The sequence below is a fragment of the Apodemus sylvaticus genome, chromosome 20 (assembly GCF_947179515.1).
Source record: "Apodemus sylvaticus chromosome 20, mApoSyl1.1, whole genome shotgun sequence".
Lineage (NCBI taxonomy): Eukaryota > Metazoa > Chordata > Mammalia > Rodentia > Muridae > Apodemus > Apodemus sylvaticus.
The window spans coordinates 46,518,675-46,799,092 of NC_067491.1; the positions used below are offsets into that span (position 1 = coordinate 46,518,675).

The 280,418-nt window shown below is 43.9% G+C and overlaps 5 protein-coding genes, 1 long non-coding RNA gene, 1 other non-coding gene and 1 pseudogene across 7 annotated transcripts; 5 read left to right on the forward strand and 3 right to left on the reverse strand.

The window, feature by feature from the left end:
- Positions 1-21,840: 21,840 nt before the first annotated feature.
- On the forward strand, positions 21,841-103,693 carry Utp20 (UTP20 small subunit processome component). Its single transcript, XM_052166047.1, has 62 exons — positions 21,841-22,055; positions 23,152-23,232; positions 27,084-27,150; positions 27,284-27,416; positions 27,934-28,122; positions 29,896-29,977; positions 30,616-30,753; positions 31,226-31,381; positions 31,931-32,077; positions 32,249-32,383; positions 33,301-33,378; positions 35,130-35,308; positions 39,082-39,237; positions 39,369-39,457; positions 40,767-40,872; positions 42,474-42,624; positions 43,707-43,769; positions 45,093-45,251; positions 48,464-48,540; positions 50,788-50,867; positions 51,007-51,247; positions 54,035-54,220; positions 56,975-57,065; positions 57,837-57,922; positions 58,428-58,553; positions 61,521-61,687; positions 62,819-63,027; positions 66,049-66,192; positions 67,109-67,188; positions 69,856-70,079; positions 70,720-70,864; positions 71,873-71,955; positions 72,829-72,977; positions 73,223-73,273; positions 73,374-73,526; positions 74,689-74,844; positions 75,132-75,272; positions 75,704-75,841; positions 77,841-77,980; positions 78,246-78,328; positions 79,743-80,032; positions 81,043-81,182; positions 81,411-81,567; positions 83,521-83,619; positions 84,186-84,353; positions 86,080-86,246; positions 87,142-87,283; positions 88,021-88,137; positions 90,674-90,844; positions 91,383-91,514; positions 92,219-92,329; positions 94,024-94,103; positions 94,441-94,510; positions 94,600-94,782; positions 95,796-95,927; positions 96,609-96,741; positions 98,312-98,499; positions 99,095-99,166; positions 100,223-100,504; positions 101,345-101,471; positions 102,701-102,846; positions 103,225-103,693. Exons 1-62 carry the CDS (start codon positions 22,011-22,013, stop codon positions 103,378-103,380), a joined length of 8,367 nt encoding a protein of 2,788 aa, XP_052022007.1. The 5' UTR covers positions 21,841-22,010; the 3' UTR covers positions 103,381-103,693.
- A 2,553-nt stretch (positions 103,694-106,246) lies between these two features.
- On the reverse strand, positions 106,247-116,835 carry Arl1 (ADP ribosylation factor like GTPase 1). The gene is made up of 6 exons (XM_052166049.1): positions 116,664-116,835; positions 114,668-114,805; positions 112,329-112,410; positions 110,525-110,636; positions 108,417-108,595; positions 106,247-107,293 (listed from the first exon to the last, which is right to left on the reverse strand). Exons 1-6 carry the CDS (start codon positions 116,665-116,667, stop codon positions 107,263-107,265), a joined length of 546 nt encoding a protein of 181 aa, XP_052022009.1. The 5' UTR covers positions 116,668-116,835; the 3' UTR covers positions 106,247-107,262.
- A 109-nt stretch (positions 116,836-116,944) lies between these two features.
- Positions 116,945-120,489, forward strand: LOC127671340 (40S ribosomal protein S12-like). Its single transcript, XM_052166048.1, has 2 exons — positions 116,945-117,307; positions 117,477-120,489. Exons 1-2 carry the CDS (start codon positions 117,115-117,117, stop codon positions 117,926-117,928), a joined length of 645 nt encoding a protein of 214 aa, XP_052022008.1. The 5' UTR covers positions 116,945-117,114; the 3' UTR covers positions 117,929-120,489.
- A 9,006-nt stretch (positions 120,490-129,495) lies between these two features.
- LOC127670535 (uncharacterized) lies at positions 129,496-142,312 on the reverse strand. The gene is made up of 5 exons (XM_052165054.1): positions 142,169-142,312; positions 134,998-135,061; positions 132,453-132,560; positions 130,768-130,975; positions 129,496-130,348 (listed from the first exon to the last, which is right to left on the reverse strand). The coding sequence occupies exons 1-5, from the start codon at positions 142,310-142,312 to the stop codon at positions 130,063-130,065; spliced, it is 810 nt and encodes a 269-aa protein (XP_052021014.1). The 3' UTR covers positions 129,496-130,062.
- Positions 142,313-142,720: 408 nt separating this feature from the next.
- On the forward strand, positions 142,721-143,864 carry LOC127671184 (uncharacterized). Its single transcript, XR_007974681.1, has 3 exons — positions 142,721-142,931; positions 143,300-143,415; positions 143,568-143,864. It is a non-coding gene; the product is annotated as an uncharacterized LOC127671184 (long non-coding RNA).
- Positions 143,865-145,676: 1,812 nt separating this feature from the next.
- LOC127670536 (eukaryotic translation initiation factor 1-like) lies at positions 145,677-148,622 on the reverse strand (annotated as a pseudogene).
- A 40,841-nt stretch (positions 148,623-189,463) lies between these two features.
- On the forward strand, positions 189,464-198,396 carry Spic (Spi-C transcription factor). Its single transcript, XM_052165148.1, has 6 exons — positions 189,464-189,552; positions 192,092-192,175; positions 192,718-192,817; positions 194,239-194,342; positions 195,254-195,362; positions 196,984-198,396. Exons 2-6 carry the CDS (start codon positions 192,173-192,175, stop codon positions 197,391-197,393), a joined length of 726 nt encoding a protein of 241 aa, XP_052021108.1. The 5' UTR covers positions 189,464-189,552; positions 192,092-192,172; the 3' UTR covers positions 197,394-198,396.
- A 64,546-nt stretch (positions 198,397-262,942) lies between these two features.
- LOC127671364 (U5 spliceosomal RNA) lies at positions 262,943-263,057 on the forward strand. Its single transcript, XR_007974726.1, has one exon. It is a non-coding gene; the product is annotated as a U5 spliceosomal RNA (small nuclear RNA).
- The last annotated feature ends 17,361 nt before the right edge of the window (positions 263,058-280,418 follow it).

Sequence of the window (280,418 nt, forward strand, 5' to 3'; positions counted from 1 at the left end):
GCTTGCTGACAGGAGCCTGATATAGCTGTCTCCTGAGAGGCTCTGCCAGTACCTGACAAACACAGAGGTGGGTGCTCTCAGCCAACCATTGAACTGATCCCAAGGTCCCCAATGGACTAGCTAGAGAAAGGACCCAAGGACCTGAAGGGGTTTGTAGCCCCACAGGAGGAACAAAAATATGAACCAACTATAACCCCCCAGAGCTTCCAGGAACTAAACCACCAACCAAAGAGTACACATGGAGGGACTCATGGCTCCAGCTACATATGTAGCAGAGGATGGCTTTGTCAGACATCAATGAGAGGAGAGGCCCTTGGTCCTGTGACTGCCCCTGTGCTCAATGCCCCTGTGTAGGGGAATGCCAGGACAAGGCAGTGGGAGTTGGGAGGGTTGGTAAGCCAGAGGAAAGGAGGATGGGATTGGGGATTTTCAGAGGGGAAAAGAGGAAAGGGGATAACATTTGAAATGTAAATAAAGCAAATATGTAATAAAAAATGTAAAAAAGAAAGTAACCAGGTCAATTCGCAGCACTCACATGTTGGCTCGAAACCATCCAGAACTCCAGTTCCATGAGATCTGATGCCCTCCTCTGGCCTGTGTGGGCACTGCATGCACATGGTACACAGACAAACAGGTAGGCAAAACATTCATACGCATAAAATAAAAAAGAAATATTGTTTTAAAGGAAAAGAAAAGTTGAGCCTGTCCCACTGTTGGGGATACTTTGAAGAAGGCCTGTTGACACTGGCCTCCACTTGCTCCGAGAACGTGTCTAGAGGCTCTCGGCACAAATTCTAGCTGAGGAAAGCAGCGTTTATTTTCTGCCTGACTTCAGAGGTTCACCACAGCAGTCCCAGCTCTGAGCTCCAAGGCAAAGTCCCCTATTTCCTTCTGTACCTTGTTCTTGAGAAATTAGGCCACGCTCCTGCCCTGCTGCTTCAAGGAATGGCAAAAGCAGGCATTGGCCACGTGGCTAACACATTTCGGTAGTTTATGCTGAGGGAAATGGCCCGGGGGGAGGGGTCATGGAATTCAGCTTGGTCCCTGATTTCACTGAAGACATGCAACAGGTTTCAAGTCTAATCTTGTACATAATTTGTTCTACCTCTTCAAAGTGGGTGGCGTTTCTCTCCCCGCTGCCTCTAGCTAGGGAAGAAGTAATGTCAACAAATCTTTCCTGAAGTCTTTTGTGCTTTTGTTGTTGTTGATGATGATGATGTTGTTTGGTTTTTGGTTTTGTTATTCTTTTGTTGCTTTGTTTTCTGCTGTTGTTGGGTTGCTTGCATTGTATAGAGTTATGCTGTTAACAATCGGGCTGATTAGTTGGCCAGTTGGTTAGTTTGGTGTTTTTGAGATGAGGTCTCCAGGTATAACCCAAATTAGCCTTGAACTCCCAATTTTTCTCTTTGATTCTCCTGAGTAGTGGAATTACAAAATCGTGCCATCGAGCCCAGATTCTTTATTGACTTCTTCAAAGTATCTTAGTATTAGACAAAGACAAGAGCTATAGTCTTACAAAGATATTTCAGTTTATGAATATTCAAATCTGCATCTGTGAAGAGATGATTTCTGGGGATTCGTTTTTCATTGAAACTTCTTCATCCTCTTGCACTTAAATCTATCATTTTCAATAGTATAAGCTTTGGCTAATATTAGATAAACCCAGGATCCATAGATCATGTGGACATATAGCATGTATACACACACACACACACATATGAATCATGTATATATGACTCAACAACATGAAGAACTTTTCTACGTTTGAGGCAATGTGCTTCTGTGTGCATTGAACACAGAGACAAATAAAAGCATGCCTTTGGAGTTGGTGTGCTTTAGGTTACCCCAAAGGCAACACACACAGACTTTTGGGGCAGAGGTAGCGCTCAGTCCCTTATCCCATGCTCCCCTTCCATGTTCTTATCCGTAGAGCAATGTGAAAGAGCCCTATGGATTCCTTTTGTGGGGGTTGAACACAACCTTTGGCCCTTCAAAACTGAGCATCACTTTGTAAAAGAAGATTTGACCCTGGAAAAAAGTCATTATTTATGAAGTTAAATAATTTGTAGCATTGTTACCTCAGCTTTAGACTAGCGGGAAGAAATGCAGCCTGGGATAGAGTAACCCCATGTGGGCCAACAGGGCAAGTTTCAGGCACTGCATGCCCCCACACAAGGTCCTGTCCTGTTGACCCCATTCATTTGTAGTGTGGGCTTCTCTGACTACTGCAGGCTTGTCACCAACTCAAGTTCAGGAAAAGCTGGCGTGGAGTAATCCTTACATGACTTTGTTCTTGCTAAGCATGGTGCATTTGAATGACCCAAATCCTCAGTCATGACAGTTCCTGTGGAAGACATGAACTCCTTCTTTTTGAAGAAAAGGATATACTGCTATTTACTAGTTCCTCAGAGCCTACACTTTGGCTGACACTTTTAGATTCTCAGGGTGTTCTCTGTGTGAAGGAACTAACAGAGTCACTCATGAAATCACCATGTTTCACTGGGATTGGATTCAGATAGAACTTCTGAGACCGAGCATGTACATAGCTCCTATAATATATGAGGCATTAGCCGGGCGGGGGTGGCGCACGCCTGTAATCCCAGCACTTAGGAGGCAGAGGCAGGCGGATTTCTGAGTTTGAGGCCAGTCTGGTCTACAGAGTGAGTTCCAGGACAGCCAGGGCTATACAGAGAAACCCTGTCTCAAAAAAACCAAATCCAATATATATATATATATATATATATATATATATATATATATATATATATGGCATTGTTCTAAGAACTTAAAAATTGTATTTTTAAAACTATAGCCGGGTGTAGTGATGCACACATTTAACCTCAGCACCTGACTATTATAGCAAGATATCCCTAAAGATGCAACAGTGGCACTCATATCTTGGTAGTGACCAACAGCTGTCTAACTTGACTTGTTTAACAGTATGGAAAGTGTGCCTGGTATTGAAAACAGAGCTAACTATCCAGGGATAATGTGATCAATGGCTTTAGAAGAGAACCTACCATGGCCATAACCATGTAGTCAATCCTAAAAACATATACAGAAGAAACACTAAATGGACTTTTTATGTTATATATACATATATGTGTATATTATATACATGCACACATACATATATGGATGTTACTTATACATATATGTAACTAATAATTTTAAAAGATGCCGTGAACTTAAAAAGAAATAGGGAAAACAAGAACAGAGGGAGGGGGAAATGATATAATTATATTTAATTTTTTACATTTTTATTTCTAGTTTATGTGTATTGGTGTTTTGTCTGTGTGTGTGTGTGTGTGTGTGTGTGTGTGTGTGTATGTGTGTGTGTGTGTGAAGGTATTGGATCCCATGGAACAGGAGTTAAAGACAGTTGTGAGTGCTGGGAATTGAACCTGGATCCTTTGGAAGAGCAACCAGTGCTCTTAATAGCTGACTCATCTTTCCAGCCCTACATTTAATTTTTTAAATTGAAAAAAAAAGACTTAATCTTATACCATATAATGTGGATATAATTATTTATAGAAACAAATATTCCCATTGGACAGGTGGGAAAATAACTTGGATATATATATATATATATATATATATATATATATATATAACTTGGAAAATAACTTGGAAATAACTTGGATAACTCGATTAATATGTATAACATTATGCAGCTATCGCTGATGCAACTTAATCAAGCTCAGCTGCTCTTGCTGGAGGATCAATGTTGCTAAGCCTTGAGTAACTGCTTCCCAAGAATGATTGGGAAAATCCTCACCTAAACTGTTCCCTTCTCACAAACAAATACATAAACATGTGCATAGCCATATGCATCTTATGGTAAAGATATACCTTCATCCTGTAAACTAGCACAGATGGGAATAGTGAACTCTTGTCTATCTAGTTAGGACCACAGAATTATAATTAACTCCCAGACCATTTCAATTGGATTTGGATGGAAAACTTCAGAGCAGAAAGTGAGTAATAATGGTTTGCAAATATACCCCATTACATAGCAACGGGTATCTAAAAACCCATGAACAGTCCAGTAATGACTCATAAGCAAAGCCCTCCATCACAACAAAGAATTCTCTTTGATCCTTTAGAAGAAGCTTGATACTACTTCAAGGATTATGTGATCCAACACCCTCTGAGGATGGTTATTTTGTTTTGTTTGTCCATTCTTAAAATGGGCTCTATAGAATTAACATGTAAAAATCACCTGGATGTGAATTTGAGGGAAAAGAAATGTGGATTGCTGGATTCTACTGCATAGGTGATGAATCAGAATTTCAAGGGGCCTGAGAATCTGTACCGTAGGTGCCTCCTTCTGTGAGGGCTAATAACTGTTGGCTAACCTGACAGCATCTGCGATCACCAGAAGAGACAAGTCTCTGGTCACTAATGTGGGGGATTGTCTCAATTAGACTGGTAGAGAGAAGACCCACCTACATGTGGGCGACACCATTCCATAGTCTTGGGATCCTGGACCATGTGCTAAAGAGAGTCTCTTTAGCATTCATCTCTCTCTGCATTCTGACCAAGCATATAACAATACACACAGTTTTGTGCTTCTTCCCGCATGCCTAATTTTAATCCCCAGCGTGGTGGACTGTAACCTGGAGCCATGAGCCAAAATAAACCATCCTCCCTCGTGCTGTCAAGTATTTTCTCACAACAATGAGAAAAGTAATTAAGATATACCTGACTTGCTTGTCCACTTCTAATTCGTGCGTGCACACCAAATTACCCGTGATACCAAGTGGCACTACATCCACAAAGCCCTTAACCATTCAGAACCATCACTTCCTTTGTTCGAACCCTTAAGAGCTTTATTTCTAAATCCAATGGAAGCCGGCTTTCCCTCACACTGTTCTTTCTGTTGTGACTCTGAGGGAAGTGAAGTATATACCTGAACTCTGAGCCTTATCCTGTTAGTCTCAGGTTACGGTATTTGCATAAGGTTTTCACTCCCCATAAACTGATTTACATTTCAGCCAGTCCTGGGGACTGTTCCAAGTTAATGGGTGAGGGACAGCTAACAACTGATCACGGGGAAAAATAAATGACCAACTTACCCTCAGCCTTTTACTGGTTTTGTTTTCCGCTTCTTGGCGTTGGTTTTAATCTCTGCTCTTGACTGTCATCCAACTCTGACGCTGACTCTGAGGGCAGGATTTGTTATTACTACTCTGGTCAAGCAAGGGAGATCAACAGCTATCCCTGGATCCATGAAGAAAGAAATCACTGAGAGCCATGAGTATCGTTCACCACAGTCCTCTGCTACTCTAGGAAAAATAGTTTCGGGGCTGGGGGCATAGATAAGTTGTTAAGGCGCTTGCTGCCCAAGCATGGGGACCTGAGTTCGATCCCCAACACACTCATAAGACAGCCGGCACAGTTGTATGAGCCTGCAATCCCAGCACTGGCAAAATGGGAACAGGAGGATACTCGAGCTTGACAAACAGCCAATCTAGCTACGTCAGTGAGCTCTAGGTTCACAGGGAGACCCCATCTTAAAAACAATATGGTTGTAATTGCAAATGATTGAGGACAGCACTCAGCATTGAGCTAAATCTTGTTCTTTTCCAAATTCATAACTGCTAGAGCACCCAGTTGAATGGAGAAGTCCTGAGACACTTGCAAGAACTTAATACTTAATACTCAATGCCCTAAACAAGGAGTATGTTAGTTTTGGCAACCGTTCCTAACTTGTTTGAGATTCAGGTCAAAGAAAATGATGCCAATAATTCTTTCAAATATTTAAGGCACAGAAATGGAGTTTGATTCTCTTTGGTCTATTACCACATGTTGATATATCACTGCCCTTAAAACAGAAGCTGCATTTCTTTCTTTTCTTTTTTTTTAAAGATTTATTTATTTTATGTATGTGAGTACACTGTCACTGTCTTCAAACACACCAGAAGAGGGCACCGGATCCCATTACAGATGGTTGTGAGCCACCATGTGGTTACTAGGATTTGAACTCAGGACCCCTGGAAGAGAAATCAGTGCTCTTAACCACTGAGCCATCCCTCCAACCCTCAGAAGCTGCATTTCTTTTTTCTTTTTTTTTTTTTTTAAAGATTTATTTATTTATTATATGTAAGTACACTGTAGCTATCTTCAGACACACCAGAAGAGGGCATCAGATCTCATTTACGGATGGTTGTGAGCCACCATGTGGTTGCTGGGATTTGAACTCAGGCCCTTAGGAAGAACAGTCAGTGTCCTTAACAGCTGAGCCATCTCACCAGCCCCCAGAAGCTGCATTTCTTAAAGACACAGAGTTTTGATATTTTGTCCACTATCGGGTGTGGGCTGAGGGCTTTCTTCCCCAGGTTCATATGTTGTACCCCCAACTACCTGGATCTCAGAATATGACAGCTTTTGAAATCTGAATGTTCAAAGCTGTTGCTGAGTTAACTGAGGCCATACAGGTGGGTCCTGACCTGGTCTGACTGGTGTCCTCAGATGAGGAAACCACCAGTTTCCTCAGACTCCAGAAATGCATGCCTTTGGGGAAATGACTGAACAAGGACACAAGCAGAAAGTACAGCTGTCACAAGTCAAGGAGAAAGACCTCAGAAGAAACCAAATCCACTGACACTCTGGTCTTGAATGTCTGGCCTCCAGGACCATAAGGAAATACATTTCTGTTGCTTAATATGCCTAGTCTGTGAAAATTTATGATGTTATCCTAGGTAATAAACACCATCTTTAAATTCAAAACTTCTTTTTTTTTTTCTTTTGGCAATAATGGGGATTGGATCTAGGGCCTTACACAGGCAAGATAAGCTAAAATGTATGCATTTTAAGAGAGATCGCAATAAACATGAGGCCAGCTCTTTGCACAAGAAACTCTTCTTGTTAGACTCGGGATTGAGAGACGTGTGTTACTAGCTAAAGCCCAAGTTCATAAAGCTACACAAGGGGGTACATTATTCATTATTTTGGTTTGGATGTTTTGTTTGTCTGGTTTTATTTTTTTGACATTTATTTTACATTTGCTTTGCAACTAATGACATTCCTTAACTTGAAAAACATGCCATTTTTAGGATAGCTATAGTGATGCATGCCTTGAATCCCTGCACTGAGAAGACAGAGGCAAGCAAATCTATGTGAGTTCCAGAACAGCCAAAGCTACATGGAGAAACCCAAGTCTCAAAACAGCAGCAGCAACAACAACAACAAAAAAATGTCATATTTATTTAAAAAGAGAGATGAGGGGTTAGGGAGATATTTAAATGAATAAAGCAGTCATCAAACAAGAGTGGGGACTTGAGTTTTGATTACCAGGGTCCATACAAAAGCCAAAAGGATATGGTATCCCTTCTTTGAGTACTCACATGCACCACAAGAACACACACACACACACACACATTGCATACACACTGTACATATACAAACAAAACAAATCAAAAATTTGAAAAGTCAATGAAAAGTTTAAACTGCAAATTAGACGGGACTGGAGAGGGAGCTTAGTCAATAAAGTCTTCCCTGGGTAAAGAGATGGCTCAGTGGTTAAGAGCATGGACTGCTCTTCCAAAGGTCCTGAGTTCAAATCCCAGTAACCACATGGTGGCTCACAACCATCTGTAATGGGATCTGATGCCCTCTTCTGATGTGTCTGAAGACAACTACACTGTACTCATCATATACATTAAATAAATAAATGAAATCTTTAAAAAATAATAATAAAATGAGTTTTCCCTGCAAGGTTAAGTACTGGGAATTCAATTCCCAGAACTGCATAAAAGTGCCAAGTATGTATACACTAGGATCCCAGCATTGCAGAAGCAGACACAAGAGGACCACTGAAACATGCTTATTGCAGGATATTTGAACACACTGTGAACCCAGATATTGTGTTGTTTACTGGATAAACCTGTTCCCAGTTGTAGGGCTCAGCCCTTAGCACACACCTTTAATCCCTCTAGCTGGAATACAGACATGCCCTTAGTACACACCTTTAATCCCACGGGTAGAGTTAGTTTGTAGAAGGAAGCACCCATGCTTGAAAGTGACGTCTAATTGAGTGGCAGAAAAAGTGATGAATCAGAGAAAGATTTGACAGGACTGGATATGCCCAACTCTCACACTAAGAGATAGAAAAGGGAAGCTACTTGAGAGGCAGGGAAGAAAGAGAGAAGGCAGTTTTACCAGGACAGTTTTACAGAGACAGGTTGCAGACAGAGAACAAGCTAGACACAGGTGAAGACAGAACAAACCAGAGAATAAGAAGGAGCCAGAGATTAGAACAGATGGACAGAGATAGTTTGAGGCCAAGCAAAGAAATTCAGGAGAAGCCAGATTGACTAAGTCATCTTGAAGAGGAGTCTGAGTCAGAACAGCTGAGTTGAACCAGCCAATCAGAGCTCAGAAAGAACCAGAAAGGGTAAGCTTTTTTAGTGGCTAGAAACTTCCAGGGCTAGGCCTACATTAGTAGACAGAGGCAGTAAGCCTCCAAGACAATAATAACCACAGGAGAATAAAAGGTACGGGTACACATGCTAGACAGTCAGTCTAGCCTAACTCAGGACAGCTAGGCTAATGACAGACCTTGTCTCAAAGGAAGTGGCCGGCATGTAAGGAAAGGCATTTGAGCTTGTCCTTGGGCCTCCACACAGACCTTTACACACATGTGCACATATGTACATGTATGCATTCAAAATGAGGCAAGTGTCTCGTGACATGTGAGATTAGCCAGTTTTCAAAGTCTTAACTGTGAGCTTCTATGGTCCATGGCTTTTCCTCACCGCTCTCATGAGGAAAAAGGGCAAGGCAGGAGCCTTTCTAAATTCCAGCCTCTGGTTAGGGTCACCTAATTCTCCCAACAGCCCTATGAAGGAGGTATGAGTTCGAGAGGAATTAGTCAGGGGCTGGAGAGATGGCTCAGTGGTTAAGAGCACTGACTGCTCTTCTAGAGGTCCTGAGTTCAATTCCCAGCAACCACATGGTGGCTCACAGAGATCTGATGCCCCCTTGTGGTGGATCTGAAGACAACTAAAGTGTACTCATATACATAAAAATAAAGAAATAAATCTATTTAAAAATAAAAACACTTAGATGTAAACCAGCAAAAAGTAATTCTTAAAAGAAAGAGGGATCAGTGTCAAACAATTCCTTTAGAGTATCTTTAAGAGCCAAAAGCGAGCTAGATACCACTCCCGTGTGACTTGGTGTGTTTCCATGTGAGAGACGACGTGTGAACAAGAAAGGTTTCAGTGTCTTTGTATTTCACGTTTAAATTTGATAAAAAATTTAGGCTTTGAGGGGTCTGGAGAGGTGGCTCAGCAGTTGAGAGCACTTGCTGCTCTTACAGAGAAGCCAGGTTCCATTCCCAGCACCCACCTGGTGGCTCACAACCATATGAAACTCCAATCCTAGGAAATCTTTTATGACACTCTATTTTTTTAATTAGCTATATTCTTTATTTGCATTTCAAATGATTTCCCCATTCCTGGATCTCCCCCTCCCCGAAAGTCCCATAAGCCATCTCCCCTCCCCCTGTTCCCCAATCCACCCCTTCCTGCTTCCCTGTCCTGGTATTCCCTACACTGCTACATCAAGCCTTTCCAGAACCAGGGCCCTCTCCTTCCTTCTTCTTGGATATCATTTGATATGTGAATTGTTTCTTGGGTATTTCAAGCTTCTGGGCTAATATCCACTTATCAGTAAGTGCATGCCATGTGTGTTCTTTTGTGATTGGGTTACCTCACTTATGGTATTTTCCAGTTCTACCCATTTGCCTAAGAATTCCATGAATTAATTGTTTTTAATAGCTGAGTGGTATTCCATAATGTAAATATACCGCATTTTCTGTATCCATTCCTCCATTGAGGGACATCTGGGTTCTTTCCAGCTTCTGACTATTATAAATAAGGCTGCTATGAACATAGTGGAGCATGTGTCCTTATTACATGCTGGGCAATCCTCTGGGTATATGCCCAGGAGTGGTATAGCAGGGTCCTCCAGTAGTATCATGCCCAGTTTTCTGAGGAACCGCCAGACTGATTTCCAGAGTGGTTGTACCAGCTTGCAATACCACCAGCAGTGGAGGAGTGCTCCTCTTTCTCCACATCCTCACCAGCACCTGTCTCCTGAGTTTTTGATCTTAGCCATTCTGCCTGATGTGAGATGAAATCTCAGGGTTGTTTTGATTTGCATTTCCCTGATGACTAAGGATGTTGAACATTTCTTTTGGTGCTTCTCAGCCATTCGATATTCCTCAGGTGAAAATTATTTGTTTAGCTTTGTACCCCATTTTTAATAGGGTTATTTGGTTCTCTGGAGTCTACCTTCTTGAGTTTTTGTATATATATTAGATATTATCCCTCTGTCGGGTGTAGGGTTGGTAAAGATCATTTCCCAATTTGTTGGTTGCCATTTTGTCCTATTGACAGTGTCCTTTGCCTTACAGAAACTTTGTAATTTTATGAGATCCCATTTGTCAATTCTTAATTTTAGAGCATAAGCTATTGATGTTATGTTCAGGAAATTTTCCCTGTGCCCATGTGCTCAAGGCTCTTTCCTAGTTTCTTTTCTATTAGTTTCAGTGTATCTGGTTTTATGTGGAGGTCCTTGATCCACTTGGACTTGAGCTTAGTACAAGGAGATAAGAATGGATCGATTTGCATTCTTCTGCATGCTAGCTGCCAGATGAACCAGCACCATTTGTTGAAAAGGCTATCTTTTTTCCACTGAATAGTTTTAGCTCCTTTATCAAACATCAAGTGACCATAGGTGTATGGGTTCATTTCTGGGTCTTCAATCCTATTCCATTGGTCCACTTGCCTGTCACTGTGCCAATATCATGCAGTTTTTAACACTATTGCTCTGTAGTACTGCTTGAGGTCCGGGATACTGATTCCCCCAGAAGTTCTTTTATTGTTGAGAATAGTTTTAGCTATCCTGGGTTTTTTGTTATTCCAGATGAATTTGAGAATTGCTCTCTCTCTAACTCTATGAAGAACTGAGTTGGGATTTTCATGGGGATTGCATTGAATCTGTATATTGCTTTTGGCAAGATGGCCATTTTTACTATATTAATCCTGCCAATACACAAGCATTGAAGATTTTTCCATCTTCTGAGAACTTCTTCGATTTCTTTCTTCAAAGACTTGAAGTTCTCGTCATAGAGATCTTTCACTTGTTTGGTTAGAGTCATACCAAGATATTTTATATTGTTTGTGACTATTGTGAAGGGTGTATGACACTCTTTTATGACCTCTCCCCAGACACTAGGCATAGAGTTGGTACAATACACACATATGTAGGCAAAATATTCATATGCATAAAATAATACAAATAATAAACAAATCATTTAGAGAGAGAGAGAGAAAGAGAGAGAGAGAGAGAGAGAGAGAGAAATTTAGGTTTTGAGTCCTGACACGTAGGAGGCAGAGACTGCCAGAGCTTTAAGTCTAAGGTCTGCATAGTGAGTTCCAGGATAGCCAGAGATACACAGTGAGACCCTGCCTAAAAAAACAAAAGAAAGCAAAAACATTAAGCTTTGACTCTATACAGTATTTAACTTTTAAACAAGTGTCTTTGTTTCCTTTTCTGTTGCTATGATAAATACCATGACCAAAATCTGTCTGGGGAGGAAAGGGTTACTTGGCGGCTTCCAGGCTCAGTCCCTGTGGCTTAGGTGCCTGCTTTCTTATGCAACCTTGGATCGCCTTCCTTGGGGTGACACCTTACACAGTGAGCCTTCCCACAGTAACTAATCAAGAAATGTCCCAGATGTCACCTATTAAGCTCTAACTTCTGGGAGGCAGAGGCAGATGGATCTCAGCAAGTTCCAGACCAGTCTGGGCTACATATCAAGTTCCAGACCAGCCAGGACTACATAGTCCTGTCTCAAAAAAAAAAAAAAAAAAAAAAAAAAAAAAAAAAAAAAAAGAGGGCGTTTGGAGGACAGAAAGACAGACAAAGACAGATGGGGACAGAGACAAAGAGAAGGTCAGAGACAGAGCTAGACACAATAAACATGGGCGTTCTTGCTGCCTGTGGTAAAGGCTCCATGTGAGAGCAACTGGGAAGCCCTTTCTGTAGAGTCTCCACCTCATACCTGGCTGACAATTGGCCTCTTGTAATAATAGCCTGAAAAACCTCATGGCTTTGCCTCAATTGCCCTTTGTTTTCTTGTCCTGTTGGATGTTTAGTTAAGTATTAATAGGACTTTGATTCACATTCCACCAAGGAGCTCTAGCTGTTTTATTTGCAAAGTCTCCTTGCGGTCACATTACTTCTGGGAAGAAGACAATTGCCAGACATGCTCTTCCCATGATGAAGGGACAGTGAGGACTTGCACACCGCACCTTACAGAGCTAAGTTTGGCTAAGGGACAAGTGGTAAGTGATTGGCAAGGAGCCAACATTGCAAGAGAAGAAAGTTGAGCAAATACGGATATGCAATGACTTTGGGAGTGGAGCACAGATTTGTGGGAGATGTGGTAATGGAAGAGACATGCCTATGGTAACAATGGGAGTTATGTATGAAGTACACACAGCCAGCCAGCCTCTGGACTACATACAGGCTTTTACACGTGTTAAGTGATTCATTCCCACAAACAGGAGCTAATCAAAGGCTGTAAGACTCTGAAGATGATTCGCTTTCCTAGTGGGAGTTGGGTTACAAATAGAGCACAAGCAAAGTTCTCCGGTGAAGGGCAGGCACTGATAAAGTGACCTTATGGGGAGCTCCCCTTGAACTTCACGGACCAGCCATGAACACTCCAAGTTGTGTTTATCAATGTTGTATGTAATGACTCTCAGCAAGGCCGGGAAACGTGTCCGTTCACAGAGCAAGGATTCTAGTCAGGTTTCTGAACTCCTTCAAGAAGCATCTTGAAGCTGACAAATGAACAAACCCCTGAGTATCACAAGGATGGATCCCTTTGAAAGACCAGCATGAACACCTTTGTGCAGTTCTATAAGCTTCCTGCTTATCTTAGAGTTTCTATTCCTGCACAAACATCATGACCAAGAAGCAAGTTGGGGAGGAAAAGGTTTATTCAGCTTACACTTCCACATTGCTGTTCATCACCAAAGGAAGTCAGGACTAGAACTCACAAAGGGCAGGAACCTGGAGGCAGGAGCTGATGTAGAAGCCATGGAGGGGTGCTGCTTACTGGTTTGCTCTCCCTGACTTGCTCAGTTTGCTTTCTTATAGAACCCAGGAGGACCACTAGCCCAGGGATAGTACCACCCATAATGGGCTGGGCCCTCCTTCATTGATCACTAATTGAGAAAATGCGTCACAACTGGATCTCATGGAGGCATTTCCTCAAGGAAGGCTCCTTCCTCTGTGATAACTCTAGCTTGTATCAAGTAGATACACAAAACCAGCCAGTACACTGGCACAAGCCAGACCCTGTTGATACCTTCAGAGCTTCAGGGTAGGAGTTTGCATCTTTCTGATTCTAAGAACTGGTTAAGAAAGCTTCTGCTGAAGTGGGGATAAGATAGACTTTAATGGTCCTCATAAAGACACTGAGAATGAGGGAAAAGTCTTTTCTAGCTGTATACTGACAGAGGATTAACATCCATCGTATTCCAAGAACTCAAAACAAGGAAGGAAGGAAGGAAGGAAGGAAGGAAGGAAGGAAGGAATAAAATACCCCATTCAATAAACAAGCTAATGAAACAAGCCAAATGTTCTCAAAAAATAAATGGCCAATAAACATATGAAAACATGTTCACCTTCTCCAGACATCAGAGAAATGTAACGTAAGCCTACATTGAGATTCCATCTCACTCTTTTCAGAATGACAGTCATTAAGAAAATAAACAAAGGGCTAGAGAGATGGCTCAGTGGCTAAGGGCACTGGCTGCTCTTTGAGAGGTCCTAAGTTCAATTCCCAGCAACCACATGATGGCTCACAACCATCTGTAATGGGATCTGATGTCCTCTTCTGGCATGCAGGTGTACATACAGACAGAGCACTCATACATAAAAACAATATTTATCTTTAATTTTTAAAAAAAAGAAAACAAACAATGGGGGGAAAGGCAGGCAGATCTCTGTGAGTTCGAAGCCAACCTGGTCTATAAGAGCTATTTCCAAGACAGCCAGGGCTACATAGTAATACTCTGCCTCAAAAAAATGACTACAACAACAACTACTACTATGACCACAATGACGACGACAACTACTACTACTAGTCACAACAAACAACAGATGTTGATGAAGATATGATTTCTAAAGAATCCATAAACACTGCAGGTGTGATTGCAAACCAATCAGACCACTGTGGAAATCACTGTGGTGGTTCCTCAAAAAGTTAAAGTAGATCTACCATGTTAACCAACTATGTCACTTAGGATATCTATCCAAAGAACTCCAAGTCAACATACCACAGAAGCACTTATGCATCAATACTGAATGCAGCACAACTCCAATGGCTAAGGCATGAAACCAACTTAGGAGTCCAGCAACAGAGGAATGGATAGAGAAACTGGTAAGGTGATGTGGTGGGACATACCTATAGTATCATCACTTAGGAGGCAGAGGCAAGATATCTCATTGAGTTCAAAGCCTATGTGGTCTACATAGAGAGTTCCAAACCAGCGAGGGATACATACTGAGACCCTTCCCCAGAAAAATAAATATATTAGTGGTGTATATACACATAATGGAATGTTTTTCATCAAATGAGAAAAAGGATGATGGAATGGGAAATATACTTAATGCATAATTGGTATGCAAACATAGTCTCATGTAACACAGAACCAGATAGATAGATAGATAGATAGATAGATAGATAGATAGATAGATAGATGATAGATAGATGATAGATGATAGATGATAGACAGACAGACAGACAGACAGACAGACAGACAGATAGACACAATGAACATACATAAAGAAAATGTTAAGAAAAGAAAAAAGAATAAAAATGGTATTAATCAGAATTTTTGGGGTGGAAAACAAAACAAAGACACTGAAAGCTGTCAGAATCAACATGGAGTCCCTTTTGTCAACCCTAACAACAAACTAATAAATCAAACCATGAATGTGTAAAGGAGAGGGTCCTGTGTACACATGCCTGATAACATGAACCATTGCAACAGACTGGAAATACAGCCTGCCCAAAGACCACCACAACTTTATCGAGAACATTCTTGTGCAGGATGTCTGCCTGTCAACTGCCTGACTGCCTCGGAAGAGCTACCACACCTCTTATTCATTCTGTAGCCAAGTATAATGGATTCAAAACAGTTTTTGTAAATCTTCCTCCATTAGCCCTCAAACTGCCCCCTGGCCTCCACCTCTTTGAACACACACGGTTTCATCTTTGAAAACATGTTAGTTTCACTGCATATTCCCAAATAAGTTATTATTCCTCAGAGAGTTCTACTCTTTCTCTATTCCTTTCCCATTCCTCTCCTCTTCTCTCTGTTCTTTAGTGTAGTGGCTATTCCTGGTTGTCAACTTGACTATATCTGGAAAGAACTACAGTCTAGAATTAGAAGGCTCACCTATGATCCTAATTTGGAGGCTCAGAGATAGAAGTTTCTGACCTGGATCTTGGTATAGAGATCTTGAAGCATAGTGGCTAAGACAAGGAGATCTCTGAGTTCAAGATCATTTGGGATTAAAGGCATGGATGCACACGCCTTTAATCTGGGCCACACCCTCTGCTGGAGAACTACAGCCTTTAATCTGGGCTATACACTGGCTGGAGATATATAAGGACATTGGAAGAAGGCAGATTCTCATTCTTCCTTGCCTGCTTGCCTCGTGGGACTGAGAAACTGCTAGATCCTTGGACTTCCATCCACAGCTGCTGCTGACCATTGTTAGGGAGTTGGACTATAGACTGTAGTCCTCGACAAATTCCCTAACTATATAAGGACTATCCATACGTTTTGTGACTCTAGAGAACCCAAACTAATACATTTAGGTTGACACAACATCAACTCCCTAACACTTGCGTGTTTGTTTGTGGAAGAGACAAAACACATTTCTGCAGATGCTCAAAGTATTGGTCTAAGGGCAACCTGAAGGCACAGGAGCTATAGTGCAGCAGAGGCGAGGGACTACAGAGTCACTCCTCCTGCAGCTAGGGTCTGACCAGTAGACAGCAGAGGTGTCCAACACAAGGCACCAGAGGTATGGTGCCTTCAACCCTCTACTGCTACTGTGTGTGAAGAGACCTTCCAGCACATGGGACGGAGCGGCACTCAAGCTGCTCTGCAGTTTACCAGGCAGCTCTTTCAGAATGTTCATGAGAAGACATCTCAAGGCATCTTCTCTTCCTTCCTCCCTCCCCTTTCCATTCTGTCTTCTTTCCTTCTCCCCCCTCCCCCACTTCTCTTTTTCATCCACCAACAACCAATGCTAACCTACAGTGTGAGAGAAGAGGTGAAGAGTGCCCCAGTGGCTAGTGATGGAGGAAGCTGCTGGACCACAATCTCCAGCCTAGTAAGCACATACACATATATTTAAATGCACCCTTACCCGCAGACACATGAGCTCACCCACACAAACACGTCCACACATGCATGCACACACCACACAAAATCACATGCCAAAAAAAAAATGAGCTCATTCTTTAGAATAAGAATTGCCTTTAGAAGAGAATAAGAATTACCTTTAGAAGAGCTGGTAAATTCTTTTAAGATTAATATGATGGCGTTTACTGCACTATAAGTGCAGTACAAAGGAGGCTGAGGCAGGAGGATTGTGAATTTGAGGCCATCCTGCACCGCATATGCAGATCCTGTCAGGAAAGAAAAGTAAAAGAAGAAAAGATGGACAAAGAAGAAACAGGAGGCCATTTATAGTTTGGTTTGATCAGTGAGAACAGTCGAGGGTCCTGTTGCCAGTCTACTGCCCGAGTTACATGGAGCACTGTGATCTTCTTGAAAGGATGCCGGCCATGTTTGTAGAACTGATGGACAGGCAAACTTTGGACGCCTTGCCTAGGTTTCAGCTGCACTGCTCTAAAGCAGCGAGCCCTCCAGTTTTGGATCTTAGTTTAATTCCAAATGTCGTCAAGAAGAATAGTAATCACAGTGTGCAAGCAGGAAGACTGGAGTCTGGATCCCCAGCATCTGCATAAATGCCAGCCAGACATAGCAGTCTGCCTGTCATCTTAGCACTCAGAAGGCAGAGATGGGGATTCCCCGGAGCAAGCTGGCTACTACACTAGCTCTAATTTCACCTGAGGGACCCTGTTGCAACATGATCATGAACACACACTGCATCAACCTCTGGCTTCCACACTCATGCGTATACATGTTTACACACACCAGTGCCCATACATGCTTATATACCACATATATGTATATGTATATGTGTATGTGTATGTGTATGTGTATGTATATGTATATAGTATGCAAATACAATGTGTATGTTGTATATATATTGTTTGCATATACATATGCAAAATGTAGCTGCCCATATAGCTGACATTGTTTCCCTCAAGCGGCTTGATCTATGTCCTTGACTCTGTTGAGCTCTGGCTGTCATGGAGTTGTGGATGGGGGGAGGGAATGAAGCAATGTAACATCCAGGGTCAGTTCATAAAAGGCCATGAAGCTTCTGCCTTGCTTGCTGAGAACATTCGTATATAACGGATGCCTATATTGATCAGAACAATTAACTAATTGGAAAGAATTGATCTAGGTTGCCAGTGACAGAAGCCCAGGCTCAGACTTGCTTGAGCATACTGGCTTACATTACTGGAGAGTTCATGGGCAGATTCCAGAAGAGTGAGATGCTGAAAATCTGGAACTTGATCTGTTCCTCTCTGGGTACCACACTCATCTGTAATCATCCACTCCTTCTCTTGCTGGTTGTCCCCATAAGGTATAAAATGGCTGCCAGCAATCTCAATTTTATAACTAACTGTGTAAGTCTCCAAGTGGAAGCAGCTTTGTTTCCCAATAAGTTCAACTAGTAAGTTCAAGGAACAACTTTCACCCAACAAATTGGGCACACACACACACACAGAGACAAAAGCACAAGAAGACACACAGACACACACACACACACACATTGTACATGCATAAATATACGCACAGACACACAGACACACACACAGACACACACACACAGACAAAAGCACAAGAAGACACACAGACACACACACACACATTGTACATGCACAAATACACACACACACAGAGACAAAAGCACAAGAAGACACACAGACACACACACACATTGTATATGCACAAATATACACACAGACACACACAGAGACACAGAGACACACAGACACACACACACACACACATGCACACACACACAGAGACAAAAGCACAAGAAGACACACAGACACACACACACACACACACAGAGTAATCTAGGCCATGTATGGAACCCTGGAGACAGGACAGCCCTGTTTTGGTTGTAATTTCATGAGTTGAGAATAAACAAAGGGGTGGGGAGACCAAAAAGAAAATGGATAATAGAGATTGTTTAACCCAATACAGGCAAACGACACATGTGTATTGTATTACTCCATATTCTTAATGAATTCAAGCTAAACTGTGACATGATGACTGCTCCGCCTTGTTTCTTTCACCCCACCCAGATAAACCGTTTAAGGATCAAAATGTAATTACATCTCCCAACCACAGTAAGTGGATAATAAGACCAAGAGGTTACAGACATCAAAGGAAGGGCTTGCAACAATCTCAGGAGTAAGCGGATCTCTGGACTTGATCTCAGACTCTTGAGCTGTGCCCTTAAAGCACTTGAATCACAAAACTTTTTCCCCCCAAATGCTCTGGTAGCATAGTCCATGGACTAAGAGTGCAGATTCTGAACGTTGCCTGCAACTGCTGGGTCCTCTGACTTCCATGTGGGGCCTGCCAGTCTTTGCCACATTACCCGGTCTGTCCCTCTTAGTTTTCCCATTGGCAAATGAAGATGATAATAGAACTACCTGGTAGAAGGTGTAAATGAATCATTATATGGGAAGCGCTTGGACCGGTGCTTGAGGCATCCCAAGAGCTACACAGTGCCAACTATTTATCGCTTGGGAAGATGAGCATTGTGCCAGGGCCTTTGAAGCCCGAGTAAGAGACGCTGGCATTGGCAAGCAAAAGCACGTGACCTTGGCGAAATTGCCTATTTTCTCTGGAACTCATTTCTTTCTGTGTGATATGATGGCAATTATATTTTTCTGCTTACCTGACAGAGCTGTCATAAAGACCAGTAGAGGTAATGGATGTGGAATTATTTCAGAAGCTCAAAGTCTATTATGAATAAGGAATCTTACTAATGTTATTTCCCTTTAGATTATTTGATTTGTATATAATCCGGCCAGTTTTACACCTTCCTCCTTCACACAAAAAAATCATGAGGAAGGAAGCTGTGTGGTGATTGGTGATGCACGTTTCTGATCCCAGCACTGAGTAGCAGAGACAGGGGGATTTCTTTCTTTCTTTTTTTTTTTTAAGACTTATTTTTTTAATTTTTTTTAAAGATTTGTTTATTTATTATATGTAAGTACACTGTAGCTGTTTTCAGACGCATCAGAAGAGGGCATCAGATCTCATTACGGATGGTTGTGAGCCACCATGTGGTTGCTGGGATTTGAACTCAGGACCTTCCAAAGAGCAGTCAGTGCTCTTAACTACTGAGCCATCTCACCAGTCCCAGGGAAATTTCTATGAGTTTGAAACCAGCCTGGTCTACAAATCCAGGATGGCCAAGGCTATAGAGAAAAACCTTATCTCAAAAAACAAAACAAGGGCCGGAGAGATGAGTCAGCAGTTCAGAGCACTGACTGCTCCTCCAGAGGTCCTGAGTTCAACTCGCAACAACTACATGGTGGCTCACAACCATCTGTAATGGGATCTGATGCCCTCTTCTGGTGTGTGTCTGAAGATAGCAACAGTGTGCTGATATACATTAAATAAATAAATAAATAAATAAATAAATAAATAAATAAATAAATAATCTTTTAAAAAAACTCACAAGGAGAGAAAATCTATTCCTTATATAAAATGATAATGAATTAGCCAACCAAACCCAGTTCAAAAGTCATGGGAAATGTTTCATGATTTGAAGAAATACCCAGTATTCCCATAGATTAGAATGGTTTACAATGGTTAGGATAATAAATGGGGTCAAGAATACCTTGATTCACTGTCTTCTACCCATGATGAGCTCTGACGACTCACAAGCCAGGCTAGGATGAAATCTTATCTCAAGGGCTTTGCACTTGGATCTTCCTCCATCAATTTTTTGTACAAATAGCACCGTGGCTCATCCTCTTTCCTTTCATTGGGTTTCTGCTTGAAAGTTGTCATGTGCAGTGTTTGCGCAGATGCTAATAACTCTGTGGTTAGCATCTCGTGGCAGACATGCTTATGAGCATCAAGAGAGCTGGTTGCTGAGGTTACACACACACACACACACACACACCTTGGATCTCTGCAATACAAGTCCTCTTAGAATTTGTTTACAAATAAAGCGTTTGATAAATAGAAATAACCAAAAGTGCATGTCAAGCGTTACAATGTTTCCATCTCTCAAACTTCCTGCAAACAGGAGCCCAGATCACCGTGTAGACATCCCAAGTCTATATGACAATGCATCCCAGGGTCTACTTACAGCTTGTCTTGACTTCCTAAGATATGAACACTTTAAATATTTCATTTCCCTTAGTAGACTCTCAGGAAATACTTGATCAAACAAATGGTAAATGGAGAAAAGTGATTAAATGTTTTAAAACTGCACACACCACACACACACACACACACACACACACACATATATATATATATATATATATATATATATATATATATATATGTGTGTGTGTGTGTGTGTGTGTGCTATAGGATCTAGCTCAATGGTAGATCTGCTTCCTGGCATTCGTGAAGACCCAGATTTTACTTTCTAACACCATCAAACTAAAACCTGGACCTCAGAATCTGATCGTGAATGAAGATCATCACTTACAAGATGCACAACTTTGGTTTCCTTGCATGCCAAGGGGGTTTTAAAAAAATACACTTCACATTATGAGTTTACAGCCAGCATTACTGTAAATTATGGGTGGAAATAGCTTTTGACAGTGCAGGGTATGTAGCAAGCAACAGGTGACGTTGGCTGGTGACTGCTATGCTTTCTTTCTATAATAAAACCCCTTTAGCCGAGCGGTGGTGACGCACGCCTGTAATCCCAGCATTCTGGGAGGCAGAGGCAGGTGGATTTCTGAGTTCGAGGCCAGCCTGGGTCTACAGAGTGAGCTCCAGGACAGCCAGGGCTATACAGAGAAACCCTGTCTCCAAAAAACCAAAAAACAAACAAACAAACAAACCAACCTCTTTATCCTTTTTATTAAAAATTTTCACACAATATATTTTAATCGTGTTTTTCCCCTCTCCCAACTCTTCTCAGATTCTCCCAACCCACTCTACTGTGCATTCTTCTCTCTTAAAAAAACAAACAAACAAACAAACAAACTACAGCCGGGCGTGGTGGCGCACGCCTGTAATCCCAGCACTTGGGAGGCAGAGGCAGGCGGATTTCTGAGTTCGAGGCCAGCCTGGTCTACAGAGTGAGTTCCAGGACAGCCAGGGCTATACAGAGAAACCCTGTCTCGAAAAAACAAAACAAAAACAAAACAAAACAAAACAAAAAAACAAAAAAAACTACGAAAATCAAAAACAAAAGACAAATGACAAACATGACCAAAAAAATGCCCAAAACAAAACGTCCACAAAAATACCATTGAGTTCGTTTTTTGTTGGCCAATTTTTCCTGTAGTGAAAACTGCATCCACAGACTGCACGACCGACAAAAAAAAAAAAAAAAAAAAAAGTACGCATGCTCGGTCCGCCCCTTCCGCCCATGTGACCTACACATCCTGCCTTTCCAACATGGCGGCGCCCAGCGACACTAGCTACACGTGAGAAAAAGCAGGCAACCGAGCATTTGAGAGTGCCGCGTGTGAGTCGCTTTCTCCTCCGTACTGCCTGCGGATCCTTTCCTGCCGTCCTGAGACCCTCGCGGGCCGCTGTCCGGCCGCAGTCATGAAGCCAAAGCCACTTTCCCACAAGACCGAGAACACCTACCGGGTGAGCGCGGGAGTTTGGGCCGGGAGCCGCGGTTCGTCCTGCCTCTGCCTGACTAGCTGATAGCATAACTCCTGGGCCTGAACAATCGGGGCAAAGCCGGAATCGCTAGCCCGCGGCCCTGGCGGAAATGGGAGACTATGCCAGTATAATAAACATTAGTTCGCTGGGAAGTTAGGAAACTTGAAATACAAATTCCGCCTTTTAACGTTGAGATCTGGCCTGTCTGGGCAATTCCCTTTACTCCAGGGTCAAATGGATTGACCCAGCGGATTGTCTACAACGGAGTCTCCCCTTCTAACTTTAAAGACTGAACTGAGGGGTGGGGCGGGCCGGCAAGCGGCGAGTGACTTCTTCTGGCTACTGTAATACTTTATAATGTCTTTCCAAGTCCTTTTGTAACTGAGCCTGTTTGTGTTTTTAAAATACACTTATTTCCACAACTTTGCGAGCTCCCTGTGCTTTCGGTGTGATGTTCCTCTAGGTTCCAGTCTGTGTGGAGATTGTATTTGATAAAACATAATGTAGGGGCTAGAGTGTTTGATTAACACTCAGGAAGCCCTAGGTTGGATCCCCAGCCACTCACACCCCATTAAAAACAACAATAACAACAAAAACAGGTGTGATGGCTAGTACCTGTTACCCCAGACCTGGGATGTAGAGGCAAGAGGGTCTGAACTTAAGTTTTAAGGTCATCATTGGCTGCATAGCCAGTTCCAAACCAACCTGGATACTTAAGTTTAAAAAAAAAAAACCACAAAGATGTAGTAAGTTATGCAAAAACATACAAGTATTTATTATCTTCATGTAGTAACTGCATTTGTTTACAGTTCTTAACATTTACCTTTTCTATTTCATAAATAATAGCTGCTCTTATTTTAAAAACAGCTGCACATTTTATGATCAATAGAAACCACAGGTCTGAAATGATGAGCTAAGGGCACTGTTATTTGTGCTGATGGTCCAGAGATTGCTCACGGAAGCTCTGAACCTTCCATGTTCAGAATTTGATGTGATTGTGGTGTAGACTACTCCAGCAGATACCAAACCGTGATAAGTCTTGAATGCTAATGTGTCCTCAATATGCTTTTCTCTGCAGTTTCTTACATTTGCGGAAAGACTGGGGAATGTGAACATTGATATTATTCACCGCATCGATAGAACTGCAAGCTATGACGAGGTAAGAGAAAGTCTTAAATTTCTCTTACCAATCAATGTAAGTAAGCTGGTTTTCAAGCCATTTTTAAGGTACATACAGTGATTTAGACCTGTGTTGTCTAAAAAACCACACACAGCAAATATGTTTTTAATTCACTGTAAACCCAAATCCCTTAATAGCCATTGCAGCTAGTTGGAATCATACTAGAGAAATACCATCCCAGATGGTGCATGTTCATCCTGGCCTCCAGTCGGATGATGCTGGGTTAAACAGTTGGCTTGACTTGATTCTCAGTTGGGTTTTGTTACTGGAAACTCTTATTCTCTCATGTACATTTCAAGCGGGTCTACAGACCAGTGCTTTTTGGCAGCTCTGATTTTAAAGTGATTTTAATGAAATCACTTTCCTGGTGTTTAGTTTCTTCCCCTTTACGATACTAAATTGCACGATTTCCCAGTTCTAACCACATACCTGTCATTCTTTTCCGAAGAAGTGTTTTCCTTTTGGCTCCACCAAGCCTTTCATGCTTTTCTTAAAAGGCTCAACCTTAACCTCAGTCTTGTTAATGTTGGCACCTTTAACTTGGGGGTCCGACCCCCGCTCTTCATCCATTACCGATCAGATTCCCTACTGAGTCTTTACCAGCACTGTCTTCTACCACTTTAGCATGTTAAGTGATATCATGTAGACCAGCATAAAATGCTTTGAAAATTCACAGTGAAGGGAGTCTTCTGAGAGTGTCAGAAGGATGTCCAAAGATGATCTATAAGATGGGACCTGAATGGGTTTTGCTGTTGCTGTAGGTTTTAGCATGGCCAGAGGACAAGAGTGGCTCTTCCAGGCCACGGGAAAAGTCTGCACAAAGCAGCCAAAGCTAGGGAATGTGTGTCCCATTTAAAGCACGACAGAACTGTTCAGTCTTATAGATGTGCTTAGGGTGCACATGTGTGGGGTGCCTGGAACAGCAGAGGAGGGGAGCTGGAGAGATAGGGAAGATCATAAAGAGTTTCCTGTGCTAAGAAGTTTGGATTTTATCCTAAAGCCTTAGGAGTCCGTTCCTGAACTGTAAGCAGGGGAGCGAGTGACATGATCTAAGCCTTTTAGCCTGTCTTACTTTAACATGAAGGGAAGAGCAGGGTGTGCACTGGCAGAGAAGATGTGATGTTTGTGTGAGATGTTATGATGGTGGTAACCAGAACAGAAGGGGCGTTTCAGGGGTGTTAGGTTCAGGCGTAGGAACTGGCCTACTGAATAGGTGGAGAGGGAGGGAAGGCAGCTTAAGGTTTTTGGTTACAAGAGCAGGATGGTTGAAGATACCACTCAGCAATCTGTGAAGGGATTCCAGGTGAGGATGAAGAAGGAAGATTACAAATTCTGGGCCAGCCTGGGCTACATAGCAAGGCTGTACCATTCACATGTGCATACATACTCTCTAGAGATATGATAGGCACTAAATGCTAATGAGAGATACAGCCTGCAATTCTTTTTTTGTTTTGTTTTTTGTTTCTTTCGAGACAGGGTTTCTATGTGTAGCCCTGGCTGTCCTGGAACTCACTCTGTAGACCAGTTTGGTCTTGAACTCAGAAATCTGCCTGCCTCTGCCTCCCAAGTGCTGGGATCAAAGCTGTGCGCCACCACCACCCAGCGATGGCATGAAATTCTTAAGAGGAAGACAATTGGTTGCTCTTGGGACTTGTTGAATGTGATGAGTAGTACCTGTAACCCATGCAAATTATCGTGTCTATAGGATATCTGAGAGAAAGGGACAGTTCCAGAAAGCACAGTACATCTTTACTACTCCTAGACCATAAAAACACACTTGACTAGCAGAGTGTGGTCGGTGGTCATGCCTTTAATCCCAAATTTAGCACCTAGAAAGCAGGTCTCTGTGAGTTGGAGGTCAGCCGTGCTACACAGTGAGACCCAGTCTCAGAACATTGGTGAATCTAGAGCACAGAGTTACAGACTTGGGCTCAGCAGGTGGTTTTAGCATAAGCTACAGGAGAGGTCAAAAGTACCAAGCAATAAAATGTTAGAGATGAGAGTGTACAATTAAAAAAAAAAAAATACGTGATGAATGTGTATTGGCATCCTTTTGTAAGAATTTTCCTGCAAAAATTCTTAGACTGAATGGTCCAAAAGCAAGGGGAGGAACCTGGAGACCAGAACGGAGGCAGAGGCCATGGTGGCCATGGAGGGGGTGCTGCGCACTGGCTTACTCGGTGTACTTTCTTACACCACTGAGGACCCTCCAGGGGTGGCATGGTCCCCAGTGTACTGGGTCCTCTCACATCAAGCAAGAAAATGGCCACAGGCTTTCCTCCTTGGCCAATCTAGTGGGAGCCTTTTCTCAATGGAGCTTCCTTTTTCCAAAATGACTCTTCCTTATATCAAGTTGACATAAAACCAACCAGGAGACTCTTCATGTCTGTCTCCGACACAGATGGACTGGCTTTCTTTTCAAGTCTTTCTAAGACAATGAAAGCAGGATGGGCAGACTCTCATAAAGCCATGCTTAGTGTGTGACATTTCCATTGTAAGTCATTGTTTATAGCAGGACTTACTAAGCATTATCTCTGTCCTGCCTCCTTTACCCAGCAACTCAGGGAGTGATTTTTAACATTCTAGCACAATACAAGCAAAAGATATACTAATTTATAGTAGGGAAATACTGTCTTTATTTTCTGTACTTAAACCATTATACTTCACTTTTCTAAAAATATATACTATATTAAGTTAATACGTGTTGTTATTTGTGGGATTATCCTTACATTTTTGGCATTTTTTAAATTAAGGTGTATTTATTTAATATGTAAGTACACTGTTGCTGTCTTCAGACACACCAGAAGGTGGCATCAGATCCCATTACAGATGGTTGTGAGCCACCATGTGGTTGCTGGGAATTGAATTCAGGACCTCTGGAAGAGCAGCCAATGCTCTTAACCTCTGAGCCATCTCTCCAGCCCATGTTTTTGGTTTTAATAAGAAAAATTAGATACAAATCAATATATATAATGCACTTTTATCACACTAGGATGTATCATCAACGTCCTTCTACTTAATGACAAGAAAATGATTTTAACTTTTATTGATTAGTTGCTGGGGATTGAACCAAGGGCCTCACACATACTAAGGGTGCTGCCTACCACTGAGCTATATCCTTAACCCTAATTTGGGGGTAGGGGAGATTGAGATGGGGTTTCTCTGTGTAGCCCGGTTGTTCTGGAACCTACTCTACAGACCAGGCTGGCCTCCAACTCAGAAATCTGCCTTCCCTGCCTCCTGAGTGCTGGGATTAAAGGCATGCGCCAATACCATCCGGCTCCTAGTGTAATAGCCACAGAGTACACTTTAGGATATATAGGCCACGGAAGTAGTACAGCTCTTGCCTTACTGTTGGATCTCAAGCTGTTTCGATTTCCTCTCAGCGTAATAAACCTTTATGTGTGTAAGTTTCATAAGTAGTAACTTAAAAAGTAAAATTGCTGGTGGAAGGACATGTTAACTTTTATGTCTAAATAAAGTATCAGATATCCTCCATGTGGGGTTATAGTAGTCTACATGTCTAAAAGCAGAATGAAGAACTAAAGAGTCCCACACATGGTCTGTGCAGGCAGTTTTTCCCGTGACTGTTACATGGACTTTAGACAGTTATTTGCTGCAACCAAAGCAGTACAGCTTATTTCTGTAATTCACCTGCTGCTGGTAGACTCCGGTGCCTTCAGGAAGTTGGTTCTCCCCTCTTCTCAAAAACACAAAAAAGGAGGTTTTAAACCCTTGGCCTGTCCTGAGACGCTGACTGTGGTCCCTGCTCTGCAGCCTGGTCAGTTGTCCTGGAGTTACCTCACTGACAGCTGCCTTGCTCTTGGCAGGACGTTGAGACTTACTTCTTCGAGGCTCTGCTGAAGTGGAGAGAGCTGAACCTTACGGAGCATTTCGGTACCGTCTTTATTTGGACTTCTTCCTCCTATCATTTGCATATTTTATGTTCCCAACAACTAGTGATGCGCTAGAGAAACAGAACGTAATCCTTTTCCTTGCTTGCTTTCTTTTTTTCCTCTTGTTAATCCAGGGAAATTTTACAAAGAAGTCATTGACAAATGTCAGTCTTTTAACCAGTTGGTCTATCATCAAAATGAAATCGTTCAGAGCTTGAAGACTCACCTGCAAATTAGGAACAGTTTTGCCTACCAACCTCTTTTGGAGTAAGTCACATCTCAAATGAAGGCTCGATTGTGTTTATCTGAGTTTCAAGGAAAATCATGTTTCATCGCTGGCCTTAAATTACTGTTTATAAATTAGAGGCAGGATGAATCTGTCTTCCCTGTTAGTTCACTGTATCAGGAAAAGACGTGTTGCTGCTCCTACAAGAGCTGAGTGTTTCCTTGAAACCAGGCACGGGCGGCCCCACGTTCCGCCACAGCCGCCTCTGATTCACTCTCTTTGCTCATCTGTTAAGATCTGAAGAGTTTTATCTCTCTTCAGATTTGAGCTATGAACGATGGTGTACCCCGTAATCCCTGCTCTCGGGAGGTGGGAGCAGGTGGATCTTGTCCAGCCTGGGCTGTACAGCGAGATAAGATCTTGCTTCAAAAACTAAGACACCAACAACAGAGGCTTGCCTTAGAAGTCCTTTGTTTTAATTCATGCAGCAATCATAGGCAATCTATATTATTGAACAGCTTTTTTTTCCTTTAATTAATTGCTTCTTTTTCAATCCAGTTTAGTAGTACAGTTGGCCCGAGATCTGCAGACTGATTTCTACCCCCACTTTGAAGACTTCTTCGTGACAATCACGTCCATCCTGGAGACTCAGGACACGGAACTGCTAGAATGGGCTTTCACCTCGCTCTCGTACCTTTACAAATACCTGTGGAGACTGATGGTGAAGGACATGCCCAAGATCTACAGGTGCCCGTTCCCTCTGCACCACACTGTGGTTGCCTTCTTCCTTCACCCCGACCCTCCCTGACTCCACTACACTGCCTAAGTATTTCCTTATATAGAGTTGATGTGCCAGTCACAGTAATCTGCATTTTAATCTGTCAGTCTGCTGTGTATATCTTAAATGTGTCTATACCTGCTTTCTTCCTCAACTCTTAAAATTGTACCCCCCATCCAAATTTGACTTGGAGTTTATCGTATTACCCCCCCCTCCCCCCCCCCCACCACCACCTATTAGCCATCATAACTTTGGATTCTGGACCTCTCTGGCTGTGTTTTATTTTGTCTTGTTGATTAGATCATGCAAGCTTTATTATAGTTCTTTGTAATGTAATCCTGTCTTCTGCAAACCCCCGGATTTTTTAAGAAAACTGTTTAAAATGTTGCTGGTGTTTGTCCAGCAATACACACACACACACACACACACACACACACACGCTCAGCAAATGAGAGACCATATTTTAAATGCACAGGGATGTGGAAGGAAAATAAATTCCTTTGTGGCTTTTTGCTTAAAGAAAAGAAGATTCCTGCCTGTTTAAATCAGTCAAACTAAATGGGACTCTTCATCTAGTTTTCCAATTATTTCTCCTGTGCATCCCAATAAAAAGTGTGGGTGGAGCCGGACAGAGATACCAGAGAGCTTCCTCTCTGCTCCTTAGAGGCGTCTTTGATCTAGTTACTCAGGATTCCAAATTCTCTTCTGTCATTTATAAAGCTCAGTGAACTTGTAGTGACTACTGTCTGCTTCAGCTCACTTGGTATAGTCACAAATAGAGCATATAGAAGTCCTTGTTGTGTGTTTATGTTAGGATGGAGAACAGGACAGATCATAGAGGGGCCTAGATCACTGGAAGGCCTTCAGCTCCATGGCAGGGACTCCTGAAATATCTACTGGGTTGAGCCTTTCCATTTCTCTCTAATACTTGAGTCTTTCATGCCTTGTTGCCCCACGCTTCCATTACCTGACTAGTGTTTTAACTAGATTATTAGTCTCTCTTTTCTTTATCTTGTATGTTGCTGCCAAATTAATCTGACAGAAAGTATGGCATTCAGCCACTGTTTATTCACACCTGCGGTTATTAATGTGTGTTAGCTACTAGGAACATGACAGAAATAGGACAGCATACTCTGTCTCTCTATCATTAGGCAGACTGACCTTGCGTTCTATTATTAGTTGTAGCTGTGTGGTATATGACAGTGATCAGGTTGTTTAGTCTTGCCCTTGGCCCATTATCTAAAGAATGGAGGTAGTAGTAGTGCCAGCTCAGAGCTGTGCTGACTGGATGAAGTAGTACAGAGGAAGTACTTGCAGAAATGCAAATCACTGCCCAGACTCCTGTGCTTGGCTGGGGCCCCGACCTGCGTGTTTCTCCATCTTTCCCTCGCTCCCTGGCCGACTCACCCCTCCTCTGACGTGTGCCTCTTGCCTCCTTACCATCCCTGCTATGGCTGGTCAGTTCTGCTCACCCCGTCTTCGCTTTCCTAATGATGAGCTTCCCAGTTCACAGCTGAGTTCGTGCCGCCTCTCAGAACTCCCTGTGTTAGACCGTTTCCTGAAGTCTTTCTGTGAGGACCAAGACCACTTCGCCTAGTGCCTCTGGCCCCTGCCCTCTGTTTGACATTTGAGTGTCTCTGTGATCACATGCATACCTCGCACTGATGAACAGATTGCTGACGTGTGGCACATCTGTACTAAACTGTGGCTGTTGACAGATCCTGTTTTTTCTCCTTTTACAGCTTGTATAGTACCCTCTTGGCTCATAAAAAACTACATATAAGAAACTTTGCTGCTGAAAGTTTTACTTTCTTGATGAGAAAGGTTAGTGTGATACCTTCTGTGTTTATTGGGAATAAATTGTCAAGAATCAAATAACTAGAATAGATGGTTTTTTTAAATGTGATTATGAAGTAATTTTTTTAAATACATAAAGGAAGCTGGTTGTTTTCTCAGCTTGTGTTGCTGTGAGGTTTGGTCTTTGTTTGGGCGTTAGTGAGCTATAATTTGGATCATTCTGGGACGTGGGCTTTTATAACTTAGAGTGTTCATAATATAATATAAAGTACCCTGTGGTCGGTGTAGGGAATTCCGTGGTGATCACTGGCAGGGAACTACTGTAGTGCTCCAGTCGTGTTTGGGTTTTCCTAGTGTATTTTAGGTTTTGGTAATAAATTAAAACACTAGTATTAGATTTCTTTTATGTTCATAAAATATGAATATTTGGTTTACTTTAAAAGATAGTGTTGCCTTATGCTGTTGTTCTTAGCACATGCCTTCTTATCACACCAGCTAATTTATCACCCTCGTGTGACAGTTGCAAGGCAAGTCCAAAATTCTAGTAGCTTAAAGTTGCCTTTCGGAAACTTCAGAAGTCCATTTAAATATGAATATATAAAATAGGAAGGGTGGCTTCTTAGTTAGACATACTTGTAAGTACAATTTACCATTTTTCATTTTAGGTCTCTGATAAAAATGCACTTTTCAATTTAATGTTTCTTGATCTTAATGAACATCCAGAAAAAGTGGAAGGAGTTGGACAGCTGCTCTTTGAAATGTGCAAGGGAGTCAGAAATATGTTTCATTCCTGCACGGGCCAGGTAACGAATGGGAGCGGTGCTTGGAACCTATAGAAGAGAATCAAGCGGATGATGGGGAGGGCGGCTGGGATGCAGAGGAGCACACGCTGGGAGAGGCGGGGCTCATGCTGTCCTTCTTGATGTGGCTTTGGGTACCTTTACTTAAGGAATTGCTTCCGTCTCCTCGATCCCGAGTACTTGACTGATTTAGTCGGTAGATGGAGAGAGGCTGTTCTGTGATAAATTCCCCATCCTAAGGCTGGGCAGTGTGTGTGGCACTCACCTGTAATCCCAGCACCTCACATGTTGAGACAGATGGATTGTAAATTTAAGCCCAGCCTGAGCTATAGAATTAACAGTCAAAGCTGCCAAATCCTTGCTTATCCCATGTCAAATCTTTAATGAGACCAGAGTGCTAGAACACAGCTTAATACTTTCTTTAAAAACATGTTATTGGGAAACATTTTAACTGCTGTCTCTTGCATTCCCACAGGCACTGAAGCTCCTTCTGCAAAAGCTAGGACCAGTCACCGAAACAAAGACTCAACTACCGTGGATTTTAGTTGGGGAGACCCTAAAAACCATGGCCAAATCCACTGTAGTATATATCTATAAGGAACATTTTGGTGTGTTTTTTGACTGTTTGCAAGTAAGTTGTGACTGTTAAGAATGGGTCTGTAACAGGGCTGTCACCATGCCTCTCTCTTGCTCTGAGCAGAGCAGCACACTGTTTGTTGGCCATTGTGTTTCATCATCATTTCCTATACAGTTCCTTGCTCTTCTTCCTATATGTTGATTACATTGATTCTTCCTCCCTCCCTGGTCTTTTGGCGTCAGTGGAGCTCAGTGATGGTGAGAATTGCCATAGTTCTGTTGGCACCTTGTTCTCACTGCTGGTGTGACTCAGAACAGTTATTCAGAGCGCCAGCTGCCTGGTATTTTCATATGCTAAAATGGGGCTGAGGTTACCTATGTCAAGGAGGCTGGGAGGGTGTGTCAATACTTCCAAAGAACGTAGGATAGAGTGCTCTTTAAATACTTGCTGCCGCTGTCTAGTGATGCTCGAAAACGGTCATCTTCCTTCTTTATAAAGCACAAGAGTGTGAGGAGGGGAGTTGTCACAGAGTATTCCATTATTGCATGAGCGATGGGTTTGGTGTTTTGTAGTTATTTTCTCCGTTGCATTCTTGATTTGAAGGAGTCACTCCTGGAGCTACACAACAAAGTGACAGAAGCCAACTGCTGTGAAAACTCTGAACAGATGAGGCGCTTGCTGGAAACATACCTGATCGTTGTGAAACACGGAAGCGGGTCCAAGATCACACGGCCTGGTGACGTGTGCAGGGTGAGCTCCCAAGTCCGCTGTGTCTAGGAGCTTGGTAAAAGCTGGGGCTGGGGTATAGCTCTGTGTCGTACATGTGCAAAGGTCCCCAGCCCTGGGGGTGGGGGGGAGGCAAGGGAGGCAGTGGGGCGTGGAGAGTGCTATGTGTGCCTGTGTTTTCTTCTGTTATTACAGGCATTGTCGGAACCATTACACACAGCCAATCTTTCCACACCTTGCCGGAAGACTCTCTTGGATGTAGTTTCTGCTTTGCTCCTAGCTGAGAATGTTTCCTTGCCAGAGACGCTCATCAAAGAAACCATAGAAAAAGTAATTCATTTAGCAGCTGTTGCTTGTGCAGTTAATAATGTATTTAGCATTAAGTATGCTTGCTGCATATATAGATGAAGCATGACAAAGGCTCCGCCCCCAAGGGAGTGCTCTTGTTGGGGAGAGGGAGCTGCACCTCACGGAAACAGGCACATTGGCACAGTGGCAGCTAAACCCTGAGCAGACAGTAGGGAGCACGCATAGGCCTGCGCAGTGCGTGTGGGCTCTGTATTCCAGGTAGGGGTGATACCTACCGTTCTGACAAGGGATTAGGGAGCCTGGGAGTAAGTACTTAGGATATGGTGAACTAATAGCTTAGAGATGTCTGTTGAATTGTAATTGTTAATTCTACTTACTAGAGGAAAAGTGAGAGCTTTTCAAAGGACACATTTAAAGTTTCTAATAGTTTGCCAATGGAGAAAAAAAAAACATCTCGAGAAGGAGCATTAATGACTGACTTGTTTTCACAAATACATGTAGTCTGGCACAGGGGCACTGGGAAGGGTTGGCACCTATGAGAAGAGCTCTCTTGGCTTTGAGAACTTCGGCGATAGTCTGTAGATAGGGAAGGCCCTGGAAGAACTCTGAGCAGGGGCATGCTAAGCTGTTCGCAGTCTAGTGGGTTTGGAAAGTAGATTGGAGTGGGATTGAAAATAGAAACCTGAGTTCATGTGGAACCATCTGCTTTTCCTGTTGTGACCGCCTGTTGCTGGGAAGGAGCCAAGGACCTGTCATAGTCACTGAGATTCCCGCTCTGCCTCTGAGTTCCTTCAGAGCAGAGCCCTCTAAGCCTGTGGATGGAATCCTGATTGGCACGTAGTATGCCACTGTCCCTTACTGTAGTTACCCTAGGGTGAGGGGAGAGGAGACAACACTGTGTACATTTACAGACACTTCTGATCTCTGCTGCTTCTCAGGTATTCGAAAGCAAATTTGAGAGACATTTGATTTTGGATTTTTCTGAAGTCATGTTTGCTATGAAGCAGTTTGAGCAGGTAAGCAAGACATGAATTTTAAGGTACTTTACAAATATGTCATGAAATAATCAAATTTGAAATCCTTTGGTGGTGGTGGTGGTGGTGGTGGTGGTGGTGGTGGTGGTGGTTGCTGCTGCTTCTTTTTGAGAGGAACAGATTCTGTGCTTGTTGTTTTAGTTAATATAATTTTAAAGAAATTATATTCAAGTATATGTGAAACTTTGTATAAAGTCATTTTAAATGACTTATCTGTGCAGTTCAGACTCTAATGCCAGCACTTGGGAGGTGGAGGCAGGAAGATGAGCTAATGCCATCTTGACAGCATCTGTAAGGCTGGGCCAGGCTGCTTAGATCCTGTCTCCAAAACCACCACACCAAAAAATCCTGAACCCAAGTGTGATGCAAGCTTGTACGCAAAGCACTTTGGAGGCTGAGGCAAGTGGATTACTGTGAGTTCAAGGCCAGCCTGGACTATGTAATCGGCCAAACTAGCCAGTGTCATAGTGAGGTGAAACTCGTATCTCAAAGCACATATATACACATATATACACACACCCCAATGATAGTCGCAAGCCACTGTGTTTTTAGCAGTAATTGAATTATTTAGAAAACCTTTCAGTAAAACTTAAAAGTCAGTTCAAAGAACTTGGATATGAATTAAAAGCATGAGAATAGTTTCATCCTCAACTTCATAGCAAGGCAGACCAACCTGTGCTATATGAAACCCCATCTTACCCCCCCACACACACACACATACACATACATAGGAATAAAAAAATCTTATCCAGATGTGTATGCCTATAATCCCAGTACTTGGGAAATGCAAACAGACAGAAAGATCAGGTGTTCAAGCTTAGCAAAGACTGCCTAAGACCTTGTATCAGAAAAACTAACTAAAAGACCTCTATGTGTGTATGTGGTGTGTGTGTGTGTGTGTTGTTTTAGACCAGTGACCAGTCAGACACAGCTAAAAGACAAATCATTTGTTTTCCCATGTTACCAGCAGGAGCCATAAGTAATCTTTATCTTATTTTCCCTGGTGTTTACTCTGAACTCACCTGAGTGCATTCTTGCTGTGATAAGCTGGTTTTGGCCTCATCAGTAGACTCCCTCCTCTGGTACATTAGTTTTAGTTCCCTTAGCCCGCACACCCTTCCAGGAGAGTTCTGTCTTGGGGTTTGATTGAATCCATATCTGCCACTTACCGTTTTATAAGTGAGAAGAATTTAGAGCTGTATGTCATGTCCTTTATGTCTGCCTGTCTTTCCCTGAATTAGCAGTTGCCTCACTCTTCACACGCTGAACACCTTGTCTTGACTCTGTCTCCCAGCAGCATGCTGGACACCCCAGACGGCAACCTGGGGCAGCTCACCTGCCCCCCCTCCTCTCCCTGGGTTCCTCCTGGGTAGGGCTTGCTTTCTCAGCACTGGACGGATGGTCCGCTGGGGTGGCCTTTGCTTCACTCCTGGCTCTTGGGCCCTGTACTCCTCCCATCCGTGATTTCCGCTCTCCTGAGAGTCGGAGCTCTAACAGGTTTGGAGGGTGAATGGCAGGACGTGAGATTCCGTGTATCTGAGGTGTGTATTGCATGGTAGTAGGCCAGACATTAACTTCTGGGTTGTGGTCATTTTCTGTCCCAGTGTGTTGCCATATTGTCTCATGGAGAACTGTAATGCTGATGCTTTGCAACCCTGTCTTAGGAGCTCTTTCCTGGGTGTCCTGGAATTCGCTTCTGTTAATGCGTGTAAACTTCCTGTTTTTGTCTTCAGCTGTTCCTGCCGAGCTTTCTCTTGTACATTGAGAATTGCTTCTTGATGGACAACTCTGTGGTCAGCGATGAAGCACTGACCATTTTAGCCAAGCTCATTCTGAACAAAGCTGCCCCTCCCACAGCCGGTTCCATGGCCATTGAAAAATACCCTCTGGTTTTCTCCCAGCAGACAGTGGGGTGAGTTCTGTATCTACTGCCCATGGTGATGGTACGATTATTGACCTAATTGAATGTTCAATCTACTGCCCCAAGTGATGATTGGATCAGTCTTTCTATCTATATCTATATATCTGCACTAGAAAGAGGTCTGTGATAAAGTGTTGTGGGAAAGATTCAAGTTGTGGCTATGCAAGTAGTGTTAGTATGATTCCAACTTGCAAAGCTGTGGGTAAGCATGGAAAAGTATGGGTGGAGACATAAACCTATTAATTTTGTTTATCCCAAATGGTGATAAAGATTAGAGGTGATTATTAATTTTTTAACCTTTTAAGATTATTTTACATTCATGTGTAATTTCAAGAAATGTATAGAGAGGTTATGTATATATATTCCCCCACTGGTAAAGTCTTGCATTATCTTGCTGCTGTATTAGAACTAGAATCAACTTACAGGCTCAGAGACTGCTTCAGTTTTCTGTGCATTTACCAAGTGCTGTGCAGGTGATTGCTCCGCAGAGCTGCCACCACCTGAAGGCACAGAGGTCTTCATCCTACAGTTTTCTCCTCCAGTTTCTAAAAATTCAAAAACAATCGCATCGTCTCTCTTCTCCCCCCAGCCTCTCCCGCCCCCTCTCCCCTACTCTTCACGTTCACAATTCCCTCGTGGCTTTGAGTAGCCATCCTCCCTCCATCCCTCCCCTGTGGCCGCCAGTCGGCCTCCCCTTTCTGTGAGCCTGTCTCTGTAAGGAGCATGCGGTGCACCTTCGCCTTGGTCAGCTTCTCACCTACAGCAGGTTCCCTGAGACTCACCCAGGCTGCTCTAACAAGCAAGCCCTCTGTTTGTTTCTAAGAAGGGTTCCCTGTCACGAATGCCACACTTGTTTAATCAGTAGCACGTGGAAGAACAGTTAAGTCATCCCTGCCCCTTGGCTGTTGACATCAAGCTTTGTGACCATTCATGGTGTCCTCTCTGGGTATCCCAGTGTGGAATTGTGGGGGTTTCTGATAAGTAGGAAGAATCACTACCCACTTCCTGTAAACAGACATTACAGTGACTTGAGAAGGGATGATTTTGGAGAACCAAATACAATTTGTTAATTTATGACAGAAAAGTGTTCGTTGATTTTTTGTTTTGTTTTGTTCTGTTTTTGGGGGATAGGATCTCACTGTGTGGCCAGTCTGCTTTTCTTCCTTCCTTCCTTCCGTGTCATGCAGTCTGGAACCCATCGTGCATTAATTGTTACATGGAATTTGACACTTAGGCCAACAGGGTATTAACTTGCTGTGGCAACATTTGTTGAGAAGCCGTTCTCCATGAAGCTGCCCTTTTACTTCTGTCAGAAATCACCTGGACACAAGTGCTGGCCTGCTTCTGTGTCCCTGAGTTTTTCACATATAATGTTGTGTTAGACGTGTTTGAGGGGGCCGTGGATCGCCTTTTCCTTCTTGTGAGCACGTGTGAGGGTGGGCACGTGACACGCCTGTGAGGTCAGAGGGTGGCTTGGGTACGTGGTTTCTTTCTGCTATGTGGGCTCTGGTACTCAAACTCAGGTCACTGGGCTTGGTGGCACGTGCCCTTACTGAGCCGTCCCAGCGGCCTGGTCCTTTGTTTTGTGGCTGCACCTACTTGTTGCCATGCCTGTGGTTGGCTTCCCCTTGAGAACCCCGGGTGAGGGCATGGGATTCCCAGAGCCTACTGAGGGCTCAGCTTTGACCCGGCTGCCGTCGTAGCTGCAGTGCACAGCATTGAGTTTGGGGTTAGTTTCTGGGGCCTTGCCTCCTCAGGGCTTGCTCACATCCCCTGTGCTGAAAGTATCTGTCAGTCCCAGACAGTCCTGCTTTCCTTCAGTGCGCCCTGGCTCTGAGAAATGGATAAAGAGTAATTCGTGGGGAATCATTTCCGAGGCCGTCTAGCTTGACTTCACACCCAGAGCCAGTCTCCAGCAGATATATTTGTTCAGGTGTCCCCAGAACTGTGTCGCCTGTGCCAGGGAGTGAAGCTGCTTGGTTCTCGGCTTCCTTCCTCAGAGAAGCCAAGGGGTTGAGGAGGCTCCTGTCGCACTTAAAGTTCTGTAATCCTCCTGAGAAAAGTATGTAGTAAAATAAGCAAATTAGACCTTTTAACCCAAAGCCAATGCTACAATTTCCACGTCTCTTTTCTCTGAGAAAACATTCCTTTGCCAGCCTTCACAGAATGGCTCGTGTGATGGTCACCTTCGCCTTACCTCTTCCTGTGGAAACTTGAGAAATAGTTTGAGCCGAGTAGTGATGCGTATTTGCACATAGACACCTCATACTCCACTGGAACCCAGATGGGGCGGTAAAGGAGTGGGGCAGTGGCAGCCGACCTGAACCGCATTGGCGGTTGAGCTGAGCCTGAGATCCGTAGCCTGAGCCTGTCTCTGACACTCCAGACTACAGAACCGTCCCAGCTCTCTCCTCAGGAAGCAGGAGAGAGCACTGGAGCGGAAATGCTCATTTAAAGTCCAGCCTCTGCTGTACACAGTGGGGTGTGACTGGGAGTGAGGGGTGCCCGTGCATCCTGCAGAAGACAGCCACCTGAGAAGTGGGACCTGCCGAGGCAGGTCGGCACATGAGCAAGCAAGAAGGGACAGAGAGGCTCAGGCCCCGCTGGAGTGGGCTTTGACTTACTGTAATGGTGGGAAGGATTGAGCCTTGCAAGATCTGAGTTCAAGACTCCAGGCAAGAAGAGGCTTTAACTTAGGACAGTGATGGGGCAAATACTGACTTTTTCTTTGATATCATCTCAGAATTTTATGAGACTTTTATAGGTTGTCGTATCATGCTTATTGTCCAAAAAGACTAAAGATAGTATGATTAGCTGGGTAGTGGTGGCGCATGCCTTTGATCTCAACACTTGGGAGGCAGAGGCAGGCGGATCTCTGAGTTGGAGGACAGCCAGGTCTATAGAGTGAGTTCTAGGACAGCCAGGGCTACACAGAGAAATCCTGTCTAGTTATTAAAAAAAAAAAAAAAAAGGTTGACTAATGAGTTGATAGTTAACTTACCTATTATTTCTAAATATTCTGTGTCCTGACATGTATGGAACCATATACAAGTAACATACTGGACATGGGGAACAAGTTATAAAACATGTTACCTATCATTTTTATGACTTTGCTTGCAAGAATAGAAAAGGGCTAGTTGTAACTCTATAGAATAATACATACCCACAAACAGGTGGTAAGTCACAAAGCATCATTGAAGAACCTTGCTGCATATAAAGTAGGAGAACTGTCAATCATAATAGAAGTGGTATTTGCCACTTTTTCCATGGTAGCACTGTGACATCATTCTTCATTTGGAAAATAGTAAAGTTCATGTAGAAAGTAAACAGGTGGTTGACGATAGTGATTCACACCTACTATGCACAGCAGTGCTCAGAAGGCATGAAATAGGACTGCCACAAGTTCAAGGCCAGCCTGGGGTATAGAATCCGTTCCAGCTTCTCAGGGCTCAGCTATACAGTCTGAAATGACCAAGGTGTGAGGAATGGAGAAAGTGGGTCTGCTCCAGTCCCTCAGATGTGCCCAGTAGCACACAGTGCACGGCAGGGCCTAGAGCTAGGAAGGACCTGGCTTAGGTTACAAATCGATTAAAATAGAGAGGGGGCCCGGCACGTGGGGTTGAGGAGCCTGCCTGCTGCAGCAGTCAGTAAATGACTCGCCTTTGTGTGTGGGTCCCTCCGTCACCCCAGCGCCTCCACCCTTCCATACGCACCCTGTCAGACTTGTGCTTTGTTAAATACCTTTTCATTGTTTTCACCTTCAGATCCTACTTAAAGCAGAGGAAGGCCGACTCCAAGAGAAGAAAGGAACAGTTTCCAGTCTTAAACCATCTCTTATCCATAGTTCAGTTACCCCCAAATAAAGATGCCACCCACCTTTCACAGTCTTGGGCAGCCCTTGTGGTATTACCTCATCTTAGGTAAGGAAAGAAACTCAAGTTTTACAAACATTTAACCTTTCAATTAAAATGTTACCCGTTCTTTTCCATCCTGTGACTAAACCATTAAATAGAAATTTGAAATTTTCCTTCTTTTTTACACTTCCCAACAGACCTCTTGAGAAAGAGAAGATGATATCGGTCGTGTCCTGCTTCATAGAGTCACTCTTCCTGGCTGTTGACAGAGGGAGCTTTGGAAAAGGTCAGTCAGTCAGCACTTGTCTTCCCCTTGGTGTGCCAGAGAACAGTGCAACGCTGTATTCTGCTGTAACTCGTATGACAGTGTTGGCGGCAGGGGCCTGTGCTACTTGTACCCCGTAAGTTGCCTGAACACAAGGAAAGTCAAGTGTTGAGAGAATTTAAAGCATGGGATGTTAGAGTCCCCACTGTCTCCTGTGCCTTCCCTACCTCTTAGGGACACCTTCTGCTTCAAGCTGCTTCATTTACTCCCCCAAACACCATCGGACCCTGATGCGTGTGTTCCCTCTGCCTGAGAACCTTCCTGTTTAGTATTCAGTGTGACCACTCGGGCTGGTGGCTTGTTGCTGCTGTGCTGAAACAGCATCCCAAGGGTGTCTTAGTGTACAAGTCCAAGACAGTACATAATGGCGGGTGAGGAGGGGCAGCAGTGGCATGGCAGCAGGCAGCCAGAGAGGGAGGCGGAGATATTACTTCCAACAGCAAGTTGTCCTAAAAGTTCCAGAACTTTCTCCAAAAAGCACCACCAGCTGGGACCACGGGTTCAGACACACGAGTCCTGGGGACTCACTTGGTTTCGTTCAGACCACTGTAGTTGCACTCCTAGGATGCTTTCCTGCCTCCTGTAGGCAGGACTAGGTTCCCTACTCTAAGTCCCAGTATCCGGGGTGTATGTGTGTGTGTGTGTGTGTTCCTCAGAGCCTAACAGTTTAAAAGCACTTACTTGGTCTTTCTCAGCCTTATTTTAGCCAAATATATATACATTGTGATTATTCACCCACAGAAGTATTAGTCTGCTATTGAATATTACACAGCAAGTTTTTCATAGCTCAAATACTTGGCCATGTGTATCTAGTGGTTACTACACTAGATTGTGGCTGTTTCGGCACAAAGGCTTTGTCATTGCAGAGTACTGTGTTCCATAGTGCCACTCTGGAGAGGAAATAGGCAAAGGGACTGTAAATGTTTTAGACTTTGGGGTATGGGGGTGGTGGTGATAGATATGAGTGTGCCAGGTCTACTGTTACAGAAAATTCTAGTCTGGATTATGCTAGAGGGTGGACTATATCCCTTACTTGAAATTCTTGAGACCAAAAGGTGCTTCAGAGTTTCAAATACATATATGTATATACATCTATTTCCTGGTTAGGAGCCCTAATCTGAAAATTCCAGCTCTCACCTTGTGACTTGAAAGCTAACTGCGCACCATAGCATTCACTTTAAAAATGAGCCTTCTGTAAGGGGCTGTTGGTGAGTGAGGTGCTTCGCCTTGAGAATGAAGTAATGCGCTTTTCCTGGTTTTCTCCCCTTAGGACATTTATTTGTTCTTTGTCAAGCTGTAAATACTCTACTGAGTTTGGAAGAGTCTCCTGAACTTCTTCATCTGGTTCCTGTGGAGCGGGTGAAGCACTTAGTGCTGTAAGTAAAAGAAAGACTTCCATTTGTCTAACCATGAGTGAAATATGAAAAGCTCCTGTTTGTGTGATATAACAGAAATCTTTCTATCTAAATACAGTCACATGGAAAAATTAAGTGTTACTAGATTCTTCAGCTAAGATAAGTAATTTTTGACAGACTAAGTATTTTAAGTCTACAGCCATCTTTGTAAAGGAATATTTTATAATATTCCTAGGTTTGGAGTTATGAAGTTAAAATACAAGCAGGATTTTTTTTTTTTTTTGGAAATAGGGTTTCTACACAGCCCTGAAACTCACTCTGTAGACCATGCAGGCCTTGAAGTCAGAGAGATCAACCTTCCTCTGCCTCTCAAGTATTAAGATTAAAGAGTATGCATTACCATGTCCAGCCCAGGTGGATCTAAAAAACCAATTTATTTTGTGGTGCTCAGGATGGAACCAAAGGTTCACATCTACTAAGCATCCCCCCAGTGTGGCCCCTTTTAGTGAGGTGCCTTTATATGCTTCTGCATCCTGCTGTTCTGCCTCAGTGTGGGACCTGCATTTCCAAGAACCTTCCCTCGTCTGTTGTCTGTTTGCTGTGTAATGCAGAGGTCCAGCTGCTGACTCTGGAAGAAGCACTGGTTCATTATTGAGAAGCCTGTTGTGGTTTCTAGTAGGGTGGGGCCAAGCTTTGGCTAAACAGTATACAGTACATGAGGCAGCTCCTCCCAGCTGAGTCCCTGCCCTGAATGCTAGTGTTGCTGGGAAGCCCTACTCCTGTGGTGACCCTCTTACTGGAATAAAGGCTGAAGTCCTTAAAGTCCCCTCTGAGTCCTGACATCACCCATATTTCCTCGTTCACTTGGCCCTAGCTGCGCTGGTCTCTGATGTTCCTGTAGGTGTGCGTATATTGGAGTGTAGGGGGCAGGTGTCAGAGAGGGCTTTGGCTTCACTCTGCCTAGAATGCTTCTTCAGATAGCCTCAGGTCCTCTTTTCTGCACTCTGTGACACTTTACCCCTGGTCCCTGCCCTCCACTCTCTTGCAGCCTCCATAGCCTCTTCCCCAGAATGCTTTCCTCCCGAGTGGTTATCTCTGAGTTGTTTGTAGTGTACTGTGACAACCTTTTCCTAGAATATGAGTTTCAAGAGAATAAGAACTTTGTCTTTGGTTTATTTTCTATCCAGTGTCTAGAAAATCACTAGCATATGCCAGGCTCTCAGACCATGTCTGTGAATAACATTGGCATTTGGATGGAGGGCCTGTAGCCTGTCCCAGTGGAGGGTGGAGGTATGGGCTGCACTTTCCCTCCCCAGTTCAGTGCCTGGCATGCAATAAACACTTGACAAATTTCACATGTGCTCTTTGGGTACCACTGCCACTCACAGCTGTGGATCGGGGTGGCAGTGTCAGAGGTTCTAGTCCTGCCTCTGCCTCTAGCGCGCAGATTGTGTCTAAGCACATCACTCCCTGGGCAGCCTCATCTTCAGCTATAAAATGACGTAGATCTCTCTTTAAAACTTATGCCTGCTGCATTTTATATTTCCCTCATCCGCGAACGTTTCTTAGTAACTTAGCAGTACGATGCAGATTGACTCTCGTAAATATCTTGTTGCATGCAGAACATTTCCAACGGAGCCATCTGTGTTGCTGTTGGCTGATCTCTATTATCAGAGGCTAGCGTTACGTGGATGCAAGGGGCCACTCTCCGAGGAGGCTTTAATGGAGTTATTTCCCAAGTTACAAGCAAACATCTCAACTGGTGTCTCCAAGGTAATACTGTGCTGTGAGTTCAGCTTGTGATCACTCATTTCCTCATCGGGGTGTGCTGTGGGTGATCTCCATCAGTGATCCCTAAACACTGGCCACAGTCTGACCACAGCAAGCCTGCTTAGGATGATCGGTAAAATTACAAATCTTAGGGTTCTGCCTCTAACCATTCCAATTCAATAGTACTAGGGTAGAAAAAAAACTAGATAAATAAAATAATTTTCCTTTAATTTATATACTTATCGGTGGGATTTGTTTGACTAAATCTCCATTGTACAGGCTTGTATGGTGGACATTTTATGGGCTAGAAAATTGTGCTTATACTAATAGATAAACAACCTATATGTCTTACAACTTAAAACTAGAATGTGTTCTTATGATACACTGCTGTTCTGAAAAAGTTTGCAAATTTATAAAAAAAAAAAAAACAAAACAAAACCTTAGGCCAAGCATAGTAGTAGTGTTCACCTTTAACCCAGCACTTGGAGGCAGATCTGTATGAGTTTAAGGCCAGCCTGGTCTACATAGTGAGGTCTAGGACAGCTAGGTCTGGGGAAAAAAAAGGGAGGGAAGGAAGGAAGGGAAGGAGGGAGGGAGGAAGGAAGGAAGAAGGAAGGGAGGGAAGGAAGGAAGGGAAAGAAAGGAAAGAAAGGAAGGAAGGGAAAGGAAGGAAGGAAGAAAGAAAGGAAGGAAGAATGAAAGAATGAATGAATGAATTTATTTTAGGTAGTTCGCGTACTTACTCCCATGTTGCTACAGAGTCCAGAGCTGCTGGTTGTAGTTGAACTGTATATAAGCATCGTCAGGCCTTATGCCCAGTTACTGTCGTAGCTGATACAATCAATGTTGGTGTGTATTGGGCAGCCTCACCCACTCAGTCTCATACGATCTGTAATTCATTTACTGTTGGAATTAAATATCGGTCATTGTTGGATATGAAACAAGGACTAGAAAAGGCAGGCTTTGCACGGATGAGACAGTGCGTCGTGGAGTTTGTGAGCTGTGGCCTTGGCCAGCCACACACCTGCTTCTTCCTTCACTTAAGCGCTGCAGTCTGAAATCAATCTCCCTTGTACTTTCTCTAGATTCGACTTTTGACAATAAGGATCCTAAATCATTTTGACGTCCGACTTCCAGTTTCAGTGGAGGTATTGTAATTATTAGAATGGATAGTATAAAAAAAATCAAAGCCTAACATGTATGGTATTTAATTTTCAAGGTGATTTTTTTTTTTTGCAGAAACTTTGTAAACATATGATAAAAATTGGTCTTTTTGAATTCATTTCCTTGTCTCCCACTAAGTCTACTAAATGTTCTTTCAAATCTCTTGAGTAGCAGACATGGTGAAGGCCCGTGTTGCCCTGGGAGTATCTAGATCGGTGCCTCTGGTTCTGCCTCTTTCCTTTGAAGTTTAAAGTCTCCCCGATTCCTCTGATGATGGGAGCTTACATTGGGTTTTGGTTTCCATTTTCCAGTGTCGTACAGGGCACCACAGTGACCTCCCCAGCTGGATATTTGCATGTACAGAATTGTTTCTATTATGCAAAGACTAGAAGAAGAATTGCAGGGGGGAGACTTTTTATTTCAGTAGTTGCTGTTAGCTTGAATCCTTTTGACAACTTCCTGTTTACTCTCTGTGTGGCATACGTGTGTGTGTGTGTGTGTGTGTGTGTGTGTGTGTGTACATACACATTTAGTGCACATGAATATGGAGGCCTGAAATCGATGTTGGTGTTGTGTATGCTTTGCTACCTTATTTTTTTAACTTAAAATATAGTTAAATCCCTTCCCCCTCCAACTTCTCCCATCCCCTCTCCCCATCCCCCTACCCCCTCCACTTCATACTCTTTATTGTTTATATTTAAGTGTGAATGAATATATAAGTATAACCTGCTAAGTCCATTTTCTATTGTTTGTATGTCATTAGAACTGATCACTTTTTATGTGTATGGATATTTTGCCTGCATGTATATTTGTGCAGTGTATACATGTCTGGTACCCAAGGAGGCCAGAAGAGGGTATCATCTCCTGGAACTGAAGTTACAGGTAGTTTATGAGTTACCATGAGGTGCTGGGAACTGAACCAGGGACCTGTGGAAGAGCTTCCAAGCCACCTCTCCAACCTTGATCATTTTATTTTGAGACAAGGTTTCCCATGGAAGCAGCAAGGCTGGTTGATCACCGAGCTCTAAGGATCCACCCTTCTCCAGCATACTCTTGGTTGGATTTTTGTTTGTTTTGTTTTTAAACCTTTCAGCTGAGCATAGTTGTGTACACATTTAGTCCTAGCACTCCAGAGGCAAGAAGCAAGTATTTTTCTGTAAGCCTGAGGTCAGCCTGAACCTCATAATAACAAGTTCCAGGCCAACCAGGGCTTCATAGTAAGGCACAAAACAAAACCCTTCGTTGCGCCTCACATTGCTTTTGGAATCAGAGTTCTGACCTGCCTTGGGTTTTGTCTGGCTTTTCAGGATGACGGGCTCTCGGAACGGCAGTCAGCCTTTGCTATATTACGCCAGGCTGAACTTGTTCCAGCAACTGTGAGCGATTACAGAGAGAAGCTTCTGCACCTGAGAAAGCTGAGGCACGATGTGGTGCAGGGTGCTGTCCCTCAGGGCCCACTACAGGAGGTAACAGAGGACTCTGCCTGCCTGCTGCCTGCCTTCCTTCCTTGCTTGCTTTAAAATTGTTTCTTAATTATGTTTTAAATCTTATTTGGGAGGTAATACCACATAGTTATCAACAATGAAAATATTCTTGTTACAAAGTAAAGCAAACCTTGCATCTCTTCCATGCCTTCAATTAAGTCATTATTTTAGCCTATTAAATAGCGTAGTGTCCTTTTGAGTGTGTGCAGGTGTGACATAGTGACTGTCACTCTTGTGCTGCTTTGCCTAAAAAGGGAGGCTTTGGGTATGCCCAGTTCACTTGGGGTTTCTCTTGTATTTCAAGTGTAAGTCTTCACTTTCAGCTATGGGCTGGGTTCATCAGCCTTACCAGAGAGGGAGGGAGAGAGAGGGGAAGGGAGGGAGGGAGGGAGTGTTTTGTTGACAGAATAACCCAGGTTCTGTCCTTTAAAAGAAGCTATACTGTGTAGACTGATTGGTGGGCGGGAGCAAGTTGCAGAACTATATCACATGAGAAGCAGAGCTGACTGCTGGCCCCCGGATCCCCACAGCAGTTTGAGTGCTCATGACTACCAAGGTTAGCAACACCAGTTCCTTGTTTGTGAGTTAGGAAAACAATAGTCTATAGTTCACTGTTGCTATAGGAACTGCATGAACTAAATCTAAAATCCCAGTACAAAGCAAGCTTCCATCTGAGCGCATTATACGCGTTCTTCTGGGTGTTACCATTCATCTTTCATCACGCACTGTGCTGGCCAGCAATGACCAGGTGCTGCTGAGAAACAAAAACTCAGCCTCTGCCTTCAGCGAGACAGTGTCGAGGACTATGGCAGGTGCTAGGGGACCTTCCTCTGTTCAAGGGTCTGGAAATGTCTAGAAGGGTGGGATTTGGCTACATCTTGAAAGAGGTGGTAATGTCCCATTCCAGAGGAAGAGTATGCAAAGGAAGTGAGGTCTGATATACATAGGTTCTGTAGGGAACCTGCAAATGGATGTGATCTCCAGGCTCCTGCAGATGCTGAAACCACAGTCCATCTGCCCCTGCTGTTGCTGGTGTGCTCTCTTCGCACAGCCGTCCTGCTGTCTGATGGGTGATCGATTGGTCTGCTGCTGATTACCTTAGATTCTTTTCCCCTCTAGAAGGAATTGCCTAGATCATATATGTTCATCATCTGAGCACAGTGCCCTGCTCCACTGAGTAGGTGTTCAGGGAAATTGGGTTTATAGAAGAGTGTTCTGTTTGATCCCTACTGGGACATAATCATGCAATTTTCTTTATTAAGTTTTTTTTTAAAAAAATCATAAGCAATTCAGTATATGTTGAAACAACAAAATGAATGAAAGCATAGGAAAAATTTTTGTTTTATCTAGGCAAACCCATTAAAGTAGACTAGGAACACATGGCCCTTCCAAATCAAGATCATTTCATGTTATAAATGCTCTGACTACTGCTTTTCAAGAATTGGTGGTGGCTAGGTTCTAGGATTCAGAGAATGGTCATGAATTGAGTAACTATCAGAACAGCCACACTGCGTGCCTGGCTGCCAAACGTACAGAGACAACTGTAAGAATAAAGTGGTTAGCAGTGGTCACCTCGTTTCTAGCATTGCCATGTCAAGAAAGGTCAGGCGTGTGTTGCATTCTGGAAGCCTCTTTGAGAAAGAATATTTTCAAAGCTAAGCTTTGTTTCTTGTTGGATTTAGGCAAGCCCAGAGGCAATAGGGAGTGGGGGGCAGCATATGATACTTCACAGAGAAGGAAACTGAGGCACAGTGAGCTTCAGGTTTGCTCAAGATCACATAGTGCCCAGTTGGAGGGACAGGGAAGGTGTCCTGGCTCATGCACGGTTGGTTCTCGCCTCTTGCCTCCCGCTGCTGTGCCCCTGCCTCAGGCCAAACCGCTCAGGTAGTTCCGGTCAGAACTGCAAAAGCAGGCTCCTGCTAATTAATAGTACCTGCACAAAACCAGATCAGCCTAGAAAAGACCAAGTTTTGTGCTTTGTAATTCACAACATGCCTTTCCAATCATAATCTTCCCCATAGTAATCTCATTCAGGTCTCATAGCAAAGTGTGGGCATCATTAGGCCCTTTTTAGAAATGACTCCTTGCAAGGGAGGATACTATGTTAGGTTTCAAGCCAATATTCACCACATCTATTCACAGCTGCAGAATATTGGCTTTGCCTTTGGAGAACCCATCATAGACTCATTAGGAGCAAGGCTGAGAAAAGCATTCCTCTTTCATCTCGGGTCGTTCTTTCCTGGTGTGAATATTAGTGCTCTCTACGGTTCATGTGGAACGGGGATTACAGCTGGAACATATACCTACATCCCTCTACCAAGTTAAAAATACACACACACACACACACACACCATTCTCCATGGTGACTAACCTGGAGTGTTGATAAGAAGGAGTGCCATGCAGAAGCTGACTGAGGAAGCTTTCGGACCCCTGAACTAGAGTCTCTGAAAGCATAGGTTTGAGAACTCAGTCGTCTAGCCGGGCATGGTGGCAAAAAACTTAATCCTGGGATTTGAGAGGCAAAGACAGGCAGATCTCTGTGCTTGAACCAGCCTGGTCTACATAGTGAGTTCCAGGACAGCCAGAGCTGCCTGCCCCCAAAAACGCAAGATAGAATAAACTCCGGCATCAGGAGATACAGGAGGCTTCAGCCACCATTCCTACGACTTGGGGTTTTTGGGTTGGGTTGGGTTTTTCTGTTGTTTTTACTGTCTATACTTTATTAATGTATAAATATTAATATAAATAGGAATGGTGGCTGAAGCCTCCTGTATCTGCTGGTGCCTGAGTTTATTCTTTCTTGCTTTTTTGGGGGGGGCGGGGTATTAAGGGGGATCTCTTTGTGTAGCTCTGGCTGTTCTGGAATTCACTATTGGAGACCAGGCTGGTTCAAGCTCAGAGATTCACCTGTCTTTGATGCTTCAGGGATTTCCTTCCCAGTTGGCCTTAGACTTTGTGAGTGAACATCTGGGATGAGCTTACATACTGTGTTCTAATGAGTATGAGTAAGATTTTAGGAGCTGGAGAAAAAGTAATACACACTGAATTCTGAGTTAATACCAAGAACCTTCTCTTGTAAATGCATGTTTCCTCCCAAACCCGCTTTGTCCAAGGGCCATGGGCATCTGAGAGCTTCTCTTCTAGCTTCTCGCAGCCTGTCACACGCTTACTAAGTCAGTCTCTTGGGCCTGCAGGTGCCGCTCCGTTACCTGTTAGGCATGCTGTATGTCAACTTCAGTGCCCTCTGGGACCCTGTCATAGAGCTCATAAGGTAAGCGTGGGCTACGTGGATGTGCCACTCACCTTAACTGATGCAGAATGTGGGGCCTGGGCCAGGCCTGTGATCCATGTGGGTGTGGTTTAAGTGCATGGGCATCTAGGTCCTTTGAGAGACAACATGAAAAAGAAAAATAGAGATTCTAGTGCCCGTTTTTCAGTAGACTAGCTATATAAATATTTCTGTGCACTGAAAAGACTGGAGGGATTTCTTTTTTACTTTATGATACTTTTATATGATCAAAAGATATTGTGATAATTACATAGTTTTATTTTTACACATTAAGTCATTAAACCATTCTTTAAAAATAAGGGCTTTTCAAAATCCTAGCTGTCTAGCGCACAACTGTCTAACTCTAACAATTCATTTTAATAGTCACTAAATAGCATATGCTGCGGCTGAGAGAGAAATCTGTCCTTTTACAGATGTTTGTCCTTCCTGCTTTACTCTGGCTTTTTATCTGACTGGAAATATGTCATGTGTCATGCCTTTCCAGATCTATTAGTGCGTACTCGACAGGAGCAGAGTAAACAAATCCCTCTTCAATTTTGAACCAATTTGTCTGTTTTTTACTTCCTTTCAGAGCCATCAAACACGTATAGTGAAAATAAATGGCTTTTGAGTTCAAACTGGTTGGGGGGGGTACCTTCAAAAAATAGGAAGTGATGTGTGTAATCAGTGGTCCATTATCACACATGTTGGCTCCTAAGTCAGTGACTGCTTTTAGAGTCTCCCTGTAGTGGCTAGGCTCTTTTATTGTTGAGGACTATTTTCCATGTACAATACACACTGTGAATAACTGGTGTCTGATGTAGTGTAAAGCGTATGTTCATTAGTGGGAAGCCAGGGGTGCGAATGTACACTTGTAATCCCAGGTTTTGGGAGATTAAGTCCGGGAATTTCACAGATTCGAGGCTGGGCTACGCAGCTATATGTCTCATCAAAAGAGTACGAAGGAGAAGGAATGAGGAGGAAGATACAGGAAGGAGAAAAAAGGGATGGAAGATTAATGACTAATAGAGAAAACTTGAGAATATTATTGTAAGGGCTTCAGACTGCAAAACCAAAAATAACCCTACCTTATTCACTACATGTCTCAACATTAAGTTGTGAAAAGTGATTGATACAGATTCTAAATATGTATTCCTGGCTGGCCTGGAACTAGCTATGAGGACCAGGCCGCCCTTGAACTAACACAGATCTCTCTGCCTTCCGAGTGGTGACATTGGCAGCATGTGCCACCATATCCAGCTGAAAAGCATATTTCAAATAGGCAATGTTGATTTGAATTAGTTGCAGAGAAATAGATCTTTTTCACTAACTCCAGTGCAGTGGTTATTTCCACTCCAGGAACTTCCTTTCCTTAGTAGGCCCCCCTCACATGCTATCCTTTGTAGCCTTGTCTACCTGAGAGAGAGGCGGCCAGTCAGTTTCTGTATGGGGTTTGTCTAAGGACTTGTCTGGACTGATGTCTAGTGCAGGAGCACCTGCGCCTGTGGAAAGCACAGCCCTGGGCAGTGCCCTGACGCCTGGGAGTAAGGCAGCAAGCAGTGCTCCCCGTGCTTTCTGCCTCTGACTTCCATCAGTGAGTGGTGAGCTGACGTGTAAGTCAGTAGACATTCCCTCCCCAAGGGGCTCTCTGTTATGGTGTTTGTCACAGCAACAGAGAGGAAGGGGTGGAGAGTATATCATATTTCATTTTACCTAACTGGATACGGTGGTTCATGCCTAGCACTCAGGGGTGGGGCCAGCAGATTGTCAGTTTGGGACTTCATAATGGGTTCTAGACCAGTTTAGAGTTCATAGAAAGGCTGAGTGAGTTAAAGTATCATCAGCAACAAAACTAAATAGTCTTATGTGTATCTAATTACATTTAAAAAACTATTCTGTAGTCTTTTATGACTGAAAATAATTTCTGTGTGCTGGCAAGGTGGTTCAGCAGGTAAAAGTTGTTATGCACAAGTCTGACGGCCTGCGTTCAGTCCTCGTATCCTGCAGTAGAAGGAGAGAGCCAACTCCTCTGTCCAGAGCCTGGGACATGTGTGCCCACTTATTCATGTGCATCAATCGAATAATGATAAAGTAGTCTCTGCAATGGAGGCAGTGTAAAAACAACAGACTTAACCTTGTGTTGAAGGTTAATCAAATTAACATTTAGTTGATTCTTTTACATTTTTCTACTGGGATTTTTCACACTAAAGACCATGCCGTATCCTGTATTTTATGATCTTTTTCTCTTAGCTCTCATGCCCACGGAATGGAAAACAAGCAATTCTGGAATGTCTGCTATGAACATCTGGAAAAGGCAGCCTCACATGCTGGTATGAGCAGGAGACTGCAGGGCTGGGACACCGTGGTTATTGAATTGTTTAGTGTGATAAAATTCTGAGATGCTGCTGTTTTCTTTGTGTGACTAGAAAGCGCACGTCGTGTCTTGAGGGTGACACTTTTCTCTTGCAGAGAAAGAACTGCAGAAGGATGTGAGGGACGACGAATCCATGGGAGAGGAAAGCTGGGAGCAAGCCCCGGACGGAGCCGTTGGCGCTCTCTACCAGCAGCAGTTGGCACTGAAAACCGACTGTCGGGAGCGACTGGACCATACCAACTTCCGGTTCTTGCTTTGGCGAGCTTTGGCCAAATTCCCAGAGCGAGTAGAGCCACGGTCCAGGGAACTCTCCCCACTTTTCCTAAGATTCATCAAGTAAGTAGCTAGGGCTCTGCCCCAGCACAGTGAGAAAGTGGGGTCTCAGCCTCCCCACTGGCTGGGCATTTCACATTTTTTGTCAAGTTTCAAGCCATTATCATGTCTGCAAAGCACTTCCTCAGGTAAACACTAAGTTAGTTTTGTTCACCATTTAGTTAGAATCAGCATACAAATAGTGCTAATGAAAATAGGTCAGGTTACCACAAAGGAAAGGCCGTCTTTCCTTTGATCAGCATACAAAGGAAATTGTTTGCTGTTTCTTTCCCTGTCCATTGTTTCATACTTGCCTGGGAGTGACATAACCATGTTTGCTGTTCATAGTCTCCATGCTGAGGAATGCACTCTTAAAGAATAAGAGTTTTCTGAAGTCTTGTTTTGAGTATGTGAGTCTGAGATTCCTGAGTGCTGTGATTAGGATTGCTTAGAACTAAATAATAAGTTCTGGTGTGCTTTGTCACAAGGGAAGGAGGGAAGGGGTTAGATTGAGCAGGACATAAGCCACAGCATGTCAGGCTTATCCAGGGAACAAAAAGGAGATTTGGGTGAGCAGTGTAGAATGATCCCAGGAGAGAGTGCGTGGAGGTCCGAGCAGGGAGTCAGCACTGGCCGTGTGAGAGTGAGGCATTCGGCCTCCGCTGTCAGAGAGGAGGGCAGTTTAAACAGAAGCCTGAGGGACTTGGAGATGTTGGCCTCTTCTGGAGACAGCTTCTCTGCGCTCCTGGAATATTTCACCTCAGTGGCTCTGGTCTCCTTAATCACCTCTAATTCCTCAGCTCCAGCTGGCCAGCATCAATTGTCCTAGTAAAGCCAAGGTTCCACTTCAATGGTGGCTGGTCTCTCGATAATCATGACTGATTCTTCAGTTCCAGCTGACCAGAACCACAGAATCTCCATTCAAAACAGCAGCAGCCCTGAGAGAGTCTTTAAATTTTCCTCAGAAACTTCAGAAGTCAGGCCTCCACCTTCCGCACTACTCTGAACACTATCTTTCAAGCTCCTCAAGAACTTTCTACTGAGCTCTAAACACTCAATGACTTTTCTAGCCCAAAGTTCCAAGGGTCTTCCACAGTCCTCCCCAAAACATGGTCAGCAATACCCCACATGCCTGGCACAAGCTTCTGCCTTGTTAACACAAAACCACTCCCTTATGAGAAAAGAGGTATCTGGCTTTTCTCTTGCATTGTGTAGGGGCTCTTAAAGGATATGGCCGCTGTTTAGCAAAGTAGCTAGGTTTGTGCCCAGGAAAGTTGATTTTGGTGTTCGCAGACTATAACTGTCCCACGATGATAACTTTCAATAGATATTATCTCCCTTTCATTTAAGGATAAAGACCTTTCTGTAAGGATGGTGTGGAGCGCAGGGACAGAAACAGGAGCCTGGAGTAGACGTGGCTCACCCATGTTAGAGGAAGACTTGTGTGCTGTGACACAGCCTTGTGCTAATGTTTAAGAGTAGGTGGCACTTTGTGTCTTATGTGCTTTGGGCACCTGACTGAGGTGCACCATTGCCTTTCCTCTCTCCCCTGGCGGTCGCACTGTTTCGGCCTTTTACCTTTAATCCACTTTTCCATTGCGTCCGTCCTGTGAGTGAGGAGACCCGCGAGTCTAGGTGCATCCTTCTGCACGTGAATACCACTCTGCACCACTTCCTCAAACGATCACCCTTTCTCCAGAGTTGTCAGCTCACTGATTTTTGAAAGGCCAACAGCTGCTGTGTGTCTGTGTTCATGCTAAGGTTTTGATCAAGTACCTTTTTAGCTTATTACAAAATAAGATGTTTCTGACTTTGTTATATTTTTGCTTGCTATTACTTTGACTATTTGAGTTTGTAATTTTAAAGATGTTATTTATTTTATGTATATGAGCACACTGTTGCTGTCTTTAGACACACCAGAAGAGGGCATCAGATCCCATTACAGATGGTTGTGAGCCACCATGTGGTTGCTGGGAATTGAACTCTGGACCTCAAGAAGAGCAGTCAGTGCTCTTAGCCACCGAGCCATCTCTCCAATGCCTAGTCCTAACATTTTACATTAATCTACATGGATATAATTAATCTACATTTCAATATAGTCCACTTGTGACCAGCTGTGCTTGCAGAGATAAGAAGGCTGATGTCACTTCAGTGCAGAGTAGACATTTCACATCCTTTCCACAGTGAAGTAATAGAGCTGACTGTCTTCTGCTGATGGCGATTGACTTGTCAGTGAGACAGACTGAAGGGAAGAGAACACTAGTGTGGGGCTGGACAGGTGGCTTAGTGGTTAAGAGCCCTAGCTACTCTTGTAAAGACCAGAGTACAGTTCCCAGCAGCTACGTGGTAGTTGACAGCCATCTGTAACTTCAGTCCAGGGATCCAATACCCTCTTCTGACCTCTGCTGGTACCAAACACATATGTGGTGCACAGACGTGCATGCAGGCAAAGCACCCATCACATAGAATAAAATAATTTAAGAGTACTAGTATAGAAACAGCTTGGCTGAAAAGCTCTGTGTGTATGTGTTTCTGTTCCCATTTCCCATGTGTCATGGATCCTTTGTTTATTTGTTTGGGTTTTTTGTTTTCTTTTTCTTATTTTTGTTTTCTTTTGTTTTGTTTTTTTGAGACAGGGTTTCTCTGTATAGCCCTGACTGTCCTGGATCTCACTCTGTAGACCAGGCTGGCCTTGAACTCAGAAATCCACCTCCTGAGTGCTGGGTTAAAGGCGTGCGCCGCCCCTGCCCGTCCATGGATCCTTTCTGACGTCACACTCCTCACTGTGTTCTCATATGCGTCCTCTTACAGCAATGAGTATTATCCAGCAGATCTGCAAGTCGCTCCTACTCAGGATCTACGCAGAAAAGGCCGAGGAGCGGTAGCTGAGGAGGCAGAGGAAGAGCCTGCTGCTGGAGAGGATGAGGAACTGGAGGAAGAGGCCGTGCCTACAGATGAAACGCCCCAGAAGAAAAAGACGAGAAGGGCTGCAGCAAAGTGAGTTCCCCACCACCACCTGATCATGGAGGTGTGCTTGTAGGGAGAGCAGTGCGTCCTTCCTGTCTGCCCTGGAAATAGCTTTGTGAAGGATGGACTCCTCAGATAATTAGTGACATACTGTCCTGAGATTCTCCTGACAGTTTTGTTGGCCTTTGGAGATTCTCACTCTGAAACATGCTGGTGCCAGGCTTTGAGAACTGACTGTGGTATTCTGTGACACCAAAGATAAAGGTGTATAGGCCCAGAATTACCCAAGTGCCATTTATAGGGGTCTGCTGGCATTGATTCTACCCAGGAACAGACTTCTGTCAGTATGGCCCAGTAAACTGCACGTTGCTGTCCTAGATCCCTCTGCCCTTTTCTTTACTTTCTTGGGCACCATGAAGATTGCTGCTTTGTTTTGGAACACCTGCTGACTAGCTTGCTTATTTCACCACAGAATCTTAGCTCATGCAGAGCTGCCGATGTGGCTCTTTTTTGTCATGTCCTTTACAGATGAGAGTGGTGCAGTTGAGGGTGCCGGGCACCCGCCCCTAGGGCGCTGTGTCTGTGTGGCAGGAAGCAGGCCTCAGAGCAGAGCGGCTCCCTTTGTGAGCACCTCCCTCTGCCTCAGCCCTGCTTGTTACTGTGTGACAGGATCTTCCCATCCCCTTGGTTATTCATTTACCTTAGGTGTTCCAAACTGGAAAAAAGAAAAAAGGCCTGCTTTCAGAGGCTCTTCACGCTTACCTGAAGATTGTTTAGACTGAGGGTCTGCTCTGCCAAGCTGGCTCTCCTCTTAAACTTTTAGATCTCACTGTGGGTTTCAACACTAGCCATTTATAGATTTACCCGTTTGGTAGCTCTCCAGTGCTCTTTGCTGAGTGCAGGGCTACAGAGATGAACTGCAAACATCTACGACGTAAGAGTGTGTCAGATGGCTGGTCAGATTATGTTTATGGGGTTTCTGGAAGCACTGTGAAGAACTATTTCCTTCTACCACAAAGTCGAGGCAAAGACTGGGAGAAAACCTTTCCCAGGAAAGGATCCCTTTGCTGCTGACAGACAGAAGCCTGGCTGATGCCAGTGTTGGCGAGGGAAGGACCTGTCAGCCAGGGGAAGGAGTGGGTAAAGGCCCAGGAAGGGTCACAGCTGCACTGCGTGTGACTTTAGCTCCTTCCTCTCTCCTCCGTTTCCATCAGCATAATCCCTAGCAAAAGATTACTTCGAGCTGTGTGTTTGCTGAATAAATGAATAAGCCATTTATCCTGTCACACCGTGGCCTTTCTCACCCTGGGCCTGCACACATGCTCTTTCCAAGGGCCCTGGCCTCGTTTCTACCCACAGAGAGAATCTGTTCCTATTTGAAGGTGTGCTTCTAGTTCTTCACGGAAGTTACCTTATGTGATTTCAAACTCTCATAACTGACCATAACTTGTATCATGGAATCCCTGCTTGCTTTAGATTGTAGCTCTTTACAGCTCTTTCTTGTGGAAAGCATAGGGGTTTTCACAATCCCTAGGGGTGTAGGAAGTGTTGTCATTATTAACTGCCTTCTTCCTGGTCCGCTGAAGGGTTCTAAAGAAACTTGTCTAAAACACTAACAGTGACGAGTACGTGGCGTGTGGCTCAGTTGGCTGGGTGCTTGGCTAGCGTGCACATGGCTCTGCTCAGGCCGCAGTCTATGAGCCCTGCCGGCGTGGAGTGCACACATAACCCTGCAGTTTGGAGAGGGACGTAGGAGTTGTTGACAGTGATCCTCATCTACTTCCCAGACCCAAACCATATTGCTACCAGGTTCCATCTCTGAAAACGTGAATAAATTGTGCTGGCTATGTGACACACATGCCTGTGCACACACACCTGTCCATTTAATCTCAGCACTTAGAAGGTAGATGCAAGCAAATCTCTGAGTTCAAAGCAGCCTGATCTGCATTGCAAGGTCCAGGCAGAGCAGACCTACAAAGCCAGTCCATAAGACCCTGGCACGAGGGAAGGTGACTGGGTGAGTGGACAATGAGGCCCTTGGTACTGTCTCAGTATATGACTAGACCAGTGCTCCCAGCAGTGCTCCCAGTGAGTAACCTTGGTACTGTCTCAGTGTATGACTAGACCAGTGCTCCCAGTGAGTAACCTTGGTACTGTCTCAGTGTATGACTAGAGCAGTGCTCCCCGAGAGTAACCTTGCTTCCTAGAGTCTGTGTCCTAGGGAATCAGGTGGGCAAGTGAGGCAGACACACTTCCCCATCTGCTCCAGTAGACGATGCATTTGCCCTGGGCAGGCCTGTCTTCCTCCCACCGTTCAATCCCAGAGCCTTGCTGTCTGTTCTGTCAGCTGTGCAAGCAAGCGCCATCGTCACCTAAACCTGGTTGTATGCCATCCGTGTTTTGTTCTGTGAGCAAGAGGCAGGTGAATTCTGACGCGTGGAGCCTCACAAAGGAATAAGTCCCCAAAGCATCTGTGCTCACCTGTGAGAGTATGCTGATCTCCCCACCTTCTTTCCAGCTCTGGTTTAGCTAAGCCTTTCTACGCACAGCCTGAAGGTTTACTGTGCTGCAAAGCCTGGATTGTGGGGTGCTGCACTTGAGATTTGAAGTTTCCAGAAAATACGCTCCTAATCACTAAGATGTTGCTTGGGTGGTTAACAGCAGACTCATGGGAGGACTCTTGGGAATACTTGTCAGAAAGTAAAGCGGTGGGCGATGTTATCCCAGACGGCCTCTGTTCTGTACTGCTACAGTAACTCTCTCTCTCTCTCTTTCTCTGTGTAGGCAGCTCATTGCCCACTTGCAAGTCTTCTCTAAGTTTTCAAACCCACGGGCCTTATATCTCGAATCCAAATTGTACGAATTGTATCTCCAGGTAAGTCTAATAAGTTCTGGACGCTGACCCCTCAGCTTTTCTCGCATTCTCTTTACCAGAGCAGGCTGGGTTCTCAGTCTCTAGAGTTTAACTACTATTTTGTCAACACGCTCACACATTGAAAGGTCATCTTAATGTATAATTTTAGCTCGCACTACTTTAGTTGCCTCTGAAGTCTGCTTCAGTCTGGAGTAGCAGGTGCTGAGCAGCCACGCCAGGAGGAGGAACAGTGGAGTCAGAGCTGTATCTTAGGAAAGGCTGACTGGCTGCCTTTCTTTCCTTCATGTGAATTCAGCCATGATGGGGCCTCACATTTCTAAATCCATTTAGTGGGGTGCAGTCAAGTATGTGAACGGTTGTTAGCTGTAATTATAATGTATATCACCAACTCCAGAACAGATGACTGGAAATGCAGTGTCCGGAGGAAGTGAGCCTTCTCGTACATGTGAGGACGGTTTTCTGCAGCAGCAGCCTGACCTTAGAAGACTCTGGCCATAGGAATAGTGTTTTAACTTAGTAACCAGAACAGCTGCAGCAGAGTCCTCTCCTGACACTTGACTATTAACTGTGTAGTATAGGATGTCCTTGTTACAGGACCAGCACAGTTGGTTAAAATCCAGGCTTACACCGAGAATTCAGGTCAGAGTTGCATTTTCTCTTTAATCTTTTTTTTTAAAAGGTAGAATCTTACTGTTTAGTTAGTTAAATTTCTATTTCATGGTTTGTGTATATATTACTTCAGTAAGCTATTCTGTAACATGTCATTTCTAGTTGTTGCTACACCAAGATCAAGCCGTGCAGAAAATAGCCTTGGATTGCATAATGACCTATAGACATCCTCATATCCTCCCTTACAGGTGAGCCACATAAGGTAGAGAAGCGTTTCCTTTTACCTAGAGCCACTTCTGAAATAATGTCCACAGGCCTAAGAAGTCCCCCTCTTCCAAAGTAATCATAACTATTTCCAGGCAAGAAATGAAAGCCAGAAGTATATTTGTAGAATTATTGTCTATAGATAAGGAAATAGAAAAGAGATTATTAATTTAAAAACATGTCTTAGAAAGTGGTAACATTTCTCTGCCCTGTTAACATAATTCCATAAAATCTCTGCAATTATACTGCCGAAGAAGTAAAACTACTGTGTCATGTGCTCCTAAACATCAGGGTTACAGGCCAGCTCCAATCCCTTCTGAGCCATTTGCCTCTTGCAATTTAAAGACATTTTTGTGAGGATTTCCTTCCAGGTGTGAGCCTCATCATGAACTGCTTACTGTAGATTTTAGCTGTACTTGTAAATATTGTTCTTTCCATCGTTGGAAAGTGCCCTGGACTGAGTGACGGCTGTGCTGTGTCTTTTGAAAGGGAAAACTTACAAAGGCTGCTGGAAGACAGAAGCTTTAAGGAAGAGATCGTGCATTTCAGCATCTCAGAAGATAGCACTGTAGTGAAAGCGGCCCACCGGGCAGATTTGTTTCCAATTCTGATGAGGTATTTATACTGCTTTAAAGTGTGAATTAAAACACAGTTCTGATACAGTCATGTGATTCTTCTCAGCAGTTGTAATGGGAACATTTAATTGCTTTTGCTTTTTGTTTGTTTAAATGGCGTGTCCTTAGCCCAGGCTGGCCTCAGACTCTGTAGCTGAGGATGACCTTGAAGCCTTGTTGGGATTGCAGGTATGCATCACCATGCTTAGTTCTGTGCAGTCCCGGGGGTCAGACCCGGGCTGTGTGTGCTGGGTAGGCACTCCACCTGCTGAGCTGCATCTCCAGTCCTGCTGCTCCTCCACTTTACCTGCCTCTTCATGGACACATCACTGGAGAACAAAGAATAAGGCTATATTGAAGCCTGAGTTCCCGTAGTGCCCTGTGGATGTTGGCTCCGAGGACGGACCGTGTACTGGTCTGCGCTGAGCAGAAGGCCGTGTGAGGCTCCTGCTACACACTGGTTATCTCAGAGGGATGTGTATCTCAGGATGTGCCTGAGTTGCAAACTGAACTACCTGCACTTTTTTTTTTTCATGCAACATTATTTTTATTTGAAAGCCTAAACAATTAAGTATCATTCTGTTTAAACTCAGATATTTCACAGGAATTTCCTTAAACAGTGCAGTGGTTTGACAATTCAAAACAAATGACAGGATTTGTTTCAAGTTACTAAATTTTAACAATAAAATGAAAACTAAGATTTTGGAAAACTTCGGTCTGTTCCTGTGAGCTTACAGCTCCCCAGTTGCTTGAAAACACGTGAGGTAGATAACAGTACTTTTTAAAAGTTGATCGATACGCCTCTCCTTTTGGTTTACGGTGAGGTGAGTTAGCCTTTGACATTGCTACATGGCTTGTTCAGCCACTGGTTTCCAATAACTGATGCATGTTACAGGTCAGTGCGCAAAGCCCAAGAGGAATAGATTTAGTGAAACAGAGTTTATAGAGTTTGTTGATAGAGTTTCATATTCCACATTGTAGGCAATTGTTGAGATTTTGTGTACTATCAAAATGAAATAGCTACAGTTACTTGCAGGTTTCTTTATACCTGTTCTTACACGGATGAGTTTCCTTCCGTTCCAGTGAATTAGATGCTAAGGCGGCGTGAACATCCGGCCATCTTCTGTTAAGCCAGTCAGAAAATAGAGCAGTGCCTCTAGTTCACTAGTGGTGAGATATTGGGGGATAAAATTATTTTTTTCATTAAAATGTTAATTATAGTAACATGGAATAAACATGTTTTGTTTCAATGAATTCATGAAACAGTATTTTTTTAAATTGCTCAGTTTTTATTTCTAAAATTAGTAACTACCAAAGGTAAACTCTGACAAAAGTTCTTTAGGTCTCTAATAGTTTAAAGGAGTTTTAATATGAAATCACTTTAAACATTATATTCAAGTTTTAAGTGTTGTCAGTAAATCTTCTTATAACAAAATGTAGCAGTTAGCAGGGTTGCATACCTTTTATCCGAGCACCCAGGAAAGCAGAAGCTAGCTGATATCTGTCAGGCCAGCCTGGTCTACATATCAAGTTCTTGATCAGATGGAGCTACATAGGGAGACCCTATCTCAAACAAACAAAGTAGCTTCAGGAGAAATGGATGTTAAATACTGTTAGCTAGCATGTGTTAAAGTGGTCGCAGTAGATGCCCTGTGGGTCTTGCTGCATTCCCTGGGATACACATAGGAGATGTGGGAGATCGGGAGGAACTGTTTAGAGGTGTGACTGGCAGGCTGAGAGGCTTCTCAGAGGACTGTCTGGTCACCAGCTGTGTCAGCGGTCATAGCTGTCTGTAATGTTTTCCTCTGTGGCCACCAGGCACACACACATGCAAGCAAAACATACACATGAAATAAGATAATAATAATCTTTGAAAGCCAGGCGGTGATGGCTCACGCCTGTAATCCCAGCACTCTGGGAGGCAGAGGCAGGCGGATTTCTGAGTTCGGGGCCAGCCTGGTCTACAGAATGACTTCCAGGACAGCCAGGGCTATGCAGAGAAACCCTGTCTTGAAAAAAACCAAATCCATAGATAGATAGATAGATAGATAGATAGATAGATAGATAGATAGATAGATAGATAGATAGATAGATAGATAGATAGATAGATAGATAGATGAATGAATGAATGAATGAATGAATGAATGAATGAATGAATGAATGAATAGTCTTTGAAAAATAAAAGAGAGATGTATTCCAGGCTAGCTGGGTACCGCGGGTGTGTAACCCTCAGAGGCAGGCTCAAGGACAGCATAGGTAGTGCGGGAAGAAAGGGAAGAGTGACGCGCTGTGCTCCTTGCTTATGGGTTAGTCTAGGCTATAGTTTTATTGGGAGGGAGGGGAGTGGGAATGATGTTTTATGTTTAAAGCAAAGTTAGTGCTTTTATTCTAACTCATTAAGCCATCCATTACTTTTACAACCTTCCATAAAGAAAAAAATACTTTTTCCTTCTCTCTCTATACTATGAAACTGTAGCATAGAAATTGTATCTTTCCTTAAAAGCTTAAAAGACATGCTTGCAAAACTAGATAAGTTCCATGTGGTTTTGTTGTTTGTTTGATTTGATTTGACAGCTCTGGCTGTGAACACAAGGAGATCTGACTGCCCTCTACCTCTCCCTTGGTTTTGTTTTTTTTTTTTTTTTAATACCTTTTGCTGGTTTAGTTGGGTTTTGTTTTTCTTAGATTTTAACTGAAATCTTTCTAGTTTCCTTTTTTCTTACAGACTCTTTACAATTCCTTTTAATGTCTGTCTTACAGGTTTCCTTTTTCCTTACCCTTGACTTGCCTATCTTATTGCTTTTTCTCTCTTTGCTTTTTTCTATTTGTTTTCTAAATACCTGTTTTCTTTTTCTCTTGACTTTATATCTGTTGAAATCTTTGGGGATGCTCATTACAGACCTGTAGCGAGACAAACAGCTAGTGCCATGTCTGTCGTGTGTAAGGATAATGCTCTTTGACTTTTCAGAATCTTGTTTGGGCGGATGAAGAATAAGACAGGGAGTAAAACCCAGGGCAAATCTGCCTCGGGAACCCGCATGGCCATTGTTTTGCGGTTCCTCGCGGGGACCCAACCTGAGGAGATCCAGTTATTCTTAGACCTGCTGTCTGAACCTGTGAAACACTTCAAGAATGGTAGGTCCCGACTGCCACCCTCACCAAACGCACACCTCCGTGTTGAGCTTGTGCTGTTCCTGGACGGAAGTCTTTGTGGTGGGATAGCTGCTTCCCCGTACCCCACTCCAAGTGATGTAACCTGTGTTTAATCTCTCTGTAATTCTTTAGCCATTTAGTCAAGTGTTCCTTCACAGAATCATTTGCCTGTGGAGCAGTGCCTCGTCTCTACCTCCTGAGTCCTAGATCCTCGGCTCAGGGGGAAAGCAGTGGAGCAGTGTGTGTGATAGTGCGGGCTAAGGTCTGGCTCTCTCCTGTCGTAGCCTGTGGTGTTATCACAGTGAGGACTTGCTGTGACTAGGCGCGTTGAGCCATTGCTTTAACATGACATTGCAAGCCTCGGTTGACATTTAAAACAAACACAGGAGCTCTCACTATGTGACTGTCCCCACTTTACAAGTGAAAGCACTAGTACAGGTAGGATTTGAACTCAGACCTTTTCTGAAATTAAAATCCTTTGTTCAAGTTCCACAATTGATTGACTTTAGTCTAGCATACATATTTCTTTGGTAGTGTAATGCATTTTGTTTCAGTTTCAGTGTACAGATGAGTGGCCCTACTGAGCACCTGTGTTGTGTTGGGTGGGTAGCCCCCGGATGGAGGGGGTACAGATAATCACCAAACCCAGCATAGCGCAGTAACTTCAGTGTTCAGGAATAGTATTTTTTAAAATTGGGTGAGCCAGGTGTGGTGGTACATACCATTAATTCCAACACTTGGGAGGCAGATCTGATAGATCATGGACAGCCTGGCTTACATAATGAGTACCAGGACAGCCCGAGCTACATAGTAGAAAAACCCTGTCTCAAAAAAGAAATTTAATAAAATTGGGTGAGATTTATACTCATAGTCAGCTCTCAGACTCCTTTATCTTTCTTTATCCCTCAGTTTCCCTATCTGAAATGTGAACAGTAACAGCTCACTGAGCATTTGGTAAGAGTTGGGAGATAGTACCAGAGGAAAGAGTGCTGGCCCCCAGAAATAACACATCCCTAGAGAAACCGCACTGCTGAGGGAGCTGGGGAGGAAGCCGTGGTCAGCAGCAGAGTAACGTTTCACTGTGTGGCATATCCTCTCCGTCTGTCTCACTAGGGGACTGCTGTTCTGCAGTCATCCAGGCAGTAGAGGATTTGGATGTGTCTAAAGTTCTTCCCGTGGGGCGTCAGCACGGCGTCCTGAATAGCCTGGAGGTTGTGTTGAAGAACATCAGTCATCTCATCAGTGCATACCTTCCCAAGATCCTGCAGATCCTGCTGTGCATGACAGCAGCCATCTCCCATATCCTCGACCAGCGGGAGAAGGTGAGAGGCTCACGGTAGACGCTTGCTCCTGAGCGTTTTTCTTGGGAGTTGGATTGGAGTCACTAATGTCTTTCCTTCTGTAACCCTTAATGTTGAGACAGAGCCACACAGACTCTTTAGAAGTTCACACTAAAGCCGGTGCAGTGTTTTGAATAAATGAGGACTGTGGTGAGCAGGAGTGGTTAGTTATCTGACTGACTAGTGAGAGGCAAATACTACAGGGTTTTTTGCTGAATTGTATTCCAAACCTGTTCTGATAAAATAGCAGTCTGGCCCTGAGCTTGCTTTGAAGAACATGGGGAGGTATGTACTTTATAATGCACTGAAGGCTTCTCGGAGCACTTGAGATTTGAAGTAAAGATCCAGCCTCAGATTTTGCCTTTGAGTCTGTCATAAATTTCAGTTTGTCAGAAAATCATCTCTGTTGATTCATCATATACCCAGTGCCTTCCAAATGCAGTCTTCAGTAGAAGTTGGTTGCCAAAATTTTAAGCTGCTTTTTGGATAGCCATAAATCAGCCTTGATGATGAAATGGTCCAGCAGAACTGACCCCTGAGGTAGTACAGTTACGTTCTGAGGAGAGAGTGCAGTGAACAGAAAGCATCCCGTAAACAAGGTTGGTGACCCAGCGTGGACTTTACATGAACGTATGAACATACTGCATGCTGGGGATTCCTGACACGCCGTAAGCAAGGAGATGATAAAGACACTAGGTTGGGCATGACTGTGGGATTCACTTAAGGAGGAAGGTGCAGGAGGATCATGAGTTTGAGGCTAGCCTGGGCTACTACACATTAAAAAAAAAATTGCTATTTTATCCAGGTGTGCTGGCCAGCACCCTGGAAGCAGAGGCAGGTAGATCTCTTGAGTTGGAGGCCAGCCTGATCTATATACTATGGTTTTAGGACCACAAAAGCTATATAGTAAAACCCTGAATCAAAAGGGGAAAAAAAACGCCTTGGTTGCTTTGTGGGAAAGAGGCTTGGCGTGGAGAAGCCAAAGGTGACACGGAAAAGAGGCCATGGAAAATTTTCTGTGCACACATAGAGAAGATGAGACTTTGCATTTGTGCTGTAGAGCAAACAGAAGCAAGCGTCTGCGCTTGTTATATCATAAAGGGTGTCACGTTTCATAAAGATGCATCCTTTGGACCTGAGTTAACTTAGAAGTTACTCAGTAATGGGCCTGGCTCCCGGGCCACCGTTAGGTAACTCAGGGGATCATTTTGTGCAGCTTCATGGCTCATTAGTCGGTGAGGTGTTAAGCTCTTTCACGGAGGTGGAGCTAGCTTCTTGCTCTTTTAAACAAGTCCGAGGAATTCCTTCCTCTTAGAGGCCTAGTGAGTCCTGTGTTTGAGCTCAGTTATATGCACACTTGTTCTTTATGACTCTGATAGCCTCAGGGTGTTGGCTGGCCTGCAGTGTGTGTTGTTAGGTTGTAAATGGTTTTGTGGTGTTTGTACATTGAAGCAGTGGCTCCTAGATAAATATATATAAAATCCTCAACTGCCTATTTCCAGCTTTTCATCTAGTTTGGTCACCAGTTGTGGAGTAAGCTGGACAGCTGGAACTCCTGTTCTAGAAATAGATAGAATGTGCCCGTCCTGCCCCTGGGGAGAAGCTGGGATGGGGCAGACTGGGGCATCTGTTTGAGGTCTTGTTTCCTAACACTGGTTTGTTGTTTGCTCCACATGATCACAATACTAGGTTTTTTTAAAAGTATCAGTTATCGTTTTTATCTCCTACCAAACCTGATTCAAGGGACATCACTGTTCCCAGTGGAGTGGAAGCAGATCAGTGTCTGGAACCGTGTGACTTCTCGTGTTTGCCTGTTCCTTCCTCTGCAGCTAAGAGCAAATAGGTGCTCAGACCAGGCCCACCTGTGTGAGGTGTCTTCCTGATCCTTGTGCTTCTGCAGCAAGTTAAGAGTATCCTTGTTTGTAGTCACTTGAACTTAAAGTGACTTGCTGTGTATTTAGATATCTCTGTTGATTAGCGTTGTCTTTTCCTGGCAAGTAACTTCCCTTAGTTTTATTCCTCGTGTCTTAGAAACAGACTTGACATTCTTTGGTGGTGGTACATGTCTTGAATCCCAGCACTGGGGAGGCAGAGGCAAGTAGATCTCTGAGTCTCTGTAGACAGCCTGGTCTACAGAGTGAGTTCTAAGATTGCCAAGATTACATAGAAGAATCCTGTCTTGTAAAACCAAAAGGGAAAAAAGGGCATTAACTACATAAGAGGATTTTCTTTGTTGCCCTAAGTTTCAGGATGATTCTTAGGTAAAGCTGTAGGTAAATAAGGTCATATATAAAAGTGCTGCCATTTAAATATCTAACAACCACGATATAGTGATCAGGTAGAAAGGGAGTCTGAGTTTGAGTCCTGTCTGTTTGTTGGGCTTTTGCCATTGTTCGTTTAGAAGGCATCACTGAGGCCCTCCTCTCTCCTCTCCAGGTCGGAACCTGTTCCTTCTTTAATAGTCTAGTGGAAATTCTTCCCGGCTTGTAAAGCCCCTCACTTGTTGAAGTATACATAAGTTTCAGTCCCTCTTATAAGTATGGACTGTGTCTATAATGCCATTGATGGAGACTTGTGAATAATTCTACACGAGAAAGGAGACATGTCTTGTTAACGTTTGCTCTGACTCTCCAGCCTCTGTGTCTCTACACAGGCACATCTGTTTATTTTTATTGTTGTTTTATGTATATGAGTGTTTTGGCTGTATATCTGTGCACTGTGTACATGCAATGCCCTCAGAGGCCAGAAGGGGGCATCGAATCCCCTAGAACTGGAGTTAGAGTTGGTTGTGAGCTGTCATGTGGGTGCTGGGAACTGAGCCTGGGTCCTGTGCAAGAGCAGCCAGTGCTGTTAAATTCTGAGCATCTCCTCCAGCCCGAGTCTCTTCCTGCCACACGAGCAAGAGCGTCTCTCTGCAGAAACCAGGAAGGGAAGGAGGGAGGGAGGGGAGGGGGAGAGAGGGGGGGTATGATGTTTATGTTTGAAAAATGTCTTTGTTTACAGATACAGCTGAGGTTTATTAACCCACTGAAAAATTTAAGACGTCTGGGAATCAAGATGGTCAGCGATATCTTTTTGGATTGGGAAACCTATCAGTTCAGAGCAGAAGAGATTGATGCTGTGTTTCATGGTACAGTTTGGCCTCAGGTAAACGGGAATTCCTATGTCTGCCTGGCCCTTCTACTTCTCCCTTTATTTTTTTACCCGCATAGTCTACCACCGAGACATCAATGCCATCTACTCTTTCTTACATCAAGACTCATTGCTGCAGGTTGTTAGAACACTGAGTTAGACCTAAAGATCAGAGAATCAGTAGCATTTATACCGAAGGTTAACTTGAATATGACTGTGTGCCTTAAAGAGGCGTGACCTAACTACCTTAGCCCCTCCGCTAACAAACATAGGGAAGGTGTGCGTTGTTGGTCCTGCATTTCTTTACTGATGTCTCTGCTTGTGACCGGTTGTCATGGTAACTAATGTAGTTAGCTACCTAAGAAGGTGATGGGAGGAGCTTGATTTTGAGAATAGTTTCTGGCTGTGTAAATTCAGTCATTTCTGACCATTTGGAACCCAAAATAGCTGGTTCCAGTATGGAGACACTCTGTGCATGATGCACATTTTTCTGTTGTTGTTATTTTTCTGCTGCCCTGCATCTGTCCTGTGTGCTCTCTGCCCTCTGAGTCCCCGCATCTGTCCTGTGTGCTCTCTGCCCTCTGCGTCCCTGCATCTGTCCTGTGTGCTCTCTGCCCTCAGAGTCCCCGCATCTGTCCTGTGTGCTCTCTGCCCTCTGCGTCCCCGCGTCTGTCCTGTGTGCTCTCTGCCCTCTGAGTCCCCGCGTCTGTCCTGTGTGCTCTCTGCGTCCCTGCATCTGTCCTGTGTGCTCTCTGCCCTCAGAGTCCCCGCTTCTGTCCTGTGTGCTCTCTGCCCTCAGAGTCCCCGCATCTGTCCTGTGTGCTCTCTGCCCTGGTCTGTTCCACCTCCACTGTGCTCCTCACCCTGCTTACCACTGCTCTCATCTCTTCCGTAAGTCTGTGATTTATATTGCCTTTATCTTCTATCCTAGATCTGCAGGCTTGGATCTGAGAGTCAGTATTCGCCTACTCCTCTGTTGAAACTAATTAGCATCTGGAGCAGAAATGCAAGGTAAGACTTCTTCCTTCCTTTCAAAAGGAACAGTGTTTTAGCCAGTCTTGTCCAAACGGGTCTAAGGACCTTCTGCCATACAGTGAGCCACTGAAGTGCAGCCACAACAGATAAAGCAATTGAATAACATGGAAAGGTCTCAAAATACATATTGTTTTTAAAGATGTATTTATATAATGCAGGTGAGTACACTGTCACTCTTCAGACACACCAGAAGAGGGCAGCGGATCCCATTACACATGGTTGTGAGCCACCATGTGATTGCAGGGATTTGAACTCAGGACCTCTGGAAGAGCAGTCAGTGCTCTTAACCGCTGAGCCATCTCTCCAGCCCCCAAAATACATAATTTTAAGAAAACTAATGGACTTACAAAATATGTATGATGTATCCCAAGAAAATGCTTATAAATATATTTATCTATGACTATGAGATAAAACAAATATCTAGGATACGTACATAAATTTTTTATGAAGTATGTTATAGTACATGAATGCATTGCGTAGTATAAAATCAGGATGAACACATGTACTCAAATATTTTTTCCTTCTAGTAAAAACATTTAGTAGGCTTTCTTGCAGGCTATTAGAAATCCACAGTACCTTTACCCTGTGTCACCCTAGAGTACAGTAGAGTCCCAAGGCTCAGTGGTCCCTGCTGCCCAGTGTTTTTCTGCCCCTCCTTCCGCCCTGCCTTCCTGGCCTCAGAGACCTCTATTTGACCTCACCTTCTGCAGCACCAATTTCTAACGTGTTCTTAGAGTGAGCTCTTAAGGAAAACCTAACTGTGGCCTGGACTGTCCAAAGCTGCAGAAGAGGGCTGGAATATATGAATACTTCACAATAAAAAGTGGGAGCGTGGGTAAAATTCACCTTCTAATGTGATAGAAATGGAAATTATAGTATAAAGTCCAAAGCTGACGTCTAGGCATGACAGTTGCTAGGCACGGTCCTCCAGCGCCTATGTGGTCATTGACTCAGCCATCTCATCTGACCTGGCCAAGAAAGGAGCAGAATACAGATCACACGAGAATGACATCATCACATAAATTTGCCATGTTTTGGCATGCTTTCCTGAAAAACACTCATTGTTTATTGATGGTCGATTGTGCCTTATTCCCAGTTCTTGCTTGAGCTGGAGACTTTGGAGCCTGGGAGCACTCTAGACTTTCTCCATCACTGTCTCCTTGTAAAAGTCCTGGGTCAGGTAAAGCCTTGGTGTGATCTGGTGATGCTATCCATTGGTGTTTACAGAATTGGAACCCTAGTGTATAACTAGTTTTTCAGTTTTTGTTTTGTTTTACATCATTCACCTTTACGGTGTGAATGCTTTCTTATTAAATGGACTTTCCCTAAAACCCCAAAACACTGTTTTCGTCATCTGTTCTTTCTTACTAGTGGGAAAACCTGTTTGCTAAGAGGAAAAAGACTCAATTTCCTTATCTCCCCGTATGATAGGGGATTTTGTACTTTCTTCTGAGCCCTGAAGCAGTGGTTTTTGTTTGTTTGTTTTGTTTTGTTTTTTGGATTTGGTTGTTTTGAGACAGGGTTTCTCTGTGTAGCCCTGGCTGTCCTGGAACTCACTCTGTAGACCAGGCTGGCCCCAAACTCAGAAATCCGCCTGCCTCTGCATCCCAGAGTGCTGGGATTACAGGTGTGCACCACCACCGCCCGGCTAGCAGTGTTTTTTTTAAGTTTGAGAAAGGTTTTATAGTGATGTATACAAACAAGTTACCAAGGGCTTTAGTCCAGGAAGATGGTCTAGCACAGCTCAGCCTTTCTTTATTTTGTCCCTTATTCAGGGTGCTCATCCACACTGGACGTCGTTTCATTGAGTCCTGAAGTTTCTCCTTCCCTACCCACCCACCTCTTCCTCCACACCCAGAAAGTAGATGCTAGGCTGGAGAGACGGCCTGTGTTCCAAGCATTTCTGACCTTCCAGGGGACCTACGTCTGCTTACCAGAGTCCTTCCTGTGCTGTCTGTCACTCTATCTGCTTCCCTTTTGTGTGTAGTACACACCTGGAAAATGTCTCCAGGGGAGGCTGACTGACCTTAGAGTTCCAGTAGCCACAGACGTACATATTTAGCTGTATAAGAAAGAGTTAGTGAATATGTATGTCAAAAACTATTTCATAAAAATGTTCCTCTTGCTGGGCTGTGGTGGCTCACTCCTTTAATCCTAGCATTCAGGACTCAGAAGGCACAGGCAGGAGTTTGAAAGCCAGCCTGGTCTACAGAGCAAGTTCCAGGACAGCCAGAACTACACAGAGAAACCCTTTCTCAAAACTGCTCCCCCAACCCCCAATTATTTTAGAAATGAGGATATAGCTCAGTAAGAGACAGTACTCCTAACATGTGTAAAACTCGTCTCAGCCCTGCTGCTGCTTACGACAGCTTGGTGGCTATAACAGGTCTGCCCTTAGTTATCTGTAATGTGAAACAATGTTCCATCATAGAGAGGTGGTGAAGGTTAAGTAAAGATGCAAATCTAAGTAATACAATGGCTATAGAGTGTTTAGAATTAGCCATTGAGTTCTAGATTTTTAAAGTAATTTCTCTTCATAAACATGTACAGTTGTTAACATCAGTGTAGAAACTCTTATGGAATGCTTTAAACATAACTTACTGAGAAATAAGGTGATTATTACAATGTCTTTTCTCTTTGCAGATATTTCCCTCTTCTGGCAAAACAGAAACCTGGGCACCCAGAATGTGATATCCTGACCAATGTCTTTGCAGTTCTCTCAGCAAAGAACCTGTCGGACGCCACAGCTAGCATTATAATGGATATAGTCAATGATCTCCTCAACCTTCCAGATTTTGAGCCCACAGAAGCAGTGCCTAGCCTGCCGGTAACTGGCTGTGTGTATGCCGACGTAGTCGAAAACTCAGGTGTGTGCAGTGCGCAGGGCGTGTGACGCGTAGACATGGTAGCAGCTGTTGCTCTCAGGAAAGAGTCGGTAGAACTTAGTGTCTTTTTTCAGAGGTGTGTGTAATCTGGAATTCTTCGCACTAGTAGGAATGTAGATCCCTCTCCAGCCGGGAAGTCTCAGCTGTCCTCCAGGACACTGGGAAATGTTCTCCACTGTTACACCTGAATTCTTCCTGTTACAGCAGCCCGACAATTCCTGTACTGTAAGGAATGATTTCCATACCCTCCAGTTCTTACATATATTTCTAATCTACCTACTGATGTATCTTATTTAAAGAAGAAAGGTTATTTAGTGTTTACAGTTGAAATGTGTTTTTTGGGTTGTATGTTTAATGTATGAATGCTCTGTCTGCATGTACACCTGTATGCCAGAAGAGGGCATCAGATATCCTAGATGGTCATGAAGCACCACGAGCTTACTGGGAATTGACCTCAGGACCTCTGGAAGAGCAGCCAGTGCTCTGGTTAACATTGAGTCATCTCAGCAGCCCCTAGAGTTGAAATGTAAATGTTCATTAATAATTGGATGCTTTCCTTATTTGTCATCAAGAAAATCTTATATAATAATGAGAAGAGGTAATTGAGACCTCACTATTTCAGAGCCTATCACTGTAGGAGGGAGACTGATTCTGCCGCATGTGCCTGCAATTCTTCAGTATCTCAGCAAAACCACAATAAACACAGAAAAGGTGAAAAAGAAAAAGAACAGGGCTCAAGTCAGTAAGGAGCTCGGCCTTCTTTCCAAGTAAGTGGCGGATGTGCACTAACAGGGAGATTAGCATACGTGCTTTAAAGGTTTAAACCTTAATCTAGCTTTTCAGTTAACTTTTCAACAAATTAGAAAGAATGAGTCTTTAATGTTTGTAGGGTCCTGAGTCTAATCTCTAGCACTAAACACCAGCCCAAAGAAAGAAAGTGGAATGGAGTGGGAGGGACAGGCGGGAGTGTAGCTCTGCGTGGAATGCACGCTGCATCTTCCAGGCCCCAATCAAACAAACAGTTTGATTGATCCTCCTTTGCATATCTGCTTAATCAGAGTCTCAAGCTTTGTTAGATCACTAAAAATACTTGGAAGAACAAATTGCATGAAGACTCAAGCCTGGCTTTTTAAAGACTTTGGCAGTAGAATTAATAATATATAATCAGTTCCTGAAAGGGCAAAGTTAGTAATAAGAAACTATTTTATCCTAAATTTTAATGTGAGAGTTACTAAACTTACCGATAGCTTTTTATTACTCTCAGCAATGTAAAAATGATAAATTAGGACCTTCTAGAAGCTGGAATGTTTTACTCATGTTTCTGAGGCTAAGTGCTTGCCGCAATTCATCCCGGGCGATGTGGTGGAACCATGACAGGCCGTTAGGCTCAGAATGGCCAGAGTGTCACCTACCCTCGGCTGCTTCCCAGGCACACCGCAGCTGTTCATCTGGTCTCCATTTTTCTCTAAGCAAAATGAGACAGAGGAATTCCTCTATCACTTTGCTGTTAAGGGAACAGCATTGAAATATCATGTGTGAAACCTTCTGTGGTGGTGCCTGAGAATATTTCCTTGTGAAATCAAGAAAGGCTGAGTTGGCAGATGGCAGCACCCACATCAGGACCACCCACACACCCAGATACTGTCAGAGTTACAGCAGTACCAGGGTGAGAGCACCCACTGCGCATGCACTTGTTGGTTTTCTGCAGTTTAGCTTGTTAGAGATTCTTCTTCCTGCACATCTTCCTAACGTGTCTGTCCATTTGTCCTCTTTAGGATAAGCAAGTTTATGAAAGACAGAGAGCAGTGTTCTCTCCTCATCACGCTGCTCCTTCCGTTCCTCCTCCGGGGCAGCATTGCTCAGGTACCGCCCAGAGTGCAGAGTGCTGTCTTAGGCTTACTTGTGTAGGGAATTTTATTGCTTAAATCCTGAGTATGTTCCAGAAAACTTCAGGCTGTTTAAGAAGTAAAACATTTGAGATAGAGGGGGATGTGGGCCATCATCCTCTGCACCTCAGTAAAACTGTCCCCTCATCTAGCTTCTCCATTTCATGATTTTTCTCCCTTTTTTGAACAACAGTGGAACCCAGGAAGTGCAGTATATAGATCACAATGGAAAAATTGAGTGAAAAGTCTCTCCTTCAATAATCAAACACAAGTTTCTGAGCCCTCATTGACTTAAGAGCTCTTCAGGAGTCAGTCGTGAGCCAGGTAGTCATGTGAATATCAGCCCAGGGATCTGCAGTCAGTGAGGAGGGCGGCTTTTCCTCAGAATGCTCCTGCCCTTAGCACTGCTGGGATTGGATAACCTAAGAGTATTTCAAAAGCACATGTATTCTTTATTTGAATGAAAGGAAGAAATTGTGACATTATAGATTCTGTGTTAAGTTACAATGCTAATTTTTTAAACTACCATGAAATAACTTTTTCAATTCTTAATCATAACTATTTCAAATGCTACCATAAAATACAAACTGAACTTGGTGTGATGGCGCATACCTGTAAGCCCAGCACTTAGGCAAAAAAAGATTGTTAGAAGTATCAAAACCTGGTCTCAAACTATGTAAAGATGCCTGCATGAGATGAGAGAGTGTGTGTGCACATGTGTGTGCGTGCACATGAGAGCGAGAGTGTGTGTGTGTGTGTGTGTGTGTGTGTGTGTGTGAGAGAGAGAGAGAGAGAGAGAGAGAGAGAGAAGGTTTATGAGATACTGAAATACAGTTTCTTTTGACCTCAGGACACAGAGCTTGACATCCTGGTGACAGTGCAGAACCTGTTACAGCACTGTCTGGATCCCACACACTTCCTCAGACCTCTCGCCAAACTCTTCTCCGTCATTAAGAACAAGTTGTCAAGACAGCTGCTCTGCACTGTTTTCCAGGTATGTGATGCAATTCTTTTTTTTTTTTAATCCCAAATTGCTGTTTCTTTCTACCCCATAAATATTGGGGTGGAATGTTTGTTCCAGCCCCTTTGTTCCAGTGTGAGGTCATATGAAGTGGAGTGACTCAGAGGCTGAGGAGATCAGGGGAGTGACAGCGTCGTCCATTACTAACTGTGCTGCTCACAGCCAGAAATGCTGCCTCCTCACACTCAAAAAATAAACACATTGTCCTTTCCTTTCAGAGTCTGTCTGATTTTGAAAGTGGACTAAAATATATTACAGATATCGCAAAGGTAAGAAAGAAATCTTATTTCTCTTTGGCTTCAAAAGTATTAGTTTATTAATATTGATATAATCCCTCTATTTATATGGCTGTACCATCGTCTCTCGTAGCTTAATGCCTTTGATAAAAGACATCTGGATGACATCAACTTTGACGTTCGATTCTCAGCCTTCCAGACCATCACCTCCAACATAAAGGCGATGCAGAGGGTGGACGTGGACTACCTCATCGCCGTGATGCACAACTGTTTCTATAATATGGAGGTGGGTGAGGCTCACAGCAGACACCTAGGCTGTTTAATAGTACACTCCCAAATACAGCGACCTAATTCCTAAGTTTGGTTTTGTAAAGAAGACAAGAAGTTTTTAGGATAAAATTTCTTTTAAATGCAGACATTTTTGTTTAGTGAACTACTAGTGTTCCTCTCATGATTTGAAAGACTGAAAGTGTTAATTAATAAATACATGGAAGCACTTCAAAAAAAAAAAAAAAAAAAAAACACCACAGGATGCCTGGCCTGGGTGCGGCAGCATGCTCTGTAACTCACCACTGAGAAGCAAGACAGGACGGTGGCTTTGATGCCAGCCTGGTCTACAGAGCAAGACCCTGTCTTTTGGTTTGGTGAGGGTGTTTATAGAATAGGTCTCCATGTGGAGTTCTGTCTGGCCTGAAACTCTATGTAGAGCAGGCTGGCCTCAGCGTCACGGATCCTCCTGCCTCCAGCTCTTCAGCATAGCCTCCCATCCTGTGACATCACAGCTTGCTGAGAGCTGTAGGGAGGGAAGGACAGACCCGGGATGCTTGCACAGCTTTCTGACTCTTCTGAGACCCATTGAAGGCCAGCACGGTGGCTCATCGGGAAGGGCACTTGCCAGTCAAGACTGACCTGAGTTCAATCCCCAGGACACATGGAAAAATCCAGATATGGTAGCATGCATCTGTAACTCCTCAAGATGGGAGGGAGAGACTAAAGAATCCTCAAAGCTTGACAGCTAGCTAACCTGCAGTACTCACAGCAGCAGAAATGCTGCTTTACTAGCTCACTACATTCTTAAACTCTGGGGCCTTTAATCTAAGTTACACCAGGCAAATGTTCCTCTTTCTGCCATTTTTCATGACAACCTAATAATCAAAATCTGGCTATAGTGAACCTTCTATTCCGCTTGCTCTGGGAGGCAAAGCTGGTCTGAAAGTACTCCACAGCACTTCCTGAAATGAAGACCACGGCTCAGTGTGTGTCCAGAATCCCACGTTGTGGTCATGATCCTCCGTCTGCCTCTCTCTAAACCATGAGGCACTCTCGGGCGTTTCCTAGTAGGGTTTGGCACGGTAGCTCTAACAGGGTTTTGATTTCCAGGACAATAACACTCTTGTATTACTAGATAAAAGTCAGCAGTAGGAAGACTTGTTTCTTCTCCTTTTCAGATAGGAGACATGTCTTTAAGTGACAATGCCAGCATATGCTTGACAAGTGTCATCAAAAGGCTAGCCGCTCTGAATGTCACCGAGAAGGAATATAAGGAGATCATTCACCGGACACTCCTGGAGAAACTGAGGAAGGGGCTGAAGAGCCAGGCAGAGGTATTGTAACTGACTTCTCATTACTTCTGTCTACGGGTGTTCCCCGTCTTTTCTGTTGAAAAGCAGGTGGGTTTAGTATGAATAATTAAAATAGTTACCAATTGTCACGAGCTTTCTGAGGTTTTTATTTTACGCAGTTTTTTTTTCTTTCCTTTTCTTACAGTGGAAGAAATGGTTTTCTTAAAATATGAATGGCTGTTTCAACTACCTTATGTTATCTAGAAAACAGGCAATTCTTTTAAAATACTTTTGTTTTTGTTTTTTGTTCCTCAATGTGATACTTGCAGAGCGTTCAACATGACTATACCCTGATCCTTTCCTGTTTGATTCAAACTTTTCCAAACCAACTGGAATTTAAGGACCTGGTGCAGCTCACTCATTCCCATGACCCGGAGATGGACTTCTTTGAGAACATGAAGCACATCCAGGTAGCTACAGTTGCTCTCTTCTGTCTTCAGAATTACAGCTCAGACAATTATGCCTCCTCGGAACGGTGGCCCTTTGTGCTCCAAGAAGGTTTCAGGGTTCCTTCCCCTGTCTGCATGACCAGCAGGCAAATTTGCGTATAAGGTGATTGTCTCCTGGGGGTCTCGTATCCTGGTGGCATCGCCAAATTCAAATCATAATAGTGTCAACTTCCTTTGGTTCTTCCCCCCCCCCCCCAAGGGAATTCAGGCCTAAGCGCTATGGATTATATGTGTGAAAGGGAGGCAAGACCCGGGATCTGCTCTCGTAGCACACGGCCATGCTCTCCTGGTTCCCTGCCTTTCAACTTCTCATGGAAAAAGTGCTTGCGGCAGAGGCAGGGGTGACTTTGAGACTGTGTGGTAACCACTGCATATATTACCTAATTTTCTAGATCCACAGGCGAGCAAGAGCCTTGAAGAAACTGGCTAAGCAGCTCCTAGAAGGCCAGGTTGTGCTGTCTTCTAAATCTCTTCAGAATTACATCATGCCTTATGCCATGGCTCCAATTCTTGATGAGAAAATGCTCAAGGTAAGCCACTAGTTTAAGAAGCATGAGCAGTAGTAACCAGTTTAAATGGCTTCTGGCTTTATGAGGAAGGGTCTCACTGTGTCCCCAGGCTAACCTTGATTGAACCGAAACTCCCCAGCTTGTGCGCTTCGTGGCAGGCGTGTTTGCATTTGTTTGGTTCCTTGGTTTCTGGCTTTTTGGTTTGTTTGGAGATGGGTCTCACACTATTCAGTGCTACCCTAAAACTCACTGTGGGAGTGCAGGCTGGTCTCAGACTCCCAAGTGCTGGGACTGTAGGTGTGAGGCACCCAGGAAGGGGACATTCTTCTTCCTTCTCTCCTTATTCTTGAGGTGTGTGTGGGGGGGGGTGTCATTGTGTTATTGTGTTACCCAGTCTGGCCTTGAATTTAAAGCCCTCTTCCCTCCCTAGTTGCAAGACTATGGTCCTGTACCACCAAACTCATCCTTAAAAGGTCTTTAAATTCTAGCTTTAAAAGCCAGTAAACAACCAATTGTGGCATTGACTTGAGGCCTTGAAGGACGAATGACGTGCAGTAGACTCCAGCTGGGGCCGGTTGTGGTGGCGCACACCAGTAGGATTTGCTGAAGGAGGCAGAGGCAGGAGGATCACGAGGCCAGCCTGGGCTACACATTTTCAGAAGCAGGCAAATTTCTGAGTTCGAGGCCAGCCTGGTCTACAGAGTGAGTTCCAGGACAGCCAGGGCTACACAGAGAAACCAGGTCCCAGGGGAAAAAAAAAAAAAAAGAATCCAGCTAGGTTTCTTCAGTGTTGCTGTAGCATCTTTTAACCTTTATCTTTGAACCCACTTGTGACTCACAGGTTGCGTTTCCCAGGGCCCTGCTGTATGTCCAGTCTGACAGTCCGTTCCTGGGAACGGGTTCTAGACAGTTTGCACCTGGCATGTTTATTAATAAGGTTGGGTTGATATCTACAAACTCCTTATTTCCTTTTTCCTTCTTATTCCTTCTGTTAGTTTGTCCTGACATTTGTGATTTTTTTTTTCCTCTGCTGTCTTATTGGTTACAGAAGTATTTTTACCATTTGCTTTTCCCCTCTATATTATTTTTAAATGCACAATAAATATTCTTACTGCTTTATAAATAGTTGTCTTCTTAAAAAAATAAATAAATGTCAGATAAGGAAAGGTCTTGAGCATTTGCTCCCGTGCTTACGATTGCTGTGCTATGTTCTCCATCCTGCTGTGTCTGTTCGCATGTCTATGCCTTGGTGTCTTTTCTGCTCTGATGATGGGTATAAGTATCCCCATCCTGGGCCGGGCTCTGGTGACTGGTTTCCCTTACTCAGCTATGCTGGTGAGTGCTCTGTTTAAACCCGAGAGCCTTTCCTCAGGCAGCGAGCTCTCTTCTCCCCTCACTCCACCCTGTACACTGCAGCTGCTGGGCCCAGCCTCTGTCTCTGTGACTCAGACACCATTAGGCTCTTTGGGGTTCTTCTCCTGCACTGGAACCCCACAGTTGTGTGTACAGTAAGTTCAGGTCCTGACAATACTCCCTCTCCTTCCTCTTGGGGAACACTGTCCTAGTCCTGCTGTAATTGACATCCAGAGTCTAGCCACAGGAATCACATTTTTGTCCGCTTTCCTAGTTTAAGGTTTGAAGCCGTCAAGAGTGTAGCGGTGTAGCAGTGTGGTTTTTTACATTGGTCACAACCTTTTTTTTTTTTCACTCCCTGCCAATAGTCTTGAACTCGTCTGGAAGATCTGGGCAGCAAAGGGTTCAGAGTGCATTAATAGTAATATTCTTTCAGTTGATACCATCCTTTCCTGGGGTTAGCATGGGAAAAGAAGGAAGGGCAGCTTACCTGACAAGCATACAGTGTGTTGTTAACAGTGGTTGGTAAATCACTTGTGAAAGAGCTGGAGGTGTTAAAATTCCTTCTGCAGTAGCCGATGGCCTCTTGTCCTGCGGAGTATACCAAACAACCCTTGGGTTTTCTTAGCACTCACTCATCCACTGAAGCTCTTGGTCTATTTCACAGCATGAAAACATTATCACTGCTGCCACTGAGGTTATCGGAGCCATTTGCAGACACCTGTCCTGGCCAGCATATGTCTATTACTTGAAACATTTCATCCATGTCTTGCAGTCAGGACAAATCAACCAGAAACTGGCTGTCAGGTAGAGTCAATTTCTTTGTCTTTAAAATGTAACCTAAATTCTGCTTCCTGAATGGGTCTTTCTGGGACCTCCACTGACTGAATGTCGTTGTAATGTATGAGTCTTTCTGGGATTTCCACTCACACTGACTATGTGAATGTGATTGTAATTGATGATGCTTGTTTTGGTCATGTGGCAGTCATGTGGCACTGTTGCTGTCCCTGAGCCCCCTCCCCACCATAGATGACAGAGCTAATCAGACGCCACTTCTGCACTTTCTTCACAGTTTGCTGGTGATCGTGTTGGAAGCATTCCATTTTGACTACAAAACTCTTGAAGAACAAATGGGAAATCTTAAAAGTGAACAAAGTACGTTTTGAAACTTTCTTAAACTAGGTTCTCATTTTATTCCTTGATAATTTATGATAATTAAAGATGGCAAAATATACTGCTTTTTCTTCATTTTGTAGTAAGGTCCAGTTACCGAGTCAGGAAGAAACTGAAGCAAATATCATATTCCTTTAACAACTTGTTTACCTATACAGAAAACACAGTAAGCATATAACGCAAACATCAGAGCTGCTGATTGTCCCCTTGAGGTCTGTCTCCCTAATATGTGGCAGGCAGTCTGTGAGCACCAGTGAGATTCTGGGCCCAGACAGAGTACTATTTCTCTGCCTCAGGATTAGTCATCCACGACCACCATCAGGCCCTCAAGGAACAGCTCTTGTCCCACGTGCGTCCTTCTCAGCAGCCTGTGCTGCGCTGTCATGCCAGAGTGTGACAGAGTGACACCGCAGAATGCCCATCACACAAAGGCACAGCCCAGACCCTGACCTACCAGTTCTCCTGTCCCCCAGTAGCCTGAGTAAACACTGGACCCACCCAGTACGGGGAGCTCCACAGGCCAGGCTGAGGGTGAAGGGCATCTTTGACTACAGTCCGTCATGATGCCGAGCCAAGGGTTTTGTTTTCTGGTTCTTAGTCCCGTATGTTAAAATGCTCAGCCACAGTGAAATGGGAAATGGACTCCGGGAGAGGAGTTTGAGGAGGGGAACCTTTCAGGAACCCTGTGAGTTCCCTGGGTTTTTCTGGATAGAAGAGCCTGGGCTTCAGCGATGTCAGATAACAGAGTCTCACAGCTGTAAATGGCAAAGAACAGCCTTCATAGCCCCCATTCTCTTCTTCATAGTTGGTGCAATGACAAACAAGTTTTAGGCAGTTACAGAATTTACTTCATTTAATTCTCAAAATGGTTTCGCAAGGTGGTGCCTCTTTCCCTGTCACTGGGAAGCATCCAGAGCCCCATGGAGGTGAGGTGACTCACTAAGATGGTTGTGGACAGGGTCAAGGCTGGCCTTGCCTCACAGGACTGAGCTGCCTCGCTTTAGTTTATGAGCTGTGTTCTCAGGTGACCCTGCCTGGCCAGGCCACATACTTTTGTAACTGCCCGTTCCTCGTCTCAGTCACTAGACTCTCAACCCTGAGAAGGTCGCCCACAGGCCTTTACTCCCGCTGCTTCCTCTGCCGTGCCCAGGCGATAGACAAGGCGGCTGCACGACGTTCTCTTCATCTCTCTTCATCGTCACCTCCTCTTCCTCCTTCTTCCCCTCTTCATCATTCTGAGTCAGGATCTGGCTGTGTAGTGCAAGCTAGCCCCTGACTTTTTCATCTTTCTTTCTGGGACTCTTGAGTGTTCTGTTCAGGTTAAGATAAGATTACAGGTACAAACCCCCACGCCCAGCTGTGACATTTCTTTAATTCAAGGTGACTTTTGTTACAGACACAGTTGAGATGGCTGAGATACTGGAGCATGAAGCCATGGAAGTGGAGGACATGGATGAGGAGGAGAAGGAACAAGGCCCTGAGAGACTGCCAGACAGCAAGGAGCCACTGGAAGGCCCCAAGGCAGCTGCTTCTGAGGGGACAGCAGCTCCGGAGCAAGAGCGCATCCCCAAGTCAGTCTCTTTCCTTCCTCGGAACAAGGAGGAGCTGGAGAGAACCATTCAAACCATCCAGGGAGCCATCACTGGGGACATCCTCCCCAGACTGCATAAGTGCCTCGCGTCTGCGGTGAGGATTGGGGCCGGCGGGTGGGTGGGTGGTTGTGTGCGCGCGCACACTCTTACATCCTGATGAGCCCGACACATGGGGGGCCTGAGGGAGGGGCGAGGCTCCTCCTCAGGGTTTCTGATTGATGGAAGCTTGTGTTTCCCTTCATCTCAGCATTTCATAGTTTCTTCTCCCAGTAACCTGACATGTCTCCTGCTACAGCCATTGCACTGCTTTTTCTATCTGCAAATGAAAAGATGAGTTTTCCAAGGACAGCCACTGACACAGAATCGGTGTGCCCTTTCTGCTTTCTGGCTATTTCTGTACTATTTAAATATCAGCCTAAGCAGACACGGTGTTCCAACAGAGAGCTGCATCTTCTCCTGCTTGACAGGGATAACATTTAACAGCATGTTCTCATATACCTTTCTGTCTATTTTCCATAGCCTTTCCTTCTTGGTATAAAACATAGGCCAACAAAGGAACCCCATGCGTTGTAACTATGTTACTGCTTTGTGTGTGTGTGGGGGGGGTTCTAATATGTACATTAATATCTAATGTGTATTAGGTGTTATATACATCTGCAGTCTAATACGTAATACATAGTAGAATGCACAGCCGCTGTCTTGCGTTGCAGCAGCAGAGTTAACAGCTTTAACAGAGCCCGTGCTGCACAGCATGGAGCCCTGAGTTTAATCCCCCAGCACCATGTATAGACCTGGAAGTGGCTGCGCCTCATGTCTACACCACCTGTGCTGTGAGGAGGGTGGGCATGGCAGGCACAGAAGATGGCTGAGGTTTGCAGCAGGACATCTGGCTTCAACTCTGGCCCCCAGTTGTGTACACACACCACACAAGAAAATAAACTAGCAGTGGGCTCAAAATAGAAAACTTGTCTTTCAGATATGAAGTTAGGGGTCTAGAAAGTTGTGTGTAGCCAGCCCCTAGGTCTGGACAGCAGTCAGAGGAGACAGCGTTGGCACGTCTTCGTGGTCCATATTCTTTGAATTTCCCCTAAACTTTTCTTGTAGACCAAAAGAGAAGAAGAGCACAAGCTGGTCAAGTCAAAGGTCGTGAATGACGAGGAGGTGGTCCGTGTGCCCCTGGCCTTTGCCATGGTCAAGCTGATGCGGTCCCTCCCACAGGAAGTTATGGAGGCCAACCTGCCCAGGTACGAGTGTGACAAGTGAGAGGAGTTCAGAGAAACCTGAAAGTTTGCTTCTTTTCCTTCTGGCTTGTAAGTCTGTTTTGTCAGGAAGAGAAGTACTGTCATGATTAGCTATAACTCCAAATCCTGACTAGGAATTCAGGTTATGAATAATTAAGAGACAAAAAGATGGGCATATTTTTGTTTGTTTCTGTGACATGCTTAGTTATTTTTCAACTTTGAATTTTCTAGTATTTTGCTGAAAGTGTGTGTCCTCCTGAAGAACAGAGCACAGGAAATCAGAGACATTGCACGCAGCACTCTCTCCAAAATAATCGAAGATCTGGGCGTGCACTTTCTGCAGTACATCCTGAAAGAATTACAGACAACCCTGGTCCGTGGTTATCAGGTAAGCACAGTGCTGGACTTCACATACATTCAGATTGAACATTCCAAGTCATGTACTTTGGGTCTGTCTTCAGGAAAGCTGTTAGAGCAAGCAGACAACAGCAGGCAAGTTTCCAGTCAGAGCCAAATGTGGGGACTCGCACAGCCTCTAATCCCAGCATTGGGGGCTTGAAAAAGAGTATAAGGAAATCAAAGGCAGTCGGGGTTCCAGCGAGACCACGTCTCACACAACCACCAAAGGCTCCTAGTCTGTGTCCATCAGGTCAAAAGGTCTTAGCCATGGCTTCTCCTTGGCTTGGAGTCACATGGGCTTTTGTCATCTTGTGTAACATTGGTTTTTTTTTTGTTTGTTTGGTTGGTTGGGTTTTTTTGTTTTTTTCGGGTTTTTTGGGGTTTTGGTTTTTGGTTTTTTGTTTTTGTTTTTTGTTTTTTGTTTTTTTGGTTTTTCCAGACAGGGTTTCTCTGTGTAGCCCTGGCTGTCCTGGCTCACTCTGTAGACCAGGCTGGCCTTGAACTCAAAAAATCCTCCTGCCTCTGCCTCACAAGTGTTGGGATTAAAGGTGTGCGCCACCACTGCCTGGCTAAAAATTTATTTATGTTATGTATGTGAGTACACTGAAGCTATCTTCAAACACACCAGAACAGGGCATGGGATCCCATTACAGATGGTTGTGAGCCACCATGTGGTTGCTGGGAGTTGAACTCGGGACCTCTGAAAGAGCAGTCAGTGCTCTTAACCGCTGAGCCATCTCTCCAGCTCAGTCTCTAGATCTTAATGAAAAGTTATTGTCATGTTTACTTGAAGGTAACTGAGTGAATATGAAAGATATGAATGAATATGTATTTATGTGTTGAAGATTTTAAACCTGGCATACAGTTTAAGTAGTAAGCTCCCCCCCCCCAGGCAGTGTGAAACATTGAGCAGTTACATGGTGGTCTAACCTTGGTACAGCCCTAAGTGTAGGCCTAGACAGCAGCATGCGATGTTAGAGCCTGTGGAGCCTGCATTTACTAGGGTCCTCGGGCCAAGTTTGGGAACCTTTATGGGTTGTTCAAGTGCTCGTCCAAGAGTTCACTCTGTAGTTGACATTCCTTGCATGTCTTAACTCACTGGTGTATAAGGACCCTGTTCTAACTAATTCCAGTAGCCTTTCTCTGTGTGGCGGTTTTCTGCTAGCAGGCTCTAGAGATCAGAATATATATCCTTATGCTAACGGTGTATGTAGGTCAGGATTTTAGCCCGTGAAGTGAAACGTGGAAACTTGCCACTGTGTAGGTCCATTCCTCTCCCCTGCTCTGTGGTCTTCACATCTGCCTTTGAGGATTGGGTGCGTCCTAGGGTAATGTGGTAACTGTATTTAGTGGTCGGATACATATGGAGAAAGTGACGTCAGGGAAGGAGTCCTGCTCTGCAAAGTTCCGGGAGCACTGGGCGTGTCTGCTACTGCTCCCCGGGATCTGAGGGCTCCAGGGATCTGAGGGCTCCCCAGGACCTGAGGGCTCCCAGTGTCGGGGCTGGAGGCATGGGTTCTCACTGCCCCGGGGGGCCTTTATCCCACCTTCATTCCTTTAATCCTGAAAAAAACTGCTGAATATGGAATTCTACCCTCTGCGGTGAGCTACTCAGTTTGATCCCTTTCCGAGTCACCCGGTTTGTCCTGGCTGCTTTAACAGGCAAGCGATTGATTGGTTTCTCATCAGATTTTACTTGTGTGTCTGCATACTTGTGTGCCTTCATAAATCACAGTAGCTCGTAAGCCATTGGATTTTTGGACACTCGGTATTTTGTACAAAGCTGACCTTCTGTCAAAGGTCCTTAAATGGTGACCTGTGAGAACTTGTCTGGAAGCTGCTCTGAGCAGTGTCAGGTCAGCACCTCCCAGGCCCGTGCGGCACCCTGAGCTGTGGGACTCTGAGCCACTGGCATGCATCCTGACTGTGTGTGTCCTCCTAGGTGCATGTCCTCACTTTCACTGTGTACACACTGCTGCAAGGCCTCGCCAGCAAGCTGCAAGTTGGGGACTTAGATTGTTGTCTTCCCATCATGACTGAGGTAAGATTCACAGAATGCAATTCCGCTTTCCCTGGGTGAGCCATGGTCATTTTAGAAGTTCACAAATATTAAAAAATAGACTATAGAAATGAAAATTTAGAGTGTAAGGTTTCACTCAGTGGTGGTGGATGCTTAGATGTAGAAGACACTCCCTGGATTTAATTCCCAGCCATACTGTCTTTATGATTTAGAGGAGCAGCAGTTGGGAAAGGTATAGATAGCTCCACTGCAGTGGGCGTTCTGCTGTCCCTACTGCTTAACCTTTCTGTTTTGAAAGAGAGCTGCCATTGCATGTCCAGGTTTTGAAGTGAAGAGATTCCAAGTTTATGTTCATTTCAGTAGTTAAGTTGCAGATAGGAGATCGTGTGGGTCTTAGCCTTAGCTGCGCCTGTTGTCTTTGGTGTTCTGCACTGGTTTTTAAAGTGCGGCGTGCGGGTGTGAAATCTAACCGAAGCTGCCCTAGTGGTTTCGGTCCAGTCTAGCTTGCTTTATTTGCCGTCACAGGCTGCGTGCCTCAGCACACCTTGCTCAGTGCTCATCTCTGCCATCTGCCCTTTCTTTCATAGATTTTTAACCATGAATTATTTGGTGCCCTTGCTGAAGAAAAGGAAGTAAAGCAGATTCTGTCCAAAGTCATGGAGGCTCGCAGGAGCAAGAGTTACGATTCTTATGAGATCCTCGGCAAGTTTGTCGGAAAAGAGCAAGTTACAAAACTTATTCTTCCATTAAAAGAGGTAAGGACCTGAGTGAGAGCTGGAGCAGCCAGATTTACAGTACTGAGTCCCTGAGAGCCCTGCAGGGTGGGCACTGGCCGTGAGCGAGACTGAGATGCCTTTTCTGCTAACGGAACTGACAAGTACCGAGTGCGAGCGGGGAGCAGCCTTGCCACCGGTAACTGCAGAGCCACCGTATCTGATGCCTTCTGGTATCAAGTACCTGCCTCTTGAGGCAAAGCACTCATACACATAAAGTAGAAATAAATGAAAGCTTCTAAACACTGTTACAGGTAGGAGACTGAGGCTTGGGGCTGGAGGGGACTAGAAAGAAACCTCATTACAACGAGGGATCTGGTTCTAGACCATTCTGCTCCAAAGCCGGCTTTCCGCTGTTTCTTTGTCTCACAGAGAACAGGGCCCCAGTTTACTTACGGTCTCACTGTTTGCCCTGCCCATTTAATAATGTTAGCAGTTCATGTTATACAGCTCCATATCCTACAACTAGAGCCAAAAGTGCTATCTAGTGTAGCAAGTTGCTCTGACTTCCAGGTGTCTTGGTGGTAGGTCAGCCTGTTCCTAGAGTGCTCATAGCTTGATCTGAGGCTGCCCTAAGAATGTTGGGTGTATCTGAGGTGGGAAAGGGTCTCATGCAGTGGTGTGCCGAGGATCTTGCTGAGGTTGATGGTGGTCCCAAGTTCTTCTAAGTTCATTTGAGTTTGTTCTGAAGCCCTTCATCTCCATGCTTGCTTTGAAATAGCAATTGTGCGTTTTAATTGCTGGGGGCTGAAGGGGCTCCTGCCCATCACCTCCATCAGGGTGCTTGGCAGATGGCACCTGCTGCGCTTGCCCTGAGCCTCACCAACAGGAAAGGAAGTCACAGGAATGGAAGCCTGGACGCCATTCACAGAGATTGTCTCTGAAGTTGAGGTGCTCTTACCTCAAAGAAAATACATGATTTTATACACTTTATTATTATGAAGGCAAATGTGAATGAGGACAACACAAATTCATATATGGTCACAAAGTAATGACGTTTTTATGGTAGCAGAAGAAACAAAATCAGAAATCACAGCATTTTAAAAATGCCGGGGCTGGAGAGATGGCTCAGCGGCTAAGAGCACCGACTATTCTTTCAAAGGTCCTGAGTTCAAATCCCAGCAACTACATGGTGGCTCACAACCATCTGTAATGAGATCTGGTTTCCTCTTCTGGAGTGTCTGAAGATAGCTACAGTGTACTTACATATATTAAATAAATAAATAAATCTTTTTTAAAAAAATGCCTTGTGGGCACATTGGGTAGATCTGTTCCAGTAGAGTGGAGCGTCTGTGTCGTAGTCCCACGATGTTATCTGAGGACAGTCTTAGCCTTTGGCTTGGGGGAAGCTGGAAGTCTGTTTGTATATTCCCAGAGGATTTACTAAATAGCCACAAGGATGTTAGGTCAAACACGGTGCATAGTAAGTTGCCATTTATGGGGCTCAAGGTAGCCTGAGATACTTTGTTTCCAGGCCTGTCACATTACAGCTTCCCACAGTCCCTGGGGTTTAATGAGTCAGCCCTGTCCACTGTTTTCTTTTGGAAATGTGAGTTCACAAGTTCACAGTAACTTTGACTTTATATGTCATAGCTACTTGAAGATGTAGTACTATGCTTTTTTTTTTTTAATTAGGAAAAGAACATACTAGAAAGCAAATGAAAGCAAGGCTCTCCTTCAGCATGCTATTCTCTCTTTGCCCATTTAGATCCTACAAAATACCATGAGCTTAAAACTTGCCCGGAAAGTTCACGAAACCTTACGCCGAATTATAGCAGGCTTAATTGTGAATCCCGGCATGACAGCAGATGCGCTCCTCCTGCTCAGTTACGGTCTGGTCAGTGAGAACCTGCCACTGCTAACAGAAAAGGAAAAGTAAGTTTGGGAAAGACTTTAAGCTAAGCCACCTGGCTGGTGAGCCCTTCACTATCATCTCTTAAGTGTGCTAATTTCATAATCTGATACAATGCAAACCCAAAGTTAAGTTAAGGACATCAATGGATGTATGTAATCCCAGGAAACAGGCAGGAGGATTGTAAATTTGCATCCAGCCTAGTTTAGATAGCAAAATTCTTCTTAACTTGGTGCTATTTGGGCTGAAAACTTTTCAAGTTCTTACCAAGTTCCACTTTTACATAAGATTGGGGTTTTTTTGTTTTGTTTTTTTGTTTTTGTTTTTGTCCTGTGTAGTGGTGCACACCTTTACTCGCAGCACTCAGGGAGCAGAGACGGGATCTGAGTTCAAATCCAGCCTGGACTACATAGTGAGTTCCAGGACAGCTAAGTTATACAGTGAGACCCTTTCTTAGGAAATAAAAAATGTAGATTGCTTTTCTCTGAATGAGGTGTCTATGAATGATCGCAGCCAGTTATCTCCCTCCATTCTCTGCTGACAGTTGTAATATTTACTGAATGGAAGGATGGATTTAAAATACATCCTCGTTGTTCTGATAAAAACAGACATAGAACTTAAGCGAACTGAAAATACCTCATGCCTGTTCTTCGGATTTTGCTCTGTGTTCTGAAATCGCCCCCTTGGTGTTTATTTACAGATGGCAGTATCCTCTTGCTCTCTGTCTTCACTCAGACCCACCCCTTAGCCTGGGAATTGCTGTAACTCTGTCAGCAGCCCATCATCTGCAGGGAGGGAGGAGACAGAGCTGGGGAGCTGGGCCCTGTCAGTGCTGCTCGGCTCTCCAGGAGGCCACGGCAACTTCTCTGAGGCTGATGACCGTGCTCTTTCATTTTTTCCATTGTGATTGATTGACAGAAAGCCGGCAGCCCCTGTGCCCGATGCTCGGCTGCCGCCCCAGAGCTGCCTTCTGCTCCCTGAAACTCCAGTTCGAGGTGGGCCCAAAGCTGTCGTGAGCAAGAAAACCAACATGCACATATTTATTGAGTCTGGGCTTCGGGTAAGAAGATTCCGTACAACCTGTCTCCTGTTTAACCTGCAGAGTCTTGGGTGCCGTTCATCTGCTGTGCAAATGCTGTACCATAAATTACTATTTGCCTCTACTAATACTTCCAATATAATGCCCCTCTGGCCAGCCTGGATCTCTATGTAAACCAGGCTGGCCTCAGAATTGGCAGTGTTCACCTGCCTCTGTCCTGAGCTGGGATTACAAGTATGCAACACCGTTCTTGGCCTCTCCTTTGCTGGTACGGTTGTCTCAGAGTTACACTTCTGACCTAATATGTATCAGAATTTCACTGTATTTTTTAAGGCGGTGAGATTTTTTAAAATCTGATCATTCTTAGTTCCTGGGGCTTACATCTTTTCCTGGTCCGTTTGGGCTGCAGGCTCCTACTGTACCATCCTAGCATACACTGCAGTGAACCTGGCTTCCTTCAGTTCTAAACTCACTCTCTGAGTGTTCCTCTCTGAGTGCACCAGGTCTGTTCTGGTCATTGCTGTGCCCAATGCATGGAGCCAGTTCCAGTTCCCAGTGGATGCCGGGTGGTCGTTCGGTGAGCAGCATCTTGGCTGCAGGCCGAGTTCCCACGAGATCTTAGATCTCTTCATTTTCTTGTTTTATTTTGAATAGAAGCATCTTGAAATATCATATTCATCTCTGCAAGTCAGCTCCTTTACCTCATCCAGCTAGTATTATGGAGAAATAACGTAAAATATCTTCTTCAAACCTTATAGCTGCTGCACCTGAGTCTAAAGACGTCTAAGATCAAGTCTTCTAGTGAGCACGTGCTGGAGATGTTGGACCCTTTCGTGTCGGTCCTCATAAGCTGCCTGGGTGCCCAGGATGTGAAGGTGAGTGCTGGTCCGTGTCGGAGCTTTTACTCCTCACAAGGGCTGCACTGTGGATACTGAAACTTGCCGTAGGAGCGTTTCCTTCTCTGTCCACTTCATTGAGAATAACTAGAGGGGCGTGTGGGAAGAAGGCTTGGCAACAAAGTTCATAATGTGTAATCACAAGGACCTGAGGTGGGATCCCAACATGCGCATAAAACAGCACCACACGCAAACTCCCATTGGTGTGGATAGCCCTGCACACTGAAAGTCCTTTCACTACCATGCTACCTACTTTGATTCTCAAAACTCCTCCAGTGATATCCCCAGGCCTCTGGCCTTCATCTTCATTGTGGTCACCATCGCCATTATCTTAATGACGTCATCTCTCACTCTGCTAGTTCCTGGGGCAGCTTGTTTTGAAGATTTACTTCATTTTTCCTTATGCGTATGTGTATCTGGATGCCCAAGGAATCCAGAAGACAGCAGTGGGCCCCTGGAATGCTGGAGTCTCGGGCACTTGTGAACTGGTCGATGTGGGTGCTAGGTCCCAGACTAGAGCCTCAGAGAGCGCAGCACACTGCCTCTCCAGCCCTGGTTTTGCTTTGTTTTGAATGAACCTAGGACATTATCACACAGGATAAGTGCTGCACCACGGGTTGCACTCCCAGTCCAAGGCAGATTTTAGTGGGGAAACTAGGGCGGGCAGGGAGCCATGGTCTGTGTGATAAACTTCTCAGAGTCCAGAGCTGCCATCTTCTCTTTCACAGACGAAGATGCTGTGAGGTTAGCTACATCTCCGGAGTCACGCCGGCTGTCACTTAGAAAGCTCAGACGTAAGCCCGGGTCTTTCAGATGGCCAGGCTCTTTAAAGCTCTTCATAATCCAGCCCTGTGGGAAGCTATTATGTTAGAGGCGTGGATCGCACTGCAGCACTGTGTGACCCTGGGAACTTGGGGACTCTGTCATCACTGAGTACCAGCACACTCTACTCGCCCTATCCTGTGTATACAGTTACATAGTGTATACAGTTACATAGTATGTAATTGTAGGAAATGTTACATGTTCTTTGGTCTAATTTTGAGTCTCTTGCCTCTTCTTAACACAGAAGTTATAATTATGTTTGGGCTTTGGAAACAGACTCTTAACTATGTAGCCAAAGTTGGCTCCAAACTCAAGGTCTCCCTGCCTCAGCCTCCCAAGTGCTGGGATTACGGGCATGAGCCTCCACACCTAGCATGTGAGGGCCCTGGATTTGATCCTAGGACTTCACAAAGGGCGGTAGCCGTGGCAGCGGCAGCAGTTAGTGATATCCCGGAGGGTGTGTGTATACAGACGTAAACACATGAGCACTTATATCGAGAACATGTTATACAAATTATTTAATCCTGACCCGGTGTTCTACCCTGACTTTGACCCTTTAGTTCCCGGATAAAAGACATTCATAGCCTTTATATTTACAATAAGCCTTAAACAGCACAAGAGCTGGATGAACGCCTGCCCTCCATGCCATTAGAATCTATTTTCCTATTGATAACCCTGAGTTAGTTATTACTCACTATTTCCTGTTTCATCTGGGTCCCTCTTAACTCCAGTTAGCCAGCCCTCGGGGCCGTGTTCTTGTGGTTCCCCTAACCCACGGCAGCCTCTCCTTCCTCCTCCTGTATCTTTTTCATCTCATGGTCCTTCCCCATCCCTAAGCCCACAAAACCTGAACCCCACCAATGGCTCTTCTACCCAGCTATTGGCTGTTGGCGTCTTTATTTAAAAATCGGAATAACTTGGAGCAGGGTCACTTAGGGTCTATGTGCAGACTCATCTCTGGGGCAACCAGTCTTGGGAACCCAATATTAACATTAGAATATAAGCTGCATCAGGCACTATAAGAACACAAACAGTAAAGACGAGCTACATCAAGATGCCAGTCTAGAAATGAGAAAAGCCATTTTAAATTAATTTTTAAGAAATAGAAGTCCTGCAGGGCAGTGGTGGCGCACGCCTTTAATCCCAGCACTTGGGAGGCAGAGGCTGGTGGATTTCTGAGTTCGAGGCCAGCCTGGTCTACAGAGTGAGTTCCAGGACAGCCAGGGTTACACAGAGAAACCCTGTCCCAAAAAAAGAAAAAAGAAAGAAAGGAAGGAAGGAAGAAAAAAAATAGAAGTCCTGAAACTGTCCAGTTATCCAAATCCCTCAGAACATGGTAATGAGCACCTTTGTTTTGACTTGTGATCTCCCTTCACTTGCTGTGACAGGGAGTCATCTCTTCTACAGCAAGAAGGGAGTGGCTTGGGCCTGGAGAGGTGGCTCAGCAGCTAAGGGCAGTGCTCTTGCAGAGGACCCGGGTTCCGTTCCAGCTCCCACGTGGCTCACAACCAGCTGTGACTCCAGCTCCAGAGGGTCTGATGCCCTCCTCACTTAGACACACAGAATAATCTAAAAACATTTTTTTCAAACAAACCAGAAGCTTACACTTTGTGGCCAGATCTCCCATAGTAGGCTCCATATACCTCAGCTCCTTGCCTGTGTCCTAAGTCCTAGTTTTGCATTGTTTTCTCAGGTGATCACGGGTGCTTTGCAGTGCCTGATCTGGGTCTTGCGGTTCCCTCTGCCTTCCATAGCAACCAAAGCAGAGCAGCTGACGAAACACCTTTTCCTCCTGCTGAAGAACTATGCAAGAGTGGGCGCTGCCCGGGGCCAGAACTTCCACCTGGTCGTGAACTGTTTCAAGGTAAGAAGAAACAGTTACAGTTAGGGAGAGCCAGGACCGGCCATCATCAGTTAGGGAGAACCAGGACCAGCCATCGTCAGTTAGGGAGATACAGGACCGGCCATCGTCAGTTAGGGAGAGCCAGGACCAGCCATCGTCAGTTAGGGAGATACAGGACCAGCCATCGTAAGTTAGGGAGAACCAGGACCAGCCATCATCAGTTAGGGAGAGCCAGGACCAGCCATCGTCAGTTAGGGAGATACAGGACCGGCCATCGTCAGTTAGGGAGAGCCAGGACCAGCCATCGTCAGTTAGGGAGATACAGGACCAGCCATCGTAAGTTAGGGAGAACCAGGACCAGCCATCATCAGTTAGGGAGAGCCAGGACCAGCCATCGTCAGTTAGGGAGATACAGGACCGGCCATCATCAGTTAGGGAGAGCCAGGACCGGCCATCATCAGTTAGGGAGAGCCAGGACAGGCATCCACATCACATCTTCTCATTTCGTTAGACCCTCGCCTTGGGTAGCTGCTGCTAACTCCACTGTTGTGACTTACAGTGTGTGACCATCGTTGTAAAGAAAGTCAAGTCTCACCAGATAACTGAGAAACAACTTCAGGTTCTCCTGGCTTATGCTGAAGAAGACATTTATGATACTTCAAGACAAGCCACTGCATTCAGTCTTCTGAAGGTATGACGTCATTTTGGACATTTATCCACTGACATCAGATCCTGAAAATAATATGGAGTATATTCCTTAATTGATGGTTATTATTATTTTGATAGTTATAAGCTAATATGGTATTTTTAAAGGATTATTTTTATATATATTGGTATTTTGTCTGTGTATATGTCTGTACAATAGAAAGGGAATTGAATCTCTTGGGACCATAATTACTGATAATCATGAGCCACCATGTGGGTGCTGGGAAGTAAACTCAAGACCTCTGGAAGAGCAGCCAGTGCTCTTAATTGCGGAACCATTTCTAGTAATAGTTACCCCTAATAATAGTTAGCCCCTAATAATAGTTACCTTCCCACAGAAGTTGGGATTGGTCTCAATGGTAAAACACTAGGGCTTGAAAGGCCGTGGGTTGTCTCTATTATTGTGTACATGCATATATATATATACATACATACATACATACATATCCAAGTCCAGAGAGCTATGTACAAATTTAATGCTCTAGGTTATCATATTGGAGGGTCCTTTGTTGTTCTTAATTTGATGAACTACTACATAATACAATGTTTTCCATTTTAATCTTTAAGTAATTGCTTTTTCTTTTGGTTATTTTCATTGTGTTTGGAAACTGCCTGTGACCACTTTAACATTGTGCCTATTTATTTCCATCTTTGCATAAAATTTGTATGTCTTTCCCCTTTATATTTCAGGCTATCTTATCAAGAAAATTATTGGTTCCAGAAATTGATGATATCATGCGGAAAGTATCCAAGTTGGCAATTTCTGCACAAAATGAACCCGCCAGGGTCCAGTGCAGACAGGTGCGTAGACAGAAATATTTCTGTAGTGACTGTTGGGCCGCTCCCTGCCCCCCTCTGACTGGATTCTGCAGACAACTTGGGTGATGCTGTTGCTGTGTCTGAGACACAGGCTGCTAAGGAGGCAGTCAGGAAGGCCGGTGAGGAGAGACGGAAGAGTGAGGCTTAATCCTCCAGGTGAGGTGGTAGGCCGTGCAGACAGTAACTGTGAGGTGAGAAGAGCTGACCCGACTTCAGAGCAGAGCACAGGGGGCTAGGCAGGGCCTTGTGGGCTCGTTAAAGACGGAGGCTCTGAGGCTGGAGAGAGCTCTGCGGGTTCAGGCGCTGGCTGCCGAGCCTTATGACTTCTGCGATCCTCGGAACCGAAAGGGTAGAAAGACAAAACCACTCCCACAGATTACCCTCTGACCTCCACATATACACCGTGACACTGATCACACACAATTAATTGATTAAAATAAATTACTTAATTCATTTAATTGATTAATTTAAATAATAATAAATAAATTGATTGATTGAAATACAATGTTAGTGTCGGACTAGTCACTGTAATTCTTAGGCAGAGGAGTGGCGTGATAGCACTTGCTTATTCATCTGCCCATCTCTGCTCTTAGGGCACTACGTACCATAGCCAAGAGGTGACGTCAGAGTTGCAGTTTTTTGCAGGGTGTAGGCTGCTGAGGAGGCCAGGTGGAAGAGAGGAAGTGTATCCCTAGAAACAGAAACCTGCTTGACCACAGAGCATCAGCAGCTGTAAAGCGCCAGCATATGTATGCCCAGGAGTTCGCGTGCAGGATCCCTGCTCTTCATGTTGGCTTGTGATCTGCTCTCATTTGCTGTGATAGGAGGGAGGCAGTTCCCTACACCAGGACATAGGGTCCTACGCTTTATACGGAGTCATTCCCAAGGGGGCTGGGTGCAGTGCATTACTTACTCAGCCACGTATAGTCCGCACCGTCTCGTGCGGCACCTAGCATCTCTATTTTAGCATCAGGACAAAAGCAGGCCCTAGAGGTCTAAGGATATGCCTTCGTTCTCACCATGTACGTAACTAAGGCTGAATCTTAGCCGGTTAACAACAAAGCCTGGCAGGCCAGGCGGCTCAGCAAGCCAAAGCATGATGATGTGAGTCTCATCCCTGGGACCCACATGGGAAAGGAAAGAATTCCTGCAAGTTGTCCTGCCTCCATGGGTGAGGACACACACAAACTAAACAGATAATTTTTTTAAAAATTAAAAGTTTGGACCAGAAAGTTACTTCATTCCCTCTATGCCACCACTTGGTTTCTATCACCTAATGTGTAAGGACGTGGAAAGAACTCAGCAATGGTGCTGGGCACACAGGCAGTAAGTGCAGTGGTTACCACTGGACAGAGAAGCTGCGAATGTGCAGGCGTAGACTTGCAGCCTGACCATGTGGTCATAGGCGGGGTCTGCCGTGGAGCCAGACCTCAGTGGAGACAGGAAGGGGCAGAGATGGAGGCTTAGACCGCGTCACCTGGAGTTGGCTGGGAAGCCGGACTTCATCGGTTTGCCCCTCCTGTGAGTCCCAGCCAGCATCTTGGCAGATGGGAATCCTGGAGACAGCTCAGTGCCTGCGTCAGTCTCCTGCCTCATAAGGAGTAAGGGGAGGGGAGGCGGGGGCTCCTTCCCGGACAGACAGGCTCCGCATCCTCAGCTGTGTGCTTTGCTCATAGGTTTTCCTGAAGTACATTCTTGACTATCCCCTCGGTGAGAAATTGAGGCCCAACTTGGAATTCATGCTGGCTCAGCTGAAGTAAGCACAGCCTTGACTCCATGGAAGCAGAGGGTGGTTTCCTCTTGGCGGGACAGCCTGGGCAGGCTGGCGGTCTCTGGGTGCTGCTCTGTTGCTCTGGCCTCCCTGGCGCCTCCGGGAGATGTTTTCCACTCAGTCTGCTCGGTCTACTTAGGAAATTGGGACTCAACAGCAGTCCGTCTAAGCCTGCATGGCCACTGATGGGCGCATGCAGTCGCTGACATACGGGGATGGAGGAGGTCCCAGATGTTTAAGAAACCAGCTGACAAACTGATACATCGTAATTTAAAATAAAATAATGACAATATACTGAGTCTACCTAACATTCTTGCCCTAGTTATGAACATGAGACGGGAAGAGAATCCACTTTGGAAATGATCGCCTATCTGTTTGAGACCTTCCCTCAGGTAGGGTTTGCCCATGGGCCTGGGAGCCTGCCTGTGTGTGGTCACACGCCCAGAGCACTTCCACTCTCAGCGGTGCCTGCTCTCCACAGGGCCTCCTCCATGAGCACTGCGGGATGTTCTTCATCCCTCTTTGCCTGATGATGGTCAACGATGACTCCGCCATGTGCAAAAGGATGGCCTCCATGGCCGTCAAGTCCTTACTCGGCAAGGTCAGCCAGGAGAAGAGAGACTGGCTGTTCGCTCTGGTCACCTCCTGGCTTGAAGCGAAAAAGGTTAGTGCTGCTCTTGGTCGAGGCTCACTGACACACCTTTAGCTTTGGTGCATAGTTTATATCAGAATGCACGCTAGATCCACTGCTGGAATGCCCTGTCCCCGATAGCCTTAGTGGTGTGCGACTACACAACCAGTGTGCCCTTAAACTGGCACAAAGTCCAGAAGCTGTAGAAAGTATCCCTCTGCGTGTTACAGTGTTAACGGAACACTCCCGCCTGTGAGTGCCTGACACTTCTGCTTCTATTCTATTCTTCAGTTTCTGGGGGGAAGTTTTCATTATTCTCCCCCACTTAATACTGTCGCTATCACCATGGCCCATTTTCTACTCAGGTTGTCTAGGATTTCATTTCTTCTCTCCTTTTGAAAATTATAGTTTCATCCATTCTTGGTTCTATTGATCCTGCACCCACCCACTCTGGCCCATCTTCCTTGAACCTTCACACCCCAGCCCCCGTCTGCCTTGAACGCCCCCTAGCCCCCATCTGCCTTGAACCTTCGCACCCTCCCACCCCCATCTGACTTGAACACCCCCTAGCCCCCATCTGCCTTGAACCTTCGCACCCCCCACCCCCATCTGACTTGAACCTTCGCACCCCCGCCCCCATCTGCCTTGAACCTTCACACCCCCGCCCCCATCTGCCTTGAACGCCCCCTAGCCCCCATCTGCCTTGAACCTTCGCACCCCCCACCCCCATCTGCCTTGAACGCCCCCTAGCCCCCATCTGCCTTGAACCTTTGCACTCCCAGCCCCCATCTATCTGCCTTGAATGCCCCCTAGCCCCGTTTTGCTTGCACATGATCTGTTTTATATCCTCCCTATCCCTCTCCTTTAAACTCTTTCTCCTCTCCCATTGGCCCTTTTCTAGTCCCCCGTCATCCACTCCCAGCTAAGGCATACATAAGGCTAGGAGCCGCATAGGAGGGCTAGCATGTGGCACTTATCTGGGTTGTCTGGTGTTGACAGTACCCGCCTTCCTGTAATCCTGCATACTGCTCTGATCTTTTTCATAGCGATTAAACAGGCAACTAGCTGCCCTGGCCTGTGGTTTATTTGTGGAAAGTGAAGGAGTTGATTTTGAGAGAAGGCTTAGAACTCTTCTTCCTGTGATTGAAAAGGAAATTGATCCTGAAAATTTTAAAGATGTAAGTAATTTCCTTGATTCTAAAGCTTGGGAGATGTTTATCAAAGCACTCAGGTTGAGTCGGTATAGCTAGTACTATATTTAAACATGCAATTTTGGTTAGTAAAAGGAGAGAAGAAGGTTTATGGGACATATGGGGAGGGGGGATCCGGGAAAGGGGAAATCATTTGGAATGTAAACAAAGAATATAGGAAAAAAAACACAAATAAATGTGATATTTGCATTAAATTCCTTTGATTCTCAGACTATAAAGTAAAAGAACACATTAAAAAAAAAAAGCAAGAATTCAGTCTAGTTGGTAAAGGGAATATTTCTGCAAGTTTTTACCCAGCATGCCCCCCAGCACCACAGAAACAAGCAAGGAACAGCCTGTTGTCATGATGCACACCTTTAATCCCAGACACTTGAGAGCCTGAAGCATACTTAGGAGCTGACCCATCTTGCTGTACACAGTGAGGTGCTCTCTAAAAAGTCAGTGGGGGTGAAGGCAAGTTATCTTCCATCTTGATCTCTGGAGATCAGAGACCCTCGGCTAGGACATCGCATTCCGTTGTTGGTTATCAGAGCTGTGGCTAGTGCCTTGCTGTGCTTGGGAAGCCTACTAGAAACAGACGTGCTAGAGAGTCGCACCTTGGGTGCTTCCGGGTCATTATGTTAACTGGCATGCATTCTCCGTGTTTAGATCATAGAGGAGACGGAAGAAAAGGCTGCAGATCGCCTGCTGTTTGGTTTTCTCACACTGATAAGTAAACTCATCAAGGAATGTAATATTATTCACTTTACCAAGCCCTCCGAGACTTTGAGTAAAATCTGGAGTAAGTATTTTGTTTAATCTAACAACATAGTAGTTGTGATAAAAGTGTTGAAAGTAGGGCTGGCGAGGTGGCTCAGTGATTAAGAGCGCTGGCTGCTCTTCCAGAGGTCCTGAGTTCATTTCCCAGTAACCACATGGTGGCTCACAATCATCTGTAATGGGATCCGATGCCCTCTTCTGGCGTGTCTGAAGACAGCTACAGTGTACTCATAGACATAAATCTTTTTTTTTTTTAAAGCATTGAAAGTACTTGAAATTTGAATAAGAAAAGTAAGTCCATAAGGAAAAAAAACCATAAAGGATCCCATCAGATTATTACACTGAAATGTTTCTTTGGGGAGGGGGAAGGGTATTTCTTTATCGCTAATACACTTTATTTATGAAACAAAGGATATTAATTTTTGAAAAGGTAAAAGTGTGATGGTTTCCTTCACACACTCTACATGCATGCATGCGCGCTCACGCACACACACACACACACACACACCAGCTCTTCCTTCCTCGTTCCCTTTCCTGCCTGTCTCTCCCAGCCTTGCTAAGATGTGACCTACAGTTAGACCTCTCTTAGGGGGCCCTTGTTAACAAAAAGGAGTAGAAGGAGGGAGGGGGTAAGAACCGGTGGGGCTGACATTAAGTAACAGACAGTTTTAAGTCATTCCTTATCTTCATTGTTTGCGGCACGGTTTCGACCTACACACACAGTGTATTCCGTCCAGTCCCTTTATGAAGTGGGTGTTTTCCCCATCTTAGCCCCCTAGAGATGTTCGTGCCCTGACGTACTCAGCCAGCAAGTCAGGACAGTACAGCTCAGTGGATGCCCGTTTCACTTGAGGACATCAAATTACTGTATACTCTATAGAACTCTCTAAATGCAGTGTAAGCCTGAACTTTAACGTGTACGTTCAGATTGTCCCGATATGGATATCCACATAGAATGCCACGGTTAAGTGACAGTCACATTAGACTTTAGCTTTACCTGCCAAGGGCAGTGATGGAGAGGCCTTGTATCCATCCTATTGCTGAGGCACTATGAGTTCTGGGTGAGGTCGGGCAGGCCCAACTCTGACTGCATGACACCAGCCTCCGGGGAGCGTTTCTTCCTCTACAATAAAGCTGACGCTCTCCTTCACCGTGATGGTGGCTAAAGGAGGTGGCCACAGCTCACACTTAGTAGAAAGCACTCAGAAGGGTCCTTTTCTGTCACCGGTCTCTCTTAGACCTAAGCTAGTATCTGTACTCAAGTTTCCGTTACTGACCTATACACGTGGCCTGAGAACCACGCCTGATCTCCCTGGCTTCTGACCCTGGCTCCTTGTGGCCCGGCTCCTAGGGGACGGCGGGCTTCCGTGTGTCTGTGTATGTATTTCACGCGTCATTAAGCAGACAGTTGGCGTCCGGCGTTGTCTGCTCTCTACCTCTGCTCCCCGGCCCCCGTGGCCTGGACAGCACAGACCTTTCCTCGTTAGCTCCTCCGTCCCAGCCCGTGAGAGAGGCTGCGCGGTGCCTCCATTCGGGTTCTACTGCAGGGGGTCAGGGAAGTGGGTGCCTGAGGGTGCGTCTCGCTCTTTCAGGTCACGTGCACTCTCACCTCAGACACCCGCACAGCTGGGTGTGGCTCACAGCAGCCCAGATTTTCGGACTGCTCTTTGCCTCTTGCCAACCAGAAGAGCTCATTCAAAAATGGAAAGGCAGAAAGACCAAAAAGAAGACCTCAGACCCCATAGCAGTCCGGTTCCTAACAAGTGACCTTGGCCAGAAGGTACCATTTTTTTTCTTTTATGTTTTTAAAGACAGACTTGATGTAGCCCTGGCTAGCCTAAAACCATGCTGACCCGAGAGTTCCTGTGACCTGCCTCTGCCGTCCAAGTCCTGGAGTCACACCGCTCCACCCCTAGCTTAGGTTTGGTTGTTGTTGCTTGCGTGTTTGTTAAGGTACAGTGTCTCTAAAGCCATTTCTTTGCCTTCTAAGCTGAGTGAGATGTCTGCTCTGGTGTAGCACAACCTTGGGACTAACCCGCGGGAGGGAGACGCCCCAGCTCATGCCTTGCTGCACATAGAATTAATAGTAGTTTTGTTTTGGGGTTTTTGTTGGGGCTGGGCGTTGGTTTGGTTTTGAGACAGGATCTTCCTAAAAATACAGGAGTTGTGAAACTTACTGTGTAGCCCAGGCTGCCCTTGAATTCACAGGGCTCCCCTGGCTCAGGCTCCTGGTGTGCTCAGATTTCAGAGGTGTGCCACCATACCCAACTGTTACACATGACTGGTTGGTTTGGTTGGTGGGTTTTTAATTTTTGTTTTTGTTTTTTAATAACCCAGCAAATGTGCTATCTGCTAATGTCTGTTTCCTTTCACAGATGAAGAGTCTCTCTCTGGCTTCTTACCATCAGCTGCATTCCAAATTCTTGGATGAGTCTCTAGGAGAGCAGGTAAGAGTGTATGGAGTCTGCTCAGGAGAGCAGAGCCACAGACTGAGCATAGGCTTGCATTTGCTGCTTGCTTTCTTTCATTTTTAGCCACTTTAGTGTCTGGCATAGTTGATAAAATGTGAACACCCACTCCAGTATGTGTGCACCTAAACATGCACGTCGAGTTGACTCTGGGATCCGTATTGGAATAACTCCTGGTTTCACCACCATTCCCAATTCTGCTTAGTGACTAAAGCTTTTAAAGGGGTTCATTGATGGACTAGGTGTTAAAATACAACCTGATAATTTCCTTTCCACCCCCAGAAGTTAAAGAGAATGAATGCTGTTCACGGTCTGACCTAAAAATTGGCTGTCCTTAAAAAGATACATCTTTAAAAATTGTTTATGTACTTCCATAAGAGAAAATGTAATTATAGCCAGTATAATAGCTCATCCCTGTAATCCCAGCCCTTGAGAAGCTGCGGTGGAAGGCTTGCCAGCAGGTGGAGGCCAGCCTGGAATACAGGTATCAACTCTTACCTTTAAATAGTAAATGGTAGCATGGTCTGTCATATGGCAGGGTCAGGAAGGACTGGATTGCAGAATTAAATACCTGGCATTGGATTCTAAAGACTGCTGAATCCTGATCGACCACCAGTAACACCGTACAGTACTGCAACTTCCGATAACTCTGAGCTTCATTTTGGTTTTGATTTCCTCCTGGTAATACTACCTCAGAGAGATCTTTGACAGTTGAATCAGAGCATGGATAGAAAGCAATTAATCAGTTAATATTACTTCTACATAATTGGATTCAAAGAATTTAGTGCAAGGTAAAATGGTTATTCCATAGGGAACTATCTTACTTATTCTGTGATTTTTGAGAACAGAACTAAGCCAGGTGGAAACAGTTACATGGGGGTGAATTTGGCCGAGTTCTATGGAAGACCTTGAGAATTTGAAGCACACGGCTGTCAGTGCACGGCGCTGTGTCCAGTGTCTCTGTCTCCTGCACCTTAGGTTAGGCCCCAACAAGCCGCATTTGTGTTTCTAACCTCCCCCCTCTGCACTTTTAAGGTTATTAAGAACTTACTGTTCATAGCAAAAGTCTTATATTTACTGGAACTTGAATCTGGGAACACACAAGGAGAGGTAAACGACTCAGAAGAGCAGGACACTTTAGGAGATGCTCTGGCCAGAGAGGCAGCAGAAGAGAAGGCTGGTGCACATGGGAAGACAGAGTCCAACAGAGAACAGACGGAAGAGCGCAGCAAGCCGGCCACACTGATGTGGCTGATCCAGAAGCTGTCCCGGATGGCTAAGCTGGAAGCCGCCTACTCGCCCAGAAACCCCTTAAAGGTACGGCAGCAGGATGCCTGGAAGCCTTAGCATTCCTTTGGTACTGTCTAAGAAGGGGTCTCCGCTTGCTTCTTAGCTCTGGCTGGCCTGGAGCCCTGCTCAGCTCAGCTCTGCTCACCTGGAATTCACGGGGCTCTGCCCGCCTCTGCCTCCCAAATGCCAGCATCAGAGGCGTGGGCCACCACGCCTGGCTCCTGTTTTCACACAGGGGTTTTGATTGATTGGTTGGCTTTTAGTTTTTGGAGAGAGGCTTTCTCTGTGAGGTTCTGGCAGTCCTGCACTCACTCTCTAGACCCACCTGCCTCTGCCTCTGCCCCTGCCTCCTCTGCCTCCTCTGCCTCTGCCCCTGCCTCCTCTGCCTCTGCCCCTGCCTCCTCTGCCTCCTCTGCCTCTGCCTCTGCCTCCTCTGCCGCCTCTGCCTCTGCCTCCTGCGCGCTGGGATTTCTGACTTGTCTGCCTCTGCCTCTGCCTCTGCCTCTGCCTCTGCCTCTGCTTCTGCCTCCTGCGCGCTGGGATTTCTGACTTGTTTGCCTGAACTTGCTGTATTCTCTAGGCTGGTCTGAAACTCACACTTGTGGGATTCCTGCTTCAGCCTCCCCAGTGCTGTATCAGTGACAGTGCCTGATATTTGGTAGTTTTTGGTTGGGGACATTTGTTGGGGGCTTGGGAGTTTTTTGTTGAATATTTTAATGGTATTCGTGAGACTTTCAAATCCTTGGAATTTTATATTGTAAACCTAATACTGCAGCAATATCTGAACTCCGCTTTTCAAATGAACATTGCTTACACGACTGAATGCTGAACAGAAACATTTCAAGTGAAAACACTGTCTTCTTTCAGAGAACCTGCGTCTTTAAGTTCCTCGGTGCTGTAGCCGTGGATCTTGGAGTAGACCGGGTAAAGCCCTATCTCCCGGTGATCATCGCTCCCCTGTTTCGAGAACTCAACAGCACCTATTCGGAGCAAGGTAACCCTGCCGTCTCTGTCCTGAGGTCTGCACTCTGGGACCCTTACTAATCTCCTGGAGGCTGGGCCTTTCTGCCTTTTCCTGCTAGAGTTTAAGAAAGAAAATTGTTAATTGACAAACCTATTTTCCATTGTATTCAACAAACTTGTTGTATCCTTCCATCCTGTCAGAAGTGAATGGTGTTGAGTTTGACTTCTGAAGCAGATGGATCTTGACAAATTCAAGGCTAGCCAAGACAACACAGTGAAACAGTCTCAACAACTGTTTCACTTGTACAAAATGATAAGTGTACTGTCGGGCAGGTTTGGGGTATCCTAAACCTCCCAGTGAGCTGGACAGGGGTTGTGTGCCTGCAACCCCAGCACTCTGGAGGCTCAGGCATGAGATCTGGGAGTTTGGGTCTGCTCGGGCTTCATGGGGAGAGTATCTTAAAAAAGAAAAAAAAAAAAACAACTTTTAAACAGTTTAAAAATAAGACAAAGGAAGCAGACTTGATGTTAGATCCCAGGTTTTCATATTTTGCTTATTCACAAATATCTCATAATGTAATTTTTTAAAGTGGGCCTAAATAACTAAGCGATAGAAAGAAAATAGAAATTAATGTGTGATTTCATTGAGATCTTAGCAATTGGTCCTAAGGTTCTTCTACCACTGCTGTAGTAAGCCGCACATTTAGAGGACTGATTTAACTGTTCAACCCAGTCCATCTTTTACTCTGTACTTTGTGTTCGTGTTGAAGTGATATTCTTTAGTGCCCAGAGTATTCAGAACAGTCCATCTGTGTGTTAGGGACTTGGTATACATCCTAATTCCCATGGTATTTGAGAATAGATAAATTCCATGGCTGATTGGCATTTTATAAAGAGAGGGAGACAGAGGGGGTAGGAGAAAATAGTTTCTCAGTCTGTCCTCACAAACTCGATACTGTGGGCCCAGCTAGACTCTGGCCTGTGCATCAGAGGCCAGAAAAACGTCTTAGGTCAACAGCTGCAGAACAGAGCAGGCTCACAGAGCTAACCCAAAACACTGCCAAGGTCCTAGGTTGCGTGACCGTCTTCACAGCCAGGTTCCTGGTGTCTTGTTGCATCTGGCTAAGGTGCACACCCTCCCAACTCAGGCACTCGAAAGCCAGCTTCAGATGTGTGTTGGACATTAACAGTCATGACAGCACAGGACTTTAGATGTTACCTTGATGTGGGATTGTCTCTAATCTTTTCTTCTGTGATTAGATCCTGTACTGAAGAATTTATCCCAGGAAATCATAGAATTACTCAAAAAGCTGGTTGGACTCGAGAGCTTCTCATTGGCCTTCGCCTCTGTCCAGAAGCAGGCTAGCGAGAAGAGGGCTCTCCGGAAGAAGAGGAAGGCCCTGGAGGTGAGTTTGTGGTCCGAAATGTGGCTCATCCTTTGGTTTACCAGGTGCTTTCAACTAGGGGTGTGCTGTGCACACGTGGGGGAGGGGGAGGGCTTCGGAGGAGGATTGTCATTAATGATACATGTTCTCATGTGATTTGGACTCTTTTCACATGTACTTTAAAAGTAATGAAAGAGCCAGGCAGTGGTGGCGCACGCCTGTAATCCCAGCACTCTGGGAGGCAGAGGCAGGCGGATTTCTGAGTTCGAGGCCAGCCTGGTCTACAGAGTGAGTTCCAGGACAGCCAGGGCTACACAGAGGAACCCTGTCTCGAAAAAAACCAAATCAAAAAAAACAAAACAAAAAAAAGTAATGAAAGATTTCTGGTTTCTCTTCAAGTTTGTAACCAATCCTGATATTGCTGTCAAGAAGAAGTTGAAGAAACATAAAAATAAAAGTGAAGCAAAGAAGAGAAAGATAGAGTTCCTGCGCCCTGGCTATAAGGCCAAGAGGCAGAAGTCCCACAGCCTCAGAGACTTAGCAACGGTAGAGTGAGGTCTCCCTGTGTGCATTAACTTGGCTGTCTCCACTAGGGTAAAAACCTGAACATCCTGTTTCACGGTGCTGGGCTCAATGTCTTGAATTTTGCTCCTTATGCTAAACTTCGGGAGGTGGGTGTGGTAGCTTAACACCCGTAACCTCTGGACTTGGAAGGTTTGGGCAAGAGATTGCCCCAAATTCCAGAGCAGCTGGACTGAGACTGGGTCTCAACCAAAAGAAATTAAGTTAAAACTTTGGCATAGATTTGTAATGTATATTTTATATAACCATACTTGTATTTTTTTTTAATTAAAATGTTTATATGCTACTCTTGTCTAAAAAAGGCTATCGTACTACATGACATGATTTAAAGCCTAGCTTTTCACAAAAAACCTGGTGTGGTGTTGCAGACCTTTAATCTGGTGCCAGAGGCAAGTGATCTTTTGAAAACATAGATCCTGCCTCATAGATCCTTGGGAGGCAGAGGCAGGCGGATTTCTGAGTTCGAGGCCAGCCTGGTCTACAGAATGAGTTCCAGGACAGCCAGGGCTACACAGAGAAACCCTGTCTTGAAAAAAAACAAAAACAAAGAAACAAGTAAACAAAGTATGATGACATGTAAACTTAGCAGAAGGCATTTACAAGTCTGTGCAAGTACACAGATACAGCCGTGCTGGTGGGTCTAGTATCATAAAATGCTGTTTTCCCAAGTTTATCCATTGGTTGAGTACATATGGAAGCAAAACCCCAAAACAGTTCATAAGCCAATTCTAAACATTAAATGGAAGATAAGAAAGTGAACCAACAAAGCAAGGTGCTTTTAGAAGAAGACGCAGTAAAGGCTTGTCCTGTATGTGTTAAAGACAAAAGTGCTGCCAGTAGTGGAACATGAGAATTTCCACTGTGCCACAGGCTTTCCTTCCAGAAGGCTCAGTGGTTAACATTAGTGTGTGTGTGTGTGTGTGTGTGTGTGTGTGTGTGTGTGTGTGTGTTTGTGTGTGTTTGTGTGTGTGTGTGTGTGGTTTAAAGGACCATATATATGGTTCTGTAGAACATATGTGGGTAAAGAGAATATTTCAGTGTCTAAAGATAGTCTTGAGAAGGAAAAAGATTCATTCAGCTCCACTGTGTAGTGGCAGAGGCCTTAAGTGGCACTAGCAATAATTGTAAAATTTAGTGTTCTGTTTCAGATTTCGCTTATATGCAAAAACCTCATAATTAAAAAGGAGCAAACAACTAACAAGGAACAAAAATTAGTGTCTGGTTTCCCTGAAGCTTTGCAGTGGGTTCCGAGTTGAGCCTGCCTGAGTCTGCAGTGACTTCCACACTTAGAGGACAGTCATTTGCTCTCTGCACTCAGCACTGAAGCAGTGTTCTTCCGTGCCCAGTATGTTTGGGAAACAGAAAACTCATCCTGTGTGTTAGGCACTTGGCATATACCTTAGATCTGATATGATTCAGAACTGTTCCTGTTTTACGAATGAGACAGACTCAGTGAATAAACTAAGGAGATGTGGATGTGGATAGTAGAACCAAGATTCAAAACACACATTACCAAGCTTAACAGATATGCGAGCAGGCACACACATATATTCAGATTTACTTTGTAAACATCAACATTTAAACTCAGGATTTATTCTAGCCTATATGATAAACCATCAGAATGATGATCAGATTGAGATGGCGGGGGGCTGTGTGCATGACAGGCCCTGGACCTTGAGAATAAGCCTACTAGCTCTATAAATTCCTCTTCTACCGTTCCCCAGCTCTGTGCCATTGGCCAGATGGAAGCTAAGGTATAAATTGCAGTGCCACTTGCCTACCTGACACATATCCTATACCGACTTTAAAAATATTTTTGCATGGTATATATTACTGTGTAAGAGGTCCACTCATCTATGTGTGTAGACGTGAAGGTCATAGGTGCTGAGTTACTTTTTTGAGCACGCTCCACCTTACTTTAAGAGGCAGGATTCTCACTGGGCCTTGCCATTTCAGCGGACTGGCTCCAGCTCCAGCCCCAGCACTGGGCGGGAAGATCTGTCTACCTTTTTACATATGTGCTGGTTGTAAGACACTGATCCTCATCCTTCTATATCAAACAATCCACTGAGCCACTCCTCACTATATTCCAATGAAATGGAATGTCCAAATATATAGACACTGGTATTCATATAAAAACAAAAGCCTTTGCCCATTGAAAAGGTATTCATTTTGTTTTGATCAGTTGTACTGAGAATAACTGCCTGGAGGAAGAGGGTTCCTAAAAAAGATTTCAAAGAAATTAAACTATAGAGGCAAGAACAAAGGTTATGAATCCCAAGCTGGCTATGATAGTTACACAGCCACAACCTCAGCACTACAGGAACCAAACATGAGGATCACTGGGATTTTGAGGCCAGCATGGAGCTTAAAAATCCCAGTTTACCACACATGGCAAGGAAGGCTAGAGACCAAGTTTCTACCAATGCCATTTTTTTTTTCAAAGATTTATTTTATATATGTGAGTTGCTGTCTTCAGATCCCTTTACAGATGGTTGTGAGCCACCATGTGGTTTCTGGGATTTGAACTCAGGGCCTTTGGAAGAGCAGTCAGTGCTCTTATAACCGCTGGCCCATCTCTCCCGCCCCAATGCCTTAATTTTTAAATGCCAGTTGCCCAACTTACTGAAAGAACTCGACTTTGAACCATGCTGCACACTGTAGGTAAGTTTGTGGTGGATTGTTGGGTTCAAAAAATTCCTTGGAAAAATAATCTTAACCCCTACATGTATGCCTAATCTTTAAAACTAGGAATATTTAATTTTTGTTACAGAACCAGTAAGATGTTTATTTTTAGCCAATTTCATACCAAGGTAAATGAATGGAAGACACTAACAACATCTTGTTACTGTTTATTAAAACTGCTTTTTATTTGATGTGAAGTTTTTATATTGTGTTATGAACTCATCAAACAGCCATTTGGGATCATTCTGACTGTATCCCTTACCATTTTAATAACATAGACAAGAGTTTATATAAACATTTCTTTGAATATCCATAACTACTTGAGCATAATTTGGTTGGTTGGTTGGTGTTTTTGTTCTTGTTGCTTTGAGACATAGCCTCAAGCAGCCCAGGCTGGCCTCAGACTCATCACAAAGTTGAACTCTTTGTCTTCCTGCCTGTCTCCTGAGTACTAGGATTACAGGTGTGTCACCACACCTAAGTGCCAGTGTTCCCAGTGCTGGCATTTCCAGATACAGTATGATTTAGGACACAAGTTTCTCACCCACAGCCTGACTCTGAACCCTACCCTACCCACGGTAGAGCACCTGGCAAAGCATCCTAGCAGAACCCCACCTTCCTGTACAAAGTTCAGGTCAGCATACATAAAATTCTTTTGACAAGTATTATAAAATAATGTAAGTCCGTAAAGTGAGCCAACAAAATAAACTAGTAAGTTAAGCAAATGAAGATTATACACTTTTCTAATCTACTTTGCTAAGACTAATCTTTGGAAAGCCTTAATTCATTTTAAGGGGGAAAGAGTCTGAGCTAAATATTAGTGTTCATACAAACAAGATGCAACCACTAATTTAAAAATAGGAGGCTTCCCCCTAAGAGTATACATTCTTTAATAGAACTGTATTTGAATAAGAATTCCATACAAATAGAATATATACCTTAACACAAGAAAACAAGGAAAAAATATTTTACATTACACAAACCCTTTGGGTGATTCATTTAAGCTAACCCTCTCACCAAATACTTGTTTGTTATATTTATTACACATATTGAAGTCAGGTCTGTGTATGCCAGAATCACACAGTTCCAACAGTCACAGGAAGTACACATGACTGGTTCCAATGAGTATGTGATGTAACTTTTGGGTCACAGGCGCTGATGTGAATGGACTCACTGTCTGCTTTTCAGTGTTTCCACTAACCTGGGGAAAGAAAGTGCAATACTTCAACAAAACTAACTTCTAAGTATAAAGCATGAACAGTAATGATATAAATTTTACAATGGAGGGAGATTAAAAAGACTAACACAGATTATAAGAGTTTCTACCAAGAATCTATTGATTTTTATTTATTCTGCTTTTTCTGAGACAAAATCTCAAGTAGCCCAGGCTAACTTTGAACTCACCAAGTACCCAAAGGAGGCCTTGAGTTCCTGATCCTCTTACCTCTGCCTCCAAAATGTTGAGGTTATAAGCAGGCATGGTCAAACTGAGCGCCAGGTATCATACTCCCCTATTACTACTGGGTTGCACATATGTACAGTTCAGAAGTAAAAACTGAACTCTATTCTCAACAAGCTGGAGTCAATCCATCTGCTGAACAATTACAAACTAAGATGGCAAGTATTGTAGCTGTCTGTGACGAGGGCACAGAACTCCATTTTCGAGGTAAGGTAAGGATCACAGATGATACTTGAGAATCCTTTTTTAGATGGAGGGGATTGCAGCAGTTTCACTACATAGCCTTAGCTGGCCTTGGTCGTTCTAAGTGTAGACCTGGCTAGCCTCAAACTCAGGAACTGTCAGGCATAGTCTTCCCGAGTACTGGAACAGAGTGCTACCATGCCGGTCAAGAGCCTTGACAGGAAGCACCCTTCGCTTCACTTCTGGGAGACTCGGAACTAGACAGAAGATAGATGAGAGAGCCAACTTCCTAGTAACTAACTGTAGTCATGTAGGTGTCCTGGAAGACAGTGGGAGAAAGGCTGGAAGAGCTCCTATCTAATGTCATCCTCAAGAACATCAACCCTGCCTGCTGGGCAGTGGTGGCGCACGCCTGTGATCCCAGCAGAGGCAGGAGAATTTCTGAGTTCAAGGCCAGCCTGGTCTACAGAGTGAGTTCCAGGGAAGCCAGGGCTAGAAACCCTGTCTCAAAAAACAAATCAAAAAAAAAAGGAACATCAACCCTGCATCACAGGCTAGACTTACGCACACTGGTAATCTCTACACTAAGGCTGAAGCAGGATCTATCCTGGGCTACATCCCAAACTCTTGCCCATAGGAAGCTTCCCTCACACACACAGCTGCCTTCCAACAGGGTACTTGCCATTCCATGGCCTCATCAAGGCCAGTGCCTTTGGTTGCTGATGTTTTAAAGATCTGCCACTTCCGGTCCTTCAGGGCAGGTAAGCCAAGAGCATTTGCCATTTCTGAGGGCGTCATAGCCTGCTCCATGTCCTGCTTATTTGCAAACACCACTAAAATAGCTTTTCTCAGCTCTTCTTCCTAAATAAAATAGAAAACAATTTCATTTCTTTTAGTTAATTTGCACCCTTCAGTTTGGGGAAAAAAATTACCAATAAAGAAGCTGTGTTGAAGAATATGTGTGTTTGTGTGTCCGTACTCCTGTAAACAACTCTTAGGAAATTCATTGGGTCATAAAAGAAAAAAAACATCAAGCAGGGTGGGGAGGGAGGGAGAGAGGGGAGGGAGGGTGGGGAGGGAGGAAAGGAAGGGAAGGAGGAAGGGAGGACTTTCTCATTACCCAGTACAAGCAAAGATCTATGAGACAGAGGGAAGAGGCGCTGTGACTGGAGCAAGCTCAGTGGGTCAGTGAGAAGTAAAAACCCAGTAACAGGGCAGAGCTGAGCCAGCAGCCCAGAAATGCGCATGCCTTAGCACACAATGGTTCCAAAAGATTCAAAAGCAAGCTCGGGGCTCAGGAGCACTGGCTCCTCTTCCAGAGTATGTCTGGTTCTCAGCCCTGTAACAGGCGGCCCCCAACTGCCTACAAGTCCAGCCCAAGGGTATCTGACACCCTCTTCTGGCCTCTGAAGGCACCAACATACACATGCAGACACAAGCATACAAGACATAAAAATAACTTTTAAAAGTCACATTATTGGGGCAGCAAGATAGCTCCTCGGGTAAAAGTTGCCCCCTAGCCTGGCAACCCGAGATACATCTTTGGAACAACATAAAGTTAGAAGAGAGCCAACTCTACACAGCCGTGCTCTGAGCTCCACATGCAAATGTGTACACATTCAAACACACGCACACCATACACACGCTAGTCATTTTTTAACTTGACTTAGCTTAAATTAAGAGCTCTGAATTTTCTGAGACTCATGAAATGATTACAAGAAGCTAGAGGGCTAGATTGTTATTCAATCTATCTTTCCAATAAGAAGTAACATGCACTTTTTAAAAAGAACAGAAGGGGGGCTGGAGAGATGGCTCATCGGTTAAAAGCTGCTCTTCCAGGGGTCCTGAGTTCAAATCCCAGCAACCACATGGTGGCTCACAACCATCTGTAATAGGATCTGATGCCCTCTTCTGGGGTGTCTGAAGACAGTGACAGTTGTACTTATGTGTAATAAATAAATAAATCTTAAAAAAAAAAAAAGCAGAAGGGATGGAGGATGGACACACACACAGAATAGGCTAAAGGTATGGCTCTGGCTAAGTGAACTTGCTACTTATGCAGAAGGCATGGATCCCACATTCGATTCCCAAACTCACATGGTAAAATACAGCCATGTATAATTAACACCTTCTTCCAGCCTCTTCAGGCAACAGGTAAGTACTGAACCATTCATGTAGCCAGACACACACACACACAAATAAATAAAAACCCTTTAAGGGAGAGTTAGCCGAGTGATTAAGAGCACTTGCTACTCCTGCAGAGGACCCAGGTTCAATGCCTAGCCCACACAATTGTTCGTTTACACCTCCACTCCCAGCAGATCTGATGCTTTCTTCTGACCTCCCCAGATACCATGCATGTACACAGTACACACACATAATACAGACAAAACAATCACACTTATAAAGAAATAAGTCTCTGTGTCTCTGTGTGTATCTTAAAGTGTTTACTTTTATATGAGGATGTTATATGCACCACGTGTGTCGATGGACCCACCGGAACTGAGTAGCAGACCACTCAGCTGTCACTGCACACTGCCAGCTAAACACAGGCTCTGGGAACTGAACCCAGTGCTCTGAGAGAGCGACCAGTGCTCTGAACCACCCAACCATCTCTCCAGCCCCCAAGAAACGTATCTTTTAAATAAAAAAAAGGGGGGGGAAAGGAAAAGAATGGAAGAAAATATTGTTGAATGCCTTTAATTATTCTTGCACATGATAATATACACAAGGAAAGGTAAGCAAATCTAAGTGACCCTCTAGTCCCTCCACACCTAACTGTCTGCTTACCTCCAACATGGCCACTAACTCCGACTTAGAAATGCCGATTCGGTCTCGGTCACAACTGTCAACGACATAGATGACTGCATCGGTGTTTGAATAATAACATCTCCAGTATGGCCTAAAAATAATTCAAAAACATGTTATCCTTTGCAAAACCACTTGACATGTCAACTTCCATGCTGGACTTGGACAGTGATAGGAGACGGGGTTTTCACGGCAGCCCTGTGTGATTAACGGTTCCTGATAGAATTACATCTGGCATCACACTCAATATGACTGGGTTGACAGAAGAGTGATAGATATTAAATTATACAAATGAAACTACAGCTTCAAGCTTAGAACTTCAGGATAAGAAGATACAAATATCATTTACAAAAAACACTAAATACACTGGTAGAAAGTTATCCACAGACCTGATCATTGTAATTTACCAGTCTTTAACCAGGAATCCTTTCTTTGTTTTTTTTTTTGTTTGTTTTTTTTTTTCTGTTTCCTGAGACAAAGTTTCTCTGTATAGCTCTGGTTGTCCTGGAATTCACTCTGTTATCAACCAGGTCAACCTCAAACTCACAGATCCTCCTGCTTCTGCCTCTCAAGGGATGAAATTTAAGGCATGTCCCAATACTGCCTGAAATTTCTTTTTTAAATATTCATTTATTATTTGTAAGTACACTGTAGCTGTCTTCAGACACTCCAGAAGAGGGCATCAGATCTCATTATGGATGGTTGTGAGCCACCGTGTGGTTACTGGGATTTGAACTCAGGACCTTCAGAAGAGAAGTCAGTGCTCTTAACTACTGAGCCATCTCTCCAGTCCCCGCCTGGAAATTTTAATGTGACTTTTTATGTCCTTAATCACTGGTGACAACCAGGAGTAGAATTGTATACAATTAGAAATAATCTCAAACCAGGTGATGGTGAAGCACCCATAATCCCAGCACTTGGAAGGCAGAGGCAAGCTGATCTCTGTAAACTTCAAGGCCAGCCTGGTCTACAGAGCAAGTTCCAGGATAACCAGGGCTACACAAGTCTCAAAAAAAAAAAAATCATAATAATCATCTCAAAGGCATCTTACCAAATAAAATGAGTCACTGAACAGCAGTCTATTTAGTGACTGTATTACTAATCAATCTCATACTCTCCCTCCCTCCCCACTTTTCCCTCTCTCTCCTCTCTCCTCTCTCTCCTCTCTCCCTCCCTCCCTCTCTCTCTCTCTCTCTCTCTCTCTCTCCCTCTTTCTCTCCCTCCCTCCCTCCCTCCCTCCCCCCCCCCCCTCTCTCTCTCTCTTGTCTTCTATGAAAGTCTGACCCTGTCTGGCCTGGAACTAGATATGTAGACCAGACAGGCCTCTAACTCCAGTTCTTCCTGCCTCTGTCTTCCAGAGCCGGGATTAAAGCTGTGCACCAACATTTTTAACAGCAACCTTATTTCTGCTCTGCGCTGCCCCCCTCCCCCAGCCACTGACACCTGCCAAGTCCTAGATTTCTGGGCTCCTTCATTTCTCTCCACCTGCATGGACTTGGATGGATGCCAAACAATCGCTCAGAGGGGAAAGATGACAAAACCCAAGCGAGGGGCCAGTTTTTGAACCTTCTGGGTTCTCATGAGAGAATTTTCATTTAAGTGATTATCTGAAAAATTGAGTTCCTTAGTCTAAGGAAGATATGTAGTTTCAAATTCTACCACATTTTAAACAACAGGACTCCTGTCTAATTGCCAATAGGAGATATATTTTGGCTTAGTGTTACCAGCACTAAAAAGAGTAGGTAAATGCTAAATACCACCAAATGATCTGGTGTTTATACCATACCTGATACTTGTCTGTCCTCCTAAGTCCCAAACTTGGAATTTGAGATTTTTGTATGTCACCGTCTCTACATTAAATCCAATAGCTGAAAGAGAAATCAAATCAATACATATGTAGACCAATATATGCTACCTTTACAAAGTGTCCAACTTCACTGAGTTTTAGCAACTGCTTGTAATTTTTAATCACATTATGGGCTGGATTAATATAACACTTAATATTCTCATTCATTCTCTCTCTCTCTCTCTCTCTCTCTCTCTCTCTCTCTCTCTCTCTCTCACACACACACACACACACACACACTGGCTGGCAATATTATCATTCATTCTCTGTCTGTCTTTCATGTTCTCTCTGTCTCTGTCTGTCTCTCTCTGTGTTTCTGTCTCTGTCTCTGTCTCTGTCTCTCTCTCTGTGTGTGTGTGTGTGTGTGTGTGTGTGTGTGTGTGTGTGTGTGTCTATCTCTGTTTCTCTCTCACTGGCTGCCTATCAAGCCCCAGACATCTGCTCTGCCAGTCTGCCTCCCCACTGCTGGGATCATAAATGTGCACCACATCCATGCAGTAGGGAGGTAGTTGCTACCTTCTAAGCAATTTCCCCAGTTCCAGAAGTCTATTAAACTACCCTGGGTACTGGTATAAGTGTTCAGAAAGTCTTATTTGAAAAGTACAGTTATAGATTCAAAAGCTGAAGCTCTGACAGTGAATAATTAAAATTAATATAGAAAACTAGGCTTTAATTTCAATAAAGCCATGTTCTGTGCAGGCTGCAGCCTTACAGACCCTCTACAGACATCTCAAGAGCTTGCTTATAGGTCAAGGCCATAGCTGAATAGTCAATATCTCATCCCTTTTCTCTGCCATCCTTAGTTTGTACCTCAACATCATGCAGCTGAAACCAGAAACTATTTTCAAAGGAAATCTAAATGAGGGAGAAAGTAATGCTAAAAACACTTAGGTGGACACTGACAAAGTTTGCTCTTACTTCCTAAGCTTGGAAAAAGAAAAGACAAGAAAAGAAAAAGTCAGGCCAGGCCTTTAATCCCTGGACCTGGGAGGCTGAGGCAGCCCAGCCTGGTCTACACAGTGAGTTCCAGGGCATCCAGGGCTACAGAGAGAAACCCTGTCTCAGAAAGCAGACAAACAAATAGTCAGCATGAAAACTGACTTACAATTACTACTGAGTTTTATTTCCTATCTTTAATGATGTGTTGGTAAATGATGTGTTTTGCAGGTAAGTATGCATATTACATCTGAAAAATAAAATGTAATTTTATTTTTAATAAAATAAAATATGCCATGGCAAATGTAGCAAACTAAAAAGCAAATTCCTGTCTTCCTCAGAACTAGACATGGGCAGGTCTATATCCATTACCATCAAGAAAACTGTTTATGTGCAAAGGACAGGCATGGAAACAGCCCACACTGCAGTCCACAGGTTGTGTAGCACTGTGCACTGCAGAGGCCACAAAACACTATCCACGTGGAGAGGAGAGATTCTCAAGAAGTAAGAATCAAAGGAAATGAAATGGGCAGAAATAACAGATGCTATAAAATCCAAACATTCCTCCTTAAAAGCAAAAGAGAAAATCTCTGGAAATTTTAATAGTGACATAATGGGATGATCCAACAGAGGAATTCAAAGCACACAATTTAAAATCTTGAGCAAATTCTATATATTCTTTAACTTAATTAAAATGTATTAATCATATCTCTATAAATTTAGCTCAAAAAATGGAACTGTGTAAACACCAAGAGTATCCACCCCCAAGTATTAAAATAAGAAGGACTATCTGCAAATAACTTTCTAAAACAGCAAGAATAACAAGGCCATGAGCAAAGTTAAATTAAAGTTCAGGTGTTTCTTCTCCTTGGTGTTCAGCTGCCGGGTCATTTCAACACTCTGATTCTACAATTCCCAGGTTTAAAAGTGAGCTACAGAATTACATAGAAGAAACTACACTGTATTCAAGTAATAAATGTGCAGAAAAGGGTGCTTTGTGTGCAACAATACCGATTTAACGTCTACATACATCATTATACAGGTTACCAAAGTACTTTGTGTGCCTCATTTACTCCTCAAAGCCAGGAGATAGATAGTAGCTACACTAAGCAGCAAAGATTTAGTGACTTAAGCTAACTATTGTTCTAAACAGAGAAGCCTGTTTGTGTAGATAGGGAACCTTAAATTGCACCGAAATGCTTCTTAGTTGTTTTTTTTTTTTTTTTAAGTATGGTCAATATCATTTCCATACTAGAAGTCTGCAAACCCCCATCATATGACTCATTTATTCATAAAGCTGTATTAGATAGAAACATGAAAAATTTTACCAAACCAATACTTACTGGGAATAGTAGTAACAACTTCTCCAACCTGTAATCTGTACAAAATTGTCGTTTTTCCAGCACCATCTAATCCCAAAATTAAAATCCTCATTTCCCTGGTTCCAAAGAGACTGGAAAAAATACTTGAGAAAAAGCCACCTACAAGATAATAATAATAAAAAAAAATGTATTTGATGTCATCTTGAAAATTAGGTCCCCAACACATTTAGCCTTGCCTTTTGAAAAGCTATATGCCTAATTGTCCTGAATGCACAGGTAGATACTCTTGCTTCCAATGAAAGGTGTTATTCCCAGGTCCGGAAAAATGTCAGGAAGGCAGAACACATCATCAGACATGTAGACACTGCCCTCAGGAATCCAGTTCATCTTCTAATCAACAGAATAAGGACACGGTAACTTAGTGCTGTCTCCTTCTTACCCTTAAGTACCAAAGCGCCAGGCAGAGGAGAAGCAGCACAATGGAGTGCTGAGTGACTGGGCCACTGAGTGCTGAGTGACAGAGTACCAGTATAAGTCTTTAGGGCACTCTCCACTAACCTCAGCAAACTATTTTTGTTGTTGTTTTGTTTATTATTATTTGGGGCAGTATTTTTTGATAGGATCTTTTAACTTTGTAGCCCTGGAGGCCCTGGAAATCAGCATGTAGACCAGGCTGGCCTCAAACTCATATAGAGATCCGCCTGCCTGTTTCCTGAGTGCATTAGAAACTCATTTGAGACAGAAAGATGACATTCACTACTTTATGAAATATTTCCGGGAACCTTTTTGTACCCATGGCACCCTGAGATGTAAAAGTATTTGTGGCACAAATACTTTGCCTTCAAAAGTCACTAAGGGAAAAAAAAAAAGTCACAATATAAATGGAGAAAACGGAAAAGTGGGGGGTATGAAGGGGAATATGGTCAGCATGCAATACACATGGATACTACACACACACACACACACACACACACACAATTTTAATGCTAGTTATTCCAGGAGGTTAAAGCAATAGCAGTGAGTCTGAGGCCACCTTTGGCTACAGAGTGAGTTGTATTCGAGGCTAGACAACTTAGATCCTATCTCGAAGTTTTAAAAGGGCTGGAGCTATACAGCTCAGCAGAAGGGCGTCGCCTAGCATACTCAAGGCTGACTTCCAAGTGCGCTTGCTTGTAGACACACAAACGCGCACGCACACGGAAAGGAAAGGCAAGAGGAAGAAAGAAGAGATGTCACACTTTGCTACTAGGAGGAAAATGGCACAATTAAAGCTGCCTACTCTAGAAAAACAAACACAGAACAAGCCATATACAGAGAGAATGGGTGTGACTTGACAAAGTCCTTTCGCCGGTTTTCACGTCCAGAGACGGAAAAACAACGCCCCAAGGGTTACAGAGAACCGAACGAAACTATAAGGCTCCGGATCCATACACTTTTGAGAAAACTGTGTTAAGTATTGACAGAAACCGCAGGATTTGCAACTCCTAGAAGCCCCAGCTGTACTGGATGGAGCATCCCCGTAGGGTGCGCTCGGAAGTCTACCGCAATTCCCTCACCTGGAAAAGTGCGAATCTGGGAATCGACATTAAAATCTCACTCACTGTCCTGCCGGACTCGCCCACTTTACAATCCACCGAACTCCACCATCTCCACGATCAGCTAGCTACAGCGGGCGAGCGGACAGGAGCAGCGCAAGGAGCAACAAACACTACCTGTCCTCGGGTTTCTAAAAGTGACGCAGTCCCAACACCCACACTGCAGCCATCAAGCTTCCACGCAGGGTCAGACACCTCGGAGAACCTGCAGCTGCATGGCTGCCAGGCACCCGTCGCCCCGTTCCTCCTGTCCAACCAAGGTGGAGGATGCAGGATGAGGGGAAAAGGCCGGGCTGGGACCAGTCCGGACCCCGCGGGTGCAAGGGACAGAGCCGGGAGGTGGCGTCTCCCTGCAGGTGAAGAGCCTCCCGCGGCCCGGCCGGTCCCCCTCAGTCGCCAGACGCCCTTCCCACGCTCCTCACCCATGATGAACCGCCGCCGCGCCCTCGCCGATCCTCAGAGACAGGCCGGGACTCGGCAGCGACTCCTAGTTGAGCCTGGGCGCCGCCACCTCCGCTGCTCCGGGACTCCGGCTCCGAAGCCGACTCCTCCAAGCCAGGTCAGCCAGCAACTTCCACGTCGTCCACCCAGCGGGGGCGGGAGCCGGGACGAGAGGCCACTGCGACTGCGCGCCCGCTGGGCACCGAGGTCTGGGCGTCCGCGTCGGCGCTTTCGACGCAATTCCCTGGTGTTCTGAGCGTAGCCGAAAAATGAACGCCACAACGATAACAAAAAAAAAATTAAAGACCAAAAGTGTTTCCTGGTTCCACTTTTCTGGACAGTAAGGCCTTCTCAAATATTAAAATGGGACTTTTTCGTGTTAAATTCTGATATCAAATAGTGGCGAATCGGCCAACGAAAAATAAAAGCTCGATGAAGCGAAGGCACAGTATGCGGGCGCTGGTGGCGGAGTCCCGGTGGTTGCAGCTCCTGGAGCAGTCTGCGGAGGCGGTCCACTTTCCTCTAAATGTATTCCCGCAGGATGAGCCAGGGTTACGTAATAATAACAAGAAAGCTCACCCGCAGTCACTGCGCGCCACCAATACGGGGCACCCTCATACCCGAGGTGTCTAATTTTTTGTTCTCTGGGTGGCCACCTGACCACCTTTCCGCCTCCACAGGACTGGGAACTTGTTACCTCCTGCGACTTGAGTTGGAAGTTAACGTAGTTTTCCATAGTGAAAGGGTTTGGTGCTTCTTAACATTCTTAAGAAACGCTTCTTGCTTCTGCGCAGCCACTCAGAGGCTCGAGGCGCGCTCCAGGTCGGATCCACCTGTAACCCACGCCATGGCCAAGGAAGGCACTGCGGCTGGAGTTATCATGGACGTCAACACTGCTTTGCAAGAGGTGCTGAAGACCGCCCTGGTCCACGATGGCCTAGCACGAGGAATTCACGAAGCTGCCAAAGCCCTAGGCAAGCGCCAAGCACATCTCTGTGTGCTTGCATCCAATTGTGATAAACCTATGTACATCAAGTTGGTGGAAACCCTTTGCGCTGAACACCAAATCAACCTAATTAAGGTTGATGACAACAAGAAACTGGGGGAATGGGTAGGCCTTTGCAAAATTGATCGAAAGGGGAAACCTCGGAAAGTGATAGGTTGCAGCTGTGTGGTGGTTAAGGACTATGGCCAAGAATCTCAGGCTAAAGATGTCATTGAAGAGTACTTCAAATGCAAGAAATGAACAACATTTCTTATTGGCTTATTTTCTTTTTTAAGTTCCTAAAAACAGAAAAGTACAATTATCTCAAACTCTTGAGTTTTCGCCGGAAATAATAGCACTTTTTAGGTTTTCTGCCAAATGTGAACTTTGCATTATTGTGTTCTTGTTTATGATGAAAATGTTCATCTTTTTGGAAATTTACAAACTGCCTAAGCTTTAGCCTAGCATTATTATGGTTTAATTGACAAAATTATATGTATGTTGCACAGTGTGATACATATATATATATATATTTACACACACACATATGCATGAGAGAAATGATTACCATAAACACATTGTTCTCTCTCTGCTTCTTACTTTCCTCCATAGATTCCACCTATGAATTAAATCTCCCAACACCCTCTTAGGTAGAAATGTGTGATTTTTCTATTAGATTTGTCATTTAGCAGAATGACTTCTACGTTCATGTTATAAGTGAAATTATTTCCTTTTTAAGACTATTTCCTTTTTAAGATTATTGTTAAGCATATGTCTATGCACATTCACATATTTTTCACATTAATATGTTTATTTGCATTGTACCTTTTGTAGATTTATTTTTATAATTTTTGAGTGTGTATGTGCCCATGGCATGCGTGTAAATATGTACATATGAGGACAGATGCTCTGAGAGGCCAGCCACATCTGGAGCTGCCCAGAGCTGGAGTTATAGACAATTGTGAACCACCTGATGTGGGTGCTGCTATCCAAATTAGGATCCTCTGCAAAAGTAGTAATTATTAAGTGAGAAGCCACCTCGTTAGCCCCCATGGTTCTCTATATCTTCAGACATGATTCATACTGGAAAAAACATAGGTGTGCATTGTACTCTGACACCCTGATTTCATTATCTTAAGATAAATACCACAAAGCAGATGCTACAGTATTTATTTTACTTTTTGAGGAACCTCCATATGGTTTTCCATAATGGCTTTAATAGCTTACATTCCTACCAAGAATCTCTGTTTTGTTTTTTACTTTACAACACAGGTGTTGAATTAAATCTCCTAACACCTTCATCTTCACCCAAAGCCCTGAATTCACAGAAACATTTCATGCAAGGAAAAGTCATTCGAGAAAGTGAATTTCTACCTAATCGCCTGTAAGGTCTGGAAAGTGATCTCTCTCTAGAATGAGCCCCTATTGAGTTTATTAAATATACAATAAGCAAAAGTAAGACATTAAATAGCCAATAGGAGACAGATGCAACAGATAATAAAGCATCATCAGTTCAGGTGTTCATAATATCCAGCAGACAGCTAGGGTAACCCAACTGAGAAAGCAGACGAAAGGTACTATCAAATCCAGAACTTTTAAACATCCAGCAGAAGTCATCAAGAATTCCCATCGAGGCAACAAACCAAAGTTCCTGATCAGTGTCTCCTTAGGATGAGGCTTCCGTGTAAAAGAAATAAGAGCAGACAGAATCCTTGAGTCAGACTTAGTCATCCTGCAGAAACCAGCTGGGGAAAGAACCCAGAAAGCAAGGCAGGATTTAAAAATTCAGCAGCACAGCACTTGTCCCTCTAAAGAACTAGCTTCCCGGGGCTAAATTCTGGCTGTCTCCACACTGGGCATTTTTATATTGTGGGGTAAATACTAGTAACTCCCTTTGGTAATGTTCCCCTTCTAGCCGTTCTCAAGGACACAGGGATTCTTTGTGTTTCTTTCTGCTTTTTTTCTCTGGGTTACAGAGCCAGGGACCAGCCTGACTCAGCACAGGGAGTTGTAGGACCCTTAAGCCTGAAATAGGGCATCCAGCCCTGCCTTCAGCCTCTCAGCTTAAAGAGCACATGATGAGTTACCAGTTAATGACAACGCCTGGGCCTTTCGAAGGTCAGTTGTAAAGACTGCCTTGGCTTTCTGTGCTTTATGCAGAAAGCATGCTTCCGATTCCACTGACCATCTCATCCCCTCTCCCAACTCCTCTCAACATGAGTTGCTACCTTGATAGGTCTTGATCTACTCCCAACTTTGGCTCTTATAGATTTATCATGGAGTACGGCTGCATAAAATACCTGAGAGAGTGGATTCTCTTTAAAAAGAGGGCTGAAAGGGAAAATATGCCACATTTGTAAAGCCCAGGCAGCACACACCTTTAATCCCAGCATTTGGGAGGCAGAAGTATGTGGCTCTAAATTTCAAGATAAACCAAACAAGATAACCCTGTCTCAGAAAGAGACTAGAGGTGGGGAGTGGGGTGGGGGAGAAAGAGAAAATACACCACTATAAAACTCCTGTGAAAATGACAAGTCCCTGTAGGCAGATTTTGGAACTCAAAACTTCCACAATAAAAGGAGTCATCTCCGCAGTTCCTCCCAGCACCAACAGGTGGCTCCCAACTGGACTCCAGTTCCAGGGTGTGTTAGGGTTCTCTGAAGACTCAGTCCACGGGCTGAACAACTCCGTAGTCTGGACATCACAGGCTGTTCTTCAGTAGATGCTGGGATCCCAGAGAAGTAGGCAGGGCTCCAGGTCAGTGAAGGAGTGGACGTGCCGGCAATGCCTGGGCAAGCAGGCAGAGGAGCTCCCTTCTCCCAAGTCCTTACACTGTCTTCGGCAGAAGGCGCGCCCAGATTAGATTAGATGTAAAATGATTAGATTAGATTAGATTAGATTAGATTAATGATATTAAAGGTGTGTCTTCCCGCCTGGCGTTGGTTGCACACACCTTTAATCCCAGCACTTGGGAGGCAGAGGCAGGCAGATTTCTGAGTCTGAGGCCAGCCTGGTCTACAGAGTGAGTTCCAGGACAGCCAGGGCTACACAGAGAAACCCTGTCTTGAAAAAACCAAAAACAAAACAAAACAAAAAGGTGTGTCTTCCCACCTCAAGGACCAAATCAAAAAAGTGTGTCTTTATGTCCCAAAGATCCAGACTAGAAGCGGATCCACCCAAGCACAAATAATCTCTCACAAGTCTGCTCTCCATTTCTGGACTGTGGTTCTTTCCAGATGCTGTCAAGGTGACACTGAAGAATAGCCATCACACAGGAGATTCAGTTGTTGTTCTGGCCTCCGCAGGTTCCTACGCATACCAAGCATACATACATCCAGGCAAACTCCTATGCATAAAATTAAATATATTTTAAAGCATAGTCTATGAGGAAGTAGAACTATAAAGTCACGCTGACGATGCTTGTATTGGAAGTTTTGCATTCTTATTCTTGAGATAACCACATTGAACTGACTTGTTTAATATGTTCGCTCAAATGTCCTGTTTAAAATTGCAACATGTCCTGTTTCCCATTGATCTTAATTTTTAGGATACGATCTTTATTTTTTTTTTTTCTTTGAGACAGGGTTTCTCTGTATAGACCTGTCTGTCCTGCAACTCACTCTGTAGACCAGGCTGGCCTAGAACTCAGAAATCCACCTGCCTCTTCCTCCCAAGTGCTGGGATTAAAGGCGTGTGCCACCACTGCCCGGCTTTTAGGACAAATTCTTATCAAAATAAATATTTTCATTAACTATGTGCTTGTCTTATGCTTATTTTCTTAAACTCACTGAAGTAAGATGAATGAGTTTTTATTATCACAGAGGAGCAGTAAGACATTTGTTTTTGTTGTTATTGTTTTTTGGATGTTTGAGTCGGAATCTCACTATGTAGCGCTAGCTTTCCTGGAACCTGCTATGTAGACCTAGCTGGTCTCGTGTGTGGATCATGATGCCCAGCTATATATTCAATTATAAAATGAGATTTAGGGACCAATGCAATGACTGTTACTTTAATTTGTAAATGTTCTATATTAGTGAGTTTGTTACAAGAGTCATAAATGAATCACTGGAGATCAAGCTGTCCAGAGTGTCCCTAGTCAGGATGGGCCACTAGGTGGAGGTGGTGCTTTGGGCTAATTGCTATTAGACGCCTGTCAATTGGTCAGTTTACTAGAAGCAAGGAAAAACTTGCTATTTTATCTGTTTTCTGAGAGAATCTTGCCAAATCTAGGCTGACACCAAACCTGCCTCAATGTTGTTTGTTTCTTTCTTTCTTTCTTCCTTCCTTTCTTTCTTCCTTCCTTTCTTTCTTTCTTTCTTTTATTTCTTTCTTTCTTCCTTTCTTCCTTCCTTCCTTCCTTTCTTTCTTTCTTTCTTTTCTTTCTTTCTTTCTTTCTTTCTTTCTTTCTTTCTTTCTTTCTTTCTTTCTTTCTTTCTTGTGGTTTTTTGAGACAGGGTTTCTCTGTGTAGCCCTGGCTGTCCTGGAACTCACTCTGTTGACAAGGCTGGCCTCAAACTCAGAAATCTGCCTGCCTCTGCCTCCCAAGTGCTGGGATTACAGGCGTGCGCCACCACCGCCCAGCTGTGCCTCGACTTTCTACTTGCTAGGTTTAGAGATATGTGCAAGCACAGCAGCTCCAACTTCAGAGTAACCTGTTTAACCTTGTATGTTGTTTCTGTTCTTTCTTTCCCTTTTTATTTTCAGAGTCCCACTCTGTAGCCCAGGATGGCCTCTAACTCACAGAGATCCTCCTGCCTCAGCTTTCCCAAATGCTGGCATTATAAACACAAGCCACCCCTCCCAGCCAATTTAATCTCTGTCAGATGCTATAATCCAATAATAACTTACTAAATTTTAAAATTAGATGTATTTTCACCAACACCTTTTCCCCCCATTTAAATTCACATTTCATTCTGAGGTAGAGAAAGAAGGCAGTAATTGCCGCATTCTGGGATTCTGTGGCTCCTCAGCTAGAAAGCAGTTGAGTTTCTCTTCTTCCAATTAAGGATCTTGAAGTTGATCATGGCTGCCAGGGACCCCAAGGTCTCCTGGGACAACAAGAGCTGTCCATGGTGGTCTTGTGTTCCTGAGCCTGGCCTGACCCAAGAACCAGAAAGTGAAGATCACTGGTGATGGGACACGCTGCAGCCTCCCAGAGGGAACAGGATGCCACAATTCAGGGACTGTACTCGGGAGGAGGCAGGAACACTACGCTTACTGGTACACAGGAGGTAGGGGGTCAACAGTGCTCTCACAGAGCGGACTTTGGGATCCTTGTCTCCACAGCCTTACTCCTGGTTCCTGTGCAGCCTCTCCAAAGGGTAAGACGGATAGTTCCTCAGTTCAACACAGATCCAGGAGAAGAGATTAGCCTCCAACTCAAGATATCCACCTGCCTCTGCCTCCCTAGTGCTGGGATTAAAAGTGTGTGCCGCGGCGCCATATTGTAACTTTTCTTCCCTGATGCAGCCGGATTTCCTGTTCCTGCCAAAAGGCTCAGATTGCAAAAACGCAATTTGGTCGAAATAAAGGAGTCGGAGTCGGTCCTGGATTCCTTTCTCTTAGTACCTGGGAATGTTTCAACCTTCAGGTTTGATGTGCCGCACCTCCCAGTCCCACTCCTGAGCTGCTGAGAGCCGGTGCCAACTCTTCCCTAACACAGCAAAGCCTGTGCAGCCGGGGGACCTCCCCCTCAGCTTCTGGATGTTTCTGCACCAATACTGCTCTTGGAAGCTTTGTAACTTTCCAAAGACTTGAAATTCAGTCCACACCTCAATTCAGCCCTCTTCTGTTTTGGGGTGTTTTTTTTGGGGGGGGGGGTGGGCGCAGACAAGAACCCTGATAGGTAGCTCAAGATGGCCTTGAGCATGCTGAAATATTAATGTTCCAGTTTCCCTAATGCTGGGATTACAGCTTGTACCAGCATACAGCTGCTTTCTGAGGACCTAACCAACGGGCTCACCGGCACACCACCAACGTTCTCTTATTTTGCCAGTTCTCTTATTTTTCTAATCCTTCTAGTCCTTGGCCAGCTGTTTGCTTACAGACACAACCATTCGCCTCCTTATCCTTTCCCGTACTCGGTTCTCAGAAGCCAAATGATACTTTCAATATGCCACCTGGAAATCTCCCAGCCCACTCTGGAAATTCGTTAGCTTTGTACCCTAAACTTCCTGTTGCTACGAGATGCTTCTTCGTGCCCCTTACATAGCTTTCTGTCACCGTTCACTCTTTCTAGCCTCCAGTGACACATCTGTCCCCAGCTGGTGGCCTTTCACTAACAGCTCGTTCATCCTCCACCTCTAACAACCTCGTCGTTTTTCCAGTTTCCATCCACTATGCTCAAAACCCAATGCCACGTGCTTTTCATTTTCATGGTCCCATATCTGCTACTGATTTCTGTGTCCGTTAGTTATTACTGTACAACAAACTGCTTCAGAAATTAGGAGTCGAGGCCAGGCACACTGGTGTGTGCCATCCCAGCGACTGAGAGACAGAAGCAGAAAGGTATGTCCCAGGCCAGCCTATTTTACAGTATGAGTTCCGGGGTAACCAAGGCTACATAGTGAGACCTCATCTCACAGAATACAAACACAGCTTAGTGATCAACTGCTTGACTAGTGATCCCAAGGCCTCAAGTTCTATCCCCAGAGCTACCCATTCACACACAAAAAAAATTAAGAGATTAAAACAGATCTGTGGTGGTTTGAATATGTTTGACCCAGGTCTTGTTGGAGGAAGACTGTCACTGTGGAGGTGGGCTTTGAAGCACCACCCAGTGTGGGAGAGTCAGTTTCTCCTGCTTACAGTCAGATCAAGATGAAGAATTCCTCAGTTCCTCACATACCATGCCTGCCTGGATGTGCTATGCTCCTATCTTGACCATGGACTGAACCTGTAAGCCAGCTCCAATTAAATGTTGTCCTTTATAAGAGTTGCCTTGTGGGGCTGGAGAGATGGCTCAGTGGTTAAGATCACTGATTGCTCTTCCAAAGGTCCTGAGTTCAAATCCCAGCAACCACATGGTGGCTCACAACCGTCTGTAATGAGATCTGATGCCTTCTGAAGACACCTACAGTGTACTTACATATATAATAAATAAATAAGTCTTTAAAAAAAAAAACAGTTGCCTTGGTCACAGAGTCTCACAGCAATGGAAACCCTTGTCCAAATGATATGGACTAGTTGACTGATTCTTTTTCTAGTCTTTTGTGGGGTCACCTATGCAGCTGTATTCAATTGGTTTGGTGGCTGAATGCATTGAACTCCTAGCACATGTTGTCTTCCACTCCCCAAAAGGCTAAACTGGTTATGCTATGGCTCGCATATACCTAACAGATGTATGTGTGTACACCTTGGTGCACATGCAGGGGTGTTTAAACAGCATTGTTCACAGAATCAAAGACCAAGCCACCCAGGTGTCTATCTTTGTATTACATTTATTACATTTAGCAGATGACTTTGGGGACCATGATATATGAGGAGGAATTGTTTCTCAAGCCACAGCATTTGCCCTACCTGTCCATCCATGCATCCTTACACAGGACTAACCAGTCAGTATGAAGCAGTCTGGCAGGTGACCCCTGAGTGCGCATGCAATGTCTCACGATGTAACACTGCAGAAGGTCACCTGAGGGGCTCAGTGGATACAAGTACTTATGAAGGAGCCAGAAGGTTCACTGGGGCTTGCCGGTCATGAGCATAGATCCAGACTCTATGGGAGACCCCATCTCGAGAAAGTAAGGTGAAAACAGCCAGGAAGTGGTGGTACACAGGAGGGTTAACAAGAGAAACCTTGTCCTGAAAAAAAAAATAGAAAAAGAAGAGAGAGACAAAAACAGAGACAGACAAAGACAGAGACAGAGACAGAAAGAGACAGAGAGACAGAAAGAGAGAGAGACAGAGACAAAGACAGAGACAGAGAGAATTATGAGCATGAGCCAGCTTTGGACTCTGAGCATATGCACAACACACACACACACAGTATACCACACACAACAACAGCAATAGTAAATGTTTAATTAGAGAAGAATAAAGCATAAACTTTTTGATGGGGAATTCAATACATCCACATGGCAGGAGACTCTTTATTTCCAGGACTGTCTGATTTGAGCTCCATAAGGAAGTTTCCTATTATCTTAAGGGAAGCCACTCAACCTCTCTACGGCTCAGCACCCTTTCTAAATTGGAGGATCCGCTGGCGGTGTGACTTCTCAGATATTAATGCACTAAAGATGAGAGCCAAGAAGAGCCACACATTTATTTTGCAATTGTGAAGATTCCAGGGGATGCTGTGTTGCTGGCCCCCAAACTACCCTTCGATAATTATGTGAGTTTCTCTGCTCTTTGACCTATTTACTGTGTTTCATGCAGCTGGCAATGGAATGGTCTGTACAAGGCTCCCTGCCCCATGCTTTCTCCTTGTATGGGTCCCACCGCTCTCCTCAAGCTCTTCCCTATGCTGGTACCCAAGTCTTCATCTTCCTCTACTGTATATACAGTATTCACTAATGGTATTTTGAATTTTCATGCATTGTCTATGAACATTAACTATATTTAGTTATCGGGTTCATACAAATATCCAGTTATACACTGTTCTTTAAAAACAAAAACAAAAAACAAAAAACAAATCCTGTGAGTCCTAAGTAGCATTGACCGTGAATTTAGACGCAGCCTCGTGTCACCTAGAAAGAGTCAGCTGAGGCAGAGACTGAGCCGCACGAGTGGCCCTGCACAAGACTGGAAAAGGAACTGTTCAACTGATCCGTATCATTTGGATAAGGAAGATGCTTTGTTTAGAGTCTCCACTGCTGTGAGGAGACACCATGACCAAGGCAACTCTTATGAAGAACAACATTTAATTGGGGCTGATATAGGTATGGAGGGGGGTGCACATATTCAATCCCAACACTCTAGAGAATATGAGGCCATCCATGGCTTGGTTGACAAATTCTGTCTAAGACAGAGAGAGAGAGAGAGAGAGAGAGAGAGAGAGAGAGAGAGAGAGTTTTAAGAGAGAGTTCATAAGTCCATATCTGTCTTTACAAGGTAGGTCTGTGGGCATGTCTGTGAAGGATTATGGATGATCTTAACTGATAATTAACAAAAGGGCCCAGCTATAACACCATGGACAGTGCATTCCTAGGCAGGTGGTCCTAGACATAAAAAAGACAATTAGCATGAGCTCATGAGTGAGCCAGAGAAGGAACCAGGAAGCAGGATTCCTCCCCAGTTTGCCTCCATGTTCTTGCCTTGAGTTTCTGCCCTGACATCCTTTAGAGATGGATTGTGACTTGGAAGTGTAAGCCAAATAAACCCTTTTCACCCTAAGTTGCTAAGTTTGAGTGCAGCGCAGGAAGAACACTGGAATCCTGCGGTACCGTGGATGAAAACTGATGTCTCACACTTGACAGGCAAGAACTTTACCAAGTGATCAATAGCTCTAGCTCTGTAGCGCTCTCTCTCTCTCTCTCTCTCTCTCTCTCTCTCTCACTCACTCACTCACTCTCTCCCTTATGAAACTTAGTACAGTACCTCACTATCTCACATATAATAAGTACCCCAAGGAGTCATGTCTGAATATTTGAATGAATAAATGATTCATCGTGGCATTATGAGTCGGAAAGAAATCAGATTTCCCTAATCTCCTTGAAAGAAGCAGTCCAATGTAAACAATAGTCTGGTCTGCTCTTCGGCTAACAGTATTAGGACTCCATAAAGTGAGTTTGTCTTTAGATTCAGATTTCTCCTTCCAGAGATAAACACAACAATATTTGCTATCGCTGCTTCTGCCCCACAGTTCAAACACAGAGCGTATTTCTCATGTGATTTTTGGCATCACTTAAATAAAAACTAGCTCCACAGAGCATTTCTTGGTGGGATGATCTTGGTAGCCTGTTTAAACACTTGCTTTATCCCAGTTGCATGTCAAAAAATAGTGTGAACTCCCTGCCGGGAAAACAACCAATCTTACTATCAATATGGAGAAGTTATTTCAAATTTTAAAGTTAAAATAAGGAAGTGTTTTGAATGTTGCCTAATTCCGTATTGTGGGAAAAAGTTAGAAACCGTTCAGAACATGTCACCCTACTTTGCATTTCTATTGAATTTTTAGTCATTGTTGCTGTTGTTTTATAACCAACTTGCAGCATTTGTCTCATAAATCAAATATTGATTTGCCATGTTTGGCAGAAGAAAGAACTCTGTTGTACATGACCAAATTAGTGAGCAGGCAGAAGTTTTAGTTGCAAGTTATTGAAGTTTGCGATAAAAATTGTAAAGTACTAATTCCACAGGTCTGAAAGCATTTTTTTTTTTTCGAGACAGGGTTTCTCTGTGTAGTCCTGGCTGTCCTGGAGCTCACTCTGTAGACCAGGCTGGCCTCGAACTCAGAAATCTGCCTGCCTCTGCCTCCCAAGTGCTGGGATTAAAGGCGTGCACCACCACTGCTCGGCTATGAAAGCATTTTTTAAAAGATACGTATTTACTTTGTGTGTGTGTGTGTGTGTTTGTAAGTGTATACCTGAGTGTGTGAGCAGGTACCCTCTGAAGAGAGAAAAGGTTAAATCCCCAGGAGCTGGAGTTATAGGCCGTTGTTAGATGTGGCATGGATGCTGAGAACTGTAGTGGAGTCTCTGGAAGAGCAGTACCCTTGACCCCTGAGCCATTTCTCCTGCCTGTCTGAAAACATCGCCGTCATCACTATTGTCATAGTCATTGTCCTCCTCTTCTTCATCAGCATCATCATTATTATGATTTTTGAGACAGTTTTTCTGTGTAAAAGCCTTGGCTCTGCTGGAACTCTTTGTAGACCAGGCTGGCCTTGAACTCACGGAGATCTGCCTGCCTCTGCTTTCTATATGTTGGGACTAAAAGCAAGCACTGTTAGCATTTCTTCTAGGCACCACCCCACGGTTACCTAGCAACAGCCAGATGTGCCCGACTCACTATGACAGGGGCTGCTTGCCCCCTCCTCACTCTCTTGCTCTAGCGCTTCTTCCTCTCTTCCCTCTGTCCTCTCTCCTTCCTCCCCTCCCCCTCCATATGCTCATAGCTGGCCTCTACTCCTCTACTCTGTTTCTCTCTCCACCTTTCTCTGTCTCTACTCCCTCAACTCCCGTCCCCATGCCTTAAATAAACTCTATACTATATTCTAAAGTCTATTCTATACTATGGCTGGGACCTCAGGGGAAGGGATGCCTCAGCATGGGCCCACAGAGGTGGTGGCTCCCAGCACTTGGGAGGCAGAGGCAGGCGGATTTCTAAGTTTGAGGCCAGCCTGGTCTATGGAGTGAGTTTCAGGACAGCCAGGGCTACACAGAGAAACCTTGTCTCAAAAAATAATAATAAAATAAATTTTATTTTTCCTAGAGCAAAACAAGAACCGTTAGTTGGCTTGGTGTGGTAAGGCTCATGCCAGAAATCCCAGCCCTGGTGGGGCAGAGGAAGGAAGACAGCTTGGGCTGAGTGCCAGCCTGGACTACAGAATAAGGGCAGGAGGGAAGGAGAAAGGAAAGGGAAGGAGAGGGAGAGAGAGAGAGACTTTCTTCGCCTCATTCCATTAATACTCTTCATTCCCCAGAAAGTCTGGAAATTTGTTGCAGGAAATAGTTAAGAAAAAACAAAACAAAAAAACAATAACAAAAAGAACCTGCCAACTCTTCAGCCCTGGGTCTCTCAACCCACCAACTCTCCAGCCCTACTGGGCCATGTTCCTGCTCTAGTACCAGCATCAGCTCTGTCCCACATTCCAATAACCAACTAGATCTGCCAACCTCGAGGTTTGATAACACAAGACTCAGTAACCCAGTAAAAACAAGACTCAATGCTTATAGTTAACCAGATTTATGTACCAATAAATTCTCAATACACAAGATGCCAATACAGTAATTTCAGAACCAATTGATAATGATAAAAGCTGCCCGCCTAGATTAGACAGATTATCCCAATATGCTAACCATTATGATTGAAGGGGGGCATAAAAAGAGAGAGAGGGGTTTAGGGAATGTGACATGGTGGTGTGGGAGAAGGGGTGCCCAGGCGGGCCCATGCCCAGACACCTCTTCCCCCTGAGGGACTACACGCACACATACATGGTATAGAATAGAGTTTATTCAGGCAGAGAATGGGAGTGAGAAGAGAGAGAGAGAGAGAGAGAGAGAGAGAGAGAAGTGGAGGCTGGCCATGACCGTGTAGAGAGAGGGGGGAGGGGAGGAGAGCCCAAGGGACAGAGAGGTGAGAGTGCCAAGAGTGAAGGAAAAGAGAGAGAGAGAGGAGGGGCAAGCATCCCCTTTTATAGGGGGCCAGGTCTATGGGGCGGGGCATACCTGGCTGTTGCCAGGTAATTGTGGGGTGGAGCTTAGACAGAATACGAACGCACCCCAGTATTTGTTTAATTAAAAAAGAAAAAAAATTAAAAAGATGTGACAGCAAAGAAGGAATAGGGTCGTCGTTGTGATATCTGGCTGCTTCATGCTGACATTGGGGTGACGTGTCTCTTGGGAACCTAGAGAAAGGGGTATGGGGGGTGTTTGTCCAGTCCCAGGAGAACTGGCTGCTTCCTTGCTGTCCAGGTCTGTGGAGCCATCTGAGGGTAGGTCAGGAGAACAGGTCCAGTCGAAGCTGTCTGTGTCTAGAGAAGCTGAGAGGAGATTGGAGTATCTGGAGGTTGCTTCTCTGGAGCTGTTTAATTTGTTTAATTAAAAAAGGATGTGGCAAGGGCCTGGACTTGACAAGATATTGAAACACATTAGTATAGGTAGATTATCTTAATCTTATACTTAAGATTAAGTACATTTGGTTGGAAGAAAGGAAAAAAAATTTAAGATGTACAGAGCAAGAAGAGGAAATATGAAGTATTTAATGGAAACAGAGTTTGGGTAAGGAGATAACTGTCTAGCTGTCAATGTAGTCAGAAGTCTGAGGAATAAACAATAATTTATTAGTTTTATTACTAAAAAGTGACAGATTCCAGTAGCCAGCAGTTCTTTGTGGTCTCAGGTCTCCACAGCGGCTTTGGCTGTCAATCTGGCTTTCAAGTACAGAAGATGCAGGGCTTTTTCTCTGTGGAATGGATACCCATGACATGAGAAATGGCTTACCTTTGTTTAGCTAAGTCATTTTTCTCAAGGTATCCGGTCTTGTCCACTGCACTCTTTTTTAGGTGGCATCCTGTAGCGGGACTCTGGGTCACTTCCGAGTGAGGATACACCCCAGGGCTTAAATGTCCTATCGAGAATGTTAGCTGGAATGCCACATCTTTCTTCTGAGACCTCCTGGGAGAAGCTGTCAGGTCTTTGGAAATTCTGTCTTAAATTTAATAACAAATTTCTGACAAGATTGAGTGCAAAATAGGATAGCATTAGTCAAGAGAGGATAGGAATGAGAATCTTAAGTAGCTTTGACAGGTTGCATAGGTAGAGGAGAGTATATTGCTTTATTAGTAAAGATGCTAGGATCAGAGTGCGAAAGCTGGCAGCAGTGGATTAAATTGTGGTGACAGAAAATGAGTTTGTCTAGGCAGATTTAGGCTCATTGATACCAATTTGTGCACACAGGCTATGGGAATGAACAAGTTAAGGGTGCGGGAACACGGATAAGTGAGGTTTAGGTCCTTTATCATTTACCAGAGTATTAATTTTAAAATGTACGGTCGAAGACAAGTTACAGCCCATTGGGTAGGTGGGGAAGTTGCTAAATATAATTTCAGCATCCTGAAAAGATATTAGCAACACGGTACAGCCAGTGCTAAAGACTCAGGCTGTTGTGAGAGTCTTTAGTGGCTTCAGCATGCCCAGAGAAGTGCCCAGGCCTGGACCAGGACTTTTTCAGCAGCTGTAAAAGTAAGAGAGACTCTGGGTCGCTTCCGAGTGAGGATACACCCCAGGGCTTAAATGCCCTATCAGGAATGTTAGCTGGAATGCCAGTCGCATGTGGACTGGGCATGAGAAGTAAGCTTAGTTCAAAAGAGGCTGGCCAGGCTTCATTTAAAGGCTGAGGGTTGTTTATTATTATGGTTGATCTGTATGAATTTGTAATCTGGTAGTAGAAATAAGAACCTGTCTGCCAGTGCGGCTGCTTTTCCAGGCGTGGGAAACTGGAAGTCTGAGAAAAGTAAGCGGTGGCATGACCACGCACACGTGGGAGGTACGTGCACCTGCAGGAGTTGGCACCCAAGTCCGCACGACCAGCGGGAGAGGCCCAGGCGAGATCCGCCGCACTGCGGCAGCTGTAAGATTTAGTATCATAGGCAGCCATAGCAGAGTTGAGCTAGGCATGGGCCGCGGCTGGCTGTGGTGGGCATGGCGGGAGAAACCTGAGCTATGGCCTGCGGGGCAGACGATGCAGCGGGAGCCTGTAAGCGCCGCAGCTGGGACTCGCGGCGGGAGCTCGGGCAGTAGTGGCTATAGGGCGGAACTGATTGTCAGTGGGCAAAGTTGTAGCGGGAGGAAAGAATTTATGTCTGTGCAAGCACAGAGCAGGACTTCTTGCCAGTAGCGGAAGTAGTCCTAGAGCTGGACGGGAAAAGGAAGTACCAAAGCAGCTTGTTTTGTAACCTAGCACAGTGCAGGGCACCTCCACCTGCCGCGATTTGCGGCAGGAACTGCGGCAGGGGCCTTGGTGGCTGTAAGAACAGTTTAGGCAAACACAGCTAATTAGCAGTTCACAGTTGAGGGAAAAGGGAAAAATTACAGACTCCCGTCTTCAGGGCAATGCAGAAGTAGCTCCAAATTACCCAAGAACTATGTAAACAGTTGCTCTGACCAGTGAGGGATGGTTAGCTTACCGTCCGGAGCAGGCGAGCGAGGTTGTGGCTTAACTGGCAGTGTTGGCAAACACGCAGTGTTTCTCTGTCCAAGTCTCAGCAGCATATGATGGGTTTGTTCGCGGGTTTCTGCAACAATGAAGGGGGCATAAAAAGGGAATGCAACACGGCGGTGTGGGGGAAGGGAGTGCTTAGGCGGGCCCCATGTCTAGGCACCTCTTCTTCCCCGAGGGACCATACACACACACACACACACACACACACAGACATGGTATAGAATAGAGTTTATTCAGGGCAGAGGATGGGAGTTAGAGAGGCAGAGAGAGAGTAGAGAGTGGAGAAGTGGAGGGCCGGCCATGACCACATGGAGAGAGGGGGGGGGAGGGGAGCCCAAGAGGGGCAGAGAGGTGAGAGCGATGGGGGGGGGGGGGGCAAGTAGCCCCTTTTATAGTGGACCAGGTCTATGGGGCAGGGCATACCTGACTGTTGCCAGGTAAGTGTGGGATGGAGCTTAGACAGAATACCAACAATGATATCATAACAACCTGTGGCTGGTCATAGCCACACTGATTCACGTCTGCCGCCATCTTCCTTTCTCCCTGCTACTGAGAAGATTCCTCTCTCTGCAACCCTTAGCTTTTCCCTGTCCAATCACAGGCTTCCCACTGCCCTAATGTGATTGGACAGGGAAAATTCTGAGACTTTTTGCCCTTTCTGATTAATTAAATTAAAAAAAAAAACTTTCTCTCAAAATATAAGTTGAACCCAAGTATTAGCATTTTGTAATTTATATGATATAAGATAGACCTAACACCCAGTCTAACATTTTTGCCAATAAAGTTGAACACTGTCCTCTATCATAACTTAGAAGACTATAGATGTGCACCTGGCTTATGTCCTGGCCGCCCATATAAACTGTTGGCTACTTGAATGGAATGTCTGTGCGAACTGAATGTGTTTTAACATCCTTGTCACTAAATGGCCACATTTGAAAAAAGAAAACAAATACACTGGGGTGGATCTGAGTGGTGGAGCCTTGCCTAGAGTTCCCAAGACTTGGGTTTCATATCCAGTGCTATCAGTTCAACAACAAAAATAAGTTAATTATTGACCTGATGTTTGACAAGTCCTTATTGTATATGCCAGGCATATTCATCATGGGTGGGTATACTCTACTGACATTTAGTGAATATTACCTTGTGTTGTCAGTGTGCTTGTCAGTTCAACTATGTTACTTTACCCGATCTATACTTGAACCCTACGAAGTAAATATCCCTGATTCAAAGTCAGTGAAATCAGCATTTAGATAAATTCCACAATTTGTTCACTGTGTATAGCCAGTAAGTGGCTGAGATAAAATTGGCACAAGGTGGTCTGGAGAGATGGTAGTCTGGTTAAGAGCACTGGCTGCTCTTCCAGAGGTCCAAAGTTCAATTACCAGCAGCCACATGGCTATATAATATATAATGTATAATGTAGAATATAGAATATATAACATATAGCATATAACATATAATATATAATGTATAATGTATAGTATGATATAATATATAATATATGATATAATATGTAATATATAATTTATAATATAGTATATAATATGTAATGGATACTATATGATATGATGATATATAATATTATAATATATGATATATAATATATGATATTATAATATACAATACTATATATTATATATCATAATATTATATATAATAGATACATTTTAAAAGAAAAAGAAAAGGTGACAGATTTCAAATTTAAAAAAAAACTGGCCAAAGCTTTACTATACTAGATATAGTATCTATTACATATTATAGTATATAATATGTAATAGATACTATATGATATGATGATATATAATATTATAATATATGATATATAATATATGATATTATAATATACAATACTATATATTATATATCATAATATTATATATAATAGATACATTTTAAAAGAAAAAGAAAAGGTGACAGATTTCAAATTTAAAAAAAAACTGGCCAAAACCAGGACTTCTGGGCACTTTCACTGTACAAAGTTTCTGGAAAAGAGATTGGCTAGCTCTAAGTAAGAAACTTCCTTGTGGCAGGATATGCTGCTAAATACCCATCACCCCAGTCCTCCAGAGGCTAAGGCAGGAGGCTCATGGGCAAAAGGTCAGCCTGGACTATGATGTGATTTCAAAGCTACTGGGCTACTTAGCTTTCATTTCAAAAAGAAAAGCCCGCCCCTGCCTGCTGCCTGTCCTGACTTGGACAGCCCTGCTTCTACATCCATCCGCCTTGATGCATTCCCATCCTAAGGAACTTCCTACCTCGTGCTAGGACCAGAAGGATGAGACTACAGCATCATGGACCAAAGCCTCCGGAGCTAATAACCCAAGGCAGATCTTCACAGAGTCCTTTGCAAATTCTGCAGTTCTCTGACCCGGTCTTTGAACAGGAAGTTGCCATCCAGCCCTGGCAACTGTGCCCAGTTAGATGGGACTTGATACCATCATAACCCAGCTAGGAAAACAAAGGGACAACCCCTGTACATTCCAGCTGACAAGGAAAAGCTCGCATCTCACCCGCCAGTGGCTGTAACTCTGAGATGAGTTGATCGGAGTTTAGAAAGTCTGATATGCAAAGAAGCTTACACAGTGGAAGTGGGAAAGCTGTCCTGCAATCACCTCTCACAGCAGCTGGATTGTGGTCACTGCCTGGCACATGCCCCACATGGAGGGCATTTTTAAAAAAATTTATTTATTGAATATAATCTTCATTTACACTTCCAATGGTAAAACCTTTCCCGATTTGCCCCCTCCCCAAAGACCCCCAACCCCTCCTCCCACCCCCTGCCTCCACATATATGCCCCTCCACCTGACCCACTCCCACCCCCCCCTCAATTTCCCTTTGTTAGGGCATCTATTGAGCCTTCACCAGGCCAAGGATCACTCCTACCACTGATGCCCAACAAGGCCTTCCTCTGCCACATTTTTGGCTGGAACCATGTGTACTCCTTGGTTGATGGTTTAGTCCCTGGGAGTCCTGGGGTGTCTGGGTGGCCGACAGTGTTGTTCTTCCCATGGGGCTGTAAACCCCTTCAGCTATGGAGGACATTTTTAAATAGTAAGGACACCTCTCAACAAACCCAGAGCCCTGAGGCCTCTGCTAGTAACAGATTTAGCAGTGAAAGGCAGTTCCAGGACCTTCTGAACCTAAAGACAGCTCCAGACCAAGCAGACTGTGGTACTTTTCTTATCGTGGCTTTAAGTTAGATCAAATTAAAAAAAAAAAACCTACTATATACAAGATGCTAGGATTTATGAATAATACAACAAAATTATTTTTCAAACATATATATTAGATGTATTTAAGGTTCACATAAGAAATCCTTTTTCTTTTTTTTTTTTTTCTTTTTTTGGAGACAGGGTTTCTCTGTGTAGTCCTGGCTGTCCTGGAACTCACTCTGTAGACCAGGCTGGCCTCAAACTCAGAAATCCGCCTGCCTCTGCCTTCCAAGTGCTGGGACTAAAGGCGTGTGCCACCACCACCAGACCACTTAAGAAATCCTAAGCTAGCTGGACATGGTGGTACACACCTTAATTTCAGCACTTAGAGAGACAGAGGTGTCTAGATTTCTAAGAGGCCAGCCTGGTCTATGTAGTGAATTCTGGAACAGACAGTTACATAGAAAGGCAGTGTCCCAAATAAAGAATGGAGGGGGGGCGGGCAGAGAGAGGGAGAGGGAGAGGGAGAGGGAGAGGGAGAGGGAGAGGGAGAGGGAGAGGGAGAGGGAGAGGGAGAGGGAGAGGGAGAGGGAGAGGGAGAGAGAGCCCAATTGTTTCTGTTCTCTAATACCTCCAGACCTGCAGATGGAAAAGGAAATGTATGCTGTTCCTTAAAACAGAGTGATAATTTCATAACTATGAAACTCAATTGCATTGATTTGATTTCTCCAAACAAGAGTTTTTCTCTAAGCACCTGCTCTGCCATACAGATTTCTAATGGATGTTTCTATGCCCTTCTCCAGTCCCTGCCCCACTGCTACCCTGTTTTGCATCAAACACAGATCCTCACAGTAAATCAAAAATGGAGCAGTGGCCGTGGAATGTAGCTGCTCATTTGTCTCTGTGCACAGTGGTTCCTTTTGTTTTTTAAGACAGTCTCAGTATACAGCTCTAGCTGTCCAAGCTATCTTGGAGAACTCACTATATAGACTAGACTGGTCTCAAATTCACAGAGATCAACCTGCCTGTGCCTCTTTAGTACTGGGATAAGACTGGCTTCAGTTTGTTCTCTTCATTTTGGTTTTCTAAGACTACTTCTGGAAGTACACATTCCCTGGAAACCAGCATGGCAGGTCTAGGAAGTCTGACCTTAGTAGAATTCTTACTCTGATTCTTTTTAGGAGGGCAGATGAAATACAGAACTTAAATACACACAGAAAATGAATGTTTGAAATACATAGTTCTGAGATTCCTTTTCTAGCAATCTCCAATTCATATCTACTGTATCTTGTGCTAGACATATAAATAATTCTTTCATAGAACGAGAATTATTTCATTATTGCTTTTACAGCCAGGTCACTGGGTTGTTTTTTGTTTGTTTGTTTGTTTTTGTTTTTGTTTTTGCTTTTGTTGTTGGTTGGTTGGTTGGTTGGTTGGTTTCTGCTTGCTTGCTTGCTTACTTGCTTGCTGGTTGTTTGCTTGCTTGCTTGAATGCTTGCTTGCTTACTTGGGTAGTTTGCTTTAGGTTCATGTATGTAAGTTGTGTGGGTGTGCTTATGTGAGGGAATGGGTGAGTGCACATGCATATATGTGTTCATATGTATGGAGGTCAGAGGCCAACTTCAAAAGTCATTCCTCAGAAGTCATCCTTCTTAGTTTTTAAGACTATGTCTCTCACTGGGGCCTGGAGGTTATCTACTAAGCTAAACTCACTATTCCATTAACCCTAGGCACTCTGTGTTTCTTCGAAGTGCTGGGATCACATTCTTCTGTCACCGGGGTGTGGTGGAGATCAAGCATAGGTGCAAACTTGCACAGTAAGCACTTTACACTTTACTCACCGACCCTTCTCTGCATCCTCTAGCTTTCTCTTCAGTTATTGTTATTTGTTTGTTTGGTTGGTTGGTTGGTTTTTAGTCAGGATATGTCTGTGTGACCCTGGCTGTCCTGGAATTCACTATATAGACTAGGATGCTGTTCAACTCTTAAGAAATGCTTCCAAAGGGTTGGGATTAAAGAGGTGTGCCACCGTGCCTAGCGATCTGGATTTTTCTTAAAATCAAGGTTTCACGTGGCTCAGGCTGGCCTTGAACTCCTAATCCAATTGCTCCACCTCCTAGATGGCATGCACCATCATACTTTGGCCAATTTGCTCTTTTGGATAATTCACTGAACCCACGACTTCATGCTAGGCTGGTATTCTATCAAGTAAACTACATCTTCAGCTCCTATTTTAATTTTATTTGTTTGCTTGTTTGTTTATCTGTATGTGTGCATACCTGGGTATATATATGGACCACATGTGTGTGGGAACCTACAGGAAGCAGAAGGTAGCATTGGATCCCCAGAACTGGAATTACAGATGATTATAAACCATCATGAGGATGCTGATAATGGAACCCAGGTCTTCTGCATGAGCAACAAATGCTCTTAAGTGCTGAGCCATTTCTCTAGAGCACATGTGGAGGTCATCAGGCTTGGTGAAACATATCACTGCCTCTCTAATGGAGAGTGGGGTTGTTTGCTTTTTGGAGGCAAGTGTTCTCTCTCTCTCTCTCTCTCTCTCTCTCTCTCTCTCTCTCTCTCTGGTCTTAGCTGTTCTGGAACTCACTATGTAAATGTAAAGCAGGCTGGCCTGAAACACACAGAAGCTCACCTACCTCTACCTCCTAAGACCTGGTGTTAAAGGTGTACTGGCATGGTGGTTTTACCCATTCTAAAGAAACACAAAGTCCAAGTCTGAGTGCTTCAGGCAAGAGAAGAAAGGGTGCTATTATTTCTTTCCTTTTTTTTTTCTTTTTTTGCAAAGTCTAGAGGTCTTTGCTACTAGTTTCATAACATCCGACACTCAAGATAGGTGTCAAAGAGGAAAGGAAGGGGCTAAAGGAGCACAAGCTCACATTCATGTGACTTTCCCACGTCGGTGCCAGCAAAAAAAAAAAAAAAAAAAAAAAAGAAGAAGAAGAAGAAGCCAACACACAAGTACAAAATAGTGTTTGAGAGGAGAAAACCATGACTAAGCAAAACTGGCGATGCCAAGCTAGTTCTTCTTTTTGTGAAGGACTTGAAACTTGCTCACTTATGAGGAGTGCATTTCTCATGCCTGGGGACCATTTTCACATCCTGCATTTGCCAGCTTAGTATTTCCTTCCCTGTTACTTAGAAGATTTCTAGATATTCTGAAAGGAGAGAAGTTGGTGAAGATAAATGCAGATGACTAAAACATTTCTCAAAGGGTAGGGACGGGAATTGGTTGGATTTGCTCTGCAGAGAGCAAGGAACTTTGATTATTTACTTAATTTTGTTAATCACGGAGTTTCCGTGATTTACAGTATTAAATCTGTAAATTACTGTATTACAGTTTAATACAGTGTTATATCTGTATTAAAATAAATATACATTTAATGTTTGTTCGAGTAAAGGAATTCTTTTTTTTAAAGACTCATTTATTTTTATTTTGTGTGTGTGTGTGTGTGCTGCTTGCATGTATATATGTGGGTGCTCTCTACCACCTACCCACCCCCAAAGCCAGAAGAAGACATTGGAGCACATGTAATTGGATTTACAGATGGTTGTGAGCTACCATATGGGTGCTGGGGCCTCCCCCAAAACCTACTTCTACAGAAGACCAGCTGAAACAACTAGCCTCATGGGTCTGAGCAACTACTAGACTTTGTCAATATAGAGAGACAATCCATAAGTTCTGTGACTCTAGAGAACCCTGACTAATAATCTATCTATCTATCTATCTATCTATCTATCTATCTATCTATCTATCTCATTGGACAGTTTCACTATGATCTGAAATTTGCTATATAGCCAGGCAGTGAATTTGTTGTGATCTTCCTGCCTCTGCTAGTTAGGTGCTGAGATTACAGCCTTTGCCACCATGACAAAAAGATTCAAATACTGTGTTTTAAAAATGTGATGTGAGGGAGGGGGAGACCTAAAAAGGGGAAAGCATTTGGAATGTAAACAAAGAATTTAGGAAATATTAAAAAAAAAAACAAAACTGTGATGTGGTTCCAAGGACCGGGCTGTCGCTCAGTAGGAGAGCACTTGCCTAGGGTAAGTAAGGTCAAGTTCCATACCTGAGGCCACCGAATAAAATGCTCCTCGAGAAAGACAACTGGTTTTTTGTGGTTGTTGTTTGTTTTTTGAATACAGATCTCTCTTGTCCAGGCTAGCCTTGAAAGCAGAGATCATCCTGCCCCTGCCCCTGTCCCAGTCCTAACCCCTGCCCCTGCTTCCTGAAGCCCAAGTCTGAAGCCTCTAAGTGAGTCTCTCAAGCTTCAGATTTTCCAACCATTTTTCCCCCTTAAATCATATCCTTCTAGTAAACATAATACATGTACACTCTATTATCGGGGGTGGGGGGTGGGGGGAGGTAATAGTGCTAAATGATACCAAGCAGTAGTTTTCTAAAGAATGATAAATAATGTCAGGCTCTAGGAAGAGATTGTCAGCCCCATGTCTGAGCTTCCAACGTCTACCTCCAGAGAAAGCCAAGCACTGGGAAGGAAGGCATCTGTCTACCTTAGTCAGTGCAATTTGCTTCCGCATGGCTCTTGACGTTCCTCCGAGAACGATGACTGAGCAATCTTGAGGAGCTTTAGCAAGAGGGCAGGAGGAGGCTGCCCGAGAGCCTCAGATTTAAATGAGCAATACGGAAAGGAGTCACATGACTTCACTCACTAGACTTTTGTTCAAGTAGGGGGTTTCCCACTCTAAAAAGTACTTGCACATATAAAGAGAGAGAGAAAAAAGAACTCGAATAATTAAGGTATTTGAGGTAGAAGATACCTTGGGATCTTCTAAGCAAATACACACTTTTTTTTTTTTGAGGGAAAGATATAGTACCTCCTAAGCTAAGTCTCTCATGATCGCCAAGCTTACAGTACATCTCAGCCCTTAGTTACAACATTGCCAGCATCAGGACCCCCTTTCTTTATTGTTCAAAGCATGATATAACACATTTCTATCTGCCTGTTATTTTTTTTTTCCAATGAAGCTCCGTCTATACCACTAAACCATTACTTTCCTGACTACAGGACCCTGGCCTGGTCTTGCTTGCTACTTGCTAGAATAGCATCAAGCACATAGCCAATGTATAGTGAACATAGTCAGCTATCAACAGAAGTCAGTAAACAGAGTCACCACCATAGGAATAACTGACAACTGTGTTACTCACATGTTAGATGGACAGGCTTTAGTCAATCAGGGACATGTTAGATTCTACTGTAAGTGTAGAGCTCTGAGGGAGATTTCCCTAAAGGAGAGGTAACAGCTCTCTGCAGGGGAAGGTTTCCCCAGTGGAAGTGTTAGAGCTTGGGGGGCGGGGAGGGAAGGTTTCTTCAGTGGAAATGTTGCAGTTCTGAGGGGGAAAGGTTTCCTGGCAGTTGGGAAGCCAGGGAATACACCACAAAGTCACACCGCACAACAAACCTCACACAAGAGACTCGTGGCTGTCCCTGCTCAAGTGAATAGCAGAGGGAAACTGAGCAGGAAACATATTTATATAGGGTTTCTTCGGGAGGAGTTTTCCAGGATTGACATTTCCAGGGTGGAAACTTGTAGGATTTCAAGTCCTCAGCTTGGGGCAAGCCCAGGCACTGAGGTTATTCTGAACCCGGAATTGGTGGGATTTTGAGCTCAGGGATTGGATTGGTGATGTTTTTTGTTTTTTGTTTTTTGTTTTGTTTGTTTGTTTGTTTGTTTGTTTGTTTTATAGCTCGGGCTGGGTTTTCTAGCTCTGGGATCGGTGGGTTTGGGTGAGTTTGCAAACCCAGAAGTGAGCTCGGAGCTTTACCCTACATCTACTATGTACAGTGCATATACATTTTCTAAATTTCAGTGAATGCATTTGTCACTTCTAGTGTTGCTGTGGCAAAATAACAGCTGATAGAAACAACTCAGGAGACAAGGGTTTCTGTTGGCTCACTCTATAGGGGTCCACGGCTGCCTGAGCTCAGGAATGTGGGCATCAGTGGAGAATATGGAAGAGGTCCATCACCTCATGAAAGAGGAAGGATGGGGGCGGGGAGAGAATTAAGGCCAGGCTTATAATATTCAATGACATACTCTAGTGATCTAGTTCTTCCAACTAAAGATCCGGCTCCTTAAGTTTCTACAACCTTCCTTAAATAATGCCATCATCTGATGGCCCAAGTATCCAACACATGATCCTGCAGGGGACATTTTACCTTCAAACCATAATGTTCTGCCTCTGCCCTGCCCTCCCACCCCCAAAAGGCTCGTGGGCATCTCATAATGCAAAATGAATGTAGCCTATCTCCTAAATTTCAATGGTTCCAATACTATTTTTACAGAACAGGCCAGAATCTCTATCTAACTCAAGCTAATCTCTTCGCTGTGAGCCCATCTAAAATTTAAAAAATCAAAATCAAAAGGAAAGTTACATACTTCCAAACTTAAAAGGCCAAGAGTAAACATTCCCATGTTAGAAGGGGGAAGCAGGGCATAGAAAGAGGGGTAGGCCCAAGGCAGGGGTGAAATCCAGCAGCTCACACTGAACTCCTGCAGCTCCAAGGTCAACAACCGGGCATGCTGCAATGTGATGTGAGTCCCAACAGGCTTGAGCAACTCTGTCCCTAAGACCTTGATGTTTGCAGTTGGCTTGGCCTTCCTCTCACTTGGGTTGGCTCCAGCCATCACTTAGATTGTGCTCAATGAACGTTCCATTCATCTCCATCACGATGGGGCCTTCATTACAGCCTGAGAGTCACCTTCGTAGATTCATGCATCACTCTCTTGGGAACTTTTCTCAGAGATTCTGCCTCTGCTGCACATGGCTCGGCATCTTCTGATATGCAGAGTTGAGCAGGAATATAAAATAAAAAGGGAGACAGACATACAGTGAAGGGTGAGAGGCCCAGTTTTACCCTGCTTCCGGTCACTCACTCATGTTGTGGCTTTCTGTCTTCCAGGCATGATAAATCCACCACCATCTTGACATTAGAGTAACTGATTGCCCCCAGGTGGTGTGGGAATGTCCTGGGAGATTTATTCCAACCTGCAGGGAAGCTCCTGAAGCGAAAAGGTAAACAACTCAAAATAGCTTTCAGGAAGTCCCTAAAATCAGTCACATCCACTAGGCTGGTTCCTGACAGAGTAACCAGAGCTAAACAGTAAAGAAGACTCAGACCACTCCAGCTGCGTTGAAGAAGCAGAAACCAGCTGAGCTGCTCCAGCCTGAGGAGTCTTCAGTGTGAACCTGAGGAGAGAACAGACGAATGGGGGACAAGAGACACAAAGAAAGAGGCCAAGACAGGTGATCTGATCAAGCTCCAAAAAAACTTTATGGGTTTTTTTGGGTTTTTTTGTTTTGTTTTGTTTTGTTTTGTTTTTGTTTCTTTTTTGTTTTTGTTTTTTTGTTTTTTTTTTACCAGCTTATAAGCAGTAAGTGAGGAGGAAACTCATAACTGTTCAGGGGTGGGAAGTTCCCATAGTGAAACAGAGCCTTCCGCCAAGCAGGATGTATTGTTAGGGCAGCCATCTATTTTTCAAACTAACTGCCTAACTACAAAAGGGTCTGCTGATTACTAAAAAGTAATTCAATCTGTGAGAAATAGAAGCTCGGCTCTGGGAGTGAATCAAACATGGAGTCAAATATGCTAAGATATACCCATTGGCTCCCAGCACCGAGCTGCCTGGAAGCCGCCGAGTAGACCAACTGAGTCAATTCGAAAGGACGCTCTCCCACCTATTGAGTTCCTGAGATGCTGTACACTACAGTATACTCCAGATTCTACCAGGTAGGGGCGGGCTTTGGTGACACAATTGTCTTTGAATCATTTCTGCTCCTGGAAGTAAGCCCTCACCCATATTCCTTGGTGGTATCTGTACTTTGATTTGTCATGGGCCCCCCCATCTGGAGTGAATAGGCCTGTATGTTGTATCTCCTTAGGAAAAGTTCTGTCATACACCACATGGTATCCTCATAAGACTGAGCCCACTTGTGCCAGAAGTTTGGTAAGGTAGAGCGGGTTGAGACCCAGAAACCGGCACACACCTGAGGCTTAGATGGCTCCCAGCTCCCTGCCAGACTCCTGACTTGGAACACATCCTTCTCACATAAAAGGACACCCAGGCTCTAAACAGAGCTCTCCGTGCTAATGAGGTATCTAGAGGTCTGGAGGGCTTAGCCAATGAGCTTCCCTTCCCAAACATTCCTCGATTGGAAAAAGTATTTAAGACCCTGAGAAGTGGGGGATGGTTTTACACATCCACTTTCTGCCATGACAATAAACTGTTTAGAACCGTGGACTGTCGTCTCTTTGCACCAAGATTCGCCATGGAGAGCCAGGAAGACCTTCTCCTACAGAACACAGCCTGATCTCCAGTAGAGGGCCTCTCTGCTTCCACCCACAACCGCCAGCCACTAAGGTTGCCACCACCAAGAAAAGGACAATCCAAGGCACTCCCCTTGGATCCCCCACCACCGCCCCACCCCCACCCCCACCTTGCCCCACCCCCACCCCTGCTAGACATTGACCCCAGCCCACGGGGGAGGGAGTGCGGGGTGGTGGGGTGGTGCACAACTCTATGAACTCTATGAACTCTATGCTCTATGAACTCTATGAACTCTATGCTCGTCCATGAGCATAGGCAGCTGGAAGTCTAAGAGTCTGAGAAGCCCACTAAGGTGCAGCTCCTCACAGACCTCCCCACCCCACCCCCACCCTCAGCCTCTCATTCCCCACCCCCACTCCCAGGGGCGTCGGAAGCAGCTGAGTCGAGGAGGCCGCAGAGATGGAGGCAGAGGCAGAAGCAGAGGCGGCAAGGTAGGCAGCATGGGATAAGGCACATTCCACTTCCACAAGTGGTTGTGCCCTGTGGCAGACACAAGCCACACCCACACCCATTGGCATGTACAATGAGTGAGAACACACTAGGCAATGCATGAGGGAGATCATGAGACACCTAGGCCCTCATTTCCCAAGAACAGCAGGTATAAATGACCTGGAAGACAATAGCTTGTTTAGTAAACCTGTGTAGTTAGCTTTTTCCTTTTAAGATTTATTTATTTATTTTTGATATGTAAGATTGTATGATTTTTGATAGCTGTCTTCAGAGTCAGATCTCATTACAGATGGTTGTGAGCCACCATGTGATTGCTGGGGTTTGAACTCAGGGCCTTCAGAAGAGTAGTCGGTGCTCTTAACCGCCTAGCCATCTCCGCGGTCCAGGTTGGAGTTAAAACAGCTCGTGTATTGAAATAGTGGAGCTAATTTAGGAGTCATGGGGAGAGGAGGACAATGGAATAAGGAAAAAATGCGCATTAAGTTTTGCATTTGCATATGTGGACCTGATTGAAGACCTGTAAACATTAATGATACACCAATTCTAATAGCCGAGCTCTCTGGAGACCGGGATTGCTGGTCACATGATATCTCAAAAGCCCGTTCTCTGGCCTAGAGACAAAAGCCTAACTGCCTTTATCAGGAAAGGGCCTTTATTGATCTCTATGAAGTTAAGTAGGCCTGGATCTGATTTGGATTGGGAGCTACCCCACTATGCCATGCTCTCGGAGAGAAGTCCAGAGGCAACAGTCCACCATCCCTCATCTAGCTTGGGAACCCACAGATACGGGCCTTCCATTCCCTGACCCACTGTATTGTATGAGCATACATTTTTTTGCAGCCTACTGTTAATAAGGGTTCAACCTTGCTGGGCAGTGGTGGCACATGCCTTTAATCCCAGCACTTGGGAGGCAGAGGCAGGTGGATTTCTGAGTTCGAGGCCAGCCTGGTCTACAGAGTGAGTTCCAGGACAGACAGCCAGGGCTACACAGAAAATCCCTGTCTCCAAAAACCAGGGTGGGTGGGGAAGGGTTCAACCTCTCCTTTTTTTCTTATGGTGGCTTTTTTCAGTTTATTGCATGAAGGAGTTACACTAGTCCAAGTTAAAAGCAGACCCCAAATGATTATACAAGCTGGGAGGTTTTTAAACTTGTCCCAAGGGACAGATGAATTGCAAGAAAATCCTCACTTAAGCTTCAGAGAGCCGCAAGCACTTAAAGCCCGTGGACCGTCAGCGGATCGTCCTTAGCCAGTCCAACCTCTACCAGGAACTGGTGGATGTTCTTGCGATGGTCACCCTGGAGCTGAATTACTTCTCCATGTTCTTGATGCTGAATTACAGTCCCATGGCAGGCAAGTTTCTTCTTAAAAGCCTTCTCTAGTTTCTTGTTATTGTAATCATCAGCGATCCCTTGCACAGTTGTAAGGATCTTCCTGCCCATTTCTCTGTTGAACTCTTATATGGATATAATCCCCAGTGCCAGCAGGAAGCAGGTCACCATCCTTTCTTGCATCAGCAAAGGGGTTGAAAGAGTGGAGGTTCAGCTATGATAGGATTCCTTTTCCTCGGTGGAGACAGAGCGCAGAAGGCGGCTGGGGGATGGGGAGAGTAACTATGGAACACCAGGAGGGGAGGCAGCTGAGTCCTAGGTGGTGGGGACAGTTCAGTGACTGGGCCCTCAGCCTCTCTAGCCCACCGCCGCCCAACAGAGGGAGTGGGAGAGAAAAGTTCTTAGGCTATGGGGGAAGTGGACCTGTTTGCAATAGATCTCTGGGGGCGAGCTTGATCTTTGGTAGCAGTTCAGCCCTGTAGCCAACACCAAATGTGATATACAGCAGCTGCAGACCAGCCCTCTAGGCAGGACTGTAGTTCAGTCCCGGAAAAACTGCCAGGCTGGCCAACAGGGCTAAGGCGAGCAAGGCCACAGAAGCGGCAACGCGCCGCGGGGAAACCTCAAGAGCAGCCGGTCTTGGGTGAATTTCTCTCAGTGGTGGTGTTACCACAAGTGCTGTGGAAGGCGAACCAACGCATGCGCGTAGTGAGCAAAGAATAAGGAGGTGAGGCAAACCAATGGTCAGCGCTCATTCCCCACTGTCTCCTCCGTCAAGCATCCTTCTACGAGACTCTGCTCTATCCAAGCATCCTCTTGCAGGGCGGTTGTGGCTGCGGCGGCAGCGCAGGCTTTTAATCCCTTCACTTGGGAGGCAGAGGCAGGTGGATTTCTGAGTTCGAGGCCAGCCTGGTCTACAGAGTGAGTTCCAGGACAGCCAGGGCTACACAGAGAAACCCTGTCCCGAAAAACAAAACAAAGCAAAAAGACAAAGCAACAACAACAACCAAAAAACCCAAACATCCTCTCACCTGTGACTGCTTCTGGAGACCGGTCTTTCACTTGTTTGCTTTAGCAAGACATCCTTTTCGCCTGTGTGCCCCAGCAAAACATCATCTGACATAACTTTCCAAAGGTACTACAAGTTTCCACTGCAGTAATATATGTGTGTTGGTATGTTCCTTATTATTTTTTCTTTTTTTTTTTTTGTTTTTTTTTTTTTTCTTCAAGACAGGGTTTCTCTGTGTAGCCCTGTCTGTCCTGGAGCTCACTCTGTAGACCAGGCTGGCCTCGAACTCAGAAATCTGCCTGCCTCTGCCTCCCAAGTGCTGGGATTACAGGCGTGCGCCACTATCGCCCGATGGTATGTTCCTTATGATGCTATTGTCTGAACCTTCTATACCCCAACTCAGAGCAGTACATGTGTTTTTTATGTGAATTATGATAATATTTTCAAAAACACAGAAAATAGGACAAAAGAGACCTTATAAATGAATATCAACCACAAATGTTGGATACATCATACAGAGATTGTTTGATAAAGTAATGATTTTTTATAGTATTGTTTGTTGTCCAGGTCACTACAAATTTTTCCCAAGAAGTTCTTTTAAAGGAGTTAGAGAAGGGACTTAAGGAGCTGAGGGGGTTTGCAGCGCTGTAGGGGGAGCAACAGTGTCAGCGGGCCAGACCCAACCCCCCCCCCCCACCGGCTCCAGGGGACTGGACCACCAACCAAAGAGTACACATGGAGGGGTCCATGGCTCCGGCTACATATGCGGCAGAGGATGGCCTTGCTGGACATCAGTGGGAGGCGTGGCTCCTGGCCCTGATGGGGGTTCGATACTCCAGTGTAGGGGAATTTCAGGGCAGAAAGGTGGGAGTTGGGGAGTGTGTGTGTGTGGGGAGAGTTCCCTCATAGAGGCAGGAGGAGGGGGAGATGGGATGGGGAGGTTTCCAGAGGGGAGACCGGGAAAGGGAGTAACATTTGAAGTGTAAATAAAGAAAATATCCAATAAAAAGTATCCACCATTGCTACACCATGTGGTACTACACTTGCTGTGCTGGAAACCCTTTGTTAGGGACAGACACAGAGACATGCAAATACAGGCAGACACAGACAGGGACAGACAGATTCACACTCAGACAAAAGACAGACTGGATGAAAAGAGACACTGGCAGATTGACGGAGAGACCGTGTTCACCAGAGACTCCGAAACAACGTTAACGCATCAGGGGTCTCCAGGCCACAATGGCGCTTTTACACCTTTGCTGAGTCCCATGACAGACCACGATCTTCATGAGGCAGAAGAGGCTCTGGAAGGTCTGAGCAACTCAGACCAGTCTGTAATGTGTTAAGCAATCAAGATGGGACAAAGGGAAAGAAGACAAGTAGGCGTGGGAGTCTGTGTCCATGAGTGGTTTTTTTTTTTTTAGCTTTTGTAGCTCTGCTTCTGACTAACTGTTCTTGTTAACTGGAGTGTGTCAACCCCAAAACATGGATTTTTAGCTTAAAAGCTCATCCTGAGAAAGGGTCCAGAGCTACACTGGGCTTCTGAACATGTAGTACAATCGCCGGTTGGCTAATGAAGACTTTCTATCAGCTTACACCTGTGTCTGGGCAGTCTTCTCTGGTGCACAACCTGAACAGATGTGAGCACTGGGTACTGAATTCAGATCTTTAGGCAACAGAGAGCACACTTTACCACTGGGCCATCTCTCTAGCCCCTCATAGATTGGTTTTAATTGATTAAATGAAAATGTGTCTGAGCAGAGCTGAGACTCACACTTAAAGTAGAGTTCTGTGAGAACCAGGTTACTCCAGGACGGCATTCGTCCAGAAAAAGGTGAAGACTTGAAAGAGTGCTTGCTCTGGGTTAAAACCTGCCTGAGGGGAGCCTTTGGAACATTTTGGTTCTCAATAATGGCTCTGTTCTTGGGTTTCTGGGGTGTCCAAGATCCTGGCACCCACAATGGAGGCTGCATGGAACTTTTTCCCAAGATGACTGGAACTGTAAAGGCCTTGAACTCCCAGCTAAAGAGCCCAGTTTAAGGTCACCACACCCCTAGAGACCGCCTCCAGCAGCTGTGAGCCTCTGTGACAAAAGCATTTATCCTGAGGTGGAAAATGTAAAGATTAAAGTATCTAGCAAGTGAAAGGTGCTTAAAAGTGGGCGTACCTGTTGGAGATAAGTTCCAGATAACTATCCTGGTACAAGTCCCAGAGAGAGGGACTCTCTCTCTCTCTCTCTCTCTCTCATTTCTGGCTTCAGTGTATGGGGACAGTTGGTGCCCTTCAATACATCAGGTCAATCAATTTTGTTACTAACTTTGGAAAAATAATTGTCAGTTCTGTGCCACATAACAAGAAGAGTCTAGAAGACATGCTGCTCCTCTCGAGGTGAATGCTGTTTCTTTTTTCTTTTTCTTTTCTTTCTTTTCTTTTCTTTTCTTTTTTTTTTTTTTTTTTTTTTTTTTTTTTGGTTTTTTGAGACAGGGTTTCTCTGTATAGCCCTGGCTGTCCTGGAACTTACTCTGTAGACCAGGTTGGCCTCGAACTCAGAAATTCATCTGCCTCTGCCTACCAAGTGCTGGGATTAAAGGCATGCGCCACCACAGCTCAGCTAATGCTGTTTCTTTAGTCACATTGTGTCCAGATCACACAAGGAGACCACCAGGAACCACATCTCTGTTACAAGCACACAAGTCCCACTCAAAACCAAGCAGCACAAACCTTGCTTTTGCACAAGTCAATAAAAGACGGGCAATTGAAGGTGTGGTCTAAACTGGGGGAGGGAGGGGTGGGTCAATTTGCTTCTGTATAGTATTTCCATAAAGGTGAGACTTTTCCTGAGGCTTTATTTACCTCCCGTTCTAGAGGAAACAACCGCAGGCTAGAGAGATAGACAGCTCTGTGGATAAGATCACTGGCTGCGCTTCTAGAGGACCCAGGTTCAAACCAACACTTATATGGTGTCTCACAACCTTTCAAAACTCCAGTTCCAGGAGATCTGATACTTTCTGGCCTCTTTGAACACCAGGTACACGCAGTGCCTAGACATACAAGCTGACAACATATGCATATACATAAAAAGACATGGAAAGTTTTAGAATCAAATTATTGGCTTTTATTATTCCCATACTTCATAGGAAAGGTTATGTAATTAATACAGTCAATTAATACGGTCAATTGGTATGGTATTGGAACAACCAGATGCTGTACACAATGGCACATCCTCACAGGAGGGGTAAGAGGTGCATTGGTCAGAAGTCCCTTCAGTCCCAGACACAGTCCTGAGTATACAATGGAGCAGCCAGGAGGAAAACCAGCCACTTACAGCCCGCTGACCCCACCCCCCACCCCTCACAGGCTCTCCTCAGTACAGAGGTAATCTCTGTAGCCTGGTCCAGAATCTGAGGCAAACTTGAGTCTTACGTTATACCTTGAAAGGTGTTTGCATTCTTTCATTAACATGACATTTTGAGATCTATCTGTGTGGAATGTATCAATGTATCATGTGTCAATGGTTCCATTTTTTTTTTTTTTTTTGGTTTTCGAGACAGGGTTTCTCTGTGTAGCCCTGGCTGTCCTCACTCTGTAGACCAGGCTGGCCTCGAACTCAGCAATCCTCCTGCCTCTGCCTCCCAAGTGGTGGGATTACAGGCGTGTGCCACCACCGCCCGGCTAATGGTTCTATTTTAAAGTAAAAGTTTCACAGTAACATACAGACGCACCACAGCACCACAATGTGTTTGTTCAGGCAAGAGCTGGTAGAAATCTATATGATCCAGCTGTAATCCCTTATGAATATGGCTGCCTCGGCTGTTTGCAGAGAAATCGTTCTACTGACAGATGTTTTCATTGCTTTTGAGTAAATAGGAGTAGGGTGACTGTATTAGGTGGCAGGTGCGTCTTTAACTTTTGAAGAAATCAACGAACATTTGGGCATGGTAGCTCATGCTTATAAACCCAGTCCTTGTGGGTGTGAGGAGGGTGCTGTCATGAATTCAAGGACAGCCTAGACAAGATCTCAAAAAGGAGATGAAGTTACCAAGATTGCTTCCGGTGCTTTCTCCATTTTCGTCTTCCCACCAGAAATATGCTACATAAAAAAAAAAAAGCCAGCTGGGCATATTCATATAAGACATGGTGGTAGCTCTCTTTATAAATATAACAATTCTATTATAAACATAAGCAAAGCTCATTCTGGGTTTTTTGTTTTGTTTTGTTTTGTTTTTTGTTTTCGGAGTCAGCGAGACAGGGTTTCTCTAAATACCTGGCTGTCCTGGAACTTACTCTGTAGACCAGGCTGGCCTCAAACTTAGAAATCCACATACCTGCCTCTGCCTCCCAAGTACTGGGATTAATGGTGTGTGCCACCACCACCACCTGGCTAATGCTGTTTCTTTAGTCACATTGTGTCCAGATCACACAAGGAGTCCACCAGGAACCACATCTCTGATACAAGCACACAAGTCACACTCAAAACCAAGCAGCACAAACCTTGCTTTTGCACAAGTCAATAAAAGGCTGGCAATTGAAGGTGTGGTCTAAACTGGGGGAGGGAGGGGTGGGTCAATTTGCTTCTGTATAGTATTTCCATAAAGGTGAGACTTTTCCTGAGGCTTTATTTACCTCCCTTTCTAGAGGCAACAACCGCTGGCTAGAGAGATAGACAGCTCTGTGGATAAGATCACTGGCTGCGCTTCTAGAGGACCCAGGTTCAAACCAACACTTATATGGTGTCTCACAACCTTTCAAAACTCCAGCTCCAGGAGATCTGATACTTTTTGGCCTCTTTGAACACCGGGTACACGCAGTGCCTAGACATAAGTGCTGACAACATATGCATATACATAAAAAGACATGGAAAGTTTTAGAATCAAATTATTGGCTTTTATTATTCCCATACTTCATAGGAAAGGTTATATATTTAATACGGTCAATTAATATGGTATTGGAACAACCAGATGCTGAACACAATGCCACATCCTCACAGGAGGGGTAAGAGGTGCATTGGTCAGAAGTCCCTTCAGTCCCAGACACAGTCCTGAGTATACAATGGAGCAGCCAGGAGGAAAACCAGGAGCCACTTACAGCCCGCTGACCCCACCCCCCACCCTTCACAGGCTCTCCTCAGTACAGAGGTAATCTCTCTAGCCTGGTCCAGAATCTGAGGCAAACTTGAGTCTTATGATGTACCTTGATAGGTGTTTGCATTCTTTCATTAACATGACATTTAGAGATCTATCTGTGTGGAATGTATCGTGTGTCAATGGTTCCATTTTTTTTATTTTTTTATTTTTTTATTTTTTATTTTATTTTATTTTTTTTTTTTGGTTTTCGAGACAGGGTTTCTCTGTGTAGCCCTGGCTGTCCTGGAACTCACTCTGTAGACCAGGCTGGCCTCGAACTCAGCAATCCTCCTGCCTCTGCCTCCCAAGTGGTGGGATTACAGGCGTGTGCCACCACCGCACGGCTAATGGTTCCATTTTAAAGTAAAAGTTTCACAGTAACATACAGACGCACCACAATGTGTTTGTTCAGGCAAGAGCTGGTAGAAATCTATATGATCCAGCTGTAATCCCTTATGAATATGGCTGCCTCGGCTGTTTGCAGAGAAATCGTTCTACTGACAGATGTTTTCATTGCTTTTGAGTAAATAGGAGTAGGATGACTGTATTAGGTGGCAGGTGCGTCTTTAACTTTTGAAGAAATCAACGAACATTTGGGCATGGTAGCTCATGCTTATAAACCCAGTCCTTGTGGGTGTGAGGAGGGTGCTGTCATGAATTCAAGACCAGCCTAGACAAGATCTCAAAAAGGAGATGAAGTTACCAAGATTGCTTCCGGTGCTTTCTCCATTTTCGTCTTCCCACCAGAAATATGCTACATTAAAAAAAAAAAAAGCCAGCTGGGCATATTCATATAAGACATGGTGGTAGCTCTCTTTATAAATATAACAATTCTATTAGAAACATAAGCAAAACTCATTCTGGGTTTTTTTTTTTTGTTTGTTTTGTTTTGTTTTGTTTTTTGTTTTCGGAGACAGCGAGACAGGGTTTCTCTAAATACCTGGCTGTCCTGGAACTTACTCTGTAGACCAGGCTGGCCTCAAACTTAGAAATCCACATACCTGCCTCTGCCTCCCAAGTACTGGGATTAATGGTGTGTGCCACCACCACCACCTGGCTAATGCTGTTTCTTTAGTCACATTGTGTCCAGATCACACAAGGAGACCACCAGGAACCACATCTCTGATACAAGCACACAAGTCACACTCAAAACCAAGCAGCACAAACCTAGCTTTTGCACATGTCAATAGATGAACCACAATTGAAGGTGTGGTCTAAGCTGGGGGTGGGAGGGGTGGGTCAATTTGCTTCTGTATAGTATTTCCATAAAGGTGAGACTTTTCCTGAGGCTTTATTTACCTCCCGTTCTAGAGGAAACAACCGCAGGCTAGAGACATAGACAGCTCTGTGGATAAGATCCCTGGCTGTGCTTCTAGAGGACCCAGGTTCAAACCAACACTTATATGGTGTCTCACAACCTTTCAAAACTCCAGTTCCAGGAGATCTGATACTTTCTGGCCTCTTTGAGCACCGGGATCACGCAGTGCCTAGACATACGTGCTGACAACATATGCATATACATAAAAAGACATGGAAAGTTTTAGAATCAAATTATTGGCTTTTATTATTCCCATACTTCATAGGAAAGGTTATATAATTAATACGGTCAATTAATATGGTATCGGAACAGCCGGATGCTGTACACAATGCCACATCCTCACAGGAGGGGTAAGAGGTGCATTGGTCAGAAGTCCCTTCAGTCCCAGACACAGTCCTGAGTATACAATGGAGCAGCCAGGAGGAAAACCAGGAGCCACTTACAGCCCGATGACCCCACCTCCCACCCCTCACAGGCTCTCCTCAGTACAGAGGTAATCTCTCTAGCCTGGTCCAGAATCTGAGGCAAACTTGAGTCTTATGATGTACCTTGATATGTGTTTGCATTCTTTCATTAACATGACATTTTGAGATCTATCTGTGTGGAATGTATCCTGTGTCAATGGTTCCATTTTTTTTTTTTTTTTTGGTTTTCGAGACAGGGTTTCTCTGTGTAGCCCTGGCTGTCCTGGAACTCACTCTGTAGACCAGGCTGGCCTCGAACTCAGCAATCCTCCTGCCTCTGCCTCCCAAGTGGTGGGATTACAGTCGTGTGCCACCACCACCCGGCTAATGGTTCCATTTTAAAGTAAAAGTTTCACAGTAACATACAGACGCACCACAGCACCACAATGTGTTTGTTCAGGCAAGAGCTGGTAGAAATCTATATGATCCAGCTGTAATCCCTTATGAATATGGCTGCCTCGGCTGTTTGCAGAGAAATCGTTCTACTGACAGATGTTTTCATTGCTTTTGAGTAAATAGGAGTAGGATGACTGTATTAGGTGGCAGGTGCGTCTTTAACTTTTGAAGAAATCAACGAACATTTGGGCATGGTAGCTCATGCTTATAAACCCAGTCCTTGTGGGTGTGAGGAGGGTGCTGTCATGAATTCAAGACCAGCCTAGACAAGATCTCAAAAAGGAGATGAAGTTACCAAGATTGCTTCCGGTGCTTTCTCCATTTTCGTCTTCCCACCAGAAATATGCTACATAAAAAAAAAAAAAAAAAAGCCAGCTGGGCATATTCATATAAGACATGGTGGTAGCTCTCTTTATAAATATAACAATTCTATTAGAAACATAAGCAAAACTCATTCTGGGTTTTTTTTTTGTTTGTTTTGTTTTGTTTTGTTTTTTGTTTTGGGAGACAGCGAGACAGGGTTTCTCTAAATACCTGGCTGTCCTGGAACTTACTCTGTAGACCAGGCTGACCTCAAACTTAGAAATCCACATACCTGCCTCTGCCTCCCAAGTACTGGGATTAATGGTGTGTGCCACCACCACCACCTGGCTAATGCTGTTTCTTTAGTCACATTGTGTCCAGATCACACAAGGAGACCACCAGGAACCACATCTCTGATACAAGCACACAAGTCACACTCAAAACCAAGCAGCACAAACCTTGCTTTTGCACATGTCAATAGATGAACCACAATTGAAGGTGTGGTCTAAGCTGGGGGTGGGAGGGGTGGGTCAATTTGCTTCTGTATAGTATTTCCATAAAGGTGAGACTTTTCCTGAGGCTTTATTTACCTCCCGTTCTAGAGGAAACAACCACAGGCTAGAGAGATAGACAGCACTGTGGATAAGATCACTGGCTGCGCTTCTAGAGGACCCAGGTTCAAACCAACACTTATATGGTGTCTCACAACCTTTCAAAACTCCAGTTCCAGGAGATCTGATACTTTCTGTCCTCTTTGAGCACCGGGTACACGCAGTGCCTAGACATAAGTGCTGACAACATATGCATATACATAAAAAGACATGGAAAGTTTTAGAATCAAATTATTGGCTTTTATTATTCCCATACTTCATAGGAAAGGTTATATAATTAATACGGTCAATTAATATGGTATCGGAACAACCGGATGCTGTACACAATGCCACATCCTCACAGGAGGGGTAAGAGGTGCATTGGTCAGAAGTCCCTTCAGTCTCAGACACAGTCCTGAGTATACAATGGAGCAGCCAGGAGGAAAACCAGGAGCCACTTACAGCCCGCTGACCCCACCCCCCACCCCTCACAGGCTCTCCTCAGTACAGAGGTAATCTCTCTAGCCTGGTCCAGAATCTGAGGCAAACTTGAGTCTTATGATGTACCTTGATATGTGTTTGCATTCTTTCATTAACATGACATTTTGAGATCTATCTGTGTGGAATGTATCCTGTGTCAATGGTTCCATTTTTTTTTTTTTGGTTTTCGAGACAGGGTTTCTCTGTGTAGCCCTGGCTGTCCTGGAACTCACTCTGTAGACCAGGCTGGCCTCGAACTCAGCAATCCTCCTGCCTCTACCTCCCCAGTGGTGGGATTACAGTCGTGTGCCACCACCACCCGGCTAATGGTTCCATTTTAAAGTAAAAGTTTCACAGTAACATACAGACGCACCACAATGTGTTTGTTCAGGCAAGAGCTGGTAGAAATCTATATGATCCAGCTGTAATCCCTTATGAATATGGCTGCCTCGGCTGTTTGCAGAGAAATCGTTCTACTGACAGATGTTTTCATTGCTTTTGAGTAAATAGGAGTAGGGTGACTGTATTAGGTGGCAGGTGCGTCTTTAACTTTTGAAGAAATCAACGAACATTTGGGCATGGTAGCTCATGCTTATAAACCCAGTCCTTGTGGGTGTGAGGAGGGTGCTGTCATGAATTCAAGGACAGCCTAGACAAGATCTCAAAAAGGAGATGAAGTTACCAAGATTGCTTCCGGTGCTTTCTCCATTTTCGTCTTCCCACCAGAAATATGCTACATAAAAAAAAAAAAAGCCAGCTGGGCATATTCATTTAAGACATGGTGGTAGCTCTCTTTATAAATATAACAATTCTATTATAAACATAAGCAAAGCTCATTCTGGGTTTTTTGTTTTGTTTTGTTTTGTTTTTTGTTTTCGGAGTCAGCGAGACAGGGTTTCTCTAAATACCTGGCTGTCCTGGAACTTACTCTGTAGACCAGGCTGGCCTCAAACTTAGAAATCCACATACCTGCCTCTGCCTCCCAAGTACTGGGATTAATGGTGTGTGCCACCACCACCACCTGGCTAATGCTGTTTCTTTAGTCACATTGTGTCCAGATCACACAAGGAGACCACCAGGAACCACATCTCTGATACAAGCACACAAGTCACACTCAAAACCAAGCAGCACAAACCTTGCTTTTGCACAAGTCAATAAAAGGCTGGCAATTGAAGGTGTGGTCTAAACTGGGGGAGGGAGGGGTGGGTCAATTTGCTTCTGTATAGTATTTCCATAAAGGTGAGACTTTTCCTGAGGCTTTATTTACCTCCCTTTCTAGAGGCAACAACCGCAGGCTAGAGAGATAGACAGCTCTGTGGATAAGATCACTGGCTGCGCTTCTAGAGGACCCAGGTTCAAACCAACACTTATATGGTGTCTCACAACCTTTCAAAACTCCAGCTCCAGGAGATCTGATACTTTTTGGCCTCTTTGAACACCGGGTACACGCAGTGCCTAGACATAAGTGCTGACAACATATGCATATACATAAAAAGACATGGAAAGTTTTAGAATCAAATTATTGGCTTTTATTATTCCCATACTTCATAGGAAAGGTTATATATTTAATACGGTCAATTAATATGGTATTGGAACAACCAGATGCTGAACACAATGCCACATCCTCACAGGAGGGGTAAGAGGTGCATTGGTCAGAAGTCCCTTCAGTCCCAGACACAGTCCTGAGTATACAATGGAGCAGCCAGGAGGAAAACCAGGAGCCACTTACAGCCCGCTGACCCCACCCCCCACCCTTCACAGGCTCTCCTCAGTACAGAGGTAATCTCTCTAGCCTGGTCCAGAATCTGAGGCAAACTTGAGTCTTATGATGTACCTTGATAGGTGTTTGCATTCTTTCATTAACATGACATTTAGAGATCTATCTGTGTGGAATGTATCGTGTGTCAATGGTTCCATTTTTTTTATTTTTTTATTTTTTTATTTTTTATTTTATTTTATTTTTTTTTTTTTGGTTTTCGAGACAGGGTTTCTCTGTGTAGCCCTGGCTGTCCTGGAACTCACTCTGTAGACCAGGCTGGCCTCGAACTCAGCAATCCTCCTGCCTCTGCCTCCCAAGTGGTGGGATTACAGGCGTGTGCCACCACCGCACGGCTAATGGTTCCATTTTAAAGTAAAAGTTTCACAGTAACATACAGACGCACCACAATGTGTTTGTTCAGGCAAGAGCTGGTAGAAATCTATATGATCCAGCTGTAATCCCTTATGAATATGGCTGCCTCGGCTGTTTGCAGAGAAATCGTTCTACTGACAGATGTTTTCATTGCTTTTGAGTAAATAGGAGTAGGATGACTGTATTAGGTGGCAGGTGCGTCTTTAACTTTTGAAGAAATCAACGAACATTTGGGCATGGTAGCTCATGCTTATAAACCCAGTCCTTGTGGGTGTGAGGAGGGTGCTGTCATGAATTCAAGACCAGCCTAGACAAGATCTCAAAAAGGAGATGAAGTTACCAAGATTGCTTCCGGTGCTTTCTCCATTTTCGTCTTCCCACCAGAAATATGCTACATTAAAAAAAAAAAAAAAGCCAGCTGGGCATATTCATATAAGACATGGTGGTAGCTCTCTTTATAAATATAACAATTCTATTAGAAACATAAGCAAAACTCATTCTGGGTTTTTTTTTTTGTTTGTTTTGTTTTGTTTTGTTTTTTGTTTTCGGAGACAGCGAGACAGGGTTTCTCTAAATACCTGGCTGTCCTGGAACTTACTCTGTAGACCAGGCTGGCCTCAAACTTAGAAATCCACATACCTGCCTCTGCCTCCCAAGTACTGGGATTAATGGTGTGTGCCACCACCACCACCTGGCTAATGCTGTTTCTTTAGTCACATTGTGTCCAGATCACACAAGGAGACCACCAGGAACCACATCTCTGATACAAGCACACAAGTCACACTCAAAACCAAGCAGCACAAACCTAGCTTTTGCACATGTCAATAGATGAACCACAATTGAAGGTGTGGTCTAAGCTGGGGGTGGGAGGGGTGGGTCAATTTGCTTCTGTATAGTATTTCCATAAAGGTGAGACTTTTCCTGAGGCTTTATTTACCTCCCGTTCTAGAGGAAACAACCGCAGGCTAGAGACATAGACAGCTCTGTGGATAAGATCCCTGGCTGTGCTTCTAGAGGACCCAGGTTCAAACCAACACTTATATGGTGTCTCACAACCTTTCAAAACTCCAGTTCCAGGAGATCTGATACTTTCTGGCCTCTTTGAGCACCGGGATCACGCAGTGCCTAGACATACGTGCTGACAACATATGCATATACATAAAAAGACATGGAAAGTTTTAGAATCAAATTATTGGCTTTTATTATTCCCATACTTCATAGGAAAGGTTATATAATTAATACGGTCAATTAATATGGTATCGGAACAGCCGGATGCTGTACACAATGCCACATCCTCACAGGAGGGGTAAGAGGTGCATTGGTCAGAAGTCCCTTCAGTCCCAGACACAGTCCTGAGTATACAATGGAGCAGCCAGGAGGAAAACCAGGAGCCACTTACAGCCCGATGACCCCACCTCCCACCCCTCACAGGCTCTCCTCAGTACAGAGGTAATCTCTCTAGCCTGGTCCAGAATCTGAGGCAAACTTGAGTCTTATGATGTACCTTGATATGTGTTTGCATTCTTTCATTAACATGACATTTTGAGATCTATCTGTGTGGAATGTATCCTGTGTCAATGGTTCCATTTTTTTTTTTTTTTTTTTGGTTTTCGAGACAGGGTTTCTCTGTGTAGCCCTGGCTGTCCTGGAACTCACTCTGTAGACCAGGCTGGCCTCGAACTCAGCAATCCTCCTGCCTCTGCCTCCCAAGTGGTGGGATTACAGTCGTGTGCCACCACCACCCTGCTAATGGTTCCATTTTAAAGTAAAAGTTTCACAGTAACATACAGACGCACCACAGCACCACAATGTGTTTGTTCAGGCAAGAGCTGGTAGAAATCTATATGATCCAGCTGTAATCCCTTATGAATATGGCTGCCTCGGCTGTTTGCAGAGAAATCGTTCTACTGACAGATGTTTTCATTGCTTTTGAGTAAATAGGAGTAGGATGACTGTATTAGGTGGCAGGTGCGTCTTTAACTTTTGAAGAAATCAACGAACATTTGGGCATGGTAGCTCATGCTTATAAACCCAGTCCTTGTGGGTGTGAGGAGGGTGCTGTCATGAATTCAAGACCAGCCTAGACAAGATCTCAAAAAGGAGATGAAGTTACCAAGATTGCTTCCGGTGCTTTCTCCATTTTCGTCTTCCCACCAGAAATATGCTACATTAAAAAAAAAAAAAAAGCCAGCTGGGCATATTCATATAAGACATGGTGGTAGCTCTCTTTATAAATATAACAATTCTATTAGAAACATAAGCAAAACTCATTCTGGGTTTTTTTTTTGTTTGTTTTGTTTTGTTTTGTTTTTTGTTTTGGGAGACAGCGAGACAGGGTTTCTCTAAATACCTGGCTGTCCTGGAACTTACTCTGTAGACCAGGCTGACCTCAAACTTAGAAATCCACATACCTGCCTCTGCCTCCCAAGTACTGGGATTAATGGTGTGTGCCACCACCACCACCTGGCTAATGCTGTTTCTTTAGTCACATTGTGTCCAGATCACACAAGGAGACCACCAGGAACCACATCTCTGATACAAGCACACAAGTCACACTCAAAACCAAGCAGCACAAACCTTGCTTTTGCACATGTCAATAGATGAACCACAATTGAAGGTGTGGTCTAAGCTGGGGGTGGGAGGGGTGGGTCAATTTGCTTCTGTATAGTATTTCCATAAAGGTGAGACTTTTCCTGAGGCTTTATTTACCTCCCGTTCTAGAGGAAACAACCACAGGCTAGAGAGATAGACAGCACTGTGGATAAGATCACTGGCTGCGCTTCTAGAGGACCCAGGTTCAAACCAACACTTATATGGTGTCTCACAACCTTTCAAAACTCCAGTTCCAGGAGATCTGATACTTTCTGTCCTCTTTGAGCACCGGGTACACGCAGTGCCTAGACATAAGTGCTGACAACATATGCATATACATAAAAAGACATGGAAAGTTTTAGAATCAAATTATTGGCTTTTATTATTCCCATACTTCATAGGAAAGGTTATATAATTAATACGGTCAATTAATATGGTATCGGAACAACCGGATGCTGTACACAATGCCACATCCTCACAGGAGGGGTAAGAGGTGCATTGGTCAGAAGTCCCTTCAGTCTCAGACACAGTCCTGAGTATACAATGGAGCAGCCAGGAGGAAAACCAGGAGCCACTTACAGCCCGCTGACCCCACCCCCCACCCCTCACAGGCTCTCCTCAGTACAGAGGTAATCTCTCTAGCCTGGTCCAGAATCTGAGGCAAACTTGAGTCTTATGATGTACCTTGATATGTGTTTGCATTCTTTCATTAACATGACATTTTGAGATCTATCTGTGTGGAATGTATCCTGTGTCAATGGTTCCATTTTTTTTTTTTGGTTTTCGAGACAGGGTTTCTCTGTGTAGCCCTGGCTGTCCTGGAACTCACTCTGTAGACCAGGCTGGCCTCGAACTCAGCAATCCTCCTGCCTCTACCTCCCCAGTGGTGGGATTACAGTCGTGTGCCACCACCACCCGGCTAATGGTTCCATTTTAAAGTAAAAGTTTCACAGTAACATACAGACGCACCACAATGTGTTTGTTCAGGCAAGAGCTGGTAGAAATCTATATGATCCAGCTGTAATCCCTTATGAATATGGCTGCCTCGGCTGTTTGCAGAGAAATCGTTCTACTGACAGATGTTTTCATTGCTTTTGAGTAAATAGGAGTAGGGTGACTGTATTAGGTGGCAGGTGCGTCTTTAACTTTTGAAGAAATCAACGAACATTTGGGCATGGTAGCTCATGCTTATAAACCCAGTCCTTGTGGGTGTGAGGAGGGTGCTGTCATGAATTCAAGGACAGCCTAGACAAGATCTCAAAAAGGAGATGAAGTTACCAAGATTGCTTCCGGTGCTTTCTCCATTTTCGTCTTCCCACCAGAAATATGCTACATAAAAAAAAAAAAAGCCAGCTGGGCATATTCATTTAAGACATGGTGGTAGCTCTCTTTATAAATATAACAATTCTATTATAAACATAAGCAAAGCTCATTCTGGGTTTTTTGTTTTGTTTTGTTTTGTTTTTTGTTTTCGGAGTCAGCGAGACAGGGTTTCTCTAAATACCTGGCTGTCCTGGAACTTACTCTGTAGACCAGGCTGGCCTCAAACTTAGAAATCCACATACCTGCCTCTGCCTCCCAAGTACTGGGATTAATGGTGTGTGCCACCACCACCACCTGGCTAATGCTGTTTCTTTAGTCACATTGTGTCCAGATCACACAAGGAGACCACCAGGAACCACATCTCTGATACAAGCACACAAGTCACACTCAAAACCAAGCAGCACAAACCTTGCTTTTGCACAAGTCAATAAAAGGCTGGCAATTGAAGGTGTGGTCTAAACTGGGGGAGGGAGGGGTGGGTCAATTTGCTTCTGTATAGTATTTCCATAAAGGTGAGACTTTTCCTGAGGCTTTATTTACCTCCCGTTCTAGAGGAAACAACCGCAGGCTAGAGAGATAGACAGCTCTGTGGATAAGATCACTGGCTGCGCTTCTAGAGGACCCAGGTTCAAACCAACACTTATATGGTGTCTCACAACCTTTCAAAACTCCAGCTCCAGGAGATCTGATACTTTTTGGCCTCTTTGAACACCGGGTACACGCAGTGCCTAGACATAAGTGCTGACAACATATGCATATACATAAAAAGACATGGAAAGTTTTAGAATCAAATTATTGGCTTTTATTATTCCCATACTTCATAGGAAAGGTTATATATTTAATACGGTCAATTAATATGGTATTGGAACAACCAGATGCTGAACACAATGCCACATCCTCACAGGAGGGGTAAGAGGTGCATTGGTCAGAAGTCCCTTCAGTCCCAGACACAGTCCTGAGTATACAATGGAGCAGCCAGGAGGAAAACCAGGAGCCACTTACAGCCCGCTGACCCCACCCCCCACCCTTCACAGGCTCTCCTCAGTACAGAGGTAATCTCTCTAGCCTGGTCCAGAATCTGAGGCAAACTTGAGTCTTATGATGTACCTTGATAGGTGTTTGCATTCTTTCATTAACATGACATTTAGAGATCTATCTGTGTGGAATGTATCGTGTGTCAATGGTTCCATTTTTTTTATTTTTTTATTTTTTTATTTTTTATTTTATTTTATTTTTTTTTTTTGGTTTTCGAGACAGGGTTTCTCTGTGTAGCCCTGGCTGTCCTGGAACTCACTCTGTAGACCAGGCTGGCCTCGAACTCAGCAATCCTCCTGCCTCTGCCTCCCAAGTGGTGGGATTACAGGCGTGTGCCACCACCGCACGGCTAATGGTTCCATTTTAAAGTAAAAGTTTCACAGTAACATACAGACGCACCACAATGTGTTTGTTCAGGCAAGAGCTGGTAGAAATCTATATGATCCAGCTGTAATCCCTTATGAATATGGCTGCCTCGGCTGTTTGCAGAGAAATCGTTCTACTGACAGATGTTTTCATTGCTTTTGAGTAAATAGGAGTAGGATGACTGTATTAGGTGGCAGGTGCGTCTTTAACTTTTGAAGAAATCAACGAACATTTGGGCATGGTAGCTCATGCTTATAAACCCAGTCCTTGTGGGTGTGAGGAGGGTGCTGTCATGAATTCAAGACCAGCCTAGACAAGATCTCAAAAAGGAGATGAAGTTACCAAGATTGCTTCCGGTGCTTTCTCCATTTTCGTCTTCCCACCAGAAATATGCTACATTAAAAAAAAAAAAAAGCCAGCTGGGCATATTCATATAAGACATGGTGGTAGCTCTCTTTATAAATATAACAATTCTATTAGAAACATAAGCAAAACTCATTCTGGGTTTTTTTTTTGTTTGTTTTGTTTTGTTTTGTTTTTTGTTTTCGGAGACAGCGAGACAGGGTTTCTCTAAATACCTGGCTGTCCTGGAACTTACTCTGTAGACCAGGCTGGCCTCAAACTTAGAAATCCACATACCTGCCTCTGCCTCCCAAGTACTGGGATTAATGGTGTGTGCCACCACCACCACCTGGCTAATGCTGTTTCTTTAGTCACATTGTGTCCAGATCACACAAGGAGACCACCAGGAACCACATCTCTGATACAAGCACACAAGTCACACTCAAAACCAAGCAGCACAAACCTAGCTTTTGCACATGTCAATAGATGAACCACAATTGAAGGTGTGGTCTAAGCTGGGGGTGGGAGGGGTGGGTCAATTTGCTTCTGTATAGTATTTCCATAAAGGTGAGACTTTTCCTGAGGCTTTATTTACCTCCCGTTCTAGAGGAAACAACCGCAGGCTAGAGACATAGACAGCTCTGTGGATAAGATCCCTGGCTGTGCTTCTAGAGGACCCAGGTTCAAACCAACACTTATATGGTGTCTCACAACCTTTCAAAACTCCAGTTCCAGGAGATCTGATACTTTCTGGCCTCTTTGAGCACCGGGTACACGCAGTGCCTAGACATACGTGCTGACAACATATGCATATACATAAAAAGACATGGAAAGTTTTAGAATCAAATTATTGGCTTTTATTATTCCAATACTTCATAGGAAAGGTTATATAATTAATACGGTCAATTAATATGGTATCGGAACAGCCGGATGCTGTACACAATGCCACATCCTCACAGGAGGGGTAAGAGGTGCATTGGTCAGAAGTCCCTTCAGTCCCAGACACAGTCCTGAGTATACAATGGAGCAGCCAGGAGGAAAACCAGGAGCCACTTACAGCCCGATGACCCCACCTCCCACCCCTCACAGGCTCTCCTCAGTACAGAGGTAATCTCTCTAGCCTGGTCCAGAATCTGAGGCAAACTTGAGTCTTATGATGTACCTTGATATGTGTTTGCATTCTTTCATTAACATGACATTTTGAGATCTATCTGTGTGGAATGTATCCTGTGTCAATGGTTCCATTTTTTTTTTTTTTTTTTTTTTTTTTTTTTTTTTTTTTTTGGTTTTCGAGACAGGGTTTCTCTGTGTAGCCCTGGCTGTCCTGGAACTCACTCTGTAGACCAGGCTGGCCTCGAACTCAGCAATCCTCCTGCCTCTGCCTCCCAAGTGGTGGGATTACAGTCGTGTGCCACCACCACCCGGCTAATGGTTCCATTTTAAAGTAAAAGTTTCACAGTAACATACAGACACACCACAGCACCACAATGTGTTTGTTCAGGCAAGAGCTGGTAGAAATCTATATGATCCAGCTGTAATCCCTTATGAATATGGCTGCCTCGGCTGTTTGCAGAGAAATCGTTCTACTGACAGATGTTTTCATTGCTTTTGAGTAAATAGGAGTAGGATGACTGTATTAGGTGGCAGGTGCGTCTTTAACTTTTGAAGAAATCAACGAACATTTGGGCATGGTAGCTCATGCTTATAAACCCAGTCCTTGTGGGTGTGAGGAGGGTGCTGTCATGAATTCAAGACCAGCCTAGACAAGATCTCAAAAAGGAGATGAAGTTACCAAGATTGCTTCCGGTGGTTTCTCCATTTTCGTCTTCCCACCAGAAATATGCTACATAAAAAAAAAAAAAAGCCAGCTGGGCATATTCATATAAGACATGGTGGTAGCTCTCTTTATAAATATAACAATTCTATTAGAAACATAAGCAAAACTCATTCTGGGTTTTTTTTTTTGTTTTGTTTTGTTTTGTTTTGTTTTTTGTTTTCGGAGACAGCGAGACAGGGTTTCTCTAAATACCTGGCTGTCCTGGAACTTACTCTGTAGACCAGGCTGGCCTCAAACTTAGAAATCCACATACCTGCCTCTGCCTCCCAAGTACTGGGATTAATGGTGTGTGCCACCACCACCACCTGGCTAATGCTGTTTCTTTAGTCACATTGTGTCCAGATCACACAAGGAGACCACCAGGAACCACATCTCTGATACAAGCACACAAGTCACACTCAAAACCAAGCAGCACAAACCTTGCTTTTGCACAAGTCAATAAAAGGCTGGCAATTGAAGGTGTGGTCTAAACTGGGGGAGGGAGGGGTGGGTCAATTTGCTTCTGTATAGTATTTCCATAAAGGTGAGACTTTTCCTGAGGCTTTATTTACCTCCCTTTCTAGAGGCAACAACCGCAGGCTAGAGAGATAGACAGCTCTGTGGATAAGATCACTGGCTGCGCTTCTAGAGGACCCAGGTTCAAACCAACACTTATATGGTGTCTCACAACCTTTCAAAACTCCAGTTCCAGGAGATCTGATACTTTCTAGCCTCTTTGAGCACCAGGTACACGCAGTGCCTAGACATACGTGCTGACAACATATGCATATACATAAAAAGACATGGAAAGTTTTAGAATCAAATTATTGGCTTTTATTATTCCCATACTTCATAGGAAAGGTTATATAATTAATACGGTCAATTAATTTGGTATCGGAACAACCAGATGCTGAACACAATGCCACATCCTCACAGGAGGGGTAAGAGGTGCATTGGTCAGAAGTCCCTTCAGTCCCAGACACAGTCCTGAGTATACAATGGAGCAGCCAGGAGGAAAACCAGGAGCCACTTACAGCCCGCTGACCCCACCTCCCACCCCTCACAGGCTCTCCTCAGTACAGAGGTAATCTCTCTAGCCTGGTCCAGAATCTGAGGCAAACTTGAGTCTTACGAAATACCTTGATAGGTGTTTGCATTCTTTCATTAACATGACATTTTGAGATCTATCTGTGTGGAATGTATCGTGTGTCAATGGTTCCATTTTTTTTTTTTTTTTTTTTTTTTTTTTGGTTTTCGAGACAGGGTTTCTCTGTGTAGCCCTGGCTGTCCTGGAACTCACTCTGTAGACCAGGCTGGCCTCGAACTCAGCAATCCTCCTGCCTCTGCCTCCCAAGTGGTGGGATTACAGGCGTGTGCCACCACCGCACGGCTAATGGTTCCATTTTAAAGTAAAAGTTTCACAGTAACATACAGACGCACCACAATGTGTTTGTTCAGGCAAGAGCTGGTAGAAATCTATATGATCCAGCTGTAATCCCTTATGAATATGGCTGCCTCGGCTGTTTGCAGAGAAATCGTTCTACTGACAGATGTTTTCATTGCTTTTGAGTAAATAGCAGTAGGGTGACTGTATTAGGTGGCAGGTGCGTCTTTAACTTTTGAAGAAATCAACGAACATTTGGGCATGGTAGCTCATGCTTATAAACCCAGTCCTTGTGGGTGTGAGGAGGGTGCTGTCATGAATTCAAGACCAGCCTAGACAAGATCTCAAAAAGGAGATGAAGTTACCAAGATTGCTTCCGGTGCTTTCTCCGTTTTTGTCTTCCCACCAGAAATATGCTACATAAAAAAAAAAAAAGCCAGCTGGGCGTATTCATATAAGACATGGGGTGGTAGCTCTCTTTATAAATATAACAATTCTATTAGAAACATAAGCAAAGCTCATTCTGGGTTTTTTTTGTTTGTTTGTTTTGTTTTGTTTTGTTTTTTGTTTTCGGAGACAGCGAGTCAGGGTTTCTCTAAATACCTGGCTGTCCTGGAACTTACTCTGTAGACCAGGCTGGCCTCAAACTTAGAAATCCACCTACCTGCCTCTGCCTCCCAAGTACTGGGATTAATGGTGTGTGCCACCACCACCTGGCTAATGCTGTTTCTTTAGTCACATTGTGTCCAGATCACACAAGGAGACCACCAGGAACCACATCTCTGATACAAGCACACAAGTCACACTCAAAACCAAGCAGCACAAACCTTGCTTTTGCACAAGTCAATAAAAGGCTGGCAATTGAAGGTGTGGTCTAAACTGGGGGAGGGAGGGGTGGGTCAATTTGCTTCTGTATAGTATTTCCATAAAGGTGAGACTTTTCCTGAGGCTTTATTTACCTCCCTTTCTAGAGGCAACAACCGCTGGCTAGAGAGATAGACAGCTCTGTGGATAAGATCACTGGCTGCGCTTCTAGAGGACCCAGGTTCAAACCAACACTTATATGGTGTCTCACAACCTTTCAAAACTCCAGTTCCAGGAGATCTGATACTTTCTGGCCTCTTTGAGCACCAGGTACACGCAGTGCCTAGACATACGTGCTGACAACATATGCATATACATAAAAAGACATGGAAAGTTTTAGAATCAAATTATTGGCTTTTATTATTCCCATACTTCATAGGAAAGGTTATATAATTAATACGGTCAATTAATTTGGTATCGGAACAACCAGATGCTGAACACAATGCCACATCCTCACAGGAGGGGTGAGAGGTGCATTGGTCAGAAGTCCCTTCAGTCCCAGACACAGTCCTGAGTATACAATGGAGCAGCCAGGAGGAAAACCAGGAGCCACTTACAGCCCGCTGACCCCACCTCCCACCCCTCACAGGCTCTCCTCAGTACAGAGGTAATCTCTCTAGCCTGGTCCAGAATCTGAGGCAAACTTGAGTCTTACGATATACCTTGATAGGTGTTTGCATTCTTTCATTAACATGACATTTTGAGATCTATCTGTGTGGAATGTATCGTGTGTCAATGGTTCCATTTTTTTTTTTTTTTTTTTTTTTTTTTTGGTTTTTGAGACAGGGTTTCTCTGTGTAGCCCTGGCTGTCCTGGAACTCACTCTGTAGACCAGGCTGGCCTCGAACTCAGCAATCCTCCTGCCTCTGCCTCCCAAGTGGTGGGATTACAGGCGTGTGCCACCACCGCACTGCTAATGGTTCCATTTTAAAGTAAAAGTTTCACAGTAACATACAGACGCACCACAATGTGTTTGTTCAGGCAAGAGCTGGTAGAAATCTATATGATCCAGCTGTAATCTCTTATGAATATGGCTGCCTCGGCTGTTTGCAGAGAAATCGTTCTACTGACAGATGTTTTCATTGCTTTTGAGTAAATAGGAGTAGGGTGACTGTATTAGGTGGCAGGTGCGTCTTTAACTTTTGAAGAAATCAACGAACATTTGGGCATGGTAGCTCATGCTTATAAACCCAGTCCTTGTGGGTGTGAGGAGGGTGCTGTCATGAATTCAAGACCAGCCTAGACAAGATCTCAAAAAGGAGATGAAGTTACCAAGATTGCTTCCGGTGCTTTCTCCGTTTTTGTCTTCCCACCAGAAATATGCTACATAAAAAAAAAAAAAGCCAGCTGGGCATATTCATATAAGAAATGGGGTGGTAGCTCTCTTTATAAATATAACAATTCTATTAGAAACATAAGCAAAGCTCATTCTGGGTTTTTTTGTTTTGTTTTGTTTTGTTTTTTGTTTTCGGAGACAGCGAGTCAGGGTTTCTCTAAATACCTGGCTGTCCTGGAACTTACTCCGTAGACCAGGCTGGCCTCAAACTTAGAAATCCACCTACCTGCCTCTGCCTCCCAAGTACTGGGATTAATGGTGTGTGCCACCACCACCTGGCTAATGCTGTTTCTTTAGTCACATTGTGTCCAGATCACACAAGGAGACCACCAGGAACCACATCTCTGATACAAGCACACAAGTCACACTCAAAACCAAGCAGCACAAACCTTGCTTTTGCACAAGTCAATAAAAGGCTGGCAATTGAAGGTGTGGTCTAAACTGGGGGAGGGAGGGGTGGGTCAATTTGCTTCTGTATAGTATTTCCATAAAGGTGAGACTTTTCCTGAGGCTTTATTTACCTCCCGTTCTAGAGGAAACAACCGCTGGCTAGAGAGATAGACAGCTCTGTGGATAAGATCACTGGCTGCGCTTCTAGAGGACCCAGGTTCAAACCAACACTTATATGGTGTCTCACAACCTTTCAAAACTCCAGTTCCAGGAGATCTGATACTTTCTGGCTTCTTTGAGCACCAGGTACACGCAGTGCCTAGACATACGTGCTGACAACATATGCATATACATAAAAAGACATGGAAAGTTTTAGAATCAAATTATTGGCTTTTATTATTCCCATACTTCATAGGAAAGGTTATATAATTAATACGGTCAATTAATTTGGTATCGGAACAACCAGATGCTGAACACAATGCCACATCCTCACAGGAGGGGTAAGAGGTGCATTGGTCAGAAGTCCCTTCAGTCCCAGACACAGTCCTGAGTATACAATGGAGCAGCCAGGAGGAAAACCAGGAGCCACTTACAGCCCGCTGACCCCACCTCCCACCCCTCACAGGCTCTCCTCAGTACAGAGGTAATCTCTCTAGCCTGGTCCAGAATCTGAGGCAAACTTGAGTCTTACGATATACCTTGATAGGTGTTTGCATTCCTTCATTAACATGACATTTTGAGATCTATCTGTGTGGAATGTATCGTGTGTCAATGGTTCCATTTTTTTTTTTTTTTTTTTTTTTTTTTGGTTTTCGAGACAGGGTTTCTCTGTGTAGCCCTGGCTGTCCTGGAACTCACTCTGTAGACCAGGCTGGCCTCGAACTCAGCAATCCTCCTGCCTCTGCCTCCCAAGTGGTGGGATTACAGGCGTGTGCCACCACCGCACGGCTAATGGTTCCATTTTAAAGTAAAAGTTTCACAGTAACATACAGACGCACCACAATGTGTTTGTTCAGGCAAGAGCTGGTAGAAATCTATATGATCCAGCTGTAATCCCTTATGAATATGGCTGCCTCGGCTGTTTGCAGAGAAATCGTTCTACTGACAGATGTTTTCATTGCTTTTGAGTAAATAGCAGTAGGGTGACTGTATTAGGTGGCAGGTGCGTCTTTAACTTTTGAAGAAATCAACGAACATTTGGGCATGGTAGCTCATGCTTATAAACCCAGTCCTTGTGGGTGTGAGGAGGGTGCTGTCATGAATTCAAGACCAGCCTAGACAAGATCTCAAAAAGGAGATGAAGTACCAAGATTGCTTCCGGTGCTTTCTCCGTTTTTGTCTTCCCACCAGAAATATGCTACATAAAAAAAAAAAAGCCAGCTGGGCATATTCATATAAGACATGGGGTGGTAGCTCTCTTTATAAATATAACAATTCTATTAGAAACATAAGCAAAGCTCATTCTGGGTTTTTTTTGTTTGTTTGTTTTGTTTTGTTTTTTGTTTTCGGAGACAGCGAGTCAGGGTTTCTCTAAATACCTGGCTGTCCTGGAACTTACTCTGTAGACCAGGCTGGCCTCAAACTTAGAAATCCACCTACCTGCCTCTGCCTCCCAAGTACTGGGATTAATGGTGTGTGCCACCACCACCTGGCTAATGCTGTTTCTTTAGTCACATTGTGTCCAGATCACACAAGGAGACCACCAGGAACCACATCTCTGATACAAGCACACAAGTCACACTCAAAACCAAGCAGCACAAACCTTGCTTTGCACAAGTCAATAAAAGGCTGGCAATTGAAGGTGTGGTCTAAACTGGGGGAGGGAGGGGTGGGTCAATTTGCTTCTGTATAGTATTTCCATAAAGGTGAGACTTTTCCTGAGGCTTTATTTACCTCCCTTTCTAGAGGCAACAACCGCTGGCTAGAGAGATAGACAGCTCTGTGGATAAGATCACTGGCTGTGCTTCTAGAGGACCCAGGTTCAAACCAACACTTATATGGTGTCTCACAACCTTTCAAAACTCCAGTTCCAGGAGATCTGATACTTTCTGGCCTCTTTGAGCACCAGGTACACGAAGTGCCTAGACATACGTGCTGACAACATATGCATATACATAAAAAGACATGGAAAGTTTTAGAATCAAATTATTGGCTTTTATTATTCCCATACTTCATAGGAAAGGTTATATAATTAATACGGTCAATTAATTTGGTATCGGAACAACCAGATGCTGAACACAATGCCACATCCTCACAGGAGGGGTAAGAGGTGCATTGGTCAGAAGTCCCTTCAGTCCCAGACACAGTCCTGAGTATACAATGGAGCAGCCAGGAGGAAAACCAGGAGCCACTTACAGCCCGCTGACCCCACCTCCCACCCCTCACAGGCTCTCCTCAGTACAGAGGTAATCTCTCTAGCCTGGTCCAGAATCTGAGGCAAACTTGAGTCTTACGATATACCTTGATAGGTGTTTGCATTCTTTCATTAACATGACATTTTGAGATCTATCTGTGTGGAATGTATGGTGTGTCAATGGTTCCATTTTTTTTTTTTTTTTTTTTTTGGTTTTCGAGACAGGGTTTCTCTGTGTAGCCCTGGCTGTCCTGGAACTCACTCTGTAGACCAGGCTGGCCTCGAACTCAGCAATCCTCCTGCCTCTGCCTCCCAAGTGGTGGGATTACAGGCGTGTGCCACCACCGCACGGCTAATGGTTCCATTTTAAAGTAAAAGTTTCACAGTAACATACAGACGCACCACAATGTGTTTGTTCAGGCAAGAGCTGGTAGAAATCTATATGATCCAGCTGTAATCCCTTATGAATATGGCTGCCTCGGCTGTTTGCAGAGAAATCGTTCTACTGACAGATGTTTTCATTGCTTTTGAGTAAATAGGAGTAGGGTGACTGTATTAGGTGGCAGGTGTGTCTTTAACTTTTGTAAAAATCAACGAACATTTGGGCATGGTAGCTCATGCTTATAAACCCAGTCCTTGTGGGTGTGAGGAGGGTGCTGTCATGAATTCAAGACCAGCCTAGACAAGATCTCAAAAAGGAGATGAAGTTACCAAGATTGCTTCCGGTGCTTTCTCCGTTTTTGTCTTCCCACCAGAAATATGCTACATAAAAAAAAAAAAAAAGCCAGCTGGGCATATTCATATAAGACATGGGGTGGTAGCTCTCTTTATAAATATAACAATTCTATTAGAAACATAAGCAAAGCTCATTCTGGGTTTTTTTGTTTTGTTTTGTTTTGTTTTGTTTTTTGTTTTCGGAGACAGCGAGACAGGGTTTCTCTAAATACCTGGCTGTCCTGGAACTTACTCCGTAGACCAGGCTGGCCTCAAACTTAGAAATCCACCTACCTGCCTCTGTCTCCCAAGTACTGGGATTAATGGTGTGTGCCACCACCACCACCTGGCTAATGCTGTTTCTTTAGTCACATTGTGTCCAGATCACACAAGGAGACCACCAGGAACCACATCTCTGATACAAGCACACAAGTCACACTCAAAACCAAGCAGCACAAACCTTGCTTTTGCACAAGTCAATAAAAGGCGGGCAATTGAAGGTGTGGTCTAAACTGGGGGAGGGAGGGGTGGGTCAATTTGCTTCTGTATAGTATTTCCATAAAGGTGAGACTTTTCCTGAGGCTTTATTTACCTCCCTTTCTAGAGGCAACAACCGCAGGCTAGAGAGATAGACAGCTCTGTGGATAAGATCACTGGCTGTGCTTCTAGAGGACCCAGGTTCAAACCAACACTTATATGGTGTCTCACAACCTTTCAAAACTCCAGTTCCAGGAGATCTGATACTTTCTGGCCTCTTTGAGCACCAGGTACACGCAGTGCCTAGACATACGTGCTGACAACATATGCATATACATGAAAAGACATGGAAAGTTTTAGAATCAAATTATTGGCTTTTATTATTCCCATACTTCATAGGAAAGGTTATATAATTAATACGGTCAATTAATTTGGTATCGGAACAACCAGATGCTGAACACAATGCCACATCCTCACAGGAGGGGTAAGAGGTGCATTGGTCAGAAGTCCCTTCAGTCCCAGACACAGTCCTGAGTATACAATTGAGCAGCCAGGAGGAAAACCAGGAGCCACTTACAGCCCGCTGACCCCACCTCCCACCCCTCACAGGCTCTCCTCAGTACAGAGGTAATCTCTCTAGCCTGGTCCAGAATCTGAGGCAAACTTGAGTCTTACGATATACCTTGATAGGTGTTTGCATTCTTTCATTAACATGTCATTTTGAGATCTATCTGTGTGGAATGTATCGCGTGTCAATGGTTCCATTTTTTTTTTTTTGGTTTTCGAGACAGGGTTTCTCTGTGTAGCCCTGGCTGTCCTGGAACTCACTCTGTAGACCAGGCTGGCCTCGAACTCAGCAATCCTCCTGCCTCTGCCTCCCAAGTGGTGGGATTACAGGCGTGTGCCACCACCGCACGGCTAATGGTTCCATTTTAAAGTAAAAGTTTCACAGTAACATACAGACGCACCACAATGTGTTTGTTCAGGCAAGAGCTGGTAGAAATCTATATGATCCAGCTGTAATCCCTTATGAATATGGCTGCCTCGGCTGTTTGCAGAGAAATCGTTCTACTGACAGATGTTTTCATTGCTTTTGAGTAAATAGCAGTAGGGTGACTGTATTAGGTGGCAGGTGCGTCTTTAACTTTTGAAGAAATCAACGAACATTTGGGCATGGTAGCTCATGCTTATAAACCCAGTCCTTGTGGGTGTGAGGAGGGTGCTGTCATGAATTCAAGACCAGCCTAGACAAGATCTCAAAAAGGAGATGAAGTTACCAAGATTGCTTCCGGTGCTTTCTCCGTTTTTGTCTTCCCACCAGAAATATGCTACATAAAAAAAAAAAAAAAGCCAGCTGGGCATATTCATATAAGACATGGGGTGGTAGCTCTCTTTATAAATATAACAATTCTATTAGAAACATAAGCAAAGCTCATTCTGGGTTTTTTTTTTTTGTTTGTTTTGTTTTGTTTTGTTTTTTGTTTTCGGAGACAGCGAGACAGGGTTTCTCTAAATACCTGGCTGTCCTGGAACTTACTCCGTAGACCAGGCTGGCCTCAAACTTAGAAATCCACCTACCTGCCTCTGCCTCCCAAGTACTGGGATTAATGGTGTGTGCCACCACCACCACCTGGCTAATGCTGTTTCTTTAGTCACATTGTGTCCAGATCACACAAGGAGACCACCAGGAACCACATCTCTGATACAAGCACACAAGTCACACTCAAAACCAAGCAGCACAAACCTTGCTTTTGCACAAGTCAATAAAAGGCTGGCAATTGAAGGTGTGGTCTAAACTGGGGGAGGGAGGGGTGGGTCAATTTGCTTCTGTATAGTATTTCCATAAAGGTGAGACTTTTCCTGAGGCTTTATTTACCTCCCTTTCTAGAGGCAACAACCGCAGGCTAGAGAGATAGACAGCTCTGTGGATAAGATCACTGGCTGCGCTTCTAGAGGACCCAGGTTCAAACCAACACTTATATGGTGTCTCACAACCTTTCAAAACTCCAGTTCCAGGAGATCTGATACTTTCTGGCCTCTTTGAGCACCAGGTACACGCAGTGCCTAGACATACGTGCTGACAACATATGCATATACATGAAAAGACATGGAAAGTTTTAGAATCAAATTATTGGCTTTTATTATTCCCATACTTCATAGGAAAGGTTATATAATTAATACGGTCAATTAATTTGGTATCGGAACAACCAGATGCTGAACACAATGCCACATCCTCACAGGAGGGGTAAGAGGTGCATTGGTCAGAAGTCCCTTCAGTCCCAGACACAGTCCTGAGTATACAATGGAGCAGCCAGGAGGAAAACCAGGAGCCACTTACAGCCCGCTGACCCCCACCTCCCACCCCTCACAGGCTCTCCTCAGTACAGAGGTAATCTCTCTAGCCTGGTCCAGAATCTGAGGCAAACTTGAGTCTTACGATATACCTTGATAGGTGTTTGCATTCTTTCATTAACATGACATTTTGAGATCTATCTGTGTGGAATGTATCGCGTGTCAATGGTTCCATTTTTTTTTTTTTTTGGTTTTCGAGACAGGGTTTCTCTGTGTAGCCCTGGCTGTCCTGGAACTCACTCTGTAGACCAGGCTGGCCTCGAACTCAGCAATCCTCCTGCCTCTGCCTCCCAAGTGGTGGGATTACAGGCGTGTGCCACCACCGCACGGCTAATGGTTCCATTTTAAAGTAAAAGTTTCACAGTAACATACAGACGCACCACAATGTGTTTGTTCAGGCAAGAGCTGGTAGAAATCTATATGATCCAGCTGTAATCCCTTATGAATATGGCTGCCTCGGCTGTTTGCAGAGAAATCGTTCTACTGACAGATGTTTTCATTGCTTTTGAGTAAATAGCAGTAGGGTGACTGTATTAGGTGGCAGGTGCGTCTTTAACTTTTGAAGAAATCAACGAACATTTGGGCATGGTAGCTCATGCTTATAAACCCAGTCCTTGTGGGTGTGAGGAGGGTGCTGTCATGAATTCAAGACCAGCCTAGACAAGATCTCAAAAAGGAGATGAAGTTACCAAGATTGCTTCCGGTGCTTTCTCCGTTTTTGTCTTCCCACCAGAAATATGCTACATAAAAAAAAAAAAGCCAGCTGGGCATATTCATATAAGACATGGGGTGGTAGCTCTCTTTATAAATATAACAATTCTATTAGAAACATAAGCAAAGCTCATTCTGGGTTTTTTTTTTTTTTGTTTTGTTTTGTTTTGTTTTTTGTTTTCGGAGACAGCGAGACAGGGTTTCTCTAAATACCTGGCTGTCCTGGAACTTACTCCGTAGACCAGGCTGGCCTCAAACTTAGAAATCCACCTACCTGCCTCTGCCTCCCAAGTACTGGGATTAATGGTGTGTGCCACCACCACCACCTGGCTAATGCTGTTTCTTTAGTCACATTGTGTCCAGATCACACAAGGAGACCACCAGGAACCACATCTCTGATACAAGCACACAAGTCACACTCAAAACCAAGCAGCACAAACCTTGCTTTTGCACAAGTCAATAAAAGGCTGGCAATTGAAGGTGTGGTCTAAACTGGGGGAGGGAGGGGTGGGTCAATTTGCTTCTGTATAGTATTTCCATAAAGGTGAGACTTTTCCTGAGGCTTTATTTACCTCCCTTTCTAGAGGCAACAACTGCAGGCTAGAGAGATAGACAGCTCTGTGGATAAGATCACTGGCTGTGCTTCTAGAGGACCCAGGTTCAAACCAACACTTATATGGTGTCTCACAACCTTTCAAAACTCCAGTTCCAGGAGATCTGATACTTTCTGGCCTCTTTGAGCACCAGGTACACGCAGTGCCTAGACATACGTGCTGACAACATATGCATATACATAAAAAGACATGGAAAGTTTTAGAATCAAATTATTGGCTTTTATTATTCCCATACTTCATAGGAAAGGTTATATAATTAATACGGTCAATTAATTTGGTATCGGAACAACCAGATGCTGAACACAATGCCACATCCTCACAGGAGGGGTAAGAGGTGCATTGGTCAGAAGTCCCTTCAGTCCCAGACACAGTCCTGAGTATACAATGGAGCAGCCAGGAGGAAAACCAGGAGCCACTTACAGCCCGCTGACCCCAGCCCCCACCCCTCACAGGCTCTCCTCAGTACAGAGGTAATCTCTCTAGCCTGGTCCAGAATCTGAGGCAAACTTGAGTCTTACGATATACCTTGATAGGTGTTTGCATTCTTTCATTAACATGACATTTTGAGATCTATCTGTGTGGAATGTATCCATTTTTTTTTTTTTTTTTTTTTTTTTTGGTTTTCGAGACAGGGTTTCTCTGTGTAGCCCTGGCTGTCCTGGAACTCATTCTGTAGACCAGGCTGGCCTCGAACTCAGCAATCCTCCTGTCTCTGCCTCCCAAGTGTTGGGATTACAGGCGTGTGCCACCACCGCACGGCTAATGGTTCCATTTTAAAGTAAAAGTTTCACAGTAACATACAGACGCACCACAATGTGTTTGTTCAGGCAAGAGCTGGTAGAAATCTATATGATCCAGCTGTAATCCCTTATGAATATGGCTGCCTCAGCTGTTTGCAGAGAAATCGTTCTACTGACAGATGTTTTCATTGCTTTTGAGTAAATAGGAGTAGGATGACTGTATTAGGTGGCAGGTGCGTCTTTAACTTTTGAAGAAATCAACGAACATTTGGGCATGGTAGCTCATGCTTATAAACCCAGTCCTTGTGGGTGTGAGGAGGGTGCTGTCATGAATTCAAGACCAGCCTAGACAAGATCTCAAAAAGGAGATGAAGTTACCAAGATTGCTTCCGGTGCTTTCTCCGTTTTTTGTCTTCCCACCAGAAATATGCTACATAAAAAAAAAAAAAGCCAGCTGGGCATATTCATATAAGACATGGTGGTAGCTCTCTTTATAAATATAACAATTCTATTATAAACATAAGCAAAGCTCATTCTGGGGTTTTTGTTTTGTTTTGTTTTTTATTTTCTGAGACAGCGAGACAGGGTTTCTCTAAATACCTGTCTGTCTTGGAACTCACTTTGTAGACCAAGCTGGCCTCGAACTCAGAAATCTGCCTGCCTCTGCCTCCCAAATGCTAGGATTAAAGTTGTGTGCCACCACCACCCAGCAATTCTGGGGTTTTAATTTAGTTAATCATTTGTGTGTTTATTTATCGTATATGTATGGGCCAACCTTAGGCCCAGGCATTCATATATATACACATACTTTATAGAGTAGTCCAGTCTGTATTTCTCTTGTGATTCCTAAAACCATACTTTCTCAGTATATCCTGGTGCTCTTTTACAGAGCCTGCTGGATACCCATGAGATGGATTCAAGTAATAAGTTTTCCTAATGATTTTTTCTGAAATTTAATGCCCATGGCAGAGGCAGGTGGATTTCTGAGTTCGAGGCCAGCCTGGTTTACAGAGTGAGTTTCAGGATAGCCAGGGCTACACAGAGATGCCCTGACTCAAAAAAAAGGACTCTCTCTTGAAAAGAAGAGGTTATGGGGGCCTAGGGGAAAGGCTCAGCAGTAAACCTATCGCCTGGTGACTTTGAGGCCCTGAGTTTCCCCCAGAACCAGAGAAACAAATTTAAGGACATTGTCAGTATTCAAAAATGTTTTCCAGGGAATACATCTGAAAAGCCAGTCAAAACTGCTTTTATCTTACACCATCCAGAATAGCCAAGACCAGTAAGACAAATGGCGGTTTGTGCTGGCGAGCATGCGGAGCAAGAGGAGCACTGATCCATTGCTGATGGGAGAGAAACTTGTACCAGCCACGATGGACATCAGTCTAGCAAATCCGAGGGAACTTGTGAATAGATCTGCCTCAAGAATCCAATACCACTATACCAAGATCATCACACCACTCCATAGGATTCTACAGCCTACTGCAGAAACACATGTTCAGTCATCCCTACTTCTGCCCCATTCATAATACCCAGAAACTGGAAGCAACTTAGCTGTCTGCCAGCTAATGAACGAATGGATGGATAAAGAAAATATGGTACATTTACGCGATGAAGTATTACTTGGACATTTGAAGGGGGGAAAAAGATGCACTCATAAAATTCACAGGAAAATGGATGGAGCCAGAAAAAAAATTACAGCATGAAGGGGTCTAAACCAGAGTCCTAGCTCTCAGAGAGCAAGTAAACCCAGGCCCCCATCTCCAGGTTCCCATCCCCTAGGCCCCCATCCTCCAGTCCCCATCCCCAGGCCCCCATCCCCCAGGCACCCATCCCCAGGCCCCCATCCCCCAGGCCCCCATCCTCCAGGCCCCATCCCCCAGGCACCCATCCCCCAGGCCCCCATCCCCAGGCCCCATCCCCAGGCCCCCATCCCCTAGGCCCCCATCCCCCAGGCCCCCATCCCCAGGCCCCCATCCCCTAGGCCCCCATCCCCAGGCCCCCATCCCCTAGGCCCCCATCCCCCAGGCCCCCATCCCCAGGCCCCCATCCCCCAGGCACCCATCCCCTAGGCACCCATCCCCCAGGCACCCATCCCCCAGGTCCCCATCCCCCAGGCCCCCATCCCCCAGGCCCCCATCCCCAGGCCCCCATCCCCCAGGCCCCATCCCCAGGCCCCCATCCCCTAGGCACCCATCCCCTAGGGACCCATCCCCCAGGCACCCATCCTCCAGGTCCCCATCCCCAGGCCCCCATCCCCCAGGCACCCATCCTCCAGGTCCCCATCCCCAGGCCCCCATCCCCCAGGCACCCATCCCCTAGGCACCCATCCCCTAGACACCCATCCCCCAGGCCCCCATTCTCCAGGCCCCCCATCCCCAGGCCCCATCCCTAACCCAGATGCTTTCCCCAGTTGATAACCACTCACAAAGGAAAAATAGCTTCTCTGACACAGTCTTACTGGGCATACAAACAACTCTTAAGGGCAGGCCCCTGGCCCAGCAGTAAATGGCCAACGCAAAATGAATTCAATGGTTATTTTGGAAGGGGTTTTATCTCACTGCAACAGATCTTTTACCTAAATATTCTGGTTTTCTCTCTGTGTGTAAGAAAGAAAGAAATCTATTATCCACCAGGTATGGATGTGGATGCCTTTAATTCCAGCATTCAGAAGGCAGAGACAGGTGGGTCTCTGAGTTCTAGACCAGCCTAGTCTACAAAGGGAATTCAAGGACAGACAAGGCTACACAGAGCAACCCTGCCTCAAAACAAAACAAAACAAAAACAAAAAACAAAAAGCAAATAACTAAATACACAAATAAAAAAAAAGAGCAAAAATGAAGAAAGAAAAAGCATTTTAAAAATCTAATTTCAGCCAGGCAGTTGTGGCGCACGCTTGTAATCCCAGCACTTGAGAGGCAGAGGCAGGCAGATTTCTGAGTTCAGCCTGGTCTACAGAGTGAGTTCCAGGACAGCCAGGACTATACAGAGAAACCTTGTCTTGAAAAACAAAAAAACAAAAAAAAATCAGATTTCAAATTTTTAAACTAATCCTTTTTATAAAAGACAGTGCTGCCATTCACATATTTCTTTTTTTTTTAAAGATTTATTTATTTATTATGTGCAAGTATACTGTAGCTGTCTTCAGACACCCCAGAAGAGGGCATCAGACGGTTGTGAGCCACCATGTGGTTCCTGGGATTTGAACTCAGAACCTCTGGAAGAGCAGTCAGTGCTCTTAACTGCTGAGCCATCTCTCCAGCCCACCATTCACACATTTCTGAAAAATTTTTCTTTGGGCAGGTAAGAGGGCAAGTAAAATCCCTCTCTAGCAAACCTAACAACCTGAGTCTGATCCCCAGGACCCATGTGGGAGAAGAGAACCAGCTCTTCAATGTTTTCTTCACAAGCACACACACACACACACACACACACACACGAACAATAAAGTAAAAGTAAGCTATTTAAGGGGTGAAAGAGGAGGCTGGACTGGAGGAGGGAGGCTTGAGGAAAAAGAATGAGTGTGTCTGTGTCTGGGGGTTCAACATATACTATCAATGAATATACTAGTAGTTTCATTGTTAAAGAATTTTTTTTAACAATCTTTTAAAAATGTATTTACCTTTATTTTATGTGCATTGGTATTTTGCCTGCATATGTCTATGTGAGTGGTCAGATCCTGGAGTTACAAAGAGTTGTGAGCTGCCATGTGGGTGCTGGGATTTGAACCTGTTTCCTCCAGGAGAACTGTCAATCAATGTCCTTCATCATGCCCTGTGCGTGAGTATGTCCGGGTGAGTGCGGGTGTTCTTGGAGGCCAGAGACGTCAGATCTGTAGCTGTGTTTACAGAAGGCCATTCCTTCTTTGATTTGAACACCAAGAACCAAATTCTGGCCCTGAACCAAATTCCTCCCAGGTGAGCTATCTCTCCAGTCCAGTCCTATCATTTACTAGTTAAAACAAAACAACAACAAAAAAAATCAGAATTTCCCCCTGTGTGCCTGGTTAACAGTCTGAGCAGGTCCAGTAGGTGTCTGAGCTTGGCTGCTTTAGGAAGATGTAAAAGCTCCCTTGCACACAATTAGTCACAGTTGAGATCACAGGAAATCACCACCCTTCTGGAACATTCACAGGACCACGATCACAGGGCTTGCTTCTCTGTGAAGCTCGGGTGACTTTCAGCTAGCCCAAGCGAGGATGTGTGTGCTGATAGGAGCTTGTATAGTAATATCAATAAATACATAGACCCTACCGAGAATACAAGCCCAGTCTGAGTGCTGGAGAAGAGCTAGCTGTGTGGTAAAGGAAGATTTGGATTTGGTTTGCTGCATGCCACATGCCTAGTGCATGCACACACAGCAAGACTCGAGCGCTATCACTCTCAAGTTCTATCTTGTTTTGCTTTTCGGTTTTCCCGAGACAGGGTTCCTGGCTGCCCTGAAACTCACTCTGTAGACCAGGCTGGCCTCAAACTCAGAAGCCGCCTGCCTCTGCCTCCTGAGAGCGGGGATCAAAAGCAAGCACCACCCCTGCCCGGCTCACTCTTAAATTCTAATGGTTGATATTGTGTACTCTCTCAGTAGTCCCAAAAGCTCCTGGACCTAGGCTACCTTTTACAAGCTTTTTCATGCTACAGATAAGGATTCCATGTCAGGTGATTCAGAGAAAAGACCGGTTAGGAGGAGATAGAACTGGTTTGAAACCCTTTGTCTACTAGACTGACTGTCGTTGTTTGTCTTCATCTTGTGAGCCTGTTTCCTTACTTGTAGCGCCTTTAACCCCAGAACTCTGGAGGTAGAGGCACCTGGGTCTCCCCTCTACAGATTGTCCTAGAACTTGCTACCTAAAGAAACCCCATCTGAAACAAACAAGCAAACAAATAAAAAACTGAAACCAAAACGAATGTGGAGCTTGGGGACTAAGGGGTGTAGTTCAGTGGAGCAGTGTGTGTCAGGCACACCCAGGCCTGCGCTCCACCGAAGTGCTGGAAAATGATTTAATTTATTAATAATGGGTAATAAGTGTGAGGTTGCCGCGCTCGAGGCAGAGACCAACGGCAAAGCAAGTATGAGGCCCTGGATGTTCAGTCCAAGAAAACAAACTCCTAGCACAGTATATAAATATGTACAGGTATCTATACAAACATACGCATATTCACATTAGTATAATTCAACACATACCAATATATACATTCATACATACGTGTAATAGCAAGACTGGGTAAATTGGACAGAACGGAGACTAAGAATGCAGCTAGGCAGTGATGGCGCACGCCTTTTATCCCAGCACTTGGCAGGCAGAGGCAGGCGGATTTCTGAATCAACACTCAGGAGAATCAACACTCACTTGAGGCCAGCCTGAGCTATGGAGTAAGATCTGGGTCAGCCTGGGCTACAGAGTGAGGACCTATATAAAAAAATGAAATAAAATAAAATAAAAAAATAAAAGCTGGAGAGACTACTTAGCGTTTAAGAGCACTTGTTCTTGCAGAGGACCAGGGTGTGGTACCCAGCTCCTGAACAAGGCTCTCAACCATCCCTAAATCCAGTTCTACCAGATTTTCTCTCTTCAGTCCCATTCTGCCAGATTGATGTCTTCCTCTGACCTCTGTGGGTGACCGCTGCATGGGTGGAGCAGGAGTTTGCAACAAAACCAACAAAAAGCAAAGACCTGTCGGGCAGGGGTGGCGCACACTTTTAAACCAGACCAGCCTGGTCTACAGAGGGAGTTCCAGGACAGCCAGGGCTACACAGAGAAGAAACCGTGTCTCGAAAAAAACCCAAACCAAAAACAAAATAAAATGAAATAAAGCAAAGACCAAAAACCAGCTCATACCTTTAATCCCAGCATTATTTAATTTAATTCCAAAGGCAGGCAGGGAGCACCCTGTGGTTTTAAAGTCTAACCTGCTCTACAGAGTAAGTTGCAAGACAACCTGAAAAGATAAATTTTATATCCTGTTTTGGTTTATTCGTTTTTATTTTTTATTGTTTTTTTGTTTTTTGTTTTGTTTTTTGTTTTTTTGTTTTTGTTTTTTTGAGACAGGGTTTCTCTGTGTAGAGCTGGCAGTCCCAGAACTCACTCTGTAGACCAGGCTGGCTTCAAACTCAGAAATCTGCCTGCCTCTGCCTCCCAAGTGCTGGGATTACAGCCGTGCGCTACCACACCCGGCCTCTAAAGACCTACTTAACTGGAAATGAGGGCTTGAACTTGGTGTTCCTTTCGCCTGCTTTTGTAGTTCCCTATTCTCAGAAAATGCAGCCTTCCACCTGAAGCTGGCCACCATCTGATTTAGACACCAGCACATCCGTTGCTTAAGATTTTCCAGAATAATTTCTGTTGTGACTGTGGACAGTGAACTTCTGCAAAAGACAGTCTGTCCCTCACGGCGCCTCTCTGTGGAGCCATTGGCTTCTGAACTACAGGGCAATATTAGCTTGTCCCACGCTCCCTGTATTATGCACAGCACGGCTTGGTTTGCTATTTCATTTGGGTGTCAAGACAGGGTCTTTCTAACCTAGGAAGGATTCTAGGAATGCACTTGAAAGTGAACCAAAGCTGGGTGGTGTTGGCACGTGCCTGTAATCCCAGCACTCTGGAAGGCAGAAGCAGGCGGATTTCTGAGTTTGAGGCCAATCTGTCTATACAGAGAAACCCTGTCTCAAAAAAACCAAATCCAAAAAACAAAACAAAACAAAACAAAAAAACAAAAGTGAACCAATGTCCATCATGGTAGCCAATACCTCCAGCAACTCATTTTGCTTATTCTTCAACTACACAGGAATCAGAGGAGGTTAAGATCCTGGGTTCAAAGCCAACTGGAACACATGGAAAGTCCTTAAAAACAAGGGAAAGACAGGAAAGGAGTCAGTATGTGGCTGGCATTTTCCTGGGGAAAGACCTCCAGGCATTCATCAGATTTTGAAAGAACAGATGGGGTTTCTTCGTGGAGCCCTGGCTGTCTTGGGACTCACTCTGTTCCGGCTGGCCTCGAACTCAGAGATTTGCCTGCCTCTGCCTCCCAGGGCTGGGATTAAAGATGTGAACCACCACTGATTGACTTTTTTTTTTTTTTTTTTTTTTTTGGTTTTTGGTTTTTGGTTTTTTCAAGACAGGGTTTTTTCTCTGTATAGCCCTGGCTGTCCTGGAACTCACTCTGTAGACCAGGCTGGCCTCGAACTCAGAAATCCACCAGCCTCACCACCAAATGCTGGGATTAAAGGCGTGCATCACCACCGCCCGGGCTCTGATTAACCTTGATAATTAAATCTTTGACCTGATGATCCTTTTCTAGTTGTCTAAAACAGTCTGCGCTTTAGCCTCACAAAGTACCTTTGAGGCAATTTCTCTTTTTTTTTTTCTTTCTGAAGATCTAAACCTTATTTATCTCATTATTTTTAATTGAAAATAGATTTTTTTCATACACTATATTCTGATTACAGGTTCTTCTCTCCCAAAAGATTCTCCCCACTTCAAAGATCCATACTCTTTCATTACAAAACAGGCATCTGAAAAAAAGGAAAAAATAAAACAAAACAAAGGAAAAGCACAAGAAATATATATACATATACATATACACATATACATATAACCTAGAGACATACATTCACACACAGAGAAATCCCATAAAGAAACAAAATCAGAAACCATAATATATTAAAATAAAAGCCTGGACCAAACATTATGAGACTAAAAAAAATTTTTTTAGAAAGCAACTATTAACTGATGGACAAGGATACTTTATATAGCCTTTTTTTTTTTTTTTTTTTTTTTTTTTTTTGAGACAGGGTTTCTCTGTATAGCCCCGGCTGTCCTGGGAACTCACTCGGTAGACCAGGCTGGCCTTGAACTCAGAAATCCACCTGCCTCTGCCTCCCAGAGTGCTGGGATTACAGGCGTGCGCCACCACCGCCCAGCTACTTTATACCCTTAAGAGTGTTTTGTATACCCAGGGAGACTCTAGTGGAGAAAACTAATTCCTCTGAGAATGGTTATCTGTTGGATAGACAGCTTCTGGGTTAGGCACTTGAGTCCAATTTCCCGCTCATCACTATCTGATTTGCACCTGTGCAGACCCTGTGCATGCTCCCCATAGTCTCTGTGAGTTCACATATGTTAATCCTGCTACATGTACAAGATCTTATTTCTGTGGTGTCTTCCATACCCCCGGCTCTTAGTTAGGAGAGAAAGATTGCATCTCTCTTTTCTAATCTGGAATACAATGTTGCATCCAACACAGCAAACCTCTTCAGTAGCTTCAGTAAAGGAGCCCCAAGCACTTTTTAATAGGTTGACCACCAATCATCTTTCTTCCAAGACCAGGTCGTTTATAGCGCAGTCTGTCCCATAACTTACTATGTATCTAACTATAACATGGATGCCTTCGGATCCTCTAGCCTCCGCCTCCCAGTGCGTAGATTACAGACTTGTACCACCATGCCCAGTTTTGTGCAGTGCTGGGAATTGAACCCAGGACTTTTGTGCTTGTTGAGCACCCTACCAACCAGACTACTTCTCCAGTCTGTCCTCAACATCTTGGCTAGTTTAGTTATGGATTTGATGTGTGCTTTCTTTCATTTTGTTTTCTTGAGGCTATCACTATGTCAGCCTCCAGAGTGCTGGGATTATAAGAGTGTAACACCATACTCTGTTGAAGTCCTAGTTTTCTTCCGTTCATTTAAAATGCTGCCAAGCCATAGACAAAAGATCTGCTTCTGTGGAGCCGTTGGGACTGGTCTAGCCCCTGCTTCCTTATCTTCCTCCAATTTTATTTCTTATCCACCTTTCCTTCCCACTTGCACTCCTCTCTCTGTGTTTGTCAAGACGGGCTTTTCAATGTTTCCCAGACTAGCTTGAAACTCATTTTGTAGCTAAGACTAGCCTCAAAGATGAAGGCGAGTGAGACTTTCCTCGGTGGCACAAATTTCTGGACTTAGAGTTGTGAGGCTTTGTGTGCTGAGAATCTCAGCAATGCCACTTAAACTGCTTTGAACATGAAGCCTTTCTGATATCCAAACATGGGGTGACAGGCTTGTGCCACCGGGCCTGAGGGTTATGATATATTGTGTTATATTGTTTGTTTGTTTGTTTGTTTGAGACAGTGTTTCTCTATGTAATGCTGGAAGTCCTGAAATTCACTCCCTAGACTAGGATAGCCTCCAACTCACAGAAAACTCTCCCTGTAATCCTTTCATTCCTAGGATGAAAGGAGTGTAGGACCAAGCCCAGTTTTTTGGTTGTTGTTGTTGTTGTTGTTGTTGTTGTTGTTGTTTTCTCGAGACAGGGTTTCTCTGTATAGCCCTGGCTGTCCTGGAACTCACTCTGTAAACCAGGCTGGCCTCGAACTCAGAAATCTGCCTGCCTCTGCCTCCCAGAGTGCTGAGATTACAGGCGTGTGCCAACCATCACCTGGCTGAGCCTAGTTTTTAAAATACATATGCATTCTCCTGAATTAGAGAGAGAATATTTATTCTTCCCAAATTAGAATTCATCCCAAGATTTGGCTCTTAGACACAGGTCAATGCATACAGAGTAAAGAGCTCCAAAATATATTTTTTATATTGATAAATGAAAAAAATAAATAAACTGTGCAACTCCAGCATGGGTGGGGACTTGGTGGGGCTTGGGATCCAATAAAAATAAATCTACATGAGTGTTTAAGGGTTCTAATTTTTGTTACTTAAATGTCTACTTTTGAGAAAAGGAGCTGTCCGTTGTATTTGCATGACAGATACTAGAAGCAGGCTCTTACTAGAGTAGGCTCCATATCAAAGGTGAACACCCATCCTTCTTGACCTCCCGCCTGCAAGATTTACTGATTTCTATTGGTCTTTTTTGTTTGTTTGTTTTGGATACACCCCCACCCCCGGCCAAATGGGAAAGGGAATAAAAGGAGATCCGGAGGCGGGCCTTACAGAGAAGGAGCTGGCCTTCGTCACACACTGTTGGACCCTGCATTAGACAAGTGAGTGAACTGGATGCGTGGGAAGGGTGTACCAAGGAGATCTGGAGCATGCCCATCGGAAAGCCACTTTAACCTTAAATTTAAGGTTAACAGATATAACTTTAAGGGAAACTTTAAGGGAACAGATATGACTCTAAGGGGAACAACTTTAATCGTAGCTTTTTCTTCACTGATTTGTCAACTCCATCCAGAAACCTCTGACCTGTCCTGCCTGCAGTGTCTGAGGGGTGATCAACTATCCAGAGAGTGGATTATTAGGTGCCCTTCTCTGTTAAGAAATCCCAACGCAGAGGAGAGAGAAAGAGAATAGTCTAGATTTCTAAGTCTTTCTCCTTCTCCTTGTCTTGCTTATTCTTTGTGCACGCACGCGCGCGCGTGTGTGCACACACACACACACACACACACACACACACACACACACACATTCTAAATATGATGGAGGGCATTGGGCTGGACACCACCCTGTCGCTGCTAGGAGTCTCCTAGAAGAGCAGCCAGTATTTTTTCCTTTCTTTTCTTTTCCTTTCCTTTCTTTTCCTTTCCTTTCTTTCTTTTTAAAGATGTATTTATCTTATGTATATGAGCACACTGTAACTGTACAGAGTGCTAGGAGTCTCCTAGTAGAGCAGCCAGTGTTTTTTCCTTTCTTTTCTTTTCCTTTCCTTTCTTTCTTTTTAAAGATGTATTTATCTTATGTATATGAGCACACTGTAACTGTACAGAGTGCTAGGAGTCTCCTAGTAGAGCAGCCAGTGTTTTTTCCTTTCTTTTCTTTTCCTTTCCTTTCTTTTCCTTTCCTTTCTTTCTTTTTAAAGATGTATTTATCTTATGTATATGAGCACACTGTAACTGTACAGAGTGCTAGGAGTCTCCTAGTAGAGCAGCCAGTGTTTTTTCCTTTCTTTTCTTTTCCTTTCCTTTCTTTCTTTTTAAAGATGTATTTATCTTATGTATATGAGCACACTGTAACTGTACAGAGTGCTAGGAGTCTCCTAGTAGAGCAGCCAGTGTTTTTTCCTTTCTTTTCTTTTCCTTTCCTTTCTTTTCCTTTCCTTTCTTTCTTTTTAAAGATGTATTTATCTTATGTATATGAGCACACTGTAACTGTACAGAGTGCTAGGAGTCTCCTAGTAGAGCAGCCAGTGTTTTTTCCTTTCTTTTCTTTTCCTTTCCTTTCTTTTCCTTTCCTTTCTTTCTTTTTAAAGATGTATTTATCTTATGTATATGAGCACACTGTAACTGTACAGAGTACAGATGGTTGTGTGCCATCATGTAATTGCTAGAAATTGAACTCAGGACCTCTGCTAACTCTGGGCCTGCTTGCTCCAGCCCAAAGATTTATCAATTATGTGTAAGTACACTGTAGCTGTCTTCAGACACACCAGAAGACAGAGTAGGATCCCGTTACAGATGGTTGTGAGCCACCATGTGGGTCCTGGGATTTGAACTCAGGACCTCTGGAAGAGCAGTCAGTGCTCTCAACCGCTGAACCATCTCTCCAGCCCACAGCCAGTGTTCCTTAACTGAGTCATCTCCCTAGTAGTTCTTTTCTTTTCTTGTTTTTGCTTTTTTGTTTTTCGAGACAGGGTTTCTCTGTGTGGTCCTGGCTGTCCTGGAACTCACTCTGTAGACCAGGCTGGCCTTGAACTCAGAAATCCACCTGCCTCTGCCTCCCAAGTGCTGGGATTAAAGGCGTGTGCCACCACTGCCCAGCGTGTGCCACCACTGCCCAGCGTGCACCACCACTGCCCAGCGTGCACCACCACTGCCCGGCCCAACCTTTTCTTGAGTTGTAGCCCTTTTCTTTTTGTGATATAGCCCAGGCTGTCCTTAAATGTACAGTGGTCCTCCCACCTCTCCTGAATACTGTGTGAGAGTGATTGTGTGACACTACAATCTTTTGAAGGTGTCAGTTCTTTCACCGTCTAAGTTCGGGCATAGAATGTAACTCATCAGGTTTGACCATGAGGTCTTGACTTGGTCTCAAGTCTCCTTTAAACTCCCTCTTGAGTGGACTGTGAGAACTAAGGTTTAGGCTGGTCACCAAATGCTATCATTTGGAGGCTGGGCCCTAAGTCTTACTAAGTGTTACTATCAAGTACTTATGGGGTTTATTGTCGGGATCCTGATTTAAAGGGCTCCTAGAGCAGGCTGCTGAGAAGGAGTCTATAGTCTAGACTGTGAAATTCAAAACTGGGAGAGAAGATACATTAAATAAAAAAAGAGGGGAGATTAAGGGATAGAGGTCAGAGGTTTCTGGATGGGGTTAGCAAATCAGAGAAGTGAGTGAGTGCAGCAGAGGGGAGAAAGCAGCAGGGCTGAGTGCTGAGCCTTGAGTTTGATTCTAATGCTGCCATCCAGAGAATGCAAACTATTACATGTCCTTTCAAAATAATAGCCCCCAGTGTCCTACATGGTCACATCAAGAAATACAATTATGTAGACACTGTGTCTTTTAAAAAAAATCCCCTTTGTAGCACTTCCTTAAAAATAGCTATTTAATGCAATTCTGCCAGGGTGTTGTTGATAGAGTCCTTGTCTTTTCAGTACAGATATCGCAACTTTGTCTTCCTGGTAAGTGCTCAGCTTGTGTCTTCCCTGAACCTATTATTAACAAACAGTATTAACAGTTCCATTTTCTCCTTCGGATGAATGTTTCTCGGGCTATTATCTTATTGTCTGTTCAGCTGCGAGAAATAGTAAGCTGTTGGTATACTAACACTGATGCATCAGTTGATAGACTGCTTGGAATGGAAATGCAGGCTTAGGTGATCCAACTGTAAAAGTTGTGGGTCTTTACAACACAAACTTTAATTAATTGATTAAGCGCCTTTATTTACAGTTCATAGAAACCTTGTTTTGGAGCGCTAGTAAAGAGTTTGCTTCTATTCAAATCCTCTAGGCTCTGTTAAATATTGAGTTCAAAATACAATACCCTTCAGCACTGCAAGGTGAAGTTAGAGTTTAAAAAGTCACGAACAGCTTTTAAAAAATACCCAACACTGATGGTATTCACTTGATGGTGGGTTAGTGCAGTGATCCAACTGTAAAAGTTGTGGGTCTTTACAACACAAATTTTAATTAATTGATTAAGCGCCTTTTTCTCAGTATTTGTGAGGCTGATACAGGAAGATTGACAAGTTTAGGATCAGTCTGAACTACAGAATGAGTGTGTGATCTCAGACCAGGCTATACAGTCACTGTCTGAAAAGAGCAAAGAAACAGACCACCTCCTCCACCCAAAGTGAATAAAAAACATAGCCTAAGTCTGATTTATTACTGTTCTTATGTTTTCGTTTAAGTGATCTAGTACAAAGATAATGTATTGTGATTTCACTGTATTAATCAGTTTTAAATGCTGAATATTAAATAATTCTAAGGAGTATCAGCTATGATTACAGGATAAGAACTTGAGCCTCTCTAATGATAAAGTAGTCTGTGTTAAAGTCCCATACGTTCTTATGTGACCTTTCTGTGTTACGCCATTCAGCAAGTCACATGAGGACAGAGAACTTAGAACTTAAGGCGGTCATCTCTGACAACTGGTGTCTTAAAGAAAATAAATGCAAACCTCTAGAAGGGATAGATAGCTGGGCAGCGGTGGAGCATGACTTTAATCCCAGCACTTGGGAGGCAGAGGCAGGCGGATTTTTGAGTTTGAGGCAAGCCTGGTCTACAGAGTGAGTTCCAGGACAGCCAGGGCTATAGCAGAAATCCTGGATAGTGTAAATCTTTCTTTCTTGAGGAAAAAGAAAAGTAACGGCCTCTAACTCACAGAAATCCTATGGGCTCAAGCCTTCTAAACACTGGAATTCTACACCACCATGCCCAGTTTATAAAATAAGTCATTGGAATTCTTAAATAGGTTCCTGTTATTTCTGTGTTATCAGTTACGCAGCGACAGTGATTAATATCAGCTGTCTTCACCTTTAAGAAGTTAGAGAGCTAAGTCAAAAGCTATGCAGGTAAATGTGCTTGTGCCGTGAGCGCGAGGACCAGAGTTTAAATTTCCAGAACTCACATTCACGTGCTAGTTAGGTTTTTGCTGCCTGAGTACAAACTAGAGTCATCTGGGAAGAAGAAATTTAATTGAGGAAGATGCCTCAGTTAAGTTGGCTTGTGGGTAAGCCTGGAGATCTTTTTATTTTATTTTTTTATTTTATTTTATTTTTTTTTTGGTCTTTTGAATTAGTTTTCTTGAGACAGGGTTTCTCTGTATAGCCCTGACTGTCCTGGAACTCACTCTGTAGACCAGGCTGGCCTTGAACTCAGAAATCCACCTGCCTCTGCCTCCCAGAGTGCTGGGATTAACAGGTGTGCACCACCACCGCCTGGCTCTGTAGATCTTTTTATTGATGATGTATGTGAGAGGGGCTTTGACCTCTGCGGGTGATGCTGTGCATCTTGGCAGGTGGTCCTGAGCTAGGTAAGACAGCAAGCTGACCAAGTAAGTACATCGCTGTCCTGACAACCCTGGATGATGTCATAGGAAGGTTACATAAAATAAACTCTTGGCTCTCAAGTTGCTTTGGTCAGGGTGTTTTATCTTAGTATTAGAAACCAAACTAGTACAGCTTGTCAGGGTGTGGTGGCCTCCAGTAATCTTGAGATGGTAGCACTTGAGGCAGAGGGGGCACCTGCGGTTAACTAGACCCAATCAGCTCTGGGCTCAACGGAGAGATCCTGATTCCTTATGTAAGGAAGAGAGTGGTAGAGGAAGAAAGACACTGGCATCAGCTACACACACACACACACACAGAGAGAGAGAGAGAGAGAGAGAGAGAGAGAGAGAGAGAGAGAGAGAGAGAGAGAGAGAGAGAGAGAGAGAGAGAGAGAGAGAGATGTTCAGATGGTAGCATCTTGCATCCATAGCATTTTCAAAAACAAACAAAAAAAAACATTTTCCAGGCAAGATGTTCACTTAGAATCAAGAAATACTTTTCTTTTAAGGTCATATTGGTAATCCCAGCACACAGGCAGAGGCAGAGGCAGAGGCAGGAGGTCATTCTGGGCTACCTTGTCCAGGAAGAAAAAAAAAGCAAAAGAAATAATAAATGTTAAACCTATTTGGAATTGTTTTATTGAATTGGTCTTTTTTTCTCCCCTTCCCCAGGACTTGTTATTGAACAGAGCCTTGTGCAAACCAGTACAGCTACTGAATTTCCTCAATCCAAGACTCTTTAATTCATGAATAATGGTCAGTCGGCATTTTTTTAAAAATCTTAATTCTTAATTTTTGTATCACATGTTGACCCTGTACTTGCCCTGTTGAATGAACTTGACCAAACACAGATCATTCTGCCTCCACCTGGATTACAAGAAACATGCTGTCATGCGCCTGTTTATCCGGCACTGGGGGCGGAGATTGAAGCCATAATTGTTAATTGTGCCATATATATAAAATTTCATACTATATAAAATTAATATGATTTTTATAGGCTAAAAGATCAGTACTTAAAAACCAAGCTAGGAAAATGGCTCTCACATTCGACGACACCTGATGCACTTTTGATTGTCATGTTCCTTTTGATTGATTGTCACTTTTGATTGTCACCTTTGATTGATCCATAGCTAAGGCTCTCTAGCTGCTTCTTGGGAGAGCCCACCAAGCTGGTGAGCATTGTAAGGAAAAGCAAAGCAGCCTGCAATGGAGACTTAGCCAGTCTACAATGTCCATGGTGCTCAAGTTGAAACTCGCCTAACAATTCTCAAACCCTGCCTTTGCCATTGTTTCCACAGACTTGTTGCGTTGAACAAGACAGTCTGGGTCAAGCCTTTGAAGACGCCTTTGAAGTATTGACACAACAACCTGCTACTGGAGAAATTCAATACCCCCCCGGTAAAAAAATAAGCCATTTACTCTCATCTCTTGACACACAGGTGACAAACATATGTACACATACATGTAAGAGTAATAGGAAGCCTAATAAACTTGCAAGGCTGGGGAAGGATGGTCTTCCTCTGGCTTCCGGACTAGCGACACACCCTATTGCTGAGTTCTAGGCCAATGAGACCCTATCTCAAAAACTAGGGCTACTTGGAGGTTGACTTTGGCTACACACACATGTGTACTCACACATGAACACCTGTGTGGAGTACACAAACATGCAGGTCAAACACCTGTTTCCATCAGATAATTGTAAAAGGTGATAAGGTACTGACTGAGACAAAGGGTTCGTTATTTGAGGCCAGCCTGAGATAGACTTGTCTCAATAGGACAAAGAATAAACACGAAGTCTGCTTACTCAATTGTTTAAGATATTATCCCGACATTTCAGGAATAACTTCCTGCATATATATATATATACATATATATATATGTATATATATATACGTATATATATGCATATATATATGTGTGTGTGTGTATTATGTATGTGTGTATGTACCTATGTGTGTAAAGGGGTATATATGTGTATTATCTGTGCCGTAATTAGAGTGGAGGTCAGAGGACAATCTTGGGTGTCATTCTTGTCTCCCACTGTGTTTGTATGATAGTCTCAGAACAGGCTAGATGGCCCAAGAGCTTCTGGAGATTCTCCTAACTCCCCCACCCCCACCCCATCTTGCCACAGAAAGAGGGGGATACGGACATGTTTGCCCTCAGCTTTACCTGGGTTCTGGGGTTCTGAATTCATCCTTATACTTCTGTGGCAAGTGCTTTCCTCAGCGTATCATCTCCTCAGCCCAGAAAAAAAAAGAGAACCCTTTGTTATATATTTCACTCCTTCCACGCACCCAAGACTTAGTATTCTGCATGGAAAAAATTTTTAACCTTAACTCATTCTACAGATTATAATGTCTATTCTACAGACTCTTTGATCATGATGAAATGCAATGTATTGTCTATTGGGTTTTACAGACAGTGTTTCAGGGAGCTCCAGATTGACACTTTGGTACTATAGGGACATGTAATATTTCTTTCCATAGAGGGAATGGGTTATGAAGAACTGTGTTCGTGCCGGGCAGTGGTGGCGCATGCCTTTGATCCCAGTACTTGGGAGGCAGAGGCAGGCGGATTTCTGAGTTGGAGGCCAGCCTGGTCTACTGATCCAGTTCCAGGACAGCCAGGGCTATACAAAAATCCTGGGATAAATGCTGTGGTAGAAATACAAAGTGGTAAGAAAGCTTAAAAAGGCAATAATCAATAGAATAGATGTCACCCGGGGCTGCTTACAGACATGTTCATATATAAATGCGTGTGTGCCTGTAAACTCGGACTTACTTAAAAAAATGTCTTTCTGTTCTGTTTGTATTTAGAACCTAAACATTACGTGACTTTCATTAACCCTTATCCTATCAGCGGTAACTACTACGGAATGTTACCCACAGAGAACCCCCTCTATGATTGGAGAGATGTCACAGTGAGTAGCTCTTACCGAGATCAACTACCCTGCGTGGGAAGACTCACGACAGCCGTGCTTTTGCTTTTAGAATGAGTGGGTTTATTAAGAAAACAGGAGTCAAAGAATGAGATAGCAGCAGAGAGAGGAGGCTGGGGAACATCTGAACAATAGAATCATCACCTGGAGCCCCTGACAGACAGGACCCAAGCAAGCACAAAGTTCTCGTGAGACTTCTAAGGAGCCTTCCCACTATATAGACATTTTGTTTTGTTTTGAGACAGGGTTTCTCTACGTAGCTCTGGCTGTCCCAGAACTAACTCTGTAAACCAGCCCAGCCTCAACTTTCAGAGACCCACCTGCCTGTGTCTCCTGAGTGCCGGGATGAAAGGCATGCACCACCACCCAGCTATAGACCATTTCTTTAGAGAAGGGATTCAGGGTCCAACTTTGACCTCTTTTCTTTTGGGATTGCCAGGTAAAATATGGGCTCCCTGGTTCTTTTTATTCATTGAATCAGGCACTCTTGTTTACCTTCTTAGCTCTGTGGGCTTCTTGCTACTGGGGTTACAGTTGTGAGCTGCCGCCCCCGTTTCTCACTGATTCTCACTGAGCGTCTTTAGAAGCAGAATCACCTCTGGCAGTGGTATCACATGCTTTTTATCCCAGCACTCCAGAAGCAAGTAGAGGCAGGCAGATCTCTTAAGTTCGAGGCCAGTCAGGTCTACAGAGTGAGTTTCAGGACAGACAGCTAAAACAAAAGAGCAATCACTTCTCTCCAGGGGAAGAACCCAAACTCTGCCCCCCAACCTTCTCTTGGTTTGGTGCTCATCATGTTATGCTTTCTGGTTGTAGCACTTTTGAGAATGTAACATTGGCCTTCAGTCACTAATTGGGGGACCACTTAACACACATCGCTGTCTTGTATACAGAATGGTTCTTCAGACTTGTATTTGGAAGGAAGCTGCCATCAATCTCTGCAGAACATGGGGGAAAGCCATCTGGCACAAGCCCCCTTGTTCCAGCAAAGGGGAGGAAGAGGTATGTTGCTATGATATTCCTGACATGGGCTCTAAGGGATGGCATATGTGTTTCCAGGTTTTGTTCCTCTTTCATTATGTAGCCCAGGCTGGCCTGGAACTACTCCCTGGGTTGACCAAGCTATCTTCAAACTTGCAATCTTGCCTCAACATCCTGAGTGCTGAGAGATTCCAGGAACACAGTGCCATTCCAGATGGAATAAAGAATATTCAGAAATACATGTGTACACATTAGCTTGTAACTGAGCATGGTACGTGCTTATAGGTCTGGCACTGAGGCAGAAGGATGGCAAGTTTGAAGCAAACCTGGGCTACATGCTAGACTTTATCCAAAAAAAAAAAATCCATTAAGACAACATGAATTGAAGGGTGTTTTATTGGATCATAAGCAACTTACTAATGGTTACACTCTTGAAGAAGGCGACACACACACACACACAAGTAGCCTCATGGGTCTCTTTCCATGCTAAAGTGTAGTCTAGTCTCAAATTTTTGTGTGGGTAACCAAAGGTGCTGTGAGTTGATGGCAGAAACGCCATAATATGTTCAGAGACAATAGACAGAAGATGTTATTTTAAACCCAAGATATAGGAGCAGATTTGAAATAAACTATGCTAATTTTTCAATGGGAAACTAGAATGTAGCTTGGAATAGATTAACTACCCGAGGGACCTAGAGAAGGAGGTAGGGCGTGTTTAAGCTAATTCTGATATTATGAAGTGACTGTCACTTTAATTTCACGGATTTCCCTTTGTACTCATTTTCAGACACCAAGGATTTCATGATGAAAGTCACTGATGTTAGCACCTGATTTCATAACTGAAATTGACAATGTTGCTCATGAACAATGGCATGAAAACATTTTTTGGGCATTTCTTTTTCTCGAGACAGGGTTTCTCTGTGTAGCCCTGGCTGCCCTGGAACTCACTCTGTAGACCAGGCTGGCCTCGAACTCAGAAATCTGCCTGCCTCTGCCTCCCAGAGTGCTGGGATCAAAGGTGTGTGCCAGCACCGTCCGGCCCATCTTTTGGCTTTTGGCATTTCTACTCCAGGACATTTTATGGCTCCTTCAGAGCTAGCCACTTAAGTCATAAGTACCAATATCCTTAAAACTACTACTATTAGGGCTGAAGAGGTGACAGCACTATATAGCACTGGAACTGGAGGTGATGGGCTGCTGTGTGGGTGCTGGGGATGGAACCTGAGTCTTTTCTGTTCTGTGAGCACACCAAGGGTCAGTTGCCATCCCGCCAGCCCTTTGTATGTTTCATGACGTGACACGAACTTTAACTGACGACTGCCTGCATCTCCAGATGACGAGGTCCAGGATTCCTTTATCCCCCCAGAGAACAGTAAAGAAGATTTAACAATTTCCATAACATTTAGGTCCACTGTAAACTAGAAGAGGCCCATGGATCTTTCTGGACTACCAGTAACTGCGTTCCTAAGTCAGAGAATGAGAAGAAGCAGGCTCAGTGTAGCTTTTCCATTTTGTGGGGCTCAGGAAATCCTCTCAGGGGATCTTTCAGGAAATCCACAATGAGTTGATGTCTCTTTCTTCCCCCCCCCACCCCCCCCCACCCCCCCCCACCCCCCCCCACCCCCCCACCCCCGCATTGCAGGCAGGAGGAAGCTTCGGCTATTTGAATACCTTTTTGAATCCCTGTGCAATTCAGAAATGGTGTCTTGTATTCAGTGGGTCGACAAAGCCAAAGGCATCTTCCAGTTTATATCAAAAAACAAAGAAACCCTCGCTGAACTCTGGGGGAAAAGAAAAGGCAACCGGAAACCCATGACTTACCAGAAGATGGCCAGAGCCTTGAGGAATTATGCCAGAACTGGAGAGATCACAAAAATCCGGAGAAAACTGACCTACCAGTTCAGCGAAGCTGTTCTTCAAAGACTCGCTTCATCTCATCACTTCTTGGGAAAAGAGCTCTTGTACTCTCAATATAGCCAGCCTGAGCAGAGCTATCTCAGTTTAAACCACTGGAATGCAAATCACTATGCTCATGCCAGTTACCAGAGCTGATCCCAGATTCTTGCCGAGCCAAGCTTTACAATGTTTCCAAAACATTTTTTCAACTTCCACACCAATGTGGCAAAAACACTCAGAGAACTCTGCACAGAAGAAAGAACATGTTTGGACTTTGCTTTTTAGGTAGTGTTTACTACATCTTGGTGTGTTAAAGGGAACCTAGATGTTTTCAGCAGGGTTGCTTGCTTGCATTTTCTGCAGATACTTGGCTATTTATAATAAATAGGCTTAGTGTCCATGGATTGGGTGTCCAAGAACATACTGGCGCCAGAACGTCTTTTCAGAAAAATTGGGGGTGGGGGTGGGGGGGAGTAGCACAGCGCCACTTAGAAATTTTAAAGAAACAATTGAATTTGAAGCAACTGAAAGCGTTTGTAGACTGTCTCTTGCTATGCCAAACACTTTTGTCTAGATTATGTCAGCACAGACGATTTTGTTGCTCGCCGTTTGCTTTGAGGTTTGAGACTGTCATTGAGTTGGTGAAATTAGCCGGTAATTAATTAGCTGTAATCCCAGCACTTGGGAGGCAGAGGCAGGCAGATTTCTGAGTTTGAGGCCAGCCGGGTCTACAGAGTGAGTTCCTGGACAGCCAGGGTTATACAGAGAAACCGTGTCTTCAAAAACAAAGCAAGCAAACAAACAAACAAAAAAGAGAAAAGAAAGGAAAGGAAAAAGAAAGGAAAGGAAAGAAGAAAAAAGAAAAGAAAGGAAAGAAAGAAAAGAAAGGAAAAAAGGAAAGAAAGAAAAGAAAAGAAAAGAAAAAAAAGAAAAGAAAAAGTTGGTGAAATTACAAGTGTGTGCCACCATACCAGGTTTACATTGATTCAAAAACAAGCACTCATCATGTACCCGGAAGAAAAGTCACTCAACATGTGCCACAATACAGAGGTTCTACCAAAATTCATGTTCCTGGCTTAAAATCACAGTGGAATGTTTTTTGTTTTCTGAAAACTAATTCAATCTAACAATAAATGTGAGGTGATCATTGTGGCTTTAATTTGCCTTTTTCTGATTCTAAACATGAGTTTTGTTTTAGAGACAGGATCTTACTTTGCAGCCGTGGCTGACTTAGATGGAACTCATACAGATCTTCAAGCATTGGTATTAAAGGCACGTGCTTGTGGTTTGGGGCCATATTAAGGAAATTTCTGCTCAACCCACTGTAAGGAAAAGTTTCCTATCCTACTAGGTTTGGGGGAAGTTGTTTATCTGGTTTTCTTTTTTCTTTTCTTTTCTTTTTTTTTTCTTTTCGAGACAGGGTTTCTCTGTGTAGCCCTGGCTGTCCTGGAACTCACTCTGTAGACCAGGCTGGCCTTGAACTCAGAAATCTGCCTGCTTCTGCCTCTCAAGTGCTGGGATTAAAGGTGTGCACCATCACTGCCTGGCTAGTTTTAAGTCTTAAATAATCTATTTTGGCCTGGAAGTGGTGGCCCTTAGACTTCTAAGTATCTTCTACTCCTGAGTCCTACCTAATAAGCCTCCAACCTGAAGGGAATACTCCAATTCAGAAAAAGTTGACAGACAACAAGAAATCTTTCCATTTATGTATATAATCTTGCATTAATGCTTTCAATTGTTAAGAGTTCTTAGATTTTATTTTAATTTTCAGATAGTAACACACTGTGTATGTGCTCACAGGTGCAGGAGCACCAACATTTATTTTGTATTAGTTTTAACTAGACTTTTACTGGATTTTTTTTTTTTTTATAGAAGACAGTATTGTGAGGATCTGAAGAACAGGGAACTTAGATGCTGTTGACACTAATTAGTACAGACATGAAAAAAAGTGGGAATTTTTCTCAAACTAAAAAAAATAGACAAGCGTAGACGATCCAGCAATCCTTCTCTTGTATATTTCCAGAGTAGCTGAAGTCAGTATGCCAAAGAGATGTCTGCCTTCCCATAACCATTGGGATGGCATATTCATGTATAAACATGCACACTTAGTGGAATACTCCTCAGCATTAAGACAGCACAGACATGGAAGCAGAGAAGGGACTATTAAGGTAGAGAAGCAACAGTAGGGAGAAGACATGGAAGGCCGTGGTTTAGAAAACATAAACAGTAGTAACCACGTGTTCTCCCGCGACTGGGTCTCTCTACATAGCCTGGTCTATCCCGGCACTCACTAGAACAGACTGGCATCCTAACTCAGAGATCCTCCTGCCTCCGCCTCCCAAACGCTGGGATTTAAGGTGTGTACCACCACACCCGAGTGTAGTGGTTAAAAGCATGTTGATTTAATCTGGAATCAACTGGATATGCCCAAAGGGTATTTCTAGGGCGAGTTAACTAGAGGGGGAGGGGACAGGGCAGGTAGGCCTGAAGATCTTCCCATAAATGGAAATCTGAAGAGAAAGAAAGCCGTGCCTGTTTGCCTGACCACTCTCCTACTTGATGGAGCAAGGGGATCCACCCCTGTCACTGCCACCATTGCAGCCATTACTGCTGTCAGAGCCCAGATTCCAGTATCTCAGTGTGCGCCGGAGACGAGTCAACAAGGCTCTCAGATCTTCAGCACCAGGCCTCCTGGGCTGGGCAGCTGCTGGTTCTCAGGCTCTGGGCCGCATGCAGACAGTCAGGTTGGGCTGCTCAGTTCATATCACATAAGCCAATGTAAGAAATGGCTTTAGCAGGCAGACTCATCAGGTCTGTTTCTCTCAATGCTTAACACTCACCTGTAAATATGCAGTAATGAAGCTCATTGGTTTGTGCAATTAATGCATGCTAATAAGATATTGCAACATGGGTAAACCTTAGAAAACTGTTTGGTTTGTTTTTGAAGACACGGTTTCTCTGTATAACCCTGGCTGTCCTGGAACTCACTCTGTAGACCAGGCTGGCCTCAAACTCAGAAATCTGCCTGCCTCTGCCTCCCAAGTGCTGGGATTACAGCTAATTAATTACCGGCTAATTTCACCAACTCAATGACAGTCTAGATTACTCAGCAAACCTCAAAGCAAACGGCGAGCAACAAAATCGTCTGTGCTGACATAATCTAGACAAAAGTGTTTTGCATAGCAAGAGACAGTCTACAAACGCTTTCAGTTGCTTCAAATTCAATTGTTTTATTTTTTTCAAGACAGGGTTCTTCTGTGTAGTCTTGGCTGTCCTAGAGCAAAAATAACTGCTTTTGAGACGGTTTCAGTGTATAGCCCTCCCTGGCCTAGAACTGTATAGACCAGGCTGGCCTCTAACACATATACAGCATGCTTCTACCTCCCCAGTACGTGGATTAAAGACGTGGGACACCATGTGAGTCAACTGTTAGGCACAGGAAGCAGGTGAAATGTGTCACTTTAATGACATCTAAAACAGGGAAATCAAAGCAGTAGGGGAGAATGGGGTCCCCAGGGTCCTTGAACACGGATGGTTTGGAGAGATGCTGACCAACAAGAAGAATTGCAATTAGAAAAATCCCGATGCTGTAGTCCACAGTAAGGTGACAGTTCATGGTGACACTTTATATGTCAGATGACTCAGTTCTTCCCGAGAAACCAAGAATCTGTTTCTCGTTCAGCCGCAGCAGCCATCTTCCAGAGAGGTAGCAGGTACATGTTCTCTAGGCCTTTTAGGAAACACGGAGTTGTTCCTTTGGCCACATACATTCGAATCTACACAAAGGGTGATATTGTAGACATCAAGGGAATGGCAACTGTTCAAAAAGGAATGTCCCATAAGAGTTACCACACCAAAACCGGAAGAGTCTACAATGTCACCCAGCACGCCATAGGGCATCATTGTAAACAAGTTAAGACCAAGATTCTGGGCTCGAGAGATGGCTCAGCGGTTAAGAGCACTGACTGCTCTTCCAGGGGTCTTGAGTTCAAATTCCAGCAACCACAGGGTGGCTCACAGCCATCTGTAATGGGATCTGACGCCCTCTTCTGGTGTGTCTGAAGACAGCTACAGTGTACTCATATAAATAAAAATAAATAAATCTAAAAGGGCAAGATTCTGGGAGGCAGAGGCAGTGGGTTTCTGAGTTCGAGCCCAGCCTGGTCCACAGAGGGAGTTCCAGGACATCCAGGGCTAAACTGAAGAAAAACGAAGCCACAGAGTCCCCATTGCGCCCCCTAGAGGACCAACAGAAAAGAGCCTGAGCTGCCCTCATAAACGACCCAGACTGGAAACAGAAAAAAGAATTTGTTTCTCAGCGCCCATACATCCCACACGTGCCTGTAACTTCAACTCCAGGGGATTGGACAGTCTCTTCTGGCCTCTGCTGACATGCACACACAGAGCATACACACACAAAGGCACATGTGCAAATACACAAACATAATAATAAATCTTGAAAATAGATATACTTTGCATATTTCAGAATCGATATTTTAAATGTTCTTTTTTTAAAAAAAGATATATTTATTTATTTTATGTATATGAGCACACTGTAGCTGGACAGATGGTTGTGAGCCTTCATGTGGTTGCTGGGAATTGAATTTAGGACCTCTGCTCGATTCAGTCAACCTGGCTCGCTCTGGCCCAAAGATTTATTTATTAGTATAAATAAGTACACTGTAGCTATCTTCACATGCACCAGAAGGGGGCGTCAGATCTCATTATGGATGTTTGTGAGCCACCATGTGGTTGCTGGAATTTGAACTCAGGAACTTCGGAAGAGCAGTCAGTGCTCTTAACCGCTGAGCCATCTCTCCAACCTCCGTATTTTAAACGTTCTTTAAACAAAGAATGGTATTAGAGGCAATGGAAATACGATAGTTGCCCCAAAGTGGCCACTCCAATATGATTTAGGCACTGCTCCTGCCTCTCTTATTCCCTCACTCTCTTAGTGTCTCTCGCCTTCTTGGCTCCTCCTCTCCCCCTTTCTCCACGTGGTCATGGCCGCCTCTACTTCTCTGCTCTCTCTCTCTCTGCCTCCACTATCCCCTTAACTCCCCCCTTCCCATGCCCTGAATAAACTCTATTCTATACAAAGAAAGAAAGAAAAGAAAAGAAAAGAAAAGAAAAAAGAAAAAACCAAGACGTTTAGGCACATCAAACATAAATCTCACAGACAGACAATAATTAAGTGCACATACGCGTTTTCCTGGCTATCGCTTGCCTGTGTTTTCTCTCCACTCCCAATCATGGGCTGTGGTGCCAGGAAACAGTGGCCTAAGGAAAATGGCGCTGTGATAATAATCTGAGATTCCAACTACCATAAATCGTTTTTGGGTTCAGTCTCCCCCAGGTAAGTGTAAGTGGGTGTCTTTGTTTCCTATACTTTGACTCAGCCACAGGGAGGCGCTGCTGCCCCACTCTCTCTTCAGCCCACTGGGAGCAAAGGTTGTTTTTTTTTTTGTTTTGTTTTGTTTTGTTTTGTTATTTAATCTCTCGAGCTGATAAAAGATTAGAGACCAGAAAACAATACACTGAGGGAGGGACCTGAATATGGGCAATTAGAACAGAAAGTTCTGGCCTATTTTCCACGTGGCAGAAGGAACCCGAGAAAGAACTGATAAACTTCTTACCCCTATTTGGCTTCAGAATTCATCTGTGTTATCACAAAGTCAGGGAGGTTTTCTAACCCGCCTGAACTGTCTTCAGATCAGGTTATAGAGCAGTGGTCCTCACCCTTCCTAACGCTGTGACCCTTTAATACAGTTCCTCCTGTGGTGGCGATGATCTCCAGCCATGAAATTATTTCCTTGCTGCTTCATCATAGTAATTGTAGATAGAAGATATGCAGGATATCTGATATGTGACTGCAAGGGTGTCCACATGTGCAGGGGTGGTGTGAGTCCATGGTGTGTGTGTGTGTGTGTGTGCCCAGAAGAACACTTTCCCGAGTCCCCCAGAATATCTCAAGTCTCAGAGTACAGACATGATAGGAACCCCTTCTGAAGAAGGGAAAGGAGAGTAGGAAAGGAAAGAACACGTGTGTAAAACAGATATTGCCTGAAAGAAGACAGGGCAGATGTCAGGGAAGAAATCAGAACACCACCACAGTCCAGCCTTTGGCTGTCCAATGTATTTACATGCATTTCAAAACTGCCTGTGCTCCTGTGGAAGTTAGTCACACACACTGGGAGGGGCAGCACCTGAAACGCCCACTGAGCTGCTATGTCCAACCGCCAGGAGTTCTGCAGGAGCATTCACTGGTCGCTTTGTCCACGGCTGCTACATTTGCTCATGACTGCAGGAATGGACCACCACGAAATAGAGTCTAATTTGGAAAAGACAAGAGCCACAAACCCTAGTCCCCTGAGTGTGGCATCTGTCTAACTGTAGGAATGGGGAGACTCCTGCCTGGGAGAGGACTGGGCTCTTGGCTGGCCCTGTTTATTGTCTTCCCTAAAGGTCCTTTGTTGTTATGGTTGAGATGGTGGGATGGTTTGTATATGCTTGGCCCAGGGAGTGGCACTACTAGAAGGCCCTGTTTGAGGAGGTATGGCTTCGTTGGAGTAAGCTTAGCACTGTAGGTATAGGCTTTGAGACCCTCATCCTAGCTGCTTGGATGCCAGTCTTCTACTAGCAGACATCAGATGAAGATGTAGAACTCTCAGCTCCTTCTGTACCATGCCTGCCTGGATGCTGCCATGTTCCCACCTTGATGATAATGGACTGAACCTCTGAACCTGTAAGCCAACCCCAATTAAATGCTGTCCTTTGAAAGACTGGCCTTGGTCATGGTGTCTGTTCACAGCAGTAAAACCCTAAGACAAAAGGGTTCTCATTGAACCCAGGCTAGGCTCAACTCCCTGTGTAGTAGAGATTGGTGTTAAACTCCAGAACTTACCTCCACCTCCCAAATACTGGGATCATAGGCCTTTTGAATTACACAGGCTATAATAGCCTTTATTATATTATATTCACAATGCCTTATCAAATAATCTTGTTTAACTCTTCTCTACAGCAGCATTTGAAACAAGAATTAGACTTTTTTCTTTCTTAGGACGTGCAGAAATACATGAATGAGTTCAGTGGGCTTCAGTTTACTGAATTCAGAGTTTAGCATTTGCTGTTGATAAAGTCCCACTTTCTGATTCTTTTTGTTTGTTTCGTTTGGTTTCCTGAAGATAATTTATGCGGGGGTTTGAATAGACATGGCCCCCATAAACATATGTGTATGAATCCTTGGTCTATAGGGAGCAGCACATTAGGAGGTGTGGCCTTATTGGAGGAAGTGTGTCCCTTTGGGGGAAGGCTTTGAGGTCTCCTATGTTCAAGCTATGCCCAGTGTGGTTCACAGTCTCCTTCTGCTGCCTGTGGGCCAAGATGAGATCTCCCAGTCACCTTTCTAGCACCGTGTCTGCCTGCATGCTGCCATGTTTTTCTATCAATGATGATAATGAACTAAACCTCTGAACTGTAAGCCAGCCCCAGTTAAATGTTTTCCTTTATAAGAGTTGATGTAGGCTGGAGAGATGGCTCAGTGGTTAAGAGCACTTGTTGCCCTTCCAGAGGTCCTGAGTTCAAATCCCAGCGACTACATGGTGGCTCAACCATCTGTAATGTGATCAGATGCCCTCTTCTGATATGTCTGAAGACATCTACAGTGTACTCGCATGTATATAATAAATAAATCATAAAAAACAAAGTTGATGTAGTCATGGTGTCTCTTCACAGCAATAGAAACCCTAAGACAACGCATAAAGAAATTTATTTTAAAACAATTGTTTTTTTAAAGGATTTATTTACTTATTTTATGTATGAGTACACCATTGCTCTCTTCAGACACACACCAGAAGAGGGGCATCAGATCCCATTACAGATGGTTGTGAGCCACCATGTGGTTGCTGGGAATTGAACTCAGGACCTCTGGCAGAGCAGTCAGTGCTCTTAACCACTGAGCCCTCTCTCCAGCCCTTAAAGCAATTGTTATAAAAATAATTTTACCAGCCGAGCAGTGGTGGCGCATGCCTGTAATCCCAGCACTTGGGAGGCAGAGACAGGTGGATTTCTGAGTTCGAGGCCAGCCAGGTCTACAGAGTGAGTTCCAGGACAGCCAGGGCTATACAGAGAAACCCTGTCTCGGAAAAAAAAAAAATCCAAAAAACCAAAACCAAACAAACGAGCAATTTTACCATCTCTTTAAAAATTCTTCGTTGACAATTTCATATCTGTATATAATGTATTTTGATCATATTCACCTTCTACTAACCCTCCCCTAGTTGTTTTTTTTTTTTTTTTAAATCACATTCTATGGTGGTTTGAATAAAAATGGCCTCCGTGGCTCGTAGGTACTGGTACCATTAGGAAGTGTGACCTCATTGGAGGAAGTGTGTCACTGGGGGATGGACTTTGACAGTTTCAAGTGCTCAAGCCAGGCCCAGTGTCACTCTCTCTTCCTGCTGCCTGCCAATCCAGACGTAGAGCTCGTAGCACCATGCCTGCCTGTATGCCACCATGCTGCACGCCACCATGCTGCACGCCACCATGCTACACGCCACCATGCTGCATGCCACCATGCTGCACGCCGCCATGCTGCACGCCACCATGCTACACACCACCATGCTTCCCACAATGATGACAATGGACTAAACTTTTGAACCTGTAAGCCAGGCCCAATGAAATGTTTTCTTTTATAAGAGTTGCCACGGTCATGGTGTCTCTCTTCATAGCAACAGAACCCCTAACTGAGGTATCTTCCCACTCTACCTTGAACTCTTCTTCCTAGCAAGACGTAACTTGTTTTTTCGATGACCCATTCAACTCAATTTGAGTTGCTGGCTTGAACATGGGTAATTTATTGGACAACGGACAATACTGAAGAAAAATGGCAGTCTCCACAAAGGATGAACTACTAATAGCTTCTCATCCAGGGGTCACGGCCTCATCAATCCCTTCTGAAGGACTCAGTCTTGTACAGGTCTTGTGCAGGTCATCTCAACAGCTAGGAGTACAACAGCCATGCCATCTTCCCAGAATTCCTGCTCATCCTCTGGTTCTTGCATTCCTTCTGCTCCCTTTTATCCACGATGTCTTCTGAGCCTTAGGGGTGGAGAGAGAAAGAGAGAGAGAGAGAGAGAGAGAGAGAGAGAGAGAGAGAGAGAGAGAGAGAGAGAGAGAGAGAGAGAAGAGAAGAGAAGAGGAACTGATAAACAGCTGTTCTGCTTAGGGACGAGTATTTGGGGGTCACTTACTCTTGGCACTTCACTCACTCATTGTCTCTGCAGTAACCGCTCTCTGTAGTGGGCTTGGCCTAGTGCTGCTTGTGTTATAATGTTAATTTTGGTTCCCAAAACTGCTTAGAGGAGTGTCTGCAGCAAGACACTGAGGGACCCTGCCCACAGTCAGCTCTGATGGGTAAATAAAGGTGCTGGCAGCTAAAGGCTGGGCAGGGCAAACAGAAACAGGACTTTTAGGATTCTAGGGCTTGGGATGGAAAGAAAGGAGGAAGAGGAGATCACCCATTCCAGGAAAGACGAGGAGAGGACAGAGCCTTATTGGGGCAGTCATGCAATTGGTCGGAGTTTGACATTGGTCAAGGACAATCCGTGACTTCGGGCAGGAATCTGCCTTTAGGACATAATAGGGAAGTAGGTTAAAGCAGGAATTTTTATCCTTGGGTGGAGTGCTAAGAGTGTACTTGACTATGGTCCAGGTTAACTTCTCCCAGATAGCCAGGATCCTGCTCCACCTAGGGTTAAGGTTAAGTTCATTGTTCCTCCAGGTCTAGGAATTCCTGAATTAATCAGGTGACCCACCCAGCTGCCAGAGCAGTCAAGAGGAGGACCTCCAAGAGAAGCTAGACAACTTCCACCGGAACTCAAACTCAGCCTGGAGTCTGGGGGGAAGAGTCTGTCCAAACTGTTAAAAGGTCTGGCGCCATTAAAGTTTCGGGCCTTGATCAGTGAAACATCTTGGCCCTTCTTTTCGCCCCTTCCCTATCCATCCCTCAGCTTCTGTTCCAGCAACCCAGTCCATAATAGCTGCAGGCAGCTAAGGAATACAACAGAGGAGAGGACAGACGCCATGTCTGAGAAGACTGGAAGATAGGAAGGCAGAGAGCAGCCACGTGAAGGAGCTGGGAGAGTGCGGTCCAGTCGGCCAACCCTCTGGGTCCAGGGCAGCCAAGGTAGAATATAGAATTTAGTAAGTAATAACTCGGGATTATTGATAGGAGGTAGATTAACCACATGGAGATTAGGAAATGGCCTAGCTGTTGTGCTATTTAAGGCATATCAAAATATAAAGGCTGTGTATGTCTCTTTCATTTGGGATCATTAAGTATTGAGGCAGGTAGCAGACCCACCCCTGGGATTTATATATATAAATTATTGCTACAGCTGTCCAAGGCTGAGGGCAGCACTAATCGATAGGTATAAGAATAATATTCTGTGCCATGTATGGGGGCACATGACTTTAATCTCAGCATTCGGGAGGCAGAGGCAGGAAAGTCCAGATACATAGCAAGTTCTGGGTCGCACACTTCTGATTCCAGCATTTGGGAGGCAGAGGCAAGGGCATCTCTTAAGTTTGAGGACAGTCTGATCTACACATATTGAGCTCCAGGACTATGCAGAGAAACCCTGTCTCTAAAATCATAAAAACAAACAAAACAAAACAAAACAAACATTTAGAAGGTGGCATGGCATGTCCACTTAGCAAAACAACAATAGTAGGTTCCCTATTAGTAAATAAGAAACTGCCCAGCAGTAGCGGAGCATACTCTTATTTTTTATTATTTATTTATTTATTTATTTATTGGTTTTTCCACCACTGCCCAGCGGTGCATACTTTTAATCCCAGCACTTGGGAGGCAGAGATAGGCGGATTTCTTAGTTCAAGGCCAACCTGGTCTACTGAGTGAGTTCCAGGACAGCCAGGGCTATACAGAGAAACCCTGTTTCGAAGAAAGAAAAAGAAAAAAAGAAAAAAAGAAAGAAAGAAAGAAAGAAAGAAAGAAAGAAAGAAAGAAAGAAAGAAAGAAAGAGAGAGAGAGAGAGAGAGAGAGAAGAAAAAAAAGAAAGAAAGAAATCTATTTCCTATGGCCTGTAATTATGTAACTTCCCCCCCCCCCCCCATGAGCTTCTGATCAGGTTTACAGTATCAGACATGAATCTCTTCCTGTGGAACAGAACTCAAATTCACTCAGAAATCAGTTGGTTACATCTAGGGCAGCCACACCATTATTGTACCAGTGACTGAAAAGTCAGTATTTTAGAATGTAGGGTCAGCATAGGGCAGTGCAGTTGATGGGTTTTCCTCTTCTAGCAATTTGCACGGTACTTTTGATACTATGAAAGTTAATCTAGGTCTGCCATAGTGAAGAATCCATCTCCTGATACTTCCTAGAGAACCAGCTGCACTCAGGGCATTTGGAGTGTAGAGAGGCCTGGGAACACAGGAGAGCTGGTCTCCCAGGAGAGTCCACATACATGTGTGCACAGAGAGAATGGGAATCCCAGGAGTATAGACATACAGGTTTGCAGGACAGATAAACCAAAATCAGAGACAGCAAGACCAGCTAACACCAGAGAAAACTAGATGGCAAAAGGCAAACGCAAGATCATTACCAACAGAAACCAAGGCAATATGGCACCATCAGAACTCAACTCTCCCACAACAGCAAATCCTGAATACCTCAAATCACTGGAAAAGCAAGAGCTGGATTTAAAATCACATCTCATGAAGCTGATGGAGGACTTCAAGAAGGACATAAATAACTCCCTTAAAGAAATACAAGAGAACATGGGTCAACAGGTAGAAGCCATTAAAGAGGAAACACAAAAATCCCTTAAAGAAATACGGGACAACATGAGTCAATAGGCAGAAGCCCTTAAAGAGGAAACACAAAAAAAGACACACAATAATAAAAACACCAAATGCACTAAACAAAGAAAGAATATTAAAATCAGTAAGGGAAAATGGACAAGTAACATATAAAGGCAGACCTATCAGAATTACACCACACTTCTCACCAGAAACTATGAAGACTAGAAGATCCTGGGCAGATGTCATACAGACCCTAAGAGAACATAAATGAAAGCCCAGGCTACTATACCCAGCAAAACTCTCAATTACCATAGACAGAGAAAACAAGACATTACATAAGAAAACCATTTTTTTTTTGTTTTTTTTTTTTTTCGAGACAGGGGTTCTCTGTGTAGCCCTGGCTGTCCTGAAACTCACTCTGTAGACCAGGCTGCCCTTGAACTCAGAAATTCGCCTGCCTCTGCCTCCCAGGTGCTGGGATTAAAGGAGTGAGCCACCACTACCCGGCAACAAAACCAAATTTATACAATATCTTTCCACAAACCCTCTGCTTCAAAGGATAATGGGTGGACAATACCAATGCAAGGCTGGAAACTACATCCTAGAAAAAGCAATAAAGTAATCTTCTTTCAACAAACCCAAAAGAAGATAGCCACACAAACAGAATTCCATCTTTAACAATGAAAATAACAGGAAGCAACAATCACCTTTCCTTAATATCTCTTAACATCAATGGTCTCAATTCTCCAATAAAAAGACATAGACTAACAGATTGGACACATAAGCAGGACCCAACATTTTGCTGCACACAAGAAATCCACCTCAGTGACAAAGACAATCATTACCTCAAAGTCAAAGGTTGGAAAACAATTTTTCAAGGAAATGGCCCCAAGAAACAAGCTGGAGTGGCCATTCTTATATCAGATAAAATCGACTTTCAACCAAAAGTTGTCAAAAAAGATAAGGATGTGTTCAACACTTCATACTTGGTCAAAGGAAAAAATCTACCAAGATGAACTCTCAATTCTGAACATCTAGGTTCCAAATGCAAGGGCACCCACATTCATAAAAGAAACTTTACTAAGGCTCAAAACACACATTGCACCCCACATAATTATAGTGGGAGACTTCAACACTCCACTCTCAACAATGGACAAATCATGGAAACAAACTAAGCAGAGACACAGTGAAACTAACTAAAGTTATGGACCAAATGGATCTAACAGATATTTATAGAACATTCCATCCTCAAGCAAAAGAATATACTTTCATCTCAGCACCTCATGGTACCTTCTCCGTAATTGACCATATAATTGGCCACAAAACAGACTTTAACAGATACAGCAATATTGAAATAATTCCATGTACCCTATCAGATTACCACGGCCTAAGGCTGGTCTTAAGTTCAAACAAAATCAACAGAAAACACACATACACATTGGACATTGAACAATGCTCTGCTCAATGATAGTTTGGTCAAAGAAGAAATAAAGAATTAAAGACTTTTTAGACTATAATGAAAATGAGGACACATCGTACCAAAACTTATGGGACTCATTGAAAGCAGTGCTAAGAGGAAAGCTTATAGCTCTAAGTGCCTCCAAAAAGAAAATGGAGAGAGCTTATGCTAACAGCCTAACAGCATACCTGAAAGTTCTAGAATAAAAAGAAGCAAATACTCCCAAGAGGAGAAGATGGCAGGAAATAATCAAACCCAGGGCTGAAATCAACCAAATAGAAACAAAAAGAACTATACAAAGAATCAACAAAACCAGGAGCTGGTTCTTTGAGAAAATCAACAAGGTAGATAAATCCTTAGCCAGACTAACCAGATAGCTCAGAGACACTACCCAAATTAATAAAATCAGAAATGAAAAGGGAGACATAACAAGAGAAACTGTGGAAATTCAAAAAAAAAAAATCAAGAGCTCAAGAAAATTGGAAAATCTGGATGAAATGGACAATTTTCTAAATACATACCAGGTGCCAACATTAAAACAGGATCAGATAAACCATCTAAATAGCCCTGTAAGTCCTGAGGAAATAGAAGAAGTTGTTAATAGTTTCCCACCGCCCCAAAATAGCCTGGGACTAGGTGGGTTTCGTGGGGAATTCTATCAGATTTTCAAAGGATACCTAATACCGATACTCTTCAAAGTAGTCCATAAAATAGAAACTCAAGGAACACTACCAAATTCATTCTATGAAGCCACAATAATGCTTATACCTAAACCAAACAAAGAACAAACAAGGAAAAAGAACTTAAGACCAAACAAAGAACAAATAAGGAAAAAGAACTTAAGACCAATTTCCCTTATGAACATTGATGCTAAAATACTCAACAAAATTCTGGCCAATTGAATCCAAGAATGCATCAAAATAATAATTCACCACAATCAAGTAGGCCTCATCCTAGGGATGCAGGGATGGTTCAATATATGGAAATCCATCAATGTAATCCATTAAATAAACAAACTCAAAGAAAAAAACCACATGGTTATTTCATTAGATGCTGAAAAAGCTTTTGACAAAATTCAGCATCCCTTTATGATAAAAGTCTTGGAGAGATCAGGAATTCAAGGCCCATACCTAAACATAGTGAAAGCAATATATTGTAAACTGGTAGCCAACATTAAACTAAATGGAGAGAAACTTGAAGCAATCCCACTAAAATCAGGGACCAGACAAGGCTGCCCTCTCTCTATATCTATTCAATATAGTACTCGAAGTCCTAGCCAGAGCAATTAGACAGCAAAACAATGTCAAAGGGATACAAATTGGAAAGGAAGAAGTCAAAGTATAACTATTTGCAGATGATATGACTGATGATATTTAAGTGACCCTAAAAATTCCACCAGAGAACTCCTAAACCTGATAAACAACTTCAGCAAAGTGGCTGGATATAAAATTAACTCAAACAAATCAGTAGCCTTCCTCTACTCAAAGGATGAACAAGCTGAGAAAGAAATTAGGGAAATGACACCCTTCACAATAGTCACAAGTAATATTACATACCTTGGGGTGACTCTAACCAAGGAAGTGAAAGATCTGTATGGCAAGAACTTCAAGCCTCTGAAGAAAGAAATCATAGAAGATCTCAGAAGATGGATGATCTCCCATGCTCATGGATTGGAAGGATCAGTATAGTAAAAATGGCCATCTTGCCAAAAGCAATCTACAGATTCAATGCAATCCCCATCAAAATGCCAAATCAATTCTTCATAGAGCTAGAAAGAGCAATCTGCAAATTCATTTGGAATAACAGAAAACCCAGGATAGTGAAAACTATTCTCCAAACCAGAAGATCTCCTTGGGGAATCACCATCCCTGACCTCAAGCTCTACTACAGAGCAATAGTGATAAAAACTGTATGGTACTGGTATGGAGACAGGAAGGAAGATCAATGGAATAGAATTGAAAAGCCAGATATGAACCCACACACCTATGGTCACTTGACATTTGACAAAGGTGCTGAAAACATCCAGTAGAAAAAAGCATTTTTAACAAATGGTGCTAGATCAACAGGAGGTCAGCATGCAGAAAAATGCAAATTGATCCATTCTTATCTCCTTGTACAAAGCTCAAGTCCAAGTGGATCAAGGACCTCCACATAAAACCAGATAGGCTGGAGCTTACAGAGGAGAAAGTGGAGAAGAACCTTGAACATATGGGCACAGGGAAAAATTTCCTGAACAGAACACCAATGGCTTATGCTCTAAGAACAAGAATTGACAAATGGGAGCCAGGCAGTGGTGACATATGCCTTTAATCCCAGCACTTGGGAGGCAGAGGATTTCTGAGTTCGAGGCCAGCCTTATCAACAGAGTGAGTTCCAGGACATCCAGGGCTACACAGAGAAACCATGTCTCAAAACAAAAACAAAAACAAAACAAAAAAGGAATTGACAAATGGGACCTCATAAAACTGCAAAGGACACTGTCAATAGGACAAAACAGCAACCAACAGATTGGGAAAAGATCTTTACCAATCCTACATCCCACAGAGGGATAATATCCAAAGAACTCAAGACGTTAGACTCCAGAGAACCAAATAACCCTATTTTAAAAATGGTGTACAGATCTAAACAGTGAATTTTCAACTGAGGAAACTTGAATGGCTCTGAAGCACATAAAGAAATGTTCAGCATCCTTAATTATCAGGGGAATGCAAATAAAAACAACCCTGAGATTCTACCTCACACCACTCAGAATTGCTAAGATGAAAAGCTCAGGGGACAGCAGATGCTGGAGAGGATGTAGAGAAAGAAGAACACTTCTCCATTGCTGGTGGGGTTGTAAACTGATAAAAACCACTCTGGAAATCAGTTTGGTGGTTTGTCAGAAAATTGGACATAGAAAATTGGACTACCTGAGGACCCAGCTATACCACTCCTGGGCATATACTCAGAAGATGCTCCAACATGTAATGAGGACACATGTTTCACTGTGTTCATAGCAGCCTTATTTATAATAGCCAGAAGCTGGAAACAACGCAGATGCCCTTCAACAGAGGAATGGATACAAAAATTGTGGTATATATACACAATGGAGTACTATTCAGCTATTAAAAACAACAATGAATTCATGAAATTCTTAGGCAAACAGATGGAACTAGAAAGTGTTATCCTGAGTGAGGTAACCCAATCACAAAAGAACATACATGGTATGTACTCACTGATACGCGGATATTAGCCCAAAAGCTCAAAATAAACAAGTTACAATTCAGAGACCACGGGAAGCTCAAGAAGAAGGAAGACCAAAGTGGAGGCGCTTTGGTTCCTCTGAGAAAGGGAACAAAATACTCACAGGAACAACTATAGAGACAAAGTATGGAGCAGAGACAAAAGGAAAGGCCACCCAGAGACTGTCCTACCTAGGGATTCACCTATAAACAGTCTCCAAACCCGGAAACTACTATGGATGACAAGAAGTACCAACTGAAAGGAGTCTGTCATGGTTGTCTCCGGAGGGGCCCTGCCAGAGCCTTACAGATACAGAGGCAGATGCTAGCAGCCAACCACTGTGCTGAATGAGGGGTTCCCAATGGAGGAGTTGGAGGACAGACTGGAGGAGCTTGGGGGGTTTGCAGCCTCCTGGGAAGAATGACAATGTCGGCCCCCCAGGGCTCCCAGGGACTAAGCCATCAACCAAGGGGTACACATGGTTCCAGCCAAAAGAGTGGCAGAGGAATGCCTTGTCGGCCATCAGTGGGAAGAGAGGTCCTTGGTCCTGTGAAGGCTCAATAGATGCTCCAGCATGGGGAAATCCAGGGGGCTCGTGGGAGTGGGTAGGGTGGAGGAACATATTCTTGGGGTCAGGGGGTGGATGGGTTGGGGATTTTCGGGGAGGGGGAAACTGGGAAGGGGTATAACATTTGAAATGTAAATGAAGAATATATTCAATAAAAAGAAAGAAAGAAAGAAAGTTAAGAAAGTTAACCAGCTGTGAAGACGTTTCCAGCTCGCTTCTAGCTGGCTGACTGGAGCCAGATATAGCTATCACCTAGGAGGTGCACGGCAACTCTCTCAGCCAGCCATTGAACTGAGGAGCTAGAGAAAGGACCCAAGGACAACAATATGAGCCACCCAGTACTCCCAGACCTCCCAGGGACAAAACCATCAACCAAAGAGCACCCATGGCTCCAGACTCATAGGCAACAGAGGACGGTCTTGTTAGACACCAAAGGGAGGAGAGGCCCTTGGTCCTGGGAAGACTTGATGTAGCAGTGAGACTTTGTTCTCTGGTTAAGTCTCATGAAGAGTAGTTTGAACAAGTATAGCAAGCTTAGGAAGGAAAAATATAAAATATATGGTTCGAATATTAAAGGGGCACCAGAAGAACTGAATCCTGCATTCATGGATATTAAATTGAATTAAGGGAGTAGTGACCTTGGGGCAAGATCCCATCCAGTTAAGTGTAGGTAGGTCCAATTATGGTAGTACAGGCCTTTAATCCAGGAGGCAAAGGTAAGCAGATCTCTGAGTTCAAGGCCAGCCTGGGACAGAGCAGGTTCTAGGAGAAGAAAAGCCTGAATCCAGGCATGGTGGTACATGCCTTTAATCCCACCATTACAGGAGATAGAGTCAAGGTTAATCTACAGAGCAAGTTCCAGGACAGCCAAGCTTAGGCAGTGAGGGAGTTGAAAAACAGAAAGCTGGTAATAGAACAAGGTGGTTTTCCATATTCCAGCCCCAGCAGGCAGCAGAACTTGGCAGCTTCGGCCATGTGACTCTGGTTTTAGAGTCCAGAATAGAAGGGACTACTCGGACACTTGATGCTAGGTCAGCTGGAGCTAAGAAGTTAGTGGTGATTAAGAAGAGAGCAGCATCACTGAGATGAAATCTGGGAAGTGTTTTCTGAGAGCACAAAGAAGCTGTGTTCCAGAGATGGCCAAGGTTGCATCTTGTACTGCAGCTGGACTTGGAACTGTGTAAGAGTCACCCAGCTGGTACTGGTTTTGAAGGCATGAAGGGGTCATGAAGAGCAGCTGAGGCTTGGCACTGTGAGAGGCCATAGAATGATATTGGTGAAGGTGCGGCCTCAGTTAGTTGATGACCCAGGACTGAAGGGGTCACTCAAAGAAGTTGAGGCTTGGCACCATGAAGAGAGCCCATGAGAGACTACAGGTGAAGACTATCTGCTGCAGAAGTTTCTTTTACTTTGAGCTGTGCCATTAGATCCCAATGTATTACTAATGGAAGGCAAAAGAAGTGAATTCTCATTTTTATTTTTTTAAAGATTTATTTATTGTTATATGTAAGTACACTGTAGCTGTCTTCAGACACTCCAGAAGAGAGCATTAGATCTCATTATAGATGGTTGCGAGCTACCATGTGGTTGCTGGGATTTGAACTCAGACCTCTGGAAAAGCAGTCAGTGCTCTTAACTGGTTAGCCATCTCTCCAGCTCCTTTTTTTTTTTTTCCAGACATTTCCCAGGAATCATTGTCTTTGTACTTTAGGAGAACATCTTGGAAGTACCAACTGTATATAATTTTGATTTTCTTTCATTCCCTATTGCTCATATTCTCATTTTCCAACTTCAGAACATTACATGACATTTATTTATTTATTTTTTAAAGATTTATTTATTATATGTAAGTACACTGTAGCTGTCTTCAGACACTCTAGAAGAGAGCATTAGAGCTTGTTACAGATGGTTGTGAGCCTTGCTCAGAAGGTGGTGCCTTTCTGGCATGGGCCTCCTGGGTACCTGTTGAGGAAGCTTGGCTGAGAGGAGACTGAGTCCTTTCTTGGTGGCTGGAAACGCTGAGGCCTGCTCCATGCTTCTACGCGGCGAGTTTTGATAAGAAGAGACAGTGCATAGTTCCAATACTTTATTATAGAAGACTAGGAAGAGAAAAGGAGAAAGAGAAAAGGAGAAAGAGAAGTAAAGAGAGAAAGAGACGATAGATGAGAGCTGGCCATGACCACGTGGAAAGGGGGGAAACGGGGACAAGGGCAAAGACGAGAGAAAAGGAGAGAGAGAGGAGAGAGAGGAGAGATATGAGGGAGGGGGAGGGGAGGAAAGAGAGAGAGAGAGAGAGAGAGAGAGAGAGAGAGAGAGAGAGAGAGAGAGAGAGAAGAAGAAGAAGAAGAAGAAGAAGAAGAAGAAGAAGAAGAAGAAGAAGAAGAAGAAGAAGAAGAAGAAGAAGAAGAAGAAGGAGGAGGAGGAGGAGGGAGGGAGGGAGGGAAAGAAGGAGGGAGGGAGGGGGAAAGGGCAAGAAGCCTCCTTTTATAGTAGGCTGGGTTACCTGGCAACAGGTAACCAAGGGGCAGGGAAAGCCTGGCTGTAGCCAGGTGACTGCAGGGGTGGAGTCCAGCCAGAATGCTAGGGGGTCTGGGGCGTGGCCATACATGACCTGGCCACAGGATTCTCGAGTTGAGGAGTCAGCAGTCTGGGAGCATAGCTCAAGGGTTCCGTCTCTTGTAGAATGTTCTACTGGGTCTCCGGAGTGGGCCTTGCTCAACCAGGCTACAGACTGCCCTACAAGATCCCACACAGGGCTACACAGAGAAACATTGTCTCAAAAAACAGAAACAAAAAAGAAAAGAGAAGAGAATACAACAAAAACTACTGCTTCTGTGCAGTTGTTCATAGGAAAACAGTTTTTCTTTTTTAAACTTCCCTATGAGATATTTTTCCAAAGGCAAAACCAGATCCAACATTTTTATGAGTATTTTTAGAAGCATTTATATGGAAAGATTGCATGATAGAAGATGATGTAGAAACATTTTTGCAGAGCAAGAACGTCCTATCATGTCCCCGGAGTGACAGTTGGGATGGGATGGGTCAATCTACCTCATAAAAATATTTTTGCTATCTTATTTCCTCCAGACTGAATAACCGACTCAGCTTATTTGACTTTGGTGGGGTGAGTATGAAGATGCCTATTTCGCTTGGAATGGAGGAGAGAACTTTAAAATTAGTCTCTCAGATTTGCCAGGGGTTCCTGATGAAATAGATATGCTTATCCGGGGGGCACTTGTGGGAGCGGTAGGAGGAGGCGATCCTAAGTGAGGGAAGCAGCTGAGAAGGCGTTATATAAAGGCTTATGGTGTGGCAATTGTTCCTGACATAACAGAATGTAATGTAGCGCATGCATGCGCATGTGTGCATGGTTCACTGAGGATGAGATCTAGGATATCACACGCACTAGACCAGTGGCCTGCCACTAAATTGCATACTCATCCCATCTTTCACTTTTTAAAAAGGGTTTTCCCATGTTACCCAGACTGCCTCCATCCTTGTGGGCTCAAGTGAGCCTCCTGCCTCAGCATCCCAAGCAGGTGAGACTACAGTTACACAGCAGTGTGATCAGCTTTGTGCCTCAAATTATGGCTGTAGCTGGGCCTGTCAAATTATGGCTGTAGCTTAGGCTGCTATTTGTTAGAAGAATGGGACAGAGGATTATAAATTCAAAGCCTGCCTGGCACACACACATACACACACACACACACACACACACACAAACATACACACAATTTATATGAGTATCCTCCTGACAAATTATATTTTATATATATATATATATATAATATATACAGTTAAAAATTGTGTATGGGAGCTGGGCAGAGTGGCGCATCCCTGTAATCCCAGCAATCGGGAGGCAGAGGTAGGCAGATTTCTGAGTTTGAGGCCAGCCTGGTCTACAGAGTGAGTTCCAGGACAGCCAGGGCTACACTGAGAAACCCTGTCTCGAAAAAAAAACAAATCCAAAAAACAAAACAAAAAAATTGTGTATGGGATATGTGTAAGTGTGAGACTGTGTGCTGTGTGATTGAAAAGTGTTAAATTTTTTCTCTGAATGTACATCAGACTTAAAGTAAAAGTAACTGAAATCTCTGCTCCTCCCTGTTCCAGAGACAGCTTCATCTTCTCGTGCAGTGCCAACCTTGTCCTGTAGACATGATGGTGAAGGTCGGTGTGAATGGATTTAGCTGTATTGGGTGCCTGGTTACCAAAGTTGCCTTCTATTCTGCAGTTGGCAAAATGGAGATCGTTGCCGTCAACGACCCCTTCATTGACCTCAACTATGTGGTCTACATGCTCTAGTTTGATTCTACCCAAGGCAAGTTCAACAGCACAGTCAAGGCTGAGAATGGGAAGCTTGTCGTCAGTGGGAAGCCCATCACCATTTTCCAGGAGCGAGATCCCGCTAACATCAAATGGGGTGATGCTGGTGCTGAGTATGTTGTGGAGTCTACTGGTGTCTTCACCACCATGGAGAAGGTTGGTGTTGGGAACCGGTGAGCTTAGCTCAACGCCCCCAACTGAGCTGTTTGCACAGGTTTCCTGAGAGCAAAACATCCTACAGCTTAGCTTGATTCCTGCCTACCCCCACCCCCACCCCCACCCCATGTGGTAGGGACTTCCCAGGTGCCTGACCTATGGCTATGATTGGTTTTTCCTGTTGTTTTCCCTGGCTTCTAGTATATATTGCTGGTCCCTCAGAAAAGCTTTGGCATTCTCCTTACAGAATGACCCATGTCTGTGTTTTCTGTTAATCCCCCAAGCCTACGCCTGATACTCGGTACTGTGGCGACGCGGGTGCCATCAGTTGGAACCCTCTTGAAGGGTAGGGCCAAAAGGGTCATCATCTCCTCCCTGTCTGCCAATGTTTTGATGGATGCAAACCATAGGACAACTCACTCAAGACAACTCAGAAACACCAGAAGAGGGCATCAGATCTTCTTACAGATGGTGTGAGCCACCATGTGGTTGCTGGGAACAGAACTCAGAACCTCTGGAAGAGCAGCCAGTGCTCTTAACCACTGAGACATCTCTCTAGCCCCTGTATTTCTTATCTTGTTCAAAACAAAATAATTGCAGGAATATTCCATAGGAAAAGCTTTCACAAAGACAAGGAAGGAGAAACCATGCAATGGGGTCCTTAAATATCTACAGTTTGAACCTCTCTCCTGTCTGGACACCCCTCCCCACCTCCCCCAGGGACACCACCCTCCCTGCTGCCACTTCGGAAAGTTCATGCTGATGGCTGTGGAGGATGTGAGATTATGTCATTCTTAGGAGCATCAGTGGTGCCGATACAGCAGGGGACATTTGTGGAGATCTTTCTGGGTGCCAGGCACTCTGAGAAGGGCTTTTAGGCCTTATCTTACTAAATCCACACAGCTACTCAGTGTGGCACCAAAAGATATCTCGGGGGATCTCTGGTGACCACCAAATCTCCACTGGGACCTTAAAATAAACATTCTAAGTAAAGAGCAAACCCCGGCTTCAAAGAGGGCTCCTCACATCTCTCTCCAACGATTGCCGCCCCTAAGCCCTCACTGTATGGAAATCCTGGCATCGGTATGAAGTAGTTATTGCCCATGGCACACAGACCAGGAAAGCAAGGGCCCGGAAGGTTATGAAGTTGCCCGAGGAGCCATCAGCTAGGAATAGGTGCCTTTGGAGTCCAAGACAAGGCCATCTGACCAGATAGATCCAGACCTTGAGTTGCATTTTATACTGAAAAAAGCTGGCTTAGGCAGTTGGCTCAGAAAGGATCTTGGAAATGGAATTTACTAGCTGTATATGGTAGCATTTTTTTTTTCATGTGGTGTGGTGTGGTGTGGTGTGTGTGTGTGTGTGTGTGTGTGTGTGTGTGCAGCCTCTGCAGTGTGTGAAGCACCCGGTTTTATTAAAGAAAATCTTCATGTTGATATAAAGAACCACTCCAATACAATTTGAACGCAACGCTGTATAAATTGTGGAGATTCGTCATTTAAGTGAAAACTACTGTTTGTTTGTTGAACACACATATTGTGGGGTTTGCTAGGCTCCATGCTCTGTCCAAGGTAATAAAGATACAGTGACACACACACACACACACACACACACACACACACACACACACACACATAGGGTCGGTCGCAGGGACACGGGGCTTGTTTTCCAAAAGGGGGAACACAGATGAGAATGAAACAAGAAGTTAAACAAACAAAACATCGTAAGTGCCCTCTCCTGCAGAGAATTAAAACTGCAGGAAAGGAAGGCAGGGATGTATTTAGTGTAAATTAGCCAGGGAAGATGGCCTCTGTGTCGAAATCTGAAGGAGAAGCCGGCAGCAGGGGGAAAAGCTGGACTGGGATGCAGGTCAGGAAGAGTTTGGTGGAGAAGGGGAATAGAAAGGAGGGTGGGGGGAGAGAGAAAAATTGGCAAGAGGCCTTGGAGACCAGGGCCAGGGATGGGCTTTGCTTTTTGTTTGTTTGGGGTTTTTTTTAAAGGTTTATTTATTTTACTTTTGCCTGCATGCATATACACGTACATTACGTACATGCCTGGTGCCACGGGTCCCCTGTAACTGGAGTTACTGACGACTGTAAGCTGCCACGTGGGTGCTGGGAATTGAGCCGGGGTCCTCTAAGGGAACACCCAGTGCTCCTAACCACTGGGCCATTTCTCCAACCTCACTTTCTGTTTTAAAATTAAATTTTCATCTATTTAAGTGTGTGTGTGTGTGTGTGTGCGTGTGTGTGTGTGTGTGTGTGTGTGTGTGCACGTGCTACAATGCTCCAAGTGGAGGTCGGATGACAACCTGTGGACGTTGGCTCTGTACTTCCATGTGGGGCCCAGGGAATCCAACTAACGGGAGCCTTCCCTACTGAGTTGTCCCTGTGGTCCTGCTTCGATGGCCTTTACCTTCCTGGTACTGGGATTGTGGATGTTTACTCCTGAATCTAGGTTTATAATTTTATCAGAAGGACTTGAAGAAACATTTGAAGACACTATCAGATTTTCAAGAGGGTTATAATTGGCAGGGATACCTCGTCTATAAAATGGTTGAGTTTCCAGAAATCTTTTCTAATTTCACACCGACTTCTACCTCTTTCTAGGGGGCCAGCTCTTTTAAAGTTCCAACTGCAAGTTCAGCAATAAAAATAGAAACCCAGAGGGCACTGACGCCTGAGCCATAACTCATGTCAGGTCACATCCTGCTGCTGAGTGCCACTGTTTTTCCACTGTGAAACGTTACTGGGACCAGATTCTCAAAATAGCGCTCACTCTCTGGTGCACGCCAGCATATCTCCGGTGTTATCTGGCCCTCCCAAGCGGCCAGCAAGAATTCTCAGCTCCAGGAGCCTTGGGAGTATCTCCACTCCTGTGCCAGGCCAGACTTAGCTATCAAGGCATAACGTCAGGGAGCTACAGGCAGTTGGACCCTTGGGACAGCTAGTGAGAATGCAGACACATAGAGCCAGCCAACTCCCTGTCTCCACCCTGGGACAAGAGATTCTGGTGTCATATATAGGAGCATTCCGAGTTGCAGATGAAAGGTCAAGGCTATGGCTTACACGGTTCTACAAAGCCCAGTCTTGCCAGCTCCTGTTTTATGTTTACTCTGACTTACAAGTTATGGAGCAGGTTGAGAGTCAATATTTACCCTAACACTTCAGTCCATGAGACCTTTCATGAGACTCGCGAACACTTGCAAAATAAATGCATTAAATGCCTGCAATTTTGTTTTCCCTACTGCAAAATGGGGGTAAGGATTATGCCTCCTTGAAAAGTTGTCGTGAAGACAATTAGCATATTAAAAAAGTTAGAGCAAAACCATCTTTTATTTTTCTTCAAAGGGGGGGGAAAAAGCCTGTGTGGTATTTTTTACTATAATCTATTTTTACCATCCCCTTGTCAGATTTATCTGTTCAGTAAATAAACATTAAATAAGCACCAGGATAAATACTGAAAAACAAAACAACAAAACAAAACCAAAAAAACGCTGAATAAGATGTCACCCAGAGTCACAGTCTAGAACAGCGGTTCTCAACCTGTGGGTCACGGCCCCTTTGAGGGTGGAGTGACCCTTTTACAGGAGTCGCCTAAGACCATTGGAAAACAAAGATATTTTACATTACGATTCATAACAGTAGCAAAAATTACATTTATGAAGTAGTGATGAAAATAACTTTATGGTTGGGGCTCACCACAACATGAGGAACTGTGTTAAAGAGTTGCGGCATTAGGAAGGCTGAGAACCACTTATCTAGCAAGATCTGCCCATTCAATTCATTCATCGAGTACATATGTACGCATTGCTGCCTGTGTATTCGGTACTGGGTACTCACGACCATCGCTGATGTCCTGAACCTCAAGGATACAGACACAAACCTAAGGCTCTTACTGCTTCTTCTACCCTTAACTCTTGAGCTATTTTGCGCTGGAGTAATCCTGTAAAACTGGGAAAGATAACAATCAGGTTGAGCCATTTCTTGTGCCTTTAAAACACACTTCCGGTTTCAAAAGAGCCAAGACCATCTCACCTTGGCCAAGTGTGCCTTGCATGGCGTCGTCTCTTCCTGCGACCCCATCCTCAGCTCAGTCCACCTGTCCCACCACCCACCTGTCCCTTCCTAGAATCAGCTGAGCTCCTTCTTATTCGGCGGCGTCTTTGGACATGTTGTCCTTCTGTCTAGAATACTCTTCAAGGCCCTTTGGGTAGCAGCCCCTCCCCCTCCCCGAGGTCCTGTATCAGATCAAAGGTGATATTTTCAGAGAATGCGCACTGGTACCGATGGTTATTCCCTAGTGTGGGACCCATTCTGCTCCTTTTCATAACCTGCATTTACCATTTTATTTCTTTGCTTGTTTACCGTTTGCCTCTCCCACAAAGAATATGAGAATAAAGTTTTCCTTTTATAAAGGGCTAGCTGGGCATGGTGGTGCATGCCTTTAACCCCAGTCCTTGGGAGTCAGAGGCAGGAAGATCCCCGAGTTTGAGACTAGCCTGGTCTACAAAGCGATTTCCAGGAAAGCCAGGGCTATGCAGAAAAACCCTGTCTTGATAAACAAGAAACAAACAACAAAAGAAAACAGAAGAGCTGAAGAGATGGCTTAGAGCTCTCCTTGTTATGATCGCATTTGAAAGGAAGAAAGGGGCCTGGAGAGATGGCTCAGTGGTTAAGAGCACTGACTGCTCTTCCAGAGGTCCTGAGTTCAAATCCCAGAAACCACATGGTGGCTCACAACCACCTGTAATGAGATCTGATGCACTCTACTGGTGAGTCTGAAGAGAATTACAATGTATTCACATACATAAAATAAGTAAATAAATCTTTGAAGGAAAAAAAAAAAGGAGGAGGGAAAGAAAGAACCCTTGAATCTGTGTGGGGTAAGAACCCGGTGTGGGTCTGTTAGCAATTACCAGTTACTCCTGCAGCATGTTTAGAGCCGGACATCAAACCACAACCTAATATGTGCTAAGCAATTACTCTACCACGAAGCTACATCACCAAACAGGCCATTACTTTCCCTAAAAAGATTTTTGGGGCTGGAGAGGCATCTCAGCAGTTAAGGGCACTGACTGCTCTTCCAAAGGTCCTGAATTCAAATCCCAGCAACCACATGGTGGCTCACAACCATCCGTAATGAGATCTGATACCTTCTGGTGGGGTGTCTGAAGACAACTAGTGTACTTACATATAATAAATAAATAAATCTTAAAAAAATAAATAAGTATTTAAAAAAATATTTTTGGCATAAAAAGATGCTGGTATCCAATCAGAGAATGCAGGTTATGCTGTGCTACAGCAGTTAGAACTCATGCAGGCATGGTCCCAACTGGAGCTGCTTATTCAAACCTTGTACATTGAACAAGCTTCTGGATGTTGCAGCTGGTAGCAGCCTGGGGGCTACACTTTGAGAATGACTGAAACCCACTGTGGTGCCTGACAGCCTGCATTCAGATTCCCGCAGCACTCCCCCGGCCTCAGTTTCCACACCTGAAAGTTATGATAGACCCTTTATGGGGAGAGTTTAGGAGATGTTCATGAAGCCACTCTTCTTAAAGTCAGTGTGGATCGTTACTTTGTAATAACAATAACAGCGATTCAAATAAATTTGCAGCAGCACCACGTGATAAAGCTATCTGGGATTTTAGAAATGTTTAATACTGTCCTGTGCAATTTAGTAACGGTAAGTAGATTTTTTTTGTTTGTTTGTTTGTTTGTTTTGTTTTTCGAGACAGGGTTTCTCTATGTAGCCCTGGCTGTCCTGGAGCTCACTCTGTAGACCCGGCTGGCCTCAAACTCAGAAATCCACCTGCCTCTGCCTCACAGAGTGCTGGGATTACAGGTGTGCGCCACCACTACCAGGCTGGTAAGTAGATTTAAATACGATGGTTCTTGAGCATTTGAAATTCTTACAAGCATTGCTCTTGAGCATTTAAAATTTGCTACAGGATCTTCTGCCTTAAACAAACAGATTAAAGAAATAAGCAAGCAACAGGGGCAGGCACAAATGAAGAAGCATTTCATACTACCGAATTTCAATATTATTAACATTTTTTTAACCTTTTTTGTGAAGTGGGTGTTCTGTCTTCGCATGGCTCTGTGCACAGGTGCAAGTTGTACTTGCCAATGAGGAAGAGGAAGCAGGAATTAGAAACAATCGTGAGCCGGAGCCAAGCTGTAGCACCAGGTCAAAAATCTTAACTTTCTCCAAAGTTCCACATTTCTCTCTTCCTTTTTATTGATTCTTTGCTAATTTCATACCATGTACCCCAATCCTACTCCTCTCCCACCCCACCCTCACATAGGCCCTCTAATCTTGCAACCTCACCTCCAAGAAAAAACAAAAACTTAGAACAATAAAATAGAGGGAAAATAGCATAGAAATATCTCACTGTGGCGGCCACCATGTGTCATGTCCCACAGTACACCTTTGCCCAAACAGCTTGACTTGCAAATGTTCATGGCTGTGTGTGGTTGGTCTGGGCCAAGGCCTCTGGCTTCCAGCAAGCACTTTTAACTGTTGAAACATTGTAAAATATATCCAAGTTTTTTCTCCCAGGCCCTGCTCCCTGGGTGAGAACCCTAATTACTTATTAATAAATGCCTAGGCCATAAGCTGCAGCTTGACCTCTGACTTACTATCCCTTTTATTCTATGTTGTGGCTCGTCCCAACGCTGCTTGTTTTCTGATGTTTAAGTCTGCTTCCTCAAGAGGGGCTGCCCCTGACAAGCAGCCCATCTCATACTTAGGTGATTTCATGTGAACCTTCTCCCCATTCTAACTGGTCAACAAAAGCTAGAGCCTGTGATTGGGCAGTGGAGGTGAAAGGTGGGGCTGGAGGTTTGAGAGTGGGGGCAGGTAGAGAGGAGAAGAGGACGGAGGAGAGGGGAAAGAGAGAGGATGGAGGACGACGAGGAGGAAGCCACGATGGAGCAGAACTGAGTGACCAGAAGAAACCACAAGTAGCAAGGGGTCTTATAGCTGGGGAATATCGTGCCAAATCTAGGCTTATCTAGGCTTATAGTTTATCAATGAATAATTAGATTATATGTTTTTTATATGGGCTTATTAAAGTTTGGAAATTGCAATAGCAATTCTAGCCTGGGTTCAGGTACCTGGTGGTATACATCCGTCTCCTCAGCATTCCAGGTCGAATCTCCCATGCCTCTTTCACTATTTCCCAGAATTCTCTCTCTCTCTCTCTCTCTCTCTCTCTCTCTCTCTCTCTCTCTCTCTTCCTGCGGATGTCCCGCCTCCTATTCTCTGCCTTAGTTTATTGGCTATAAGCTTTTTGATTGACAGGTGCTGCTTGTAAGAGATTCTCTCTACAAACCATCTCTTTGGTTCCCAATATATGTGTGTATATTTGAGAGTGGGTGCAGGTAGAAAAAAATATATACTTACATTCATTACTGTTATATTATTATAAATATAACATAGTATTTATATATAATGAATTATAAATATTTATATATATATTAACAGCATCATTGTCATTATGTCAGAGCTCTCTGTCATCTCATTTTCTTTTCATCGTCACAAGTTATCTATGTTTCATGTTGGCAGTGTTATGTCATATTGTGCCTGGAGGGAAAAGTTACACTGCCTTAGTAATGAATACAAAAATATAAATGGTACATTTTATGTATTTTACATCATGCTTTTAAAATCTGGTTTAAAATATAACACATGTCCATGGTGACTGGCCACACTTGACATGCTCACATCGTCATGGGTTAGTGCGTGCTTTGCTGGACAGTACAGGTGTGTTCTCTGCAGCCAGAAGCCCTAGGGGAAATCACACCATCCCTCTGTACTTTGGGTTCCATGTCTATGGCCTCAGCTAGAGCATGATGGGTTAAGTGGGTGGGGAGATTATTGCTTGTCCCTGGGTTGGTGCTCATGTTCAGTCTTAGTTAGCTCTTACTATCATCTGTGTAAATCTAATCCCTCCTTATAATGAGCAAAGCAACCTTTCCGTTAGGTTCTAATCTGGGCTTTCTACACAAGGACCACAAGTCTTAGCACATCTTGAGACGGCGAAACTCATTTGCCATTTCAACCTCCCCACCTTCCTCCAAGCTTACCAGGGAGAGCTGGGGTTTGAGCTTGCCTAACCTGTAACCTGACAAACTTCATAACACATTTAGGTCTGCAAATAGATTCTTCTTGAATTTTCCACACAAGCAGTATCATATTTTTACTAGGATATAAGATTAGGTTCTCAGCCATAAATTTTCCCAGCTTCCTTTTCGGTGATCTCTGAAGAGACTGAAACCATACTTCATTAGGGTAAGAAAGCAGCAGCCTGGTCTACAGAGAGTGTTCCAGGACAGGGAGGGCTACACAGAGAAACCTTGTATCAGGAAAAAAAAGACAAGAAAGAAAGTATCATTGTCTTCTTCAAACCATTGCTTACAGCCACAGACTACATTAGCAACCCAGTGTCTGTTTGACCTAATAGGAACTAGGCTATCAAAGTGTTACCAGGGGACCTTGTGTGAGAGCTTTTGAACAAACAGTAATGTGACTCTTTGTGTGAGCCTACCTGAAATATGTATCTTGGGGGCTAGGGGTCTGGCTCATTGTTACAAATTCTGGCTGTTCTTCCAGAGGACCTGAGTTTAATTCCAACTACCCACAGGGCACCTCACAAAGGTTTGTACCTCCAGCTCAAGGGGATTTGACACTCTCTTTGCCTCCACAAGCACCAGGCAAGGACATGGTACACAGACATACATGCAGGCAAAACACCCATACATATAATATAAAATAATTTTAAAAAATGTGTCTTGGAAATTTCCATATCTCTAATCGGTTCCTTTATGTATATAATTACTAACTCATTAGATTATCCTGTGTGCCCTCCCTCACCCCACCCCCCAGTTTTTGAGCAAGAAATTCAGACCTTGTTAGTGCCCCCCTTGTTGGTATTCTGTCTAAGCTCCACCCCATGCCTACCTGGCAATAGCCAGGTATGCCCCGCCTCACAGATCTGGCCCACTATAAAAGGGGGTACTTGCCCCTCCTCTCCCTCTTTGCTCTCTCTGCTCTCCCACATTCTCTCACCTCTCTGCCCCTTGGGGCTCCCCCCCCCCCACGTGGTCATGGCTGGCCTCCACTCCACTTCTCTACTCTCTACTCTCTCTGTCTCTGTCTCTCTCTCTGTCTCTCTGTCTCTGTCTCTGTCTCTGTCTCTCTCTCTCTCAAAGAATTATTTATGAGTATGCATATGAGTACACTGTAACTATATTTAGACACATCAGAAGAGGGCATACTAGCATTCTACAGTATTTGTTTAATTAAAAAAAGAAAAATTAAAAAGATGTGATGGCAAAGAAGGAATAGGGTCGTCGTTGTGATATCTGGTTGCTTCATGCTGACATTGGGGGTGACATGTTTCTGGGGAACCTAGAGAAAGGGGTTTGGGGATATATGTCCAGTCTCAGGAGAACTGGCTGCTTCCTTGCTGTCCAGGGTCTGTGGAGCCATCTGAGGATAGGTCAGGAGAACAGGTCCAGTAGAAACTGTCTGTGTCCAAAGAAGCTGAGAGGAGATTGGAGCATCTGGAGGTTGCTTCTCTGGAGCTGTCCTGGATGTAGACAGGGCCTGGACTTGGCAAGATGCTGAAACACATTAGTATAGGTAGGGAATAAGATTAAGTACATTTGGGAGAAAGGAAATTTTTTCTTAAGATGTGCAATTGAAACCCAGAGGAATCCCACCCTTTAGAATAGTTAGTAATTGGGAACTTGGGCAGATGTACTTATCTGGATGGAGCCTATTTGGTCCAGGAGAGGTAGATCTGAGTAGGTTTTCTGTAGCTAACAAGTTTAACAACATGAGTTAACCACATGAACAGTCTTTAAAATGAGCCTTTTGTGGAGCAGAAGGAACAAGATTGAAAGTTGGATCGTATAGTGGAATATTTATTATTAGAGTTAGGCAACTCTATAGGAATGCAGATGTTAGGACAGTGACAGAGCAAGAAGAGGAAATATGAAGCATTTAATGGAAACAGTGAGTGCATACCATGATTCATCTTTTGAGTCTGGGTTACCTCACTTAGTATGATGTTCTCCAGCTCCATCCATTTGCCTAAGAATTTCATGAATTCATTGTTTCTAATGGCTGAATAGTACTCCATTGTGTATATATACCACATTTTTTGCATCCACTCTTCTGTTGAGGGATACCTGGGTTCTTTCCAGCTTCTGGCAATTATAAATAGGGCTTCTATGAACATAGTGGAACATGTATCCTTATTATATGCTGGGGAATCTTCTGGGTATATGCCCAGGAGTGGTATAGCAGGATCTTCTGGAAGTGAGGTGCCCAGTTTTCGGAGGAACCGCCAGACTGATTTCCAGAGTGGTTGTACCAATTTGCAACCCCACCAGCAGTGGAGGAGTGTTCCTCTTTCTCCACATCCTCGCCAACACTTGCTGTCTCCTGAATTTTTAATCTTAGCCATTCTGACTGGTGTAAGGTGAAATCTCAGGGTTGTTTTGATTTGCATTTCCCTAATGACTAATGAAGTTGAGCATTTTTTAAGATGCTTCTCCGCCATCCGAAGCTCTTCAGGTGAAAATTCTTTGTTTAACTCTGTACTCCATTTTTTAATAGGGTTATTTGGTTTTCTGGAGTCTAACTTCTTGACTTCTTCATATATATTGGATATTAGCCCTCTATCTGATGTAGGGTTGGTGAAGATCTTTTCCCAATTTGTTGGTTGCCGATTTGTCCTTTTGATGGTGTCCTTTGCCTTACAGAAACTTTGTAATTTTATGAGGTCCCATTTGTCAATTCTTGATCTTAGAGCATACGCTATCGGTGATCTGTTCAGGAACTTTCCCCCTGTACCGATGTCCTCAAGGGTCTTCCCCAGTTTCTTTTCTATTAGCTTCAGAGTGTCTGGCTTTATGTGGAGGTCCTTGATCCATTTGGAGTTGAGCTTAGTACAAGGAGACAAGGATGGATCAATTCGCATTCTTCTGCATGCTGGCCTCCAGGGTTTAGGTAAGGAGATAACTGTCGAGCTGTCAGTGGAGTCAGAAGTCTGAGGGGTAAACAATAATTCCCGATGCCTATGGATCTGGATGTAGATTCCTCACCTTCTCCAGCTCCACATCTGCCTGCAGGCCGCCATGCTTCCCACCATGGTAATAATGGATTGAACCTCTGAACTGTAAGCCAGCCCCAGCTAGATGCTTTCCTTTAAAAGAATTGCTGTAGTCACGGTGTCTCTTCACAGCAATAGAAACCCTAATTAAGACAATACCATATATTTACTTATTTATATATTGAACAATATCACCAACACCTTTGGGATTATAGAGATATATATTACCCTATTCTAAATACTTAAAATATATTTACTTATTTACTACCTTGGTTTCTTTCCGAATGTCTCTTGAAGATGTTTTATGGGCTCAAAGTTCATCTATAGGATGCTGAAAGAACTAAAATGTTTTTTCCCCATTTCAGTCTCTTCAGCTACGCTAACGGGGGGTTAGAGAGATGACTCAGCCGCTGAGAGTGCTTCCTGCTTTTATAAAGGATCCAATTTTGGTCCCCAGAGCCCATGTCAGGCAGCTTACAACCAAATGCAACTCCAATTCTGAGAGATTTAACAGTCATTTCTGGCATCTGTGTGTGTCCCTACACATGTAACATACACACATAAAATAAACCTTTTAAAAATGATCCCCTAGTGAACAAACAGACCAAGATCCCTGCATTGTTGAAAGAAAATACATGACAGACACATTGGAAGGAACACTGTGACAGAGATAAGAGAAAAAAGAAGGGACTCCTAAGAGGGCCGAGAGGGGAGATGGTAAGTGGAACACACTGTGGGGTATGGTAAGTAGGACACCATTGAGAGATGGCCAGAAGAAAGGACAGATGTTGGTTTAAGCACGGGTCAATGTTAGGCTTTAAGGACAATGTTATCAGGACTTGCTCGGCCCTGTTTCGTTTCACCTGTTTCCTGTCACTGGTTTCATTCTTGGGTAGAATCTACTGTGTGTGTGTGTGTGTGTGTGTGTGTGTGTGTGTGTTGCACACGTGCTCAGGTATTCCTTACTGCTTTTCCCACATAAACAAGTAGCCTTGTGTGACTTTACAGGACCTTAACCATTCACTTTTACTTTGGATTGTTGGCACCGACTCTAGGTACCTGAACAACTGCCACCATTTATCCCTGCAGTTGGAAATGCGAACTTTTTTAAGAAAAAAATTTAGCCGGGTGGTGGTGGCACATGCCTGTAATCCCAGCACTCTGGGAGGCAGAGGCAGGTGGATTTCTGAGTTCGAGGCCAGCCTGGTCTACAGAGTGAGTTCCAGGACAGCCAGGGCTATACAGAGAAACCCTGTCTCGAAAAAACCAAATCCAAAAAACCAAAAAAAAAAAAAAATTATCTTTATTTGTTGGTTGGTTGGTTAGTTTTTCCAGACAGGGTTTCTCTGTGTAACAGTCCTGGCTGTCCCAGAACTCACTTTGCAGCGCAGGCTGGCCTTGAACCTGCAGAGATCCGCCTGCCTCTGCCTCTCAAGTGCTGGGAAAGACGTGTGTTACCATGTCTGGCTATTTTTTTTAATTATTTGTATATGTATATATTGCATATGCATGTGTGTGTGTGTGTGTGTGTGTGAGAGAGAGAGAGAGAGAGAGAGAGAGAGAGAGAGAGAGAGAGAGTCCAGGTGATTTTGGAGGCCAAAAGAGGGTATTGGATCCCTTGCTAGAGTTACAGTTAGCTACAGGCTCCCTGATATGGGTGGTAGGAACCAAACAGAGGTCTTCTATAAGAGCACTAGGTGCTTCTAACCATCTAGCCATCTCTCCACTCAGGAGATGGGAAATAAAAAAGTACTAATTATGGGCGCAGGTTTACAAATTAGCTTGGCTTCTAAGACCGGAGGCTGCATATTCTCCACAATGGCTGATCTGCACACTGGAGAATGAGAGAAACTACTAGCATCTGGGTCCAGGAATGAGGGACCCGTGATACAGCCCTAGACTGAGGCTAAAGGCTGTAAGCTCCCTGGAGGGTCGCCAGTGTGATTCTGAGTTAAAGGCTGAAGATGCAGGAGTCAGGTGTCACCAGAAATGACAGCAGCAATAAACTGCACGTGCCTCAGGAGAGTTGTGGTTCCAGCCTGGGCTGGGTTTTCCTTTGACAGGGAAACTTAAAAGACCTAGTCATACTGTCTAAACTTTTCTGTTAATATTTCCATTAACTATTCTGACAGCTTGATTTACATACTACTGAAGATGCAAAGCAAAATTAGTTCCATGCAAAAGTTCCCAATGCACACATGTTTTGTTTTCTGAGACAGTCTTACAATGTAGCCCAGGCTAGCCTGGACTTTGTGATCCTCCTGCCTCACCTTCTGCATGCTAGGATAATAGGTGGATGCCATGATGCTTGATGCTTTTAAAAGCAGCTTAGGTGAACGGAACTCAGCAAACCAGTTAAAAGAAGGCAGACTCGTAGCTTAAAATAAAAACTAGACCCCAAGGGGGTCAACACTAGACAGTCACCCCACACTTTTTGGAAGAATTTTGAATGACATTTAACATAGCCTTAGACTGGTCTGCTCTAATGGAGAAAGGGATGACACCAGACAGAGACTGCTTGGTGGTGGCGCACATCTTTAATCCCAGCACCCAGGAGGCAGAGAATGGCAGATCTCTGAGTTCAAGGCCAGCCTGGTCTACAGAGAAAGTTCTAGGACAGTCAGTGCTACACAGGGAAACCCTTATTATCTTACTTGGGAATGGGTTTCCCAGACTGGTTGTAAGCTTTACTTTGCTTTTTAAAGAGCTCTTATGTCTTGGGCCGAGGGAGCAATTCAGTGGTAGATATTTCCTAGCATGCATGAGAGCATGCTTTGCTTCCTATAACCTCAAGCAATGATCACAATAGTGGTAATAACAATACAACTGCTTTTTATTCTAACGCCGTATTGGTTTCCTTTTCGGGTTTGTTTGTTTGTTTGTTTGTTTTGTTTTTTGGTTTTCTTTTTTTTTGGCTTTTTGAGCTTTGTTTGTTTTTGCCTTTTATGTAAACCCTATCCTTTAGTATTACAAACTTTTCAGTTTGCATAAAAGCATTTTTCAAGTCACCTTTGTTGGATCCTATCATACAGAATTCTGAAAAAAATGTCTCTATGGGAACCACTGTGGTTTCTTCTTCTTCTTCTCCCCCCGACCCCCAAACAGGGTTTCTCTGTGTAGCCCTGACTGTCCTGGAACTCACCCTGTAGACCAGGCTGGCCTCAAACTCAGAAATCCACCTGCCTCTGCCTCCCAGAGTGCTGGGACTACAGGTGTGTGCCACCACCACCTGGCTCTGTGGTTTCTTCTTAAGGTGGAATGACCTTGGGTCATCCTGTGCCCCTTTCCCTCATCTGACAAGAGAGGGACCATAGATCTTCTTTTAGAGAGTCATTGTAGGGAATAAATTAATGTAAGTAAGACTACCACAGTAGTCTCTGTGGTGAGTAGCCGTGAAAAATCTGTCAGTGATAATCTGGAGTTAGTGATACATACCTTATGGGAGGCAGAAATAGGAGGGTTGTAAGTTTAAGACCAGATTGGGATGTACAGCAGGTTTCAGGCCAGCCTGGGCTACACAGTGAGACCTTGTCTCAAAGCAAGCAAAACAAAATAAATGTTATAATTGTTGTCTTTATTGTTTTATGGAAGACCAATTATTGTTCGAAAATCATTCCTGAAGAGTTTTGTTTTGTTTTGCTTTGTTTTTAGAAATCTATCAAAGACAGAGAATAAGTCAGTATTTGAAAGTTCCTAATCTTTCCTGAATGGATGAATGTGTCATGCAGTCCTTTGCCTACCAGAGACACATGAAATATTAAACTGCCCCTGTGATTTCTCTAGAATACAGAGTTAACAATCCTTGAGACTCTAGCAACCCACAAATTAAACCTTCCAAGGAGCCTGTAAGCACACAGCATTTGATATCTACTACCACAACCCCAAGAGGACAAACTGAAAAGCAGGTTGAATACTCATGTTGGCTAAAGGATCTGGTTGAGACGGCAAGTCATGCTGATAAAAAATGGCCCCACCAAAAAAAAAAAAAAAAAAAAAAAAAAAGGGCTTTTTCATCAAATATTTTGCCATGTTCTGCCCAGAACTAGTCTAACCTTGTGACACTTCCTGTTCCCAGAATATGACTGATACATTTTGGCTGAAACACCCAAGTAATTCTCTTTCCAGCATGCCATTTGAAGGTAGTTTTTGGCACACACTTCATCTTTGCCACGCTCTGAGACCTAAATGTTTGCCTAGTGGGCAGCACACCAAAGGCAGCTCGGAGTTTTTCTGCTTGGATGGCTATTTCAAGGCAGGATTTTACGAATCTATTTGCTGCAAGCTTAATCATGGAGACAAACTTTTGGGTTTCAGGAAGGCAAGCCAACTCACAAATTCCTTTCACCCCTTCCGAATCAATGTTCTATCTATTCCCATCTCAGGTTCCTGACTCCGAGCCTAATCCTTTCTTGTTACTACTTTAAGTTACCAGTGGCCAGAAACGGCTCAGTGACCTTCAAATCAAACTGAAAATTAATTTTGAAGGAATGGATTATCCTAGTTGAATTTGAGGCGGCCCCGTCCATTCCCTTTGGCAGCTGGTGCTGTTTTTCATACGTATATAAAAGTCTGCAGAAATGTCAACCCTACAAATCCGGGGGCAGGACCTAAGGTGGAGCGAACCAATCGGGAGATATTTTTCATGCCATTGCAAAGTAAGTCACAGATGCCTGACAGCTGCAGTCCTCTGGATGGGTTGCTTTATGACTCACAGGTCTGTTTATGCCAGAGAATGTAACCAATGCAACCCTATCCCAGAGATGTCCCGGGAGAGAACATTTTGGAAGAAAGAGTAGGAAAAAAAAGACCTTGGGCAGATAGAGTCAGATTCAGACCCATCGTTGAGTGTAACTGTCAACAAGGTAGGGAACCCAAGGGTTGTGTGGGGTCAGTCCCCTTTTCAAAATTATTCAGAATTTCAAGAAGGTGAGGCAAAAGATTAGCTAGCCCTTGAGAGACAGACTCTGCCTTGAGGCGCTTTGTTAAAGAAGATGGTTCCGCTGTTGGCCTCCAATGAGAAGAGGTCTTATTCCCAGAGAGCTAGTCTTCTAGGGGGAAATTCACAGACCGTACCCACTAATCTGGCATCATGGCTGTGGCAAGGGCCGTCAGAGAAGGTAAGGATGGCGCTGTGAGTGCCCAAGAATGACAACAAGGGATGTGACTGGAGAGATGGCCCTGGGGGTGGAGTGACGCTTAGGGCGAGGAGAGGAGATAGGAGTAAGCTAGGCAAAGGTGGAAACGGACTGTGGAAGCACTCATCATGTCGGAGCCCGTGGTCAGAGATGGGCCTGCGAAGCCGAGAAAGAAGACAGCTGTCATTATGCTTTGAGTGTCTCCTGTAGAGAATGGGAGGTTCACAGAACTCACGAGAAGGTTACACAACTCGCCACCCCCCTCTTCCCAAGGCTTTATAGCATGTGCTGGCAGAAAGGAGATGGTACCCTCTGGAATAGACCTGTGCAAGAATCTTGAGTGGCAGTTCATCATGGTTGGTTACCCGTGCTGGGGTGGGGTTTTCAGGGATACAGCTGCCTAAGTCACCCACGTTTTCTTTGAGGAAGCTCTGAGCCACGCTACTCTAAATGTCGGTAAATGCATTGCTCAGTGAGTTAAAGCCCGGGTGGGAGTGTTTCTCCAGCCTGGCGACCACGCCCAGCCTGGCGACCACGCCCAGCCTGGCGACCACGCCCAGCGTTCACTTCCCCTCTAGGAAAGGGAGCACACACAGCTGTTCACGAGGAAAACCGGGAGGTGAGCTGGGACACAGAGCCCCAAGCCTAGTGAGGATGGTGTTCGGGGAAACACAAAAGATCCTTGGAGCGTTATAACAAGTAATCCCATGTGTCCCCACAGATGTCCCCTACACTCCCAAATAATCTAGTGAAGTGCCTGCGTGGGCCGTCTACACTCCTTCCTCAGAGCTGCTCCTACCTGGAACCTGGCTCATCTTTTCCCAACTAGATGATCCAATTCTCAGTTTTTCGACATTTCTGAGATGGTAGGGCACAGAGAGTGCCAGTGCCAAGTTCTCTTCTTCTAGAAGGGACGTAATCACCTTCAATGAACAGATGGGTGAATACACATTGTGGGAAAGCCATCTAAGACTCACTGCCTGGCTGCCCATCCCCCCCCCCCCCAAACACACAGACACACACAGACATACACACACACACACAAACACACAGACACAGATACATACATATACACACACATACACACAAACACACAGGCACACACACAGGCATAGACATACATACAGACACACAGACACAAACACACAGGCACACACACAGACACACACACACAGACATACAGATACACAGATACACACACACAGGCACACAGACACAGACACATACATATACACACACATACACACACACAAACACACAGGCACACACACAGGCATAGACATACATACAGACACACAGACACAAACACACAGGCACACACACAGACACACACACACAGACATACAGATACACAGATACACACACACAGGCACACAGACACACAGACACATACATATACACACACATACACACACACAAACACACAGGCACACACACAGGCATAGACATACATACAGACACACAGACACAAACACACAGGCACACACACAGACACACACACAGACATACAGATACACAGATACACACACACAGGCACACAGACACACAGACAGATATATACACAGACATACACACACACATAGACACATAGGCACACACACACACACACACAAACACACATATACAGACACACACAGAGACACACAGATACACACAGATACACACACAGACACACACAAGGGGGGGAGGGGAGACTCACCGGACATCCATTTGCTCTGTTTTTTCAGTTCTAAGATATAGCAAATCTTTCCCACTGCGTGGTCTTTATGATGCTGTCTCCCCCAACCCCCCTAAGAGCACTGTTTCCCATTCTCACTAGCAAGCGTGGCTTTTGTTTTCTATTTGGTTGTTGTTGTTTTTGGATTCTTGCCCTTTTTTTCATATCTCACTTTAACTTATTTCCTTTGAGAAATGTTCCCATAAACCAAAGTAAATGATCTAGTTTTTTCCTATTGCCACAAATATTGTGTGCAAATAAATAACAAACACAGAATGGTACCATTCTTATAGCCTTTTTTTTTTTTTAAAGATTCGTGTATTTATATGTAAGTACTTTGTAGCTGTCTTCAGATACTTTTTCTTCTCTCTCTGGCCCCTCTTACTCCCGCCCAAAGATCTATTTATTTATTATATGTGAGTACACTATAGCTGACTTTAGACACCCCAGAAGAGGGCATCAGATCTCATGACGAATGGTTGTGATCCACCATGTGGTTGCTGAGATTTGAACTCAGGACTTTCAGAAGAACAGTCAGTGCTCTTAACTGCTGAGCCATCTCTCCAGCCCTAAGCTCATTCTTTTCATTTATACAACATCTGCACATTACCAGAAAGAAAGAAAGAAAAAAGAAAGGAAGGAAGGAAGGAAGAAAAAGGGAGGAAAGGAAGAAGGAAGGAAGGAAAGAAGGAAGGAAGGAAGGAAGGAAGGAAGGAAGGAAGGAAGGAAGGAAGGAAGGAAGGAAGGAAGGAAGGATGTCTTCTCTTTAGATGGGACAAAGCAAGACTGTTTATATCCCAACTCCCTTCTACCTGACCTGTCCCTCAAAAGCCAAGAGAAAGTCTCTAGGAGGAAATTCAGTAGTAAAACACTGACCAAAAGCAGCTTGGGGAGAAAAAGGTGTGTGTGTGTGTGTGTGTGTGTGTGTGTGTAAATTCTATAAGTTCTGTTACTCTAGAGAACCCTGATTAATACAAGATATTTATACAGATATGTTATTTTTTACTTTTTACAGATTAGCTAGAATGTTTTGTTGGCTATCTTTGCCGGTAGAACAGAATTCTATAGCCAGGAGACTTCTCTCGAATACATGTCTGAGAGTGACAGACTGATGCCCCAAGTCAGCTCCCTCAGTGTCTTCCATGATGTGTGCTTCGGGGCGGAAGCTGAGAAAACGGATTTTAGAGATGGAAGTTTAAAAACAAAAGCTTTGTTTTCTGAGCGCTCAGGGAGGTGGCCAGTTCAGGATCTGGACCTTATCCTGAAAGAAGATTGTACAGCATTTATAAAGGATGGGAACACAAACTGGAGTGTGGGGGCTGCAGTGTAATCCAGTTGTGTTGACATTATGGGTTACGACAAGGGAGCACCCCTTGGAGACTGGGCTGTATCCAGGGTACCTGGCTTCAAAGCCCTGAATTCCTTCTCCTAGACATTAGGTACAGAGCTCAGCGTGATAAGGAGACAAAGAAGCAGGTCAGCCTTATGTAGTTAACTGAGGCAGAACAGGCAATTGTTTATATATTGTTATAATGTATGCGCCTTGGTTTAGATGACAGCAATTTCTAAATTTTACTGATTAATAGACAATTAAGAAAACATTTGGAGAAGTGGGACGTGTGTTCATTCCTAGGCCTGGGAACATGAACTTGTTTGACCCTCCAAGCAAGATGGAGACATCATCCTGGAGATGGCGGGCCTCAGATGACTGTTTCCTCACAACAGAAGCTGTTCAGCTTTAAAGAAGTCCCCAGCCTCCCCTAGGGCCTGGGGCCTTGAATTAAGTTGTTCTCTTTGATTAAATGGAGTCTGAAAAGGAAGTGGTAGTGCTTAGAATAAGTTTCTCTTACTTGTTCCCAGCTCATTATTCCTCAAAGACCAGTGAAAACTTTCCACCACACCCTAATTCTCCACAGGTGGCGTGGTGGTGGGGGGAATCAATTTCATTTATATAGAGAGATATGGAACCCCAACCAACCAAATAATCAGCAAGGATAACTTGAGGACTGTCCAGAGAGGGAGTTTGAGTTATTCGGGCAGCTAGAGACAGGTTCCAGGTCTTGGTTACCTCTGGACCTGCTGGAGCATCTCATGGCCCTGGGCCTGACAGTGGGCACCTCTCTTCCCACACCACAGTCAGGTCAGTTGTGTTTTATTAATGGTGCTGAAGGGAGCACCTGGGTGGGCTCATGCCCAAGTGTTCCCTCTGAAGACAGCCCAGTATAAAAGATTGGGATCTGGAGAAGGGGTAGAGGCAGAGAAAGGGGGACAGAGAAGGACAGAAAGAAAGAGGAGAGGGGAACAGAGAAAGAGGGGAAGGGGCTAGCAGGGGACACATGGATAAGAAAGAGAGAATAGGAGAGAGGAGAGAGTGAGGGAGAGAGAGGGTGAGAGAGCGAGTGAGCTAAAGAGTCTTCTTATAAGAGAGCCAGGCTCCTGTGTGTGTGTGTGGGGTCCTGTTGCTAGGTAACTGTTGGGTGTAGCCTAGAGGAAATGCTAACAACATCCATCAACTACTGCCTTGCCCCCAGCATCCTTGAGTCTGGCCTAGAACTGTAGGCATTTCTCCAGCTGAATGAGGCTGTGGTTGTGCACCATGCACCTCGGTGCAGTGAAGGTGTTTCCCTGTGGTCAAAAGCAAGCCAACTAGATTGATTGGAAAATGCCCTTCCTGAGCTCACAATCCCACTACCACCTACACTCCAAAATCTAGGCACCTGACAGCAAATTGAAAATCTTTTTCTTTTTTTTTTTTTTTTTTGTTTTTTTTTGTTTTTTTTCAAGACATGGTTTCTCCGTGTAGCCCTGGCTGTCCTGGAACTCACTCTGTAGACCAGGCTGACCTCGAACTCAGAGATCCGCCTGCCTCTGCCTCTCAAATGCTGGAATTAAAGGCATGTGCCACCACTAATGGGCTGAAAATCTTAAAAATAAGTTAATCTACTTCTCTTGCTTGATTTGGACTTATAAAGGTTTTTTGTTTGTTTGTTTGGTTGGTTGGTTGTTTTTTAAGACTGGAAAACTGAAATAGCACACGCCCGTTCAAGAAGCAGGCAGGCCTCATGTCTGCTGAGGACCCCATTTTCCACATAACCTTCTACTGATGCTATGTCTCCACATGACAGAGAACAGAGAAAGTGAAATCTCTCACCTTCATGATCTATTTCCCCCCCTGAGGAGAGGGCTCATGCTGACTTTCTCCTATCCACCACGCCTTGTTTCCATGAAGAGTTTCATAGTTTCCTCTGAATCCCTTCTCAAATGTCTACTTCCTGATCTGTGCCTAACGATGTGGTGCTAATGATCACAGGGCCTTTGCGGGAGTCGGTTGAAGTTTAATAATAAAGTCAGGGAGACATAAGGAGACATCTGTATAGTATAAGGCTGTTGGCCTGTTTGCTAGGGCCATCTCTTGCCTAGCTTCTAACTTAACCTATCTTCTCTGCCATTATGTCCCTCCACTGGGCTCCCATTGTTCTGCCTCCCTGCTGGTCCAGTCTCCCTTCTTGTCTCTCTGTGTCTGTCTTCTGTCCAGTCTTCCGTAGGTCCTTCTGCCCCAGCTCCAGCCACCAGCTCTTTATTATGCAAAAAGCCACACTCCCTACTCTTCCAGTGGTCATGGGGGACTAAATATGACCTTCCCAATTGCACCTAGCCTGTCTTTTATGGGCAAGTGAGGAAGGGACAAACATTTACATATCAGGCTAGCCTGGCACCACAGCCCAGCAATTAATAATTGAGAATACAGGGATATACCTTAAAACACGTGTGGTGGTGGGTTATCCCAACAGCTAATATGTAGAGAAGAGAAGTGGGGTCCACCAATTTCTTCATTTTTTTTAAATTGGTTGTTTTATTTATTTACATTTCAAATGTTGTTCTACTTCCCAGTTGCCCCTCCACATACCCCCATCCCATCCCTCCTCCCCTTTGCCTCTAAGAGGGTGCTCCCTCACCCACCCCCCACTCCCTCCTCATCCCTCTAGCTTCCCCTTATGCTGGGGTATCAAACCTCCACAGGGCCAAGGGCCTTCCCTACCCTTGATGCCAGATAAGGCCATCCTCTGCTACATATGCAGCTGGATTCACGGGTTCCACCATATGTGCTCTTCGGTTGGTGGTTTAGTCCCTGGGAGCTCTGGGGTGGGGTCAGGTTAGTTGATATTGGGGTTGCAATCCCATGGGGGTTGTTTTAAAAGGAGCAAAAGCCCAGCCTCCCACCCCAGATTCCCAAACACTACTTGCAAAGGGCTCTCAAGAGAACCCACGAACATCTTTCTCAGTAACAGCTATTAACACCCCCTCCTACCCACCCAGTGTGTTCCAGACGATTCTTCAGTCCTCAAAAGCTTGTTCCTTCTTAACCTCTAGCCCCCGCTGTCTCCAGCTGCCTTCTTCCTGGATTGTCTAATTTAGGCAAGAAACTTCCCCCTTTAGAGCTTTGAGGGAAGGGAGAATTCCCTTTGGCACACTGGAGAGGAAAATAAAATTGTAGGTACTCCCTTGCCACTGCTTTCCCCCCCCCCCCCACCGTTCCCCCACCCCAGACTCCTGCTTTTTCTCATTATTGTGATGTTTGGTGACAGTAGGAAGAATGTGTCCGAGCAAAAGTAAGGGAACACCGAGTGACGAGCGGAAAGACACGTGAAAGCAGGGACAGCCGGTGGGTCTGTCAGAGCAGAGAACAGGAGGGGATTACACAACAACCTCACTGTAACTTAAAATACCACCTCCGCAGCGGGTGTACTGCCGGAGGCTCCTGGTGTGGGAGAATTTGTACAACTGTTCAGTGGTGTCCCCAGGAGCATGAGAAGACAGAACACTGCCTAAGGTTACATGTCACGCACGTGTGACGGTGAATGATTGAGAAAAATCACACCAGGAATAAGCACGTCACCTGATCTAGCTAAAATGAATGCATTTATTATTGGGAAAGGAAAGTTAGACCTGAGGCCCAGTATGCAGACTAGCTTGTATGTTCTCCAGCATTCAGAATGCATACAGCCAGACGGTCTGAAGTCACATCTCCACAGCCTACTAAAACAAAATACAGAAGCCTTAATCCCAAGTTTCTGTATCTGTAAAATGGGACTGATAATAACTCTAACACATGGGGTTATTATATTTGATAAATTGTACCAATATTAAAAATCACTCATTACTACAGTAGCCCTGAGACAGAGCCAAGAATGGTCTTCTTCTCATATTATTATTATTATTATCTTCATTATTATTATTTCTCTGAGACAGGATCTCACTGCATAGCTCTGACTGTCCTGGAACTCGGTACATAGACCAGGCTGAACCTTAAATTCAGAGATCCGTTTGCCTCTGCTTCCTGGGGGAGCGGGGCTGGGCTGAAAGGCGTGTACCACCATGCCTGCATCTTCTCTCAGTGGTGGAACTGAAACATGAACAGAGTAAAGGAAAAAGGAGAGAGGCTGGGGAGACTCCCTCACCAGTTCGGATACTACTGTGGTAATAAATTACTTGCAAATAGAGCAGTGCAGACTATTGGCCGGCCGTTCACTGCTACCATTAGCACGTCAGGTATCAGAAGCCAAAACCCAGACTCTCGGGTGAGGCCATTTGAGCCTATATTTATAACTGCTCTGGGTGTCTGCAGCTGATGTGAAAGATACTCACCCACTTGGGAACATAGTCAAATTCACGCAGTGGGAGTAACGGGGAAGAAAAGACTGGACTCTGAGATAGGGCTTGGGATCATTCTAATATGCTAGAGGGTGCTTTCCACGGTGGCCACGGGTCATGGCGAACTCACGGCTGTAATCCCAGCACTTGGGAGGCAGAGGCAGGTGGATTTCTGAGTTCGAGGCTAGCCTGGTCTTTAGAGTGAGTTCCAGGACAGCCAGGGCTACACAGAGAAACCCTGTCTCAAAAAAACCAAAAAAAAAAAAAAAAAAAAAAAAAAAAACAAACAAACAAACCCAAAAAACAAAAAAAAACAAACAAAACAAAAACAAAACCCAAAAACAAAACCCGAAAACCAAAAACCAAACAACAACAACAACAACAACAACAACAACAAAAAGAAGCCTCTTAATATTGTCCAGCTAACTACAGAATTTGCTCAACCTGCAAACTAACATTTATGCGCTTAACCCCTAACCCCTACCCCCTTTCCCTCCTCTTCCTCCTCTTTGGAAGGGTTACTCCCACAAAGTAGATCAGGCTACCCTCAAAGCTCCCAGCTCTCCTGAGGTATAGACCGCCATGCCTTCCATTTAATTTATCCTTAAAAATTATTCTCTTATTTATGTTTTAAACGGGTTCTTCTGTATTGCCATAGCAAAGACTCAAAAGACTGGAATTGTTTTAAACTGCTTATTTGCAAGTTTTAATTTTGCAAATTAAGCTGCTTATATGGCTTTGGCCATGTACCCCCTCTCCCCACTCCCCAAATCCGGCTCCTACCAAAAGAACCCAGAACAGCACAGCATAAGGGCCGAGCTAGAAAAATCCTGATGTAACTGAAGTTCTGAGGATTTTTTTTTCTTTTTTGTTACTGTATCTATCACCAACTAAATGAGACATGCACTCGGTGTGTGACATTGTCCCTTTCAAATACTCTCCGAGGCAAGGGGAAAGTGGGCTAAACAGGGTTCTGGGCTTGGCGTGGCTCCAAGGGAACCCCAGGGTGCAGGGTGGAGGTAGACCGTGCTCGCTAGCATTTTGGTTGGAGTTTTGCAGTTGCCTCCGAGTACTTGAGCCACTTTATGCCCGTGTGCGGTAGGATAAGGCAGAGAGAGGTTCCTGTTCAGGGCTCAAGTGCTCTCGTGACTATCCTAAAATAACACAGAGCGTGATACAGTAGAACTTCACGTAGCTAAGTGCACAGGCTTTCGACTCGACCTTGTCACCCAATCGTCGCTCTTCCCGTCTCCAACAAGCTGAGCTGCTGAACAGAATTTTCCATCATCACTCGGCGGCAGAACCCATGCGCTTCTGCGTTTCCTGTTCCACTTTGCAGAGCAAAGCACATCAGCTAGGCTTTCTTTCCTCTCTCCCAAATGTTTTCCTAGCCACTTTACACTGCTCCTTGCCCCGCGGGAGAGGGGACTTTGCCGACTTCTTTCTCAAGAATTGTCAATTATTTTCACACAGCCAGGTACACCACCGTTCCGTGTGGACATATTCCCGTAGCCAAGTTGTTATGCCTCGTTGAGCATTAAAAGAAATCTGATCGTTTCCTTGGTCTCTATTTTGGAAGATGCGGGAGCTTTTCCCTTAGCGACAGCATGCAGCAAGATTTAAACGATGCTGACAAAGAGGAAGCGTCTGGGTGGAAAAGGAAAATTCCAAATGTCTTGTTTTAACTTACACGAAGATGTGGCATGGGAATTAAAAATGAGAGATTTTTTCTTTAAAACTGAATAACCTGGGCTGGAGAGATGGCTCAGTGGTCAAAAGCGCCGTCTGCTCTTCTGAAGGTCCTGAGTTCAAATACCAGCAACCACATGGTGGCTCACAGCCATCTGTATTGGGATCAGATGCCCTCATTTGGAGTGTCTGAAGACAGCTACAGTGTACTTACATATAATAAGTAAATAAATCTTAAAAACAACAACAACAACAAAAAAACCCTGAATAACCTCTGGTGGAGGTGATTATGACCGAAACGCACGTATGAAATTCACAAAGGATTAAAACAAAGATAAATGTGCAACAGGCTAACACAAAGAGCTTCCTTGTCTGGAGTTCAAATGCTTTTTTTTTTTTAAATCATTGTTTTACCAGGCGGTGGTGGCACACGCCTGTAGTCCCAGCACTCTGGGAGGCAGAGGCAGGCAGATTTCTGAGGCCAGCCTGGTCTACAGAGTGAGTTCCAGTACAGCCAGGGCTATACAGAGAAACCCTGTCTCAGAAAAAAACCAAATCCAGAAAACAAAAAACCAAAACAACAACAACAACAAAATCATTGTTTCATGTATTTTACCTGCACACACTCTGTGCACCACATGTGTGTCTGGTGCACGAGGAGGCCAGACTCGGTGTTGGATGCACGAGAGCTGAAGTTACAGATCGTTGTTAACCACCAAGTGATTACCCAGGTTCTCCGGATGTCAATACTAGGTCCTCCCTGAGACAACATGCAACTGTGTTAACTTCCGAACCATCTCTCTAGCTCCCAAGAGCTTTTAAAAATAATAAAAACTGGGTAGTTTCTGAGGAAAAGCTGTACACAAACTATTTGTATACAGGACAGGGGGGAAATCAGACAAAGAAGGAGTTCTGCAGTTTGGGATTGCTTGATTTATTTTCCCCTCTCATAGTGAATGGAATTTTTAATTTCCATAGCTTTTTAACATCTGATCTAGAGCTTCTTGGTTGCGCCTCCGTTCTCTCTTCCAAGTGTCTTTTGTATAGAATGAGTTTCTAGAGGAGGAAACGTCTATATAAACTGAAAAAGGTTTTCTCTTGTTCCTGTTTTTGTTTGTTTGGTTTTTGTTGTTGTTGTTTTGTTTTGTTTTGTTCTCTCTTCTTTTACTTTGTCTAAGCAGATGCCATTTTTATCCTGTTTGGCTCTTTTTGTTTGAGGCCTGGTCTCACTACAGCTTATATTTATTTATTTGTTTGCTTGTTTATAATTCATTCATCCATTCAATTATTTATTTAGAGATAAGGTCTCACCGTGTAGACCTGGCTAGCCTACACCACCCTGTGTAGTACACCAGGCTAGCCTACACCACCCTGTGTAGTACACCAGGCTAGCCTACACCACCCTGTATAGTACACCAGGCTAGCCTACACCACCCTGTGTAGTAGATCAGGCTAACCTCCAGCTCAAAGTGATCTACCTATCTCTACCTCCTGAGAACTGAGATCAAAAGCAAGCACCATGCTGGCTCCGAACTAACTCTGAACTCATCACATAGACCAGGTGGTCCTCAGACTTAAGGTCCTTTGTCAAAACATCCCCCAGTTTGGCATCACACAGGTGATGTCATCAGCTTCATTTCCATATTGGGCAGCTCCCAATCCACCTGTAACTCCAGCTCCAGGAACTCTGACTCCCAATCCACCTGTAACTCCAGCTCCAGGAACTCTGACTCCCAATCCACCTGTAACTCCAGCTCCAGGAACTCTGACTCCCAATCCACCTGTAACTCCAGCTCCAGGAACTCTGACTCCCAATCCACCTGTAACTCCAGCTCCAGGAACTCTGACTCCCAATCCACCTGTAACTCCAGCTCCAGGAACTCTGACTCCCAATTCACCTGTAACTCCAGCTCCAGGAACTCTGACTCCCAATCCACCTGTAACTCCAGCTCCAGGAACTCTGACTCCCAATCCACCTGTAACTCCAGCTCCAGGAACTCTGACACCCTCTTCTGGCCCCCACAAATATGTGCATATGCACATACACATAATCAAAAATATTTTTTAAAATGAGTATCTATTTCTTTCTCTTTTTTTAAAATCCTTGTTGCACATAATACATGGCATGAAAAACAGGAAGATATTATAATACAGGTCAGCAGCAAATCTTCTCTGAATGTGTGCAAATATACTGTTTCATGTTAATATGCATAACTGCTTTTTTAATGATTATATTTTGAGTTTTGAGACAGGTTTCACTCTGGCTGGCCTGGACTGCACTATGTGGACCTGGCTGGCCTTGAACTTAGGGAGATAGTCCTGCTTCTGCTTCCTGAGAGCTAGAATTATAAGTTTGCATCACTATGACTGACCTCATTATTCTTTTTTATGGCTATTGTCTTTCGGGCATATGCCATTTAATTGGGTGGCATTTATAAATTACGCTTGTTAATTAGTATACAATAATTAGTCAGATTCCCACTATTGGAGCTAAGGCTTATTTTCTATTTGCTTAGCGTATTTATTTACTTGTCTATTTTTCAGCCAGGGTCTCACTATGTAACCCCAAACTGGCCTTGACCTTGTTAACCAGCCTGAACAGTTTTCCATCTCTGTCTTCTTCCTGCAGCCTCTAAACGCTAACCTGAGAGGTGGCAGGTTACCATGCCACCATGCTTTGTGGCACATTTTCTTAGTCACCTTGAACAGTGCCATCTCTATAGATTCCTTTCTTGAATCTTGGCTGTCTTGCATATGGAGTTCTGTATAGTTGATTGTTCGACGTGGGAATCTGAATTCCCAAACCAGAGTGATGAGTTAGACCAGTGGTTCTCAACCTGTGGGTCGAGACCCCCTGGGGACTTAAAACTACTTTATGATTCATAATAGTAGGAAAGTTACCATTATGAAGTAGCGACAAAAAGATTTTATGGTTGGGGGGGGTCAACACAACATGAGGGACTGTGTTAAAGGGTCCCAATGTTAGGAAGGTTGAGAACCACTGGGCTAGACCACCTTGACAAATTACCAGGCTGTGTGGATCAGAATCTCCTACTGTATACTCCCGAAGTCAGCACTGTATGAAAGCCTCCGGGGGCCTACGGAGCTGTGCCATTTCCTCATCGGTGCAAGGTACCGCCCCATCCTTCACAGCTGACTAGAATCTTATCCAGCCCACCCCACCCCCACCTGGTCTCTGTGCATTCGGAGTGCGTCACCTTCACTGAGCCTGCACCAACAGCGATGACCACATCACCTACAAATGCTCCTGTCTCATCAACCTTATCCCATGTTTGTATTGTTCTGGTTCCAGGACGCTGATACTTTAAGCCTGAGGCTCTAACTTGAGCAGGAAGAGTTTATTTTGGGGATGAGGAATCTCCCCCCAGAGACAGGCCTCTCTCAACCTTGTTCTCTCTCTCTCTCTCTCTCTCTCTCTCTCTCTCTCTCTCTCTCTCTCTCTCTCTCTCCCCCTCCCCCCTCTCTTTCTTTCTCTCCCTCCCTCCCCTTGCCCCTCCTCCCCCTTCCTCCCACTCCCTCCTCCCTCCCCTTTTTTCTCCCAGCTGGGAAGCTCTGAAGGAGGACTTGGTTTCTAAATCTACAGATCACTCCTTTCTCAGAAAACATCACGTTTCCTCCCTTATTACACAGAAACACAGTCAATGGGACAGTAAAGGGTCCTGTTGACAGTGACTTTAGTCACTTGTGGAAAGTGCCCCTATAAAGTTCTTCAATGCATAGAGCTGATGTAATGAACGCATACAAAAATATGCATTTCGTCAGCCCTATAAACACAGTTGTTTAAAATGGCCAAGGAAGAAGGAAGGCACAGCACTGTGAATGCCAGTCTTCTGCACGAACAATCTTAGCAAGATGGTGTTTGAATGGTACCATCCAGTAATATTTCTGTGATGGTTTGAATAAGTATGCCCTCCCCACATACAGCTTCATGTGTTTGAATGCTTGGCCATAAAGAGTGGCACTATTAGGAGGTGTGACCTTATTATTGGCGGAGATGTGGCTTTGTTAGAGGAAGTATATCACTGTGGAGGTGGGGCTTTACGATCATTTATATTCAAGGTATACCAGTGTGGTTCACAGTCTCCTCCTTGCTGCATGTGGATCAAGAAACTCTCAACTCCTTCTCCAGCACCATGCCTGCCTGCATACCGCCATGTTTCCTGCGGTGATGATAATGGACTAAACCTCTGAAACTGTAAGCCAACCCCAATTAAATGTTTTCCTTTATAAGAGTTGCTGTGGTCATGGTGTCTCCTCACAGCAGTGTAAACCCTAAGACAGCTTCTATGGTATAAAATGAACTATGCCCTTCTTCCCTCTGGGACAGTCAGACTCAGCCCCAGAGCTAAAGAGTCTCACCTTAGGGAACATTAAGAACATAGATTGATGGTGCAGTACCACTTTGTGTTTCATTATTTCAATCAAAATGCAATGGACAAGGCAGTGAAACTCACCATAGATATTTTAAAGTTATTCACAAGACTCCAATGTGTAACCAAGGTGCAAACTATTTGTGTAACTCTTAAACAAACTTTATGTTTCATGGTCCCTGAGAAACTTCCACGTATCTGGATAACATTTGAATTATTGTTCCCCTGTCAGGGGGGGCCATTTTGGTTTACTAAGGATGTTACCATAGTTCCTATGTGGAAGGGCCCAGATAATAGGTTAATAGTGGGATTTAAAGAAGCCACGAGAAGGTTAGATCATGTGCTAAGAATGAGAGAATAAGGATGGGAAGATGTCCTAGGAAGAGGTGGTGGTGTAAGCAAAGATACCTGGATAATAGTAGAGTCTGAGGCTCTGTGTGCACAGTGTTACAAGAAATAGAATCAGGAGAGACTGAGGGACAGCAAGATCATCAGTGAAATCTTTGGCCTTGATAGCAGGATTGCTGATAGATTATTCATCCTAGGAAGGAAATGAGCGCAGGCATTCTGTGGAGTAGCAAAAGTTTAGATTCAAAAATTGCTTTATGTAAAGAGCCACATACTCTCCAGTTAGGACAAGAGATCAGATCTGATGTGGATGTGGTGGTGTGGACCCATAACCCAGGAGACGGACGATGAAGGAGAGCCACAAGATCAAAACCAAGTTCTAGGCCAGCCTGGGTTACGTATGAAACCTTATCACTGACAAAATAAGAGAGGGAGGAGGGAGAAGAGGAGAAAGAGCTCACATCTGTCTTCTCAATTACTTTCATGGTGTCACCAATAAATCATAAGATCCTCACACTGGCGGTGGGGTGCTTCTCCTCCAGTTGGTCTTAAATAGATGCTCATCCCAGACCATAATCACGAGGGTGGTAATGTGAGGAGCTGCTGGCACATCTGCCTTCCGAGAAATCTACCCCTTCTTTAAGAGGAACACTGTGACTTTCTGGGAATACCAAGGGATAACAGTGGCAGGCTCAGAGAGAGTAACATCTAAGTAGACGTTTGAGCAGATTTGAGGGAAGGTCCTGCATTAGAACAGTCCTTGGAGTCTCGCTTGTGTTGGAAAGCTGTCATTGAACGATGACATACAAAAGACATTACCTTTGAGTGCTAGCTACCCCAACCAGCCATTTGGTTTTCTTTTAAAGTGTTTTACTTTCAGAAACTAAATAAATTCTGGAATACTTATATAGGTCTCATGTATAAAGCTCATGTGTGCAAGTGTGGCCCATAAAATCAGATTTCAACACAAAACCGTGATTTCAAATCTCTCAATTTGGGTATTTTATCTAATTAATTTTTAAAGATTTATGTACCTTACTGTATGTGTATGATGTTTTTGCTTCCATATCTGTGTGTGCACTCTGTATATGCTTGGGTCCTCGGAGAGGATACCCGGAGGGTATCAGATCACCTGAAATTAGAAGAACAGATGGTTGTAAGTAACCATGTAAATACTAAGAATTGAACCCAGGTCCTCTAGAAGTGGAGCCTATGCTCCTAACCACAGAGTCGCCTCTCCAGCCCCAACTGGGTATTTTAAAGTAGAATTACAAGAGTCTTCCAAGTAGAGAACTTCTTTTCTATTTTTAGGGCTGGGGATTGAAGCCAGAGCTTTGCACATGCTGGGCAAATGTTCTACCATTGAACTATACTCCTAGCCTACCAAAAGCTAATGACAAAAAACATTAGTATATTGACTTTGCTTCTCTCAAACCATTCTATATTTAGTTCTAAAAAATCCACACCAGCCCCTAGTTCAACGCCTAAGACCATGTATATGTACCGAGACTGCTGCTTCCCATTAAAACATACTGGTTGACGGGAGTTATTTTGGACCGGAGGTTTTGTGTGGAGTAAAGGCCTGGACACCTGTGAGCAGCTCTTCTGTCAGACTCCAGGCACCCTGAGCTCCTTTATAGAGCCACTGGGGTTCGCTCTCTGAAATTTTCAAGTTGGTTCTTCAACTCACATTAACTAATTTTCTGTCTGTGCTTAAACTTTAAATGATCTCCAACCCAGGCTTAGCACCTGTTTATATTTTGTGCTCCTTCATCTCATAAGATAGGATTCAGTCTCACTTAAATCAAAGCCACAAACTTGACCAGATATCATGTACACAATTAATTTTTTAAAATTACTTTTTAAAAAAGTAATTTAATTCTTTTAATTAAAAACTTTAAATTAAAAAGTAATTTAATTTTTTAATTAAACAATTTTAAATTAAAAGGTAATTTAATTTTTTAAAATTACTTTTAATTTTCTTTCATGAGCATGGGGGGGCGGATCCCAGGATAGAAAACATCTCTTTCATTTTATTTAATAGATTCCATGGAAAACGTATCTTTTATAATTTTGTAAATAATTAAGTGTGTGTGTGTGTGTGTGTGTGTGTGTGTGTGACATGAAGGTCAAAGGAAGAACCTGTGAGTGTTGATTTTCTCCCAGCAAGTGGATTCTGATGACTGAACTCAGCTTGCCAGTCTTGGCCGCAAGTGCCAAGTACCTACCAGCCCATCTCTTTGGGCCTCAGGAATGTTTTATGTAATATCTATGATTTTGTTTTAAATGAAATCATTCTGCTGAAACATTCTTGGAAGTTAAGAGACTAAGACTTGGCTCAGCAGTTAAGAGCACTGACTGCTCTTCCAGAGGTCCTGAGTTCAATTCCCAGCAACCACATGGTGGCTCACAACCATCTGTAATGGGATCTGATGCCCTCTTCTGGTGTGCCTGAAGACAGTGACAGTGTACTCACATATAAGACTTCAGTTTGTGCAGCTTCCCACTGCAGAACTAATAAAACCACAGCTTGACAACCAGCTGCAGACTTTGTTAACTGATGGGTACATTTTCGTCACCTAGCTCAAATACATACTAGCATCTTTATAGTTGTGTGACAGACAGTCACTATGAATGAAGATCATGTGAGTGATCATGACATTCTCTGTCACATTAGAAGGGCGTGGTTTAATAACTAAAACCACATATCCTGGAAAAATATTTCCAAATTCTGGTTCTACCTTTAATGATGAATGAGCTCTTTGAAGATAACCCGACTTTCCTGTACCTCTGTTTCCACGTCTCCTCATTTTAGGGTGAGTGTAACCATGGTTACCCTCTCATGTATTTTAGGAGGGTGGCATGAAATATAACCCCTGAAAATGTTTAACAGGCTGCCAGGAACGCTGTAATGATAACTAATGACGGCAATGATTTCCCTTTAGGAGGGAATCGAGGAAGTCCACCTTCTATCAGTGAGGGGATTGAGTGCACCATGAGACAAAGATGTCCCGGGCAGCTGAGAAGGACTTGGGTCTTTTCAAACAAAGGCACATGGCAGAAAATAAATCAGAGCCCCAGAATCTCAACCCACGGGCCACAAATAGAAGCTACAGCTGCAGGCCCAGGGCTGGCCTTTACATGTCCAGAGCGCAAAGGGACTCCTGGTGACAAGCTGATCTTCTCCGTCACACCCACACAGGCCCAGCAATTGTCCATGGAGTCAACTCTGAATATTAAGGAGCCATTTTTAGTAAAGTATAGCAAATTACTTAGGAATATGGGACTGGGTAGAAATAGCACATGGTGAATTTAGCGATTAGATGTTCCCGCATGTCCCATAGATGATTCTGGACCATGGAGCTGCCGATAACCACCCATTCCATCTTTAGAATAATTAACCGCGTCCAGGCACTAGACCAAGGACATTCAATGTTAGCCTATTTAATCCCCCCACACCTCTGTGGGGGCAGATAGGATTATTATCCCAATCCAGATTTCAGGAAAAAGGACCAACAGAAAGCAAACAAAGTTTCAGTGAGATTAAATATTTACCCAATTCACAGAATTCTATAAAGGCCACATTTGTACCTAAGTTCTTCTGACCCTAGAATCTTGTCTCTTAACCATTTCTTCTGGGTGATATTTAACTCACAAACTATTCCGTGCACTTATTCCTTACACGTGTGATAGCCTCTGTGGGGAGGAGCCATGCTGGACTGGTTGGTTTTGAATCCCCAGGTTGATGTAGTTGGTACAATAGAAAAACAAAACCAACAAGGCTTGCCTCTTAACAACACACACTTTTAAATATTTGCTTAATTTAATTTGCTCTATTTGGCTACAAACCATTGCTCACGGCAAGAACAATTAATGTAATTAAGAGCCTATGCTTCTTTAGTGTACTGTCGCCAAGTCTAAGTGTTTCAAATTCAAATATTCACTTGGCCTCAGCAACCAATGAAAAGGAATAAAATCAGTGAGGGACCAAAGTGATCTGTCCTCCTACTAACTGCTTCATGATAGACCTACTGTCTGTCACCAAGAAAAAGCAGACACCATGTTGTGTGTGGTTCTCATATTTTGTATATGAAACAGTGTATGGTCCTAAGGAAACATTTGGAGACAGGATTTTGGTTGTGGCTTTCCAAGATGTGATCTTTGGTATAAGTAATAAGGCACACACAAAAATAGAGTGCGGTTACCATGTAAAGAGTTTATGTAAAGTTTTCAGAGAAGTCAGCTTATTTCCAGCTGGAGGATCAGAGAAGATTTTGTGGTGGGGCTTACTTTGTTTGTAGTTGTTTATGGTTCATTTTGTTATCTAACAGGATAAAACTCCTTTGCAGGTAGCAAAATCACAGCCGAGGACAGCAGCCTGTGAATTACACTGACCTTTGTATTTAAGGATTTGCTTTATTTCGATTCATTATTGCAAATAAATCTACTCTCTTTATCCAAGGCTCAGGGAACATCTTGGAAGCGGCAGCAGATGAAATGTCAGAGCCAGAGGATGAGAAGGGAGCTAGAAAACATGTCTTCTGGACACGGTGCAACCTCCATGGTTCAGATCTCAACAGCAGTTGCAGTAACCTAAGACCTGAACAAGACCCCGGCGGGTGGGTCAGCGGTCCACTCTGCATGGAGGAGGAGCAAGCGAGGCCACACCCCTCCTGAAGGACGATTGGCAGTTAATGGCTGTTGCGAGAAAGAGTATCCGTATTTAAATTTTATTTAAAATTTTCAAATGTTTCTTTGGTAATGATACTTGCCCTTTCCAGTAAATAACCTTTATCCTAAACTCATGCAGGAAACCCTAACTGAATTTAGTGTTACAAACACACATGTGCGCACTCACTCATGCACATGAACACACACACACACACACGCACTCACTCATGCACATGAACACACACACACACACACACACACGCACTCACTCATGCACATGAACACATACACACACACACACACACACACACACACACACACGCACGCGCGCGCGCAGACTTCAATGAAGGAAGTGCATCTTTGGGGGAAGGGGTTTCAACATGCGTGGGAGAAGATGAAAATGACCAAAATTCAGGCTGGGTGTGGTGATGCATGCCTTTAATAGCAGCACGTGGGAGGCAGAGGCAGGTGGATTTCTGTGAATTTCGGACCAACCTGAAAGAGTTCCAAGACAGCCAGGATTGCATAGAAAGACCTTGCCTCAAAAAAAAAAAAAAAAAAGAGAAAGGGAGAAAGAAAGAAAGAAAGAAAGAAAGAAAGAAAGAAAGAAAGAAAGAAACAAACAAACAAACAAACAAACAAACAAAGAAAGAAAGAGGAAAAGGAAAAGAAAAAAGAAAAAGACCAAAATTTATCATACACACGTTCAAAATTGTCAAAATAAACAGCTAAGTGAATAAATACATTTATATATCAAACATTAACAACTACTGCAATGTGTGTATAACCATCTGAACTGGGACAATGTTTAAATTGAGTGCTGTTAGCAGGAAGCAGAAGATATGGAGGTGAAAACTTGTTAGGGTCTAAAACTGAAAGGAGACTCTAAGGCACAGGAACTGCCACTCCTTGAAGCTTCCTTCATGGTGTGTGGTAGGACACGGAGCGCGAAGGAACTCCTGCATCTTGGAAGGGATCCAGCAAAGACACCTACTAATTTGGGAGATGAAGGGATTGTCTTCTGAGGAGCGGCTTAGAGGGTTTAACATGCTTCAGTTTTAAAATAAGGCGGGTGAGGAGAGTTCTATAGATAGCCGGCAAGCGACCGTATGAACTTGTACTTGATACAAAAGGAAACTCAAAGTCACACAGCAGAATTGCAAAAGGACCATTTCCTTTCTCTTTTATTTCAAGCATAATGAGCCCAGGGATATGCAATGGGGAATGGATTAATTTTATTTTCTTAAATGAAATATATTTATGTAGGTTTTTTAAGGGAAAAACTTCAGTTTTCATATCATTTACTTAAGTGCTAGATTTAAGGAACAATTGCTCATATTACTGATTTGTAAGGCAGTATAGAAGTATCACTGTCTTGTGACTGTGTTTAAAACAGTCCCCCACATGTGTGTGCATGGGAAAAAAAATAATTCACTTAGCAATGTTTTTTTTTCTGTTTCTTACACACACACACACACACACACACACACACACACGGTGCATGCTAGAGAAAATGGGAAGACACAAAACTTTGGGTAACGATTTTATGGTGTTATCCTTCATGTTTTTGACAGGCTGTGTCACTCAGGCTGGCCTGAAATTTTTGATCCCCACCTCCCCCACCCCGACCCCCATGTCCTAGACTTTCAATATAGCTGTGCAGAGCCATGCTTGGCTTCATTCTTCAAATTTTATTTGAATTATTATCTTTTTGAGACAGGATTTCATGTAGCCCAGGCTAGCCTCAAGCTTGCTGCGTAGCTGAGGATGACCTTGGACTCTCAGTCCTCCTGTCTCTACCTCCTCAGTGCTGGAATACAGGCATGAGCACCCTGGCTTTCATTCTTCAAGTTTTTTTTTTTTCCTTCTAATTTGTTCTCTTTGGGATTTTGAATTTCATTTTGGATCCCAAGTTTCCAATTTCTGTGACTTAGTTAAAATTCAAACCCCTTCCAAGCACGCATAGGAAAGACTGAGAGGAAACGGGGCACTTTTAGCAGTTATGTTATTTCTGATGAAAATTTCAATATTCAGTTTAGACACAGCTCAGTTTTCAAAGTTGAGGCTTGGGATTAAGGTTGGCAGTAGGGAGGCTGGAGAGATGGCTTAGTGGTTAAGAGCACTGACTGTTCTTCCAGAGGTCCTGAGTTCAATTCCCAGCAACCACGTGGTGGCTCACAACCATCTGTAACGGGGATCTGATGCCCTCTTCTGGTGGGTCTGATGACAGCTACAGTGTACTCATAAAACAAAATAAATACAAGAGTTTAAAGGGAAAAAGAGATTGGAGGTAGGTTCTATAACGCCTCCACACTCACAGCTGATAGTATGAGGGGAGATTATTAAAGGAGAGAACACACCCAGAGAACAGGCAGACGAAGAGATATGAGAATGGTGATCCTCATGTGAGACAGTTATTGACAACCACACTGACAGAGCCAATTAAAAGTTTTAAGTTCTCTTTTACTGAGGGCCTGACCGAGAGAAGGCTCATGCCTCTAACAAGCCTCTTGGTGCCCAAGTTTAGGGGCATGGCAATTTTTAAAGGCAAAAACACAAAGTCCACAATTCACACCAAAGTTAGACAAGGGTCAAAGTAGCCTTGAGTGGCAGAACATAGGAATTATTTTATACATAATGCGACAATTATTCTTTTACTTATATCTTCTTTAATTATTTTAGTTTAATTATTACCTTGGTTAATACCTCTGGACCATAATGGTCAGGGTCAAGGATATCTCAAATGTGTTACCAAGGCACACCTGACCATGCAGAGGAGGTGGTCAGAGGGCTGGGAGCTGACTAAGATGGCGTTATGTTATATGCTTCAACATAAAGAACTGAACATTTTCAACACCAGAAAACCAAAACTTCAGGGGGGAAAAAGGCCAATGAAATTAATGGGTCTTTATCAAGAAAAGAAATGTGAATGGCTAATACTTGTTTTCGAAAGTGTTCAACATCCTTTGCCACCAGAGATAATGCAAAGTAAAACTACTGTGATGTACCAGGCAGTGGTGGCTCATGCCTTTAATTTCAGTACTTGGGAGGCAGAGGCAGGTGGATGTCTAAGCTCGAGGCCAGCCTGGTCTACAGAGTGGGTTCCAGGACAGCCAGGGCTATACAGAGAAACCCTCCCCCAAAACCCTCCTGTGATATTCCATCACACCTTAGTCAGAATTACTGTCATCTAGAAAGCCAATGCTGGCAAAGATGTAGCAAAGAAGCCTTATTTACTGCTGATGGGAGGGGAGACTAGTACAGTTACTATGGAAACCACGATGGCAGTTTAAAAAAAATGGAAAACTGTAGCAGGGCATGGTGGCACATGCCTTTAAATATCACTTGAAAGGCAGAGGCAGGTAGACCTCTGAGTTCCAAGCTAGCCTGCTTTACAAAGTAAGTTCCAGGACAACCAGGGCCACACAGAAGATCCTGTCTTGAAAACAAAGCAATCCCTCAACCCCACCCCTGCAAAAACAACAACAAAACTAAAACAAAACAAACAAACTTAAAACTGTGGCAACCATATGTCCCAGATATAATCACTCCTGGGAATGTACTTAAAGACGTCTGTGTCCTGTCACAGAGATTTGTACATACCCATGTTTATTATGGCTGCAGTATTACAATAGCCAGGAAATGGAACCACCATAGATGTCCATTTGTAGATGAATAGCCAAGGAAAAGATGATGCATCTGCACAGTGGATTTTATTCAGCCGTACAGAAAAATGAAATTATAGAATTTTCAGTAAGATGGGTGGACCCGGAAAGTACTATGTGAGGCTGTACTCAGAAAGACAGATACCACATTCTCTCTCAAATGTGAATCCTAGCTTATAATGTCGATATTCATGGATACATGTGGGTATTTTGCTCTGTTTGTTTGTTTGATGTTTATCGAGACAGGGTATCTCTGTGTAGCCCTGGCTGTCCTGGAACTCACTCTGTAGACCAGACTGGCCTCGAACTCAGAAATCCGCCTGCCTCTGCCTCCCAAGTGCTGGGATTAAAGGCATGTGCCGCCACTGACTGGCATATGTGGGTATTAATATGGATATAACCAATGGTTCTCAACTTGTGGGTTGCTACCCCTTTGGGAGTTGAATGACCCTTTCACAGGATTGCCTAAGACCATCGGAAAACACGGATATTTACAATATGATTCATAACAGTAGCAAAGTTACAGTTATGAAGTAGCAATGAAAATAATGTTATGGTTAGGGTCACTGCAACATGAGGAATTGTATTAGCGTCATGGCATTAGGAAGGCTTAAGGACCACTGGTTTGGTCTGTGAAACTTGAAGGGAGACCATGAGAGAGGAGAAGGATATCGCAGGAGAGGCAACAGAACACAGGAGTCATTAGAGTAGAAAGGAGCCTCATGGGGATGGGATGTGTGCACCAGGGAGGGGAGCATCCACAGAAAGAAGTTGTGTTTGAAAATGCTATAACCACAGGCTGAGGAGATGGCTCAGAGCCAGCGCACATTCAGATTCCCAGAATGTGCATAAATTCCATAGGCCTCTGTGTTCCTATAGCAAAGACAGAAGGCAGAGACCAGAGAGTCCCTGGAAACTCATGGGCCAGCAAAAGTCTGGTGTATGGCATGGTTGTCCTCTGACCACACATGTACACATTACAAACACAGAGAGAGGAGGGGAGAGGGGAGGGAGAGAAGAAAAGAGAGAGGGAGGGAGAGAGGAAAAAAATCAAAACCCAATACTTTGATTTTTAATTTATTTTTTATCTCATGTGTACGTATGTCTCACCTACATGTCTGTGCACCACATGCTTGCCTGCTACCGGCAGAACTCAGAAGAGTGCATTGGGTCCTCTGGAAGTGAAGTTACTACAGGCAGTACTTAGCTGCTCAGTGGGTGCTGGGTCTTGAACCTGGATCTGCACGAGAGGCCATTACCTTTAACTGCTAAGGCACCTCTGTGAGCTCAAGGACGGCCTGGTTACAGAGCCAGTTCCAGGACAGCCAAGGCCACATAAAGACACCAAAAGGCTACATTGAAAAACCAAAAGACAGGGGCTGAAGAAATGGCTCAGCGGTTAAGAGCATCGACTACTCTTCCGAAGGTCCCGAGTTCAAATCCCAGCAACCACATGGTGGCTCACAACCATCTATAAGGGAATCTAATGCCCTCTTCTGGTGCATCTGAAAACAGTGTATTCATATAAATAAAATAAATAAATAATTTAAAAAAAGAAAGAAAAACCAAAATACAATCAATCAAACGAAACAAACAAAACTGGTTTTTTGGTTTTTTTTTTTAAATTAGTGTGTGAAGCGTTAGCTTTGGGGCTAGAGAGATGCCTTAGCAGTTAAACACACTAGCCGCTCTTGCAGAGGATCCTGGTTCAATTCCCAGCACCCACGGGGCAGCTGGAATTAAAGGCATACACTACCATCCACCAGGGAGAAAAAAATATCAAGTTTTAAATGGAGACTGTGGATTCTTTTTCCCTTCCTTTCCCCTCTTCTCTTTCCCTTTGCCCTTGGTGTGTATACTTATAGTATACTAGAAGCCTTTTTGGTTTTTAATTAAATAATTTAAAGGATTTAAATCCTTTAGACTTATTTATTTTATGTTCCGTATGTTGAACGTTTTGCCTGCAGGTGTTTATAAGTACCTGGTGACCTCGGAGGTCAGAAGAGGGTGTCCCAGCTCCTAGAACTAGAGTTATAGGCCACCAACTGAGTGGGAGTGGGCACTGGGAATCAAATGTGGGTTTCTGCCAGAGCAAGAAGAGCTCCAGTTGCCAATGCGAACTCTTGAGACCCCTAGGAGAATTTTCAAACTGTTTCCACTATGTTGCCCAAGTTACTCTCAAAATGCCAGGCTAAGTGATCCCACTGCCTCAGCCTCTACATGACTACATACATGTGGACTACATACGTGTGCATGCTGCCGAGGTGCCTGGGTAAAGGGCATTTTTTTTCTTCTGGCTGTGACATTGCCTGACTTTCTGATGATTCTGAACTATTTGTTTTTGACCTCTCTTTATGTGAACAAGAAGTACTTCTTTCTTGATTGAATTGTTGCTGGTTTCTGTCTTGTTTTGTTTTGTTTTGTTTTGTTTTGTTGTGTGTGTGTGTGTGTGTGTGTGTGTGTGTGTGTGTGTGTGTGTTGTGGTTGGCCAACATACCCCTTTTCTAAGTCTGCAAATACACATTATCCTAATTTAAAATCTCACATTAGCCATCCTATAAACCATGCAAGTATTTCCCTTTGAACTTGTCTAGCCTTTCAGTTCCCCCCAATATCATTTTCTCTTTGTAGTGAAGTCCCTTGTCACCAAAAAGTCCTCCAGGTCATACAATACTTTCTCCAAGGATTGCAGTATTCCCTGGCATGTGTTTGCCTCAGTAAAATGATCAGGGTGTTAAAAGCGTACAGGGCCTCTGCCGAAGCCAAAGATGGCTCCACGACTCCTCCAGGGCATGTGTGAAATCTGCCTGTCACATAAACATTCTTCTGTGGCACAGCATTCTTCAGAGCTTCTGTCCATTTCACACGACATGCTTGTGTACTGGAAGTGCTGGGAAGTGCTGGGGATTCTGGGAAAGGGATCCTTTTTTAGGGCCCTTCTACTTCAGCAAACATCTCAACATCAGAGGTATAGCAGGCCGCTAAGGATAGCTTGAACATCCCTTATTTTACACAAGAGGAAACTGAGGCACAGATTGCCAGCCAGACTTCCAGCAACTCAGCTGGTTTACACCAGGCCCATGAATAGAACCCGAGGCCCTGACTTTTGATCCTAGATTCTTTAACTCGTTTAATGTGTTAACTGACATCTGCATAGTGGACGCAGGTCAGCTCTTTGTCCTTCTTTCAAGGGAGGTCTAACGTGACATTCAGAATATGCTGTTCCGTGGTTGACATTAACCAGTTGTCATCTAAGAGCAGAGAGTCTGTTTGACAGGCGAATGGCGAGTTCAGTAGAACAAGAGAAGGCTTTCTTTACAGACGGTATTCATTGAAAGTGCGGCCCAGTCAGCCTCCCCGTCTCCCTGCATAGCTAACTCATGATGCTATTGAGGGCTAGAGTTCCCATGCGTATATGAAAACTTAGCTTAGCACAGTGCTTTGTGGAACTAAGTCTGAGCAGCTGTGCCCTCAGTCACAAGGGAAATGAGCCGAGACAATGTGCCTGGTTTGGGACATTCTGTTAAAAACACACACCATTAAAGGCATGCAGGTGGACGGCTTTACATAAAGCAGGTTTTCCTTCCCTCCCTGAGGTGCGGTGCATGTGGACGTTGAAAGTAAGGGTGTCTGTTTGGTGGATCATGTTCTCATCAGTTAGTTCCTCTAGAGTTTCAGGCTAAGTGACCAAGTCTGATACCTTCTGTGACTCTTTTGGGTTATGTTTCTGTGTCCATTTGTCTGTGCTGGGGAAGCCATTTGTCATCGTGAATCAAAACATTGTCTGGTCTATCAGACTTTCTTAGTTATCCAGTTTAGTGGTGTGTGTGTGTGTGTCTGTGTGTGTGTGTCTGTGTGTGTGTGTGTGTTTCACAAAGCTATGAATCCATTCCCACACTCCAATTCCAGAACACCTTCGTCATTGCCAGAAAAGGCCTTGCATTCATAAGCATTCAGTTCTAATTCTGCTTCTCCTAGCCTGTGGCAATCACTAAGCTATTTGCCCATGTTATATGTCATGGCATATTATTTCATGAAATTTCAGAATATTTTTCATATTCTAGTCAGAATATTTCATGAAATAACTTGATTTTATGACCTATATTTTGTTGCTGGTTTCTCTCATTAGTATGCATTCTAGCCACATTGTAGCATATCTGCTTGCTCTGTTCTTGTTTATATGCTTGTAATTTTAAAAAGAATATCTGTCTCTTGAAAATGTTGCAAGTTCAACATACCCTAAAATAGACAGCTTTGCTATTCTTAGTAGAGAAAATGAAACAAAATATTTAACTTGGAATTCAGGTTGACCAGTTAACATTAGTGTAGGAAATACAATAAAAAATTTCTCATTAATTAAGAAATAAGGAAAATGAACAACTGAGGTGGACATAGAAATGATCATCTTAAGATGCCTCCCCCCCCAAGTCCTAATGGAAATTAAGAGAGAAGCCAGGCTCATGTAGTATGATTTTCATTTATTTATTTTATCACCCAGAAAACCCAGTGCACTGCTGAGTCGGCACACGCATCTGTGAACAGGCAGAGAACATGCAAGAGCATGAGGCACAGCTGAATTTAGAAAGTTAGAGATGCTCGCATCTGCCACACGAGACGGACAGGAGAGTCCTTCCAGCAGGCGAGAGAGCAGAACGCAGACAACAGATGTGAGAAAGGTCCCAGAGCTGTCAAGTTTCAGCATCCTTGGGCTGAAGAAGGGAGGCGCCAACGTGATTGATGGCCGGAGCCTGTATAAAAATGGTCCACATCTCGGCAGCTGCTTGTCACACTGACCCGCACCATCTCTCTGCTGCCCTTGGGGTTTCTGTCAACTGCTGCTAGAAAGGAGCAAACCCTTTGGAGAGTGATCTTTTACTGTGGTCATGCCAGAGCCCACTAAGAAAGAGGGTAAGAACACCTATAAATATTATTATAGTCTCTAATATTTATTTTGGTATTTGTTTTTAAACAGTTATCTTATTTTTTTTAAAGACCATAAAGCAGTAGAATTACTGGGATGCAAAGATAAAAATTTTCGAGTGTGAAAAGGCCAGAAAGCTATATAACCAATTGAGAAGTACCTGAAAAAGATAGTTTATAAGGCAATATTGATTCCAGTGATTAAATGAACAATTTATTCTTCAATTTCAAGAGATCTTTAAAGTGCTTAAATCAAAGATGTTAACTGCTCACAGTGAGAAGGCTGAGTTTTCAAGCTGTTTTTTTTTTACGTTTTTTTTTTTTTTTTTTTTAATTTCCACCGTGTGTTTGCAGTTTGTAAGGGTTGTGGCATAGGATGCTTTTACAAGCACTTAATAAATTTAGTTAAGTTTTCAAATATTAAGAATCTGCGCTATTATTTGTAGTTTTTCTTTTTCTTCACACAGAAAGGCATTTGAAATATACAAATAAGAATTGTTTGTCCTTTGGGAGCCTAACTTGGAAATTCTTGCTGGAAAAGAAAAATCTTTCTAAATATTATTGGTAGATCGTGTCTCTTCTGAATTTTGCTGCATACAATCCTAAAATATGTAGCCTTTTAAAAAGTAATCAAGAATAAAAAAGAAAAGCAATTAAGTAGTCTTCATTAGAAGAAAAATTTCCCCTTTCTATAAAAAGATCACTATTTTAAAATTGCTGGTTAGTATTGTAAGTAAGTTGGTGTTTGTGGTCTTGAAAATAGTAAAAATGTGCATTCACATAAATACATTAACTAACTTTTAATGGAAACATCTTTTATAAATATTACCTCATACTCTGGTTTCCCTTGGGATGATATAAATCTTTCATCCTTTACTAAAGATTACAGAGGAGAGGAATACCTTTGAGTCTTGAGCCAAGTTTTTGACGAGCCAAGTTTTTGACAAGCCAAGTTTTTGATGTTTTGCTTCTTTGGGACTAATTACAAAAATGTAAATATTTAAATCAAATCTATTTCACGATGGGCTTTTGAATCTTTTCTTTCCTCCTGTGTAGATACTTGCCCACATGCACAGAGACTTATACACAAGCTCAGCAGAGAACATCAAAACAATTTTATTTAGGTTTTTCCTTTTCAATTTCGAAAAGTGTTTATTATCGCCGTTATTGTGAAGAACTTTGCGTTAACTTACGTTAAAGCTGAAGTTGAGGTACTAACCAAATTCTGAAAAGGCTTTTAAGTATTTTTTCTTTATGTAATTAGGTAGTCAGTGCTGACAGGTCGGGGCGATCAGTTACAGGTTGGCCCTATTTAGTGGCAGAGAACATGGATGGGTGAAGTCTTTCTCCCAAAATAACCACACCAAATGCATGCATTAATATGGGAACTTAATCCCAACTCCAACTCCGGGGGAAGTGTGTGTGTGTATCTAACCCCTGCCAAAGTGTCTTATTTGTAATGCAAATGATTTACATGTGTATTAGATGTCCCTTTTATCTAATGGGTCACTTGACCTGCCTCTTCAAGGCTTACTTGGATGAAATGCCTTTTTTTTTTTTTTTTGATTCCTAACTGAAAACAGAAGATTAGTTTTAATCAGTCTGAATGTCATTTGTTGTTTGAAATCCCAATTGAAAACGACGAGAAAGCTCGAAGATTAAGAAGTCAGGTGCTAGGCTGCAGAACCAATAAAGCAAATTAAATTATTCTGCCTGTTGGATGCAGGGTTGGTTTGTGTTTACTTTGGTGACTTGATCCAAATCTATTCTGCATTTAGAGAGAATGAAATTAGAGAGCTAGAAAGAAAATACATACATATATATATATATATATATATATATTACTTATATATTGTATACATTTAAGATATAAATTCACATGAAGACTAAAGTCTCCACAAGTTTCTTTTGCTGTCAAACTGTGTTTTATAGCTGGTGTAGGGGCCCCTCCACCCAGACAGTAATTTTATACCCGTAGATTCTTTACTTAGTTTAAATTTGGCTGGTGGGAAGCAGAGTCCCCCCCACCCCCCAAAGCACCACTGATATATTTAAAAGCCATTGAGGAAGTACGGAGATTTCCTTTTTAAATTCCCTTACCAGCAGAACTGATTGTTAAAGGAACTGCATCTTTAGTTTGCCATCATGAGACTGTTGCCTTTAAGGACCACTATCATTTACATCCTGAAGAACATGATAGTTTCTGTGCTGCTCTGGTCTGCAGCAGGCACACACTCTGTGGATGGTTTCACAGTCAATACTGTTGGCTGTTATTCCACTGAAGCCACTCTGAAAGACAGCACCAAGAATAAAATATGCCCTGCTTCAGAACTACCTGTAGATACTTCCCCAAAGAACCAGCTCCTGTAGCCTCCACGAATCTTCCTTCTCCTCCACCGCCGGGAACACTAGGCCGTGAGCCTTGATAGGATCTGGCAAAGAGACCGAGTTTTCAGCACCTAAAGGTGCAAAGGATATCTCACTTAGATGCTTCCAACCTGCGGTGGCCTAGTTCATGGAATCTGGTGCCAGATCTTCGGGTAGTGGGTCATTCTAAGGAAGAGAAAGATGGGTGCAGCTTTGAACCTCAAGGAGAAAGTCTAGTGGAAAGAATTAGTATAGTTCCATGAAAATATTTTGGCTATCTTAAGGACTCCTTTGGAAACAGAAAGCATCTTTGTTCTCTTGGTGGTGCTGGGCATCAAATCCAGGGCCTCATGCATGCTGGGTATGTGCTCCGCTATTGAGCTACACCCTTGCCCAGAATAGGAGTAACTATTTTCCATTTTTTACTCTGCATTTCATCCATTGCGTATGCATTTGGACAACTGTATTATTTATCCCATGGACCTATATTACAGCCTGTATTCATATAGAACATGAGGCCGTTGTGTTTTTCTAATCAGATGGTGAGAGGAAGCATTGAAAGGAAGCTTCAGTGGGTAGGAATCTCCCAGAATGCCTTGCCAATGGATTCACTTAAGTCTCCACTATTACTTAAGCCTGACTCTACTCCATTTTCAGAGAGATCTACAAGGTGACTTCTGCTCATCTTCATGGATAATTAACTGTCTGGGTCCTAATATGCAAAGAAATAACCTGCCATTGGAAAACCTCCCTTTTCCAGGCAAAAAGAAACTACCAACCTAAAAATTAATCAAGTTTCAATAACCTTTCCTCTTGGGATGGAATCTTTATTAGTTTAAAAATAATATGGGGTTGGTGAGGTGTCTCGGCAGATAAAGGCAATTGCAATCAAGTCAATCGTAGTTCCATCCATGAGACCTACACAGTGAAAGGGGAGAACTGAATACTGCAAGTTGTCCTCTGATCTCTACATGCTCACATTGGCACACATGGGCCCACGTGGACACACACACACACACACACACACACACACACACTAAATAAAATGTAATAAAAATTATGCAAACAAGACGAATGACTCTTAAACACATAAAACCTCTTCTACCTCTGCAACATGTGATGATGAAAGGCACAAAGCCTGGTGCTTTAGGATCTGCACGGAGTTGTTGACTGTTAGATTCTATGAATCTTGAAAGATTCCTCTCTCACACATTGGATTGAGGCCTCAGGATAAACTTCACTTTTATCACATGGCCTATCAGGTGCTGTTGTATTTTGCCTACATAACTTGTCAGAAGAGATCAAACCTTGGGCATTGATCTGGTGGGGTCATAATTTTCTCCTCTTTCATGCCAGATCTTTTCTTTAACCCTGATGGCACAGGACAATCCAGAGTCCTTTATGGCTGCAATGGTAAAGGTGTATTCGGATAACTTCCGGAATCAAAGCAAGGGTCTTTCAGCTGTATCAACATTCGATGTACAATCCTGGCTGTGTCTACCTAGGTCTTTTTCAGTGAGAACAGGAGGGAACACGGTTACAGGGAATAATTTTCAATCTGGAAGCTTGCCTTACTTCCTATATTTTCCTTTCCTGGTCCCTAGAACATCTTAATGTTCTGGGGAGTCCAAAACCCAACCTGAATCTAAAGCGGCATCCTTCACCTCTTGCCTATTTCTCAGCATGGCTTGGGGCTTAGTCATCGCTAGAAAAGGAGCCCAGTGATGGGAAACCTCCCTCTCATATTTACTTGTTGACCTTCTGTCACATGCAAGCCACTGGATGGCTTATCTGAAGTCCCAAAAATAAACTTGATTTGGAAAGGTATGTATGTATGTGTGTGTGTATACGTGTGTGTGTGTGTGTGTATACGTGTGTGTGTGTGTGTGTGTAGAGAGAGAGATTTAAGATATATATCTTAAACTATATATAATGATATAATAAATTATACATATTGTATATGTTATAAATAATAATATATAATATTTAATATATACCTTAAATTAGAGGGAAGTTAGTAACTTATAAGAAGCAAGCTAAAAGAATAGAGGAGAAAGTGGGAGGCCTTTTTCTTTTAGTCAAGAGCATCTGTTTTCCTTCCAACTCCGCACGATCATGTTTGTCAAACAAAAGACCCAGATGAGGAATGTAGACCATGTACTGTCTGGTGTGTGGCAGAGACACAAGCCTACAATCCCAACAGCCATGGAGACTTCAAGGCCAGCCTGGGCTACATAGTAAGATGCTATCTTAAAAACAAGGCAAAAAGAAGTGATCTGAATGAGTACTATAGTATTAACCCCAACCCACACCACCCCCAACCCATTCAGAAAAGAGCCGCCTCAAAACACAGGAGATTCGCAGTGCAGGCTTGGACTGTCTGCTTACGAAGAACGACTTGGGGTAAATGCTCCCTGGAGAGGCTTATAATGCTTGGCAGAATTCTTCTTTTTTAGTGCCTGCTTTTATGATCATCTGTACTGCACCTGTTAGGGAGATAAATAAAGGACTGGGCAATTCTTTCCTCTCCATCTCTCTAAATAAATCGCTTAGAAGAAAGCTGTAGGAAAGCAAGTGTGATCTTGCTTCTTGTCAAGTATGGCTGAAGATGCTTCCCTCTTATTTCCAAGGAATTTCAAATAGCAGGAAAGTCAAGGGTAGGGGGATTGGAAAACAAGTCCAATGTTCCCTGCTTGTCTGGCAAGCTTAAAAGAAAGGAAACTTGTCAAGTACTTGGATTTTCTTGGCAGCTTGCATTACTTTGGGCCTGAGATGTGGCTCTGGCCCTCAGACATTTTCATTGTTGTTTAAGTGCTGTCTTTCTCTGCCGCTCATCCTGGCCTTGAATCTGCTGTGCTCCTCCCTCAGCATCCCCAGGGCTGGGATTACAGGCCAGCTCCATGTTTCCTAGTGTTCAAGACTCACGTTCAAGGCCGATAGGAGGCCCTGGTTTGCAGTGTTTCCTTATCGATGGCAATTTTAAAGACCACCCTCTAACACTCATGTTGGAATAAGCTACCCACACTGAAGTCACTTTCAAATAAATCATCTCCTTAAAAATTTGAATGAGGGCTGGAGAGATGGCTCAGCGGTTAAGAGCACCGACTGCTCTTCCAGAGGTCCTGAGTTCAATTCCCATCAACCACATGGTGGCTCACAACCATCTGTAAAGTGATCTGATGCCCTCTTCTGGTGTGTCTGAAGACAGCAATGGTATACTCATATTCATAAAATAAATAAATCTTTTTAAAATGTGAATGAAATTATCTTCTGCGATACTCTTGCAAATACATTATTTTAAATCTTAGGGGATGGGCTGGAGAGATGGCTCGGTGGGTAAGAGCACTGACTACTCTTCTGAAGGTCCTGAGTTCAAATTCCAGCAACCACATGGTGGCTCACAACCATCCGTAATAAAATCTGATGCCCTCTTCCGGGCTGCTGAAGACAGCTACAGTGTACTTACATATAATAAATAAATAAATAAAAATCTTAGGGGATCTATGAGAGGAAGTAGGTGTGACGTTATTGCTATTGCTTTTACAAGCATAGAAAGCATGCTTGTTCTTTTAACGTAACCTACTTCCTACTTGTGACCAGTTTATTTTAAAATAACAATTTAGAGTCTTTTTTTTTTTTTTTTTTTTTTTTTTTTTTTTTTTTTGGTTTTTTTCGAGACAGGGTTTCTCTGTGTAGCCCTGGCTGTCCTGGAACTCACTCTGTAGACAAGGCTGGCCTCGAACTCAGAAATCTGCCTCCTCTGCCTCCCAGAGTGCTGGGATTACAGGCATACACCACCACTGCCCGACCAACTTAGAGTCTTTATGGGCCTCTAAAGAAAATTTTACTATTATTAAAATTTTCTATTTTTACCAGCATGCCTTCCTAATTCTCTATGAAGCCTCTATTAAGGGACACTAAGATGACTCTTGCCCATCAGTGACTTCTCTGCTAATTCTAACTCTAGGCTGCATCTCTATGTGCACTTGTGTGTTAGATAACAAATATCAGAGTGAAAAGTCCTAGCAATAAGAAATCAGCTCTGTCTCACCATCACTTAGGGCCAGTTCTTGATACAATGAATTTTTTTTTTAACCCTTGAAATCATTTGTTTGGTTTAGAGTGTAGCATCCTGGGAGAACTTAATAATTCCCCAAGAAGTTAGTTACTGAATTGTGTTATTCTGAGTTAGGTAAATTGTGAAGAATCTACTTTTCATTCCAAAGCCATTTCTTCAAACTTGACAGCACACCTATTATCAAAGACCAAAGCATGAAGAAGAACCAAGACCTTGCTGCTTAATTTCTCAGAGGCTGCAGATTATTTCATAAACAGAGAGAATACGACCTCTATCCCCATAGGTTTTATTTTTATTTTTTAATTTTTAACAGACATCTCCTCTAAACCAAAGTGATGCTATTGTCTTGTCCCACTTGAGTCTGTTCTGCATAGACAGACAGGGTCAGGCTTTAACTTACAGAGACTGCATTGCACTGCAACCCAGAGACAACAAGCCAAATTTCAGGTTCTTCCCACCCAAAGGCAGTGCTCTTACAGTCTCTGCGTGTGATGCCAGAGGCAGCTTTGAGATCCCACCGGGGCAGGTGTGGATGGGCTGAGTGAGTTTGCAGGGAGCAGGCGAGGTTTATCCCACCCAGTGTCTATTTCTCCCTCTAAGATGAGTTCACAAGAAGCCAACTATAAGCTGACTCTCATTGTGTCTTTCAAGTTTCAATCCACTTCGATAAGATTTTTGGCCTTTTATGCTCCCTAAGAGTCTTTTTATAGGTCAGTATGGCACACAAATGAAATATCTAAAGTTACATTTCACATGTCAGTTGTTAGGTCTTGTGGGTTTGTTTTACTCGAATTGTGACTTGTATTTATTTTATCTATTTGGGCTAAAACATTTTTCTTCTTCAACGTCATTCAAGCGTTCTCCAGATAGCATCGAAAACCTCCTCTTCAAATTCCCCAGGATGCTCTGCTGATGGTCTTTGTATTTTATAAAATGCCATGCCGTAGCTGATGTCCTGTTTATATCGAAAGTTCTCTTATTCATAGAATTGAACATTTTAGTTTATCATGTTTGGGATTGGATGTGTTTATGGTTATCCTATATATATTTGGCCTTTTTTCATATATATTAAATAATTTTCTTATCTAGTAGAACATTCTGGATAGCTTAAATTCCTGCTGAACCATGTAGTAAGTTCCATATACTTTCTATGCCTTGGTTCTCTCATTTCTAAAATTTGATTAAAATAATACCTGACTTGTCAGGACTTCATAAACTGGGAATAAATCAGGTAAAGTGCTCAGATGAGACCTACCATATAGCAAGACTATATGGCAGTGAGCCCAGAACCCTTGTCAGACACAGGATATTAATCACTTACATGTCATAGAAGCTTTGGTATTCCCAACAACATTGGCTGCTTCTTCCTAACCTGTTGTCAGTTTATAACGTGTGACCAGATAAAGGCTGTTTTGTTTTTTGTTTTAGTTGCTGGTTTTTGGAACAGAGTCTTGCTCTGTGGAGCTCCAGCTAGCCTTCCTCAACTTGGCATTCTTCTTGCCTCTGTTTCTTGAGAGCTGGCAGGCAATGACACAATAGTTGGAGCTGATATTATTGTGATGACCATTGTTGCCACCAGGAGAATGTGCTTATTTTACTCAAAGTGGAAAATCTTAGTTTTTACGAGATTCTGATAGTCCAGGCTCTCTGTTGTGTTCCCGTTGAAGTGTATAGTGTTGAATAAAAGGACATTGAGCTGTCTCTTTACATGACCTTTCCCACTTAGATGAAAATGTCATCTTGAATAGTTGAGCCTATAACTGTGTGTCACCAACAGTTATGACTTGGCTTTGAGGGACATAAGATTTCACAGAAAGAGATAGTCTTGACTGCACATGGATGGGGTGTGTGACAAATTGAGTGCCACTGGTTTATTTATTGCTCTGCCATCTTATTTTTATGACCCCATCTGGCATCAGGATGACTAGCTTTCCTCTATTTTTAAAAAGTCACCCAAAGTGAGCCCCAGCAGGCACTTGGGTGAAGGCCTTGAAGGGATTTATCCTGTAACCTCTGACTACAAACAGAGTCAATAATACAGACCCCCCCCAGGGTCTTACCCCCTAGGGTAAGACTAAGTGGGGAATTTAAAGAGAAACTATGCAAATCACTTGTGAAATCTTTTCCTTATGATGTGTGTTATACTATTTCAATTTCTTAACATTGTGTCCGGTTTTACCTAATGGCCATTCTGACCTCATTTGATTGTCTTTGGAAACAGGAGATGAAGAAGCAAAGTCATTGTCCTGGGTGAAATGTCTTGTGCTTGTTGCTGTGTGACAATGCCTGTGTCTTCATCTTCTTTCAGTGTGGAATGGCATTGTGAGTTGAAACACGTACAATTTGAACAAAAACACAAGCTAACTGAGAAGTTAAAAAAAATAAAAAGCCCTGTGAATTTAGGGAAATTCCATCAAGCTGAAGTGTGAGTCATTGAAATCTTTAGAATCCATGCACAATTAAAGTTTGCCTATTCAAAATCAAGTCTTCAGCAACATGTGGCCACAGCAGATCAATCTGGATAACCTGGGTTACGCCATTTTTAAGAGCAGGGCTGTCTACAATGTTAAGGGCTCACTTTGTTCTAGAACCTGGTAATCTTTATCATTTTCATCAATACTGGATAGAAATGTTTCTAAAATGTAATATCTCTGTACCTAAAAAACCTAAAAAACCAAAAGCAAGCAAACAAACAACAACAACAACAAACTTCTACATTTTAAAAGAAGCAAATGGAAGTCAGGTGTCAGGTGTCGTTACATAGGCCCAGAATCCCGGAAGTTGGGAGATAGAGACAGGAAGATTAGTAGTTCAAAGCCATCTTTAGCTACATGGCAGCTGTAATGTTAGCCTGGGCTACAAGAGGTTCCATCTCAAAACCCAAAAGTGAACAATAAATCATAGTACATGTCATTTAACTTTACCTTACACTACAGATACTGTAGAGTTCTGTTATCCCAAGAATCCAAACTACTGGTTTTTGTGTCAAATGAGTTTATCTTTCCTGTTGTGCTTTGCTGGAAAGTCACTTTCATTGTGCTGTCCATCACTAGATGAAAGCCCACATTCTGCTGTTACACACATGCCCTGGTGGACTAGCTGCAGGGGGTTTAATGCACCCTTGAGAACAGCCAGCAGATAAGAAAGCAGGCACTGTCAAGGCCGTGCAAACACAAGGTAGACGCATAAGGGGGAGCAACATCTCTAAAGTTGCCTGGTTAGGCAACTTGCGTCCCCCAAGGCTAGTGTTCTGCACTCTCTCAAGACTTCGTTGCATCTCAGGAACCTTAGTAAAGCAGCGTGAGAAGCTTGAGACAAATGCATTTGCCTCCCCAGTGGCTCTTGTAATTCTGAGATCAGAAGCTGTAATCTGGATAAGTCAATAAGGTAGATGGAAGGAATATGGTAGAGGAAGCAATATTGAATGATACTGTCTCTGCCATTGTGCCCGTAGGAAAACAAGTTTCTACCTCCAAAGTTATTTGACAGTTTCGTTTTGTTTTCCAACATATTTTTATTGATTATTTGGGAATTTCAAGCAATGCTCCCCATCACACTCACTTACAGTTCTCCCAGGTCCATCCTCCCACCTTTGTGACCTCACACAAAGGAGGAGGAGGAGGAAGAGGAGTCGGAGGAGGCAGAAAAGAAAGGAGAAGGAGAAAAGGAGGAGGAAGAGGAGGAGGAAAAGGAGAAGGTGGGGGAGGAGGAGGGAGAAAAGGAGGAAGAAGAGAAGAAAGGAGAACAGGAAGAGAAGAAGAAAAAGGAGGAAGGAGGAGGAGAAAGAGGAGGAGGAGGAGGAGGAGGAGGAAGATGACAACCAAGTTTTTAAACAGGGCCTCACTATGTAGCATTGACTGTCCTGGGACTCACTCTATAGACCAGTCTGGCCTTGAACTCACAGAGATTTATCTGCCTCCCCCTCTTTAGTATTGGAATTAATGACATGTGCCACCAAATATGGTTACATTTTTTTAAAAAAATGTTTATTTGTTTATTTTATGTGTCTGGGCACTTTACCTTCATTTACATCTGAGCACCACATGCATACAGAGCCAGAAGTCGGTGTCAGATCCCCTGGAACTGCATATAGTTGTGAGCCATCATGTGATATATCATGAAGATATATATATCATGAATTTATTCACATTAAAAAGACCTTACTCTATTCTTACCTAGATACATATTTCACACACACACACATCTCCTTATGCTTTTAGAACAGGACCTTGCTGTGTTGCTAAGACACAGGTGATAGTCCCTCCTCAACCTTGGAAGCGAGTAGAGTTTCAGATACACCATTCTTAGTTATTAAAGGCAGTGACCAGTTTCTGATTGCTAGTTTTGAGAAAATTAAAATTCAAAAGATGTTTCAAACATTAAAATATACAAGCATGAATTCTTTCTGTCAGAATGCTGATGTCGTTACATGTGGTGTGTTCTTTGTGGGGGAGGGAAACTCACTATTTACCTGTGAGAATGCAAACAAAAGATGCAAATTATATCTTAAGATTACAGAAGTAACGTTGATATTCTAGACTCTCTAAAGTCTCTAAAGTCTCTGGGCTCAGGATTCCCAGCCCATAGTTTGAGAACTATTATTATAAATGAAATGTTTGTTACGTTTTTGGTGACAGTAGTTAATACAGCCGATATTTCCCTAGGTGGTAAGGTAAAAGTCTTCATGCAAACCACGTTTCCCATTGAGGTCATTTCTTTCTGGTGCGTTGTCGTCAGGGTAGTTGCTCCCAGTAGAAGTACACAGGGCCAGACTCGCCGTCAGCACAGGGAATGCATGCAATGCTCATGACCCCTTTGATGGAAAAAGAAAGAGAATTTGCCAGGTCACCAATAGTGACCTCTCTAACAGTGGATTGGGCATGGGAGAATTTCAAGTCTAGCATATTCTACATGGACCCTGCCTCAAAGATAAATAAGCCATACCATTTTCTCCTCAGAGTCGTATTTACCAAAGGAAGGCTTTAGAAGATTCATTTTTCAAAAGCTTCCTTCATAGGCGACAGAATGGAAACCTCAAAAGACATAGCATTCAATGATAACTTTTTATGTCTCACTCCCTTTGTTTTGTTTTGTTTTGTTGAGACAGGGTTTCTCTGTGTAGCCCTGGCTGTCCTGGAACTCACTCTGTAGACCAGGCTGGCCTTGAACTCAGCAATCTGCCTGCCTCTGCCTCCCAAGTGCTGGGATTAAAGGCATGTGCCACCACCCAGCTTATGTCTCACTCCTGACTCTACATATATGTAACATTCATGTAGTGTAATTATTTATGCACTCCGTAATATAAATAACATAGAAAATAAAAGAGAATGTTTTTAATGATAGTGTATTGCTTAAATATATGACAGTACAAAATACAATAATGTAATAATATTGACTCTGTAAAACTATTGTGATAGCTTGGTGACAGGCACTGAGCCTATGCAAAAGAGAGAACTGAGTTATGCCATTTTAATGGACAGACACACATACACAGAGAGCTTACTGCCACCTAAGAGTTAAGATCTCCCCTCCCCCACTAAGTTACTGCCCACAGAAGCCTTGGCATTGAAAGTGGACGTGGCTTCCTCCGGAGAGAGTCGCACCATTTATGGTCCCCAGTGTTCCTTCAGCAGCTGAAGGCCACACGCAACGTTGTCTCATGCCTGCCACCAGTGCCCGTCAATTAGAATGCCTGGGCACAGGCCGTGCAGGCCTGCCCTTGGCGGCATACCTGTGCTTTTTACAGTAGGTGATCATAGGAAAAAAGTCACCATAAATAGATCAAGTATCCGAAGGCATTTCAGCCTTGCAGAGGAAGGGAAAACCTGTTGCAAATTAGAAACGATCAAAGGCTCCCCGCTCGGGTCTAGGAAAGACAGAAGCTGCTTCATGGCTGTTTCAGAATCCCACTCATTTGTCTATCTTCCACTAAGATTTTGGGGCTCTATCTGGTTATTTATCTTCCTTTCTCTTCCTGTCCTCTTCCTCCCCCCTCTCTTTCTTTGGCAACTTACACACTCCCGCTCTTCCAGACCTATTGGTATGTTTTCTGCTAATGGATGAGACCAGAGAGGAAACCAGCCTTTATCTGGCTGGTTCACAGAGTTCAGACTCAGTATTTTAGCTTTTGAGTTTAGTGGCATCTTGCTTTGTCGATATCTATTTGCCTGTTTAAGATTAGAGAGTTTAGCAAAGAAGTACCTCTTGGCTATTACCACACAGGGAAACACCTACCAGCTGCCTGAAGGGTATTTGCCTAGAAATTGGTGGGACAGGGTTTTTTTGTTTTTTGTTTTGTTTGTTTCCCCTTCTTCTTGGTTCTAGTTGCCTTTCCAGCCTAGATTTTTAAAGGGGGACAGATTCCTTAGAAAGGAAAGGGGTGCATTGCTCCTGAGAGCCAATACCCTAGCCGTGATGGCTCTCCTGCCCTTGTTAAGAAATGCAAGACATGTGTTGACAGTTAAGATGAAATCTAAAAGATGGATTTGGGCGGGCGCCTGGGAGCCTCCGCCAGCAGGAGGACAGCAGTGGAAGACATAGCGTTCCCTGTGGGTAATGCAGCTGAAGAAAGCTGCCCGTGGAGCACCAGGGGACAGTTCTCCATTTCTTGGCACGAAGGAGAAGGGGCTTTTGTGCGGGTAGGAACAGCCTGCCAGTCAGCTATATTTACAAAGCACCTGCTGTGTGGAACTTGGAAAGGAAAAGTAGATCGGTCTTGTCCTTAAGAAGCTTGTGACCAAAGAGGGAAGAAAGGCCCTCAGCTACTGTAAACGCTTTAGCATTTACCACGGTCTATGAAAACGGAAGTCGAATAGGGGGATCTTTAGAGTCTGAGCTGAGCCGTGTAGGCTGTGGACAGGCAACCCCACCGTGCCTACAAGCCTGTGCGAAATGCAGAATTTTTGAACTTGGCCACGGATCCCCCCCTCACAATCTGTGATTTGATCAGATCCCCTGCAAAAGGCAGTTTTCTGAAGCTCTAGGGTCCCGAGTATCGTAAGAGGGCAGAGTGAGGAGAGGCGACAGAACCAATACTGGCAGTCGTTTACCTGTGAGTTCCTAAAACACGGGAGTGGGGGGTCTCCTCTCTCCGCCAGTTTTGTAAGCCAGATTCGTATCGGGTTCTCCCACCTACCCCATACTCAGTGGGGGGGGGGATGAGGTATATGGCTGCTAACACACGGCTGCCGTGGAAGCAGTCAGTTTGGGGCGTGTGCAAATGATTTTAGTGGCAAGGCTAAGCATGACAGGATCTGTGTGAGACAAAGACATGAGGGACACATACACGCTGAAATAAGTTATATTAAAGGACACACCATGGGGGTGCTGAACTCTGGGAATGGTTCATTTTCTGAGTCAAGCCTGCTTGGTTGTCACCATTTCTGTCACCTATTATCTCCAGGTTACAGGAACTCTTACTGATGCCCTGGAAATGACAAGAGTTTTGTTTTGTTTTGTTTTGTTTTGTTTTCCCACTGTCCGTTTCTGTTTCAGCACAATTCATGACTGGTTGATGACTGCTCTGCTCCTCTAACTTGTGAACTGCAATGCTAGAAGCGAATTATACTCAGTTTAGTTTTACAGTTTTATAGTTAGGGTGGATGGGGGGAGGGCACACCTGTCCCACTCCTGGCTGCCTCCTCAGCCTCCACCCCAATTCCACACACATTTTAACACTGAGAAGTCCCTGGTCCTGAAAATTAGACAAATCCTTAACAGGTGGCATATGTAGACATACGTTTCTTGCTCAGGTGTGGCCAAGTAAAAATGATGATCATTAAAGAAAAACAAGGAAGCAATGACGTATAGACGATGTCATCTTTTAACTCTTTCCTTCCTGCTGACCACCCTGAGGCGGAGGCTGTGTTGTTAGTTCTGTTTCCTAATGAGGAAACTGAGGGATGCTCCTGGAGGTGGGGCAGCATAAGAGGTCATGTGACCCTGAAGGTGATCTGAGGGAAAAGTGAAGTCACAATATTGGAAAGTCAGTCTGTCAGCTCTTTTCTTCTGCCTCCTTCAGAGCCACTGAGAAAGCAAGAGTGTGGGCTCCCAGGCCAGTGTGAGGGGAAACAAAGGTATGGGCCCTGCTCCCTCCAGAGCAGTGGTTCTCAGCCTTCCTAAGTCTGAGACCCTTTTATCCAGTTCCTCATGTTGTGGTGATTCCAGACCATAAAGTTGTTTTCATTGCTACTGCATAATTATAATTTTGTTACTGTTATGAATGGTAATTGTAAATATGTTTTTTGATGGTCTTAGATGACCCCTGTGAAAGGGACATTCAACCCCCAAAGGGGTTGCGACCCCACAGGTTGAGAACTGATGCTTTAAGAGGTACAGAGCCTAGCTTCTTTTCATGAACTGTGTCAGGGTTTCAGTTTCTAGGAGAAAGGGGATAATTGCAGACAATAACTTACTAGAGTTAAAAATGTCTATTTAAGTTAGTCGTAATTGCAACAGGTGTCAGGAAGTCATTGCTGTTTCTTTGTTGACGGCAATGTAATGGGTTCTTTGTGTTCTGCAGAGGACACAGTTTCTTCCCAAGGAAGCATACAACTTTCATTTCCATACAGATGTCTTAGCACTAATGGCCTATGATTCTGCAGCGTGGATTATCAGTCACAACTGGCTGTTACCACAGTGTCTCCCAGACTCGAGGCAGTTGAGTTAAAGCTCAACTTTAAATCCTCATTGTGCTTTTATATTTTGGCCGGCTGCGAAGTGGCTGGGTCCTTCAGACACAATGGAAATGGACAGTTTATATTCAGGACACGTTTACAGCTTTCGGCACCCAAGATGATTCTAACTTATTGGGTTAGAAATCACCCAAGGCACTGTTTGGCTCTTAGAAAACAAAACAAAACAAAACAAAACAAACAAACAAACAAAAACCTATAGCTTTCCTTAGGAACTATGCCTTATGGTATGTGTGGTCATGCATGCTTGGAGTCCCAGCACCTCTAAGGCTGATGCAGAAGGTTTGCAATGTGTTCTAGACTAGCCTGGGCTCCACAGAAAGCTTGATGCTAGCCAGAGCTATGTGGTAAGATCTTGTCTTTACAAAGCCTAGAGTCTGAGTCAGCTTGATAGCTGCTTGTATCAACCATCCATGAAGCCTTTCTGCATTCTTCTGTTATTTAGTTTGCTAGACATTGAATGCGTTTTCAGCAAAACAAGATGTCATGGTTATATATATATATATCTATCATCCCTGTCAATATATTTAATTAGGGGAGAGGAAGATATAAGTATACCGAGACTCCTGGAAAATAACTAAATCATAGTTGATAAGTAGTATGTTATGATGTGGTCACAGAATGCTGGGAATAGGGAAGAAAAGGAGGTCACAGCCCAGAGGGCCTTGACAGGAGCCATAAAGGTAGGTCAAGCCTGGGCAAATGGAATGGTGGAATCGGGTGAGTCCAAGGTCAGGATCCCACTTAGTTCTATCTGACGTAGTCGCAGAGGAAAGGCTCGAGGCAGAAAGGAACAAGACAATGACCTTCAGTGGCAAGAAGGTCAGAGGATGGACAGAGAATGCAGTTCCAGAAGGGAATGGCTGAGGTAGCGTAGTAGTAAGAGGGGGAGGGGCAAGAAAGTGCAGCAATGGCTTTGAAGGCTAACCTTGAGAGAGTAGACCTAACCCAGCGGGTAAGAGACTTCAAAGAATAATGGGATGGATCGCAGGAGTGTGATAAACAGCTTCTGCAGCTGTGGGAAGGAAGGATCAGGAGACTGAGAACATGTCTGCAGAGAGGGCCAGGAAGAGGTCCTTGGGCATAGTGCAGCCGTGACTCAGACCAAAAGATAATATGTCAGAGAAACTGGCTTCTCACACCGGGACTCTGATATCCATCCGTGTGCCTCAACAACTCACCCAGAGCCAAGCTGTCAATACCAGAGTCCCATTTCTTCACTCTGATCTCTGAAAATAAAAAGGCGGAGGCTTTCTTCTTCTCATGGGCAACAGCATTAATGACACTTTCCATGATGCAGAAAGACATGAAAGCATTCTTGTCTTAAGTGTTTCACTCTGCCTGGGAATGACCCCACATCCTGCCATGTTATCTTCTGCTAGCATGTAAGGTCATCTACTTTTTCTCCTTTGATATCTATGTATCTAACCATCCATCTATCTATCCACTGATCTATCTATCCACTGATCTATCTATCCACTGATCGATCGATCTATCTATCTATCTATCTATCTATCTATCTATCTATTCTGTCTGTCTAGCTAACCATCCATCCACTGATCTTTCTATCTATCTATCTATCTATCTATCTATCTATCTATCTATCTATCTACTCGGTCTAGCTAACCATCCATTCACTGACCTATCTATCTATCTATCTATCCATCTATCTATCTATCTATCTATCTATCTATCTATCTATCTATCTATCTATCTATCTACCTACTCTGTCTATCTAACCATCCATCCATCCATCTGTCCACTGATCTATCTATCTATCTACCTATCTATCTACTGTCTAGCTAACCATCCATCCATCTGTCCACTGATCTATCTATCATCTATCTATCTATCTATCTATCTATCTATGTACCCAACTATCTTCTCCCTCATTAATAAAGAGTAAAATACTTACTGATCACCAGAAAAAATAAAAACCAGACCAGTAAGTAGACAAATTGAAACTTGTATCAGATACAAATATGATTTTTAAAAAGACATTGTTGTACTCCAAATCCCTGCATTTCTCATTTTCTGATTTCTGTCATGGCATAACCTATTTACTGTCTAAGCTCCTACCGTTCTGAGCACGCTAACGTGTGGATTCCCACAGCCACACAGATGTGTTGTACCCTAGACATGGACAAACAGAGAGCTCCTGGGCTCCCATTATCTGCCTGAAATACGACTTTCTGACCTTTGGGCTTTATTTAATGATCAAATGGGGGATACTTTTAAAGGAGATGGCCTTCATTAACAGTCCCTTCCTGTTCTAGAATGAAGCCATCCGGTTTACTCACACGGAACCCATAACACCCAGTTCTGGGTGCCTATGGGAAGCCCACAGGGACATTTTTATGCCTTTACACCCTGGGGTGTGCCTGTAGCTACTTGGAAATAGAATGTGCTCTAATGGAAGGTTCCTTACCATACTGCATGGCCGTACTGCTCCACACTTGGCACACCACATACACAAAGTCGCATGTAAAATCTCCAACCCTGAGCTTTGGAACTGGTCCATAAGTGTAGGTAGGAGTCCAGGCATGCATCCTTAACCAAACCAGCATGTGGAGCGGTTAGTTCTGTTTCCCAGAGACCACAGCTTTTCCTTGTAATGAATGAAAAGCTACAGAATCAGAGGACTGAGGGCTTTGTTGTCCTTGTGAACAAAAGATCGTACTGCAGTCACCTGGGTGCCTTTTCATTGTTGCTGTTGTTATAAGGCAATCGCCCCTTTCCCCCATCACTACCTGCCAGACAGTTACCCTTCCCTCCTCTCCTCCCAGTCCCTCTCTTCACCTCCCCTCTGCACCCCCATACTATTCCACTCTTCCTTTCCTTTTGAGAAATGGGCAGGCGTCCTACAAATATCACCCAGCCATGGGATATCAAGGTGTAGTAAGAGTAGGTGGCTCCCCTGATATTGAGGCTGGATGGGGCAGCCCAGTATGAGGAAAGGGGTCCCAAATGCTGGCAAAAGAGTCAGAGATGGCTCCTGCTCCCACAGTTAGGAGTCCCCTCAAGAAAACTAATCTACACAACTGTGCCGTGAGCAGAGACCTAGGTCAGACAATAAAGAAACCTGTGAAAGGGACTTCACTTAAAGCCCCACAGTATGCATGTGCCACTTGCTGGGTCTCATTTTGTCCGGACAGCAGCCCTCCAGTGGG

What these genes read in the sequence shown, in the direction of transcription:
- Utp20 (XM_052166047.1), top strand. Translation starts at nt 22,011, where the DNA reads ATGAAGCCAAAGCCACTTTCCCACAAGACCGAGAACACCTACCGG. An exon ending in CGGGTGAAGCACTTAGTGCT is followed by an intron (nt 40,873 to 42,473) that starts GTAAGTAAAAGA and finishes TGTTGCATGCAG; the next exon opens with AACATTTCCAACGGAGCCAT. An exon ending in CCAGGGTCCAGTGCAGACAG is followed by an intron (nt 92,330 to 94,023) that starts GTGCGTAGACAG and finishes CTTTGCTCATAG; the next exon opens with GTTTTCCTGAAGTACATTCT.
- Arl1 (XM_052166049.1), bottom strand. An exon ending in AGTTAGTGGCCATGTTGGAG is followed by an intron (nt 108,596 to 110,524) that starts GTAAGCAGACAG and finishes TATTTTATTTAG; the next exon opens with GAAGAAGAGCTGAGAAAAGC. An exon ending in CTTGATGAGGCCATGGAATG is followed by an intron (nt 107,294 to 108,416) that starts GCAAGTACCCTG and finishes TTCTTTCCCCAG; the next exon opens with GTTAGTGGAAACACTGAAAA.
- LOC127671340 (XM_052166048.1), top strand. Translation starts at nt 117,115, where the DNA reads ATGAAGCGAAGGCACAGTATGCGGGCGCTGGTGGCGGAGTCCCGGTGG. An exon ending in GGGGCACCCTCATACCCGAG is followed by an intron (nt 117,308 to 117,476) that starts GTGTCTAATTTT and finishes GCTTCTGCGCAG; the next exon opens with CCACTCAGAGGCTCGAGGCG.
- LOC127670535 (XM_052165054.1), bottom strand. Translation starts at nt 142,312, where the DNA reads ATGGCTGGAGCCAACCCAAGTGAGAGGAAGGCCAAGCCAACTGCAAAC. An exon ending in AGAGTTACAGCCACTGGCGG is followed by an intron (nt 132,561 to 134,997) that starts GTGAGATGCGAG and finishes TCATTGTTGCAG; the next exon opens with AAACCCGCGAACAAACCCAT. An exon ending in TCGCTCGCCTGCTCCGGACG is followed by an intron (nt 130,976 to 132,452) that starts GTAAGCTAACCA and finishes ATTAAATTTAAG; the next exon opens with ACAGAATTTCCAAAGACCTG.
- Spic (XM_052165148.1), top strand. An exon ending in ATGATTGGAGAGATGTCACA is followed by an intron (nt 194,343 to 195,253) that starts GTGAGTAGCTCT and finishes TCTTGTATACAG; the next exon opens with AATGGTTCTTCAGACTTGTA. An exon ending in CCAGCAAAGGGGAGGAAGAG is followed by an intron (nt 195,363 to 196,983) that starts GTATGTTGCTAT and finishes CCCGCATTGCAG; the next exon opens with GCAGGAGGAAGCTTCGGCTA.